Here is a 202,280-nt window from a genome sequence, read left to right as displayed (position 1 = left end):
AGGTAAATCTTGTGTGGACAGCCATACCTTCTGTCCAGGTGAGTAGGTAGGAGCAGGGGTTCTTCTGCAGTCAGCAGCTCTCTTGTAGCGGGCAGAGGAGCGGAGTAGCATCTGTCTGGCCCCCATCCAAATCTTCTGGCAGCAACGAATGAGGGCATGGGCCAAAGGAACATTAGACTCCACCTCCAATGCAGGGAACAGAGGGCGTTGATACCCATACATGCACTGAAATGGCGAGAGACCTGAGGACGAGCAAGGGAGAATATTGTGAGCATAATCTACCCAGATGAGGCGTTTGCTCCAGGTGGAGGGGTTCTCGGCCACCAGACAGCGTAGTCCAGTCTCCAGCTCCTGATTAAGACGTTCCGACTGACCATTATATTGCGGTTGGTAGCCGGAAGACAGACTAACAGTGGCTCTCAGCAAAAAGCAGAACTAGAATTTTGACACAAACTGTGGCCCCCGGTCCGACACTACATCCTTGGGAAATCCATGGAGACGAAAAATGCGAGATAACATAACCTCCACCGTTCCCTTGGCGGAGGACAATTTAGGTAGAGGAATAAAGTGAACCATTTTGGAAAATCTGTCTACCAGTTAGGACTGTGGTGTTACCTTCAGATTGGGGCAGTCCAATGACAAAATCCAGAGAAATGTCAGACCAGGGGCGCAGAGGAACTGGTAGATGACCAGAAGGAGCCTGTCTGGAGGGCTTACTGCAGGCACATACAACAGTGTAATGGGGAGGGCTATGGAGACGTGAGAAATATACTGAGAATTGACCAGAAAATTATTATTGATAAATAGAGCGGAATGACCGGAGAGTGAGAACACACTGTTGACAAGGAGGACAGAGAATAGAGCAGCTTAATTAAAATTTATTACAAAGATAATAATAAAAACAGGATTAAAAAAAATGCCCACAATAAAAATAATTATGCTAAAAGTCCATAAAAAAGTGGGCTAAAATTTTTTAAAAATGGCACCGTCCACTTAAAGTGCGAGGTGCGGCCTCCTCCTCCAGGGCAGTAGATCTCTCTCTGGTGACACGCACCGGGTCACCTTGAAATGCAAAGCATTTATGCCAGCACGGGGGTACGAGACTATCAAGGCCTTAGGCTTCAGTGGTGGAGTGTCGCTACAATACTTACACTCAAGGCAGAGTTTCCTCTGCCCCTGCGTGTCTTAGGCTTCACAACACTCCTTCACTCAGTCCCAATCCCTCCTGTCTGGCTCCCGTCCTCTGCAATCGGCAGTCAAACGTCGTAAACAACTTTTATCCGACAAGTGCTACTACTTTCCCAAAGGGTACTCACATGGAAGGCAGAGTCCTCCTCTGCCCCTGCGTGTATATCGCCTTGCAGCACTTGCGGTCTCAGCGTGCGTGGTCTCCAATGCGTGTGCCGTCCTGCACTTCTAAGCCTTGTAGTGGTGTTGCGTGGCTTTTCCTCTTCCTGCTCCTTCGGTTATTTTTCCATCTCTGCGTTTGTTGCTCCCGTCTCTTTTGTTTGCGTTCGTTCGCGCCAAACACAGGTGCACTGATTTCAAGGTCTCAGGGATTGGGGCAAGGTCATGTGATGAGTCAGCTGATAAAAGCATGTGAGCAAGTTCTTAGAATATAAATAAAGGTAAAGAAATGGCAGGAAATCCGAGCTGTATGTATGTACCCAGTGGATGATCTGAGAGCAGAGAGGTACTGGGACAAACAACGGGTAAGGGGGGCAACCAGATGGTGTCTGTATGCCAACAATAGCATCTTTTACTTTCTTCTCAACTGCCCAAGTAACAGCCCCCAAGAAGCAGGAAGTTGGAAGAATAGAGGTGGGTCTTAAGGACAGAATCAGAGTCAAACTGTCAAGAAACTGCATCAGGTTTAATGTTTTTTGAGCCAAGATGATCGGATAGAACAAAATTAAATCGAGTATAAAAGAGAGCCCATCTGGCTTGCCTGGAGTTGAGACGTTTGGCAGTCTTGATGTTTTCCAGGTTTTTGTGATCCGTCCAAACTAGAAACGGTTGCTCTGCCCCCTCCAGTCAGTGCCTCCACTCCTCCAGTGCCACCTTAACAGCCAAAAGTTCACGATTTCCCCTAGTTTCTTCCTGCTGCAGAGAGCTTCCTGGAGAGGAAGGCGCAAGGGTGGAGCTTGCCATCAGCAGGAGAGCGTTGAGAACAGGACAGCTCCAATGCCCACATCTGAAGCATCCACCTCTAACACAAACTGAAGCATAGGGTCAGAATGGGAGCAGAGGTAACACTTTTCTTAAGCTTGAAGAAAGCAGAGTCAGCTTGGGGATTCCACTGGAACTTGACATTAGGAGAGGTCAGTTTATGCAATGGCGCAGCTATCTGGCTGAAATTTCTTCTAAATCTCCTATAGAAGTAAGCAAAGCCTAGGAATCCCTGAGCTAACTTACGGCTGTTGGGTGTAGGCCAATTTGCAACTGCACTGACCTTACACGGGTCCATTTGAATGCCAGCAGGTGACACCACAAAACCTAGAAAAGACACGGTGGTGATGTAAAACTCTCTGCCTTCACGAAGAGATAGCTCTGAAGCAGCCGCTTCAGGACTTGTCGAACATGCTGAATGTGGGTGTTCTCATCAGGAGAGAAGATCAAAATATCATCCAGATACATATACACAAAGAAGTTCAACATATCACCAAGAACCTCATTCACTAGAGCCTGGAAAACAGCAGGAGCATTATTCAGTCCGAATTGGCATCACCAAATACTTATAGTGACCACTGGGAGTATTAAAAGCAGTCTTACCCTCGTCCCCCTCCCTTATACTCACCAAATGGTAAGCATTTCTCATGTCAAGTTTCGTAAAAATCTTGGCACCTTTTAACAGTTTTAAATGCTGAGGAAATGAGAAGAAGGAGGGTACTTGTTCTTAGGTTTGGTATTGGGGGTAAGTTTCTCAGATGGGTGCAGCTTCTTTAATCTAACCCACAAGCTGAGATTTTAACTGGGTTTAAATAAACTCCATTTAAGATAAATCTGGGAACAAAACAGAGTTTTCCCATCTTCTCTTTTTTTCACTCTAGATATTGAGCCACTAGCCATATTTATTCGAAAACTAACTAATATATCAGGAATAAAACTAGGAGATGTTGAACATCCGATTGCCCTGTATGCAGAAGATGTAATTTTGTTTTGCTCAAACCTGCAAACAAACTATACACGCATTACTTGGCTTGTTACAAATGTTTGGTACATTTTCAGAATACAAAATGAATTGTAATAAATCTGTAATAATGTTTTTGGCTGAAAATGAAAGGCGTCACCCTTCATTTTCAGTCCCATTTGTGGTACCAAAACAAGAATTGTATTACCAAAATGATTTACCTTCTATCAGTAGAATTATACAAGTAAATTATAACCCCTTATGGGGGCGCTGGTGGCGCAGTGTTTAGTGCGCGCATCCCCATGTATGGAGGCTATAGTCCTCAACGTGGGCTTGACTCCGGCCTGTGGCCTCTTTCCCGCATGTCACTACCCTCTCTCTCTCCCTGATTTCCGACTCTGTCACCCATCTAATAAAGGCATAAAAATAATCTAAAATTACAACCCCTTACTAAGGCATTTGTAGAGCATATAAAAAGGTGGAATAAGCTACCTATATCCTTGATTGGGCACATAAACATTTTAAAAATGACAATTTTGCCTAAATTTCTGTAACTCTTCCAAGCGATACCTCTTTCTCCACAACCTTCTTTTTTCTCGTGTTTTCTAAAAACCTTCTCCAATTTTATCTGCAACAACAAATGTCCAAGACTTAGGCTTTCCTTGTTATATTTGCCTTATGATAGAGGTGGATTGTAGTTTCAAATATTTTTTATTAGAAGCAAAGAACAAAACACGTGTGCAGGCCAGACAAGACTTATGCTTCATTTTTGTTTTACAGTGCTCCATAGAAGCCAACAGAAATAACTAAAAAACAAACAGTAAGTTAAATGAATGGATGAATGTAAGATCAAACAAACAAAGAAAAAAAAACCCATCTGTTATGTTTAGAATAATGTGGAACCAAATGCACAAGACAGAAACCGAAAATGAAACGAAGGAACAATTTATTGTAACACGGGTGATAATGAATACAAGTAATATAAGTGACTTTAAGGTGTAACATGAAATCTAAGTGACTCGAAATGTGTACAAGTATTTAAATGTGACAATCAACTATGTGTACAAGCAAACAATGTGACACTCAACTATGTGTACATGAAAATCTAAGTGACTCTAAATGTGCAACAACAAACTATGTGACACGAGGTGTACAAAGGCACGCGTGAAGAAGCCAGATGGGACGAACAAGACGACGAAGGACACGGGGGCAGGAACGCAGGACTGGGAACACTAAGAGGGAAGAGAACACGGAGGTTAATAAACACGACAGAGAATCACACAAGAATATCACTGGAGCACTGAAAACACTGGAGAACATGGAGAGCTACTGACCACAATGGAACAACAATAATCTGGCGCTGGCCTCCTGGCAGGAGCCAGCTTAAGTAACCCGGTGATTGGATGAGCCACACCTGTGGACACTGATTGAACAATTAGGGCAACACAGAGGGAGTGACAGACAGGGAAACAAAACACACACGTGGGGAAGAGATACAAATAACCCAAAACATGACACCATCAGCAAAAAAAAGAGAGGCAAAGTGAAATTAAGAATAAACAGCAAAATACACAAATAAATAAATAAACAATCCGTTGTACTTCAAAGTGATCTTGCTGCCTTAAAAACAAAATACCAACACAAAAATCAAAAACCCTCCCCACACCTCCCTTCCCTGACTGCTAAATTAAATATCCCCAAGATAGGAAAGTAGAGGTTGCCAGATTTGTTCAAAAGCATTCATATTGCCATTAATGGCATATCTTATTTTTTCAAGGTGCAGTGTATTTGTAATCTCTGTGAGCCACATTTTTAATACAGGAGTATCTTTACCCTTCCAAAGCTGCAGGATAAGTTTCTTTGCAATGACTAGTGCATACGATATAAAGCTTTTTTGAGCACATTGTAGGTCCTTTGTTTCTTTGGAAGTCCCAAAAATAATCACTGTTGGACTTGGGTCAATCCTAACTTTCAGAACATTCGACAGATAGGTAAAAATGTCACACCAAAAACCTTGAAGCTTTGGACAAAGTACAAAACTATGTAGCAAACTGCCACTTTGTACCATGCATTTTTCACAAAGGGGTGAGCAATCTGGATAGATTTTGTACACAAAGTCAAAGTGAGAGATGATGTGAAACCTGTGCAACAAAAGTTAAGGCGGTTACCTTTCTCAGTCAGAGATGCTGTTTCTGCAGAATTAAAGCACCTGCTGGATGCTGACATCATCGAGAGGATTGATGCATCTCCCTGAGTGTCCCCAATTGTGGTGACCCAACGCAAGAACTCAGCAAGAATACGGATGTGTACTGATCTCAGAGAGCCCAACAAAGCTGTAGTGACTGATTGTTACCCTATTCCACGCAATGAGGAGCTCTTTTCAGAGCTCAGAGGAGCATCTGTGTTCTCAACCATTGACCTTGCAAATGCTTACTATCAGGTTCCTCTGCATGAGGACAGTAGAGACCTGACTGATTTTATAACACATGAAGGGCTCTTCAGATATAAGCGAGTTTGTTTTGGGCTAGCATCAGCGCCGTCAGCATTTCAGAAAATGATGTCCATAGTGCTGAAAGATCTGCCTGGAGTTCAAGCATATCTTGATGACATCATTGTCTTCTCATCTTGCCGTGCTGATCATGAAACACGCCTGAAAGCTGTATTGTACAGACTACAGGAATCTGGACTGCGTCTGAATACTGAAAAATGCAAATTCTACCAAAATAAGCTAACTTATCTGGGGCATACCATAAGTAGGGATGGTCTGCTGCCGACTGATGACCACATTACAGCTATTCGTGATGCACCTGCACCCAGTGATACTGCATCTCTCAGGTCCTTCCTGGGCCTGACATCCTGGTACGCCAAGTTCATACAGAACTATGCAACTGTTGTGGAACCAATGAGAGATGTGTTGCGCACCGCTACATTTCAATGGACTGATAACGCCCAGCACAGCTTTCAGCAGGTCAAACAGGTAATTACTGAAAGTCCAGCGCTGGCCCTTTTTGATCCCTCACTACCCATCATCGTGTCCACAGACGCCTCAGACTATGGCATAGGCGGTGTCCTCACCCAGACCCAACTCCAAAAGGACAGTGGCTTTTGCTTCTCGCTCTCTGAGTACAGCTGAGAGGAAATGCTCAGTGGTAGAAAAAGAAGCGTTGGCCTGTGTCTGGGCTACAGAGCGTTGGAGGACTTACTTATGGGGGACAAAGTTCACTTTACAAACTGATCACCAGGCTTTAACCACACTACTGATGACAAAAGGCATGGGGAGAGCTGGCATGAGGATAGCACGGTGGTCTGCCCGACTGCTCTGCTTCAACTATGACATTGTTTACAGACCTGGTGCTCAGAATCATGCAGCAGACTGCCTTTCCCGCTTGCCGCTGCCAAACAACCAAGAGTGCTCTTCAGAAATGGAACCGGAGACTGTTGCTGCCATCTCCACCCTCCTGACTGCCATTCCTATATCTGACTTCAAAGAGGTCTGTTCCTCCTGCCCAGAACTACGTCAGCTGCGCAGCTACATGGCGAAAGGATGGCCTGCATCATCCAAAGGCCTGCCTATAGACATGTTGCCTTATTATCAGGTCAGAAACGAACTGTCTGTACATGACTCACTTGTTCTGAGAGGGGGTCACAGAATGGTGGTGCCAGTAAGTGTGCGTTCTCACATGGTACACCTGGCACATGAGAGCCACCAAGGCATTGTTCGTACTAAACAGAGACTGAGAGACTTGTATTGGTGGCCTAAGATGGATGCACTGGTCCTGTCTGTTATTGCAACATGTGTGTCATGTCAGCTGAATGATAAATCAACAAAGACAGCTGGTCCTTGGCAAAAGCTTGGACTGGACATTGTTGGCCCATTTGAGACTGGTCCTGCGGACTGCAAGTTTGCTATTACCATGGTGGACTACTATTCAAAGTGGCCAGAGGTGTGTTTTGCTCCACAGTGCACTGCGGCTACAGTGATTGCCTTCATGAGGTCAGTGTTTAGCCAAAAAGGAAACCCGATGTCGGTGGTGACTGATAATGGTCCACAGCTTACCTCCTCAGAACTGTCCTCTTTCATGAAAGAACGAGATATCCAACACATCAGGACCACAATCTCGATCACCCGGAAGGAAACGGGGCAGTAGAGAGAATGAACAGAGTGTTAAAAGAAACCATTCTTACTGCAGAGAGAGTGAAAGCTCCTTGGAAAACCCATGTCACCGAGTTTCTTCAAGTCTATAGAGCTACACCACATGCAACCACAGGAACATCACCTTTTGAGCTCATGTACGGAAGAAAGATGAGAACAAAGCTCACTATCCAGCCAACACTCACTGTTGTTCAGGATAAACCACTGAGAGACAGAGTTGCAAAGAAACAGTTACACATGAAAACATATACGGACATCAAGAGACATGCCAAGACTCCTAAACTGCACCCAGGGAGCCTTGTGCGTGTAAGAAACCCCCTGCACACCAAGAAAGGAAGGTCCAAGTTTAGCGAACCTCTTAAAGTGACAAAACAGAAGGGACATCACAGCTACACCTTGATTGACGGGAAGACTTGGGATGCATCACGCCTGTCGGTACTGCCGGAGACCTTTGTTCCTATAGCAGAAGAACCTGAGCCTTCAGAACCTGCTATGTGTGACAGCACACAGAATAGGAGCCAACGCAGTAGAAAACAGCCAGCTTGGATTAAAGACTATGTCACTTGAGCATACTGTATGTGAGGGACATAAGTGTTCATAAAACTAAAATAACTACTGCTAATTGTTATGTGAAGTTACATGCAGGTTATAATAACTACAGAAGATGTTGATATGTTCAGGTTATAACTACAGAGCTTACTAGTTTTGGTAAGAAAAAACATTTTGATAATACCCCACATTATTTTGAGGTAAGTGGAATGCTTTTAAGAAAGGGGGAAATGTTGTGTTCTAAAAGCTTATCCTTCTCAGGCCAGTAGGGGGCATAGTGGGACAGTTGCTGCTCTAGAGTAAATATTGTAGAGAGAGAAGAAAAAGAAGGAATGTGTTGAGAAGAATGTGCGCCGACATTAAAGAAAGTTACAACGAAATCCTCCGTCCCGTGATGCTTTAAGATTGCCTGACAAATACACAACACCCTGCATCGTGGGTTACTATAGAATCCCAGTCAATTGCAATCCCTTTAAACTTATATATGTATGCTGCGGAAAACATGAATAAAATAAACAAAAAATCCTTTCTCGATGAACACTGTAATGGTATGGTACAGTGCACTTGCTCATTTGGGGGAGGGTAAACAGCTATATCTCATTTTACACAACTTTTTGGTAAGAACGTTTTTACTGTATAACTTGTTTGTAAACAAGTGCAAAGAATCCTAAGAAAATATTCTTCGGGCTTGGAGAAGTGATTTACAGATTAATTTAACAGTTGAGGTAGTCAGCGGCATGCTTCTTAGTTGAAACTCAAACAGTTAATACACACTCCAAATTATTACAGTATAAATGGCTTACCAGACAGTATATTACTCTTGCTAAGCTGCATCACTTCAACCCAAGTACCCAAACATCCCTGACCCATGCATTAAGCCCTGTTTCCACATAGCGGTCAGGTATGGATCAGTACAGTTTGGTACGGTTTGGTTTGGTAAAGCCTGATCCCGTTTGTCCATGTTTGTTAAACTTTCACCCAGGTGTTTCAACAAACCACACCTGGGCGGGAGGCTTCCCAAACTCTGGTTAAGTTACGACAGGGACCCAGACGGTTTCGGACTACGTCATCGAGTTCCGTACATTGGCTGCAGAGAGCGACTGGAACCCAGCGGCGCTTTTCAACGCTTTTTTGGAGGGTCTTTGCAAGACCCTTAAGGACCAGCACGCTCCCCTAGATCTTCCCCCAGACCTAGATGGACTTATTGCCTTAGCCATTAAGATCCACAAAAGACTTTGTGAAAGAGATCGGGGAAGACAGAAGGAGTGTACATCTCCTTCCAACCAGAGGAGGGAGCCCAAGTTCGATTGTCCTTCGCCACAACGTTACCAGCCCGTTTCGGAGTCTCCAGCGCCACCTGGGTTGCTGGAGAAACCCATGCAGTTAGGTTGTACTCACCTGACACCGGAAGACACGTCATCATAGAATGAAGGATGGCCGCAGTAATCCGGATCTCGCTAAGGTTCCAAACTGAGCTTGAGCTGAGGCAGGATTTGAGCATTTTGACAACCAGATACACCACGTTCACCTGTCAATCAGGTCAGCTAAACGCTTTATTGTGAATAACTCTTATCCTTCATCCAATCAAAATGATGAGTCATCAAAACAGAGGCTGTTTAGAGGCTAAGTTACCCAGGGTGAGGTCCCTCCACTTCGCATGCTAGTTAAGAGCACTGGGTTTTTTTTTGTGTTTTTTTTTTAGTATTTTAATATCTCCATTTGTAAGTTTTATCTTCTCGACTATTTTAGAGTTTGTATTAAAATAAACAATCATTTTAATTCACTTCTATTAGTATTTGGTCCTTGCGTTTAATTAGTTTTCCCTCCCTACAGCTTCGGTTCACCCTACATTGCATTTTTTTCCCTTTTTGATTTACTATAATTTTTATTTTTTTTATTTTATTTTATTTTTTTTTACATTGTGGTAAAACGACTCTTCAGTTTTTTCGAACTTTTTCCTCTTTTTTAGCATATCTGTGTATTTCCTGGGGTGCAAGTCCCCAGGTGGTGTTGTCAGTTGTTTATTTTCCCAAAAATCCCAAATCCCCATGCCCGCTCTGCCACATTGGCATGCAGAAATGGTAAAGGTACAGCATGCAAGAACTGCATCAATGATGTAGAGCAAAGGTTACCATACATTTCAGCTTTGGACCCCAAAAATAACTGTGCTAGAGACCGGGGACCACAACTTATTGTCCTTATTGTAAAAATGTGTTTCTAGAAGCAAAACACAAGTAATCTGTGTATAAACCGTAGGACTGAGTGGACATTCAACATTTAAGAAACAGACACTCAGGTGATGTCTGTTGTGTTTTCATTTGCAGAGAACAAACACATTGTTTACAATAAGATGTCCTTTAATCTATCAATCTGAGAAAGTTACAGCAGGATAGCAGAGGAAAATCACACTGCAAAAAATTAAAATACATAAAAATATAGGTGTAGGAAAAACATGCATGAAAAACGATAATTGAAGAGCCGGTAAAATATGCATCAAAAAGGAACTTAATGTGTCTGTGTAAACGGTATGAACAATATCATGCACACAGTGCATATAAGGATGAAATGTTATTGCGCAAATTGTCCCATAAATGTTGCAAACCAATCAAATTTAAAAATACAAATAAGATCAGGTGACATCTTATAACATTTTTGCACAAGAAGTGGGAGTAAATTGTCCAGTTTGGTGTGTTTTATGATCTACTGGGAAGCAGGCTTGGTTAAACAGTCTGACTGCAGCAGGAAGGAAGGACCTGCGGTATCTCTCCTTCAGAGACCACGGGTGGCGAAGCCTGTCACTGAAGGAGCTGCCCAGTGCTGTTACAGTACCATGCAGGGGGTGGGAGATCTTCTCCATCAGGGATGATAGCTTCTTCATCATCCTCCTTTCTCCCACCACCTCAACAGGGCCCAGGAGGCAGCTCAGGACAGAGCTGGCCTTCTTCACCAGTCTGTTCCTGTCTGCCGCCATGGTGCTGCTGCTCCAGCAGACCACTCCGTAAAAGATAGCTGATGCCACCACTGAGTAAATAAAGTCTTCAGGAGTGCTCCCTGCACTCAAAAGGACCTGAGTCTCCTCAGCAGGTGAAGTCTGCTCTGGCCTTTCTTGTAGAGACCCTGTGTGTTATCAGTCAGGTCCAGCTTATTGTTCAGGTGAACACCCAGGTACTTATAAGAGTCCACTATCTCAATGTCCTTTCCCTGGATGTTCACCGGTGTGGGGGGAGTGGGTCTGTGTCTGCGAAAGTCCACCACCAGTTCTTTGGTTTTAACCACGTTGATCTGGATGCAGTTCTGCTGGCACCAGTCCGCAAAGTCCCTGTTGAGTTCTATATACTCCCCCTCGTCCCCATTGGGAATGAGGCCGAGAACTTCTGCAGGTGACAGTTGGTCATGTTGTTGTTTAACTTACTGTATGTGAATACTTCAATAAATTTTTTTTAACCATCAATTTCAGCATAATCACTTTGCCACTGTAGTTGTATTTAAAATGCAACTAATATGTGAATGTTATTTTCACCATAATGTATAAGATATGACATTTTAGATCATTCAACTTTTGTATTTGATGATGGAAAGCATCTCTTGACCCCCCTCTCAGAGTCTCACAAGCCCCCAGGGGGTCCCAGTCCCCACTTCAAGAACAGTAGATTGTGGAGAAGACTCAGACCTGGACCCCTAAGACATTTAACAATGTGGTGCAGTATAGTTTTTAACTATTTGAGATATTAAAATCAACATATAAAGCTAATGTAAATTTACATGTAAAAGTGGCTGTGGCCATTTTTACACAGAGTGGATTTTTTGCAAAACAAATGTTCGCAATGGATTCAGAATCCGAAATAACCCCTAGTTTGACCCCTCACAAGCTACGAAAAGCAAAGGTTAACATTTATAAATTTTCACCAATAGGCCTAAGTATACAGTACCAATAGGGTACCCCGACTTTGAGCCGCTCTCGCAGATTTTCCTATAGGAGTTGGATTTAAATGTTTTTAAATGTGTTATAAGAGACCATTATGAACACATTTGAAAAGAAATCTAGGTAAGGGATCTATTCCCAGACTTTTGCTACATTCCCTTACTAATAGCTAATAAACCAATATCTTTATTATTTATTTTTTTCATTTACAAAAAGTACGTCACATTCTGTTCTGATGTATGATTCTGATCCACACTTCATAATACCAGTAGGTGGCGGAAATTCATTGTCTACCAACCGCCATAAAACCTTAAGAATAGTAACTCCATTCCAGATGGCGGCAGTACTGCACCTTAAGCGTATGTCAACCGCTCAAAACTGAAAAACAGAGAGGAAGAGCCGCTACGCGTCTTGTGACGATGCTAACTAGCAATGTCGGAGTCTCCGGACGCACAAAGCCTATTCTCTGCTTCTTCCCAGCTCAACTTGATGGAGGTAGACACGGTAAGATGCTATGTATTTATTGTGATGTTGCTCTTAAAGGCGGAATAGTAAATTTACTCAATGTGCATTAAACAAATCAGATATTTTCCGGTATGAGGGTGTTGAAGAGAATGGTGATTGTGCGGCAGATGTGGTGTGGGCGTTGCTTTTGAAGGACCCTTGTTTACTATCTTTATAACTTTTAAATACTAAGAACACTGTTCGCGTCACCATTATGAAAACCAATAGTTCCCACAAAGACATTACCATGATTTGTTAAGACTTTACAGAGTCAAAAACTAAGTTGAAACCGATAAAAAAAAAGTAGGACTTAAATATAGGTGACTTTGCAGATGCCTGGTCAGAACAATCTAACGATGCAGGTGCAACCGTGTTTTGGATGAATGAACGACAAGTACTCTCTAGGAAAACCCTTTTAAGTATGTCAGCAACAACAGCCCCTGAATAAGTCAAACTCCACGCTGTCATTGGAAAACAAAACAAAACACAACAAGTTGTAAATGTAAAATGTGGACAAATTGGGGTTGTACGGCAAATTAGCCATGATTTATAGATTTACCTTACCAATTGAAGTCCAAAACAACATCATTGTGCCAAAACATGGAACAGTACACATTAGTCTCTTGGTAAACACGTTTTTATGAATAGGTCCAGAGAAGTTTAATGGTAAATGACTTAAGACTGTATGTCACACCTATCCATTTACAATGGTAGTGGTCACTATGTAGTAAGACCATCAGAAAAAACTAATTCATACACCGCTGACAAAGCAGCGGGAGCAAGCACTTCAGGGTTAAGTGTCTTGCCCAAGGACACACTGGACATGTTGCTGAAGCAGTTGGGGATCAACCTTCCGTTTGAAAGACGACTACTCTACCACTGAGCCGCAGCCAACCCTAGTTTAAGTTATTGTGATAGCTTGTAGCTTGTAGAGTTTATATTTTACACACTGACTTACCTGGTATAAAAGAAAAGATAACCAAAAAGGACATTACCAAATGGCAGACAGTCTGAATCTGGACCCAGGCTAATTTAGATATTCTGGTTAGCACTTCTATATGGTTTAGGCTTTTGGAAACTTTTGCACATTTATTTTACATTACCAGTGTCAGGGTAGACCTTTTAGTGTTTATGACTGATAATGTAACCTATAGGAAATAATACACTTTTCTATTGCTCAATACAAGCTTTTCTGGTCAATTTTGAGAAGCACTGAAAAAATGTATATTTATAAATAAAAGATCCACCTCTGATACCAGAATTGTTTATGACTCCAACTAAGGATATAAAACGATATTCAATATACTTTCTGGCCAGATAAGGGGACAACTAAGGGCAGGGATGGATCTAGAAGGGTATCATGGCCTTGGCACCCCAGCTGCCACCCCAAAATGTATGGCTGGTATAAAAAAATGTTGAGACTGAAACTAATTTGAATGCAGCACAGATGCACCTTTTGGCCTGCTCTGTTTCTTTCAGCATCTTTCTGTCGCCCCTCTCTTTAACCACGACAAAAGTTAACGCGGCAGGAAGGATGAAGTCTCAGACCATCACCATTCATGGTCTCTCCGAAAAATACTCAAATAAGTCTCTTTGACCCTGAATGAACACAAACGCCTCTTCAACGTGACTGTAGGTCCTGTTGTTAGCGCGCCTTTGTTGTTTTCATACAGCACGCTGCAAATGAGAAATAAAAGACAACCACCAAAGAAGATAAAGAAAGAGAGGACAGGTACTAGCAGCAGACTGTTCCAGGTAAAAACTGTGGACCCTGTGTGCGCATTAACTGTAGTGTGCAAGCTATTTAAAAATTGTTTAAATAGTAGACCTAATATCACAAAAAAATAACATAAAGCTATAATTCTCTTACTCCTCTACTGAGGTTCAAGACCCTCAAAAAGCACCACATTTCAAATCAATGAAAAGTGGATTGTGTGGTTTAGATGATGTAAACTATTTGTCATCAATTGTGAATATATGATCATAGAGGCTACACATTATTATTTTAAGTCACACCTAGCCTGTATGTTCACTAAAAAACAAGACGTATCAAAAGATTTCTTTTAACAGGCTGTTTGATTTTGAAAGCTTCACTTATCAAATTTAAATGATTTAAATGGCTTTGTGTGCATATTTTTGCATAAATTAAAACATTTCAAATAAATGTCAAATTTTGCCCAACTATCTGCCAGATGAAACCTGCTGGCGGGCCGGATTTGGTCCGTGGGCCTTAAGTTTGACACCTGTGCTTTACACTAGTTAAAGCCCTACAAAAACCATCGGGCCACAAGTTTTCATTCATATCTTGAGATATTGTGCATTCATCACCAAGTGTGATTTTTAGTTTGAATAAAGTTGATTGAGCTGCAAGACACACAGCGGTGGCTTCACACATTTTGCCTTCTCGTTACTCAGCACTTTTTCATCACCTGCAGTTGTGTAAATAATTAAAGTGTGGACATCCCTGAAATGATTAGGCCTATATAGCCTCATAATGTGTGTGTGTGTGTAATGATGAACGGTGGCTGTTTTGGTGCTGTAGGAGGACAACATGAATGCAGCAGCAACGTGGAATTATTCTCTGGTTTTTCTTGCTACACTCCTCCTGCAGCAAACTCATGATATGTGATTTCTAGCCATCACATCCTTCGCAAGTTCCTCCTTTTCTGGGTCAGAAACTTTATTTTCTTTGTTTAAACATTGTTTAAACTGGGTGTTGGGTGTTGTTAGTTCATAGGACTCCTGAGGCAGCTGATGGGTACCAGCAGGCCAGACCTAGCACCTCCTCCTTGCCGTGGCCAAGCAGGAAGATTTTTGGACGGCCTCGAGGAAATTCTGGCAATTTCCTGCCAGAGTACCCCAACAGTCTGTCGCCTCAGGAGGGGTAGACAGTGCTTCCCCCTTCTGAGTGGGAAGCTGTTTACCTGAACTGGGGATGTAATCGGGTGGTGAAAGGAATACTTCGAGTATCTCCTCAATCCCACCGTCATGTCTTCCACTGTGGAAGCAGAGGCCGAGCCCTTAGAGGTGAACTCGTCCATCACCCAAGCCGAAGTCACCGAGGCGGTTGGCAAGCTCCTCTGTGGCAAGGCACTGGGGGTGGATGACTTTCGCCCTGAGAATCTGAAGTCTCTGGATGTGCAGAGACAGTCATGGTTGTAACTAGAGCTGCAGCTATTGAATATTTTAGTAATCGAGTATTCTATTGAATATCCCGATCGATTACAGGCCAAACATACATACAGGCCAAACATGTTTTAATGGCTGAAATAACAAATATTGTTTGTGTGTACTAAACTAAAATCCATCAAAGAATAATAAATTATTATTCCACAAAATAAGTTCTCTCTTGATTTAGCTATGACAACATTAGACATTTAATATAATCAGCCTGTTAATTATTAGAAGTGTGCGTATCTCTGTCTGCTCCTGCAGCGCGTGCATTCAGCGCGCTCACAGACTGAAACTACAGATACCATAGACATATGTCTATGACAGAGACTGTGAGAGGACGTTGCTATCGTTATGTTAGCTACAAACACGGAGAGATTGAACGGAGAAAAGCCGACCGTTTGACCGGATCACGTGTTCCCGTTTCGGTCGTATGGATCATGGATCAACTGTGTGCCAACTAAAAGTTAAAAGGTGTGTGTGTGTGTGTGTGTGTGTGTGTGTGTGTGTGTGTGTGTGTGTGTGTGTGTGTGTGTGTGTGTGTGTGTGTGTGTGTGTGTGTGTGTGTGTGTGTGTGTGTGTGTGTGTGTGTGTGTGTGTGTGTGTGTGTGTGTGTGTGTGTGTGTGTGTGTGTGTGTGTGTGTGTGTGTGTGTGTGTGTGTGTGTGTGTGTGTGTGTGTGTGTGTGTGTGTGTGTGTGTGTGTGTGTGTGTGTGTGTGTGTGTGTGTGTGTGTGTGTGTGTGTGTGTGTGTGTGTGTGTGTGTGTGTGTGAGCTAAAGTGTCTGTGTCTGGACTCAGCATGCAGCAGAGAGGAGCAGGTAGCTGTAGCTACATTAAACATGTTTTATACTCATAGCATAGTTTTGATGACACAAAAAAAGAGAAAAAAAACCGAAATGAGGCCTCGAGGCAGTAAAAATTTCTCGATGAATTTCGAATCGAATTATTCGAGGAATTGTTTCAGCTCAAGTTGTAACATGGCGTAGAGGTCGGGAACAGTGCCTCTGGACTGGCAGACCGGGATGGTGGTCCCTCTTTTCAAGAAGGGGGATTGGAAAGTGTATTTCCCAGCCTCCCTGGGAAAGTCTATTCCAGGGTACTAGAGAGGAGGATCCAGCTGTTAATCGAACCTCGGATCCAAGAGGAACAATGCGGTTTATGTCCCGGCCACAGAACACTATACTAGAGCTGCAGCTATCGAATATTTTAGTAATCGAGTATTCTATCGAATATCCTGTCGATTAATCGAGTAATCGAATAAATCATACTTTTGCTTAATTAAGTTTTAACTCGTCTTGGGTCGTCCCTACAAACCTGCTTCTTTGCAGTTACCGTGGTAACGCCTGCTTGTTACAGCCAACCACCTCTGCTCTACAGCTGCTGACACTCACCATATTACTGACAGGGTCCCAAATAAACTTTTTGATTCACTGGTCAAGGCGGCAGGTAAATTAAAAATACAGGCCAAACATGTTTTAATGGCTGAAATAACAAATACTGTTTTGTGTAGCCTACACATCTGTTACAGTACATTTAATTGAGAAAGCATTATGTTCTGTTGAATCAATCACAGAATCAATCATTATGTCAGATAAGGAAATTGAGAAACTTTAAATATATATTTGCTAAATTATTATTCCACAAACAAGTTATCTCTTGATTTAGCTTTGAAGACATTAGATGTTTTAATATAATCAGCCTGTTCATTATTAAAAGTGTATCTCTGTCTGCTCCTGCAGCGCGTGCATTCAGCACGCTCACAGACTCCAGAGACCATAGACATACAGTATGTCTATGACAGAGACTGAGAGGACGTTGCTATCGTTATGTTAGCTGCAAACACGGAGAGAGTGAACGGAGAAAAGCCGACCGTTTGACCGGATCACGTGTTCCCGACAGGGTCGTATGGATCACGGATCAACTGTGTGCTGACTAAAAGTTAAAAGGGGCGCGCAGCGCTCGCGTGTGCGCGCGTGTGCGTGTTGAAGTGTCTGTGTGTCAGAGAGAGAGGAGCAGGTAGCTGCAGCTACATTAAACGTGTTTTATACTCGTACCAAAGTTTTGATGACGCAAAAAAAAAAAAAAAAAAAACTTAACGAAGCCTCGAGGCAGCGAAAATTCCTCGAATTTTTGTAATCGAATTATTCGAGTTATTCGAGGAATCGTTTCAGCTCTACACTATACCAGCTCTACACTCTCCATCGGGTGCTCATGGGTTCATGGCAGTTTGTCCAAACAGTCCACATGTGCTTTGCTGATCTAGAGATAAAGCGTTCGACCGTGTCCCTCATGTTGTCCTGTGGGGGGTCCTTTGAGAGTATGGAGTTCGGGGCCCTTTCTAAGGGCCGTCCGGTCCCTGTATGACTGGAGCAGGAGCCTGGTTCACATTGCCAGCAGTAAGTTGGAACTGTTACCGGTGCCCGTTGGCGTCTGGCAGTGCTGCCCTTTTGTCACAGGTTGTGTTCATAACTTTTATGGACATAATTTCTAGGTACAGCCAGGAGCCGAAGGGGGTCCGGTTTGGGGTCTCTGCTTTTGCGTATGATCATCGAACCTGGACCTCCAGCGCACATTGGGGGAATTCGCTACCGTGTGAGGCGTCTGGGATGAGGATCAGCACCTCTAAGTCTGAGGCCATGGTTCTTGACTGGAAATCGGTGGCTTGCCCTCTCCGGGTCAGTGGGGAGTCCTTGCCCCGGGTGGAGTCTAAGTATCTTGGGGTCTTGTTCATGAATGGAGGAAGGCTGGAGCTTGAGATAGATACACGGATTGTTGCAGCGTCCGCAGTCATGGGGTCTCCTCCACATTGAGACAGGGATTAAAGTTTTCCGTCTACATGATGGAATTCCGTCAAATTAAAATTATGAGACGGAACAAAAATTTGCGTAGACTGGTGTGATAGGCTGCCGAAATTCGCAAGCATTCCTTATGTGCGGCGTGTCGTAAACATTAGTGATGTGTTGGTCGCGAACGTAACGTCGGCTCTTTGAAGTGAACGACAGGAGCCGGCTCGTCATTGGGAGCCAGATGGGAGCCGATTAGTTTTTTGTCTTGTCTTTTTTTCTGTTAAAGCTGGATATCATTGGTGAAGATGTGCGGTTGCGTCTGTGTCCTCACTGATCAGGGGGAGGGGTTATACACACAGCAGACAAACAGGAGAGAGAGACAGAGGTCGACACGTCTGTTATGTCCTCCTCGTATTTTTCTTTAAGTTTCATTTCATTAAAACCGAAAGTAAACACGGTCGCGAGTCTCACGACGTGACTGCAGGTCTATTTTTTCGAACGGCATTTAAATGAATAGGAGCAACGATGTAACGTAGTTTTAAGAGGCAGCGTCAATCAAGTTATCATTTGTTGCAGCAAGAAAGGCAGGAGATAATCAGGCAAAGAGGAGAGGAGAACTTTTTATTTTGAACTTGATTTTTTTCGAAAGAGGATTTGGTGTAGTGTTCCTTAATTTTTAGACATTGTCACCATTTAGTGTCTATGTGTTTAGGTGTTTGGTGACCAAAACTGTAATAAGTTAAGAGAATGAGAAACAGTGAAAAAGCCTATAGATGCAACAGATAGACAATAGAGATGTAAATGTAGCCTGGGCTGAAAAATGAAAGGACATGAATCAGAATATTTGAACTTCATGTTCAAGGCTGAACAGCATTTTATAATACTATTTGGATATTTGGATGGATAAGTATTACTGCGACTAAACATGGCATTACAATTGTAATAGTCATGACTCAGTATACTGAGGCTTTTCATTTTAAAAATTTATCAGAGGATGAGACAGGAGGAGAGGAGAGAGAAAGAGCAGGAGAAGTAACCAGTGAGATGAATGTGGAGTCAGGTCCAGGAAGCCCATTATCAGCCCAGGACCCAGTTACGTCCAAAGACCAGAGTCTCTCTATATCACTGTCAATCACCATATCCTATACCAAACACTTCATATACAGTTAGAGATCACCTTAGTTGTTATTTATTGTGAGGCAGCAACACCACACACACAAATACTTCAGTTATAGTTTTATATATTTTATGATTGCAGCAACACACTCATACAACGACACACTAAACAGTTTTGCCTAAAAGAAATGTTTTTCGAATGTTGAGTTCGATATTTCAAAAATCCTGGCCAGGGCCGCTTGTTTATTTGGGTTTTTTCCTCTCTTTCTCTCTCTCTCTCTCTCTCTTCTTTTTCCACTTCAAGCTGCAACTCTGCATAATGTATAAATAAGTGTGTTTATATCATAAACATTTGATATAATGCATATTTCTACATTAGTAATTCATATTGTTCCTCGTTTTATATTATTGTAGGTAATAAATTAATTTAAGCATCAAAAAATCTGAAGGCCACTTGGCAGCTGAAAGAGCTCTTTTTGGTGAGCCGAGCCAAAAGAGCCGGTTCTCTAAAAAGAGCCGGAATTCCCATCACTACTCCAGAGCCCCTGGGCCTGCCACTGCCTCCACTTCCAATAGAAAGTCAAGCCAAAAGAAACGAGGGTCAGGTGTTGCCATGCTTGAGACATTTGGCTTTGTGGCTTAAAAGAAAAAGTAAACTGTCACTCTAGCCATGTTTGCAGTTGTTTACTTTTCAGACTATTTTTTGAGGTTCAAAGTCTTTTTTTTGTGAGGTTTTAATAAAATGTGGACAATTATTTCTTAAATAAGCTTTGTAAAACCCTTCTTGAAATTATTGAAACCTCGAAGGTTTGACCATATTCTTAAGGGCCGTTTTGAAACCAACGTAAATTAGTTGGAGAAAAGAATGGTGCTTGTTGACAGTGAATTGATCCGTTCTGTTCAACCTGATTTTTTTGTTTTGTTTCTGTCATTGATGCTGAAGTTTAGGCAATTGGTTCTGTGAGCTGAAAGATCTCTAATAATCCTGCTGATTTATCGCTGTGTGCAGGTGCCTAAGTGGCAGCCGTTTGAGCTGGGAGAGCACTTTGGATGTAGTGGGCTACTGTTGAAGCACTATATAATGCACACCATGTGGGTTGGGCATGCCAAATTTTTTTTCAGTCAATTTTTTATTTTTTTACTTTAATCCCTGCATTGAGAGGAGTCAGGTGAGGTGGCTTGGGCATCTGTTCTGGTTGGCCCATGGACGTCTACCTAGGGAGGTGTTCCGGGCATATACCTCCGGAAGGGGGACGCTGGATAAGCAGTGGAAGATGGATGGATGGATGTGTTTTCTGGTTCTTATGCACACTAAACTTCATTTTTAAGACATTGTTTGAACCACTTTCTACGCACATTTGATTAATGAGGTCTTGTAAGTTTTTCAGGAGTTAACTATGAGATTTCACTTTCTGCCTGACTGTTTTATTTCTTTTTTATAGATTGATGATAAGGAGTTCGATATTCCGCAAGTGGACACGCCTCCTACACTTGAAAGCATCCTCAATGAGGTAAACTACCTTTACTACAAGAAGAACTACATTGTACTAAGATGGATTATACGCAATTCCAGTAAGGGCCTAATTTAGATAATGATAATTAATAGAAAAAGTGTTCCCGGATGGTGTCACTGGATAAAGATTTCTCAAGATTACACCAGCAACAGATTTGAAATCAAGTTTGGGAGTAATGTACAAAATAATTGTGCATTAGCAGTAATTCCTTTGTGTTATGTTTCTGTAGGTTGTATTCCTATGGTCAGCTTTTTACTATGGTTTGTTTGATTTGTCTTCCTGTCTGTATGTAGCTAGAAGATGAGGAGGAGCCCTTTTTGTTGGAAGACACCAGTCTACTAAACACAGACAACATTGATGCATACTCCTGTGACACCTCCTCTCTCGCCAGCTCAGACAGTGGAGACCCAGCACACCTCAAAAGGCATGAGAACACACACACACACACACACACACACACACACACACACACACACACAATGCCCTTTTCAGTTATCGAACACTAACGGTATACAGTATATGCTCACTGGTTGATTAGATACTTGATAGACACATGACCTGCTTATAGTGCTTACATTGATAAAAAAAATTATGGTCTATCTGTTTATTGTATTTTTCCACAACAATCTGTACTCTGTATCCGATTAAGAGCCTTATCTCGGGTTTGCTCATATTCTGGATATGGCGTTTACATGCAAACGGAGAAACCTGATTTATTTAATCCCTGTAAACATGATCAATAGAGTAATCGTATCCAGGTTTGTGATTACTGCATTTTCTTTATAGGTGCTCATGTTTATTTTTTACACACACAAACCGCGGACATTTAGAAATCTCAGAAACATGAGAACACTGTGGCTCATATTGCATGCTTATTAAATGTGTGTGTGTCTGTGTCTGTCAATAGAAAGAGGAGGACACAGGATTTCAATGCTGCAGTCCATGGGTCTGTTGTTCGTCAAAGTCTGCTGAAGGGCATTTCCGCACAGATTGTCTCTGCTGCAGTAAGTCTGTAGCCCCATTTCCACAATGCGGTTCGGTATGGATCAGTACAGTTTGGTTCAGTATAGCCTGATCCCGTTTGCGATTCCAAGCCAACCATGACGTATTTGGTAGGTGGTGTGCCGATAGCCACGTCAGCTACATAATAACGCCACATAATAGCAGCTAATCTCTAACAGCTAACTTGCTCATAAATTCAACAAAGGAGAAAAAAGTAACACAAACAAAACCAACGATGGAAAGCAGAGAGCAATTCATCTACTTTGTCACTCGCATGTGGCTCTTTATTACAAAACACAGTCAAGCTTTGTTTCAGAGAAGGCTGTGTGCCGAGAGGAGAAATACAGATGAATAAACAATCAACTGTGTATTTAAACACAGTGGATTGTGTTTGCCACTGTCATGCAGGAAGTGATGAGTCTTTCAACCAATCAACGGACTGCAGTGTTTAGCTCCATATTTTAGGGTCAGATCTATATCCTTGGCACCTCAACAGAAGGGACCCAAAAGGTAGGACAGTACGGGTCGGTAATTCAAAAAATGTGTGCCGTACTGAGACGAACTGAACTGAACCGAACTGAACTGCTCGGTGGAAACGGAGCTTATCACACTCTTGCAAATTCTAACATAAACACTTAAAGCTCAACTGCAGTTGGAAGCAGTCACAGAAGAAATCTTAAGTTAATGTTGAGATGTTTATTATTTCTAAGGAATATTAATTTGAAGTCTCACATGTATTTACATATCCACATGTCTTTTTGTTGTGTGTATCGAGGCCATCGAGATGGCGCCAGTGTTTGTGCATGTGGTTTTCTCTGTTTTTGTGCGTTAACTTAGTTTTATGTCAAGATACACACGGTGCTCCTTCCAGAGAAGAGCTTATGAATCAGACTTATTTCATATGCGGAATCGTGGAATTACTGGATATTCTGGTCAAAGGTGCCCTCAACTTTGTTGGTGCTCTGAGACTTCGACGAAGAAGAGGACTGCTCTACCAGCCCTGAGTCTTAGCACACTTTCTCTCCAACGTGTACTCAGACTTTTATTCATCCTGTGTTCTGTCTTTCACGGAGATGTGGCTGTGTAGACTGATAACAGACTCTGCGCTTCAGCTGGCAGGGTTCCAACTCTTCAGAGCGGATCGAGACACACAACTTTCCTGGAGAAAAAAAAAGGGTGGCGGAATCTGTTTCTAAGTCAATAGTTTGCTTCATTTATTCTGGCCAGTGTTTACATTCCACCAGAAGTCAACGTGCAGAAGGCACAGCGTGCTCTTGCCAACCAGATACTGTGTGTGGAGCGGACAAAACTGGACTCCTTAGTTATTGTCCTTGGTGATTTTAACAAAGGTAATCTCAGTCAAGGGTTTCCTTAGTACAGATTGTTTATTAAATGTCTGACCAGAGAGGGAAATGTTTAGGATCACTGTTACACCACAGTCAGTGGCTGCAGTTACATGGACACAAATAATCGGAATAAAAGACTGATCCGAATAAAAACGCTGCATGTAAACATGTCAATCAGAAGAGACTGATCCGGTCATGCTCATTCCGAAAGAAATTTCATTCTGATTGGGTCAAACGGTCCTGACTGCGCATGTCTGTCCCAGTAAGAGATGTTTCCATCAGACCTTTTCATCAGAGCCTGCTTACGGTCTGTGATCAGAGCGCACAACTTCATAAATGATCACCGTGTCATTTAAAGATTAGTCTCCACTCTTGATCCATGAGGACTAGCCTACTCTCTTTCTCACCTGTCTCATTTGGATCATATTCGTGTTTTATGTATTAATGTATCGTATTAATGCCTTTCTTAGATACAATTTCATACAACCTTTCCCAGCGAGCTACAGTAACATCTCTGATATCAACAGATTCATTGTAAACTGTTCATTCATGTGATATCAACGTTGTCACGCTAGCATTAAACTGATTCTGCTATGTCTGCCTAAAAAAAAAAAAAAAATTACCGTCAGCTGAGACAAACGATAATGCAGTGTTAGAATAATAAAAGTGAACTCAGATTGGACAGGCCATCCTCACCAACAGTCCCAAGGAACCTAAGGGAGCTCAGGAGCTCCCAGAAAAAGGAGAGGTTAGAATATAAAGATAGTGACAAGCAGTAATAAGATATGAAAGCAGAGAGAGAGAGAGAGAGATGAGAGATCCTGGTGCCAGTTCCCCCGGTAGTCTAGGCCTATAGCAGCATAACTATGAGTTGGTCCTAAGCCAGCCCTAACTATAAGATTTATCAAAAAGAAAAGTTTCAAGTCCATTCTTAAAAGTACCAATGTGTCTGCTTCCCGGACCCCAACTGGTAGACGATTCCAAAGGAGTGGTGCCTGATAACTGAAGGCTCTACCTCCCATAGTACATATAGAGACTGTAGGCACCACGAGCAGGCCTGCATTCTGGGAGCGTAATGTTCTCGATGGGTAGTACGGTACAATGAACTCTTTAAGATAGGATGGTGCCTGACCGTTTAGAGCTTTGTAGGTGAGAAGAAGGATTTTAAATTCTATTCTAGATTTTATAGGGAGCCAGTGGAGAGAAGCCAATACAGGAGTAATGTGGTCCCTTTTCCTCGTTCTATTCAGAACACGAGCTGCAGCATTTTGGACTAGCTGAAGGGTCTTTAGAGATTTACTATAGCACCCTGACAAAAGAGAATTACAGTAATCCAATCTGGAGGTAACAAATGCATGAACTAGTTTTTCAGCATCATTTTGCGACAGGATCTGCCTGATCTTAGAGATATTACGAAGGTGAAAATAAGCTGTCTTTGAAATTTGTTTAATGTGTGAATCAAAGGACATATCCTGATCAAACAGAACTCCTAGGTTCCTAACAGTGTTACTAGAGGCTATGCTGATACTACTAAGGGCCGTTATATCATCAGAAAAAGTCTCTCTGAGGTTCTTAGGTCCAATCACTATAACTTCAGTCTTGTCTGAGTTGAGCAGCAAGAAGTTTCTGGTCATCCAGGTCCTGATGTCCTTAAGGCAGGCTTCTAGTTTACGTAGCTGGTTGGTGTCATCGGGCTTCATTGATATGTATAGCTGAGTATCGTCTGGATAGCAATGAAAGTTTATGGAGTGTTTTCTCATAATACTACCTAGAGGAAGCATATATAATGTAAAGAGAATCGGTCAAAGCACTGATCCTTGAGGCACTCCATGGCTAACTTTGGTGTACATAGAGGACTCATCATGAACATGCACAAACTGAGATCTGTCTGATAAATAGGATCTAAACCAACTTAAAGCAGTCCCTGTAACTCCAAGCAATCGTTCTAGTCTCTGTAACAGGATCTGATGGTCAATCGTGTCAAAAGCAGCACTAAGATCTAACAGGATGAGCATGGATAGAAGTCCCCTATCTGAGGCTAACAGAAGATCATTTGTTACTCAAACTAGTGCAGTCTCAGTGCTATGGTAAGCTCTAAATCCAGACTGGAACTCCTCCAACAGGCTGTTGTTGTAACGAAAATCACACAACTGATTAGCTACCATTTTCTCTAAAATCTCAGAGATAAAAGGAAGGTTAGATATAGGTCTATAGTTAGCTAGAGTTCCTGAATCAAGAGTAGGCTTTTTAAGGAGCGGTTTAATTACAGCTACTTTAAATGACTGGGGTCCATAACCTGCCACTAAAGATATATTGATCATATTTAGTATGGAGCTGCTAACTAGGGGAAAGACTTCCTTAAACAGCTTGGTAGGGATTGGATCTAAAAGACAGGTTGACGGTTTAGATGCAGAAATAATCGAATTTAGTTCTAACAGGTTAATTGGAGAAAAGCAGTTGAGGTTAGTATCAGAATTTGGAACCGTTTCTGCTGTATCCAAAATATAGGAGGAATCTTCACTAAGTAAAGGTAGTAGGTTGCTAATTTTGTCTCTAATGTTTAGAATTTTGTCATTAAAAAGGCTCATGTAATCATTACTGCTAAGGGCTAAAGGAATAGATGGCTCAAATGAACTATGACTCTCTGTCAGCCTGGCTACAGTGCTGAAGAGGTATCTAGGATTGTTTTTATTTTCTTCAATAAGATACGAGTAATAGGCAGTGCAGGCCTGCCGTAGAGCTTTCATATATCTATTATGACTATCTTGCCAAATTAAACGAGATTCTATCGTTTTGGTGGAGCGCCAATTTCTTTCAAATTTAAGTGACGTTAGTTTTAGAGTACGGGTTTCTAAATTGTACCTTGGAGCTAATCTCTGTCGTTTGATTGCCTTCTGTTTTAGGGGAGCGATTGAATCCAGAGTAACTCTAAGTGAATCCACCGCACTATCTACAAACTGATCTAGCTGAGAGGGACTAAAGTGATTATAGGAGTTTTCAACTAGGTTAGAGGATGGAACTGAAACAAAGGCAGCTGAAATAGCTTCCGTAAATTTAGCTACAGCATTATCATTTAAACTTCTAGAGAGCACTTTTTTATTAAGAGGAGTTAAGGTTGGTAAGAAGAAACCAAAAGTTACTCGGAAATGGTCTGATATCAGAGAATTTTCCAGAAAAACCGACAAATTATTAATTTCAATACCATAGGCTAAAACAAGATCCAGGGTGTGGTTAAATCGATGAGTAGGTTTGTTTACACCCTGGGTGAAGCCAATAGTCTAATAGTGACATGAAAGCCGTGCTAAGACTGTCATTTACAACATCCACATGGATATTGAAATCACCTACAACAATTATTCTATCACTGCTAAGAACTATGTTTGATAGAAATTCTGCAAATTCAGATAGAAATTCTGAATATGGGCCAGGAGGGCTGTAAACTATAACAATTAGAACTGGCTGAAAAGTTCTAGAGACTGGATGTGAAAGACTGAGTGCAAGACTTTCAAAAGAGGTATAATTCAGCTTTGGTCGAGGATTAATTTTAAGACCAGAATTAAAAATAGCTGCTACTCCACCACCTTGACCAGTGTCTCGAGCTATATGAGTATTCAAATGACTGGGAGGGGTGGATTCATTTAAACTAACATATTCATCCTGAGAAAGCCAGGTTTCAGTTAAACAAAGTAGGTCATTATGATTCTCTGATATTAGATCATTTACTATGAGAGATTTAGATGCTAGGGATCTAATGTTTAGTAGGCCGCATTTAATTGTTAGATTTGTTTGCAAAATCGTATTTGTAGTTTTGATTTTAATAACATTTTTATGATTTACGCCTTTTTTATTGAGGTTGGGATTGCTTATAACGACAGGTCTGGGGCGGAGAACAGACACAGTATCTATAGTATAAGTAGGGTTACAGCTATAAGAAGATCTAACTGAGTTACAGTTAGATTTACAGTCACAAGGACAGCTATAGTGGCAGGTAAACAGATCTAAAGGAAGCGCAGAGAAGTGTGTAAGACTGCAGCTCTGCCTCCTGGTCTGAACTCTGATGAGTTGTCAGGGTTTGGGACTAATAAACTCTGCTACGTTTCTAGATAATAGAGCTGCACCAACCAGAGTAGGATGGATGCCAACTCTAGCTAGCAGACCAGGCTTTCCCCAAAAGCACTGCCAGTTATCTATGAAGCCCACATCGTTTGCTGGACACCACCTTGATAGCCAGCGGTTGAATGAAGACATGCGGCTATGCATGTCATCACTGGTCAAATTAGGGAGAGGACCAGAGAAAACTACGGAGTCCGACATCGTCTTTGCAAAACTACACACCGACTCCACATTAACCTCAGTAATTTCCGACTGGCGAAGTCGGGAGTCATTTGTGCCGACATGAATTACAATTTTATCAAATCTACGTTTAGCCTTTGTCAGCAGCTTTAAGTGAGCCATGATGTCGCCCGCTCTGGCCCCGGGTATACACCTAACTATGCCCGTCGACTTCGCTAACTTCACGTTTCTGACTATGGAGTCTCCAATTATCAGAGTTTTTGTCTCAGTGGGTGCGTCGCTGAGTGGGGAAAATGTGTTTGAAACGTGAAGTGGTTGGTGGGGAGCCGTGAGCCTCGTTTTGTGACTATGCCTCCCTCGGACAGTAGCTTTAGCTCTATCGATCTTATCACGGCGTCCTCCATGCTGCACTGGTCACTCTGACCCAGTCTTGGTCTATCTGATTCCTTCATAAAGAAGAAATTAAAGCTCTGTAAACCTGCTGTGAAGATATTAAAGAAGTGGACCAGTGAAGCTGTGGAATAAGTAAAGGCGTGCTTAGACTGCACTGACTGGGATGTCTTCACGTCTGCCACAAACGGTCTGGATGAGTACACAGAGGCTGTGATGTCATACATTGGCTTCTGCCAGGAATTATGTTTAATTTATGTGTAACATCATGCACTACTGTGAGTTACAAGCTAAACCGCTAAACTTAGACGGTTAAGGCAGGAAAAGGATGTGGCTTTTAGGAGTGGGGACAGGGAGAGTTCTAAAAAGGCTAACTACACCTTCAGCAGGGTGGTGAGAGAAGCAAAGCATCTTTACTCTGAGAGATTGATGGATAATCCATATTGTGACCGACCATGGCCTTGAAATATTCTGATTCATTGCATGTCCTTTTACTTTTCAGCCTCGGCTACGTTTTACATCTCTATCTGTTTCATCTATAGGCGTGTTCACTATGTTTCTCATTCTCTTAGTTTATTACAATTCTCACCTTTCCTCCTCTTTGCCTGATAATCCTCTGCCTTTCTTGCTGCTACAAATGATAACTTGATTGAGGCAGCCTCTTAACATTATGCTACATCTTTGCTCCGATTCATTTAATTGCTGTTCTAAAAATAAAACTGCAATCATGTAGCGACTGTTTACTTTCGGTTTTAACGAAATAGCGAGGCGCGGAAAATGGTCGATATGCTGACATCTACTTTTTATAATGCTATGCGATCTACCCACACTGCCTCCGCGATCGACTAGTAGATCGTGATTGTCGTATAGGGCACCCCTGCTATACACTAACAGCTGCACTTCCAGTCTCCAGTCTGTCAAGCTCCTCAAGCTCGCAGACAACATCACCCTCATTGGACTCATCTCTGGTGGATGAGTCTACCTACAGGTGGGAGGCTGACCATTTAGTGACCTGGTGCAGTGACAACAATCTAGAGCTTAATGCTCTGAAGACGGTGGATATGGTTGTGGACTTCTAGAAAAACGTAGCCTCCCCCAGCTCCATCAGCGACTCCACAGCATCTACTGCAGAGTGTTCCACTTCTTGGGGACCACCATCGCCCAGGAGCTGAAGTGGGAGCTGAACATCATCTACCTCATCAAGAAAGAAGAGCAGGGCATGTACTTCCTGCGGCAGCTAAAGAAGTTGAACCTGCTAAAGACCATTATGGTGCACATCTACACAGCCATCATTGAATCCATCCTCTCCTCCTCCATCACAGTCTACGCTGCAGCCACAGCAAAGGACAAGTGTAGCGTGTCATTCCCTCTGTAGAGAGGTTATCGGCTGCAATCTACCATCTCTCCATGACCTGTACATCTCCAGGACCCTGAGGCGTGCAGCTAAGATTGGGGCCAACCCCTCTCACACTGCACATTGACTGTTTGAGAATCTCGCCTCTGGTAAGAGGCTGCAGTCAGAAAATGTTACAGTAATGTGTAGGCTGAAACTGTTTCTTTATGCGTTACATTAACGCTCACTAGACTTTACATTTATTTTCTCTCATGCACCCCTTGTACTTTTAGGGGTTTTTTTACATCAATTTTTTTTCTCTTTATATTTGACATTTTTTAAATTCTATTGTATGAATTAGTAATTGCTCCTCATATTTTATTTAAGTACTTGTTGTTTTAGCCTTGTTTTTTCTTTTGCACCAATACACCAAGACAAATTCATTGTTTATGTATATGTTCTGAGAAATAGAACTGATTATTTTTTTATTTTTTATTTTTTTATAATTCTTTATTTAGGATCATTGCATTTCCAACACACTGTCATTGCGGGTTACATTCTTTCACAGTCTGATCCATTATTCTTTTTCTTCTTTTTTTATTTTTATACATTGTATTACAACATTAATCAGAACAAAACATGGGGTGTTATATAAAATTACAAAAAAGGGGAGAAAACAAGAAGAAAAACCAAACCAAACAAAAAAAAAAAAAAGAGAAACACAGTTTAATCGGTTTCCCCCTCCTTCCCCTCCCCTTCAAACATGGGCCGGGCATCTCGGGGAAATATACATTTTCCATGTCTTCCAAATTTCCTCAAATTTACAGTCCTGGAGCCTCAAAGAGAAAGTAATTCTCTCCATTACATACATTTCATATATAATGTCATCCTTAATAGATGGGGTTTGGCTGGATTTCCCCCCTGCCTCATAGTATCTTTGTTTTAGAAAGAACATCTTCTTTTTAATGTCATTTTAATATATTTCATTTAGTTCATTCTTCCTGTCTATTTCTTTTTTTATTTCTTCATTTAATGTCCTAGGAACTGTATCCTATAATTTTCCCGCTAAGTACAGCTTTAGATGCGTCCCAAAGAATCAGAGGAGATACTTCCCCATTATCATTTTCCTCAAAATAATTTTGAAGATCTGTTTTTAGTTGCTCCCTTATCTGGCTTTGAATTCCAGTATTTTTTTTCTTTTCTTTTCTTTTCTTTTCTTTTCTTTTCTTCGCTTTTTGGGGCATGTTCTTTCCCCTGCTGTGTCCCCACTTGTTGTAGCACTTCTTCAAGAAAATTCGAGTTATATACGGACACTTTTAATTCCCTCTGTCGGGAGCCTGTTGCTCTATGCTGCCATTGTGTACTGCGCCAGACCGGAAGCCAGAACTGATTCTTATGTACTTTTAACTGACAGGCATGGTTTAGTACATGCATCTGCACTATAATCTCTGTCACCTGTTACTTCGACATGAGTTGCTACAAATAAGGGGTCATTCTCACATCACAGGCAGAATAATAAAGCAGTTTCTGGAAACTGGATGTGGACCAATGAAGATCAAGAATAAGTGGGACTTCTGATAGCAGCTTTGCCAACAACAATGGTGGAGGAGAAACTAATCTAAATCGTCTTTTTTAGGGTACAATATTCAGGACTAGAGCTGCTTCTAATGCTAGGGCAGGGTTAATTTACCTTCAGTGTTTTCATGGACACATTGCCTTGAATATAGTAAATTAGTAATAGCAGTAAAGTAAGCATTTCAAATTGGAGGTGGCAAAACATTAGAATCTGAGAAGAAGAGATAGAGAGAGGCCTTCGAACTGTTAACGTCATCATTCTCACTAACAATGACCTGAGAACAAAGAGAGAAAAGGTGTCCAAATATCCCAAGAAAGTAATAGATAATGCCTTCTCCACATTCCCCTCTGCGAAAATAGTTATCTCGACCCTGCTACACACATGGGACTTCAGCAACCTTGCAACAATGAGGACCAGTAAGAAGTGCTATAATAAACTAGGACAGTTGTTTTGCCAGTGCAAAAAGCACTGTTAATGAATAGAGGCCCTTAATTAGGTGTTGACACTTGACTATTGTTAAAGAACTAAAATGCACATGCCTACAGTAAATAGGGTTGTTTGTTCAAACCTAGTCTCAAATGTTTTTCCTTAGGTTAGAGACTCAACAATGCCTAAATACATCATTTAGGACTAGGTATTTGCAAAGACCTTACTCTTTGATATGTATCACAATAGTCAAGATACGGTAGGTTTTTTGTTCCTCCACTGAGAGGATGACAGCTTCATTTTCAAGCTGACTGACTGTTTTGTGAAATAACCCTCCAAATTTTGCACCTTTTCAATTATTTCAACAAACAGGTATGTGGTGGCGTCTTGGTATATGTCTTCTGTCAACATCTGTTAATATGTAAAGCAGGTCACACCTACCCATTCAAACCCATTGACAAACCATTAACAGATATATAGTGTATATTCACACAACGTATATTCACACACCACCTATGGACTGACGACGACTCTACCACTGAACCACAGCCAGCTATACCTATTATCTTCTCTATACTGTTACAGAAATGTGTATTGTACTACAAATCTTTATAACTGTAATTTTTGTACAATTGTGTAAAGATTTGAATTACACCGACTAAAAGTATTTGTATTTTTTCCCCAGGACAAGGTGGATGCTGGACTTCCCACTGCTATAGTGAGTATAACTTATTCAGAAAAGGTTCAACTTAGATAAAGAATAGTTTATATTTAAATTATTGAAAACAACCCATTTATTCTAAGTCTTCTGATAGTAGATTTTAAATGCACTTATGATGAGTTATAGCAATTTTTAAGTGGCTTCATACCAGAGAAATGGGCAATAAATAGAAATCACAGGTTCGGCTTTGGGAATCTTGCCTTTTGCACAGAGATCTTAGTGGTCGCGTGTATACATTCTATGCACCGTGCAGCAGTCACAGTATATAAACATCACTCCTCCAGTGGAAGTGTAAAAGGCCCTAACCCTTGGAGAAAGAACACAACATTTTCAAACACAGCAAATTCAAAAACACACAAGTCCAAAGGAAACTTTTATAAATATGATGCAATTTTTTTTTTTAAGTGCTGTAAATAACGCCAGAAATGCTTCAAAGCCAATAATCAAAAGAGATCTGCACATAGCTTTTAAGGAGTAGTTTGATGTATTTTAATAGAACAATTAACAAAAGAGATTAATGCCACAGAGAGTACAGATTTTACAGGACTTTAGAGGATGTCAGGACCAAAGAAACATTCCAACCCGAAGTCCAACATCTGTACTTAGGTGGTTAGCCTACTGAAGCTTTCCATCTGTAAAGCAGTTTTCCTGCCAAAATATGAGAATAAAGTTGATTTATGTTTAAGTTATAAATGTGTGACCAGAAACTCATGAAACACTCTGCTTTGGTTTGGTTATTGCTTTGATAATTAAGAAATTCAGTGTTTGGGCTCGTTCTGCTTCTTTATTCAGTCCGTCCAGGAAGTCACAATGTTGTGATCGCAACAATTCATGTAAATTCAAACAGACCCCGCAATTTCTGGGCGACCTTGCAATTTTGTCCAATCACCGCAACTTTCCTTCAAAAGAAAAGAGCGCACAACTTCATGCGCTAGTGTGCGAGAGACGTCACTGAGTGAGGCAGAGGAATATGCTTCACAAAGTAAATAGCTCTGTTCAGGTTAAAATATCACTCAATCTCATCAAAGTGTGTGTAAGAAAATAACTGACATGAAAAAAAATCACAACTATTTTGAAGTTCTTGCTTCCTGCTGCAATTTAATTGCAAAAAACAGCTAAGGACATTACAACATGCATTGCAATTTTTTTGAAAAGCTACCGCAAAATCAGACATTTTAATCCCCCCAAAAGTCAGTGAAATCCCGGAGGGACTTTTTATTGTCAGAAGTTAAAAAAGTCTGTTTACAGAAAGTCTGGAGGGGCTGATGTGAGAGTGCAGCAGTAAATTCGCGCTACGATACGTAACGTGATACATACAGCAGAGAATTTACCTCGAGCCAATAGGAGGGTGAGTGATGTTTATTCCCTGTGTTTACCGCACTGTGCCCAGAGTGTCTGCACGTGACCACTATGATCTCCATGCACATAATTAAACGGCTGCATATTATCTGGAGTTTATATTATTATATGGCTATTGCAATGAGTAAAGTCTTTTAACTGCTCTTTTGTAATATTCAGTAATGGGAATAACAGTGTTACTTTTTTCAATAATGAGTAATCTAATTTATTTTTTTTCCCATAATTATGGCGCCAGAGTTTTATGGCTGTATCTGACTAAAGATGACTTAGAATAAGTCACACAGTAGCTGTCATGTTCTCAGTGTTGCTCTCCGATGTGCAGAGGCAGACTTGACTGCGCGTCCCTTTTTATTTTCTTTCACAAATCCACTATTGCGAGTCCTGTTTGCAAACTGAGCACGCTTTATAATAACATAAAGCGTGCATGTGCTGTATTATGACATTATGTGCAAGAGGTAATTATGATTAGGCACAGTTAGTCCTGGTGCAATGTGACCACGGGCTTTGCCGGCCAACTGGGGAATGGCGCAGCAGGGGGCCAATTGTGTTTGAGTATGGCACGTTATGAATTGCCAGAGTGACCGCTCTAAATACACCCGCGTGACTTTTTTTCATTGTATAAGGACATTGTGTGTGATCTTTATGTTTTTTTTCTTGCTTTATCTAACCAGTTCTAAACTGTATGTTTTGTTTTGTTGTGTTGGTGTTTAGACGGTGTCAGGTGTAATTGCTGTTGGAACATCTCATGGCCTGGCTCTAGTCTTTGGTGAGTGAAAACTTTAGTATCCTCCTTCTTTGCAAATATTTGTTAGTGGAACTTGAGGCATATTAAACTTCTTGTTACACAAATCCAACTACTGAATACAGTTTTAATGACTGTGCAATCTGTTTTAAAATGTACTGCCCTTTTAATGGGAGTACTTTGAGCACATTTGAACCAAATGTTCATGATTTTAACACCATATGTTACTGTTGTTATCTCTGTTGAGAGGACAATTATTATTATGACATCTGTAAGAAAACAAATATTGAATAATACAGAAAAACACAGTTATAACACCCCTGAGGTTATAAAAACTGACAGAAAAACAAAATAAACAGGGCCCACCATCAGTGGAAGTTTCAAGCCAGTATGCCAAAGTGCCTCTTGGGCTCTGTAAAGAATTCCTTATGAATGTGTTTTCTTAGTCCAAATAAAGTCAGAGATAATCTTATTATGATGTCAAAGTGTTTGATTAAAGATTGTTATTTTTTTAAAACTGTATAAAAAGTTTTAAAAAAAAGTAGTATATGTTGCGTTCTCATAAAGGAGCAAACTTATGCTTAAATAGATTAGGGATAATTCTTGCTTTTGACTACCAGGTATGCTAAGCTGTCAGAAGTAATTAAAAGGTTGAATGTGCAACATTTTCCACATAAATATTGCAGAAATCGAGTGTGTCCTCTGAAAATAACTCTGTCATGACTGTCTACAATAAGTGTGGCACGCGAGTCCCACTGTCTTATTTTACTTACTTATTGTTATATTGCAAGGACCCAGCTTAATCCGGCATAGCATCATAACTTCCCTTTAACAAGCAGAAATCTTCAACAGACGGAACAGCCGTCTGCTTAAACAAAAAATCATAATCATATTCAGGTCACTTTTGCGTGCAGTATGAAGGCAGCCTTAAAGTCAGAATCTCATAACAAAAAAGTAACTTTGAATGTTGGGATTTCAAGAAGATATTAGTTTTCTGTGTTTTACGCATGGATTTACAGTGGATTCAAGGGGACATATTATGCCATTTCTTTCTATAATTAGTGTTTTTTTTAATTAGTCCAATGTACAGACGGAGAAAGAGCATTTCTCATATCAACACATTATAAAGTCTGTAATCCCATGATATGAATAAAACAGCTGTAACTTTTTACAGCAAACGCCATTGACCATGCTAAGTGACTGGTTTTATTCAGAACAAAAGCCTTGAACATGAATAACACAATCACCTGAATAAAACAGGTTTCTATGCATTAAAATAGTTTACGGTGTTAACACCGTCCATCCCCATGAATGAACCTACTCTGTATTTACATTAGCTTACAGTGCTAACACGGTACTAACTCTGCCATCTAAATAAAAAAAGCGTTTGCATTTAGCCCTGGAGCTAACGGTTGCTGTCAAAAAGAAACACAAAAGTATTTTAAAATACTTAAATTTCCTCCATCTGTTGATTTCGTAGGGATAGTTGGGACCAAGCTGTCCTTCAGGTGGAGTTTGGTGGCCAGTCCTGTTCTGTATGATGTTATGGAAACAGTCGTGCTGAAGTATTGCCTTGTCTAGTTGGCTCACTCTAACAAGTATTTTCCAGCTACGAAAGGGACATTGGGTGGTCTCACATTAGGCAATCCTTAGCAATCCCCACGTTTGACCCCCATTGTCCAGTTTGTTTTACTAGCCCGAGTGTGTAACCTAAACTGTGTTGTTCTCCATTGTTCTAACTGAGACCATGCTTCTTGTGAACAAAGGGGTGTTAAGACGCAATGATGAATACCATACCATACATTTATTTTTATAAATGTATGGTATATCTATTTTCATTTCAATCGTCCAAGATCAATCATACAAGCTACAAAGTCACAAAATATCAAATACTCATCAAACTGTTGGGAAAGCCAGAGTGTATAAATGAGATTTGAGGCGTGTCTTAAAGACCTGAAGGGTAGGAGCTTGTCTTATACTCAGGGGCAGATTGTTCCAGAGCCTAGGGGCTGCCACAGAAAAGGCCCGGCTGCCTCTGAGCTTCCGCCTGGTACAATTTACAAGAGATAACTGTGCTCAAGTGGAGCATTGTTAGTGCAGTAAAGTAGGCCTGTGTATTTTCCACAAGCTCACAATACCATACAAAGATCACGATACGACATGTAACAACATGTAACAATACAATATGTATCAATATCAGCTTTATTGGCCAGGTATGTCTAACACACAATGAATTTAACTTTTGTAGACTGCTCTCGCTGTACAATGTAAATATTAAATAATAAAAATTGGCTAAAAATATAAACAGGTAATTAAAGACTAATGTACAACACTAAGATTATAGTGCAGTGCTGAGTAGTGCATAATGATAATAAAGTAAACATGGGGTAGTTATCTTTTACAGTAGTTTTATTATAGAGTATGATCATTTAAATTAAATAATTTATGTACATTCCAGGGTTATTTCACAGCAGGCTTTTCCCGAAGTCCACTATGACGCAGCCTTTAGCGGGTTTATCTCCAAATGGTTCGGATTGCACCAGAGAGCCCGCTGTTCCACCTCCCATCTTTAGTCAGACTTGTCAGCGTCCTGGATGAGACTGATGGTGGTGGTGTCATCTGTGAACTTCAGGAGTTTCACAGAATGGTCCTGTGAGGTGCAGTCATTGGTGTAGAGGGAGAAGATCAGTGGGAAGAGAACACACCCCTGGGGCGCGCCAGTGCTGATTATTCAGGTGCTGGATGTGATGCTCCCCAGCCTCACCTGCTGCCTTCTGTCAGTCAGGAAGTTGATGATCCACTGATAGGTGGAGGCCAGCACTGTGAGCTGAGTGAGTTTGCGGTGAAGAATATCCGGGATGATGGTGTTAAACACAGAGCTGAAGTCCACAAACTGGATTTTAATGTAGGTCCCTGGGGAGTCGAGGAGATGCAGAATGTACTTCAATCCCATGTTGACTGCATCCTCCACTGAACCGTTTGTCCGATAAGCAAACTGCATATGGGGTCCAGCAGGGGGCCTGTGATGTCCTTCAGATAGCTCAACACCAGTCTCTCAAAGGACTTCATGACCACAGACGTCAGGGCGACGGGTCTATAATCATTGAGTCTTGTGATGGCGGGTTTCTCTGGGACTGGGATGATGATGGAGCTTTTGAGGCAAAAGGGCACTTCACACAGCTCCAGTGATGAGTTGAAGATCTGCAAGATGGGGTCCAGCTGCTCAACACAGACTCTGAGGCAGGATGTCTGGTCCTAGAGCCTTTCAGATCTTTAAGCCTCCTTTCCTCCAAGCTGTCCAGCATGGATCAGTACAGTTTGGTACGGTTTGGCTTGGTAAAGCCTGATCATGTTTGGGTTTCCACAGCTAACCATGCCCTATTTGGTAGGCGGCGTGGAAGCCGGATGCCGATAACCTTGTCACCTATGTAATAGCGTCACATGATAGCAGCTAATTGCTAACAGCTAACTCACTAATTAATTTAACAATGGAGAAAAATGCGACACAAACAAAATCAACAATGGAAGACATCCAGCTGTTTATCTCCTTGTGGCTCTTTATTACAAAACGCAATCCAGCTTTGTTTCTGTGAAGTCTGTGTGCCGCGAGGAGAAATACAGATGAATAATACGACTGGGTATTTTAAAGATGTTGTTGTGTTTGCCGCTGTCCAACAGGAAATGACAATTCTTTCAACCAATCAATGGATTGAAGTGTTTAGCTCCACCTTTAAGGGTCGGATTGATATGTCATCTTCTGAGCTTGTATTGAAGTTGAGTGGAATTTTATCATGAAAGCGCCATTTGATGCTGGCTCGGACTTCACATACTGACCGTGTGTAGCAAGCCTAGCTGTTTTTGCGAACTACTTGTCATATGTACATGGACATTGGTCCTGTTGCTGCTGTGTTTGATCTTGTTTTTGTGAATTTTGGATGACTCATGTACAACTCCAGACTGCTTTGTGTTTGTGAAAATATGGCATGTTTCCTTGATCTTTGCTTTCAGTTTTTCCCACAGAGTTTCTCGTCCATGCTTGTTTGTTTCTATATGGAACCCTTGCATCATATAGCTTTGCTTCATATGCCCCCTATTGGCTTTATTTGGAACTGCATCATGGGCAATGAGTCTTTCTAAACAGCCTTCTCAGCTTTGAGGCTATAAAATCTGCAATGATACATGTATTGACAAGAAGCTCATGACAATATATTCCCATATTGATTATTGAGCACAGGCCTACTACACTCCTTTACTGAACGGGGAGGGGGAGAATGCTTTGGCATAGTACACAGCAACTTGGCCTATTGTGTGTTAGCTGCCTTTCACTCAACATGATGAATGTTTCTTAATTACAGTTACAGTGAGTGATGAGGTCAGGTAGGTATGCCATAAAACATGCTCTGAACCTAGTTAAAGCAAACATTTAGTGTGGTTAACAAGAAGTAATTTTCAAACATTGTATATTTAGGGCATTTATTATTATCATATCATTATTGTAATTTTCAAAATTGCTAAATGAGTTAGTATCAACTTCCTACTGGAATGATGCTTAGATATAACTGGTTTGAACTGATTGGAAGTTGTTGCAGGCCTGACCAATGTCTCTTTTGTAATGCTGACATAATGATGCCTTTTCACAAAAACATATGAACATCCCTGTTAAATAGGTCACCAGTGCTCACAATTTTATTGATCAGGCTCTTACTTGCGTCACCAATCATATCCTGGAATAACTGGAAAATATGTATTTTGTCTTTTCAGTTTATTGAAACAATCTTTCCTAATCCCTTGAAGAAGTTCATTTTATTAGTCTCTGTTCTCTCCAGATAACAACCAGGCTCTTCGACTCTGTCTGGGTACTAAGTCAACTGGAGCAGAGTTTGGAGCTGTCTCTGCACTCAGCATCAACCATGATTGCTCAAGACTTCTTTGTGGATTTGCTAAAGGACAGGTTTGTACAAGGACACGTGCACACACACATAATTATAAATCAGAATCAGAATTGGGTTTTATTTGCCAAGTACATTTACACATACAAGGGATTTGTCTTGGTGCAAAAACGGTTAACAAAGGAAATTAGGCAAAAATAGCAAGAACTTAAATAATGAAATATGAAAATTATTACAATGTATAACATACAATTTAAAATTGTAAAAATATAAGAACAACAAAATGTGCAATGAAGGATCTGTGTAGTTGACAATGAAACATATCTATATATAAATCTGCATGTAAAGAAATATATTTAGAGTCCAGTGGGCGTTAATGTAACGCATAAAAACCGTTCCACCTTTCACATTACTGTGATTGTTTTCTGACTGTGGGGCTGATAAAAGTTTATTATGTAGTGGGAGAGGGGAGGGCAGGGACATTATTCATGAAGCTGACAGCAGAGGGGAAGAAACTGTTCTTGTGGCATGATTTTTTGGTCCTGATGAACTGCAGCCTCTTGCCAGAAGGGAGGGTCTCAAACAGTGCATGTGCAGTGGTCAGCCACAATCTTACCTGCACGCCTCAGGGACCTGGAGGTGTACTGGTCGTAGAGCTATCCATCTATCCATCCATCCAACCAACCAACCAACCAATAGCCACAGTGGGTAGATTGCTCAGTTCAACAACCCTGTGCAAACAGGGCCGACGGACCTACGAAAATGATTTATTTCCCTAAAATACGCTCCTTCTTGCAGAGCTCTATGTAGCTATAAGCTATATTTTCTGGTTGTTGTGCCTTTATTAGAAGGATAGGACAGTGGACAGAGCCGGAATCCAGGGAGAGAGAAAGTGGGGATTGACATGTGAGAAGGGAGCCATAGGCTGGAGTTGAACCTGGAGTTGTCATACATGGGCACGTGCGCACTAACCACTGCGTCACCAGCGACCCGAGTATATCTTAAAGTGCCATCTATACAGTGGGGAAAAAAAGCATTTAGTCAGCCAGCGATTGAGCAAGTTCTCCCACTTAAAATGATGACAGAGGTCTGTATTTTTCATCATAGGTACACTTCAACTGTGAGAGACAGAACGTGGGAAAAAAATCCAGGAATTGCACATTGTTGTATTTTTTTAAGAATGTATTTGTTAGTTATGGTGGAAAATAAGTATTTGGTCACCTACAAACAAGCAAGATCTCTGGGTCTCACAGACCTGTAACTTCTTCTTTAAGAAGCTCTTCTGTCCTCCAATCGGTACCTGTATTAATGGCACCTGTTTCAATTAGTTACCTGTATAAAAGAAACTTGTGCACAGCCTCAAACAGTCAGACTCCAAACCAAGACCAAAGAGCTGTTGAAGGGCATCAGAAACAAAATTGTAGACCTGCACCAGGCTGGGAAGAATGAATCTACAATTTGCAAGCAGTTTGGTGTGAAAAAAAATAACTGTGGGAGCAATTATTAGAAAATGGAAGACATATCAGACCACTGATAATCTCCGTCGATCTGGGGCTCCACACAAGATCTCATCCTGTGGGGTCAAAATGATGATGAGAACGGTGAGAAAAATTCCAGAACTACACGGGCAGACCTGGGGTGCATCCCAAGTGTCTTATTTGCACCGAGTGTCCTCCGAGTTGTCTCCTCCACTTGCGTCTTAGTCCCGCCCACCAGAGATGCACGGAGGAAACGAAGCCGAGGAGAGAGGACCGAGGAAATCAGCTTTAAGACACATGAGACGTCGTTTCCTCGACAGCGTCACATGACGCTACATCAGCTGATCACGTTCAGCTGTCAATCAGCCGAACAGCTGTTTATGTCCACACAAACACGCACTGTATTATTTCTAATCAAACACACACAGTTACAGTGTTTAGTGTCTTTACCTGATAAAAAAAACATCTGAAGAACAACCTGCAGTCTACTCATAACCAAAAGGACAGTTTCTACTGACTAAAAGATTTCATTTTGAATTGTCTATAATTATTTATTATTATTAAACAGTTTTGACTTTACCCAGCCTGTATTTAGACAACGAACTCTGTATTTTGTAAACGGATATTTATGTGTCAGGGTACTGAAAATGATTGATTAGAATCTAAATGATGAAACGTTCAGAAGATAAATAAGTGAGAATATAAAACGGACTCCTCTTCGTCAGACTCTTTTTAATCCCAGCTCATCACAGAGCGACTCTTTACAAACTCACTGATGTTCATATTCTGTTTATATGTCCGACGCTCCGTTTAGCGTCTTTTTAATGTCCGTCTTTTCTCCGGTATTAAACTCTGCTCATGTTGAGAAGTTTCACTGAAGTCTGATCCTGTGCAGCGTCCAATCAATGAGTGATATACGAGAAGGGGGCGTGTCTGTCAGTGAAAAGACTTCCGTGAAGTCGGCTCTCATGTCTCCTCGGTCATCGCTCCTCGGATCAGCCTCCTCTCTCCTTGATCCTCTCTCCTCCGTTCGCTATAAGAGCTTTGGGACGATCCTCAACATGGCGGCTTTGGAACTACTTCCGGTTCGGCCGAGGACCAAGGAGACTGCAAATAAGACACTTGGGATCCACCCCTGGTGAATGACCTGCAGAGAGCTGGGACCAAAGTCACAAAGGTTACCATCAGTAACACACTATGCCAACAGGGAATCAAATCCTGCATTGCCAGACATGTTTCCCTGCTTAAGCCATGTCAAGGCCCGTCGGAAGTTTGCCAGAGAGCATATGGATGATCCAGAAGAGGATTGGGGGAATGTCATGTGGTCAGATGAAACCAAGATAGAACTTTTTCGTACAAACTCAACTCATCGTGTTTGTAGGAAGAATGCTGAGTTGCAGCCCAAAAACACCATACCTACTGTGAAGCATGGGGGTGGGAACATCATGCTTTGGGGCTGTTTTTCTGCAAAGGGGACAGGACAGCTGAACCGTCTTAAGGACACAATGAATGGGGCCATGTATCATGACAATTTGAGCCAAAACCTATTTCCATCAGTCAGAGCATTAAAGGTGAAACGTGGCTGGGTCTTCCAGCATGACAATGATCCCAAACACACTGCCCGGGCAACAAAGGAGTGACTCTGTAAGAAGCATTTCAAAGTCCTGGAGTGGCCTAGCCAGTCTCCAGACCTCAACCCCATAATCTGTGGAGGGAGTTGAAAGTCTGTGTTGCCTGGCGACAGCCTCAAAACATCACTGCTCTAGAGAAGATCTACATGGAAGAATGGATCAAAATACCATCTACAGTGTGTGCAAACCTGGTGAAGACCTACAATAAACATTTTACCTCTGTCATTGCCAACAAAGGTTATATTACAAAGTACTGAGTTGAACTTTTGTTATTGACCAAATACTTATTTTCCACTATAATTTACAAATAAATTCTTAAAAATCCTACAATGTGATATCCTGGATTTTTTTTCCACATTCTGTCTCACAGTTGAAGTGTACCTATGAAAAATACAGACCTTTGTCATCATTTTTAGTGGGAGAACTTGCACAATCGCTGGCTGCCTAAATGCTTTTTTGCCCCACTGTACATTATATTTGAACCTTGGAACATAACCGCTTTCAAACAGTCCAAAAATAGCTGACTTCTGTGGCTTTGTCTTGACCAGTTAGGTGAATGCAACCCCTCTATTTGTCTTACCACATTTCCTGTCATGCGTATGCTTTCCTTTCAAATAAAGGCAAAACCTCCAAAAGTAATCTTTAATAAAAGGTATTTTTATAACAGTTACATCCTTTTCTCTCAGTCTAGTCTCCAGTCATTTCAGGATGTGAAAAATGTACAAGCTCTTTTTTTTTAATGATTAATATTGTACTTATAATTGTGTTTTCCTCTTGTTCTGTATAACCTGAACTACTTGGATAATGATTTTCTTCTGTCTGCTGGATTGGATTAGATTATGATGTGGGATCTAGCCAACGGGAAGTTATTAAGAACTATAAATGATGCCCACCCTCCAGGAACAGCAATACTACATGTGAAGGTAAACTCATATGTTACACAAAAAAATTAATGGTATCTTATTTATGGAGCCCTGTCATGTTGGGCATTGTTGGATTCTGCAACAGATATTACCAGTGCTTCCTCTTACTCAATCATTTCAAAAGAAACGGAGCTAAAAAAAAAAAAAAGATCCACTGAGTATGAGGCAAGAACAAATTTACTTTGGAGTGTTATGGAAAATTTTACTCCATGTGTACTATATGTGTTGTACGAAGGTATCATAGAATCTGTCATATAAAATGTATCTGAAATGTCTTAGAATACTACACGCACAGCATATTGGGTGTTTTGTGTCCCATCATTTCATTCCCTTTATTCTGTTTCTCACACTCTGTACATGTGGGAAGAGTCACCCAGACTCTTTCTCACTGGACTCCATCTCCTTCTCAGCCTTGGGAGATGGTAAATAGTCATGTAGTCTCTTTTCTCACATTAGGGGATTGTGCCCTGCCAGGTGGGCAGTGGCTCTATGTGGCATGATGGGGAAGTGCTCTGTGTAGTGTGATGGAAATGTATAAGTTTTCATGTTTGCCTTTTCTCTGGGCCTCTTTCTCTCCTCACCGTGTGAGAGAGGGGTCTTCGAACGCTTATCTTGCCTTCGAATAAATGTTCATTGAGACCAGATCGATGTTGGGTTTCTTTTTTGAATAGATCTTCTCACTTTTTATTTTCACTCTTTGATAATGGGAAAAATTCCACAACAGGAGTTACATGAAATGTATCATTGACCATTTTTTAATTTCATTTCTATCGTCTTGTGTCACAAGTTCACAGATGACCCAACTCTTGGAGTGTGCAATGACAGTGGAGGATCGGTTTTTGAGTTGGTTTTCAGGTAAATTACTCTTATTTACTTCAAATTAAAGGGATACTTCACCCATTTACATGAAGCTGTGCAAAAAGCATCATATTGCATCACATGAAGAAAACTTCCAGGCAAAGAAAAACATATTTTTCTCGTCTCAGGGCAAAATGAGGGTTGGATTCACGACCATTCAACACTGCTACCATGTTTCTAATGATACAAAGCTTCATGCAAATGGGTGAAGTATCCCTTTAACTTGCTCTGTTTTCAATGCCATGCGCCGGGTAAAAGGCACAAGGTAGGCCATACAAAGCTACTAAATAGGACCTTCATAGAAATGCAGCTTAGCTGATGCAATGCAGTATGTAATAAAGCAAGTCCTATGTACAAAGTGCTCAAAGGCAGGCAAGAAGGGACAATGGATGAACTGGGAAACTAGAAAAGAGGAAGTTCAGTTGGAGGGACGTGTGGAGTATGGAGGACAGCCTTGTTTTTTTTGTTTTATAGGGGCTGCTTACAATGTGCTGCCATCACCACAGAACCCAGTGATGACGGAGAAGAGTCTCGCTAAAAATTTAGGGCACTGTTGTGTAGATTGGACCAGAAGCTTTGGAGCATGCTCCGATAGATGAGGTCTGATCCCTTTGATGTTATAGAATTTAAGTCGACATGACCAGGCAATTGAGGAGACTTGAATCTTAAATGTTTGTTCGTCAACAATAATTAGCCAAAGTTCCAAGCAGACTTTGTGGGCATGACTTCGGTTGTACCAAGCTTGATAATGATCTATGGTTGCATAGATGGACTGGCTGGGATAAGAAGGAGCTCAGTCTTCAAGAGGTTGAGTTAACAGTAACCCACAAATTTAAAAAAAGCTTTGTGCTTAAATATATTAAACTATTACACAGCCTTTTATCACACATGTAAGCATTATTAAATGTCTTAACATTTCTGTCTGAACTTTTTCTTAATTAATTTAAAACAAACTTTGATTCTTTATCAAGAAGTTTAGCTGCCATGATAAAATCTAAAAATAGGGAGTGCTGTGCAATCATTTTTTATTCATTTTCTCTCTCCAATTCCTCTCTGTGCGTTTCCGTTAATAATACATTTGATATGTATTTTGTTTGTGTTTCCAGGAGGGTAATGGGAATTCGTTCCTGTGACTCACGATGTCTATTCAGTGGTTCTAAAGGGGAGGTCTGCTGTATTGAACCATTACGTGCTCCTCCAGACTTCAGGGACCATCCCATTACACATTACTCTCTGCTGGCAATGGCCTCTCTCACAAAGGTTCAAATAAGCACAGAGCTAGTGGGGTTCCCATCATCTGCTTTTCCAACAAACTCTAGTAAGGTGTATAATTGTGATGATTTTGGCTTCTGGTTGTCTTCCACCAGATATTGGTTATTGGACTAAAGCCTTCACTAAAAGTCTGGATGACCTTTCCGTACAGCAAGGTCAGTATATCTGTCTACTTGTTTACCTTTTTTTTGGCCCTGATTTTTGATACAAGGACAGGTTTAAGTGCCTGTGTTCATGAATGGCTTGTATTGCACTGGCAATAAGACCTCAAGTGGAGTGCTTCATTCTGGCACTTTCTGTTGCTGGGTTAAGAAAGCGGTCTTGCTGCACTTCCACTTCCCATGGTAATGACTGTTAAGTCTGTTATAAACTGCTTGGTGTTTTGTTCGTTCTCTTTTAAAGAATACTTAGTCCTTCATGAATTTGACGAACTTTATTTATATTCCATTACAGAGTTGTCACCATGTCGTTAGCCTACCACTTCTAGTTCTACTTTCTTCACTCTGTCGCGTAACTCTAATGATGACCCGCTAACACCACCTTGTGGTCAACTGTAATAACACTTGATCGTCACACTTGGTATATTTAATATTTACTTTAATTTAAAAAACTTATTACCAAGAAAACATGACTAGATGTCAGAAGGAACTAACAACTTTTTTTTACAAAAAAACAATCAACATTAGGAATGCATTGATCAGATTAGCCACCGATATAATGTAAGAAATTCTCTCTTGCTAGTCTGATCCATCCAGTGTTCCTCAGCTGGCCTGGCAGTTTGTTCCTACTCAGAAGACTGTCAACCCTGTACTGGCTTTTTGTAAAGGGGATACTGTCCACTTCCTCCTGGTATGTGTAAATCTGTTATACTCTCATGTAGCAAGCCAGCTCTTAAGCTGTTGTTTGATTGCTGAATAGAGGTTTTACCAAATACATGTTAGATACCTGAGAAATATGAAGTACCGTAATCTCTTTATTTGTATAGTGCCAATTCTTGCAAATGTTATCCCAAGACAATTTACATAAGCACCTTATTATATTATTTACACAGACTAGAGGTAATCCACCATAAGCACAGCTCTAATCAACATTTAGCAAAGTTAAAGTTATTCTGGTTTTTATTCTAATATTCCTGCATGCTTAACTGGTAACAGTTTATTGTGAGAAGGTTAGCTGTCTTTTGTGACTGGAAAGGATTCTTCTCACTTCTGTTTTTTTTTTTTTTTTTTTTTTAAACCTTAGGTAAAGAAAGAGGACACGGGTACTATCCACGTCATCAAACAAAGACAACTCCACCTCATTTGTGACATCATAAGCTTAAGTGTAAGTTCCTGACAGTGACAATGATTGAATTTTTTAATGCATACTTCATTTGTCTCTAACTTTGTTAAGAAAATAACCCAGAAAAAAAGCTCTTAGCTAAGTAAGTCTTAACTTTATTGACACACCTCACACACATCACAACTATTATGGAGGCCATAAATCTGCTGTTTATTCAGAAGCAGGATTAAGGTAAAAATCTTTTTACGCCTAAAAATGAAATGGCTTGTACTAATCCGAAATGGTTCTTTACAAGAGAAAATTATTAGGTGCAGCAGCAATCCTATACAACAAAGAAGAAATGACAATATTGTTAGAGTAGACATCCCCTTGTAGGTGATAACGGTAAAGTATGAAAGTATGAACTGTGTAAAGCCTGCTCCTTGGTCAAACAAAGTAAATTTCTCTAGTGATAGCAATACATCTCACCCTTGTGACAGTAACAAGTCTCAGCACTGAATCCAAAATGTACACCACATCTGGTGACATTCAGTATAATTGCCTATTTTACTTGACATCAGTAGCTCTTGATGTTATAAGCTTGTGGATTTGAAAATACATTTTCTTTGACGAGTACCAGGGAGGGATATAAAAAAGTTGTGATTAAAATCTTATATGGCCTATGTGTAAATTAAAAAAAAAAAATTTGTTTGATTTAGTGCATCATGCTTGACTTGTTATTATCCCGTTTTTGTGTTTCTACAGTGGATTAACAATCGCACTCTGGTCCTAGTAGACAGCCATGAAAAGCTGCAGGTTGTGGATCGGCCCAGTCAGGAAGTTTTGGAGACTTTGGATTTAGATCAGGTGCAATTGGTCTATAACAGCCGCCATTTCAAATCTCTGGCCACTGGAGGGAATGTGTCCCAGGCTCTGGTGAGGGATCAATTGATGGATGACATAATCTGAGTTCAAAATAAATATTTGGGTATAGATTAAGCCTAATAAATGTTCAAGAACAGTTAAGGCTTTAAAGCAATATTCACAATAATCTGGATTTGGTAGGTTAGAGGTAAATCATCAAATATAGTGCATCTCAAGAAACTTGACAATTAGAAATTTAAAATTGGATGGACCGACTGACGGATGTAATGAAGGACCAGAGACAGACAGACAGAGATTTACATCCTGAAATTCAATCAAATACCAGAACTGTAAATGCTTAGTGGAATGTAGCATACCTATAAAGTGCTTTTTTAAAGCCCTTGAAAAATTCAAATTTGAAGTTTCATTAAGCATTTACAAAAATCTGTGTGAAGCCTTGCGTTGCTCTCTGGGCTGGCCCAGCTTACTCTGCTCGGTTCCATTGCGTTCTCCTCTGTCGGATGGTCGTTCCGTATTATGACATATACATGCAACACTAACTCAGATTGTGTTAGATAGAAAACAGGGAAGCAATAAACAGTCTCTTGTTCAATCTTCCATGAAGCATCTCACAGTTTTCCTTCCTTGCACACCTGCCTGCCTCAGCTAATCAAGACGGTCGCCTCCCAGCCATTGGTTGTATGAAAAGCAGGATGGCCTGCCCCTCCTCTAGCTTGACAGCCAACAACCTATCATGGACAGTATTGCTGTAACAGCACACTACCTGTGCTCTGAGTCTTATATGAACAAGATACTAGTTATCACTCATTTTCTCAATTTTACCTATAAACCTACACAGTTTCTCCAAAAGCTTGTTTCTGGATCCACATAATTTCAAGCAGTTTGGTTGTATTGAAATATTTTATATCCTGGTAATTTCCTACTTTTCATACGTTTTGAATAATGGGGTGAAGGGCAGAAGAGGGAACCTTTCTCTCATTGAGCTTCATAATCCTTTCCCAAGTTCTAATTGTGTTCATTAAAATAAGTCTATTTTGGACCTCGGGTGGAAGCAAGGAAGATTCATTTGTGACTAGGCTAAGTAGAGATAGAGAAGGGCACGGCCAAGAATCAGGAATGACACTACAAAATGTCTTAGCAACTCAATTATTCATATGTGGCAAGCCCAGTTGTGGAACATAAAGTTTGGCATTGACAGACCACCACTCTCTTTCGGCAGCTGCAATGTTTTAAAATTAAGACTTTTTTCTATGCCAAATACATTTTGAGATAGATTTATCAATATGGAAAAACACAGATTTATTAATCCTCCTCAGCGTGAGCATTTGCATTAGGTATAATATTCTCAATTTCCTACCTTTTTAAATAACAGGTTAACATTTTAGGATTCTTAAAATGATTTAACATATTAGTATGTGAGGATTTGTTAGTTATTTTTTTCGCTAAGCTTCTATAAGGTTATATAAGTTTTAACTAAATTTGTATTGTGTCTTAACAGTCTGTTGTTTTTTTAAAGGCTTTAGTTGGAGAAAAGGCCTGTTACCAATCAGTCTCAAGCTATGCGGGGCAGATTGTCTATTTGGGCACCAAGGTACTTTGTTCCATGTGTTTATTAGTTAATTTATTGTCAGTGTGCACTACATCTTTAAGCTATCATTTCTGGTTTTGCAGCTAAAAAATGACATCAAAACCAGAAAAGACACCCGGTAAAGAATAGCATGAATAGCTTACTTTCATCTGTTACTGTCTTTTACTCAATATCATACCAGAGGGAGTGATGTTGTGGGGCTTACTTACGTTACTGTGGACTTCAAGTTAGTGGATAGAGTCAGGCAAAGAGAGTTGGGAATGGCGTGCAGAAAGGAGCCACAAGTCAGATTCGAACCCAGGCCACCCACTTGGAGGACTACACACACAAACCACTGCGCTATACATTATCCCGCTTATAATAGGGTTATTTATTTCTTCCACTTAAAAAGTGGCCTGTTAGAATGTACAGTTAAAGCTCACAATAAACTTAACATTTCCACTGATATTGAAGTAAAATGATAGAACAGATATGCATTAATCTACACAGCATCGAGAGTACTTTTTTTCTATATTAAAATGTTTGGGTTTTTTATCCATCAGTAATTCATTCTTGATGACACAAGCTGATATCCAGAAAAAAAACTGAAAACTTGAGTTGGATCATAATGTTTAACAATGTAATGTCCCTTTGTCCCCCAGTCTGCTCACATTATGGCCCTGAGGAACTGGAGAGAGGTATGTAGAATATTGTTTGCATTTGTCTTGTCATTTTTTACATGCTCTCCTGCAGTTTTCAGTGTGTAGAAGTGTTTTACTTTCAAATGATAGAAATACAATACGGTATAATCACTTTGATGCTGTCTATGCCTCTAAATCATGGTTTCAGACCACACTTCTGTTGCAGTGCAGCACCTATTTAAATAATGCATCTAAAAGTCAAAATCATGACCTGCATTTGTTTGCATTCAATTGATTTCCAAATCAAGAAAAGTAAGAATTGATTTACACTGTTAAAATTGACTTAAATATCTTAATTCTCACAATAAGAAATATGTATATATTTGACAGACCTAATGATGCATGTTTACTGTGCATTACTTTTCAGAATTTTTTTATGACTGGAGGATTTTAAAGAGTGAGAATATATTGTTAACCTCCATTGTTCTTTGAATGATTTTAGTTTTCACCATTGGACAAAGCACAAATTGCATTTTAATAATTCTAAATAATCTATTTTCCTTATGTGTCTGTTTTTTTCCAGCGCATAGACTGTCTGTTGAAGCAGGAGCATTTTGCTGAAGCTCTTTCCTTGGCCTGGTCCTTCCATGAGGGAACAGCTAAGGCTGTGGTTGGTGCGTATAATACATCTTACAACAACAACTAGCAAACAAAATGTTATGACGATAACTTCTGTTCCCTAAGGAGAGGAACAAGATACAACACATAACTATTATTCAATAGCAAACAAACAGCACACATACAGGACACAGGGAATGTAATCTCCTTCGCTCCTCAGAAGCAGGGAGAATGTCAAACGCTCAATAGCTCAAAAGGCAGATGGAGCCAAAAAAAATCCCCCCTGCCACGGTCCATGCACTTTCCTGCAATTGGCCGTGCAGTCGCCGAGATCCTCCGGGGTGACATAGTCAATGACATAGGCGGACTTGTACAGTAGCTGCGTGAAATACTGTATGCGTCAGTCTATAGTGCGCCTCGATCTCTCTCTCTCTCTCTCTCTCTCTCTGGCTTTTTCTGAGAAAAAATTCCACTGTAATCCTAAATGTTTATTTTGCCTCTGCATTTGGTCATGGAGTGTTTAATCTTTACTACAGAATTGTTTTAGCTACTCATTCTCTCTTCGTCCCAGCGCTCCTCCGTGTGCTGTGTGTTTTCTGCATTTCAGATCGCATGTGAATAGGTTTTATATATGTTCTTGGTTTGAGATCAATTTAGCAATTTTACTTGATATTAAAGTGTGATTATCACAGCATCCCAGTGTAGAAGGTCTTTAATTTTCCATTCTGAAGTCATCTTGTACCTACATTACCCTACTTATTCATAGTCTCCAGCAGAGGTGCAAATGGCAGTTGGATTGATGGGTGGAGACCCAGACCCACTGTCCGAGCTCACCGGGGTGGGGGTTGCATCAAACCTATTGAATAAGTTGAGGTAAGTTCAACTCAACAGCAAAAAATGGGTCTGCTTTAGCTTTGGACATAGGCTTGCGGCAACCAGTCATCTTCTTCATGCCATTCCACACCTCCTTTGAGTTGTTCTGACCCATCTTATAGCTGTTCTTGGCCTCCTTTAGCTTCTTCTTTAGAATCTTTTGGACAGCCCTGAGCTCCTCCCGATCTTTAGCCATGAAGTCCCTCTTCTTGCTGTTAAGAAGGCCTTTGACGTCTTTATTGATCCATGGTTTGTTATTGGAGAAGCAGCGAACCTTTTTAGTTGGGACTTTAGTGGATTTGTATCCTCACAAAACCGGATATAGTCTGTAATGCAATAAGTGAGTCCTTCAATGTCATCTGTGTCAAGTCCAAGTCTGCAAGTTGGAGTGGATCAAGCTGCCAAGTTCTTTTAGCTCTCGGAGATGGTAACATTATATTCATACACTGGAGCATAGTCAGTGATTACAATTGGATTATAGTCACAACTTTTGATGGTGCTCAGTTTAGATTCCTTCAGCAAAGATTGAGAAGAACGATCTAAAACTGAGTCCAACACAAGATTATAATCGACTGCATAATAGATGCAGGAAATGGAGTAAGCTTCAACATAGCTGGTAACAATGTGTATTGCGACTATGTGTTTTGAGTGTTGGTGTTCACAGAAGTGGGTGAGCATGCCACTCTTGGTCTTCTTGCTCGTGATCAGCATCATCACCATCAGAACCATGTATTAATTGTGGAACTGGTGCAGAAAATTTAAAGTGTCATTCACGATCAGCCATGTGGTTTGTATGTATGTTGAGTAAGTGGGATGGTCTCAGTGACAATCAAAGCTATCTGACATGGGTGGGGGGGTGCTGTTTCTGCAAGGCGGAGCTGATGCACCTCTCTGCGAGCGTCGGAGCACAGGGGATACAACAATACCTGCAGAAGGCCAGAAGGGCCACAACTGTAATGAGAGACACAAAAATAGACAAGATCAGAGCCATTTACCAAAACGAGAAGTCATCCAATCTTTCAAGGGATTGTCAACGCCTGAATGCTCTGCAAGCGTAGTTGACAGGGAAAGAAGGCTGTGAAGAGCCTTGATGACAGAACCATCAGGGGCTTTGTTGTTGGGGATGAATGTGCAACAGGAAGTTCCAAACATGCTGCAAACGCCCCCCTCTTTGGCCAACAGCATGTCGAACGCCATTCTATTCTGTAAAGTCATGAGAGAAGTGGCTGCCAGTTGCTCAGAAAGGCCAGCAACGGCATCACAGGTAAGATTAGTCAGTAGTTGCACATTATAATGAACATAATTAATTCTCTCAACATTTTTATTCGGTGTAATCCAAACAAAAAGAGATTCAAAGCCACTGGCAATTTGGTCAGCAAGTTTATACTTATAAGGCACTCCATGAGGGACCCCAATAGCATCAATATATGTGGGGCCCTTAGAGAGGTCAAAATAGTCGGTGAAGTCCGTGTAGATGCAAACTTCTGATCTCCTACGCCTGGAGGATTCGTGAGAGATAGAAACATTATAATGGTTCCCATCATGGTCACAGGCAGGATCAGGGTCTCCAGGGAACAAACACCAGTCCAATCGCTAGGAAGGGTTTGCCTAAGGGAATAAAGAGGACAATGCCAGAATAAATCTGCACAGGCTTCCAACAGTCCATTACATTTATTGTTAACATTAATCGTCTCTGAGCATAAATGAGATGCCTGAAAACATAGATAAAGTGTTGTATTCTCTCGGTTAGACAATGACACACGTGAAGGTTTGACAAACAAATGCAAAGAACACTTAACTCATTCACACATTTATTTAGAGTCTCTTAAGGAGTCTCTTAATTCTTGCTTCAAAAGTTCCAGACTTGTGTGAGTAAATCTTTGCCACCTTATAAGGTCCCTTTCACCTTAATTTTGCCCAGTCCAACCTTGTGGCTTTCTGCCACACCCAGCTTCATTCCTCCTCTTCTGTTGTTGGTTGGGATCTTTTGTCAGGATTGATATGGGAGACACTGTGTGCAATATTACTAAGCTGCTGTAAAAAGTAAAAACATCTACAACATGTTTTGTATGCTCTGGTTGTCCTATCTCTATTTTGTCAAGTTTTGAGCTATGATATATTAGGATGTTCCTGACTCCTCCCTCCCCCTTTTGAAATAGCACAGAATTTACAAAGCCGTGCTTTTCAGAAACATCCAAGTGAAAAGGTTTTGAGTAATCAGGGGAGTTGAGGGAGGATGCAGAGGCTAGAGCTTGCTTTGAGAAAGATAAACGCCTGTTCAGCGTCAGTTGTCCAGTCAAGAGTAGCCTGTAAGTTAGTCTACAGTCTCTGTGTAGTCAGCGATAAAAGAGGAACTGTAACCAGTCAGACCAAGAAAACACATCATATTACCAGCTGTTTGGTAAGCTGTTTGAGGTTTGGTATAATTCAAAATGGAAGCTTTAGACGATTCAGTCATGGACAGGCCAGTGTTTCCAACCTGACATCCTGACAGATAACAGAAGTGGCAACATTGCAATTTAGAACGAGATACCTTGTAGCCTTTTTGTGTAAGGAGGAATAGAATATCATGAGTGACCTTCAAACATGTAGCAGTTGAGGGGGCAGCTATCAGCAAATCATCCACATACTGGAGGAGAACCACACCATGTGAGAGCACGGGAGTGGATAAATGTTCCAAAAGGATAGCATTGAAAAATCCAGGGGATTGAATGAAACCTTGTGGGAGGCGAGTGGAAGTATACTGTTGGCCTTGAAGGGTAAAAGCAAACATTTGAGCAGTCTCAGGAGAGATTGGGACACAGTAAAGAAGCATTAGCTAAGTCACTGCATGTGAAACTAGTATGCTGTGGAGACACAGATGAGAGCATGGTGTAGGGATTGGGTGTTGAGTACGGGCAGGGGCGTACTACGCGATTAATTGGACGGAGGTCATGGACCATACGAGCTTCTTTTTTTTATCATCTTTTCGGCACTGGAAAGATAATGTTGTGATCCAGAAAATCTTTAGAACCAAGCGCACGACTCGGAGACAGTTTTACGTTTACAAATAACAATTTATTAGAAACGTGACTCGGTGTGAAATAACTGTGCAACACGATAATCAATGTGACTCTAGTGAACCCTAAAAACCCAAACACGCGTTACGAGGAGCCAGATCGGACACACGAGACGATACAGGGAAGACGGAGTCGCAGGAAGGACGGGAACGGTAACTACGGAGAGGGAGAAAACACGAGAGATTAACAAACACGAATAAACACAAGTATCCAGAATAACACGAAGAACGAGAGCTGACACTGAGGTACAAACCCATGGAGATGAAACAATAATCTGGCACCAGGAGCCAGCTTAAATAGCCAGATGATGATGAGTGGAAACAGCTGTGACCGCAGCTGAACCTAATGGAATGATTAGTGAGGGAAGGGAGACACGAGGGAACTGACAGACAGGGAAACAACAACAAAAACTGCATGTGGAAACCCCAAACATGACAGATAAGGTGTTCCACGGGCTGGAGGTGGGGACGACGACCTTGCTTACAAGTAAACCTTTAAGAGTGACAGAGATGTTATCTAATCTATGTGAGGAGAGTGGATATTGATATTGCTGTACATCTGATTTAAGAGGGATATCAAGGGGTTCCATATCAATCAGGCCTACATCAGTTGGGCCAGCAGACCATAAAGAGTTAGGGAGAGTAGATAAAACAGAAACAGAAACAGAGGAAGGGTGATCAGAGTAGGAGGAAAGAGGACAGTGACGTGACACATGTTCAAACAGAAGGCGGAGTGTGGAGGAGTGAGAAATTTTGTTAGAGGATAGAAAGGGGGAATAGAAAAGATCTGCATGTTGAGTTTGCTCCCAATTTGTAGCCTCGAGACAATGTTTCACCATGGGTCCCAACACCTGGGGGTTGTCTTGGTTAGGGACCATGAGGTTGACGTGGGGAGTGGAGGAAAAACCAAGCTTAAAAAACTTTAACAGTTCCTTTGGCAGCGTGACAGCAGCGACCACACTTTCTGGACCAACATAAATGTTTGCAGTAGAACAAAGGTTTGTGTTACTAGCTGTGTCCAAAAAGTCAAAGTCATATTGAGAGCCAGGGTGACAGGTGTAATTAAAGGTGATGTGGAGAATGTCTTTGGGTGGCTTGTAATCATGCAGGAAAACAATCCATGGCTGCCAGTGCAGAAAACAGTCTTCTAGTAAAGCACTTGATTCATCAATGTGGGGGAGCACCTGGCCCCAGTAAACAACAGCAGTGTCCTCAGTCTCAGCAACCACGAGCTGTAATCCATCTTGCACCACAACACACTATCTCTGTCCTTCATACACATTGTCACAGCTAACAACCTTTCCACAGGCCATCCGCACCAAACTGTGTCCCTGCGAGAGTAACACCTCCAGTCTGAGTTGTAGCAACAAGTCTTGTGCAAACAGAATTAAAGGACAATCAGGAGCTAACAGAAAAGAATGAGAAAAAGTCAGGTCGCGCCACACATGACTGTGGTGTTGAGAAATGAAGAGTTGTTGGTTTTCCCGAAAAACCCTGAACAGACATAGTAAAAGAGGAAGCAGGAAGAGGGGTATTTACAGAGGAGTACCTAGCACCTGTATCGATCATAAAAGGGAGATGTTGGTTGCCTACAGTAACATTTACGATAGGTTCCAGGTCTGCTGGGTTGTTGGTTCTTGGTTACAGGCACACCTAAAATGAGTCACTACCACTAGGGAAAGGGCCTGGTGGGGTTGTGGATGAGGTGGTGGGGGTTGTGAAGGAGGGGGAGTTTAAGAATCATGCTCATAGGGGTGAGCGTGGGGTTGGGACTATTGTAAATATGGGTACTGTACTCTCCAATGTCCCTGTTCCCCACAGTGGAAACTACCAGACCCATTCCTTCTGTACCTTTGATTACCAAACACTCTGCCACTGGGTGGACCACGCCCTCTACCTGTACCTCCACAACCGATTTGGAACCTACCTGAAGGTCCCCATTGTTGCTGTTGATAAACAGGGGCCTGTAAAGAAGTAGACACTACTGGAGGGGCGGATGTAGGTGCAGGTGTAGTGGGTGCTTGAATGTGTTTCTTAGCGGCGTTAAGTTTGTTCTGAGCGTCCTTGAGCTGTAATTTAAGAAGTTGGGTCTGTAAACCCATAGCCTCTTCTGTTTCTTTCTGCTGTAACAGTCTGTCTAGATTAACATGGTGTATGATGTGCGCTTTTCAGTCAATAAAAGTCTTCAAGGTTCAAGGTTCAAGGTTCTTTATTTGTCAATTCCAAAATATGTCAGACATACAGTGAAATCGAAATTACGTTTCCCCCCTCCCCACGGTGCAATGTAGATAAGAAAAAGGTAAATAAAATAAAACAAGCTAAAAAGAGGTAAAAAAGATGTAAAAAGATAAATAATATTTACAATAATAAACCTAAATGTGCAAAAGTATTAAGTTAAATAAAATGGAGTATAGAACCAGATTTATAAGAAAAGTGAACTTGTGCATGCGTGCAATGTGCAATAAGTGACCAGGGTTCTGTTTCAATGTTCAAACAGGAGGAGGTTCCAATGTTCAGTGTTCATGGGGGCAGAGGGGAGGGAGGGGAGGGAGGGAAGAGAGGGGAGAGAGGGGAGGGAAGAGAGGGGAGAGAGGGGAGGGAGGGGAGGGGAGGGAGGGAGGGAGGGAGGGGACGGACGGAAGAGAGTTCAGCTTCCTGACAGCTTGGTGGAAGAAGCTGTTTCTCAGTCTGGTAGAGCCGGCCCGCAGGCTGCGGTACCGTCTCCCCGATGGCAGGAGGCTGAAGAGGCTGTGTGAGGGGTGGGTGGGGTCACTCACAATGCGGGTTGCTTTGCGGGTGAGGCGGGTGCCGTAGAGGTCCAGAAGAGAGGGGAGCGGGACACCGATGATCCGTTCAGCCGCCTTCACTGTGCGCTGCAGGGTCTTGTGGTTGGCAGCAGTGCAGCTCCCCAGCCACACAGTGATGCAGCTGGTCAGGATTCTCTCGATGGTGCGTCTGTAGAAGGAGCACATGATGGGTCGGGATGCTCGTGCTCTCTTCAGCTTACGGAGGAAGTAGAGGCGCTGCTGGGACTTCTTGGCCAGTGATGTGGTGTTTGCTGTCCAGGAGAGATCCTCACTGATGTGGACCCCCAGGAACTTGGTGCTGCTCACTCTCTCCACAGGAGCACCGTCGATGGTCAGGGGGGGTTTGGGAGTGGGGGCCCTCCGGAAGTCGACAACAACCTCCTTGGTCTTGTCGATATTCAGGAAGAGGTTGTTGTCTTTGCACCACGTGGCCAGTTGGCCCACCTCCATCCTGTAGTGCGTCTCATCGTTGTTGGAGATGAGACCGACCACTGTTGTGTCGTCCGCAAACTTCACAATGTGGTTGCTGCTGAAGGATGGAGTGCAGTCGTGGGTCAGCAGCGTGAAGAGCAGGGGGCTGAGCACACAGCCTTGGGGGGCCCCGGTGCTCAGGATGGTGGTTTTTGATGCGTTGCCGCCAACCCGCACAGTCTGAGGCCTCTCGCTGAGGAAGTCCAGCAGCCAGTTGCACAGGGAAGTGCTGAGCCCCAGCTGGTCCAGTTTGCCGATCAGCTGCTGAGGGATGATGGTGTTGAATGCTGAACTGAAGTCTATCAACAGCATTCTGACGTATAAGTTTTTGGAGTCCAGGTGGGTGAGGGCTGGGTGAAGAGCAGAGCAGATTGCATCCTCGGTTGATCTGTTGCCCCGGTATGCAAACTGGTAGGGGTCCAGGGTGGAGGGAAGGGAGGATTTGATGTGGGCCATGACTAATCTTTCAAAGCACTTCATGATGATGGGGGTCAGTGCAACGGGTCTATAGTCATTGAGAGTGAATGGTGATGGCTTCTTTGGAATGGGTATGATGGTGGTCGTTTTGAAGCATGTTGGAACAACAGTCTGCCTCAGAGAAGTGTTGAAAATGTCTGTGAAGACATCTTTGAGCTCCTCTGCACAGTCCTTCAGCACACGGCTAGGGATGTTGTCTGGACCTGCAGCCTTGCGGGTGTTGATGTTGGAGAAGGTTCTCTTCACGCTGGCTGCAGTCAGGCACAGGGTCTGGTCGTGGGGAGGAGGGGTGGTCTTCTGTGCGGGCATGCTATTGTTTGCTTCAAACCTGGCAAAGAAGCTGTTTAGGTCGTTCAGCAGAGAGGTGTTGTTGTCACAGGTCTGTGGCTTGGGTTTGTAGTCCGTGATGGTCTGGATGCCACACCACAGGCTCTGCGCGTCTCTGCTGTCCTTGAAGTGTCTGGTTACTTTAAGTGAGTAGCTATGTTTAGCTTTCCTGATGCCACGGGACAGGTTGGCCCTCGCTGTTCTCAGGCCGACTGCATCTCCAGCTCTGAAGGCGATGTTCCTGGCCCTCAGTAGCCCGCGTACCTCTCCTGTCAGCCATGGCTTCTGGTTAGCCCGGGTGGTGATGGTTCTGGTGGTGGTGACATCATCAATGCATTTGCTGATGTAGGAGGTAACAGTGTCTGAGTACTCCTCAATGTCTGTGTGGTTGTTGTAGGTGGCTGCCTGCTTAAACATCTCCCAGTCTGTGGTTTCAAAGCAGTCCTGCAGTGCAGCAGAAGCCCCCTCTGGCCACACACATACCTGCTTCAGAACCGGTTTGGTGACTTTAACCCTGGGTCTGTAAGCTGGCATTAGCATTACACTGATGTGGTCAGAGTGGCCAATGTGGGGACGGGGTGACGCCTTGTAAGCACCTTTAACAGATGTGTAAATCATATCTAAGGTGTTACCTTCTCTTGTGGGGAAGTTCACGTGTTGGTGGAAATGGGGTAAAACCGTCTTAAGATTTGCGTGGTTAAAATCCCCTGCGATGATGAAAAATCCGTCTGGGTGGGCTGTCTGCTGCTCACTGATGGCGTTGTAAAGTTCCCAAAGTGCATCGACTCTATCCGCGTTGTTGTTAGTGGGAGGGATATAGCAGGCGAGCAGGGTCGCTGTAATCTCCCTCGGTTGATAGAAAGGACGGCACTTTATGATCATAAACTCCACCAGCGGTGAACAGTGCTTACATACGACAGCTACATCCCGACACCACGCATCTCTAATGTAGACACAGACTCCACCACCTTTCTTCTTTCCTCCTTTAATAAGGATTCTGTCCGAACGGTAGCATGTGAATTGTTCAAGCTGAACGGCGGAGTCCGGGATGCGTTCGTTCAGCCATGTCTCTGTGAATATGTACGCACAGCCGTCCCTAACGTCGCGGTGCACAGCTCTCATCAGCTCTATGTGGTCCATTTTATTGTCCAAAGATCTTACATTTGCCAGCTAAATAGTCGGAAGAGCAGTCCTGTAGGGCATTTTAGCGAGCCTCGCTTTTATACCTGCACGTTTACCTCTCTTTTGTTTTCGTTCGCATCGTTTGCGCTTACGTCTCCTCTCCAGGGGGTCAACTGGCTCGCGAAGTAATCCCAAAGTTTGAAGCTGTTGTTTTAGGGATTCCGGTAATAAATCCACAGAAATGTCATTACTGTTTGAGTCCAGTAGATGTCCGACTGAATTACAACCTCAGTTCAGTTTACAACACAGCCGAAAAGGAATATAAAAACGTGATCAAAACAGACATGTATGGTGCAGTGCTCTGTTTGCAAGGCCTAACTGGTAAGCTTCTACAGCAGTCCTGATGACCACTGCAGCCAGCTACTGGGGGTTGTAGCTTAGTCACACAAACAGTTTTGATACACATCCATTTTTTCACCACAGGCTTCCCCTTAGCATTGAAGTTGGTATTGTTAAAAACTTCTTAACACATAGAGACCTAATCTGCACTAATCAAAACCGCGGGTAACCCTTCGAACAGTTCTCACTGTTTTCACTGGTAGGACAACCCAGTCCTTTACTGGACCGGAACATCTAGTTGGTGCACCGTGTTTGTCTGAAGGGCGAATCCCCACAGCTCCACCGAGCCGTGGGTCCTACGCGACCACTCCTTCATTGAGGCCTTCTCAACCCAACTCCAGACAATGTCGGCGGTCACCAAGTCACTAAGGGTTTTTTAAGTCACCTTGTGTGTGTTGGTTTTCTTAGAGAAGGGAGAGAAGAGACTCAGGTTCAAATTGAATAAACCAGAAGGTTTAATGAAGCAAGGAAATGCAATATAGATACCGAGGGCGTTGTCTCAGCTGAGGATCTACCTCGCTGACATGCACGTCAGCTACCAAAACCAGAGAGTAGACCACAAATGTCGAAAGTCACAGGATTATATACAGTAGTTGCAGTAAGTTGCATCCTCTAAAATGCTTGTGTGCTGTCTCAGCAGAAGTTTTAGCAGAGGTGGGGTAGTGTTGTTTGTGTGTTAGTTTCAGAAAGTGTCCTTGAAGTGTTGCACCTTGAGAAGACAATAGAGAGTCTGTGCTGCAAGCTTAGAACAAAAAAGAAGAGGTACATTGGCCGAAGAAAATAGCTTCAACAGTACAGTAATTTGGTAAATGGTTATATAGTAGCGAGGCTCACGCCCTAAGCAAGCCCCACACTGAAGTTTGAAAAGATGCCAGGTCCAAAAAATATGCATTTTATTACCCATATTCCAGGAGTTGTGGCATGCTCACTAGTGCCCCCGTTGACTTCCACTTTTGACTGATATAACCTTGCATTATTGTCGTCCATTGCTAAGAAGATTCATTAGAGAATAACAAATATGCCTTGCTTTACAGCACTGGATCAAGGAAGTACCATTTTTCCATTAAAGGGTGCAATGTGTGCTTCACTATAGCTACAAAATAAAAGTATATGTTTTGTGTGTTTATCCTAGGCCTTTATGGAGATCCAGTAAAAAAGAAGGGCGTGGTAGCTGATAAGGTAAGAACAAATATCGTCTGTGTTAAATTAAAATTTGACAGTCTTAGACTTTCTTGAGCTAATTTTTAATGTATACCACTCTCTGTCTGTAGATGGTAGAGATCTTTTTCCAGTTTTCAGAGCATTCCTTAAAGAAATGTCCAGAACAAGGCAAGATCCAAGTAATGGAGCAGCATTTTCAAGTAAGAAAACAACAGATCTTTTCTCAAGAATATTTTTATTGAGTTTTTTACACATTTCCAGAGAGGGAGTACAGGTATACAGAGGTAGACATCGGGTGTGTGCAAACTGTAAATCAGCGGAAATATACAGGTACACTTTATCATTTGTACTGTACATATAGGTGCCAACGTACAGAGATAGTTCGCATCACACATCTACAGTTACTGATCACTTTCTGTACCCCCACACATCCTCAATCGGTAGAAACAAGGCGTAAACAATTTTGAAAAAGAGCAAAGAAAGACATAAAACAAAACAAACAACTCCCCCCCCCCCCCCAAAAAAAAAAAAAAAAAAAAAAAAAAGACAAACCGCACACTGTCTCTTGCCTGGAGCGAGTCGGAAAGTTAGAAAGTTACAGAGCTGGAAGCCGGGTTATTGGAAAGCTAAAAGATAAACAAGTCTGCTTTTATTGTAGGAAAACCGAGGTCTGGGACAATTAAGTTTACTGATGGTTCCTAAAGTATTCCAGAAAAGGCCCCCACAGCTTTTCAAGATTAATAGTTGAGTTGCAGACTGAATAGCGAATCTTTTCAAGCTTTAGACAGGCCATAAGGTCTCTAAGCCACTGGGCGTGGGTGGGCGGAGCAGCATCCCTCCACTTCAGTAAAATGGCCCGCCTGGCCAAAAGTGACGCAAATGAGATTGTGCGGCGCTTACTGGGAGTGAGATGGTTGTCGTCTCCTGTGGTGCCAAAAATAGCCAGCAGAGGATTAGGTTCCAAATTCAGATGAAGGACTGAAGACAATGTTCAGTATTGTCTCTCCAGTATTTTTCCAGACTGGGACACGACCAGAACATGTGGATAAGAGAAGCCTCAGCAGTCCTACACTTATCACAACAGGGATCAACATCTGGATAGAAGCAGGATAATTTAGCCTTTGATATGTGGGCCCTATGCACTACTTTGAACTGTAGCAGGCTATGACGAGCACAGAGGGAAGTTGAGTTGACCAGTTTAAAAATTGAACTCCAAGTGTCATCTGAAATAGACAGGTTTAGATCCTGTTTCCAGGAAGATTTGATTTTGTCAAGGGGGGCCTGTTTAATAGCTGCCAGTCTGTCATATATTATCGATATTAGCCCTTTTCGTGAGGGATGCAGGTTGAGGAGAGCATCAACAACGAGCGTGTCAGGTGTCTCAGGGAAGTTTGGTAATTGACTACGGAGGAAGTGACGAAGTTGCAGGTATCTAAATAAGTGAGTGCTCGGTTGGCTGAATTTCTTAGAGAGTTGCTCAAATGAAGCAAAACTGTTTTCTATGAAGAGGTCCTTAAAACGTTTAATGCCCCGTCTGTGCCACTCGTGAAATGCAGGATCAAGTAGAGAAGGTTGAAAAAGATGGTTGGACCAGACGGGGCTCGAGAGAGAGAAGTCATTAAAACCAAAGTATCTCCTGAACTGGACCCACACTCTTATGGAGTGCCAGACCACTGGGTTGTCCAGTGGTTTACTCGAAGAGAGAGGAAGAGAAGATCCGAGCAGAGCTAGGATGGAAATGTTTTTGCCCGATTTCAGCTCCGTAGCCACCCCCAGTGGACAACAAGTTTGGTAATGAAAGTAAGACCAGGCAGTAAGACAGCGTATATTCGCTTCCCATTAGTAAAAGCAAAAATTAGGCAGACCCAAGCCTCCGTCGTATTTTGATTTTTGGAGATGAACTTTACCTAGTCGAGGTCTCTTGCCCTTCCATATATATAGGATGTTATAAGTGAGTCCAATGAGTCAAAAAAGGATTTAGGGATAAACGTTGGTATGGATTGAAAGAAATAAAGGAACGTTGGGAGAATAGTCATTTTGGAAAACAACAGATCTTAAAGTCTCCAGTATGCCATAGAGGCACAAATGTGACAGAATACAACCACTTTACAATAATTGTAGGTAAATTGCCTACATTCCTGGCTGTCAATAGATGTTACAGCATTTTGGAGTCACGTATAATCTCTTTTTCTGAGAGTGGGATGAGTAGATAGACATCAATATCATGTCTTTGGTTAATATGTAGGTAGTCTGGTTTTTCCAGACTTATGTTGCAGACAATTTAGGCATCCATTAGCAAAAGAAAGCAATTTCTGACAAAATATGGGAAAACATTTTTTTTAAGACTGGGCTCCACTGAAATGCTGTCACTGAGTTCTATCAATGTATAAAATATATCACTGGATATAACATTTGTTATATTGCCTACCTTAGTTGTTGGATCTATTGTGTATAAAGTAGAAGCTATTTTAGTATGACCAGTTCAAAATGTGTAAATTAATGAGGAAGGATGTCCAAGGGTGGATAGAGTTGAAAAATTCCCAATGAGGCTATTAAGAGCTCTGCGGGCTGTAAGTGTTTTCTCATAATCAACATATTTAACAGAAACTGCTGTTCTGTGTATGTCATTGATGCAATACATTGCTAGAAAGCTAATATCGTTATGGTTTGACCATGTAACCATTTCAAGATACAACCATTCTACCACAATCAATAATAATAATAATAATAATGATAAATTCTATTTGTAAAGCAATTTACATTTATAAAATCTCAAAGTGCTACAGAGTTAAAAAGGATAAAAGGGTAGTTCATCGATGCATCTGTCAGACCAAGGACAAACAAACAAATCTTTCTCAGCAAGAGTCCCTACAATCCAAATCCACTAAAAGATTTAGTTCAAATTACCGCATTCATTCATATTTCTGTCAATATTCAACAGTATTGTCTGTGCTAATTCAAGCACTCTGATCTTTCAATTGGGACCTAGAATTTGATTATTCAGGACCTTCCATTTTCTGTTCTTAAACTACTAGCCAATGAGAGTCTGAGTAGAAACGGGACTTTCTTTCTTTCAGATATGTCAGTTCAAAAAAGGAATAACAACTGTCTTGTCTCTTTGGAGAGTCGGGCACAAGTGCGATCAACTGACTAGAGTTGACAAAGGTAATAGGACTTTAGCTTGTATAGCGCGTTTCTCGTCTTCTGACTACTCAAAGCCTTTTTACACCACATGTAATTGATTTTCCAGGTAGCCTTTGATTTTCCAGGAAGCCTTTAGTAAGATCTGGCAAGGGACAGCAGATGAAAATTAGCCTTTTGGCTAACTCTGGAAAATTTACATAATGTTTTTTTTAATATGCATTGTCCCTGTAAAATAAAAAAATTACAAATGTCAAACCTACCCATCTACACACTGATGGCAGTGTTTGCTATGTTAGGTGACCATCAGAAGTAACCAATCCCATTCATACAAATTCCTGACGCAGCAGGGGGAGAAAATTGGTGATAACTGTCTTGCCCAAGGACACATCAGACCTTCTGACGGTCGAACCCTCAACCTTCCAGTTGAAAGACAATGACTCTACCACAGCCGCCCACAAGGTTGATTTCACAAAGGTGAAATCAAGCAACAAAAATATAATTAATGGAAATCTTATTTAATGGAAGTTAAATGTTCTATCTTTTTTTTTTTTAAATTAACAACCACATTAATGAATAAAAACAATTTAACACTGATAATAAAAATATAATAATACGTTTTATTTGTAGTGCACTTTTCAGAGTGTTAATGTGTTAACATGTTAATGGGTGTGGGCTCTAAACTAAACTAAAAATGTGACAATTTCATTTAATGACTTTCACAACATTAATGGGGAAACAAAAGAGTTTAATGAATAATTAAGAACAGAGGATGAGACCCTTTTGCCTAATTTGTCTAATATACAGTGCCTTGCGAAAGTATTCGGCCCCCTTGAACTTTTCGACCTTTTGCCACATTTCAGGCATCAAACATAAAGATATAAAACTGTAATTGTTTGTGAAGAATCAACAACAAGTGGGACACAATCATGAAGTGGAACGAAATTTATTGGATATTTCAAACTGTATTAACAAATAAAGAACTGAAAATTGGGCGTGCAAAATTATTCAGCCCCTCTACTTTCAGTGCAGCAAACTCTCTCCAAAAGTTCAGTGAGGATCTCTGAATGATCCAATGTTTACCTAAATGACTATTGATGATAAATAGAATCCACCTGTGTGTAATCAAGTCTCCGTATAAATGCACCTGCTATGTGATAGTCTCAGAGGTCAGTTTAAAGCGCAGAGAGCATCATGAAGAACAAGGAACACACCAGGCAGGTCTGAGATACTGTTGTGGAGAAGTTTAAAGCCGGATTTGGATACAAAAAGATTTCCCAAGCTTTAAACATCCCAAGGAGCACTGTGCAAGCGATAATATTGAAATGGAAGGAGTATCACACCACTGCAAATCTACAAAGACCCGGCCCTCTAAACTTTCAGCTCATGCAAGGAGAAAACTGATCAGAGATGCTGCCAAGCGGCCCATGATCACTCTGGATGAACTGCAGAAATGTACAGCTGTGGTGGGAGACTCTGTCCACAGGACAACAATCAGTCATATACTGCACAACTCTGGCCTTTATGGAAGAGTGGCAAGAAGAAAGCCATTTCTTAAAGATATCCATAAAAAGTGTTGTTTAAAGTTTGCCACAAGCCACCTGGGACACACACCAAACATGTGGAAGAAGGTGCTCTGGTCAGACGAAACCAAAATTTAACTTTTTGGCAACAATGCAAAATGTTATGTTTGGCGTAAACGCAACGCAGCTCATCACCATGAACACACCATCCCCACTGTCAAACATGGTGGTGGCAGCATCATTGTTTGGGCCTGCTTTTCTTCATCAGGGTCAGGGAAGCTGGTTAAAATTGATAGGAAGATGGATGGAGCCAAATACAGGACCATTCTGGAAGAAAACCTGATGGAGTCTGCAAAAGACCTGAGAGTGGGACGGAGATTTGTCTTCCAACAAGACAATGATCCAAAACATAAAGCAAAATCTACATCTCTGGTTCACAAATAAACATATCCCTGTGTTAGAATGGCCAAGTCAAAGTCCAGACCTGAATCCTATCGAGAATCTGTGGAAACAACGGAAAACTGCTGTTCACAAACGCTGTCCATCCAACGTCACTGAGCTCGAGCTGTTTTGCAAGGAGGAATGGGCAAATATTCCAGTCTCTCAATGTGCAAAACTGATAGAGACATACCCCAAGCGACTTACAGCAGTAATCGCAGCAAAAGGTGGCGCTACAAAGTATTAACTTAAGGGGGCTGAATAATTTTGCACACCCAATTTTTCCGTTTTTTATTTGTTAAAAATGTTTGAAATATCCAATAAATTTCGTTTCACTTCATGATTGTGTCCCACTTGTTGTTGATTCTTCACAAAAAAATCCAGTTTTAAATCTTTATGTTTGAAGCCTGAAATGTGGCAAAAGGTCGAAAAGTTCAAGGGGGCCGAATACTTTCGCAAGGCACTGTATAGTCTATATCAGGGGTGTCCAAAGTGCGGCCCGGGGGCCATTTGTGGCCCTTGAGTGGATTTTTTGTGGCCCTTGACTTCAAATCGAAGAATCAGAAGATTTTGGCCCCAGGCCTCATCAGATGGCATATTTCGTTCTTTTTTTCTTTTTCATGTTAGCGAGGGAGACCTATAAAAGCCTGACTATTCTTTCCAAAAAATTAGAACACAGCAGTTTCCCACTGCAATTAGTTATAGTGCATTTACATTATTTTTTGAAGAGGTCAAAATACAAAAAGTTCCTTCCAATATAAAAAAAAAAAAAAAAAAAAAACCCTGTGGCCCGTGAGCGATTCTAATGCGACAATTTTGGCCTGCAAGAAAAAAAGTTTGGACACCACTGGTCTATATACTTTAACTGTGGAGAGTCATGATGTTTTTTTTTCTTCTTTTCTTTGCTGTTCCTTACTGATTGAAAATTACAAGTCACTATCTTGATCTTTGTCTCTTTATGGTTTTCTTAGGATGTAGTTCCAGTCCTGGTGGATTACTGCCTGCTTCTTAAAAGGGCGTAAGTACCCAACATTTAAGACACATAGGTGTAAATGCGTAACTACATAAGAAAGATCTTGATAGAAAAAAAATGTGTGTCTAGAAGTTTTTGAAACAAACTAGACATACAGTACATATGATCAGATGCAGATTTAAACCAACTTAAAGCAGTCCCTGTAATAGTATGTGGTGGTCAACTGTGACAAAAGCAGCACTAAGATCCTACAGGATGAGCACAGTAAAAGTAGATTATTTGTAACATTAACTAGTGCAGTCGAAGTGCTATGGGGGGCTGTTAATCCTAAAAGCTCATGAAATCATTACTGCTTAGGGAACACATGGCTCAATGGAGCTTTGACTCTATTAAACGGGCTACAGTGCTGAAAAGGTCTCTAGCATTGTTGTTTTTTTTCTTCGATTAGAGAGGAAGTAGTAGGCAGCTCAAGCATGATGCAGAGCCCTCATATTTTTATTAAGACTATCCTGCCAAAATAAAACACATTCTTCTCTATTGGTGGAGTGCCACATTCTTTCAAATTAATTGCAACAGCAACGTTGGTTTCAGAAAATAGGTGTCTAAGGGCGGTAAACTATAATATAAGTGGCTGAAAGGTTCTTTGAGACGTGTTGTGAAAACTAACAACAAGGCTTTCATAAGAAGTATAATTGCACTTTTGTCAAGGGTTCATTAGAAGACTAGAATTAAAAATAGCTGCCACTTTGGCCAGTGTCTCCAGGTAGAAGAGTAATTAAATGACCTGGATGGGTTAATTTATTTAAACTTACATAACTGATCTTGACACAGCCAGGTTTCTGATCAACAAAGTAAATCAATAAGATTATCTGACATCAGATCATTTATAACGGAGATTTAAATGTTAATGATCTCAAATTTAATAGTCCGTATTGAAGTGTTGAATTGTTGTTTGTTTTCATAGTTTTAATTTTAGGATTTTTTCAATGATTAATGCCTTTAATATTTATGATTGGATAACTTGTAAAAAAAGGTCTAGGCCAGGGGACAGACGCAGAACCTTTTGTATAATCAGAATTAGTTACAGCTGTTGTGGCTGGGAAACTGCTCTAAATGAAGCGCAGAGGGGCGTGTAAGACTGCAGCTCTACTGTACCTCCTGGTCGGAACTGTTGTTGTCACGGTTTGGAACTATTAGACTTATTACTTTTCTAGATTATAGAGCTGCATTATCAAAAGTGAGATGGATGCTGTCTCTTCCTAACAGATCAGGTTTTCTGGTCTTGTGTTCTTTGTTCCCGCCCACATTGTCCTCACCTGTGTCTGATTACCCTTGGTCTATTTAGGCCCCGTCCACACGTAGCCGGGTATCTCACAAAACAAAGATTTTTTCCACGTTTTGGCCTCTCATCCACACGAAAACACAGATTTACGGAATCAAAAACGAAGCTTTTAAAAACCTCTGACCAAAGTGACCAAAGAAGATTTGTGAACTCTTGCGTGTGGACGTCAATAACCAGGGTTTTGCGTTTCGAAACGTCACTGCCTGCGACAAAATATGTTCTTACGTCACATATGCGACCTATGTTTACATTCGCAAACAATATGGATGCCCTCACAACGGTTTTGTCGCTGTTTTTTGTCCAGGCGCTTTTTTCTTTTACGAGCCCAGATACTGCTCCATGTTCAAGAACATGGACAATGTTAAGGATGGTTATTTTATTATTTAAGTGACTTTGAGAGACGGAAGCTTACTGTGATTGGATAGGATTTGGGGAACTACTGCCACCTAAAGGTAAGGCATGCTTATGAACGTGCATAAAAATGCACTTCTGTGGTTACGTGTGGAGGAAGTTTTCTCTAAAAAAGGAGGTTGTGTGTTTGTTTCTAGACGGAGGGAGCAGGATATTCGTTTTTACAAAAACCCGGCTACGTGTGGACAAGGTCTTAAGCCCCGTTTCCACACAGCAATCCAGTACGGATCGGTACAGTTTGGTATGGTTTGGTTCGATTAAGCCCGATCCCGTTAGCGTTTCCACAGCCACCCGTGCCCTATTCGGTAGGCGGCGTGTAAGCCGGATGACGATAGCCGCTATGTAAATAGCGTCATATGATAGCAACCGCTAACAGCTAACTAAAAAATTCAACAAATGAGAAAAACGCTACACAAACAAAACCAACGCTGGATGACATCCAGCAGTTCATCTACTCTGTCACTGACATGTGACTCTTTATTACAAAACTCAATCAAGCTTTGTTTTAGAGGCTGTGTGCCACGAGGAGAAATACAGACGTAAACAATCAGCAGTGTAGTCAATGGTTCAAACACAGCAGAGTTTTGTTTGCCGACATAACATGGGAAGTGACGATTCTTTCAACCAATCAACGGACTGCAGTGTTTAGCTCCACCTTTTCGGGTCAGCTCAACGGTTTTGGCGCTAAATTTTGTCCAGGCGCTTTTTTCTTTTTACAAGCCCAGATACTGGCACCCTAACGGAAGGGTCCCAAAAAGTGGGACAGTACAGATCGGTTATTTGGGAATCTTTCCCGGGATTAGTCGATGGAAACGCCGCAAAATGCGCGCCGTACCGAGATGAACCGAGCCGGACCGCTCGGTGGAAACAGGGCTTTAGTCTCTGTCTTTGTTACCCTCTGTGTCATTTCATTGTAGTTTGTTGAGTGCCATGTGTTGTCAGTCTGTAGCCCGTTGTTTGTTTCCTCTGCTCCCTGGATTTACTTTGTTTTTCTCCTTGTAGATTTTGGACATTTTGGATTTATTTTAAATGAGTTTTGTTTGTTGCCTTCTGTTTAATTAAACCAACCTCTTTTTACCTGCATTTTGGTCCTTCCTCCCTGTTTTCTGCCCGCACCCGTGACAGAGTTGGCTTTTACCATTTTTATTGTCAAAGAAAATGATAAAAAATGATAAGTTTATGAAACCATATTCATCTACAGAGATCAAAGATGTTATCTATCGAGATAAACAATTTTTTTTTATGTCGTTGTATGTTTGTCTATGTGTACAGCGACCTGCTGTTTAACCAGCTGTATTCTCAGCTGGCGGAGAACATGGTTGCCAAGGGTGTCTTTCTGGAATCACTGGAGTCATACATTGTTGCGGACCGCCTTGGTCACCTCACCACTCCCATCATGCGGGACCTCCTAGCTCATTACCATAGCACTGGTAAAATGGAAAGCCTGGAGAGATGCATTGTTCACCTGGACATCACCAATCTTGATATTCAGCAGGTGTGTGTGTCTTTGGATTGTAAAGAGCCCTTAATTCAGCAGTTGCCTTCAATAAGCTAAAACTAGCCAGCCCTTACAACAAAACGGAATAATCAGAATCTTTATTTCCATTTGAATCATTGTCACTGAAGGTTGTGTATCTGTGTGTACATGTTCAGGTGGTTCAAGTATGTTGGGAGAACCAACTCCATGATGCAATGATCTACGTTTTCAACAGGGGAATGAATGACTTCATAACGCCTATGGAGGCAAGTCCTTTAGTTTCACTTTTAAAATGTTGAACTTAATGCAATTGTACGTGTTAGACCTGTGGGTGACGTCACTTAGGCTATGTTCAAAACCACAAACGTACATACTGCTGTTACATATTCAAACAGTATGCAAACCGCCTACTAACTCAACCGTTAGTGTGCTGTTGTCACCATACAAAACTATGGGTCATTTAGTGTGTTTTGGATCCGAGCTCCAATGGATAAGATAGCTGAAAGAAGCAAAATGTTCTCTTGATTCAAATAATTACTTTGTAGACGTGTATTTTTTCTTTGTTGATAAGACGACATTAGATGGCAGATGATAATTAATAAAATTACACTATCTGTTGCCTACTCTATGTTTGTGTTTTAGAAACTCTTTGCAGTGATTGGGCCACCACTTAAGTATGGGAGGAGCCTAACAGGTAAGGCTGAAAACCACACTCTCTGTACTCGGCGTTGATTACACCAACCATTTTTAGTATAACTGTTGTACATAGTGTAATAAAACATGAATATATTATTCAATGTTTCCCTTTTTGTATTTTTGGACAGATGAAGAAGTGGTGATGGGGAACAAACTTCTGGTGTACATAAGGCAAGTCCCAAAGATATATTGGTTTCTACATAAAGGCCATCAAGTCTTGCAGCTACCATACAATATATCCAACAGTTATAAAATACATATAATCTACCTGGTGTAGACCAAAGCAGACTTCTAAAGAATGTTGCAGTCCTTTGCATGGCCAGTGAATCTACAGTATAGTTTCTTGTACGTGGGGACTTTTTTTTTAAAATAAACACAAATAACTTTTTTTTAGTTGCCACCTTTATCAGAGCCAAGCTAAGTCGATGCAAGCTAGAAGTGTGACTTCTGAAATATAGATTTCATTAACTATATCCTCCCACTCCTCTATTGTGTGTGTGTAGTGGGGGGATGTAGCTAGTGTCTAGTTATCATTTTCTTACAGGCCATTATCAAAATGCCAAATAGAACATTGAAGTACCCAACAAAACAGTCAACTTTCCACCAAAAAATAACTACACAACTCAAATGGTATTGTCTCTGTAAATATGACTTTCAAAATATTGTGGGTTTCTGACCAGAAATTTCTAATTGTTGGACAATCCTAAAGTATGTGCCAATGGTTGGCATCCTGGCTCCCACATTGTTACCAACATTTTGGAACCGCTCCTGTGAAATAAGATTTTTGTTTTGGGGTTATAAAGAACCTGATCAGACACTTCTATCCAAATTCTCTCCATGTTTATGAGTTAGTACATTTCCACAGAGAGTCACAATAATTCTGCTATGCTTCATTTGAGATTGTGAAATTCCCTTCTTTTTCCCCTATTCTTTTTTTTTTTTTTTCTTTTTTTTTACATATGCTGTCGAATATGTTGTTTTTTTTTGTCATGAAGCCTTTCTCTAGTCTGCATATAGAACCTCTCTGTACGTCTGATTTTTAAGCTCCTATGAATTCCTTCAGTACAGGTTCATCCATGTCTGGTGGGGAATGTTTCAACACTTTGTAAAAATAATGCAGCAATTGTAAATATCTGTAGAAGTCCTGTTGTTTGAGGGCATATTTTGTCTTCAAAGTCTGAAAATCCATCGAGTGCCCCTTATCAGAAACTGGAAAGAGTGTGGTTATTCCTTTACTTGTCCAGTCTTTAAATCTGGAGTCCACTTGGTTAGGCTTAAACTCATGATCATAGGCACACCATCTTATAATACTCTTTTTTAATACCTCTTCAGGCTCTAAGTTGGAAATTAATCCTGAGGTTCTGTATATCATCTATAATTTTCCCTCAGTAATTATTAGCAAGAATTGACTGGATTGGACAGTTCTCATTAAATGAAAGTTCAATGTCTTTCCATCTGGATTTGTAGTCTTTTTTGCATAGATTCAACAATGGCCTTAATTGAGCTGAGTAAAAATAATCTTTCATATGTGTTACTGTCATACCTTACCTTTTGGGGAGTTGTAATGTTTAAACCTAACTCTAGGTTTTTTTTCTTGCCAAATATATCTGGAGATAATTCTGTTCCATTCAGAATTTTTTTTTTTTTAGAAATATCAAGAAGTAGAGTCTGAAAAAGAAATAAAAATCTTGGAAGGATAATCATTTTAACAGATTCAATCCTCTGTGTGAGACTCATAAACGGGTTACAGTTCCATCTTTGTATATGTGATCTTAATTTAGTCATAAGGGGGTTATAATTAATCTTCCCTCATGTGGGAATTTCTTTCGGTAGCAGTATACCTAAGTATTTCAGACTACTCTGATCGTACTTCAACCTGAATTGTCCCTGTAGCTGTTTTATTGGAGTAAAACTAAAGGTCATTATCTGGGTTTTTTGAACATTAAGTTTATATCCTGAAAATAGACTGAAGAAGTCTAAAAGCTTCATCATTTAAAAAAAAATGAGTTGGAAGGTTCAATTAAGTATACTAGTAAGTTGAAAATAAAAAAAATACTTAATTCTGGAATATGCAGAATTGGGGTAAGAATAATGGGTGTAATCTTGTCTTGTTGGATAGAAGTCCCTCCAAAGATCCATTACACCCAGTTCTGACATGTCATTTCTAAGTTTCTTTTGGAGAGAGGTTTGTGGGCAATCTTTTGAAGAATCCAGTCTGGTCATAGACATTTATAAGCATTTTTTTGACACCTTCTATATTTCCAGAAATAAGTAGATATCTCCCTTTCTTGCCCAGTAACTTAAAGGAGTTTCTTTGAGACAATAAAATTGCTACTCCTCTCCTCCGCCTGATTTATATGATCAATCATCAATCAATCAATCTTTATTTGAATAGCGTCAATTCATAACAGATGTTATCTCGAGACACTTTACAACAAGCAGGTAAAGGACCTTACTTATGGCTATATTACAAGAGCCCAGCTTAATCCGTCATAGTGTGGCAAGAAAAAACTTCCCTTTAACAGCCAGAAATCTTCAGCAGACCCGGGCTGATGACGGAACAGCCATCTGCTAAACTGCGCTGGGCTTGAAAATGGGATGGGGAAGATGGGATAAGATGCAGAAAGAAGGGTAGGATAGGAGGGGGGGGGTGTTTGGGCAGGCCATCCTCATCAACAGAACCGAAGAACCTAAGAGAGCTTAGCAGCTCCCAGAAAAAGGAGAGGTTAGTAACTTCAATATAAAGATAGTGACAAGCAGTAATAAGATATGAAAGCAGAGAGAGAGAGAAAGAGAGAAGAGATCCTGGTGCCAGTTCCCCCGGTAGTCTAGGCCTATAGTAGCATAACTATGAGCTGGTCTATACCTAAGCCAGCCCTAACTATAAGATTTATCAAAAAGAAAAGTTTCAAGTCCATTCTTAAAAGTACCAATGTGTCTGCTTCCCGGACCCCAACTGGTCGACGATTCCAAAGGAGTGGTGCCTGATAACTGAAGGCTATAGGCACCACGAGCAGGCCTGCATTCTGGGAGCGTAATGTTCTCGGTTTGGTAGTACGGTACAATGAACTCTTTAAGATAGGATGGTGCTTGACCGTTTAGAGCTTTGTAGGTGAGAAGAAGGATTTTAAATTCTATTCTAGATTTTATAGGGAGCCAGTGGAGAGAAGCCAATACAGGAGTAATGTGGTCCCTTTTCCTAGTTCTATTCAGAACACGAGCTGCAGCATTTTGGACTAGCTGAAGGGTCTTTAGAGATTTACTATAGCACCCTGACAAAAGAGAATTACAGTAATCCAATCTGGAGGTAACAAATGCATGAACTAGTTTTTCAGCATCATTTTGCGACAGGATCTGCCTGATCTTAGAGATATTACGAAGGTGAAAATAAGCTGTCATTGAAATTTGTTTAATGTGTGAATCAAAGGACATATCCTGATCAAACAGAACTCCTAAGTTCCTAACAGTGTTACTAGAGGCTATGCTGATACTACTAAGGGCCGTTATAGCATCAGAAAAAGTCTCTCTGAGGTTCTTAGGTCCAATCACTATAACTTCAGTCTTGTCTGAGTTAAGCAGCAAGAAGTTTCTGGTCATCCAGGTCCTGATGTCCTTAAGGCAGGCTTCTAGTTTACATAGCTGGTTGGTGTCATCGGGCTTCATTGATATGTATAGCTGAGTATCGTCTGGATAGCAATGAAAGTTTATGGAGTGTTTTCTCATAATACAACCTAGAGGAAGCATATATAATGTAAAGAGAATCGGTCCAAGCACTGATCCTTGAGGCACTCCATGGCTAACTTTGGTGTACATAGAGGACTCATCATGAACATGCACAAACTGAGATCTGTCTGATAAATAGGATGTAAACCAACTTAGAGCAGTCGCTGTAACTCCAAGCAATCGTTCTAGTCTCTGTAACAGGATCTGATGGTCAATCGTGTCAAAAGCAGCACTAAGATCTAACAGGATGAGCATGGATAGAAGTCCCCTATCTGAGGCTAACAGAAGATCATTTGTTACTCAAACTAGTGCAGTCTCAGTGCTATGGTAAGCTCTAAATCCAGACTGAAACTCCTCAAACAAGCTGTTGTCGTGGAGAAAGTCACTCAGCTGATTAGCTACCATTTTCTCTAAGACCTTGGAGATAAAAGGAAGGTTAGATATAGCTCTATAGTTAGCTAGAGTTCCTGAATCAAGAGTAGGCTTTTTAAGGAGGGGTTTAATTACAGCTACTTCAAATGACTGGGGTACATAACCAGTCACTAAAGATAAATTGATCATATCTAGTATGGAGCTGCTAATTAAGGGAAACATTTCCTTAAACAGCTTGGTTGGGATTGGATCTAAAAGACAGGTTGACGGTTTAGTTCTGAAAGATTAATTGGAAAGAAACAGTCAAGGCTCGTATCAGAATTTTGAATTGTTTTTGCTGTGTCCAAAATATAGGAGGAATCTGTACTGAGTAAGGGTAGTAGGTTGCTAATTTTGTCTCTAATGTTTAGAATTTTATCATTAAAAAAGTTCATGAAATCATTACTGCTAAGGGCTAAAGGAATCGATGGTTCAATGGAGCTATGACTCTCTCTCTGTCAGCCTGGCTACAGTGCTGAAGAGGTATCTAGGATTGTTTTTATTTTCTTCAATAAGACACGAGTAATAGGCAGTGCGGGCCTGTCGTAGAGCTTTCATCTATTATGACTATCTTGCCAAATTAAACGTGATTTTTTCATTTTGGTGGAGCGCCACATTCTTTCAAATTTAAAAGACGTTAGTTTTAGAGTACGGGTTTCTGAGTTGTACCTTGGAGCTAATCTCTGTCGTTTGATTGCCTTCTGTTTTAGGGGGGAGATTGAATCCATAGTAACTCTTAAGTGAATCCACCGCACTATCTACAAACTGATCAAGCTGAGAGGGACTAAAGTGATTATAAGAGTTTTTAACTGGGTTCGGGCATGGTACAGAATCAAAAGCAGCTGAAATAGCTTGAAAAAAACACTTCAGAAAAACCCATCCTTTTTAGTTTTTCACGTTCATAGGAATTCAATTGCGTCTCTTGTAAGACTACAATTTGTGCATCTTTATTCGTTTTATTTCTAATTTTACTCCTTTTAGTGGGTTCAGAACTCGATTTACGTTAAAAGAAACAATTTCAAACTTATGGTTTTCAGCCATTGTCTCTTATGGGTGTTACACCTGTTAGAATGCTCCCTAAACAGAAAGTACACTGCTCAAAAAAATAAAGGGAACACTTAAACAACAGAATATAATTCCAAGTCAATCACACTTCTGTGAAATCAAACTGTCCACTTAGGAAGCAACACTGATTGACAATCAATTTCACATGCTGTTGTGCAAATGGAATAGACAACAGGGGGAAGTTATAGGCAATTAGCAGGACACCTCAAGTAAAGGAGTGGTTCTGCAGGTGGTGACCCCAGACCACTTCTCATTTCCAGTGCTTTCTGGCTGATGTTTTGGTCACTTTTAAATTCTAGCGGTGCTTTCACTCTTGTGGTAGCATGAAACGGAGTCTACAACCGACACAAGTGGCTCAGGTAGTGCAACACATCAATGAGAGCTGTAGCAGGCAGGTTTGCTCCGTCTGTCAGCGTAGTGTCCAAAGCATGGAGGCTACCAGGAGACAGGCAGTACATCAGGAGACGTGGAGGAGGGCAACAACCCAGCAGCAGGGAGGAACAGCACTGCCAGAGCCTTGCAAAAGGACCTCCAGCAGGCCACAAATTTGTCTGCTCAAATGGTCAGAAACAGACTCCATGAGGGTGGTATTAGGGTCCGACATCCACAGGTGGGGGTTGTGCTTACAGTCCAACATCATGCAAGACGTTTGGCATTTGCCAGACAACACCAAGATTGGCAAATTTGCCACTGGTGCCCTTGCTCTTCACAGATAAAAGCAGGTTCACACTGAGCACATGTGACAGAGTCTGGAGACGCTGTGGAGAACGTTCTGCTGCCTGCAACCTGCCTGCAACCTCCAGAATGACCAGTTTGGTGGTGGGTCAGTAATGGTGTGGGGTGGCATTTCTATGGGGGGCCACACAGCCCTCGATGTGCTCGCTAGAGATAGCCTGACTGGCATTAGGTACCCAGATGAGATCCTTAGACCCCTTGTGAGACCATTTGCTGGTACGGTTGACCCTGGGTTCCTCCTGTGCTAGACAATGCTAGACCTCATGGGGCTGGAGTCTGTCAGCAGTTCCTATAAAATTAAGGCATTGATGCTATCGACAGGCCCGCCCGTTCCCCGGACCTAAATCCAATTGAGCACATCTGGGACATCATGTCTCGCTACATCCACCAACGCCACAAGGCACCACAGACTGTCCAGGAGTTGGCAGATGCTATAGTTCAGGTCTTGGAGGAGATCCCTCTGGAGACCATCCGCCACCTCATCAGAAGCATGCCCAGGCGTTGTAGGGAGGTCATACAGGCATGTGGAGGCCACACACACTACTTGTTTTAAGGACATTACATCAAAGTTGGATCTGCCTGTAGTGTGTTTTTCCACTTTAATTTTGGGTGTTACACCTGGGTTCGCGTCCGGCCCGTGGCAACTGTACTGCATGTCTTTCCCCACTCTCTTTCACACTTTCTAATTTATCCACTGTCCTACAATAAAGGCTAAAAGGCCAAAAATAAAGCTTAAAAAAAAAAAGAATACTTCACTCGTTCAGCTCTAGGATGTGTTATTTTAGTGTTCCCTTCATTTATTTTTTGAGCAGTGTAGTAAACAAAAACAAAAAAACACATCCCTGTAATTTGCCTGAATTGCTGCAGTTTCTCTTTGTATGGCAGCTGGGAGGCCACCCTGACCATGATCGATAGTGTCCGTCAGGGTCGGGATTCTGCCACGTCGGCCCTCTGACACCTGCCCTGTAGACAGGAGTTGTATCTCCTGTTAGTCCGGACTGACTGCAGCTGGTATGATGTTGACAGGAAATCCATGCAAAGCCATGTCGACTGTTGCTTCGGTTGCACTTTGATATAAACAAGTGCTATTACTGTAGAAAACTCTTAGTTTGGCTGGAAAGGGAGTCTGAAATTTCACCTTTTTCTCTTTTAACAATCTCTTTGCTTCAGCATGTTCCATGCATTGTTTAAGTATTGTACATGGGTAATACTGGTCTACGTACAAGCAGGTACTGCTGTGAAATATCTCACATCTTTTTATATATATATATCTTAATATCTTTTTTGCCATACTCTACTGATCACTTCCTCCTTTACACCCTGTAACTCGCTAACTTAGCACAATCGATTGGGGCTTTGCCTGTGGGTTATTGGATTTCAGCGCTAACGCCCTATGTGCTCTTTCAATCTTTAATTCTGTATCTTGTGGAAAATCAAGGGGATCCTTCAGGAGGTTTTTCAGGAAGCTAGATGTGTCATTACCCTCTGCTGATTTGGGTATTCCGTAGATTCAAATGTTTTCTCTGCGAGCCCATCCCTCTTGTCCAGCAGCTTAGCTTCTATGTTAGCCTGCCGCTGTGTTAGCCGTTTTATCATCATGGCTGCAGCCTGCAATGCTCACTCTGCCTTTTCAATCTGCTCATCTGCTGCTTCCAGTCGATTGTTAGTTTTACAGTTTACAGTTCTTGTTTTATCTCTGTGAGCTGTTGTTTGTTGTCCTGCCTAAAGTCTTTGAGTTTGTTTAAAATGCTTCGTAGGCTAGTGTCTCCTGTTTGGTCATCCTCACGAGAATCATTAGTGGGAGAGCTACTTCGACAAGCGTTACTCTGTGTTCAATCATTAATTTTTTCAGTCAAAGATGTGGTTTTCCTACTTCTTGCAACCCATGTTAGTTTAGAACATCATGTTCTAAAAGCACTTATATTTTATTTTGTTCTAAAAGCACTTATTATTACTTGAACTATTTTCAGGGTTATTTCGTCAACTTGTTGGGGGGCACAAAAATGAAGCCACCACTTTGAACATGAACTGGAAGAAATGCCTTTGCCAAAAGCCTTTTCAAAGCCTTTTCAACATGAATCTGTGTGTGTGTGTGTGTGTGTGTGTGTGTGTGTGTGTGTGTGTGTGTGTGTGTGTGTGTGTGTGTGTGTGTGTGTGTGTGTGTGTGTGTGTGTGTGTGTGTGTGTGTGTGTGTGTGTGTGTGTGTGTGTGTGTGTGTGTGTGTGTGTGTGTGTGTGTGTGTGTGTGTGTGTGTGTGTGTAGCTGCTGTCTTGCAGGAAGGGCATATCCGCTAGGAGACATCCCTGAAGACCTTGTAGTTCAAGTCAAGAACCAGGTACGTGGGTACTGGATATGTATTCATTTAAAACTGAGGATGTATATTCTTGCATATCTGCTTTCCCGCACTTTACTTCCTGCCAGAGGTTGCATCTTTAAAAAACATTTGAGTAATGTATTTGTTCTATTTTTTGCTAAGAAAAAATATAGACTTTGGATGTGTGGTCATGATCATAGCTGAACAAGGTAATGAAGTTGCAGTTTTTTGTTTTGAAAAATATGGTAAATTGATTTCAGTTTGAATAGGGCTACTCGAACTACACAAAGTGCTTTATTCATGGCAGGTCACACTTAACCATTCACACCACATTCATACACTGATGTCAGAGGCTGCTATGTCCATCATTAACTTAACTGATTCATAAACATTCAAATGCCACTGGTGCAGACTTTTTTCGCTGAGCTATCACCGAGCCACAGAAGCCCCAGCAGTTAGTGGCTACTAGAGAAAGCGAGTATAAGTTTATCTTACTGTTTAATTGTTGTTTTTTTCAGGTGTTTGAATTCCTTATCCGACTCCACTCAGCCGACTCGTCAGAGGAGGAAGAAGTTTTCCCATTTATTCGTTCACTCGTCCACTTTGATACCCGAGAATTCTTTAATGTCCTTGCCATGGTGAGATTTCTTGAAATAATTTCAAATGATTATATTTATGTTTATGTATTATTTTGAATCACTTCTTTTTAACACAACTTTAAAGTAACCTACTTGCTATTTATTTGCAATTGGATGTGCAGTAGCTGGATTTGGGATAAATAAAGTAGCTACCTATTTATCTCTCTGTCTCCATATTCATCTAGTTCGCTATCCAAGGGTTGAATTTCCCTCGGGATCAATAAAGTATCTATCTATCTATCCATCTATCCATCTATCATCCATCCATCCATCCATCCATCCATCCCTCTATCTATCCCTCTATACATCTCTTTATTTCTTTATAGTGTTTATAAAGAATAATTCATACTTGTTCTTTTGGCCTCAATCTCGAAATATTACTTAAATGTCATTTAGACAATAAGACAATGTTCAATTCAGAAAACACATGCAAAGGTTGAAATTCTTGGTGGCTGTCAGCCTGGTGCTGTTTCTGAATATTTAAATCATTATGTTTTAACTGATTTGTCAGACTACAATCTACTATGTGACAAGCCATAGTTTTCATACAATGAGCGCTGCATGATAAGGGACTAGCAATGTGACCTAAGTAACAGTATGTACAATGCAATATAGCGATGAATAAAACAATCTAGTCAGGAAGTATTAGCCGGGAAATATTTTAGTGACAATCATGCCCACAATGATATTTAAATTATAGCAATATGCAGTAGAGTGATTATTTAATGATAAGGGATAGGGATTGTCTTCAATAAGATATGATGCAATGCAACGACAGTGTAAATATTTGGTCTAATTCTAATTTAAAAATTGGTTCTTACTTTATTCTAGACATTTGAAGACTTCAAAAATGACAAGCAGGCCCTAGAATACCAGCAGAGGATCGTGGACATCTTGCTTCAGGTAAATCCGTCCGTAGGTTACTTTGGTTTTTTTTGTTTTTTCACATAGCTGAATATAGAATAGACAGCATGGAGCATAACGAGGAGCGTAAAGTGGTTGTCAAAAAATCTTGCGGAATTGTCGCCAGCAGTGGTAGATAGTATTGTCTTTTTCTCAACATACTTTAACGTCTCATCACATCAGACGAGCAACTGTTACAAGAGAGAATAAACTAAAAAGAGTCAAATGGCCATCTCATGTATCAGTATATATACTGTATATATTTCATTAAATTTATATCTTTCAAGTTAAACAATACACAGATACTGCACTGCTTAGGCATGACTCATGCGTGCCGTACCATACCAAGATGAACTGAACTGAACAGCGAGGTGGAAACAGGGCTTTATATGTATACTATTATCCAGCTTGGCCAGGTGTCCAGTGTGAAAGAGGTTTTTAACTCAATGGAAATGTTCCTTGTTAAATAAAGGCTGAATGAAAATATTTGTTTTCATTTTTCTGCATATGCTTCTTTCTAATTATTATTAATTATATTTTATATTATTATATAGGTGATGGTGGACAACTCAGACTTTACTCCTTCCCAGGTCGGAGGGCTCTTCACTTTTTTGGCTCGCCAGTTAGCCAAGCCGGATAACACACTATTTGTGAACAGGAAACTCTTTGATCAGGTAACCTCTCTTACTGGTGGGACACTTAAAGGGATATTTCACCCATTTACATGAAGCTGTGTATCATTAGAAACATGGTAGTAGTGTTGAGTGGTCGTGAATCCCACACTCATTTTGCCCTGAGATGAGAAAAATGTGTTTTTCTTTGCTTGAAAGTTTTCTTCATGTGATGCAAAAAGCATCATATTGCATCACATGAAGAAAACTTCCAGGCAAAGAAAAACATATTTTTCTCGTCTCAGGGCAAAATGAGGGCTGGACTCACAACCATTCAACACTGCTACCACGTTTCTAATGATACACAGCTTCATGCAAATGGGTGAAGTATCCCTTTAATATGTTGTCTGTATTACGGTAGTTTGTGGGTTAGATTTGCCCTGTTATAATACCCAAGAATGATGAGAAGGGAGTCTGTATGTTTTTCTCCAAGCATGTTATCTGGTCAACCCGGTCCAGAGGTAGGATATAAACGCCGACCAAAAAAAAAACTAGACAAACTCTTGACTTTATTGAAAACTAAGCTACACAACTGCTTCAACACTGTGACTGTACACCAAAACCTCATTTATAAAGAAGCATATTCCGCATCCCCTCGTCCTCCCAGAAAGCTCCTTTACGATGCTCACTTTGACGAGCTGAAATTCCAGTATCTGAAGTGAGCTATCCGGGATGTGTTCACTGAGCCAGGTTTCAGTGAAACACAGGACTGTGGATCTGCAAAAGTCTGTGTTTCTAGTATTTAGAAGCAGCTGTTAGTCCATCTTGTTGGCCAGAGAGCAGACCTTTGTAGATAAATGGACGGGGGCACAATACATAATTCCTGCTACCTTAGATTTTATTTCAAATACAAAAAAACAAAGATGTGTGCATTCTATCCATAAACATGGAAAATAAACCTAAAGGGCTGCAGACTCATGGTTCCAGGCCAGACAAAGTCCGCACATAGTTCAAGAATGGGTTCCAGGTTTTATATTATATTATATTTATATATTATATATATATTATCTATAAGCAGATCCATTGAGGATGTATCTTATTTTTCCCAGCTTAATATTGTGCATCATATCTTTGATCGATGGAGCTCGAATCCTTTCATATGAATAGCATTAAACGTTTTGCTAATAGAGGAAAAAGCAATGACCTTCTGAAATTAAGGAGGAAAATTGAAACACACCAAAGATACCCACAGTAGAAGAGGGCACAACCATGCAGCCATAAGACTTGGAGAGTGTGTCAAAAAATAAAGATCAGAACTGTGTAAGTTTTGAGCAGCACCAAAACATGTGGTAAACGGTCCCCGAAGCCTGTGTACACCTGTCACGTATTGGGCTCAGGTTAGGAAACATTCTTGCAAGTCTTGCCTTAGAGAGATGTAGCTGATGCTGTGCACATATGGAGGATGAATTGAACCCCTGCGTGTGTCAAGTTCCACATTTCACCCAACAGAGGGACCCCAAAATCTGTTTCCCACTGCTCCCTAATATGGGATATCCGGTGAATATACTCATCCATGATGTGTGTATGGATCATTGAAATCCTACCCTTATTTAGTGTATTAACCTTCAACAGAGAATCCAAGCAAGATAAAGGGGGAATAGATGGAAAGTTCACATTTTTCTTCCTTACAAAATCTCTGATTTGTAGGTAGCGGAAAAAGTTATCAGTTGTTCAAAGCTAGCAAAAGTGTTTCCGATATATTGGTCTTCAATACTATGTATACCCTTGTCATACCAAATTTGGAAGCCTTTATCAAGTAAAGATGGTTGGAACAGATAATTGTTCACAATAGGCGAGTGAATCAATATGTTTTGAAGTCCAAGACATTTTCTACTCTCTTATAATGTGTAATGATTGAGTTACAATAACATTTCCATCTCTGATATTTACTAGTGAAGGCAAAGCTGCACATAGCAGATCAGGGAGAGAGTGGAGCTTACTGGTATTAATTTCAATCAGGAACCAAGCAGGGCTCTTGCCATTCCAATCCTTTAACCACAGGGAAATAGTATTAAAATTTGCAGCCCAATAATATGAGCGTAGATTTGGTAACAAGAGCCTACCCATTTTTTTTTGTCTTTCCATAAATTCTTTTCTTAGGCGGGCTGGTTTACCGTGCCAAATAAAGGAGGAGATCATCCGGTTATAGTCCTTAAAAAATGATTGTGGTATAAAGATAGGTACGGCTTGAAACTAATTTAGGAAATTAGGCACAATGTTCATCCTAACAGTTTGTTCTCCCAATAAGAGACAAGAGCAAAATTGACCATTGTTTAATGTTGCTTTTGCACTGTTCTAAAAGAGAAAATTTACATTTGAATAAACTGTAATAAGATTTGGTTACCTTCAACCCCAGATACGTAAAATATTCACTTGTAAGTTTAATTGGCAGATTAGGATAGTCTTCAGCTTTCATATTAATAGGGAAGTACTCACTTTTATTTAAATTAAGCTTGTATCCTGATATACTCCCACATTCTCTTAATAGTTTAAGCACTATGAGTACAGTTGAGATAGGATTAGTGACGTATAATATCAAATCATCTGCATAAAGTGAGACAGTATGCGTGATGCCACCGCGTGCGATACCTTGTATATTTTTATTGCACTGAAGGGCAAGGGTTCTATCGCCAGGACAAAGAGTAACGGCCCACTAAAGAAAGGGAAATAATCAGAAGAGACAGAGTTACTAAAAACGGAAGCAGTCGGGTCAGTGTAAATAAGCTTGATATATTTCATAAAATTAGGACCAAATCCAAACCTAATAAGTGCGTAGAAAAGATATTCCCACTCTACCCTATCAAACGCCTTTTCAGCGTCAAGCAAAATTACTGCTTCCATTGATAAAGTGTGGGATTATGTATAGATTATATTAAATAATCGTCTCAAGTTAAAATAGGACTGTCTGCCTTAAAAGTTTATCTTTAAATTTCTTATAAAATTCTATCGGAAACCTATCCGGACCTGGGGCTTTTGTGCTCTGAAGGGACATTATTGCAGCGACTATTTCCTACACTATTTCTTTTCCAGCCCCTATTGAAAGCCAGTGTCTATAGTGGGAATATTTAAACTTTAAAAAAAAAGGATGAAGCTGACAATCATCTGGAGTAACATCGGAAGAGTGTAGTTTAGAGTAACATAATTTAAACTGATCATTAATTGCTTGGTTATCCTCTGTTAGGGTGCCATCAAACGAGCTTGAATTTCCTTCGGGATCAATAAAGTATCTATCTATCTATCTATCTATCTATCTATCTAATCTGAGAAATAATATAAAACGCTGCTTCTTGGCGAAGTTGACACACAAACACACACACACTGGTGCATGCAGCCACCACGCACGGTGGGGCGCGCCCCTTTTCACTTTTAGCTTATTGATGGGTTGAATAATATAAATGTCCCTAAAGCTGAATCTAACAGACTGGATAATATTAACGCAGCATATCACAGCCGTGGTTCTGATCTAACAGACAACACTGAGACTCTGTGCAGGCTGAAAGATAGACAATTTAATGGTCAGTTTGGAGCCATTATATACAACACAACAGATGTCATAAATTCCTTCCCACTTTAGATATTTCTATACATGGTATGGAGAATCACATTACCTTTACTCTTTAAATGTCAAACCTCTATTTGAGGAACACTTCATCATTCTACTGTCAACTGAGGCCATACATTATACTTTTGTGATACCTCATATAACGTGTTTCTCTTCAAATATGGTCATAGCTTCTCAGAATAGATCGTAGTCTGCTAACAGCAAAGTCATCTCTACAAGATGTAACCAAACTGAACGTATTCACAGAAATTCGTACCATCACTTATCAGCACACAATTGATCAGTGAAGCCGTATAAAACGGTCAAATGGTCGGTTCAACTTTTCTGCGTTCACTCTCACTGTGTCTGCAGCTAGCATAACTATAGCAACATCATGGCACAGCCACTGTAGTTCCAGTCTGTAAACATCTCCAATCAGACTATGAAATAGCGCTGCGTTAGACCCTTCCGGTCTGGCGCAGTACACAATGGCAGCATAGAGCAATAGGCTCCCGACAGTGGGAATTAAAAGTGTCCGTATATAACTCAAATTTTATTGAAGAAGTGCTACAACAAGTGGGGACACAGCAGGGGAAAGAACATGCCCCAAAAAGTGAAGAAAAGACTAACACAAAGAAATGAATACGACGAGGAAGAGGAAGGCAAGCTGTCACAAGCTAGCAGTGTTAGCAACATGGAGGACGTCCCACAGGATGACACGGCAGATGAGCCGAGCCAGGAAGCTAGCCTGGGCTTAATCCTGACAGAACTCCGGGAACTTAGACGGGAATTCGGCCAACAACTTAACGGCATAAGAGAGGACATTAAGAAAATCGACAAAAGAATGGAGGAAGCAGAGGAACGAATTGACACAGCCGAGACCCGCATCCAATCCTCAGAGAAGGTTTTAGCGGAGCTAGTGAAACTTCAGATGCAAACAGAGGCTAAGTTGATGGACCTAGAAGGACGTTCGCGACGTGACAATGTGAGGATTCACGGGGTTAAAGAAGGAGCTGAAGAAAGTGCAACGTCGGTGACAACTTTTTTGGAGGGTTTGTTAATGAAGGGTCTGGAGCTCCCATCATCTACAGTGTTAAATATTGAGAGGGCGCACAGGGCGCTTGCCACTAAGCCGCCGGCCGGAGAACCGCCGAGATCACTTGTGGTCAAGTTCTCTAGCTATAAGATGAAAGAGGATGTCATTAAACGAGCATGGCAGAAGAAAGGTTTTGATTTTCAGGGGTCGAGGATCCACCTGGACCACGACTACGCACCGGAGCTGCTGAGGAAAAGAAGAGCGTACACAGAAGCTAAAGCTGTACTCCTCCTCCTGTAGTCAGGGCTCCAAAAGAGGGGTGGCAACGTTAATTGCTAGTAAACTAAACTTCGAGTGTTTATATGAAAAGAGGGACATAGATGGGAGATTTGTACTGGTCCGGGGAAACCTGCAAGGTGTTTTGGTCACCTTTTTGAATATTTACGCCCCTCCAGGATCTGAATGGAAATTCTATAAGCACATTTTTGACCTATTGATCCCAGAGGCACAGGGCACCTTTATTTGTGGAGGAGACTTTAATGTTAGACTACATCCAACCTTAGATACATTGAAACCATATCACTCAAAAGAAAAGAAAACAGCTAGAAATATAAAATTAATGATGGGGGAGCTCGGACTTTTAGACATATGGAGAGATCTGAATCCAATAAAGAGGGACTATACTTTTTTTTCCCACCCTCACTTGGTATACTCCAGAATTGACTATTTTTTTATGTTTCAAAGGGATTTAGAAAGGGTGATGAATTGTAGCATAGGGAACATGGATTTGTCAGATCACGCACCAATTTTGATGGAGTTAAGATTAGGCTTTGAAAAGAAAAATACAATTTGGAGGCTAAATACTGGAATTCTAAGCCAGATGAGGGAGCAACTAAAAACAGATCTTCAAAATTATTTTGAGGAAAATGATAATGGGGAAGTATCCCCTCTGATTCTTTGGGACGCATCCAAAGCTGTACTTAGAGGGAAAATTATAGGATACAGTTCCAATCTAAAAAAACAGAGGAAAGAAAAATTGGAAAGTTTACAAACGGATTTAAAGAAATTAGAGAACATGCATAAAGAGACATTAAATGAAAAAATAGAAAAATAAATAGACAGGAAGAAGAATGAACTAAATGAAATATATTAAAATGACATTAAAAAGAAGATGATTTTTGACCTGATAAAATTACCCAAAGTGAGGGATGAACAAAATAAACTTCTTAAAAGTGAAATTACAGATGAAGAAATTAAAAGGGCAATATTGCATTTAAAACCCAATAAAGCACCAGGGCCAGACGGTTTCCCATCAGAGTGGTACAAGGAAATGAAAGACCATCTGATCCCTATGATGAAGGCCACATACAACCACGTGATAAAAACAGGCATAACTCCCCCCTCGTGGAAAGAGGCAGTGATCTCTCTGATACCAAAAGAGGGTAAAGATAAATTTGAGTGTGGAAACTATCGACCGATAAGTGTACTGAACCAAGATTATAAGATCTTTACCCATATTTTGGCAAAAGGAATTGAAAATATCCTTCCCGAGATAATAAGTCTAGATCAGACAGGTTTCATTCAACAAAGGCAGACACAGGATAATATTTGCCGAACACTGCATGTGATTGATCATATAGTTGAAAATAAAATTCAGGCAGTATTATTGAGTCTCGATGCAGAAAAGGCGTTCGATCGAGTTAGTTGGGAGTTTCTTTATAGAGTACTACAGAAATTTGGTTTTCATCAGACTGTTATTAAAACTATTCAAGCATTATATAACAATCCAAGGGCAAGGATAAAAATTAACGGGTCCATATCAAACTCATTTGACCTGGAAAGAGGGACTAGACAGGGCTGCCCAATTAGTCCACTACTCTTTGCAATGTTTATTGAAGCTTTGAGACAGGGGATCGTACAGGATAATAAGATTGTAGGTATAAAAATGTCCAACCAGGAACATAAAATCTCATTATTTGCGGATGACGTTTTAATTTATTTGTCAAACCCAGAGAGCTCAATTTTGAAATTGTTGTCCTTTTTGGATGTTTTTGGCTCTGTCTCAGGCTACAGTTTAAATATCAAAAAGACTCAAGTGCTAAGTTTTCAATACAAGCCAAGCCAGACCATAAAATCTAATATCGAACTAAAGTGGGACCAAGACCACATAAGATACCTGGGGGTTAACATACCAAAAGACCTTACAAACCTATATGCTTTAAACTTTATTCAATTAAGTCAAAAATTAAAGGAGGACATAACAAGATGGAATTTGATACCAATACTAAGCTTTGAGTCGAGAATTGAGTCAGTAAAGATGAATATTTTGCCGAGAATCTTGTATTTGTTTCAAACTCTCCCAATTGAAATAACTGACAAACAATTTAATGAATGGGATAAATTAACATCACGATACATTTGACATGGAAGAAAACCTAGGATAAAATTTCAAATTCTTCAGCTGACAAAGGAGAGGGGTGGACTTGCACTCTGTCTTAAGGACTATTATAAAGCCGCCCAGCTAAGGATCATCTATTGTTGGTGCAACTCTGACTACCAAGCCAGATGGAAAGAAATTGAAGAGAATGTGTCCGGAGCGGTTCCTATTCAGGCGAGGTTAGGAGATAAAAGACTAATTAAAAACTTAGTCGAATTAGGTAATAATTGGATCAACGTACCTCTGAAGATTTGGTTAAATGTTATAACTAAAAATAATTTAATGGAAGAGATAAAAATTCTTAAGTGGTGCTCTCATGATATAGACTTCACCCCAAACAAGTTGGACGTAAGTTATAAGGGATGGGCACATCGGGGTCTCTCATCATATTGTACTTTCTTTGACCGGGGCAAAATGAATGATTTTCAGACACTTAAAAGATTACATGGTTTAAAAAATACTGATTTTTGCAGATTTTTGCAGATACGTCATCACATAAACAGTTCCATGATAAAAAATGGAGCTGCTTTTGAAAATGACCTACTGAAAATCTTTATTAGTGCATATAAGGACGACTCAGGGCTTAAAGTAATATCAAGACTTTACAAGGGGCTCCAGGGTATCAAAACAGTAGACAGCACATACATCAAACAAAAATGGGAAAAGGAGAGTAATAAGTGCATCCCAGGGGTATGTATGGGTAAGTATGGACTAAATATTGTGAAGCTCAATGGAGAATCTCAAGCTCACTTCTCTGGAGGACATTTGGCTGGAAGACTCTTTGTAGATATTTTATTACCCCTGCTCAATCATCTCATTGTGTCAGATACACATGTCTAATAATGAGTAGGCTGATTATATGAAGAGTCTAATGTTGCCAAAGCTAAATCAAGAGACAACTTGTTTTGTGGAATAATAATTTGGATTTTAGTTTTAAGTCTGTAATGTTGTCATGAAGTGTCATGATGTACATTACGAACTATCCATGAGAAAAGTAAACTCCCAGCACCAGTCATTTAACAATTTTCCTGCACTGTCTTCCCAGGTTCTGGACTTCCTTTGTTGCCCAGATGATGACACCAGACACACTGAGAGGCAGCAGGTTGGTCTACTGTATGCTGTTAAAACCGCAGCATGTGATTTGTACAATGATTATATCATATTATGTCACTGTTCTTCTAGGTTTTGCTGGAGTTGCTCCAGGTTGGGGGTGTCATCCAGTATAATGAGGAAAGACTATTGACTTTAGCAGAGAAGGCGAAATTGTGAGTAGCTTGCAATGAACAATTGTATCAAGGATGTATTGCATTGCTTAAATATCAACCTAACATTCTTCAGTTCAATATTTTTTCACCTTTTAGGGTTGTAAATAAAAAAAGGCATAAAATGCACATACTTGTCCTGTTGATCACTCAAGTTGTTGGGGGCATTTCTCTAACAGAAGTCAGTTGGATTTTTTTTGATAATTTAGTTTTGAAGCACCAGGTTTTACCTTTGTTCTGGGATTTATATAGAATTTAGAAAGAAACTTTGTGAACCAAAATTGCATTGGGTTTGTGATTGTCCATTCCAGCCAGATCATTTAAAACATTTTTAAAAGCAAAACTGGAAAACAAACTCTGGAAGTATTTGTCAGCCCTGATCAGGAGTGAAGAAAAAATGACCCACATAGTATGTGGCAACTTTAGATTGACCCACCCCTTAATCATTCAGGACAACACATGATCAACATTACAGATGATTTAAATGTAGTTTTCACTGGATTATACAGTGATATATGATTTATGTAGAAAATATAAGATAAGATAACCTGTATTGCTTGATGTATATTTCCAACCTTCAATTAACCTATCATTGTAAAATCAATGCTGCATTTGTACTGATAATAATACAGTTCCTAATTAAAACCTCCCTACTAGAGCTGCAGCTATCGAATATTTTAGTAATCGAGTATTCTATCGAATATCCCGTCGATTAATCGAGTAATCTAATAAATCATACTTTTGCTTAATTAAGGTTTAACTCGTCTTGGGTCGTCCCTACAAACCTGATTCTTTGCAGTTACCATGGAAACGCCTGCTTGTTACAGCCAACCACCTCTGCTCTACAGCTGCTGATTGATGCTCACCATATTACTGACAGGGTCCCAAATTCACTTTCTGATTCACTGGTCAAGGCGGCAGGTAGATGAAAAATACAGGCCAAACACGTTTTAATGGCTGAAATAGCAAATAGTGTTTTGTGTAGCCTACACATCTGTTACAGTACATTTAATTGAGAAAGCATTATGTTCTGTTGAATCAATCACAGAATCAATCATTATGTCAGATAAGGAAATTGAGAAACTTTAAATATATATTTGCTAAATTATTATTCCACAAATAAGTTCTGTCTTGATTTAGCTTTGAAGACATTAGACATTTCATATTATCAGCCTGTATATTGTTAGAAGTGTATCTCTGTCTGCTCCTGCAGCGCGTGCATTCAGCGCGCTCACAGACTACAGAGACCATAGGCGTGTCTATGACAGAGACTGTGAGAGGACGTTGCTATCGTTATGTTAGCTGCAAACACGGAGAGAGTGAACGGAGAAAAGCCGACCGTTTGACCGGATCACGTGTTCCCGACAGGGTCGTATGGATCACGGATCAACTGTGTGCTGACTAAAAGTTAAAAGGGGCACGCCGCGCTCGTGTGTGCGTGTGTGTGTGTGTGTGCGTGTTAGCGCTGAAGTGTCTGTGTAAGAGAGAGGAGCAGGTAGCTGCAGCTACATTAAACGTGTTTTATACTCGTACCAAAGTTTTGATGACGCAAAAAAAACTTAACGAAGCCTCGAGGCAGCGAAAATTCCTCGATGAATTTTTGTAATCGAATTATTCGAGTTATTCGAGGAATCGTTTCAGCTCTACTCCCTACCATAACTTTATCTGCCGTTTAGTTGGTCTAAGGTAAATGTGATGTAAATAACAGCATAGTGTTTATCTACTGTTATTGCCTCACATTATGAGTTGATGGTAAGATAGAGCAGGTGCAGACTACAATATAATGTAAAGATAATATAGAATTAAATAAGTTAGTATTGCAAAAATCAGATAAAAGTAAACAGGAAATAGAACACGTGTTAAACAGAAGACTACATAACAATGAGATACTTGATATAAAACACATCATTTTAGTCTCTGATGAGGCTGCTAGATTTAGAAGTTTTGAGATGAAATCTCCAGACACTGTTTAAGCATCTGGCTGGAGCATGCTTTATGCACTGTTAGTGACTGAGATATAGTTATTATTTGATCAAGTTGTACTGGTTAGTCGTTGCCTGCTAGAGTTAAAATAAATATCATTTCACCAGGACTTCCTGTGGAGAGGGGAATGGAGTAGACGCATATGTTGCACTCTCCTGCACTGGCCTGATAAAATATAACTTTTCATGACACAAATTTTATCAGAAGCTTCAGTAACAGTTATTAATATCCTGCACATGCTTCATGGCCTCCGCAAAAAGGCTGGCTAAAGAATAAGACACCAAAAGACGATTCGTCCGCCGCCACTAACCGGATTAGCATGCCTGCCCTGACTAGCTTGTTTGGAAGAACAGCAAAGTTGGAAGAACCCCACCTTTGGTTACCAGAAGGTAACCAAAGAATAACACTCGCACAATTAGAAAAAATACAATAAAGTTGCTAAGAAGAGATGAGGCAAAGACACAGATTTTAGAATTGTAACTTCAAGTGATGACTTCCAGATTACATTTTGTAAATGGATCAAAAGTTAGCATTCAATATTGTCTGTGTTGCTTTAACTTACCAATGCATTTTTTCAGCAAAGGCCCCTGATCTATTTGACAGTCTTAGCTGAAGTGTCCAGTGTTGTTTTCCATTTATTTCAAATATCTTAGATTTTTAGTTCTTAGTTCAGTTGTCTTTGAGATACTCAATCAAAATACATGATCAGATTTACCTTCAAATGTGACTTTTCTTTTGTTATATTGTAATTCTGTCATTTTGTGTCCCTGTCTTGCCCTTCAGCTATCAAGTCTGTGAATTTCTGTATGAGAAGAACAGTTTGTATGACAGAATTGTTGACTGCTATCTGAGAGACCCCCTCAGAAAGGTAACGTACATTTACATTTTTTTTAACTAAACATGTTGATGTGGTGTTGTGTATGAAATGATCAATTAAACAGTTTTAGGATCAAAATGAAATGGGTATATATAAACAAAGAAAACAATTACTCATAAAAATCTCAGTCCACCTGGCATCTTTTAGTCTCTGCATTTAGTCAGCCTCTATTCAATCAACCAATCATTACAGTTAAGTAAAGCACCAATTGAAGCAGGTGAAATACTTTTTTTGTCGTTATATAATGTTTTAATAGGCAGGTAAAAGACCTTACTACAAAGACCAAATGCAAATCCACCATTAACACAGCATGCTACAATGTCAAGAAAAAAAATCCTTTTAAGATGCAGAAATCTTGTGGCAGAAATCTTGTGATGAAGGACCCGAAGCACACCGTGCATGTCGGGGTGTGTTGTGAGACCAAGCAGCAGGCCTTAAAGTGTGCCGAAATGCGAAATAGCGTGCAGAGCTATAACACGTGCAGCGTCTAGAACACACTGTCACTGAGTTTACAATGATCGGATGTACGCCCTTAGACTGCCTGTAATGTTTTGACTGTGGTTGTAAGAGGGTTTTATGTAGGTCCAAACATGATTAATGCGCATAAAAACGTCATGCCTGAAGGACAAAAAAACATTTAAGGGGAGGCCTTTTTTAAATTTTCAAGGGGGCACCAATGAGCCATTTAGCCACGCCCACTTATCATACCCACATGACAAGTTTTACTTTACTACTGGGATCATTTGTGTGACGTTTGGTGGGACTACAACGATATTAAGCCCCTTAAAAAAACAACTTCCGGTTTGTTCTGTATGGGGAAATTGTTTGACGTAAACGTTTGAGCTTAAAACGGTAATATGGCCACAGTTTTAGGATGGTCCACACCCCTTTTGAGGGGGATACGATGAACTTTGTAGCTTTAGCTAGGGCTAATCCTGTTGTCAACAGATGGCATTGTGATTAATACAGACACATTTAGTATAGATGTGTTCAGGGCAGACCCTGTATCGTGCATAACACATTTTGTGATTTTTGAATTCTGCATGGCAGACATACAAGCATTTTATTGTTTAAAAATTGTCACAAAAAAAACATGCAAGTTTGACTGCAAAGCCATGGCCGCGCCCTTTAACGAAATAAAGCACAATGTTGGGTATTTAATTGAATTAGACTATTTCCTAGAACAGGGTTTCTTAACCATGGGCCGCGGCCCCAAAACATGCGCGAGGGGATAATATGTTTGCATCTGTGGGCCGTAAGGGCCGTGATCGTTGGCCTGCAGTATACTCTCCGACCACCAGAGGCAGTATCATCAGTTAGAAGTAGTGGAACTTTACAACACAACACGCAGCAGTATAACCACTTCCTCCACAACATCCTGTTTAGCGACTAGTTCTCCCAAGTCTTACCTAAATGCTGCATATGGTCGCCCTGTGCTTGGGTAAAGGTTGAACTATTTGCCGCAAGTATTCGTTGCTCTTTCGGCGGCGACATACACAATGTCTCATATCAAGGTTCTGTTTTAAAAGACGATACAACGATAATATTGGGTTACTTATCTAACAAACATGCACTAAAACATGGTTTTATATGAGCAAAATTAATTAAATGATCTTAACTTGTGCAAGGTTTTATGCATAATTAGCCCATGTATAGGTTGATATATTGATTAAAAAACAAAAATGAAGAACAGTGTTCATTATTACAACATAGTGACACAAATAGCTATTAAATAAAAATGGCCGCAAAAGTTAAATCAGAACCATTCACTCGATTGGGCCCCAGACTACCTTGCCCTGAAAATGTTGGGCCCCAAGGTCAAAAAGGTTAAGAAACCCTGTCCTAGAAGACATTAAGTGTATTAACATAAGTCTAATCAGTTCCTCGTTGATAGGGCACCACCTGGCTTTCCAGGAATAACTATATTAATTATGAATAATTAATTAGTTATTAATTAAATCAATCTCATATCATAAGTGTGAATTCTAGAGCAGTTTCTTATCAAGAGAGACACGGAACACAGTACTGAATTTATGTTAAGTTTAATAAATGATAAAAATGAAATAAAACAAAACAAACATAAAACAAAATAAAAATTAAAACCGCAAGCGGTGATGAAGGGACCGAAGCACCCCACGCATGTCGGCGCGTGTCGCGACCGCGAGAGTGCGACCGCGGGAGTGCAGCCGCGACACGTGGCCAAGCAGCAGGCCTTACAGTCATCGAAGGTTAAAAAATTGGAGTGTGCCAAGACATCAAAGTTTGATGGTACGCCGTGGCCACGCCCTTTGACGAAATAACATGCGGAGCACAACGAGAGATCTTCAACATGTCCAGAACACACTGACACTGAGTTCACGATGATCGGATAAATGCTGTTGTAGGAGTTCGTTCAAATAGCTAACCTGTGAAAAAGGAATTTCAGCCATTTTTCTTGCATTAAAAAAAATATGGCGGACTTCCTGTTTGGTTATGACCATGGGTGTAAGAGGCTTTTATGTATCTCCTGACATGCCCAATGAGCATAAAAAATTTTATGCACGTAGGCCAAAAAAACCTCTATAGGGAGGCCTTTTTGAAAATGTCAAGGGGGCGCCACTGAGTCATTTAGCCACGCCCACTTTTTATGTCAACATGTCTAGTTTTATTTTTACACTGGGATCATGTGTGTGATGTTTGATGAATGTATGACTATATTAAGGCCCGTTACAAACTACTTCCTGTTTGTGACGAACAACGCGTCCCTATGACCACGCCCTTTGAGGAAATAAAGTGCAGAGCACAACGAGAGATCTACAACACACGATGATCGGATAAACGCTTTTGGAGGAGTTCGTTCAAATAGCTAACCTGTGAAACGTGAATTTGAACCATTCAAAAAAAAATATGGCGGACTTCTTGTTTGGTTATGACCATGGGTGTAAGAGGATTTTATGTAGCTCCTGACATGCCCAATGAGCATAAAAAATTTCATACATGTAGGACAAAGAAACCCCTATGGGGAGGCCATTTTTAAAATTTCATGGGGGCGCCACTGAGTCATTTAGCCACGCCCACATATTATAACAACATGACAAGTTAAATTTTTCTACTGGGATCATGTGTGTAATGTTTGATGACTCTACGCCTATATTAAACATTGTAACAAACTACTTCCTGTTTGTGACGAACATCAAGTCCGTATGACCACGCCCTTTGACGAAATAACGTGCAGAGTACAACGAGAGATCTTCAACATGTCTAGAACACAGACCTTGACGTTGTGTCAATCGGATATAGGCTTTTGTAGGAGTTCGTTCAAATAGGTAACCTGTGAAACGCGAATTTTCGCCATTAAAAAAAAATATGGCGGACTGCCGGTTTAGTTTTGACTATGTGTGCAAGAGGATTTATTGTAGTTCCTGACATTATTAACATACAAAAAAATTGTCATGCATGTCAGACAAGAAAACCTCTATGGGGAGGTCTTTCAGAAAGGTAAAATAGGGGTGAGCCGATACATCAATGTTTGATGGTACGCCATGGCCACGCCCTTAAACGAAATAACGTGCGGAGCACAACGAGAGATCTTCAACATGTCTAGAATACACTGACACTGAATTTACGATGATCGGATAAACGCTGTTGTAGGAGTTTGTTCAAATAGCTAACCTGTGAAACGTGAATTTTGGCCATTTTTGTTGCATTCAAAAAAATATGGCGGACTTCCTGTTGGGTTTTGACCATGGGTGTAAGAGGATTTTATGTAGCTCCTGACATGCCCAATGAGCATAAAAAAAATTGTGTATGTAGGACAAAAAAACCTAAATGGGGAGGCCTTTTTGAAAATTTCAAGGGGGCGCCACTGAGTAATTTAGCCACGCCCACTTATTGTAGGTCCTGACATTATGAATGTACAAAAAAATTGTCATGCATGTAAAAGAAAAAAACCTCTATTGGGAGGCCTTTCAGAAAGGTAAAATAGGGGTGCGCCGAGACATCAATGTTTGATGGTACGCCATGGCCACGCCCTTAAACGAAATAACGTGCGGAGCACAACGAGAGATCTTCAACATGTCTAGAATACACTGACACTGAGTTTAAGATGATCGGATAAACGCTGTTGTAGGAGTTCGTTCAAATAGCTAACCTGTGAAACGTGAATTTCGGCCATTTTTGTTGCATTCAAAAAAATATGGCGGACTTCCTGTTTGGTTATGACTATAGGTGTAAGAGGATTTTATGTAGGTCCTGACATGCCCAATGAGCATAAAAAAATTTGTGTATGTAGGACAAAAAAACCTCAATGGGGAGGCCTTTTTGAAAATTTCAAGGGGGCGCCACTGAGTAAATTAGCCACGCCCACTTTTTATGCCAACATGTCTAGTTTTATTTTTCCACTGGGATCATGTGTATGATGTTTGATGAATGTATGACTATATTGAGGCTCGTAACAAACTACTTCCTGTTTGTGACGAACAACGCGTCCGTATGACCACGCCCTTTGAGGAAATAACGTGCAGAGCACGAGAGATATTCAACATGTCAAGAACACACTGACATTCTCATTGTGTCAATCGGATAATTGCTTTTGGAGGAGTTCGTTCAAATAGCTAACCTGTGAAACGCGAGTTTTCGCCATTGAAAAAACATATCAAATCAAATCAAATCAAACTTTATTTATAAAGCGCTTTTCATACTTTTAAAAGTAGCACAAAGTGCTTTACATGTTAACATCACATTAAAATCACATTAAAATCATTCCCACCCTCCCCCCATCCCCCACGCATACAGACAGTATCACACTCACAGTCATACTCACAGTCACCCCACGCTCCAACACACACGCGCAGACCTAAACACATACACACACATGCACACACACCAGTATCAATGATATGGGCAGAAGGCTGAGTACGGATGAACCAGGTAAGTAAACGCCAAAGAGGAGCCGTCTGCATCGAGAGCGGCAGATCGGCCGCGGCCATCAGGGGCACCATCACAGGGTGCCCCGGGGAGGCGGGGCCGGGACCCCTGACCTCCACCCAGACACCGCAGGACGGCGCCCAGGCAGCCATATATGGCGCACTTCCTGTTTGGTTTTGACTATGGGCGTAAGAGGATTTTATGTGAGATCTTGCATGCTTAATGTGCATAAAAATTGTCGTGCACGTACGATGAAAAAACCTCAATGGGGAGGCCCTTTTGAAAATTTGAAGGGGGCGCCACTGAGTCATTTTGCGAATTTTTATCACGAAATGGCGAAAATATCAAATTTTTCGCCAGACCCGATGACATTGGAGATTTTGATGAGTTTTCATTCACGTTCAAGCCCTCAAAAGTGGCTCCAAAGAGGCGGAACAAAAAAAAAAATAATAATCATTAGGGTTACAATAGGGTCCTTCGCACTGGTCAGTGCTTCGGTCCCTAATTAAAACCGCAAGCGGTGATGAAGGGACCGAAGCACCCCGCGCATGTCGGCGGGTGTTGCGACCGCGAGAGTGCGACCGCGGGAGTGCAGCCGCGACACGTGGCCAAGCAGCAGGCCTCACAGTCATCGAAGGTTAAAAAATTGGAGTGTGCCGAGACATCAAAGTTTGATGGTACGCCGTGGCCACGCCCTTTGACAAAATAACGTGCAGAGCACAACGAGAGATCTTCAATATGTCGAGAACACACTGACATTCTCATTGTGTCAATGGGATAAACACTTTTGTAGGAGTTCGTTCAAATAGCTAACCTGTAAACCGCGAATTTCAGCCATTCATAAAAAATATGGCGGACTTCCTGTTGGGTTTTGACCATGGGTGTAAGAGGATTTTATGTAGCTCCTGACATGCCCAATGAGCATAAAACAATTTGTGTATGTAGGACAAAAAAACCTAAATGGGGAGGCCTTTTTGAAAATTTCAAGGGGGCGCCACTGAGTAATTTAGCCACGCCCACTTTTTTTGCCAGCATGTCTAGTTTTATTTTCCCACTGGGATCATTTGTGTGATGTTTGATGAATGTGTGACTATATTAAGGCTCGTAACAAACTACTTCCTGTTTGTGACGAACAACGCGTCCGTATGACCACGCCCTTTGAGGAAATAATGTGCAGAGCACAACGAGAGATCTTCAACATGTCAAGATCACACTGACATTCTCATTGTGTCAATCGGGTAATTGCTTTTGGAGGAGTTCGTTCAAATAGCTAACCTGTGAAACGCGAATTTTCACAATTGAAAAAAAATATGGCGGACTTCCTGTTTGGCTTTGACTATGGGCGTAAGAGGATTTTATGTAGGTCCTGACATTATGAACGTACAAAAAAATTGTCATGCATGTAAAAGAAAAAAACCTCTATGGGGAGGCCTTTCAGAAAGGTAAAATATGGGTGTGCCGAGACATCAATGTTTGATGGTACGCCATGGCCACGCCCTTAAACGAAATAACGTGCGGAGCACAACGAGAGATCTTCAACATGTCTAGAATGCACTGAAACTAAGCTTGCGATGATCGGATAAACGCTGTTGGAGGAGTTCGTTCAAATAGCTAACCTGTGAAAAAGGAATTTCGGCCATTTTTGTTGCAATCAAAAAAATATGGCGGACTTCCTGTTTGGTTATGACTATAGGTGTAAGAGGATTTTATGTAGGTCCTGACATGCCCAATGAGCATAAAAAAATTCGTGTATGTAGGACAAAAAAACCTCAATGGGGAGGCCTTTTTGAAAATTTCAAGGGGGCGCCACTGAGTAAATTAGCCACGCCCACTTTTTATGCCAACATGTCTAGTTTTATTTTTCCACTGGGATCATGTGTATGATGTTTGATGAATGTATTACTATATTGAGGCTCGTAACAAACTATTTCCTGTTTGTGACGAACAACGCGTCCGTATGACCACGCCCTTTGAGGAAATAACGTGCAGAGCACGAGAGATATTCAACATGTCAAGAACACACTGACATTCTCATTGTGTCAATCAGATAATTGCTTTTGGAGGAGTTCGTTCAAATAGCTAACCTGTGAAACGCGAGTTTTCGCCATTGAAAAAACATATCAAATCAAATCAAATCAAACTTTATTTATAAAGCGCTTTTCATACTTTTAAAAGTAGCACAAAGTGCTTTACATGTTAACATCACATTAAAATCACATTAAAATCATTCCCACCCTCCCCCCATCCCCCACGCATACAGACAGTATCACACTCACAGTCATACTCACAGTCACCCCACGCTCCAACACACACGCGCAGACCTAAACACATACACACACATGCACACACACCAGTATCAATGATATGGGCAGAAGGCTGAGTACGGATGAACCAGGTAAGTAAACGCCAAAGAGGAGCCGTCTGCATCGAGAGCGGCAGATCGGCCGCGGCCATCAGGGGCACCATCACAGGGTGCCCCGGGGAGGCGGGGCCGGGACCCCTGACCTCCACCCAGACACCGCAGGACGGCGCCCAGGCAGCCATATATGGCGCACTTCCTGTTTGGTTTTGACTATGGGCGTAAGAGGATTTTATGTGAGATCTTGCATGCTTAATGTGCATAAAAATTGTCGTGCACGTACGATGAAAAAACCTCAATGGGGAGGCCCTTTTGAAAATTTGAAGGGGGCGCCACTGAGTCATTTTGCGAATTTTTATCACGAAATGGCGAAAATATCAAATTTTTCGCCAGACCCGATGACATTGGAGATTTTGATGAGTTTTCATTCACGTTCAAGCCCTCAAAAGTGGCTCCAAAGAGGCGGAACAAAAAAAAAAAAAATAATCATTAGGGTTACAATAGGGTCCTTCGCACTGGTCAGTGCTTCGGTCCCTAATTAAAACCGCAAGCGGTGATGAAGGGACCGAAGCACCCCGCGCATGTCGGCGGGTGTTGCGACCGCGAGAGTGCGACCGCGGGAGTGCAGCCGCGACACGTGGCCAAGCAGCAGGCCTCACAGTCATCGAAGGTTAAAAAATTGGAGTGTGCCGAGACATCAAAGTTTGATGGTACTCCATCGGCACGCCCTTTAAAGGAAATAACGTGCGGAGCACAACGAGAGATCTTCAACATGTCTAGAATACACTGACACTGAGTTTATGATGATCGGATAAACGCTGTTGGAGGAGTTTGTTCAAATAGCTAACCTGTGAAAAAGGAATTTCGGCCATTTTTGTTGCAGTCAAAAAAATATGGCGGACTTCCTGTTTGGTTATGACGATGGGTGTGAGAGGATTTTATGTAGCTCCTAACATGCCCAATGAGCATAAAAAAATTCATGCACCATAAAAAACCTCTATGGGGAGGCCTTTTTGAAAATTTCAAGGTGGCACCACTGAGTCATTTAGCCACGACCACTTATTATACCCACATGAGTAGTTTAATTTTTCTACAGGAATCATGTGTGTGACGTTTGGTGACTCTACGCCTATATCAAGGCCCATAACAAACTACTTCCTTTTTGTGACTAACAACGCGCCCGTATGACCACGCCCTTTGAGGAAATAACGTGCAGACCACAACGAGAGATCTTCAACATGTCTAGAACACACTAAGATTGAGTTTGCAATGATCGGATAAACACTTTTGGAGGAGTTCGTTCAAATAGCTAACCTGTAAACCGCGAATTTCAGCCATTCAAAAAAAATATGGTGGACTTCCTGTTGGGTTTTGACCATGGGTGTAAGAGGATTTTATGTAGCTCCTGACATGCCCAATGAGCATAAAAAATCTCATGCATGTAGGACAAAGAAACCTCAATGGGGAGGCCATTTTTAAGATTTCAAGGGGGCGCCACTGAGTCATTTAGCCACGCCCACTTTTTATGCCAACATGTCTAGTTTTATTTTTGCACTGGGATCATGTGTGTGATGTTTGATGAATGTATGACTATTGTAAGGCCCGTTACAAACTACTTCCTGTTTGTGACGAACAACGCGTCCGTATGACCACGCCCTTTGAGAAAATAACGTGCAGAGCACAACGAGAGATCTTCAACATGTCGAGAACACACTGACATTCTCATTGTGTCAATCGGATAATTGCTTTTGGAGGAGTTCGTTCAAATAGCTAACCTGTGAAACGCGAATTTTCGCCATTGAAAAAAAATATGGCGGACTTCCTGTTTGGTTTTGACTATGGATGTAAGAGGATTTTATGTGAGATCTTGCATGCTTAATGTGCCTAAAAATTTTCGTGCACGTACGATGAAAAAACCTCAATGGGGAGGCCCTTTTGAAAATTTGAAGGGGGCGCCACTGAGTCATTTTGCGAATTTTTGTTACAAAATGACAAGAATATCAAATTTTTCGCCAGACCCGATGACGTTGGAGATTTTGATGAGTTTTCATTCACGTTCAAGCCGTCAAAAGTGGCTCCAAACTGGCGGAAGGAAAAAAAAAAAATAATAATAATCATAAGGAAAACAATAGGGTCCTTCGCACTGGTCAGTGCTTCGGTCCCTAATAATCATTAGGGTTACAATAGGGTCCTTCGCACTGGTCAGTGCTTCGGTCCCTAATAATCATTAGGGTTACAATAGGGTCCTTCGCACTGGTCAGTGCTTCGGTCCCTAAAAATAATAATAATCATTTGGGTTACAATAGGGTCCTTCGCACTGGTCAGTGCTTCGGTCCCTAAAAATAATAATAATCATTTGGGTTTCAATAGGGTCCTTCGCACTGGTCAGTGCTTCGGTCCCTAATAATATATTGTTACAGCAGAGAAATGCAATACTGATGTATTGTGAGCATGGAATGTTATACCTCGAACACTATATATATTACTTGACTCGTATGGTGAAGTTATATGTTTAGTAACGAGATACAACGCAATATTATTTTAGACGGCAAACGAATAAAGAATAAACTGGATTAAAGAATCTGGGATTTAATTTAAACTCGGATTACTTAAGCAGACACGACCAATATTATTTCTCTCAACACCAGCTCAGAGCAAATCTTACTTTTGAAGACTTACCCAACCTCCTTCAGGGATCTTGCACAGGTACTCTTGTTCTCTTTGCTGGATCAATAAACCATTGTCAGCAAGTCCATCAACCACCGTAGTAAGCCAGATAGAAGGTCGAGTCTGAAGCTTGGAAGTGAGAATTCTGATAATGACTGCAAGATTGGGCTCGTGTCATGAGAGCGTTCCGAGTAAATCAAAACCAGAATTTTTCTGAAAGTCTTTGAAAGTTCAATTTTCTTCTTAGATTAGTCTCATGGCCATCTCGATTGTAATCCAGATCTGGAAATTGTAGTTCAAATACTTGGTGAGCCAAAGAAAAGTTTGAAAGGCCTTGCTTGTATAAGAAAAGATTAAAATCGAAAGATGTGCTCGTAAAAAGTTGCAATTGAAATGAATTCAGTAGGAATCGCTCCTACGGTAAAAATTAAAGAAAACCTTGCCTTGCAGGAAAAGTAAAAAATTAGACGAAGACGAGACTAGTCCGTCTTCAAGAAAAATTGCAGCAGGGGATCTAACTGCTGGGCCTGGCTAGACTCGATGGAACAGAGTCAGCCCCTTTAAGAGCTAAAAAGCGCAACAAGCCAGCAAGCAAGCCAAAAAGCCAAAAACACAGCATGGTATCACTTCTGTTAAGGGTTCTTAATCAGGTTAGGAAAAGGGGGAGTTTCAGGCCCTCCTCCTCCTAAGGCGTTCTCTTAAGTTAACTGAGTTTAGATTATTCACTAAGTTTAAGAATAAACACTAAAGATATATAAATCACCATACATTCATTTTGGTATTAATTGTTTTCAGATTCACATCGATGTAGGTTACATCATATATTTTAGGTTAATATATCAGGTTTAAAGGAGTCGTTACCATAGGTCGATACATTTCATCCTGAATTTTGGAAAAATAATATTTATATAAGTAAACCTTTAACAAAGCAGATTAATCACATGTGAAGACTTAGTGTCTTTAAATAACGTCTTCTGTAACTAAGTAACACAACCTATAATTATGAGAGTACAACTACATCATTACACAGCTTACACATCCCACGATGGTTTTTGTCCACTTGATGGCAATGTTGTTCCACGTCCAATTCCTATTAAAATTGACTTACGCGTATTTTCTTTATCGGATTTCCATCTGGAAAGAATCATGTTTAACATAGCCATTGCCTTCAAGGTGACATTTTCAAATATCTATATGAAAAGATGCATCTGTGTTTCTTTATTGGAGATTTCAACATTGTGTTTCTCAAAGTCCTGGACAGGTGATAGGTTCTTCTTAATTACTCCCAGATGGCAATTTTGACCTGGTGTCAGGGAGGTCCTGACATCTGTTTTTCCACTTAAAAGGTAGAGCTAATGTTTTTCAACGTTAACTGGATGATCTTGTTAATCATGGTATTCCTGAGGATGCAGAATATCACAACAACAATATTCTTGCCACGCTATTATGGATTAAGCTGGGCTCTTGTAATATAGCCATAAGTAAGGTCCTTTACCTGCTTTTTGTAAACATAACAATGAGCATGGTCTTGTTACCTGCTCTTTTGTTAATGTTAACAGACAAAAAGTAAGGTCCTTTACCTGCTCTTGTAAAGTGTCTCGAGATAACGCCTGTTATGAATTGACGCTATACAAATAAAGATTGATTGATTGATTGAACAACAACATAGTATGTTTAACATTTCTAGAACAAAGTAACACTTAGTTTGAGTCAAACGCATGAACGCTTTCAGACAAGTTCCTTCAAACAGGTATCCTGTAAACTGCGTTTCTTTTACTTTCAAAAGATCCTAGTGGACTTCCTGTGGACATTACAGCCAAGCGACCAATGACCTTTTTTTGTAGGTCTTGGCATGATTAACGTAAAAAAATGTCATTTGTGTAGTCAAAAAAGCAATTGCTTGCCCTCAAAGGGCAAAGAGCCATTTTGTAAACTTTTTTATGAAAATTCAACTATTGAATTTTTCACCAGACCCTTGAAAATTTTATTTACGTACAGGCACTCAAAAATGGTGGTGAGGTTAGAATAAAAACACTCTTTCGGGAAACAATAGGCTCCTCTAGCGTGGCCTTGGTGTACTGTTGATAGTACATATTTTCATGGATTCATTAATCTTGATAAATTTGGGGATATATCTTTTAATTGTGTCGACCATGTGAGAGTAATTCTTTTAGGTTTGTGAAGTTGTAATACACATGTTTAAGAGATCTCATTACAGTAGCAGCAGAGCTATATTTGGTTTGGAGCCAAGTGTCTGTTGTTGTCTGAGAGATTTTGCTTAACATAGAATTCATGCCTTATACAGAGTCAAGTATTTGTGGGCTGTCTTTCTTTTGGAATATAAGGAACACTTTGACGAAGAATACTTTGGCCAGTGACTGTGGAGTCCTGGTTTAGCAGCATGTCAACTATTGATTCTGATTAGCATGCCAGTAACTGCAAGGTTCTGGTCATCAAGCATGTCTGAGTAATTGTCTGTGATGTATATTATGTAGTTAGTTATTTGACCATGGCTAATTAAATCTAAGATGATCCACAAGTCTGTTTGACAATGTTTTCCTCATTCATTCAACACAGATATAGAAACCCCCACCTTACAACTGTCAAACTTTTACTTCTACACAAAACAAACTAAGGCCTGCTGCTTGGCCACGTCACACTCTTGTAGTCCCACGATCACAACACACCCCGACATGCACAGGGTGCTTAAGGCCTCAATTAGTTCTAGTCTTCTAATTAACTCTTAACCAAAGCTAAATTTTTCTTTTGAAAGCCTTGTTCTTATTTTCTACTGGATTGGATTTCCCCCCTGAAACAGAACGTTTTAAAACAGGAGCGAGGAGCTCCATGGTACAACTCAGAACTTGTATTCTGAGACAAATCATATAGCCCTCAACTGTAATGATTTCATAAGTATTCATAATACACCTTTAAACATGACAGATGAAGTAAGTAACCTCTTGCAAATTCCTCCGACAACTCTGATAGTTACAAATTATTTAGATTTAGCCTCGGTTTATTTGTCAGGGACAATACATTTAGACATAAATCCAATTAATGTGCAACCAATGCAATATAAACAGAACTTTTAGCCTTGGCTAATTTGCAGTCCTTGTCCCTTGTTAGGTTTTTTTTAGGAAATAACACACACAATACAATAGTGTAAAACAGAATTAAAAACTACAGACAGAAAGATTGCAGCAGACATAAGATAAGCAGCAGCATAGATGCATAAAAACATACAGTAAAGCGCAGACATTCAGATTGATGATAATGACTAAAAGTAAGAATTAACATCAATAGCTGCAGTAATTAAGGAAATGAAAACATAGGTAAAATATATACAAATCAGACATCACATCCTGTTACAGAGACTAGAATAATCACTTGACCATGGCGTGCCACAAGGTTCAGTATTTGGACCAATTCTCTTTCTCTAAGTAGTATTATGAATACATTTTAATTGCTATGCAGATGATATTTATCAACTCAGCCTAGTGACACCAATCAGTTATGTAAACTAGAAGCAATCCTGAAGGACATTACAACCTGAGTGACCAGAAATGTTTTGCTGCTTAACTCAGACAAGACTAAAGTTATTGTGCTTGACCCTAAACCATTATTTAGTAATATACTGTATAACTGTCTTTAATGGTTTAATCTAGCACCACTGTTAAGACTTTGAGTTCTATTTGATCAAGTCCTTTAACTCTCAAATAAATTTCACCTTCCATCAAACAGGAACAAAGGGGAAAAACGGAATTTCCTCTCAGGGATTGATGAACTATGTCTTCATCTTTTTTTACTTCTTCTAACCATCATCAGATGCTGATGGTTCTTTTCTTTTTTTATGTGTGATTATTTTATTTTTTCCGTGAACAGTGTAACATTGTGGTCAGCACAACAATAATAATAATACAAACACAAAAACTTTGTTATTGAAAAAAAATAGTACAATTAACAAAAAGAAAAAAATAATAATTGACATGCCCCATGAATTATTCAAATTTACCAACAAAATCAATAATCTATGCTTTACTTCAGAATCTACCCCTAATGCCACTTTATTTCAAGTAATCCCCTCACTTTGCCTCGTATTTCTCAGTCCTGTCCTTAATATTGTAAAGTATATGTTCATATGATGATGCCTTTGCCAGTACTGTGAACCAGTCCTGAAACAAGGGCTCACCTGGGTTCCTCATGTTTCTCCTTAGAAAATGTTTTCCAACCATTATGCTTGTTTGAATGAAGTCCTTCGTTCCACATTTAGATGTCTGCTGTGGATCACTGAGGACATAGAGCCTTGGGCAAAAGTCAAAGTTCATCCGAGTAATGTCTTTTATGTACCTTCAGCCAGTTGCTGAGTCATGGGACATTCCCAGAGTAGGTGAAGAAAGTGATGAGGTGAAGTCCTTTTCCCAATAACTTTGACTAATAGATGTCATCCAAGTAAGTCCAAGGTCATTTGATCTTCAACCCACCACACTGACAGCAAAAGTCAGAGAACAGATTGTTCTCATAATTGGGAAGTTTGATATATATATATATATATATATATATATATATATATATATATATATATATATATATATATATATATATAAATAATATGTGACCTTAAAAATGTCGATATGCATGGGTCAGAGACCCTTTCAGGTGGGCACATTCTGTGGTCAATTTTGGATGTATAGATAAGCACTGTTTTGGGGGAATTGGGATACATCCAAGGGCAAGTTTTTTGTATAGGTTTTATATGTCCTGTTGATAGCTGTAATGTTATTGGTGGTTTTGTGCACCTCAGGAGGAGATCTTCAGCTACATCCATAATCTGTTGTCCATGCCTGGCTACAGTCTTGAGGAAAAACAAACTGTAATGGACAAAGTATTACAACACATAAAGGTCAGTACACACACAGAATGGGATATACAAACAGTTTTCCTTTCATTTCTAGACTAGTCAAAGACGAAGCATGGTAAGAAAAGTCCTTCTAATATAAAAGAAATAACAATATAACTGATAAAGGCAGAGGTGAATTGAAATTTTAAGTGAAAACATATTTCAGCTATTTGATTCATTTCAAGTCCAATTGATTAAAAAAAAACCTGATTGCATTTATGAATTAAGTTGTCAAAATGCATAGACTTTGTTATATGCATTTGGTCAATTAAGCTGTGAAAATGCATGAGAATTTATAGAACAGGCTGTGAAAAAGCATGTGATTTCATAAATTAAGCTGAGGAAATTAAAGTGAATTATAAATTTCGCTTGCAGAATTCACAAGAATTGATCAATCAAGCCGTGAATATGCATTCATCAAATTGAATTTGACCTCAAACAAATCAAATCTCAGTAATTTATCACTTCTATTTTAACTTGCATACAGTTTAAATACCGCTGCTTTTTCATTTTATTTTCCACCCACCATAAACAAAGGCATTCTCTTACTTATACTGTATATGAAAAATTGTATCAGCCAATTCCTCCATGTATTTCAGGAGCTGATAACCCTTGATTCAAGCAGCTCTGCCGACCTAGTGTTGTTTCACTTCCCTGAAGAGGTGCAGCAAATTATCTCTAAGCTTCAGGTAAGGTCAAAATATCAAGAATCAGACTATGTTTTGTAACTGAAAATCTCCCTATATGTATACCAATTTATTGTAAAAAAAAATATGAGGGAATGAGAAAAGGAAAGATTTTAGGGCAAAATTTATATTTTTATCTTCTATCCATGTATTAGCTATCCATAGTCTGCAGGGGGTTTTTTTTGTTTTTTTTTAAACAACATTTTTTCATCCTGAATTAACTAAAATGTTACAAGTCCCACCCTTTTTTCTCCTGATTAGTTTGAAAAAAAAAACAAAAAAAAACACTTGGGACCGAATAAAAGGGATAAATGCTCAGTGAGGAAACACTTCCAGCCTATTAAGCCCTTCTGCCCTACAGATCATTCACATAATCTACCACATGGCCTTTATAGGCCACCACAACCCATATTTATATATATATATATTGCTGCAGCATATAAAATATACAGTATGCTATGGCCGGATATACTTTTAGCATCAAGGGAGAGCAACCCCGATCAAATAGGTTTAAAAAAAAAAAACCCATCAAAGATCAAAAAGACAGAGCATTGTACTGGTAGTCTTGACAGGCTCTATGCAGGTGCTTATCAGTGGGTTGGCGCCGTCAGTAAGACAGCGCCAACCTAACCTGAACCTAAGGCTGAAGTCAACATGGGTCAGGATGCCAAACCTGATTCCCTGCCCTTACTAGTGTCCCCCTCCCGTCCCGCGGTCTCATGAGATAAGACTTAAAAGAACAATGCGGAGGTGGTGGACGAAGTAGCAGAGTCCGCTATAGCAGGGTTTCTTAACCTTTTTGACCTTGGGGCCCAACATTTTCAGGGCAAGGTAGTCTGGGGCCCAATCGAGTGAATGGTTCTGATTTAACTTTTGCGGTCATTTTTATTTAATAGCTATTTGTGTCACTATGTTGTAATAATGAATACTGTTCTTCATTTGTACGTTTTTTAATCAATATATCAACCTATACATGGGCTAATTATGCATAAAACCTTGCACAAGTTAACAAGATCATTTAATTAATTTTGCTCATATAAAACCATGTTTTAGTGCATGTTTGTCAAATAAGTAACCCAATATAAACTTAGCAATAAAAGCAATAAAATTAGGTGCTCAATGAAGTTAGGTAGATTTGGTGATATTAAAACGAGCATTCTGTTTTGTGTAGCGCTGCCCCCGTTGCTGTCATTATTTTTTCGTTTTAAGAACCTCTCCATGACGTTTCCATTCAGATTCAGGCCCCGTTTACACGGAGACGGTGTGACAGTAAGACGAAACATTTGGACATGCGCAGTAGTCGAGAACAAACAACAATTGCGGCAGCTATGTGCTTCAGCAGCTATTCGCGTTGTATCGTCTTTTAAAACAGAATCTTGATATGATACATCATGTATGTCGCCGCCCAAAGAGCATTGAATACTTGCGGCATTTAGGTAAGACTTGGGAGAACTAGCCGCTAAAGAGGATGTTGTGGAGGAAGTGGGTATACTGCTGAGTGTCGCGTTGTAAAGTTCCACTGCCCACTACTGGCCAAGCGTGAGAACTACATTGTTTTCACTCAGGCAAGACCTGCCGTGTAGACGGTCTGTACTTCGAATCCGGAGTGCGGTCATTTCGATGCGTTTCTGTCACAGCGTCTCCGTGTAAACGGGGCCTCAGGGTCGTCACCTAGCAGAGTTGAGACTTCTCCATGGACGTTAAGCTAAATATTCTTCTCCTCGTTATGTTGGCCTACTTCTAACTGATGATACTGCCTCTGGTGGTCGGAGAGTGTATTGCAGGCCAACGATCACGGCCCTTACGGCCCACAGATGCAAACATATTATCCCCTCGCGGCCCTGCAGGTGGCGCTCGCGGCCCTTCGAAGGGCTAAGAAGGGTTAAGAAACCCTGCGCTATAGGATGCTACAGTGACAGTGTTTGCCTTTATTTCAATGCTACTTGTAGTCCAACGGCAACAACGTCAACAAAAGAGCAGAGAACATCATACTGGTGCATAGAAAACTAAGCCTATGGAGCCTTTTGACTTTGTGCACAGTGAACATAGTGGTTGCACAAACACATTCAGGCCATCCTCGTGTGGGGGGGGGGGGGGGGTTGTTTGGGCAGGCCATCCTCACCAACAGTCCCAACGAACCTAAGGGAGCTCAGGAGCTCCCAGAAAAAGGAGAGATTAGAATATAAAGATAGTGACAAGCAGTAATAAGATATGAAAGCTGGGAGAGAAAGGGGTATATTGAGATAACATTAAACTAATCAGAAATACACTATATACATTGTTAATGTGGTAAATGACTATTCTGGCTGCAAATGTCTGGTTTTTAATGAAATATCTACATAGATGTATAGAGGCCCATTTCCAGCAACCATCACTCTGGTGATCTAATGGTGCATTGTGTTTGCTAATTGCGTTAGAAGGCTAATGGATTATTAGAAAACCCATGTGCAATTATGTTAGCACAGCTGAAAACAGTATAGCTGGTTAGAGAAGCTATAAAACTGACCTTCCTTTGAGCTAGTAAAAAGTGAACTTTCATGTGAAACTCGACAGTCTATTCTTGTTCTTAGAAATGAAGGCTATTCCATGCAAGAAATTGCCGAGAAACTGAAAATGTTGCACAAAGGTGTGTACTACAACCTTCAGAGAACAGCACAAACAGGCTCTAACCAGAGTAGAAAGAGAAGGGGGAGGCCCAACTGCACCACTGAGCAAGAAGACAAGTACATAAGAGTCTCTAGTTTGAGAAATAGACACCTCACAGGTCCTCAATTGGCAGCTTCATTATTGTACCCGCAAAACGCCAGTGTCAATGTTTACAGTGAAAAGGCGACTCCGGGATGCTGACCTTCAGGGCAGAATGGCAAAGAAAAAGCCATATCTGAGACTGGCCAATGAAAGGAAATGATTAATATGGGCAAAAGCCCACAGACATTGGATAGAGGAAGATCTGAAAAAAGTGTTGTGGACAGACGAATCTAAGTTTGAGGTGTTTGGATCACACAGAAGAACACTGAGACGCAGAACAACTGAAAAGATGCTGGAAGAGCACCTGACGCCATCTGTTAAGCATGGTGGAGGTAATGTGATGGTCTAGGGTTGCTTTGGTGCTGGTAAAGTGGGAGATTTGTACAACGTAAAAGGGATTTTCAATAAGGAAGGCTATCACTCTATTTTACAACGCCATGCCATACCCAGTGGACAGAGCTTGATTGGAGCCAATTTCATCCTACAACAGGACAATGACCCAAAGCACACCTTCAAATTATGTAAGAACTATTTAGGGAAGAAGCAGGCAGCTAATATTCTATCTATTATGGAGTGGCCAGCGCAGTCACCAGATCTCAACCCTATTGAGCTGTTGTGGGAGCTGCTTGACCGTAAATTACACAAGAAGTACCCAACAAGCTATTCCAACTTGTGGGAGGGGCTTCTGGAAGCATGGGGTGAAATTTCTCCAGATTATCTCAGCAGATTAACAGTCGGAATGCCAAAGGTCGGCAATGCTGTAATTGCTGCAAATGGAGCATTCTTCAACGAAAGCAAAGTTTGAGGGAGAAAATTATTATTTGAAATAATAATCATTATTTCTAACATTGTCAATCTGTTGACTATATTTTCTATTCATTTTGAAACTCATTTGATAAAAAAAAGTGTGACTTTTCATGGAAAACACAAAATTGTCTTGGTGACCCCAGACTTTTGAACGGTAGTTCAAAAGTTTCTCTCCTGTGCTTCCCAACTTGAAAAGGGACTGATCCTCCACCCAAAGGACTGGACTCCACTCAAACGTTTTCCTTTCAATTCCTTTATTTTGAAGTTCAGTTCAGTTCATGAGTTTTAGCCTTTGGCTACTTCACTTTAAGTTTAGAATGGTTTCCGTTTAGGTTAACCGTTTAGGTTAGGTTTAGGTTAACCGTTTAGGTGAAAAACCTTGGAAACAAAAGAAAATACAAGATGTTAACATGACATCAAAATCAACATAATTTAAACATTTTAACTGAGACACATGCAGGAATAATTTTAATATTTTTAAGCATTTTAATGATCTACTCTTTAAACATACTTCTCTGTATATTAAACATATTTTAATCCTGAATTTTAACAAATGTTTTGCATTTTAAACTCATTTTAATAATCTGTTTTTTAACAAATGAATATTCTACTTCTGTTTTAATCACACGTGCAAAGTAAACAAACCGCCTCATTAACGTCACCCGTGGCAACAATATCAAATCATTAATCAACTAATTAATCAATCAAGTCCGTCTTTTTTACTGCGTGCTACAGCAAAAGTTTATAAACAGTGTTTATACACTGCAATGCAACAATAATGATAGACAAATAATTTAAGTCATCTTGCATTTACATTACATATAGACCTTAGCCGATGGAGCACAAAAGAGAGGGGGAAAAGAAATGGCTCTGAGCTATTTTTATATATTTTTTTATGCTCCCATTAGGTCTTAAGCAACGAAGCAATGAATGTGTGCGGAAGCTGTAGTAATTAAGTGCCAAAATCATCACATTCTACTTATGTTGGCTGTTTGAAGCACGGCTTAGTTTTAACCTTGCATTGTTTCAAAAGCTGAACATAACCTTCTTGTGACAGCAGAGTACTTTGATAATGCTCTTTCCTACACCAGGATAAGGCTATCTACTAATAAAAACAATATTTTCTAACCAGGTGATACACTGGTTACCTACAGTGTATCACCTGGAAGAAAGGAAGTACAACAGTGGTTAAGTCAGGAAACAAACATTTTCTACAATAGCCCATCCACTCTATGGGCCAGTTAATCTTTCTCACTTATCATTATTGTCACTTAAGCAAGTAAGTAAAAAAAAGTAATCTTCCCTTCTTACTATGTCTTTAGGATGACCATATACTTATGAAGTTCCTCAGTCATCTCCTGAAACCAAGGTACTATGTGTGTGATCTCAAATATTACTCTCTTAATTGTCTCCTGTGCATTTAGTTCATTCCTCACCTGCTTCCTGTTAAATCTATTTCTTTTTTCTCACTTTTGTCTGCTCTGTTATTTAGGGAAGGTCCTCATTCAGGCACGATCCTGCCAATGGAACATGAGCTTCATGAGCTTCTACTGGAATTGTTGTGCCGCCTTTCCCCTGACCAGATCTTGAAATTCCTTCAGACTTCCCAGCACTACAGACTGGAGGAAGCCTTACAAGTACTTTCTACTATACTTACATTTTGTGCATTATAGGTCTCCCAGAGTAGCATCGAGATGTTAATTCCCATTCAGAGTGGTTTCGTTAACCCCTTGAGCAGTAACTTTCAATGAATGGTCCAGTGAAATGAACAATACAGATAGTTGAAATAATATGATTTGTATCACTTATTTTTTAGGATTGACTTTACTGAGCTGAAGAAATTACTCTTAAATTAAGGTTGTGAGCACCGTCTGTTAAAATAGGGAGAGAACCTCCATGATACCCCGCTACCCTCGTTGTCACCTTTTGCTGTTATAGTATTGTTTAAGAGCCCCCTGGTTGCAAAATATACAGTACTTACCGTACTTTTAAGTACTTTGTTAACCATGGAAAAGAATATCCAAAAGATAAATAAAGCAAACAGGATCTGCTGGTCTATCACGTAAAAGGGAATCTTATGGGGTACTGTGCAAACTAGGGTGTAACCATACACTTAAATTTCGTTTGGTATGGTTTTTCATAGTCATTAGATCTTTGAGTGGCTTCCATCTGGTATTATCATCTACTGAGTTTTGTTTCGAGTCAACATATCTCCATTCACTGGATGAGCTGAGTTTGAGTATCTCCATGATTCAGTTAGCTACAAATGGCTTGTACCTGCAAGACTCCGACTTTAGCCATGTCAGTACCACAGTGGAATCGCTATTTGGTATAGGCTGATCCCATTGCTTGTGATTCATCCAGAGCTTCTGCAGCAGGACTTTGCCCTGGTGGTGAAAGGTATGATGTATCCTAGGGGGTCATATTGGGAAGTGAGCACTCTATACATTTCCCAAGGTATCAGGTACACAGTGCCAGCTTATACTCAGTGTGCCCTCTACAGGATTTGTCGGACTTTGATTCAGCAAAAGCTCAACACTGTCTGATCTGGCAGTTGGTGGTAGATGATCAACGACAGATGGAAAGTTGCTTTTCAATCCTCCAGTAGACAACAGGTTCTTTGTCTTGAGGAGAAGTTATTTTGCTTCACTGGGATAGGGAAGGGATTTTAGGCAGTTTTCTACATAGAATGATTCAAGCACGGTTTCAACTACAACTACTTCATTCCCTTTACTGTCTTTGGCACCCAATGTGGAGCATTTAAAAGTGCTGGCTGATGCAGAAAATACTGGTTATGAGGCGGTGGTACAAGCTGCTGTGGTAAATGTTAAAACTGGTATGGAGCTGCAGTACCTCGATGGTAAGCGTATGGCTGGGAACTGATTGATGATGACACTTGAGGTGGGGGCATAGAAGCAGGTTGAGTGGCATGGGGTGGTAATATTGGCCCCTGTGTTAGTGGTAAATGACTGTGAGGGCCATAGACTGATAGGATCAACATCCTGTTCAATGTGAAGGCCATAGTGCAGATGAGGCTGGTGGCATTTGAATAGAAGTTGGTATCTAAAGGGTTAAAGGTGGCTGGTTCGCAGGCATTCTGGAAGGATGAACAGTTGGTGGCTGGGCAGGTCTTGTGAAGATGAAGGGTATGCTGAGTTTGATGCCGTACAAGTTGATGATGCTGAAGGGGGTTGAATTGATGGCTCCTGGAGGGGAAGTTCATAATTCACATACGAAACTGAAGCCAGTCTATTATGCTCACAGGGTACAGTTGAAGGCCTAGGTATATAGAGGAGAAAAGGGTTTGAGCAGATTGTTCAGTGATGCCCACTGACTGCTTATCTCATCCTGGTTTTCATGTCATCTCCCTCTCCCTCAATGTACAAACAGCTCTCCTCCTTTCCATTACTTTTATTCCTAGGGCTTTGAGTGTGTTCCACACAGACTAGACCCATGCAGCCATAAATATTTGCTGGATAAAGTTGTGATGTTTGGTGGCTTTTCCTTTGTAAGCATCCTCCCAGCCATATTCCCTTGTACCGTTAGTTCAATCAGGATGCTCTTCTTCCCCTCCTTGTACCATAGGACCACAACTCTGTTTAAAATATGCTGCAAGTCTATTTTCGATGGAGTAAGCTGCAGGTACACGTCAAGCTGGACAGAATATGACAACCTGAACAGGAAGTCAGACAAGGAAAAGATCAATTCATTTTGGTCAATTTCAAAAACAAAGTCTAAATGGTGTTGTATGATTCAGGCTGGGTTCACATTGCAAGATTTTTTAATTTTTGCTCATGCCACTGTATGCAAACTCCTAAAGACCCATAAGTCTTATATATACCCCAAATGTCCAATTTGCCTGCATAAATAAACATGTGTATAGCTTGGTACAATTACTGGCTAATGTACTGTATATATTGGAATACACCCAACAGGGGTTGAATTTTTTTATAACTCACCTGTTTTGATTTGATAAAGGATACCAGATTATTTGTAATTAGGGGCATGAACCATTTGACAGCAAACAGCCATATCATAGCAGTTTGTCATGAGGTATAAGGCCCATTTCACATCCAGCTCTTTGCTTGTTGAAAGGTTGACCAAAACTTTAATAGTCAGCATTTCAAAATTGGCAATTGCCATACATAGGCTGCCAAACCACTCTTCAGAAAGCAATGGGTGACATCACATTCAATTCTTATAGGGAGCTGGCAAGAGTAACTCTGGATTAAGTCTAAATAAACATTTTGACTTTTTAACTGGCATATTAATGATGAACCAAGCACTTCTAAATTGAGTCGTCTGGACTGAAATCATGTTAATCACTGTCGGTCCTTTCTCGTTTTTTCCCCTAGATAACAGAAAAGTACCACCACCACGAGGTTTCAGCATATCTGCTGGAGAAGAAGGGAGATTTTCAAGGATCGTTTTCTGTCTTGTTGGGGGTAACGTAATACCATTAAAATGTAAAGATTGGTCAAAGGCTTTAAGGATCTAAAGCAGAAGTGACACACGCACTGTTTAACACAAATAAACACAAATATACTAAATTTTGTCTTTGCTTTTAAATCTGTTAAAGTGTGTATGTGCTAATGACAGACATTTCATAATCTCTTCAAAGATATTGAAAGAAAAACTGAGTCTACTCGCAACTGAGATTGAAAGAGGAGTCAATGGAGAAGATAAAAATCCAAATGAAGAGAAGGAAGGCAATAAATCCACGCTGACAACAGTAAAAGATTCTCTTGACAACATCATAGACTTGTGTCATCATAGCTCTGAGAACCTTTACCAGCAACAAAGAGAGGTATTGTCACTGCACATATTTGTGGGATAAAGGGTTTGGTTATTGATTGTTGATCTTTGATGTTGATGTTGTTGATTGTTGTATTTATTTATTTATTTTTTGGTTGTTAATTTGATAGTTTTGAATAAACATACATACATTTGCATGTGATTTGTATAGAAACGTTAAGCAAACATAATTACATTTTCTACACAGACATGGATATACCTTTGATAGCTCATCCTAGTATAGAAAATGAATAATAAATCTAGCAGTGTTTTTTTTCCATATTTTTCTTTGTTTGTCACCATCTGCTTCTGGTTTAGGTCCAGTGCTGAAAAACACAAACATCTTTCTAAATTAGTATTTTTTCCTTTCTTCCTTTGTGACTTAAAGATGTCTCCTAAATTACTTATCGTGTTTGTTATTCACTCCATATTTTACATTTCTTTCATGGCTTTTTTACTTTCAATTATTTGTGATGGAGTTGGTTCAGCCAATTATTATTATCCGTTTGTTTGCTATTATTCTTAAGATCCTACACAGGTATTTTTCTGAAGTGAGGGAAAGTACATAATTGATTATTAATTGCTTTTTTGTTACAGGTCCTGTGGTTTCCACTTCTGGAGACAATGATGTTTTCTCAAAAAGAAGTGAAGGGACTTGGTTCTATACACACATTTGAGGGTAATGTATTCACACAAACAACTTTTTTGTATTAGTGTACATACGATCAAGGAGGTCCAAAACTTTTACGGTATGGCTAGTCTTGTTTTCCGATGACTGATAGTGTCTCAACGTTTTCTATTCATTCCCTACGGACAACGTGAAAGGCAGTGGCGCTATGCATTAAGGGATCGTTGCAGCAAGTTTCGAGTGGAGGTCCAACGCACTCGTCTGAGAAGAATACACTGGAGCTCTATTCTATGCAAATGAGTCTAGGGACTGTCCAGACTAGCCGTGCATTTATACCCAATGAGGCACATTCATTTTTCATTGTTATTTACAACTAGGCTATCAAGAGCGGGTGGGGAGGTCCAGTAAAAAGCATAACACCCCCACTATTCAGTGGATATATACGCCCATTAAGCATGATCCCTAGCGTCCTCACCTTTATGCTTTAGTCTTGAACGTAGTCTTGAAAGTTTAGTCTTGAATGTAAGTCTTGCAACTTTTTTTATTTTTGAAAACTCATACAGTTCGCCTTTAGTATTGACAGGTTTATTCTGCTGTCTGAATGCTAAGACTTGTTTTTTTTCTGTGGCTTCATTTCAGTTTAATGAGGTTTGATTTTTTTTCTTGCAATGAAATGCAATTCAAGCAGTTATTAAAGACTAGAAGATGTTCATATACTGTATATGATATGGGTGTTCCGATTCATTAAGAACTACCTGTGATAAAAGGGACATCCTGTGGTATATTAAACATGCTTTGAAGGAACAACTAATCAAAGAAGTAAAATAATAATATAAAGAAAAATACAAATCTTTATTATTAATCTTTCACATTGAATTACTAGTTTCAGCTTAATGCTTCTTAAATATTGCTGGTCAATCAAGATGTGAAGAAAACTATAGTGACTATGCAATCGTGATTTATAAGTCAATATGTTTCTCTGTTTAATGTTTTATCCCCACCTTGAATTCTTTGACCAGGCTTTTTTGAGAATCAATAGAAAATTATATACAGTACATTTTTTATTGTGTTTCAGTGCTGAGGGAGCTGACGATGAAGGTTCTGAACTGCATGAGCAGCTTTATTTCTCTTCCGGCCATCATCCAACGTATTCTCCAAGTGAGTATTTATGATATGTTGTGGCCTTTCTTAAGCGTCCTCAGAGAAATGGGTGTGCCCTACCCATCTAATAAATATTTATTTAAAAATTAGAAAATATGTCCTTGCCTCTAAATATTTGTGTATTACAAACACATCAAGTTATTATAAATATTCCTGGTTCTTTATGGAGTGGGAATTAGCTGCATGCAGTCTATGAAAGGTTTCCATTTATGGACAAATGTAGCAGTGTTACCTTTTAGAGAGAATATTATCTTTTCTCATTAGACAAAATACATAACGTCTCTAAGCCAGCAGGCAATCAAGGGGGCCTTTGCAGGTCTCCATAGATATAAAATACACCGTCTCGCTGACAGGGATGTAAAGGCCAATATACTTGACTGTAAAAGATTAATATGAGAAGAATTGACACAAAGTCACAATATAGTTAGACAATACTATGCAGTACTTGGAATTGTATTAGTCCCAGCCTACCACAAGGTGTACTTGAACGTATATTGTTGATGGCCTCGTCCCATAACTAATTACAACCCCAGCTCCTGCTCCCAAGAGCTGCAAGATCTAGTAGCTGAGTGACCATCAAATGTCATTAGTTGCAAGTATATTTTAGATATTATAGATTTCTGACTGGCTTTCAAAGATAGAAGAATATCCCATGGTTGCTTAACAGGAATGGATGGATAGCAGGAGAATACGGTAGAGGTACAGTGTCTGATTTGGAAATAAAGAAATAGGTGAGACGCTGGCAAATTAAAATCTGATGACTGGTCCGAATAACTTGAAAAAACACCATCTTTGCAGAGATCCCTGAAGTGTTTAATGCCCTGACTCTGCCAGATCTTAAAAATGTTATTAATAAGTGATGGCTGAAACAAATGATTTTTAACCACAGGAGTCAGAGTGGATGGTGACACAAATTTAAAATGCTGCCTAAATTGAAACCAGATCCTAAAGCCTAGTTTTTACTTCTGAGTCAAATCGACGCCGTAGCTACGTGGTCGAAGTGGGCCCCTATGCTGACCCTACGCAGTGGCCCTAAACGCACCTCCAAAGAATCCTGACAATGCGTGAACCGCAAGGACTGTGATTGGTCCGCTCAGAACATTATTTCCGGCAGTTGCTTTTCCGGTCACAACAGAAATATTAAAACGCTGTATACAGTGAAGAAAATCGGCCCGTTGACATTTGAAAGTAGCGAAAATGCATTTCTTCATCCAGGTTCCTCGAGTGTGTTAAATTCACCTGTTTTTAGCCTCGATTGGTTTAGTTGTCAGACAGACCACCTACGCAAACGTCTCCGTCGTCGCCACTTCCCTCGAGCAGCTTGGTGTTGAATTTGAGAGCAACGCTTTTCCTTGACACCGTCAGGTCTACGCCGCCGACGCAACGCAGAAGTATAAACTAGGTTTAAGGGTGGACAGCACCACTGGATTAGTGGTAAAATTGGATGGATTATGTGGCGGGGGGAGAAAATGAATGCCAATAGAGAAGATGAGGATAGTGAATGCGTCTCCAACCTACACCACAGCAATTCTGGAGAATTAAGCCACCAAATCAATTGAATGAATGTATTTACCATGATTTGAAAATAGCATCAACTTGTTGTAGAGCAGGGGTGCTCAATACGTCGATCGCGATCTACCAGTCGGCAGTGTGGGTAGATCGCAAAGCATTATAAAGTAGACGTCAGCCTATCGTCCGTCCTCACTATGAAAAAAAAAAAACGGCTCAGCCCTCCGCGCCTCCGTATTTTCATCTTAAGTTTCGTTTCATTAAAACCGAAAGTAAAGACGGTTGCGATGTGACTGTATTTGCTGAATGAATATTAAAATATGTAACGTAGTGTTAAAAGGCTGCATCAATCAATATCATTTGTTGCAGCAAGAAAGGCAGAGGATCATCAGGCAAAGAGGAGGAAAAGTGAGAACTGTAATACGCTAAGAGAATGAGAAACATAGTGAAGGAGCCGACAGATGAAACAAAAAATAGATATGTAAATGTAGCCGAGGCTGGAAAACTAAAGGATATGCAATGAATCGGAATATTTCAAGGCCATGTTGATCAGTTGTTAATCATGTTGTTCAGTGACAGTATGAATTATTATTGAGTAATTATGACTCAGTAGTATACTTGGACTTTTAATTTTAAAAAATTCAACAGAGGATGAGACAGGAGAGAGACATGAAGACCAGGACCCAGTTACATACAAAGGCCAGACTCATTCTCTCTCTCTCTCTCTCTCTCTCTCTCTCTCCCCCCACACAACCTATACCAAACACTTAATATACAGATATAGAGCTAAATTCTAAATAAATATATGTTTTGCACGTTTATATTAGGTAGATCATTTTGACTTGGTCATTTTATAAGTAGCTCCCATGCCGAAAAAGTGTGAGCACCCCTGTTGTAGAGTATTCCGAGATATAGACTATCCTTAAGCTATGGCCTTGTTTTATGCAGGCCAGGTTTTTTTTCCCCTTGACCGGGTGACAAGCTAACAACAACCTCAACCGGGGGCGTCGCCAGGTCATTTTTACCGAGCCCCGAATGTTTTGAGGATAGCCCCGAAAATATTTTTTTACAAAAGTCTTGGTTACATAACAGTCAGTCAAAGTTGGAAAAGTTCTCTGTTAGGTCTGTGTCCGCATGCGTGCGTGCGCGTGTGTCTGATTGTCAGTGCTGAGTGATTAACGTTACGTCAGCGTATCAGACGGCGACTCAAATTTCAGCGGGAGATGGTAATATTTACAAGCTTTAGAGATGGCAGACAGGGGACAAGCAAAACAGTTATCTTTTAGGATTTTTCCAAAAGAGACGAAACAGTAAGCAAAAGCTGTGAGCCTGTGTGGTAACGTCTCAGAGCTGATTAAACCTCCCTGTTGAATTATATTAAGAATCATATTCGACTGTCAGTCTTTATGAGGATTTGAATGGAGGTGCATTTAAGCTAGAGGTCGTCTGATCCAACTGCAATCTTCCTTTGTCTTTTAGCAGAACTTTTCACCTAAATCAGATATTCATAATATAAGCTGAAACTCACTAATCTTACCATAAAGTGTGTAGGCACTGTGAAGTTGTTCCTCCTAAAAATAGGCAGATGCTCTACTACAAGTGTAATAATCCATCTGAATTTTAGACTGGTTTTTAAGAAAAATTTATTTGAAAAACAGGATAAACTACTGGGTAGCCGAAAGATCATTGAAAACGCCTCGTATCAAGAAGATATTACATCTTTTATATAAGATTAACTTTACAACCTGTAATAAGTTCTACTTTAAGCCTTCACGATTCAGTTTTCATTACATTTATAAATGCATGTTTTATGCTATTTCAGATATTAAGGCTTTAATCTTAGTCTTGTTTTACAGATTGACAAGTCAGTAAATATAATTTCTGCATCTTGCTGAAATATACAAATAACACAAAAGGGAATCTTTGTTTATCTGAAAGATTAAAAAAAAAAAGTCTAGCATTTTCTACTTTTTGAAAATAACACATCACTGCCCCCATTTCAGTTAAATACAGTATTTGTTACTATTAAAGGCAACATTGTGCTCAAAACATAGGACAGGCGGGATGTTATATATGACAGGATGAACACAAGATACAACAACACAGGAGAGAAGCTGGGGCCTGAACTATAGTGAGTTTAACATATTCAGGGTCTCTTTGGGTGATCTGACTTCACGAACCCTCACATTAGAGATCGTGCTTCAACTTAAATGCTCTGGCACTTTTCCAGGATGAAAGATATCAGTAAACAATAATCATTAACTTAACAGACCATAGTTTAATGCTAAATCATGCAGGACTCATGAAGTGTCCTCCCCTCTCTCGATCAGCTCCTGGAGCGCCATGATCTAAAGATCTGATTGGTCAGTGGGTGGAGATTTTTACAGGTTGATCTCTTATCTCAATTATAACCTGGTCCCGAGCAGGTTATAATTGATTAAAAACCCAGAGTTAACCCTGAAGTGAACTCGCTGACTTCAAATCCTGCTTCGTTGTCCAAGCCCAAGAACAGAGAAGAACAACACAAGATACTTAGATTGCAAATAAGGAGCCAGTGTTTATTAAAAAAAAAAGATCAAATAGAGCATAGTTTTTGTTTTGTTTTTTTATTCGGGGGACATTTATCCATGTCTGGGCTAAGCCCCCAATTTCCTCAAACTCTAGAAACGCCCCTGACCTCAACCAGGAAACTTTCATGAACTTTTGTTTTACTTTTATGGATTAAAGACTCTGGCCTTTATGAACTGAGGAACATTTACTTTGAACTCAAGAACTTTGATGATGAACTGAAGACCTTTAATGCTGGCAATGATGAAGATTTATTTTTTATTTTTATTTATCTTCCAATACAAACATATTTTTGGTAAATCAAGTCCAACTCTGCTGAGTTTTATTAAATATAATCATCAGTTTAAATATTTCTCTCTCTCCTTCAATTTGGAATTTTTTTTATTTCTGTTGCCCATTATTAAATGTTGGTTTTACGTTTATGCTAAAGACACTTTAAAGGTGAATGTGTGCTAGTCATGATAAAATATGACTTAAATCTTTATGTAATTTTATGTTTTGACTTAAACTAATGTCAAAATAGCAGAAATTTTAGCATTATTAGTCATTAACTATGATTTGATTGTTTAACATATTAGTAAAATAACAAGCTCAAGTGAAATTAACTATTGATTAACTGTTCATTTGTTATGGTTATTATAAAGAGATTTTTCAAAAAAGTTATGTTCATGCATAATGATAAACTGCTTGGTTGCTCATTTTATGCATTCCAAATAGTTTTACCAAAAAATTTGTATGCTGTGCTTCCTCCATGAGATGAATGTGACAATTTGCTTTTGACATTACATGTGAAGCTTTTTTTTTTCATCTTTTAGGACCCTGTATATGGGACGGGAAAACTAGCTGAAATCCAAGGCCTCATACTGAGTATGCTCAGCACTTTTAACTACGAACAGGTAAACAGAAAAAATGTGTGTGTGCATGCATCTGTTCTCCTCTTCCAAAGCTCTCACCTTCCCTTCTCCTTGAATGGTCATACAATTTGCTTTCGGATTAAGGTCTTCATACATACTGGCATTTCTTAGATGTAGTTTCTTAGTTTAACAAACTCTTTTTTTTTTATCAAATGCACACAATACAGTATTTTTCCATCAGGGATGCCCAACTGGCAGCATTGCATATTTCATCCACTTAAATGACCTTTAACAGGGCCCATGAGTTGGGTGTCCCTCAAGTGGAATTAGCAGCAAACCCCTGAGAAGCTGCACACCCAGACTCATTATGCAACATTATTGCCTATATCCAGTGACACAGACACCAGTGAGACATGGCCCTCCCTCCCAAGACACGAAAAGCTGACTGCTGCCTCTTTATTTTATTATTTTCTTTCTTTATTCATCTTCTGTTTAATTTCACCAGTGTATAATTGACTAGAAACAACCTGATTTATTTCACAATGCTTGTTACAAACTTTTGAGAATGGAGCTTATATTGTTTATGATCACATGGACCTTGTTGGCTTTGGTTAAGTTTTTGTTTGATCCCTGCGAGAGCATATGGGCCAGATTCAGTATTCTCTAAGATTTTTACTGAATCGAAGGTTTTTAGCCACTGTAACACATAATTATGCTTTATGCTATATAGCAGCGGATAACTTTGATAATCGTGATGATTTTTAAAAAAGGACAACAAATGAAAAGTGCAGAAGAAATCAGATGTAACAATACATCAAAATAACAATACATTTATAAAACTAATATTAAAAAGACACATTTATAAATGGAGTTAGAGGCAATATTACAGATGTGTGATAGGAGGGAGTTCCAGAGGCTGGGTGGACAGGGTGGTGCAGTGAGTTGAATAGAAGAAATAGACCTGAGAGTGGTTGTGGTTGTGGATGTGACAGCGGCTTTTTGCAATCTCCCGGATAGGAAGAAGAGGAGTCCTGATGATTTTTTCCGCCACTTCACCACTTTCTGTAGAGACGTCCAGTCTGAGTTAAACCTTAATTAAGCAAAAGTATGATTTATTCGATTAATCGATCGGGATATTCGATAGAATACTCGATTACTAAAATATTCGATAGCTGCAGCTCGAGAGGAGACTTTTTAGGCACTAGAATGATTGTAGCAGTCTTAAAACATGATGGTACCACAGCCTAGGTCAGTGAGGTGTTGAAGATGTCTGTGAGAACGCACAACACATCCCTTAAGCAACTTGCACCTTGAATGTCATCAGGTCCCACTGCTTTTCGGGGGTTCACTCTCCTCAGGGTTCTCCAGACATCCGTCGTGTCCAGGTTGAGTGGCTGCTCATCAGGGCGAGGGGGGGGGGGGGGGGGGGGGGGTAGCAGCTTTATAGTCTCTAATGACATGTATGCCCTACCACACTGGCTGTTTTAAGTGCCACCATGTTGCCAGATTCAAAAGTGTTGTTCCGAGCTTTCAGCATTGCACGTGCCTGGTTTCTTATTGGCCCGTATGGAGATGTTCTTGATCACACTAACATCCTCCATGCACTTCTGAATGTAAGCGGAAACAGACTCTGCATACTCTTCCACACGTGTGATGAAGGATTTTTAGATTTCTCCTCAGCTTTGAATACAATCCAACCCCACATTATAGCAAATAAACTGCTGTCAGCTTTTAACCTTGATGCTGGGGTGGTGAAATGGGTCTTGGACCTGAAGTTTGCGGAAGACACTGTTTTAATCAGTCTACTCCAGGACGGAGAGGTCAATCTGGGGCCTTCTATGGATATAAGTTGTTACCATAACTCTGCAAATTGTCTCATCCAAAGTGTTGAACGGTTGAATCGGTTACGAGGCTATTTGTTTTGTTTCCAATTTGCATTCTTTGCATTGGGCAATGAATACCGTAAATTTCGGACTATAAGCCGCTACTTTTTGTCGCGGTTTTTAACACTGCGGCTTTTAAAACGATGCGGCTTATTTATGGATTTTTCTTGCGGGACAATGAGTTTGTGCCGCAAAAACATTTGACTTCGTCACATCGGATCTTAATATCAGTCATTTTGCGCTTTATGCACGCACCCTCATCATGGAAAACACACGGAGAAATACATATGATGCAGCTTTCAAGTTAAAGGCGATCGAACTGGCTGTCAAAGAAGGAAATAAAGCTGCTGCACGTAAAGTTTACACTGACAGTGACAACGAAAAAGAGACTGAGGAAGTGAGTAATGAAGTCATTCTGAGGCAGTGAATGGATGGACTTTTTCCTGTGAAATATATTACGGTAATCTTTTTCACCAGCCGCGTTACAGACACCGTTTGATAAAGGATTTACAGTAGGCTTCATATTTGCGGATGTTACCAGTAGTACGTATTTCATTAAAAGTTAAAAAAATGTCTTTGTGTCACGTCTTTCTGTGTAAATAGCTCTTGTTATAACGTGGACACCTGCGGCTTATAATCAAGTGCGGCTTATATATATGTACAAATAAATTTTTTTACCTATTTTTAGCCGGTGCGGCTTATATCCAGGTGCGCTCAATAGTCCGGAATTTACGGTACTTGTCTTGTCACAGTGTGTCCGAGACAGTCATGAAAAATCAAAATGAATTATCAGAATACTGACAATGGCTACAAATGAGAGGGAATTTAATGTCCAAAGAACAATGTTGAACATTTATGGTCAATATTGGTGAAACTCTCTTGGCACACGAGCCTAAGGGAGTGTTAGGTAGAAAGGGATCACCCAATTGCATTATTTTTTATTCAAATTTTATGACATTACAAAATTGTAGTGCACAATTAATCAAATAATTACACTAAGAAGAAAAGCTTTGAAATCCACATTATTACTTTTTTTTTTTTTAAAAAAGAAGTTATTTTCATAATGACATTTCAATTCATATGCCCTTTAATCTTATTATTATGACTCTTTTTATTAAAATTATTCAAATCTTATGAATTACACGTTTTTATTTCATAATCATGATTCACTATCTCACAGCCTAATTCTGATGATTTTTTTTTTTTTTCCCAATTAATTAACGATGCCTTGTCTCTTTCCTTACCTCAAATCTTTCATCAGGTAAATGCAGTACATGGGTCTTTGCAGACCAGGTTCCCCATTTTGGGTTTTGGGCCCGGCTGCTGTCCGTCCTCTTGCGCGCTGTCTCCGCCCTCTTGACTTTATAAATGAACCGAGCTCGTGAGCTGCTGAATGGACGCAACATTTTCACCTCAGTCCTGCTTTGTTTTTTTTGTCTAGCAAGGCATGTGTGAAGTGCCGTGCCACTGACAAGTAGGGTCCTTCAATGGGCCAAATTTGAAATGCGTATTTCTTACAGTGTATGTAAAATTTGCATTGAAATTCAAGCGTGCTATAATTAATCTTGCGTTATTTTTATAACATGTTCATTTGTGGTGTAATTAATTAACGCATTAAAGTGAGGGCTGTAATATCAATCAATTGTTAATTGACACTGTACATGCATACAGATTTGCCTTAACTATTTTTTTTTCCTTTTTAGACTCTACTTGAAACAACCACCAGTCTGTTGAACCAGGACCTTCACTGGTCTCTAGCTCACCTGCATGCTGCAGTCACAAAGGGACTTCACCCACGACAGGACTACTGTTACATCTGCTTCCAGCAGTACAAAAGGAGGCAGGACTCAGTTGAGGAGATAATTGTGTTTAGGTATTATAAACTGGTATATACATAGGGCAGTAAGTTGACTAGCACAATAGAGGTATAGGCTTGAGTCTACTTAATTAGGTTCACACTTAGATCATTTCATTTTTCATCAGCATGTTCACCTTTTCAGTACGAAGGGTGGTGCCCACAGTGACTTTTGATGTAAATTTACCATGGATTTGAGTGTTTTATCACTCACAGTGGCATCTATAGAATTTGTTCCATCTATAGCCACACACTTATCCCTCACATACATTAAAAACTGTTCTCTTTCACACTCCCTTCTTTTGGTATGGCCACCTTTGTTGTCCACTGTAAATCTGGTTTAAAAAGGCTTGCCAGGAGCATAACCTTTCTATTGACAGCTGATAGCAGCAACCCTAGCATCAGCGCCAAGTCAACAGCCACAGTCTGCTATAGAATTAAAGCAGACTTTAAAATAGTCTAGTGGACTTCAGAATGTAATACAAATATTGGAAGTAAGGTAAAATGTTTGGTGAGCAGGTTGGTAGGGGAATGGAACGACTAAGTAAGACTGTGACCCTGAGGGCAAAACTTCTTGCTACATTGCTCATTAGTTTTGCCCAGTGTGTTTTAAAACTGCTTTTTAAAACACACTGAACAAATACATCCTTGACTAACCTGTCTAAAGGCAAAATGTGTATGTTTTAGACTTCAATTTATTCTTGTTATAATTTTAAAACACACTACATACAAGCGTTAAAGTACTTTTGTGTGCATCTTTTCAGCTGTGGTCACCTGTACCACTTTCACTGCCTGCAGCAAAAGGATTGTGAAGGTGTGGTCTTGGCTTCAGAGCTGCAACAGAGTTGGAGCTGCTACAAATGTTCCTCCAGCCAAGGAGGAAGGGGTGGGCCTTACATTGAATCAAAAAGACTTCCCAGTACATCCCTGGCACAGGTGAATGGGTTTTATGCTTCGATTCACAATACGATTCTTTCACGATTTATTTTACAAAATTAGAAACACCTATGCTCCTCTTCATCTTTGGCTCTTACACTTGTTTGGGGGGCTACAAACCTGCTTGTTTGTATGGTTTAGTCTTTGCAGTTGACATGATAACGTCTGCTCATTAAAATCAAACACCTCTGGTCTACAGCTGCTGACTCTGACCACATTACTGACGGGGTCCCAAATTAACTTTTTAAGCGGCCAAGGTGGCGGATAGATAAAAAAAAAAATTCACCGTTCAAGCATGTTTTATACCAGCCAAACTGACAAATTGTGTTTATTTGTCACAAACACATATGTTACAGTACATTTAATAGAGAAGGCATTATGTTCTGTTGAATCAATCACAGATTTAAGTCACAGATTCAATAATTTTATCGGATCAGGAAATTGAGAAATTTAAAAAAACCTATTTGGTGGCCTTTATTTTTGAAATAGGTAGTTCCCAGGTCCCCCTGTGCTCCCCTCTGAACGCCCCCTGCATATTCCAGACTAAAAACTAAAATCCATCAGAGAATAATACATTTCACAAAACAAGTTCTCTCTTGATTTATCTTTGACAATATTATACACTTATAATCCTTAATATAGCCTGCTCATTATTAGACGTGTGTGTATCTCTGACTGCTCCTGCTGCGCGTGCTTTGAGTGCGCACTACCTGCAGTGTTTATAACGCAGCGCGGTTTCACAGAGTCTGAGTGGAGACGTTCACTGACCACAGCGACTTTGAGAGGACGTTGCTATCATTATGTTGGCTGCAGACATGGTGAGAGTGAACAGAGAAAAGCCGACTGTTTTACCGGATCATGTTTTCCCGACTTGGTCGGGAAAACATGATCAGTTGGGACAGTTGATATGTGTCACGGATCAACTGTGTGCTGATGCACTAAAAGTGCATTAGTGCTGAAGTGTCTGTTGGTGTGTCAGATTCTCAGGATGCATGACAACTTTGAATCGATTAATTTTTTTTTTCCCCATGGGGCAATTCATGCACCAAGCAGTCGTAACCCGCATACACCCTGACGGTGTAGGACCCTTTCGATCCAAACTCTCCGTAATGTAAACCAGTAGAACATGCAAAAGCCTGACTGAAATACTACAGCCTCCACAAGGTTTGCACCTGATATTATTCACGCAAATATTCTTTGTAAATCACCTGAAAACCTGCAATCTTTTGGAGTGAACACGCAATTTAGTACTCTTTAATTAGGATCTTAGTAAGTCAGGCCCTAACTGTAATGTACAGCAGCTGATATTTATTTACAAACATTTTACACATCAACAGACATTAAACCTCACACTGAAAGTGATGATTGGATGTGGAGACAAATGCACAAGTTGGAGTTATTTGGGAATCTTTCCCAGGATTAGTGTATGGAAACACAAAATGCGCGCCGTACCTAGACGAACTGATCCAAACAGCTCGGTGGAAACGTGGCTTTAGAGCAGATGATCCGTTGAAGTTGTTGTTTCTTTCCCTTAGATTGCATATTTGGACATCATAAGCGACAGCAATGGCATGTGAAAACTCCTGTGGCAAAGAGTAAAGTCATAGTCCTGCAGCCAGCAGCAATGACACAATCCTTTGCAGTAACATGTTCAGGATTATACCATTTACCATTTGGACGTGGAGTATTTAATCTTTACTACGGAATTGTTTTTTCTCATTGCTCCTCTTGCTCCCTTCGTTCCAGCGCTCCTCTTTTTATGTATGTTCTTGGTTTGAGATCAATTTAACAATAATTATACATACCCAACTGTTCAATAAAGAGTCGCAAAGCTCTGCATAGCAGCGGTAAATTTACCTAATATTAAAGTGTTATTTTCACAGTATTCCCAGTATAGAAGGTTGTTGATTTTTCATTCGTAAGGCATCTTGTATTAATGTATGCGAAGAGGGGGGCTATCTCTACGCCTGGGAAGTGCCTGGAAACCAACTGAAAGCTGACTGGCTAGTCCTGAAGGGGAAAATCCTGGTGGCTGGAACTGTAGTTGAAAGCGCTGAGAAGGAGGAGAAAATCCTGCTCTTGTATAGATTGTACATACTTGTGAGGCTCTTGGCTGCCCAAAGGCGGAAGACAGGGTCTGAAAGAGAGGGGGGGAACATGTGGTTGTTCAGGATTGGTGTGTGGGTTGAAGCCCTGTGGAGACCATAATGTTTACGGAATTGGATCCAAATGTTGATAGTGTCGGAAACAAGAAGGTTTCCAGAGATATTAGATGCCCTAACAGGGAGCTGTGAGAAAATGACAGAGGAAAGAGAGCTTTTTGAAAAGGACATCTCAATGTGTACCCAGGCAGGACAGCCAGTAGGAGTCCTACAGTTGAACCAAAAAGGAGCTTCGCAATGTTACAGCCCAGTAATATTGGCGAAAATTTGGGAGGGCAAGGCCACCTTCCGATCTTGGTGACTGGAGAATTGACCTCTTGAAGTGAGCAGGTTTGCCATTCCAAAGAAGGGTGTTCAAGAGTTGATCCAATTTGACAAAAAAAATATAAACATCGGGATGTGTTCAAAAAGATACAACTAAAATTAGGTTAAATTATGATTTTGATCAGGTTAGTACGGCCACTGATAGGGGGCGGAACCTTACTTTTTTCCAGCAGCGGTAGAAAATGTTTACTAAATAAAGATATATAAAGGAGTCTATGACAAATATCATCAAGTATATGAATCCTTCAGAAGCTACCTTAATGGGAAATGCTGAACGAGGAACAGTTTTTGCCATTTGATTGATAAAAAATCAACTCAGTTTTTTGCAAATTTAATTTGTAACCAGATAACTGTCCGAGATCTGCTCAGAACAGTGTGTTCTGCTCACTTATGAAGTCCCTAAATTTACTGTCAGCTAAGTAAAAAGAAAAATAACATACGACATAACAAAATCCCAAAATTGACCAGACCTGGAAATGAGCCTTATTACAAGCCGTTCCTGAGCGCTGTGGCTCAAAACTACCTAACCTCATCTAGGGTTTCCCCTCCCTTCAGCAATAATGAGTGACCCCAATCCAGATGAATAGTACACATAGACAAAAAAGAGGGTCATAACTAACCCGAATGAACTACATGACAAGAGGAACAAATATAAACATCCAATCAAAGATCTTAGGCATGAACAGAGCTGAACAATAACAGCCCCAAAGTTATGTGCTTATAGCATAGGAAAACAGGGTAGCAGAAACTAGGAAGCAGTCATACTTCGTATGCGGAAATACGTATACAAAGTAGGGTGCACACAAAGACCTGAAGTGTGTGAGAAAAATAAATAAAATAACAATAAGCAGGGAACATGTTAAGGTACACCATACCAGCTTCAGAAAAATGGAAGTCCAGTGACCAAGCCAGGAGTCCATGTAAAGCAATAATAATAAATTTTAAAAAAACGAATCAAAGTCAGGGTGTTGAATAATGGCAAAAGTGAGTCTGTTGTCTTGGTCTGGAGTGAAAAGTCAAAAGAGGCGTAAGAAACGGACAAAAGTGATCTTCCATCTAGTATGCTAGGTTATAAAAGATAGCATGTTGACATTGCCTGGGAGCTAGTTAGGTCTAGCCAGCATTGGGCTGAAAGGTGGCCCATGGATAATAAACAAAGAAGGCACAGAGGAAATAAGATCCAAAAGATATCAAGAAGAAGTGGCACTAAGAGAAGATATAAAATGTTCGACTTCCGCAACTGCGAATAATCTCTTTTTACCCACGTCCTTAGTTGTAAGTAAGTAAAGTTTTATTTATAAAGCAGTTTTTAAAACGGCATGTTACAAAGTGCTTAACATAACAAGGAGATAGAAAGAAACAAGAATAGAAAAACAGTTTCAACATGTAGATACAAGCTTTCACAGTAACAGACTTTCATAGTAAGACAAAAGCATCTGTACACATGCACGCCCACACACATACACACCGAGCACTGTCCTGATTTCAGCAAAAGGCCTTTTTATAAAGGGTGAGTTTTTAGGAGTCGCTTGAAGCTGTCTATGGAGTCAGGTGATCTGATGGACTGGGGGAGACTATTCCAGAGGATTGGGGCCAGAAAAGCAAACGCATGATCGCCTTTTGTGGATAAATTGGAGCGGGGGATGGATAGAAGGTTGAGGTTTGATGAACGGAGTGGTCGTGAGGTTGAGTAGGGAGCTAGCAGGTCGGCAATGTAACTAGGGGCAAGGTTGTGCAGTGCTTTGAAAGTAATTAGAAGTATTTTGAAGTGGGTGCGGGATTTTACTGGTAGCCAATGAAGGGAAGCGAGTACTGGTGTGATGTGGGACCGACGACTGGTTCGTGTTAGTAATCTGGCGGCAGAGTTCTGGACTAGTTGGAGGCGATTAAGGGAGGACTGACTGATGCAGGTGAAAAGTGAGTTGCAGTAATCTAGACGGGAGAAGATGAAGGTGTGAATGAGGAGCCCGAGGTCAGAGGGGGAGAGGATGTGTCTGATTTTGGCAATATTTCTAAGTTGTAAAAAACAGGACTGGACAAGCTTTGTGACATGTTGACTGAAGGAAAGATGCTGGTCGAAGATGATTCCAAGGTTTTTGAAGGAGGGAGTGATAGTGGAGTGGAGGGGGCCGATAAACTGGTGAACTGAAGTGGACAAGGTGTCTGGTCCGATTAAGAGAGTTTCTGTTTTGCTTGGGTTTAAGTGAAGGAAGTTGTGGTACATCCAGTCTTTTATAGCAGCTAAACAGTCATGGAGGGGGGTTAGTTGTTCAAGGTTATTGAGATTTGCGGAGAAGTAGATTTGGATGTTGCATAAAAGTGATAAGATATGTTATGGAGTTGGCTGAGCAGGTGACCAAGGGGAAGCATGTACAGGGAAAAGAGGATACGGCCGAGTACTGAAGGGAGGATACATGATTGTTTATGCGGATATTAAAGTGTCTGTTTGATAAGTATGATTGAAACCAGCTTAGCGCTGTACCTGTGATACTGACCCAGTTTTGTAGTCTGTCTAGGAGGATGGAATGATCAATGGTGTCAAAGGCTGCTGTAGGTCTAATAAAACGAGAATGGAATGTTTACCTTTGTCTGCTTGCATCAGGATGTCGTTGGTTATTTTCAGAAGTGCGGACTCAGTGCTATGTTTGTGACGGAAACCGGATTGAAATTTGTCAAATATTGTATTATCTTCAACTAAGTTAAGAAGTTGATCTGTGCCAATTTTTTCTAGGATTTTGGAAATTAATGGCAATTTGGAGATTGGTCTGTAATTTTCTGGTTTGTCTGGATCTAAGGAGGGTTTTTTGAGAAGTGGTTGGACACTGGCAACTTTGAAATGATCAGGGACAGAGCCAGAAGTGAGAGAGTGGTTGATAATGGAGAGTATACTCGGGCCCAGGACTGGGAATATGGATTTCAGGAATTTAGGTGGGACTGTATCATGAGGGCTGTTCGAAACTCGCATGTGGGCTACTGTAGTGGAAAGGCTCTGTAGGGACACTGGAGTTAGTTCTGACATTAGGTTGGGGTGGTTTAGTGGAGAGGAGGGTAAGTCAGCCAGGGAGAAGTTTGATCTCAACCTATTGATCTTGTCAGTGAAAAATTGTAGAAAGTGTTCACAGTCGCTGGGGGATGAGATGTGGATGACGGGGGGAGTGGGATTAACTAGTTGATTAATAGTACTGAACAGGAACCTCAGGTTGTGTTTATTTTTACTTAACAGGTCAGAGAAATAGTTGGTTTGTGAAGTTTTGATCGTCTGAGTCAGCTTAAGTAGTAATTCCTTCATGTGTAGGTAGTGGACTTGAAGTTTAGATTTTTTCCAACTCAGTACTGCCCTCCTATATTCTTTTCTTTGCTGTCTGATGTCATCATTGATCCAGGGTGTTTTGTTGATTGCAGGTGTAGTTCTTGAAGTGTAGGGGCAGCGATGTTAAGGGCAGAGGTACATGCATTATTGAACCATGAGACATGTGCATTGATGTTTGTAAATGGTTCGAGAAGGTTATAGTGGACTGGCTGTTAAAGATACGAGAATTTATTGAGCATTTCTGGGCTGCTGTGGCTGTTGTTAGGGGTGAGTCAAAAGTGATACATTTATGGTCTGAGATAAAATCAAATGTATTTAGTGAGCTCTGTGATAAGTTTAAGGTAAAAACTTAATCAAGAGTGTGTCCGCGGTTATGGGTAGGGCCAGAGACGTGTTGTACAAGGTTAAAGGATTTTGAGATGTTTAGAAATTCGGTGGCAAATGAGTTAGGGTTATCAATATGGATATTGAAATCACCAACTATCAAAGCTTTATCGAATTTTAAAACAATACAGGACAGCAATTCAGAAAATTCTTTAAGAGTGTTTAGGTGAGGAGGTCTATATGTACAGCAGATGGGATTGTCAACATGATTTTAAAAGAGAGAATCTCAAAGGTAATGTAAGAAACTCAGTTTAGAGGAATGCAGCTGAAGGTGTTTTTAAAGACGGCTGAAATACCCCCACCACAACCGGTCAGCCTGGGTGCGCTAAGGAAACTATAATAAGGAGGACATAGCTCCACTAGTGGGGCGCATTCCCCTGGCTTAAGCCAGCTCTCTGTGAGAAGTAGAAAATCAAGTTTATGGGAGGTAATTAGATCATTTAGGATGAAAGATGTATTGGATAGTCTGAGCATTTAACAAACCGAAAACAGTTGAGGTGCAGGGCTTGGCTGTGGTAAAATTGCTGCAGGGGATTTTTATGTGTCTGTGTCTTTGACCTAACATAAGAGTCTGTAGAGTGCTGAGGGGGCTAGGTTAAATACCGGGATGAGCTCCTGGTAGCAATGCTATAAGGTGGGGGAGGCTCAGGAGGGGGCAGTATGAAATTGAAAAGTGCAGGTTTAGGTTTAGTTTAGTTTGTTTACACTGCCTGGAGCTGGAGAGCAGAGCACAGGTGTGGGCTGCAGGTTATGGGGGAGAAGAAGTCACTGAGGGGGCTGATGATTGGCAGGCAGACATCAATGTGGGAGCGTCTGAACGGCATGTTGGATATTGCCCGTTAGAATTCAGCTTGTTTGGGTGGACGCCATCGATGCTGTAAAATGATGAGCGGTTCAGAAGAGGTTAAAATTGTATATAAAACCCAAGTTATGAGATCTGCTAGCAGAGAGAAGCCAGCTGTTCAGAGAGAGGATCCTACTGAAAAGTCCGCAGACGCGGTTGTAAGGAGGGATTGGTCCACTGATGAAAGCCGCTTTGCCACAGGTGCGCAGATACTGGGACAGTTTGGTGAACTCTGATTTGGTTACTTCCGATTGTCGACGGGCTGCATCCACGTATCCAACATGGACGATAATTCTTCGGACTGATGAAGGAAGGTTTGGAGGATTTCAGGGAGTTTGGCAAGGATGACTGACGCGGTTGCAGCAGGGAAACATCTTGTAGTAGCATTAAAAAAGCGGATGTTTCTAGTGATCGATTCTCCAATTATTAGACTGTTCGGGGGGAAGAGCGGGTGAGGAGAAGCCGGAGGCAACTTCCTGAGGTCGGCTGATGAATTTGATGGTTTTGAGGGTGATTTCAGCAGAGTTTGTGGAGCGCTGGTGGGCGGAGACGGACGAGCTGCAGGAGCAGGCTGAGGAGTTTGTGGAGCGCTAGTGGGCGGAGACGGACGAGCTGCAGGAGCAGGCCGAGGGGTCTGGCTCGGTGACCTGTGGAGGGGCAGTTGCTGCCTGATCAGAGGAACAGACGCCGGGCACCGGGAGGGAGGCTGTCGCAGCTGTGGCAACGTCACCAACGGGGCTGGTGGAGGATTTGACCTCCGGTTGAGTTGACCGGATAATGACTAGATGTTCGGCTTCGCGGATCTGGTGGAGCGTGGATATACGTTGCTCTAGCTCAGCGATTTTTTTTTTTCTGCAAGGAAGTAGCAGCTGACGCAGCGAGGCGGAGAGGTGAGTGGAGCCATGGTAGAGCAGAGTAGCGAGACGGGCCCGGTGCGGAGATCAAATGAAGGGCCGTGTAGTGACGGTAGATGGGTCCCAATAGGTTCTGTGGTGCTCAGGATGAGACGTAGCCAGCTAGTAGCGTCTGGCTCGTGGCAGTTCGAAGAAGGGAACTTGCGTTCGTTGAACACGATGGTCACAAGTCTTGGCACAGACAAAGGGCCAGATTTATAAAGGTCGTAAAACCATAAGTGTGCCGGTAGAAATTGGCCAAAAATGCTTAATGGAGGCAGATTTTGGGAGCCGGTTGGGGGCCGGTCGAACCAAGGTTACAGGACCAGTCACTACTTCATCAGGTGTCCGCATTTGGGGGTTGTGATGGTTAACCTAGCGGGGAACAGCAGGGCCGGCTTGAAGCCGAGATTGTACTGCTCCTCGAGCACCCCTCTGTACTTGTTTCATTGTTCCACCACCTCAGGAGCGTAGTCTTCATAGATGGCAATCTGAGATCCCCGGTATTGCAGCTTTCCTCTCTTGGTTCTGTCCTCTCTTATGATCTTTTCCTTCTGCTGGTAGCGGTGTAGCCTACTTATTACAGCCCGCGTCTGTCCCCCGGTTTGGGCCTAGCAGCCAGCGCTTTGTGTGCCCGGTCCAGCTCCGGTGGTGACAGCAGGGTGTCGAACCAGCAGATCTGAAAAAAAAGCTCAGCATGGTTATCGACTAGAGTAGAGCAGGTTACCTCTAATGCAAGCAGGCATTTGTCCTGGAGGTTGGCATTTGTCTCCAAATGGGCAATGTTTTGGGTGTGTTCCATTACCACAGCTTGTATCTGGTCAAACTTTGCTTCGAGGGTCGTGAATGTTGCTTTGAACTCAGCGAGGATAGCCACGCTATGCTCGTTGAGGATGCTAGCTATCACAACCATGCTAATAGGGCTGCTATCAATAGCTACAAAGGCATCTTTTCTACCCAGTATGTTTGAACAGGGCAATCTTTCAGTCAAATGTGATAATTACTTAGATGTTAACACAGTTTTCAACATAGCAACTTAAATATTCATTTACATTTGGCAGTACGTTACAAGATTCTTTTAAATTTGAGACCCCACTAATTACTGTCATACTGTCCTTTTTCAATAACGTTATGCTATACAAACTGTGTTTGGACATAGGCAGGTATTTTGCCTGTGTTCAGTTGAGCAATTATTTCCAATTATTTCCTCTTCATCTTCTGATGACACCAAAGCAGCTGTAGCCATCAATGGAGTCTGAAATGGGATATGCTCAACAATGCTAAAACCATAACTATTAACATGTGAACAAGGCGGGTTTACATTGAACAGCTTATTGAACAGCTTACTTATAGAACTTATGTAAGTGTGTAACGTCACATTCTAACTTTTCTGCTTTACTGATAAGGATATTCACTGTGTGATCAGAAAGTGGAGTTGTAGCTTTGCTGACACATTAGAAAAATGTGATATTATTCTGGAGCAAATGAAAGGCAGATTTACTTTGATAACAGCCAACTAATACAACTTCTATGTGCTGCTTTACTGCAGACGACTATCATTGTGTTTGATCAGAAATATAGTCTTACCTTGGGTGTCCTCTGCTGCCGGTATCCACCTGCAGCCAATGTAAACATTGCATCGCGTCCAAATGTCTAATCGGCAAGTGGTGAAAACTCACTTCTTGTCCTTGTTCGGATTAAACAGCCCAGTACAAAACAAAGAAAGTACGTTCAGAAGTCTTACTGGATCTGCAAACAAATAAGCTTATAGCTTGTAGCCTCGAAGGTTCACTCTGGTGGGTGTTGTCAACCTGGTGGGAATGGCATGCATTCTCGGAGTTGTATTTGATACCAATCAGTTTAAAATAGATTTTCTGCTTTTTCTCGGTCAAGAAGGCACCAAATAAAAAAAATATTTCACATTTCTACAACATATATGACCCAATTTCACTACAGATTCATGTTTCTAACATTCCCTTAAATATTAGTAACAATAACAACATTATTGAATCTGGAAATTAATGAATTCAAGTAACTAATTTGTCAACAAATAGTGTTATTAGTTACTTCGGGACTTAATCCAAACACTGAACCTAACACAGCCTTCTCATTCTCTTTCTCAGACTTGTGTTACATCACTGCATCACGATGCAGGATCAGAGGCTCACGGTAAAAAGGTAGGTTTTTTTCACATCCCAGAAAGTATATTTTTATCAAATTTTGTTTTCATTTAGGCCTTTACTCTAAAACCTTTACGCTAGTTAATGTTCAATTGCAAACGTATCTACTTAAAGAAAGTGAAAATGTTAAAAATGTAGTTTATCAATTGACTGTTGCTCCAACAGTTCCTGTACAAGTCATTTGGAAATAGCATTCAGAATGTAATGATGCCAACATTTCTCTAAATGAATTTTAATACTTTAAAAACAAGAAGTTTTATAGCATACATCCAATGGTGGGGCCCACTTCTGCCCACCTGTTGAGGTACACAAATAATGAGAACAGAACCAGTTTAATTTTTTTTGTTTTACATTGTTTTTGCTTTGTTTTTGCTGTGGCCCAGGTGTTTGTTGATGCAACGTTGAGCCTTCAACAGGAACAGTCCTGGGATCAATTGCGGAGCTTATATAGAGGACCATCAAGGGTATGCAATATTTTGTTGGTTTTCTTTCCCGATAACTATGAAATAAATAAGTTTAAGGGGTTTGCTGCCTGTGACCCAAATAAACTGCAATGTGTGTGTGTGTGTGTGTGTGTGTAAGTGAGAAAAAGAACGACAAATAGTAAATTTAGAACAATTGAACAAGGTGTGTGTATGCGTGCCTGTGTGTATCTGGTGCAGGGCCGCCCCTAAGCAGGATTTTATTTTGGGCCCCCCTTCCAATAACGTAATAATAATAATGAATTACAATTACTCACGAATCAAATGAACAGCCTCTATCAACAGTGGAACAAGAACTTTAGATAGATAGATAGATAGATAGATAGATAGATAGATAGATAGATAGATAGATAGATAGATAGATAGATAGATACTTTATTGATCCCGAGGGAAATTCAAGATTATTTTAAATACTAGCCTCACAAAATTAAATTGCAATCAATGCAAATATGATTACAACTAATAATGTTCATTATGATTTAATTTGATGATATTTCTATATTTAAATATTGTATATCCTTATTTCACATGTTGTACGTAGGTTCTACATTTCCACACTACTGTTTACTGCTGCAACACATAAAAATTCTCCATCGTGGGTCAAATAAAGGATTATCTTATTTTATCTAATCTTGTATGACTGTTATGAATTAAATTCACCAAAAGATGACGACATTTTACCGCCATAAAAATTGCTGTATACTTCTATTAAAAACATAGATTGATACGCTATAAACCTGAGCCAACATATGACCACCAACTGTTCAGTTAAAAACTCCTTTTTTTCAATAACGCTTGAAAATGTAATCTCCAGTCCACATCTAGACACAACTATCATCTCTTCTGTCTCATGCTTAGCACGAGCAGACATGCAAGCAGTTTATGCCACAATGTTTTTTCTTTTTTATTTCAACAACATACCCACTTTCAAGTGAAGCACGAGCCTCTTCTTGTTTGGACTTTTTCTTTCTTTTGCTAGCTCCCGAATCGTATTGACGTTTGGAAGCCATCTCTCTCTACTCTCTACCTGCAAGAAACTGCCTGCCGGCCCATCTGACCGCTGATTGGTCAGATGGTGATGCTTCGCGCTTTCAATCATTGCGTCTCTTTTTTTTTTCTCCCGCCTCGGGCTGACTTGGTGGCGGTGCTCTACGCGCGCCTCTCGGCAAAATGCACACGCATCCTTTGCGCATTTGCAGAGAATGATGATACTTTATTGATCCCAAGGGAAATTCAATTCACTTGAATCTCTGTCATAGACGTACGTTGCTATCGTTATGTTAGCTGCAAACACGGAGAGAGTGAACGGCGGAAAGCCGACCGTTTGACCGGATCACGTGTTCCCGACTCGGTCGTATGGATCACGGATCAACTGTGTGCTTACTAAAAGTTAAAAGGGGCGCGCCGCGCTCGTGTGTGGGTGTTAGCGCTAAAGTGTCTGTGTGTCAGAGAGAGGAGCAGGTAGCTGCAGCTACATTAAACGTGTTTTATACACATAGCAAAGTTTTGATGACGCAAAAAAAAAAAAACTTAACGAAGCCTCGAGGCAGCGAAAATTCCTCGATGAATTTTTGTAATCGAATTATTCGAGGAATCGTCTCAGCTCTATTTGGGTTACATTCACAAAAGAGCCTAAGAACCTTTAGTTTGTGTATTCGTGTATCTGTGTCTACATTGTATAATTTTTTCTTGTTCTTTTTCTCTTGTTCTTTTCCCCCAGTTATCCATCCTTTCAGAACTCTCCTACTGCCATAGCAATGAGAAGACAGGGCTCATTATCCCAGGCCAACCAGGAGCTGAAAATTTCCAACTTAAACTATCTCCTCCGCCTCTGTTGGAAGAGTAGCAACTGGCTTGTCAAGAATCAGTTTCACCTCATCAGACGACTGATACTGCATTTTTCAGTTATTTAACTGTACAAATGCTTAATGTTTAACAAAAACAGCATTGAATAAGAAGTTGTTGTTGTTGTTGAGCCTCAATTTAATTTTACATATTCCATTACTTATATTTTTACGCTTTTAGCCTAATCATGTAACATTGGGAAATATTAGCCGTTATCAACCTTTGGTGACTGAAGATGATCTTTTGTTTTGTTTTTTGGAGCAAACCATGCATTTGCAGAACAAAAGAGGAGAATTTGTGTTAATCCTTAAGGGGCTCAGGATTCAAAACAATGCCGTTCCCAGCCATGGAACACTGGACCAGCTCTACACTCTCCATCGGGTTATGGGAGTTCACCCATAACTCATGGGAGTTCACCCAACCAGTCGAACCAGTCCAGATCTGAAGAAGGCGTTCGACCGTGTCCCCTGTGGCATCCTGTGGGGGGTGCTCTGAGAGTATGGGGTATGGGGCCCTTTGCTAAGGAGCATCCTCCATAGGGTGTGTGGGCGCACCCTTAGAGGGGTAAGGGGCTTGGCCATCAGGAATGACCTCTGAGTAGAGCCACTACTCCTCCACAATCGAGAGGAGTCACTTTGGGGCATCTGTTCCAGAGCATCTGTTCCAGGGGCATCTTATAAAAGTTGCACTCGCGCTTATAACGCTCTCTTGCACCTCTCTCCCTTGTAAACTTCTTTGTAAATCTCCACATAACCTTTCTACTTTGTAAGCTTACATTTATTTCTGCTTCTTTGTTTAATTGGACTTCAAGTTTTTCGTTGTTCAACTAACGTGGAAGAAAGCCCCTGCAGACTGTTGTCCCGTTAAGTCTCATGCTCGCGGAATATAAATTCATTCGTTTCTCGTTACCATTTTTGGGCATTTTTGAAACCTTAATTTTGAAGTATTGACTCATCATTAAGAAACGATTAAGAAACAAACATTTTTTTTAAGTGTTTGATTCAGTGGCCAATTCAGTTTGAGTGATTCTAAATGAACTTTTAAAATATTAAATATCAATTGGCGCAGGTCTTGAAAGCGAATATCTCAAAACTAAGTGCTTCAGTATTCAAACTTGACCATATTTACTGGTGTATGCTAGTATACTTATAAACGATCCTATTGCGCCACCATCTGGTCAGTCATCAAGAGTTTTGCATTCATGGTTCATAACTTGTTTACCATTAGCCTGAGGAAAGGACTATTGCTAATTGTTTGCTGTGCTGCAAGCTGTATTCAATTTGGAAGTTTAATACTTTATGTGCTACATTTTTAAAATAAAAGTCTTTAAGCCCAAGGTCCTAAAAAAGCTTTCCAGTGTTTTGTCATTGCCACATTTTGTGGTATTGTCTGATGGTGGCACCCATCTCTATAGCTCTATAACTTAGGTAATCCGAAGGTAGCAGGTTCGAATCCTGAAAGGAATGTGTTATTAAGCTGCAAATGAAAATATCGGTTACTTGTTGTACAATACTCATAAATCGTACCACTGTCTGCTGCAGCTCTCACTCATATTTCTTTAGAGATTTTCTAGTCTCCTGTGGACTCACCACCCACAGAGGAAGCCGTAGTTGTAGGTAGGTGCAATGTGGATTGGGCGGCAGTCGACGGCAGGGGCCTCGGCGACCCGATCCTCGGATGCAGCTTCTGGCGTTTGGGACGTGGAACGTCACCTCACTGGGGGGAAGGAGCCTGAGCTTCTGCAGGAGGTTGAGAGGTACCGTCTAGATATAGTCGGACTCACCTCCAAGCACTGCTTGGACTCTCTACTTCTGGTGTGGGCTTGCTCAAAGCTCAGCCGCCAGGTGTTGGAGTTCACTCGAGGGGGTCATTTCCCTACGCCTTCGGGTGGGGGACAGGTCTTTCACGGTCGTCTCGGCCTACGGCCTGAACGGCAGTGCGGAGTACCCGGCCTTCTCTGAGTCCCTGGGAGGGGCGCTGGACAGTGCTCCGACTGGGGACTCCATTGTTCTACTGGGGGACTTAAATGCTCACGTGGGCAACGACAGTGAGATCTGGAGTGGGGTGATTGGGATGAACGGCCTCCCTGATCTGAACCAGAGTGGTGTTCTGTTATTGGACTTCTGTGCTAGTCACAGTTTGTCCATAACAAAAACCATGTTCGAGCACAGGGATGTCCATAAGTGCACGTGGCACCAGGACTCCCTAGGCCGGAGGTCGATGATAGACTTTGTGGTCGTGTCATCTGACCTCCGGCCATGTGTCTCGGACACTCGGGTGAAGAGAGGGGCTGAGCTGTCAACTGATCACCACCTGGTGGTGAGTTGGATGTGCTGGCAGGGGAGGAAGCCGGTCAGACTTGGCAGGCCCAAACATGTCGTGAGGGTGCTGCTGGGAACGTCTGGCTGAACCCTCTGTTAGCGAGGTCTTCAACTCCCACCTCCAGACAAGCTTTTCACAGGGAGGCTGGGGACATTGAGTCCGAGTGGACCATGTTCTCCACCTCCATTGTCAAAGCAGCTGCTCTGAGCTGTGGTCGCAGGGTCTCTGGTGCCTGTCGTGGCGGCAATCCCGGAACCCGGTGGTGGACACCGGAAGTAAGGGAGGCCATCAAGCTGAAGAAGGAGTCCTGTCGGGCGTTGCTAGCGCATAGGACTCCTGAGGCAGCTGACGGGTACCGGTAGGCCAGGCGTTCCGCAGCCCGGGCGGTCGTGGAGGCAAAAACTCGTGCCTGGGAGGAGTTTGGGAAGGCCATGGAGGAGGACTTTCGGTCGGCCTCGAGGAAATTCTGGCAAACCGTCCGTCGCCTCAGGAGGGAGAAGCAGTGCTTTACCAACACTGTTACAGTGGAGGTGGGGAGCTGCTGACCTCGACTGGGGATGTAGTCGGATGGTGGAAGGAATACTTCGAGGATCTCCTCAATCCCACCGTCACGTCTTCCACTGAGAAAGCTGAGTTCTCAGAGGTAGACTCGTCCATCACCCAAGCCGAAGTCACCGAGGTAGTTGGCAAGCTCCTTGGTGGCAAGACTCCGGGGGTGGATGAGATTCGCCCTGAGTATCTTAAGTCTCTGGATGTGCAGGGGCTGTCATGGTTGACATGTCTCTGTAACATCGCGTGGAGGTCAGGGACAGTGCCTCTGGACCGGGGGGGTGGTCCCTCTTTTCAAGAAGGGGGACCGGAGGGTGTGTTCCAACTACCGGGGAATCACACTCTTCAGCCTCCCTGGGAAAGTCTATTCCAGGGTACTGGAGAGGAGGATCCGGCTGTTAGTCGAACCTCGGATTCAAGAGGAACAATGCGGTTTTCGTCCTGGCCGTGGAACACTGGACCAGCTCTAACTCTCCAGCGGGTGCTCAAGGGTTCATGGGAGTTTTCCCAACCAGTCCACATGTTTTGCTTTGTGGATCTGGAGAAGGCATTCGACCGTGTCCCTTGCGGCGCCCTGTGGGAGGTGCTCCGTGAGTATGGGGCCCTTTGCTAAGGGCGGTCCGGTCCTTGTACGACCGGAGCAGGAGTATGGTTCGCATTGCCGGCAGTAAGTCGGACCTGTTCCCGGTTGTTGGAATCCGGCAGGGCTGCCCTTTGTCACCGGTTCTGTTCATTACTTTTATGGACAGAATTTCTAAGCCGGAGGAGGGGGTCCGGTTCGGGGACCACAGGATCTTGTCTCTGCTTTTTGCAGATGATGTGGTCTTGTTGGCTCCATCGGGCCCGGACCTTCAGCGCGCACTGGGGCAGTTCAAAAGAAATCAAAAAATTAAGTGATAAAGGTGAAGAGTCAACCTGAGAGACGGAGTACAGACGATCAACGGATCTGGAGGGAAGAAGAAAAATGAAGCAAAGGGTGGGATGTATGCAGAAAACATGACCAGTACAATGAGTCATGTCACACTCATTTACAATAGTTGTTCACATTTTAATCAGTTATTCTGTTTTTTTTGTTTTTTTTAAATGTGGTGCGAGTGTGAGGTGGCTGGGATGAGGATCAGCACCTCTCAATCTGAGGCCATGGTTCTCGACCGGAAAAAGGTGGCTTGCCCTCTTCAGGTCGGTGGGAAGTCCTTGCCCCAGGTGGAGGAGTTTAAGTATCTCGGGGTCTTGTTCACGAGTGGGGGGAAGATGGAGCGTGAGATCGACAGACGGATCGGTGCGGCGTCTGCAGTTACAAGGTCGCTGTATCGATCCGTCGTGGTGAAGAAGGAGCTAAGCCGAAAGGCAAAGCTCTCGATTTACCGGTCGATCTTCGTTCTTACCCTCACCTATGGGCATGAGCTTTGGGTCATTACTGAAAGAACGAGATCTCGGATACAAGCAGCCGAAATGGGCCTTCCTCCGTAGGGTGGCTGGGCGCACCCTTAGAGATAGGGTGAGGAGCTCGGTCACCAGGAAGGAGCTCGGAGTAGAGCCGTTACTCCTTCACATCAAGAGGAGTCAGTTGAGGTGGTTTGGGCATCTGGTCCGGATGCCCCCTGGACGCCTCCCTAGGGAGGTGTTCCGGGCATGTCCTTCTGGGAGAAAGGGATTTTTTAGAAATGCATCAACCCTGCAGGCTTGTTTGTCGTGCAGAGTGTTACCAAGATTTAAATTCTCAAGAGAATCGGCGCAACCGTTTTACTATTATAAGCATTTAAAGGTTGGCGATTTGGCCTTTGACCTCTGACAGCTCACAGGCTCCTGTTTGGCCCCTGGAGCAGTGGGAGACCTGAAATTCGAACCGGCTGACCTCCAAATATCGTGTTGTGGTGTAACCTAGTCGATCGGTCAAACACACATGGGTTGGGATCAGGTAAGGGTTGGTTCTGGCGGGAAAACACCTTATTGACTCTCATTTGAATTTGGTGATGGCTACAAGCACAGCAATTCTGTTGATTGATGTTGGCTATATGGGCAACTACTAATTTTAAATGTGGAGCTTTGCGTGGTTCCAGTCCAAAATGGCGGCAAAAAAGTCACATTTTCCAAATTCAAATGGTGACCTTTGCTCTTTTGAAATCAGGAGGCCCCTGAATTAGCTGAGAGCCTGATTTTTGGACTGTGCAATCTCCCTGAATTATCAATTCATAGAGTGGTGGAAGCGAGTCGATAGCTCCGCCCACAAACAAGTTAGCTAACGGGGGAAGGAGGCGGGCTCAGCTTGGGATATGTTGTTCCCTGATGAAATCAGAGTCCCTCCTGAAGATTTCACTTGATTTGGACTGATTTGGACGGATTGGCAGGGCCGTAAAGTTGAAAAAAATCTAAATTTTGGCGCCTCCGTGTGGCCAGACGAAAAGAGCGAGGGGTGTGAAAACACCACAGGACAACATAAAAATTTGGGCCCTCTAGGTGGTCCTGAAAAAAAGTTGCTCTGTTTGGATTCAGAATAAATCAGGGTCTTGGACATGATGGCGCTAACGCCATCTGTGATTCTCAATTTGATTCAAGGGTCAAAAATCAAGGAAAAGAGCTACAGTTACAGAATTCACGTCATCTGGCCCTCACTGGGGTCATGCTCTGAAAATGTCAGACCTCTGGGTGTTAAGGAGCCTGAGCACGGGGCTGTTGAAAGTTGAAACGAGTCTGGAGCCGTAAATTGGGTTCCGTAGCGGCTTGGGACTTGAAATTTCAGCTGGGAAACAAATAGCTTTAAAAGTACTTCAACACTCGAGTGCTTAACATTTAAAGCAGGTTAGTGTTAAAGACAGCATGCACATAAAGACAGTAGAGTGGTATGATACAGACACGACTGAGAAGGCAATTATATTTTATTCAATCACATGAAATGTAACACAAGTCTTGTAACTTTAACAAATACAGATTGTGCTTAAAAACATAGTGTGGTATTTTAAGCTACTTTCTTTCACTTGATTGTTCAGTTAGATGGAGGTAGTATTTAAGGTTTTTGTGGGTTATACAGGTTTGAAAGAGGCAAATGAATGCACAGTATTTTAAAGTTATAGTAGATCAATCTAAATATAACAAAAAGCAAATGTGGCTTATCAGAAAAACCTAGGTATTAAACAGCCTCTCTTTTCTTTTAGTGTGTGACTGACGTCCTGACGTACTACGGTGAGCGTATTGCATCACTTCCTGTTGTGTCTCGCTGCTACCTTACCGATCGATAGAGCTAAAGCTAAATTGTTTATCCTGTGTATTTTCATACATTTGTCTCTAAATCACTGCACACTTTGACTAATCGAAATAATCACCAAGCACCCTTGCGAGCTATCTATAGATCTTTTGATTGCGTTAAACTACGTGCTCTCAGGCTAATTTAGCAGTTAGCTTCTCATACGATGGCTTCTCTCCCTCTCCTGCTCTCTCTTGTTCTGTGTGTCAGATATTTAGTTACGCCTCGTCCTCCTTTAGTGATAAAGGTATCTGTATTAAATGTAGTTTATTTATAGCTTTGGAGGCGAGGGTGTCTGAGTTAGAGAGCAGGCTCCACGCTTTTGAGTCAGAGTCACAGTCATCTTACGCAGCAGTAGTTAGCCAGCCTTCTGTAGCCGGTGCGGTCCGACATAGTGTTAAATCTCCCCCGGTAGCTTCCGAGCAGCCGGGAGGCAGTGGCTGGGTTACAGTCCGAGGGAGGCATAGTCAGAAAACGAGGCTCACGGCTCCCCACCAACCACTTCACGTTTCAAACTCATTTTCCCCACTCAGCGACGCACCCGCTGAGACAAAAACTCTGATAATTGGAGACTCCATAGTCAGAAACGTGAAGTTAGCGAAGTCAGCGGGCATAGTTAGGTGTATACCCGGGGCCAGAGCGGGCGACATCATGGCTCACTTAAAGCTGCTGACAAAGGCTAAACGTAGATTTGATAAAATTGTAATTCATAAATGGCACAAATGACTCCCGACTTCGCCAGTCGGAAATTACTAAAGTTAATGTGGAGTCGGTGTGTAGTTTTGCTAAAACGATGTCGGACTCCATAGTTTTCTCTGGTCCTCTCTCTAATTTGACCAGTGATGACATGTATAGCCGCATGTCTTCATTCAACCGCTGGCTATCGAGGTGGTGTCCTGCAAACGATGTGGGCTTCATAGATAACTGGCAGGCCTTTTGGGGAAAGCCTGGTCTGCTAGCTAGAGATGGCATCCATCCTCTCTATCCAGCAGCTCTATTATCTAGAAACGTAGCAGAGTTTATTAGTCCCAAACCCTGACAACTCTACAGAGTTCAGACTAGGATGCAGAGCTGCAGTCTTACACACATCTCTGCGCTTCCTTTAGATCTGTTTACCTGCCACTATAGCTGTCCTTGTGACTTATAGCTGTAACCCCACTTATACTATAGATACTGTGTCTGTTCTCCGCCCCAGACCTGTCATAGGCAATTCCAACCTCAATAAAAGAGGCGTAAATCATAAAAATGTAATCAAAATCAAAACTACAAATACGATTTGGCAAAAAAATCTAACAATTAAATGCGGTCTACTAAACATTAGATCCCTAGCATCTAAATCTCTCCTAGTAAATGATCTAATATCAGAGAATCATATTGATCTACTTTGCTTAACTGAAACCTGGCTTTCTCAGGATGAATATGTTAGTTTAAATGAATCCACCCCTCCCAGTCATTTGAATGCTCATATAGCTCGAGACACTGGTCAAGGTGGTGGAGTAGCAGCTATTTTTAATTCTAAAATAATTCATCCTCGGCCAAAGCTGAATTATACCTCTTTTGAAAGTCTTGCACTCAATCTTTCACATCCAGTCTTTAGAACTTTTCAGCCAATTCTAATTGTTATAATTTACCGCCCTCCTGGCCCATATTCAGAATTTCTATCTGAATTTGCAGAATTTCTATCACACATACTTCTTAGCAGTGATAGAATAATTGTTGTAGGTGATATCAATATCCATGTGGATGTTGTTAATGACAGTCTTAGCCCAGCTTTCATGTCACTATTGGACTCTATTGGCTTCACCCAGGGTGTAAACAAACCTACTCATCGATTTAACCACACCCTGGATCTTGTTTTAGCCTATGGTATTGAAATTAATAGTTTGTCGGTTTTTCTGGAAAATTCTCTGATATCAGACCATTTCCTAGTAACTTTTGATTTCTTTTTACCAACCTTAACTCCTCTTAATAAAAAAGTGCTCTCTAGAATTTTAAATGATAATGTTGTAGCTAAATTTACGGAAGCTATTTCAGCTGCCTTTGTTTCAGTTCCATCCTCTAACCTAGTTGAAAACTCCTATAATCACTTTAGTCCCTCTCAGCTAGATCAGTTTGTAGATAGTGCGGTGGATTCACTCAGAGTTACTCTGGATTCAATCGCTCCCCTAAAACAGAAGGCAATCAAACGACAGAGATTAGCTCCATGGTACAATTTAGAAACCCGTACTCTAAAACTAACGTCACGTAAATGTGAAAGAATTTGGCGCTCCACCAAAACGATAGAATCTCGTTTAATTTGGCAAGATAGTCATAATAGATATATGAAAGCTCTACGGCAGGCCCGCACTGCCTATTACTCGTCTCTTATTGAAGAAAATAAAGACAATCCTAGATACCTCTTCAGCACTGTAGCCAGGCTGACAGAGAGTCATAGTTCATTTGAGCCATCTATTCCTTTAGCCCTTAGCAGTCATGATTTCATCAGCTTTTTTAATGATAAAATTCTAAACAATAGAGACAAAATTATTAACTTACTACCTTTACTTAGTGCAGATTCCTCCTATATTTTCGATTCGGCAGAAACGGTTCCAAATTCTGATACTAACCTCGACTGTTTTTTTCCAATTAACCTCGCAGAACTAAATTCGATTATTTCTGCGTCTAAACCGTCAACCTGTCTTTTAGATTCAATCCCAACCAAGTTGTTTAAGGAAGTCTTTCTCCTAGTTAGCAGCTCCATACTAGATATGATCAATATATCTTTAGCGGCAGGTTATGTACCCCAGTCATTTAAAGTAGCTGTAATTAAACCGCTCCTTAAAAAGCCTACTCTTGATTCAGGAACTCTAGCTAACTATAGACCTATATCTAACCTTCCTTTTATCTCCAAGATCTTAGAGAACGTGGTAGCTAATCAGTTGTGTGATTTTCTCCACAACAACAGCTTGTTTGAGGAGTTCCAGTCGGGATTTAGAGCTTACCATAGCACTGAGACTGCACTTGTTAGAGTACGTTTACAGTTTTGTCACATAAATTATTAATAATAATGAGCATTTTGGCTGGCGTGTTAGCTGCTAAGAGCTCACTAGTTTTTATATTAGCTAGAAATAACGATTAGCATTGTGGCTAGCGCGTTAGCTGATAAGACCTCACTCGTTTCTATAGTAGCTAGAAAGTCAACATGTGTTAGTGTAACCAGGTCTTTACAAAACTGTAGAAAATAAACTCAAGGTCTGGGATCATCACAATTAACTAATGATGTCCTGGTTCGAGGATAAAGACTAAATATTAACAGAGAATATCTAATCAGTCTTAGGCCGTAGAAAAGAGTGACTTCACACAGAGAATGATACACAGACACAAATAGAATTCTTTGTTTTAACAGATTATTATTTGAATTTTTCCAAAGCATACAAACACTTTCAATTTCCCCCTTTAAAAGAAAAGAAATAAAATCTGGCCAGAATAAATGTTTTGCTGCAGCTTTAACCCCTTAGTTCAGTTTAGTTGTCACTCCTAGAAATGGTCCTTGGAGTCACAAACGACAGAACGATCTTACTGATGTAGAAGGCATGAAATCCAAGTCCTGCTGGAGAATTGAGAATCCCAGTCGGTAGTCCACACAGCTACAGCCACGGTCACTCCTGGCGGTAGTAATTGGCTCCAGAGCAGACGAACACAGCCTCTCCTTCACACCGAGACACCTCGCACGCAGTCCGGGCTATTACAACAGATAAATGTTTCAGACACAAAACGCTGAAAAATCCCCAGGTCTGGATCCCGTTTTCCTTAACTAACAGAGAGCTAACTTGACGTCTAACTCCTTCTGCAGTCAGCATGGAAGAGCACGTAAACAGCGCGCTCACGCGTAGCCGCCATTTTAGTTACAACAGACTGGACTCAACCCACTACACCTTTACTAAAGTACCGCTTAGATACGGCGAAATCATTAAACATTGTTCACATAACCTTTTAAACATTAACAATTTATATGCAACAGCAGTTAACATATTACATGTGCTGAAATACCCACACTATTTCTTAGACAGTCAGTGCGGCTAATACGAGCATCCATTACGGCTATACCGTAACATTCTCATTTTAAAACAAAATAAAATGACAGAAGCACAATGTATATGAGCTTACCTATTACAACAGATAAATGTTTCAGACACAAAACGCTGAAAAATCCCCAGGTCTGGATCCCGTTTTCCTTAACTAACAGAGAGCTAACTTGACGTCTAACTCCTTCTGCAGTCAGCATGGAAGAGAACGTAAACAGCGCGCTCACGCTGCCACCTAGAGGACGTTACCACCAAGCGTTTGTCAACTGCTGCAAAGTGTCGAAAATAATGCTTCAACTGCATAATAAAAATAAATAAATGACTCAGCCTGACCATTAGTGTCTGATTTCGCATTGAAACAGGAACTCATATTATTTTGTCACATATCAAATATTAGTTTTATCTGCTTATGTACTTGTCTGTAAATATACCGGTACACCAATATATTTATTACTCAGCAGATTACACTAATTTATTCAAATGACCCCCTTTTAACCTACACAAAAATATATATTTATGCATCTATTTTTAGGTGGGTTACATCCTCCCCCTACTAAACCCTGACGTCCTCGTCAGATATTCACATAGTTGCATTTATCAACTTCAGCAGCATGGCAGTCTGAGTTTGCATCATGTTTAGAATGCTTAATACATCCAGCTTTGGATCATTATCCACAGTCTGCTGGTTACACCTTGCTTTCCACCCTGTGTAATCCTGAAGTCTCACTGGCGGACGTCGCTCACGACTGGGCCTTTGGGACAAAGATGGTGGTTCTGCAGCGTCTTGTGTTGGAGAATTTCCTTCAACATCCTCACAGTTTTGATCAATAGAGGTAGGTGTGTTCTCAAAAGTCTCATCAGTACCAGCAGCTGTGCATGTGACACCCACACCTGTCTCCTCATCTCTAGACAGTATATTTTTGACTTGGAAACTGCTTTCCTCTCCTTCACTCAAAAGATCAGGATCCGCTCCATCAGTTCTCACCATACTTTCCTGGGTGTCATTTCCTGGCATTTGGAACGCTGGAGCCTCCGGATTGAGTGGCATGTCCAGGAAATCATCTCCTTCATCACTTGTTTGCTCATTTCTCAGTCTGGACCGTGTTCTGGGCTTTTCCCTTTTTGTGGGTACTTCCTCCTCAACATCATGCTTGACTGGCAAAAACCCACAAGGGAGCAACAGGTCCCTGTGCAACACACGTTCTCTTCCATCACCATCCTCTGGCTGGACAACATACACTGGAATGTCAGTGTTAGGCTGCTTTACGACCACATACACTGTAGACTCCCATCGATCTGCTATCTTATGTTTCTTCCTGATGTTAACATTACGTACCAGCACTCTGTCACCCACATCAACTGTAGCAGCTGTAACCTTGCTATCCCACCTTGTCTTATTGAGCAGTTGCCGCTTTTCAGCAGACTCAGTGGCTAACTTGTAGGCATATTTCAGTCTTTTCTTTAGATCACTTACATACTGAGAATGGGTCTTTGCATCATGGCCTGCTGGACTGATCCCAAAGCAGAGATCTATGTGGAGACGTGGCTGGCGGCCAAACATCAGGAAGAATGGTGACATCCCAGTAGCATCATTGCGGGTGCAATTGTAGGCATGCACTAAAGGACGCACATACTTCCTCCAGTGTTCCTTTTTCTTCTCCTCCAGTGTGCCTAAGAGAGTTCGATTAAATCTCTCCACTGGGTTTCCTCGTGGATGATACGGCGTGGTTCTGGACTTCACTCCAGCCAGCTTACACAACTCAATAACAAGCTCTGACTCAAAATTTGCACCTTGGTCGCTGTGGACTCTCTTTGGAAAACCAAAGTTGCATATTAAGTTCTCCCACAAGATTGTTGCCACTGTTTTAGCTGTCTGGTCTTTTGTTGGGAATGCCATTGCATATTTAGTAAAATGATCTGTTATTACTAAAATGTTTCTGATATCTCCCGAATCTGGCTCTAAGGACAGATAGTCAATGCAGATCAACTCTAATGGAGAATATACCTTGATATTTACCATTTTTGCTGCTTTCTGAGCCCTTGCTTTTCTTTTCAAGCATCGTTCACAGGTCTTACATTTCTGTTCAACAGCTGCCGCCATTTTCGGCCAGTAGAATCGGGCACGAGCAAGTTCCAGTGTTCTTTCATATCCCATATGTCCTGTTTCATCATGAACTCCCTCCAGAGCCCTTTCTCTGTGACTTTCAGGAATCACCAGCTGATGAGAACACTGCCCAACTTGGTTGTATACTTGGCGATACAGTACTTTGTCAATAAAAGTCAATCTGGGTTTCTCTCTCCAGAGGAGACGTACCTCACGACTCTCACAGCGTTTTTCTGATCCGGATAATGTTGTACCAGACTCCATCAGATCTATGACACGTTTAATAGTGGCATCATCTCTTTGAAATCTTTGCCAGTCATCTGTAGTAATACCTGGTAGAGTAGAACTCCCAGGCCATGGCTCAGGATCCTCCAGCACATCAGGAACAGCATTCTCATCGCAGAGGAGAGTTTCGACCAATGCAATTTGCTCCTCCTCGGCCGCAGTGCCATCTGTAGACTGAGTAGCTGCGCTGACAATATGATGCTTCAAGCACACCACATTTCTAGCATCCTGGCTCAGTGTTTTGAAATCATCCGGTGAATGTACTGCTCTGTCCATCAGACCACTCACCCTCCTTTTTAGGTCCTCGTCCTCCTCATTATCCCAAGTGTCCTCATGTGGGATTCTTGACAGACCATCAGCGTCAATGTTTGTCTTCCCAGTCCTGTACTTTATGTCAAAATTATACAAGGACAGGGCAGCAAGCCATCTATGTCCAGCTGCATCCAGCCTGGCTGTGGACAAGACGTATGTCAAAGGGTTATTGTCGGTTAGCACCTGGAATGAGACACCATACAGATAGTCATGAAACTTCTCGCATATTGCCCATTTAAGGGCCAGAAACTCTAATTTGTGAACAGGATAGTTCTTCTCACTGCGAGAGAGCCCACGGCTGGCATATGCAATGACACGTGTTTTACCATTCTGTATCTGATACAGTGCTGCACTTAAACCATTAAAACTAGCGTCTGTGTGTAGGATGTATGGGAGTTTCCAGTCAGCATAACCTAGGACAGGGGCGCTAGTCAGGTTCTGCACTACTGCATCAAAAGCTGTTTGACATGTCTGACTCCATTTGTCAACTAAATACTGTGTCTTTGAAGTGTATGTGTGTTTTCTTTTAGTTGAAAAATTCCCTTGTAACAGCTCATTAAGGGGCTTCACAATTTTTGAATATCCCTCCACAAATCTGCGATAATACCCCGCAAATCCCAAGAATGACCTGAGCTCTCTCACTGTTTTTGGGACAGGCCACTGACAAACTGCTGCTATCTTGTCAGGGTCGGGCTGTATTCCATCAGCTGAAATCACATGGCCAAGATATTTTACTGATGTTTGAAAGAACTTGCATTTGGATGGGGACAATTTCAATCCAAATTGTGAGACTCTGGCCAATACTTTCATTACTCTTTCTTCATGTTGTTCAAGAGTATCTGAAAAGATGATTAAGTCATCCAGAAATGCAATGACTTCCTCCAGATTGATGCCTGCCATCACCTTCTCCATAGTCCTTTGGAATGTGGCAGGGGAGTTAGTCAGCCCTTGTGGTAGTCTGCGGAACTGCCAGTTTCCAAAAGGGGTTGTGAATGCCGTTTTAGGACGGTCCTCCTTTCTCACGTCCAGCTGGTAAAAGCCACTCTTTAGATCCAAGACTGTGAACCACTTTGATCCTGAAAGCAGAGCAAATGTCTCCTCTATCCTCGGCAGGGGATAGGCATCCTTTTTGGTGAGATTGTTGAGCTTACGATAGTCAACTACCATCCTCAAGTCACCGTTGCGCTTTCTCACTAAGACCACCGGTGATGCATATGGGGAACTAGATTCCTCTATGATACCAGCCGCTAGGAGGTCTTTCAAATGTTGTCTCAGGTCTTCAAAATCTGCCGGTGAAACACGGCGAGTGCGCTCTTTGAATGGGGTATGATCCATTAGCTCAATAGCATGATCAACACCTTCCATGTGTCCTATGTCCAAGTCATGCTTAGCAAAAGCACTTGCAACTTCTCCGTTAATTCTGTTTGTAATGTGCTCCTTAAGCTGCTCAGGGACAGGAGAATCTTCAAAATTTAAGTCAACAGGCTTTTCAACACGGTTCTCATTCTGGTTGACAGTGAACATCTGAGCTTTGTTGGAGGCTTGATTCACATTGACTTTGATGGGTTTCACCCAGTCTACCAAAGAACATTCAGCAATAACTCTTTGTGGCGAGACTTCCGCCTACGTCATGGCCTGAACAGACGCTTAGTCCCTCAGCTCCACCAGACCCACTGCTAAAATAGCCTATAAAATATTCGAAGCCGACAAATTGTAAGGTAAAGTCTCCATAGAGATGAGTTTAAGTCAGAAAGTGATGAAGAAAGACGCAAAAAGAGGAAAACAAGACGACATGGCCGTGCGCTCGAAGCAGCTAACTCTAGCCGAGGCTACGCCAGGCACCCCCATTGGTGATGCTAGCGGTGAAGCGGAGATGCTAACAGAGTTGAGAAAACTTCGACAAGAGAACGGTGAATGTTTTAGGGACACGAAACTGTCCCTCAACAGATTGGAGTCTTCCATGGGTGAGTTAAAGCAGCAAATGGACGGAATGGATAAAAGACTGATTGAAACAGAGAGTAGAATCAGCGCTACGGAAGACAGAAGCATCCGACAGGAACGGGCTATGGGCTATCTGCTAAGAAGAGATGCGGCCTTGACAGCTAAATGTGATGACATGGAAAACAGACTCCGACGCAACAATATTAGACTTTACGGGATACCAGAAGGCGCAGAAAATTCGGACATGATGACATTCGTGACAGACTTTTTGTACGCATCACTAGAGCTACAGGAGGAAGTGAATATTAAGTTGGAGAGAGCACACAGAGCCCCTGCTCCGAAACCGAAGGATCCCAAAGTCCCTCCGAGATCTATAATAATACGGTTTCTGGACTACAATGTGAAACAAACAGTTCTGCAACAGGCCTGGAAAAAACGTGACATCCAATACGAAGGACAGAGGGTTTATTTTGATCAAGATTATTCGCCTGACTTACAGAGAAAAAGAAAAAAAGTACGAGAGGTGATTAAGAAGCTGAAAGAAAAAAACATTAAAGCTCAATCACCATACCCTGCCCAGATCAAACTCTTCCTCGACACTGGCACAAGAGTATTCCCCACACTGATGGAGGCACAACAAACACTGAAAGAATTAGGAATAGATGCAGAAATCGAGGATCGGGATGTGTTGGAGAGGGAACTGATACAAGACAGGTGGACAACCCAGGAAGCTCGGAAGAGAAACCAGCAGCTGAAACCTGCAGAGATCAGAGCCATCATCCAGGGAGACTATACAACAACATGAACAATACGTGAGTAAAAGGAAAGAGAAAAACTGAACAATTATACAAGCTGAGACATTTGAAGAGACAATAATTTGTCGGACAGACAAAATAATATGTACAAGTTGATTTTGGCTAAGGCTTTATTATACATGATCCAACTTAAATTTAAGGTCTGGGGGAGGGGAGAGGGGTGAATATATGCACTGCATATTCTTGAGAGAGGGAAATGCAGACTGGGCGACGGAATCATGGTCCTGGAGTAACCTGGTGGACCGTCGCACATGCACTTTGTGCACTCTATCCGGAGGGCCACGGCTCTCTGCCCACTGAAGATCGGGGGTGGGATGCCACCAAGTTTGATATCAGAAGAGAAAAGTTGTTCTCTAATGTACTCTGGGGGCATCCTACTGAGGTTTTGGAAGTTCATTGTTGTTCAAAGTTATGGTTGTGTAAGTTCAAGTATTACTTGTGTGTTAATGTTTACAGTCTTTCGGCAAACATATCTACGAGGATGAAGATTATCTGGAAAGCAGATCCCACATGGCAAAAACGTCAAAATGGTTTAAGCAGAGGAATAAACTCGAGGTTAATTTCTTTTAAAATTTCCAGTTAATGGATACGTTAAATTTTATTAGTTATAACATTAACGGAATTAATCACCCCATAAAGAGGAAGAAAATCTTGAACCAGCTAAAAAAATTAAGATGCTCCTTAGCACTACTACAGGAAACCCACTTAAATGATAAGGAACATAAGAAACTCAGAAGAGAATGGGTGGGCCAAGTTTTTAGTGCTTCGTGTGAAGGGGGGAAAAAAAGAGGGGTTGCGATCTTATGCCATAGCTCAGTAAGTCTGGTCCCAGAGAAGGTATTTGAAGACAAAAAGGGCCGACATGTCATGGTTGTAGGTACAATTGGGGGCATAAAGCTAACAATTTTAAACCTATATGCTCCAAATGAAGAAGATCCATCTTTTTTCAAAGAAATTTCAGCGCTCTTAGCGGGTAATGCGGAGGGGGTGGTAGTGATGGGAGGGGACTTTAATTGTGTGATTAATCCAAAAGTAGATAAATGTCCACCTGACCAGGGTCCTAAAGGCAAAAATCTAAAACACTGTGTAATATGGTAAAGGAGCTAGGACTGGTGGACATATGGCAACTAAAACATCCTAGGGAGAGAGATTTTACCTTTTTTTCAAAGGTACATGGGAGTTATTCTAGAATTGATCTCTTTTGTGTGCCTAAACAAGATGCCTATAAAGTTACAGACTGCCACATCGAACCTATAACTATTTCAGATCATGCTCCAGTGGTAATGACAATAAAACTAGAAACAGAAAAAACATTTAAATTCTGGAGACTGAACGTATCACTCTTGAACGATCCCAATGTGATTCAGTATATAAAAAAAGAATTGTTAGATTATATGGAACACAATGACAATGGTGAGGTCTCTGAATCGACTTTATGGGAAACAGCAAAAGTAGTGCTTAGAGGGAAAATAATATCTATATCATCGAAACTAAAAAAGGAACGAGACAAAGAACAAATAAGATTAGAAAACCGTATACAGGAATTAGAACAAGAACATAAAAGAACAAACGATGAAAACTCATTGAAATCTCTCTATCAATGCAGGAAAAATTTAAATGAGCTATTGACACACAAAGCGGAAGGTGCTCTTAGATTCACCAACCAAAAGTATTACGAATCTGGAAACAGGGCCAGCAGGCTCCTGGCTTCTCAATTACGCAAAGCACAAGCAAATCGGACAATATCAAAAATAACGAATCCCTCATCAAAGAAGATGGTCAGTCACCCTAAAGAAATAGCAGAAGCCTTCTCAGCTTATTATAAAACACTTTATGAATCAGTTGAAGCAACTGACAAAATTGACCACATTAAATCCTTATTAGCAAAGTTAAATTTAAATAAAATATCGGAAAGTGAGTCAAAAGCAATGAGAGACCCAATCACACAAGAAGAAATCAGGGAAGTGATAAAAAACATGAAAAACAACAAGTCACCCGGGGTAGATGGGCTCCCAGCGGAGTTTTTCAAACATTTTAAAGAAGAAATCACCCCCCTCCTACAGAGAGTATTCAATTATGCACTAAAGGAGCCAGATCCGCCAAAGACATGGTCCGAAGCAATAATTTCAGTGATCCCCAAGGAAGGTAAGGACCCAACAAAGTGTGCCTCATACAGACCGATAAGCCTTCTCTGTAGTGATGTCAAAATTCTAAGCACAATAATGGCCAAAAGAATCCAAAGGAATATTAACAAGTTGATCAAAATAGACCAAACGGGGTTTATACCAGGACGACAGGGGATAAACAACATAAGGAGAACTTTAAATATAATTTCAGCAGCGAGACAATATGATGTGACATCCATGCTTCTCAGCTTAGACGCTGAGAAAGCATTTGATAGGGTAGACTGGCTGTTCTTAGAACACACACTTGACAAAATGGGTTTTCATTTAGATTTTATTAATTGGATAAAAGTGTTGTATTCTGGACCTACATCAAGAGTGAGAGTAAATGGGCACACTTCAGGGGGCTTTGATCTAAAAAGGGGAACTAGGCAAGGATGCCCCCTCTCACCACTGTTATTCGCAATTAGTATAGAGCCGCTAGCTGAACTGATAAGAGAAGACCCCAAAATACGTGGAATATCACATGGCGGAGAAACATATAAAATATCATTATATGCAGATGATGTCATTTTGTATATCAATGACCCCCTGTCATCTATTCCACCTCTATTGGACACAATACAAGAATTTGGAAAAGTATCTGGCTATAAGATAAATGAAAGCAAATCGGAAGCTATGATGCTAGTAGGCAATTGGCCATCTGAATTAAATAGAGAGGCTCCTTTTAAATGGGCAACACAAGGGTTCAGATACCTGGGCATAACGATTACTCCAGATACTTTTGAATTATATAGGGCAAACTATGGCAGATTAATTCCACAAATAAGATCAGACCTGGCAAGGTGGGAGATTCTCCCATTGTCACTTTTTGGTAGAGTCGAATGCATCAGGATGAATGTACTTCCTCGACTGATGTATCTCTTCCAGGCCCTACCTATATGGATTCCAGCCACTAATTTTAAGATGTTAGACAAGATGCTTTCGGCCTTTATCTGGCAAGGTAAAAGACCCAGGATTCGGCACAAGCTATTAGCCTATCCAAAAAACCAAGGAGGCCTTAACTTGCCAAATTTAAAATTATATTATTGGGCGGCACAACTCCGTGGCATGGTTGAATGGGTAATTCAAGACGAGGAAACAAACTGGCTCAATTTGGAAAAGCAGTCAAGCCCACTTGTACCCCTGGAGACAATACCATTTTTAGAACAGAAGAAATGGAAGAAATTGAAGATTAAAAATGAATGGATCAATTGTACTCAAAAGGTTTGCTCGCTTGTTAGGAAGAAGACAGGTGCACCTTTAACAACTTCACGAGCAATCAAGATCACAAAAGATGTCGATTTTTTGCCCAACAGGTTGGATACAGGATTCAGGAGATGGGCAGAAAAGGGATTAATAAACATAAACCAACTGTTTGATGGAGGAACTCTAAAATCATTCACACAATTACAAAACAAATACGGCCTAAACTCCAAAGATTTTTATAAATACCTACAACTAAGGAGTTATTTAATGACACATAAAGAATGGGAGGCCCTGAAACGACCACCAACATTAATAGAGGATTTTTTGATTAGGAATATGACAGAAAAAAATACAAGAAAAACTGTCTCCAAACTATATAAATACTTACAAGCATACTGGTCTGGAGACTCTCTCCACATTAAGGAAAGGTGGGAACTGGAATTGAATATTATTATCAAAGATGAGGAGTGGTGGGAGGTGTGTGAATCAGGACACAAAATAACCAATAGCCCATTGTGGAAGGAATTTAATTGGAAATGGAAAATGAGATACTTTAAAACACCTTCTGTTGTCTCAAGATATGACGAAAAAAAGACGAATTTATGTTGGAGGAACTGTGGCCAAATTGGAGACCACACACATATATATTGGGACTGTCCAAAGTTGCAAACATTTTGGTTGGGAATTCAGGCAGAGATAAAATCAATTCTGGATGTTGACTTACCATTGGAGCCACTACACTATATAATTGGGTTTATTCCTGAAGAACTAATGGACAAAAAACAGGCTCGTATACTACATATCCTGCTACTAGTGGCAAGGAAAATGATAACTGTTTCCTGGCTCAACCCACTACCTCCCACCCCCCTTCAATGGAGAGAAAGGTTAAAGAAAGTGTACTTAATGGAAAAAATAACAGCAAAACTACACTTAAAGTTGGAATTGTTTATGAATTTGTGGACCCCTGTCATTGCCTGCCTCAAATTGACGTGACTGCTTGGGAGAATTGTCTGTTTGAATTATACATAATGGAATGTTGTGATGTATAAGGACTGCTTGCCCTGTCATATTTTGCAACCCCTTTTTGCACCTTGTAACAGGTGACTGTGACAGTAACCCTCCTTGGACCAAATGGAGGATTTCCTCTTTTTGTGGGTGTAGATGATGCCATGATTAGGATTTTATTTAATTTGCCGAACTGTATGTTTCATGTTTTTAAATGTTTTCCTTTTTATTTTTATATTATAATGTTGACGCTTTGCCTTGAACATTTATACTTGTTGTTTATATAAGCTGTTTACAAAAGCTGTATATAAATATGAATATAAAATAAAAAGTGGTGGTTCAAAAAAAAATAACTCTTTGTGGCTGCAGAGTTATCGGATGGTCTGACATATTGCGGATGAGCACCTTGACCTTTGCAGACGACTTAGGCTGAACCTGTATAAGGTCACTGCAGACCACCAGACCCCCTGGGAGAGAATGCATTTGGGGTTCTTCTATTAAGCCAGTGACTTCACTTCCTGAGAAGTTAGCATGATATCTACCTGTCACTTCGCACATGTCACCTTTGGGGATTGTCACTGCTTTTCTCCCAATAAGGCGTACAGGCATGGGTTTTACATCTCTTGTGTCTGTTTTTGCCTTTACTTCACAAGCCACATATGCAGAGATAAAGTTAGAATGGATGGGCAGTTTACCTAGGTACTTATCTCCACCCACCCTCTTACAATCTCCCACTAGCTGTCTGAGGACATTAGTACCCACTAGGAGCGGTGTTTTGGCACTGTAGTTCTGATCAGGACAGACTAAGGCTAAGGTTGTGATAGTTGCATCTGTGCCACATTCTTCTTTGAGGAACTTTACATCAACTGCGATGCATCCCAGGTAAGGGACCAGTTGCCCTGCTGCACCTTCAACTTTCAGTAAGTCACTAATCAAATACAGGCTGCGATGAGAGAGATGCTGCTGATAAAATGACTGAGATATGCATGTTACTTGTGACCCTGTATCTATTAGGCATCTACACTGAACATTATCAAGCCATGCTGTAGCTTCACAGGGCTCTCCCACTAAACCTGAAGGTATATCTGGCTCATTTGCAACCTGAGTACTTGCCTGGGCTGTCACTTTGGTTTGTCTTGTTTGAATGGAACTTTTATCATGCTCAGCTGCTGTTCGTTCCACAACAGCAGCTACTTCCTGTTTAAAGGCTCAGTTGAAGTGTTGCTGTTTAGCTGTGCTGGATATCTCTGCTGGTGTCTTTGCAGAAGTTTTTGTTGCACCAACTCAGCATTAGGAGGATTGTTACAGTTGGCTAAGTAATGTGCATCTTCCCCACACCTGTAACAGAAACCCCTCAGCTTTCCATCTTTTGCAAATGTCTTAAGTTTTGGATCAGTGTGACCCGGCACATGCTTTTCCTTTGATTTACTATTAGTTGCAGGTTGAGGTTTTCCTTGCATCCTTTCCTTAGCAGGAGGACTTTGCTTCATCCTGGCCTGAACCAGTTCCTCTTCCAGCTGTTTAACTCTCTCAGCCAAGTTTTCATTTTGATCAGTGACTCTGTCTGATGGGTCAACACTATGCTGGATGTGACTGTTAGCTTTGACTGGTGCGGTGCCCAAACATCGTCTTTTTCTGTTCTCTTTCAGTTTTCTCTCATGTTCATAAGATCTTACTTTAAACAACAGGTCTGAATAACCTATGATCTCCATTGAAGGGTCAGACAGGATCTCCTTCAGACGAAGCTGGGATATCAGAACTTCATCCCAACAACCCCGGAGAAACTGCTTCAACAGCTGAGTGTCAGAGTGTCTACCTGCCATGCCTTTCTTCTCAATAACATCCTGCATGAGGGCATGGAGACGGCGCAAGTAGTCAGAAGATATTTCATTACTCTGCTGATGTGTTTCTATGAACTGGATGTATAGCTCTTCTCCCCCAGTTACATTCCCATAAGCTTTCTCTAACTCATGCAGATAGAGTTTGGGTGGAGCATTGTCACCTGCACTGAGAGCGACATTCAAAGCAGGAGGGAGCAGGCTGTTAAGAATTTGTCCCCGCTTTTGGCTATCAGTCAGAGATGTGTCTCTCATAAGTTGCTTAGAATAGAGTCTCCATGTGCTGAAATCAACTTCTCCACTCTTGGGATGTTTGCCAGAGAAGGTCCGGATTTCATATTTGGAAGGCAGATATTCTGTATGTTTCATATCATACTTAACAACATGTTCCACAATTACTTTCTGTGTCTCACTGGGGATAGTGAAGGTTAACTGTGACTTAGCTGCACCTTCGTCCTCAGAGGCTGGTAACTTGGCCACATTGCTCTTTGTGCGAGTTGTATCCATGTGAATTGTGCTAGGAGCTTCTGCACCCAGGGAGAGACGGCACTTGAGGTTTTGGTTGAGGCATGCGAAGATAAGGTGTGGAGGTCGACTGTTTTGGCCTTACTGATGGGGTCTGAATTTCTTTCAGTGCACTGTTTGAGAGGTGCTGCACGACCAGCTGGTTAATTTCATCAATTTCCAAACTATTTGCTTTAGCCACGCTCTGTATTTGGTCAGCCAATTCAGCTACGACATTATCTGAGGACTTTTGGGCTTTTGGCTTCTTAGTAGGCCTATAGACATCATCTATTTGAACAACCTGCCAATATCCATTCCCCTCTGCATTTAAATGCTCATCATTTAGCAGTAATGGGGTGAGTTCTTCCTCAAATTCACATAACATGCCCCCAGTTAACGCATCTCCTACCCATGCTATTTGGGATACTTTATCTTCCTGTGCAAAAGCTTTACGCACTTCATTAAGGGTCACTGAGCTTCCAATATTTCTCAATATCACAGACCGCTCGGGATCAAAACCAAACTCCTCACAAATTTCCATGACTGTCTTAGATTTTAGCAACTTCGTGTAACAAAAAAAAAAAATAGTTTAGCAGAATGTAATGCAAGACAATTTTCTTATGTATCACAGCTTACAAAACCTCTTCTCTTGTGAAGTCAAACCATCTACAGCCCCACGTTGGGCGCCAATTATTTTCACAGGATGTAACCAGGTCTTTACAAAACTGTAGAAAATAAACTCAAGGTCTGGGATCATCACAATTAACTAATGATGTCCTGGTTCGAGGATAAAGACTAAATATTAACAGAGAATATCTAATCAGTCTTAGGCCGTAGAAAAGAGTGACTTCACACAGAGAATGATACACAGACACAAATAGAATTCTTTGTTTTAACAGATTATTATTTGAATTTTTCCAAAGCATACAAACACTTTCAATTTCCCCCTTTAAAAGAAAAGAAATAAAATCTGGCCAGAATAAATGTTTTGCTGCAGCTTTAACCCCTTAGTTCAGTTTAGTTGTCACTCCTAGAAATGGTCCTTGGAGTCACAAACGACAGAACGATCTTACTGATGTAGAAGGCATGAAATCCAAGTCCTGCTGGAGAATTGAGAATCCCAGTCGGTAGTCCACACAGCCACAGCCACGGTCACTCCTGGCGGTAGTAATCGGCTCCAGAGCAGACGAACACAGCCTCTCCTTCACACCGAGACACCTCGCACGCAGTCCGGGCTATTACAACAGATAAATGTTTCAGACACAAAACGCTGAAAAATCCCCAGGTCTGGATCCCGTTTTCCTTAACTAACAGAGAGCTAACTTGACGTCTAACTCCTGCTGCAGTCAGCATGGAAGAGAACGTAAACAGCGCGCTCACGCTGCCACCTAGAGGACGTTACCACCAAGCGTTTGTCAACTGCTGCAAAGTGTTGAAAATAATGCTTCAACTGCATAATAAAAATAAATAAATGACTCAGCCTGACCATTAGTGTCTGATTTTGCATTGAAACAGGAACTCATATTATTTTGTCACATATCAAATATTAGTTTTATCTGCTTATGTACTTGTCTGTAAATAATATTACTCAGCAGATTACACTAATTTATTCAAATGAGCCCCTTTTAACCTACACAAAAATATATATTTATGCATCTATTTTTAGGTGGGTTACATATGTAGGACAAAAAAACCTAAAAGGGCAGGCCTTTTTGAAAATTTCAAGAGGGCGCCACTGAGTCAGTAGCCACGCCCACTTTTTATGCCCACATGTCTAGCTTTATTTTTCCACTGGGATCATTTGTGTGATGTTTGATGAATGTATGACTATATTAAGGCCCGTAAAAAACTACTTCATGTTTGTGACAAACAACGCGTCCATATGACCACGCCCTTTGAGGAAATAACGTGCAGAGCACAACGAGAGATCTTCAACATGTCGAGAACACACTGACATTCTCATTGTGTCAATCGGAGAATTGCTTTTGGAGGAGTTCATTCAAATAGCTAACCTTTGAAACGCAAATTTTCTATGGCGGACTTCCTGTTTGGTTTTGACTATGGGTGTAAGAGGATTTTATGTGAGATCTCGCATTGCCTAATGTGCCTAAAAATTTTCATGCACGTACGATGAAAAAACCTCAATGGGGAGGCGCTTTTGAAAATTTGAAGGGGGCGCCACTGAGTCATTTTGCGAATTTTTTTTTACGAAATGACGAGAATATCAAATTTTTCACCAGACCCGATGACATTGGAGATTTTGGTGAGTTTTCATTCACGTTCAAGCCGTCAAAAATGGCTCCGAAGTGGTGGAAGGAAAAAAAATTAAAACCGCAAGCGGTGATGAAGGGACCGAAGCACCCCACGCATGTCGGCGAATGTCGCGACCGCGAGAGTGCGACCGCAGGAGTGCAGCCGCGACACGTGGCCAAGCAGCAGGCCTTACAGTCATTGAAGGTTAAAAAATTGGAGTATGCAGAGACATCAAAGTTTGATGGTACGCCGTGGCCACGCCCTTTGACGAAATAACGTGCGGAGCACAACGAGAGATCTTCAACATGTCCAGAACACACTGACACTGAGTTCACGATGATCGGATAAACGCTGTTGGAGGAGTTCGTTCAAATATCTGACCTGTGAAAAAGGAATTTCAGCCATTTTTCTTGCATTAAAAAAAATATGGCGGACTTCCTGTTTGGTTATGACCATGGGTTTAAGAGGCTTTTATGTAGCTCCTGACATGCCCAATGAGCATAAAAAAATTCAAGCACGTAGGCCAAAAAAACCTCTATAGGGAGGCGTTTTTGAAAATTTCAAGGGGGCGCCACTGAGTCATTTAGCCACGCCCACTTTTTATGCCAACATGTCTAGTTTAATTTTTCCACTGGGATCATGTGTGTGATGTTTGATGAATGTATGACTATATTAAGGCCCGTTACAAACTACTTCCTGTTTGTGACGAACAACGCGTCAGTATAACCACGCCCTTTGAGGAAATAAAGTGCAGAGCACAACGAGAGATCTACAACATGTCTAGAACACACTAAGATTGAGTATACGATGATCGGATAAACGCTTTTGGAGGAGTTCGTTCAAATAGCTAAACTGTGAAACGTGAATTTGAACCATTCAAAAAAAAATATGGCGGACTTCTTGTTTGGTTATGACCATGGGTGTAAGAGGATTTTATGTAGCTCCTGGCATGCCAAATGAGCATAAAAAACTTCATACATGTAGGACAAAGAAACCCCTATGGGGAGGCCATTTTTAAAATTTCATGGGGGCGCCACTGAGTCATTTAGCCACGCCCACATATTATAACAACATGACAAGTTAAATATTTCTACTGGGATCATGTGTGTTATGTTTGATAACTCTACGCCTATATTAAACACTGTAACAAACTACTTCCTGTTTGTGACGAACATCAAGTCCATAACGTGAATTTCGGCCATTTTTGTTCCATTCAAAAAAATATGGCGGACTTCCTGTTTGGTTTTGACTATGGGCGTAAGAGGATTTTATGTGAGATCTCGCATGCTTAATGTGTATAAAAATTTTCATGCACGTAAGACGAAAAAACGTCAATTGGGAGGCCCTTTTGAAAATTTGAAGGGGGCGCCACTGAGTCATCTTGCGAAAAAAATTTACGAAATGATGAGAATATCAAATTTTTCGCCAGACCCAATGACGTTGGAGATTTTGATGAGTTTTCATTCACGTTCAAGCTGTCAAAAGTGGCTCCGAAGTGGCGGAAGGAAAAAAATAAATAAATAAATTAAAACCGCAAGCGGTGATGAAGGGACCGAAGCACCCCACGCATGTCGGCGCGTGTCGTGACCGCGAGAGTGCGACCGCGGGAGTGCAGCCGCGACACGTGGCCAAGCAGCAGGCCTTACAGTCATCGAAGGTTAAAAAATTAGAGTGTGCCGAGACATCAAAGTTTGATGGTACGCCGTGGCCACGCCCTTTGACGAAATAACGTGCGGAGCACAACGAGAGATCTTCAACATGTCCAGAACACACTGACACTGAGTTCACGATGATCGGATAAACGCTGTTGTAGGAGTTCGTTCAAATAGCTAACCTGTGAAAAAGGAATTTCAGCCATTTTTCTTGCATTAAAAAAAATATGGCGGACTTCCTGTTTGGTTATGACCATGGGTGTAAGAGGCTTTTATGTATCTCCTGACATGCCCAATGAGCATAAAAATTTTCATGCACGTAGGCCAAAAAAACCTCTATAGGGAGGCCTTTTTGAAAATGTCAAGGGGGCGCCACTGAGTCATTCAGCCACGCCCACTTTTTATGTCAACATGTGTAGTTTTATTTTTCCACTGGGATCATGTGTGTGATGTTTGATGAATGTATGACTATATTAAGGACTGTGACAAACTACTTCCTGTTTGTGACGAACAACGCGTCCGTATGACCACGCCCTTTGAGGAAATAAAGTGCAGAGCACAACGAGAGATCTACAACATGTCTAGAACACACTAAGATTGAGTTTACGATGATCGGATAAACGCTTTTGGAGGAGTTCGTTCAAATAGCTAACCTGTGAAACGTGAATTTGAACCATTCAAAAAAAAATATGGCGGATTTCTTGTTTGGTTATGACCATGGGTGTAAGAGGATTTTATGTAGTTCCTGACATGCCCAATGAGCATAAAAAATTTCATACATGTAGGACAAAGAAACCCTTAAGGGGAGGCCATTTTTAAAATTTCATGGGGGCGCCACTGAGTCATTTAGCCACGCCCACATATTATAACAACATGACAAGTTAAATTTTTCTACTGGGATCATGTGTGTTATGTTTGATGACTCTACGCCTATATTAAACACTGTAACAAACTACTTCCTGTTTGTGACGAACATCAAGTCCGTATGACCACGCCCTTTGACGAAATAACGTGCGGAGCACAACGAGAGATCTTCAACATGTCTAGAACACACTAATATTGAGTTTGCGATGATCGGATAAACGCTTTTGGAGGAGTTCGTTCAGATAGCTAACCTGTAAACCGCGAATTTCAGCCATTCAAAAAAAATATGGCGGACTTCCCGTTGGGTTTTGACCATGGGTGTAAGAGGATTTTATGTAGCACCTGACATGCCCAATGAGCATAAAAAAATCCCATGCATGTAGGACAAAGAAACCTCTATGGGGAGGCCATTTTTAAGATTTCATGGGGGCGCCACTGAGTCATTTAGCCACGCCCCCTTATTATAAAAACATGACAAGTTTAATTTTTCTGCTGGGATCATGCGTGTTATGTTTGATGACTCTACGCCTATATTAAGACCCATAACAAACTACTTCCTGTTTGTGACAAACAAAGCGTCTGTATGACCACGCCCTTTGAGGAAATAACGTGCGGAGCACAACGAGAGATCTTCAACATGTCAAGATCACACAGACACTGACTTTTTGTCAATCGGATAAACGCTTTTATAGGAGTTCGTTCAAATAGCTAACCTGTGAAACGCGAATTTGAAGGACTCAAGAAAAATATGGCGGACTTCCTGTTTGGTTTTGACTCTGGGTGCAAGAGGATTTTTTGTAGGTCCTGACAATATGAATGTACAAAAAAATTGTCATGCATGTAAAAGAAAAAAACCTCTATGGGGAGGCCTTTCAGAAAGGTAAAATAGGGGTGAGTCGAGACATCAATGTTTGATGGTACGGCATGGCCACGCCCTTAAACGAAATAACGTGCGGAGCACAACGAGAGATCTTCAACATGTCTGGAATACACTGACACTGAGTTTACGATGATCGGATAAACGCTGTTGTAGGAGTTCGTTCAAATTGCTAACCTGTGAAACGTGAATTTCGGCCATTTTTGTTGCATTCAAAAAAATATGGCGGACTTCCCGTTTGGTTATGACTAGATAGATAGATAGATAGATAGATAGATAGATAGATACTTTATTGATCCCGAGGGAAATTCAAGGCATCCAGTAGCAGTATACAGACAGGCAGGACACAAGACATTAGTTACAATACACACCCGCTGTCCCCCCTCCCCTCTGTATACAATAATCCCCCAAACAAGATTTAGCAGCCCCTATGTGACTAAGAGTAAACATAATTATATGTTAAACCTGTGCAGTTAGCATTAGCAATTAGACTTAAAACTTATATAGCATAATGTACCTAACCTGTGAGGAGAGAAAAACATGTGTTGGTTAAAAGAGACCTGTAAACAGTTAAAGAGCCTTAGAAACAAAGTGCTGGCCTTCTAGAAACTAGTTACATGTGCATGTACAGGGTGTTTGAGCTTATGCCAGAGGTGTGAGTACAGTCGTTAAACAGTCAATGCAGGAATGTAAATTGGCTCACCAACTTAAAGGAGCAGTGATTAGCATTAAGTGTCCTAGACAATAAGCTGAAACCAGGAGTGATTTGGGTTATTATCATTAAGTACCCAACTATTGAGGAGCAGATTAGCATTAAGTGTTGAAGACAATAGAGTGAAACTTGACCTAATTAGGGTGATCATGTCAACCATTACAGATGTAGCTAAACACAACAGTAGGATGAAACCAGACATGATTAGGGTGATTGTCTTTAAAGTGACCAGTGCTCAGTAAGGTGACTATCAATATGCATTAAAGTGTCCAACTGGAGGCTGACTCTGAGGTCAGCAGTGCAGATGAGGAATGAGAAAAAAGTGAAAAAAAAAAAAAGAGTTCAGGGTTCACCGTGTGCTTCTTCCCTGCCGTGACAGTGAGGTGTTGTACAATCTGATGGCCAGGGGGACAAAAGAGTTCTTGAGCCTGTCCGTGGAGCACGGCTGTGACAGCAGTCTGTCGCTGAACATGCTCCTCTGCCTGGTGAAGTTGCTGTGCAGAGGGTGGTGTGTGTTGTCCATGATGGAGAGCATTTTGTCCAGAGACCTCCTCTCTACCACTGTCACCAGTGAGTCCAGCTCTGTGCCCACCACAGAGCCGGCCCTCCTCACCAGTCTGTCCAGGCGTGCTGCGTCCCTCTTCTTGCAGCTTCCTCCCCAGCACACCACGGCGTAGAAGAGGACACTGGACACCACAGACTGGTAGAACATCTGCAGCAGCTTTTTGCAGATGTTGAAGGACCCCAGCCTTCTCAGGAAGTACAGACGACTCTGTCCCTTCCTGCAGGTAGTGTCCATGTTAGGCGACCAGTCCAGCTTGTCATCCAGCTGCAGCCCCAGGTACCCGTAGGTCCTGACCACCTCCACGTCGACCCCGCCGATGGAAACAGGTTCTAGATGTGGTTTGTTCCTTCGGAAGTCCACCACCATCTCCTTGGTCTTGGAGGTGTTTAGCTGCAGATGGTTGGCACTGCACCACGTCACAAAGTCCTCGATCAGGCTCCTGTACTCCTCCTCCTGTCCATCCCTGACACAAGCAACTATCGCAGTGTCGTCCGAGTATTTCTGCATGTGGCAGAGCTCAGAGTTATACTGGAAGTCAGAGGTGTACAGGGTGAACAGGACAGGGGAGAGCACGGTCCCCTGTGGTGCTCCAGTGCTGCTGACCACAGTCTCAGATGTGCAGTCCTTCAGTCTGACTTACTATGGTCTCTCTGTGAGGTAGTCCATGATCCACCTCACCAGGTGCGAGTCCACCCTCATCTCGGTCAGCTTGTCTCTCAGTAGGAGGGGATGGATGGTGTCGAAAGCGCTTGAGAAATCAAAGAACATGATTCTCATCACGCTGCTCCCTTTGTCCAGATGAGAGTAAGCCCTGTGTAGAAGATAGAGGATGGCATCGTCCACGCCCACCTTTGCCTGGTATGCAAACTGCAGGGGATCCTGTGCGTGTTGTACCTGGGGTCTGAGGTGTTGGAGCAGCAGCCGTTCGAAGGTCTTGATAACGTGGGATGTCAGAGCGATTGGTCTGAAGTCGCCTGGCTCACTGGGGTTTTTCTTCTTGGGGACAGGGGTGAGGCACGAGGTCTTCCAGAGCACAGGAACCTTCCCGAGCCGCAGGCTCATGTTGAAGATATGCTGAAGTGGCTCCCCCAGCTCAGCAGAGCAGGCCTTTAGCATCCTGGGACACACCTTGTCTGGGCCTGCTGCCTTCCTGGGGCGGAGTCTCTTCAGCTCCTTGCTCACCTGGTCTCTGGTGATGGTGGGGGGGAGGGGGGATGGATTGTCACTGGAGGTTGTATCTGTTCTGGTGGAGGTGTTGGGGGGAGTGAGAGGGGGGAGGGGGTGTGTAGAGGGGTGCTGGGGGGACAGGCACTGGCTGCAGCGACGGGGCTGTCGAACCTGTTAAAAAACAAGTTGAGCTGGTTTGCTCTCTCAGGGTCCCCGTCTTCTGCGTTGTTGTTTTTCTTTTTGCAGCCTGTGATGGTCTTCATGCCCTCCCAGACCTCCCTCATGTTGTTCTGCTGCAGCTTCTGTTCTACTTTCCTTCTGTACTCCTCCTTTGCCTCTCGGAGTCTGACCTTGAGTTCCCCCTGCACACGCTTCAGCTCTGCCTGGTCTCCCTCCTTGAATGCCCTTTTCTTCCTGTTAAGGATCTCCTTGACATCGCTGGTGATCCAGGGCTTGTTATTCGGGAAGCAGCGCACAGTTTTAGTGGGAACCACAACGTCCATACAGAAGTTCATGTAGTCAGTTGTGCAGTGTGTGACCCCCTCAATGTCATCACCATGGGTCTCTTGTAGGGCACTCCAGTCAGTGGTCTCTAAACAGTCTCTGAGCGCCTCCTCTGCCTCAGGAGACCACTTTCTGAAGGTGCGAGTAGTTATCGGTTGTCTCTGGATCATAGTTTTGTACTGTGGCTTTAGTAGGACCAGGTTGTGGTCGGACTTACCCAGAGGTGGTAGGGGGGTGGCAGTGTAGGCGTCCTTCACGTTTGCATACAGGAGGTCTATTGTCCTGTTCTTCCTGGTGGGACAGCTTACAAACTGGTGAAAGTCCGGTAGTGTGGAGTTCAATGTAACATGGTTAAAGTCCCCTGAGATGGCGATGAAAGCATCCGGGTGCAGCGTTTGTAATCTTGAGGTGGTCGCGTGGATGACGTCACACGCAGTTTCGGCTTGTGCCCGGGGTGGAATGTAAACACAGACCACGATCACGTGAGAAAATTCCCTCTGCATGTAGTAAGGACGGAGACCCACCGCCAGCAGCTCGATGTCTTTGCTGCACGTTGCCTCCTTCACAGTAACATGTCCATGGTGGCACCATCTGTTGTTAATAAACAGCGCGAGTCCTCCTCCTTTCCGTTTACCGCTACGTTTCATGTCTCTGTCCGCTCTCACTGTAGTAAAGCCCGGTAGATCCACGTTAGCGTCCGGGGTGTTTTGAGTCAGCCAGGTTTCTGTGAGGCACATTAAACTGCACTCTCTAAATGTCCGGTTGTTCCTCACAAGAGCAGCCAGCTCGTCTGTCTTGTTGGTTAGACAGTTTACGTTCCCCATAACTATCACCGGAACCGAGGGCTTGTACCTCCATCGCTTAGCCGCGAGCTTAGCCCTTACCAGAGCCCTGGCTCTACAGCCTCTATACCGCCGCTTCAGCTCCTCTGGTATCGGGTGAACGATGCCGGCTTGTCCCGCTGACCGGAGCGAGAGCAGCGTTTCTCTTGAATAAGAAAGTTTTCCGCTGCTATTTCCACGAAGGCACGAAAAAGTATCCATAGGATACATAAAGTTATACACTGAAGGTGTACTATAAAAACGATATAGTTTTATTTTATACAAACGAATAACATATCAGACGAGTACGACAGGGACGGAGCTACTGAATGTGCGGCCACTCACGTCGGCACACAGGTGATCAATTACTATAGGTGTAAGAGGATTTTATGTAGGTCCTGACATGCCCAATGAGCATAAAAAAATTTGTGTATGTAGGACAAAAAAACCTCAATGGGGAGGCTTTTTTGAAAATTTCAAGGGGGCGCACATTTGGTGAACGGCGCACCCGGTACCTTCAGCCCTCAGGAGACATTTAATCCTTCGACGTTGATGCCAGACACCCACCTCATGAGGTAAAGTTGGCTAATTAGCTAATTATCTAAACGGAATTCAAACTCGCAGTGGACTCAAACAAACTGTAAGAGATGCATCATGAATGATAACCTTAGTTCATTACTTTTGTTTAATCTTCAACAACCGATAGTAGAAGTTGTTGCTAAAAGTAAATGTTCATTGCAGGGCTCGAGACTAACGGCATCCCGTCGTCCCGGGGACGATAAAAAACGTGTTTGGGATGAACTGAAATCTCCCCCGGGACACCGTCGGGACGGGCAATTGTCAAAACCTCTGCTAAGTAAATGAGATACTACACCACCAGCTGACTACAAGTCAGCGCATCTCCTTGCGCTACAATATGTATATTTTGGTTACTGTGCGCGAGACCCAATGTAAACTAAAGTTTTCCCGCCGCTTGCCGGTCCATATATCCCCTCATTAAAAAACGGCTTGCTGACAGGACCACCACAAGTATGTTACGTTGGTTAAAGGTTACGCCAATCGAGGGCACTTCCGCTGCTGCATCATTGTCTAATGTTACAAACCCCGACTCTGAGGTAAGGACACATTTCTTTTGTTTTTTTAATAGTCATTCGAGTAGAGTATGATAGAGTATGAAACTGATCATAACAAAAAGAGAGAGTTTATACAGAATTTAGATTTTCAAGAGATTGAAGGAGAGGTATTTGTTTTGTCTTATTTGCTCAGTTGCACAGGCCTCTGTATGATCGGGTCGATCATACAGAGGTCCTGTGGTTTAGCCGCAGAGCAGCGCTATGACGCGTCCTCAAATTACTCTGTCCACGGAGCTCGCACAGATTCATGGCGCATAAAAAGTCAGTGACAGGGTTAGATTATCATTGTAAGGACACGTAGAAGAACAGACTACAAGGCTCATAATGAAAACCGCTTTACTGAGTTGAGATCTATTAGTAAAAGAACGTGATGCAGCAGCGCTGAAGGAAAAGTTCACATCTGTTCGTTTGGGCACATTTGATCATGTTATAATGCCTTAAGATGATATTTTTTGAATCAAGAAACTCAATGTGTTTATGACAACATGTGAGCAGGTTTTATCTGTGACAAACCTTAACGCAAACTGTGCAAACTGTGTTCTCTCTCTTTCTCTCTCTCTCTCGCTCTCTCTCTACCTCCGTGCATATCAATTATCAAATCTACCTGTATCCATATTATATCAGAAAATGTAAGGGTCTATGTTAGAACAAAATGTGTATAAGTTATCATGAAGTGTCATTGTGCAAGGCCGTTGTAAACAAAGTGTCCCTCAGTGCTTTTCCACTCAGATTGTTGCAAGAATGCTGAAGATGCCCAACGACACGGCATCAGCTTCTTCTCATATTTGTTCTTATAACAAACATCATGTGCAGATATGAGTGATCGCGCCTGCTTTTCCCCCTCCCTTATTGCTAACTCTTATCTTATGTAAATTAGGGCGTTCTTCTTCAATAAAAAGAAAGGACGGGCAGCGGAACAGCAGAGTAGTTTGGAGATTGTGAACTCTTGCCGTCTCCAGCTGCTCTCCCTGCAAGTATTTTAACCTGAATTCTGATGTCTGTCTGTTTGTTCTCAGAATCTATTTTACAGATGCAGCGCAAACTAGACTAACTTAAGAGAAAGCTGTGGAGTGTCAGTTTTGGACCTGACATTTTTGGGGGCTCGTCCGGGATGCCAAGACACCTGAAGGGTTCCGGAGGACGGACTGACCTGACTAAAAAGCCCGTGGCCACGGCAGACTAGACCTTTTGAAAGGAGTCACTCAGTTTTCTTCCTTCGGGACCCCGAGGTTGACGGCATCCCAGAGTTCAGACAACAGACATCCAACAGGTAATATGGTCTAAATTACAGGAGAAATAATTTAGAAACATAAAATGAAAGTGTGATTGTGGATCATTTCTCTGAAAATGCTGCCTGGGAGGACCATAGTTTAGTTAGAGTGTAAAACTAAACTAAAAGAGGAAGTGAAACTTAAAGTGTGCGGAAATTCTAGACCCTGCGTAACACTAAAATAGAATTCTGTCTGTGTGACTGAATAAAGGTCTGGCATGTATTAAGAGAATGATCAAGTGAATGTGAGAAACGAATGGAAGAATAAGGCGTCCACGAGGACCAATTCTTCATACCAAATCATTGAGCGAAATACAGTGACTAGTGTTTGGATGCAATATTAATATAATATATGCAATATGCAAGATTTTTCCACCTCCGCTGAGGTTGAAGTGAGAAATACCGACACTCGATTATCACTGTGCCAATGAAGAGTGAAAAGTAGTGCATAGGATACCCTAGGTGTCACGCACTATTCCAAAACACACAACTAAAAAGGGTTGCCAAAGATATACAGAATTATATGGAAAATCTATGATTTTAATTGTATTAAAATATAAAGACGGAGTAAGATATTGTGAAATCCTACCGGAAACAATTAGAAGTGTGTTCGTCCCAATACCCGTGGAGGCATTAGGAGAGTTTCAGGTTCGACTAGAAGTAGGTGAGAAAGGGAAAAAAAGAAAACGGAAGGAAGTGATAGATATGACAAACAAGCCAAAGACGAGAGCTGACTGAAGTATTTTAACCTGAATTCTGATGTCTGTCTGTTTGTTCTCAGAATCTATTTTACAGATGCAGCGCAAACTAGACTAGACTAAACTAACTTAAGAGAAAGCTGCGGAGTGTCAGTTTTGGACCTGACAGTCTATTACAAAATAAAACTTAAAGCAGTTAAAATGGATTATTTTAAAATGAATCCTCATCTTTTAGTGTGAATTTGTATTTTCTACGGGGTTTATATATGTGAATAATAAAGATTGTTGTAAAATCTTTCCACGTATGCAGCGTTTTGACCAAATGTGTATTTTCCACTTCTCCTCAGAAACAAAGCAGCTCTGGCTATGAAGCCAAACGAAAAAGAACATTTCTCCCTGACTGGAAAAAGAGCTATTCATTTATATGTTTCATATGATGAAACTGCACAACTAATGTACTGCAAAACATGCAGGAGCTGTCCAGCTCAGGCCATGGGGAACAGCCTGTTCCACGGGGTGACAGGAGAGAAGGTCAGAATCAGGAGCATCAAAGAGCATGCAGCCACAACTTTACACAAGTCAGCTGAAGATTGTCATGATTTGGGTTTTGTTCTGCATTTAATCCTGTTTTAGTTTTCATTATTTCCCTTGTGTTCTGTGTATCTATGTTCCTAGTGTGTTTTCCTGTATTCTTGTGTTCTTCTATGTTGCCTGTTAGTTTATTTCCTGTCTTGTGTTTTAAGTCTAGTCTTTAGTGTTTCCTGTTTTATTTTGTATATCTGGTTTTGGTGGTGTCGGTGTCAAGTTGTACTTTGTACTTGTCTTCAGTGTTCTGGTCTTGTGTCCTTTTGTTCCTTGTGTTTCCCGCCTTCCTGATTACCCTGATGTTCCTCACCTGTCTCGTTAGTCTTACCTGCGTCTGATTACCCCTTGTCTATTTAGTGTCTGTGTTTGCCTCAGTTTCTTGTCGGTTCATTGTATTGTCCTTGTCGGTGTCTTGGCTTATGTTGGTTCTGGTTTTGGTCTGTGGTTCTTGTCCCTGCTCCCTGTGTTTTTTCCTCGTGGATTTTTGGATTTTTGTTATTTAAGTAAGTCTTGGTTTTTGCCTTTTTGTTAAAATAAATTAAGTGTATTCTGCACTTGGGTCCTCCTCCCTGTATTCTGCCTGCTACTCGTGACAAAGATGCCCTAAAAGTTAGACTAAACCCAGAAAGAGGAGCACTAGTGTCAGCTTTAGACAGAATGGATGTAATAAAAGCAATAAAAGAAAAGATGATAAAACTCTTCAACATTGCCTACTTTGTTGCCAAAGAAGAAGCCGCCTTCACCATGTTTCCGAAGCTGGTGAATCTGCATCAAACAAACGGTCTAGATCTCGGCTCAACTTATAGCAATGACCAGGCATGCCGCATGTTTATCGAAGCCATTGGTTTTGTGCTTCATTGAGGACTTCAAGAAAAGTTGCGATCAGCCAAGTTCTTTTCAATCATGTCTGACTCTTCAGTTGACTGATCTGTGAAAGACCAGGAACTAATCTATTGCACCTACCTCGAGAATGGCAAACCAGTGAACAAGCTCATCCAGTTAACTGCCCTGGACCACGCTCATAGCCAGGGCATTTTGGATGCCATTCTGCCAGGGCTGTTGAAGGTTGGGGTGGGAGAGGAGGACCTGAAAAAACGTCTGGTTGGCTTTGGGTGTGATGGTGCTGCTGTTATGCTGGGTGTCAATAACGGAGTGACTGTCAGACTCCAGCGTTTGTGCCCGTCCCTCGTCCCAATTTGGTGTGTAGCTCATCGCCTAGAGCTAGCTGCTCTAGACTGTGTTAAAGAAATTCCTCAGCTGAAAGAAATAAGACAAATGCTATACATGCCATCCACAAACACTATACCTGCTCTGCAAAGGCCTCACGGGAGCTTCAGGAGATTGCCAAGGCGATGGAGATATCGATTGTGAGGCCAGGCAACATTGAAGGTTCTCGCTGGCTACCACATATGTCCCATGCATTGGAGGCCTTGATGAGGAACTACAGGCCCATTTTCGTACACTTTGAGAACCATGCAAGTGACCCTAATGACAGGGAAGCAAGTGCAGCCATGAAGGGGGGGGCAAAGCTTGTGCAGCAGTCCCTGAAGCAGTTCAGTATGCTGCTATTCATCCACCTCATGCTTGATGTCTTGCATGAGCTAAAACACCTCAGCCTGTTGTTCCAGCAAGAAGGCCTCACCTTGCAGATGGTCACAGATGGACTGCAGACAACATCTCTGGCTCTTGTGGCCATGCAGGTGAATTTTGTGTTTTTATGTTTTAGTTTGGCATTAACTGCTGTTATGGAAAATTTTACTCCATTTGTACTACGAAGGTCTCATAGAATCTGTCATATAAAATGTATCTGAAATGACTTAGAACACTACTTGCACAGCATATTGGGTGTTATGTTTCCCATCATTTTGTTCCCTTTATTCTGTTTCTCACACTCTGTACATGTGGGAAGAGTCACCCAGGCTCTTTCTCACTGGACTCCATCTCCTTCTCGGCCTTGGGAGATGGTAAATAGTCATGTAGTCTCTTTTCTCACACTAGGGGATAGATTGTGCCCTGCCAGGTGGGCAGTGGCTCTATGTGGCGTGATGGGGGAGTGATCTGTGTAATGTGATGGAAATGTATAACTGTTCATGTTTGCCTTTTCTCAGGGCCTCTTTCTCTCCTCACCGTGTGAGAGAGGGGTCTTCAAACGCTTATCTTACCTTCGAATAAATGTTCACTGAGACAAGAGATTTTCTTGGGTTCTTTTTTGAATAGATCTTCTCACTCTTTATTTTCACTCTTTGGTAATGGAAAAAATTCCACAACACTGCTTAATGTCTTATTTGCCATTGACACACACATGCACATGTTGTAATTGCCCAATTTCATTAAATATCATCACAGCTCAACATAATTGAAGTTGTGTGTTTTTTAGTGAGATTACAGTTACTATTAGTAACAAGTTCTATACAATTCTTCTTTTTTAACTGCAGACTAACCCAGGTCCAAGGCTATACAAGTTCATGGAGGAGGTTGGAGCTGGAAGTACCTGGCAGGGTGTCCAGATTTGCAGAAGCAACACTGCATATGACACCTTCAACACCCTCAAGCTTAGCCTCACCAACAACTTCTGTGAGTTTGTGTCAGAGAGGTTCAAGAGTCTGGAGACTGGTGTTTTGAAGGCAACCTCCACCCTCTTTGACCTGTCCAACTGGCCAGAAAACACCACTGATCTGGCAACATTTGGCACTGCTGAACTGAATGTTTTTATGGAACATTTCCATCCACTACTTGTGGCATGTGAGGACTTTGAGTCAATGGAGGCAGCTAGGCGAGAGTGGCTTGACCTCAAGATTCTTGTTGCCCGTTTTTACAGGCACCTCAATTCCCAGGTGCTGTGGCAGCGTCTGATACAGGGTGCCATAGGAAAGGAAGGCCAGTTCCAGCACATGCAGGTGGTGGCAGAGATAGGTCTTGTCCTCCCCATGAGCTCTTCTTGCTGTGAGCGTGGCTTTTCTAGCATGAAGAGGATCAAGTCAGACTGGACGTCCTGCCTGTCAAATGAGATGCTCAACAGCCTATTGCAAATCTCTGTTCACGGTCCTCCTGCACAACACTATGACTCAGTGAAAGCTGTCACCAAGTGGTGGAGTAGTGGCTTCAGGGCACGAAGACCTACGTACAAAGACTGAGGGCATTTTGTGAAGTTCTGGGGCACACATTGTTCTGTTTTTAAATAACTGTAACAGTTATAGTTGTTTCAAATTACTGAAATTATATGTTCGATAAGCTGAAGTGTGTGTTCATATTGTTACTAACTTTGCCCCTGTATCTCTCTGATACTTTCTGTGTCCTCAGTTTTATATAAAACATTTATTTATATTTATTTATATATTTATATTTACATTTTTTATATATATATATATATATATATATATATATATAATGTTATTTTTATCTCCTTAACATTCTAATGTTGTTTTTATTGTGCTACTAACAATTACAGAAGATAAGCAAAATGTTGTTTTTGGGACGGTTCAAATTCACTTCGGGACGGTTCAAATTGTTTTTCGGGACGGTTCTGGGACGGTGGTGAGAAAAGTTAGTCTGGACCCCTGGTTCATAGTAATTCAAACCTGAGTTAAAGGGACGATTCCCCAAACAAACAACATTTGACATCTTCAACTGCAGAGACAGTCAAAGTTGTTGTTTTTTTTTGGGGGGGGGGGGGGGGGGGGGGGTTTGCACAAGAGATTATTTCTGGAATTTAGATGATCTTTTCCTATTTAAAACACACAGATGATACTAGTTATTCAGTACAGGTAGAGTGCAGTTGTATAATGATTTTTTGGCAGTATTTAATTTCAAAGGGATACTTCACCCATGAAGCTGTGTATCATTAGAAACATGGTATTAGTGTCGAATGGTTAATTTTGCCCTGAGACGAGAACAATTTTTTTCTTTGCCTGGAAGTTTTCTTCATGTGATGCAATATGACGCTTTTTGCAGACTTCGTACTGAGGCTGAGGCCGCTCAGTTTATTTTATCTGGAGGTGACAAGCCGTGTTTAAAGGTCCAGTGGATCAATGACTATAAAGGTATGTTAGGTATCATTCCCGATGTTTTACTTTGTGAACGTTACTAGACATCATGACAACATAATCGCTCAACACAACAAATTGCTGATGAAATTTGGGTGTTCAGAAATGTCTTTACAACATTATGGTTTTAGTGGAGAAAAGTTAGATATGTTTCCTTATTTAATTTTAGCATTGATGCCTCCCATGAAGATGATTCACTGGGCTGGCTGGTAAATGATGGCCACAAGTCCCCACACTGCAAAATGAAAAAGTTGACAGTCCAGGGTAAACCTCATCTTTGCTTGTTTGCTATTGAAGAAATCCAAGCAGAGAGTGAATTATGTTTCACTGAAAAAAGTATGATCATTTGTTCATTAGTCAGGAGTTATGGTACAGAATATGTCTGACACTGTATTGTTTTGTTGCAGACACCAAGTGTTCAGATCCTGACTCAACCTTCTGCAGACCAAGAAGTGAGTGAGAGGTCCACTTCATCCTTCCAAGAGGTAATTACACATTCATTTATTCTATTTAGAATTAAGTATAGGTCTCAGTACATAACTAAAATGCCCTTTCACTGTGTTTAAACAATCAGTTTGTGTGAAATGTTCACATTATCAATGTTAGCATTACTTGTTTGTGAATAGCGTCGCAAAAAGAAATTGGCTGCACCATTTGTTAGCTCTAACTTCCCTTTAAAGCACCAAACTGATTTTTATTTCACTAAATTCTTTATTTTTAGTCTCTTTTGCTCATGTTTTTGTTCATTGAACATCTGCTGATCAGTTTACATGATTGGATTTCAGGGGAAGTAGATCCCAAAATGGCAACACTGAACCAAGAATTGGTGAAATATAAAATGCACCAAAATACATGTTTGAAGTCAAATACATGTGATGCCTGTGTCTCCTCAGGCATGGCAGTATGTGAATGTGCATAATATGTATTCTATTTCATCCTTTTAGATTCCCTGCCAAGCACAGCACTTCAGGTGGGTACATACCAAGCATCCTCAAAGTGCTCCAATGGAAAGCAAGCTTAGTGTTTTGTATTCACATTAACTACAATCTTTTCTATCCTATCTTGCATTCTTTTTCATTAGCATAGCCATTGTTCCATTGATCCTTTTTTTTTTGTTTCTTATTATGACAGCTGGGAAGGTGAGAAGCAAGTGGACAGGTGACGAAGTGAAGGCTGTTGAGCAGCACATGTTGCATTTCATAACAAGTTGCAAAGTATCAGGTAAAAGGGACTGTGACTCCTGTCTCCAAGCAGAGCCAGTAGCTGTAGCAGACAGAGACTGGGTGTTCAATTTTGTTAAATTTTTGTTGTTGAAAAAAACAACAAACAAAATTTGTTGTTGTTCAATTTTCATTCAATGTTTTTTGTAAAAGATTATGCTAAGTTTCTCAGTCCTGCCAAATGTTCAGATTAATGATCATTAATTTTTCAACCCCCCCACTCTCCTGGTTTCATTCACAGTACCTGCCATAATTTCTTTAAGAATGTGAAGTTTAAGAAGAAGGTTCATACTCTCGCTCTCGGTTTTAACAAGCAGTAGAGAAAGTACTTAAAGAGATTATTTTCCGGGTTTTCAGCATTGCGTTGTTCTTACCCATACATTGTTGAATATGGTTTTTGAAATATTACATGATTCACTTGAATGGTAGCTATGTAAATTCTGGTTGAACTGGTTCAGTTCAAACAAGCATTGTCTATTGCATTGCCTTATGCCGTGGAGGGAAGGAGGCAAGATTTGTATTTTCTGTGGTCTGTTCTGTTTAAATTTACAGCAATTAAAAAAGTAAGAATGGTAGAAAGTTGTCCAGGTTTGTATTCACGTTAACATGTACTTCAAAATTCATAAATGCAATACAGTAAGACTTAAAGACCACATTTAGCTCTAGCCAAAATCTCAACAGATGGGGATGTTCCTGGAAGCATGGGGAAGACACTCTTTAATTCTCCAGCCTCTAGGGCCTGGGAAAAGGCAGGCTCCCATTTTTCACATCTTTGACACATGTACTGAGAAGTCCTGAAAGTGTGTGTGTGTGTGTGTGTGTGTGTGTGTGTGTTAATTCCAATCCAGCTGGAGGACACCGCCACCCAACGCTCCGCCAGGCGACGGCTCTGTCATCGAGGACTGCATAGACTTGAAGAGGAGTGAGTGGAACGACGGACGCCAAAGGAGACATGACGCCCGTACCGCACCTAGCCTCCCTTGGACTTACCTGCTCTGACTGTGGTGGACAGCTCACTATTCCTCACCGATGTCACAAGTGAGGAAACTTCAATTCCCAAAGATGACATTGCACAAAGGGGGTTGAGCTTTGGATTAAATAGCATATTGCTGGTTAAATCTTTCTTTTTTTGTAAATTAACACTTCACCTTGTCTGATAAGGGCTGTAGAATAAGCACATTAATTTTCTGTATGTTCCTCACCAGTAAAGGTCTCTAATTTAGAGAATAAAGTAGCTGTTTTTAGTGTAGCTCTATTTAGGACAGCGTGCGTGGATTACGTTCAGTGGACGTGCGCTGTGAACTTGCATCACAATTATTCTACAGTATAGACTTTATTTTTCACAACAGCTTGACCACTGGGCTGCATCAGGAATAAAAAAAATAGACATCAGTGCTGCATTTGCACAGGCTTTGCTCTCCCTCGCTCTCTCTCACACGCACAGATAATGATTCATGGGGGACTCACTCGTGTCATGTCACAGCTGAACTAACGCCAGGCGAAGGCTCTGTCATCGAGGACATATATCGAAGTCTTGATATAAAGTTTTAGTGAAGAGAATGTGAATGCCTCAGGTTTGAATGTGTAAGTTTGGGAAGTTTTCACAGCTCAACTGTGTGTGTGTGTGTGTGTGTGTGTGTGTGAGTGTGTGTGTTAAATCCAACCCAGCTGGAGGACACCGCCACCCAACGCTCCGCCAGGCGAAGGCTCTGTCATCAAGGACTGCATAGACTTGAAGAGGAGTGAGTGGAACGACGGACGCCAAAGGAGACATGATGCCCGTACCGCACCTAGCCTCCCTTGGACTTACCTGCTCTGACTGTGGTGGACAGCTCACTATTCCTCACCAATGTCACAAGTGAGGAAACTTCAATTCCCAGAGACGACATTGCACAAAGGGGGTTGAGCTTTGGATTAAATAGCATATTGCTGGTTAAATCATTTTTTTTGTAAATTAACACTTCACCTTGTCCGATAAGGGGTGTAGAATAAGCACATTCATTTTCTGTATGTTCCTCACCACTAAAGAGCTCTAATTTAGAGAATAAAGTAGGTGTTTTTAGTGTAGCTGTGTTTTGGACGGCGTGCGTGGATTACGTTCAGTGGACGTGCACTGTGAACTTGCATCAGGAGCATACTACAGTTTAGACTTTATTTTTCACAACAACTTGACCACTGGGCTGCATCAGGAATAAAAAAAAATAGACATCAGTGCTGCATTTGCACAGGCTTTGCTCTCCCTCGCTCTCTCTCACACGCACAGATAATGATTCATGGGGGACTCCCTCGTGTCATGTCACAGCTGAACTAACGCCAGGCGAAGGCTCTGTCATCGAGGACATATATCGAAGTCTTGATATAAAATTTTAGTGAAGAGAATGTGAATGCCTCAGGTTTGAATGTGTAAGTTTGGGAAGTTTTAACAGCTCAACTGTGTGTGTGTGTGCGTGTGTGTGTGAGTGTGTGTGTGTGTTAAATCCAACCCAGCTGGAGGACACTGCCACCCAACGCTCCGCCAGGCGAAGGCTCTGTCATCAAGGACTGCATAGCCTTGAAGAGGAGTGAGTGGAACGACGGACGCCAAAGGAGACATGACGCCCGTACCGCACCTAGCCTCCCTTGGACTTACCTGCTCTGACTGTGGTGGACAGCTCACTATTCCTCACCAATGTCACAAGTGAGGAAACTTCAATTCCCAGAGACGACATTGCACAAAGGGGGTTGAGCTTCGGATTAAATAGCATATTGCTGGTTAAATCTTTCTTTTTTTGTAAATTAACACTTCACCTTGTCTGATAAGGGCTGTAGAATAAGCACATTAATTTTCTGTATGTTCCTCACCAGTAAAGGTCTCTAATTTAGAGAATAAAGTAGCTGTTTTTAGTGTAGCTCTATTTAGGACAGCGTGCGTGGATTACGTTCAGTGGACGTGCGCTGTGAACTTGCATCACAATTATTCTACAGTATAGACTTTATTTTTCACAACAACTTGACCACTGGGCTGCATCAGGAATAAAAAAAAATAGACATCAGTGCTGCATTTGCACAGGCTTTGCTCTCCCTCGCTCTCTCTCACACGCACAGATAATGATTCATGGGGGACTCCATCGTGTCATGTCACAGCTGAACGAACGCCAGGCGAAGGCTCTGTCATCGAGGACATATATCGAAGTCTTGATATAAAATTTTAGTGAAGACAATGTGAATGCCTCAGGTTTGAATGTGTAAGTTTGGGAAGTTTTCACAGCTCAACTGTGTGTGTGTGTGTGCGTGTGCGTGTGCATGTGTGTTAAATCCAACCCAGCTGGAGGACACCGCCACCCAACGCTCCGCCAGGCGAAGGCTCTGTCATCAAGGACTGCATAGACTTGAAGAGGAGTGAGTGGAACGACGGACGCCAAAGGAGACATGACGCCCGTACCGCACCTAGCCTCCCTTGGACTTACCTGCGCTGACTGTGGTGGACAGCTCACTATTCTTCACCAATGTCACAAGTGAGGAAACTTCAATTCCCAGAGACGAGCTTCAGATTAAATAGCCTATTACAGGTAAAATCTTTTTCTTTTTGTAAATTAACACTTCACCTTGTCCGATAAGGGGTGTAGAATAAGCACATTCATTTTATGTATGTTCCTCACCACTAAAGGGCTCTAATTTAGAGAATAAAGTAGCTGTTTTTAGTGTAGCTGTGTTTAGGACAGCGTGCGTGGATTACGTTCAGTGGACGTGCACTGTGAACTTGCATCAGGAGCATACTACACTTTAGACTTTATTTTTCACAACAACTTGACCACTGGGCTGCATCAGGAATATTGAGGTTTTTTCATCGTACGTGCACGACAATTTTTATGCACATTAAGCATGCGAGATCTCACAAGAAATCCTCTTACGCCCATAGTCAAAACCAAACAGGAAGTCCGCCATATTTTTTTTCAATGGCGAAAATTCGCGTTTCACAGGTTAGCTATTTGAACGAACTCCTCCAAAAGCAATTATCCGATTGACACAATGAGAATGTCAGTGTGTTCTCGACATGTTGAAGATCTCTCGTTGTGCTCTGCACGTTATTTCCTCAAAGGGCGTGGTCATACGGACGCGTTGTTCGTCACAAACAGGAAGTAGTTTGTTATGGGCCTTAATATAGTCATACACTCACCAAACATCAGACACATGCTCCCAGTGGAAAAGTAAAGCTAGACATGCTGGCATAAAAAGTGGGCGTGGCTAAATGACTCAGTGGCGCCCCCTTGAAAATTTCTAAAAGGCCTCCGCATTTAGGTTTTTCTGTCCTACATACACAAATTTTTTTATGGTCATTGGGCATGTCAGGAGCTACATAAAATCCTCTTACACCTATCGTCATAACCAAACAGGAAGTCCGCCATAATTTTTTGAATGCAACAAAAATGGCCGAAATTCACGTTTCACAGGTTAGCTATTTGAACGAACTCCTACAACAGCATTTATCCGATCATCGTGAACTCAGTGTCAGTGTATTCTAGACATGTTGAAGATCTGTCGTTGTGCTCTGCACGTTATTTCGTTTAAGGGCGTGGCGATGGCGTACCATCAAACATTGATGTCTTGGCACACCCATATATTACCTTTCTGAAAGGCCTCCCCATAGAGGTTTTTTTCTTTTACATGCATGACAATTTTTTGGTACGTTCATAATGTCAGGACCTACAAAAAATCCTCTTACACCCATAGTCAATACTAAACAGGAAGTCCGCCATATTTTTTTTTAATGGCGAAAATTCGCGTTTCACAGGTTAGCTATTTGAACGAACTCCTCCAAAAGCGTTTATCCCATTGACACAATGAGAATGTCAGTGTGTTCTCGACATGTTGAAGATCTCTCGTTGTGCTCTGCACGTTATTTCCTCAAAGGGCGTGGTCATACGGACGCGTTGTTCGTCACAAACAGGAAGTAGTTTGTTACGGGCCTTAATATAGTCATACATGCACCAAACATCATACACATGATCCCAGTCGAAAAATAAAACTACACATGTTGGTATAAAAAGTGGGCGTGGCTACATGACTCAGTGGCGCCCCCTTGAAATTTTCAAAAAGGCCTCCCCATTGAGGTTTTATGGTCCTACGTACACAAATTTTTTTATGCTCATTGGGCATGTGAAGACCTACATAAAATCCTCTTACACCTATAGTCATAACCAAACAGGAAGTCCGCCATATTTTTTTGAATGCAACAAAAATGGCTGAAATTCACGTTTCACAGGTTAGTTATTTGAACGAACTCCTACAACAGCGTTTATCCGATCATCGTAAACTCAGTGTCAGTGTATTCTAGACATGTTGAAGATCTGTCGTTGTGCTCCGCACGTTATTTTGTTTGAGGGCGTGGCCATGGCGTACCATCAAACATTGATGTATCGGCGCACCCCTATTTTTCCTTTCTGAAAGGCCTCCCCATAGAGGTTTTTTTCTCTGACATGCATGACAATTTTTTTGTATGTTAATAGTGTCAGGAACTACAATAAATCCTCCTGTACACATAGTCAAAACTAAACAGGAAGTCCGCAATATTTTTTTTAATGGTGAAAATTCGCGTTTTAAAGGTTAGCTATTTGAACGAACTCCCATAAAAGCATTTATCCGATTGATAAAAAGTCAGTGTCTGTGTGATCTTGACATGTTGAAGATCTCTCGTTGTGCTCTGCACGTTATTTCGTTAAAGGGCGTGGTCGTACGTACGCGTTGTTCGTCACAAACAGGAAGTAGTCTGATATAATACTTAATATAGTCATACATTCATCAAAGATCACACGCATGATCCCAGCAGAAAAATTAAAGTTGTCATGTTGTTTTAATAAGTGGGCGTGGCTAAATGACTCAGTGGCGCCCCCATGAAATCTTAAAAATGGCCTCCCCATAGAGGTTTCTTTGTCCTACATGCATGAGATTTTTTATGCTCATTGGGCATGTCAGGAGCTACATAAAAAACTCTTACACCCATGGTCAAAACCCAACAGGAAGTCCGCCATATTTTTTTTGAATGGCTGAAATTCGCGGTTTACAGGTTAGCTATCTGAACGAACTCCTCCAAAAGCGTTTATCCGATCATCGCAAACTCAATCTTAGTGTGTTCTAAACATGTTGAAGATCTCTCGTTGTGCTCCGCACGTTATTTCGTCATGGGGCGTGGCCACGGCGTACCATCAAAGTTTGATGTCTCGGCGCACTACAATTTTTTAACCTTCGATGACTGTAAGGCCTGCTGCTTGGCCTCGTGTCGCGGCTGCACTCCCGCGGTCACACTCTCGTAGTCGCGACACGCGCCGACATGCGCGGGGTGCTTCGGTCCCTTCATCACCGCTTGCGGTTTTAATTAGGGACCGAAGCACTGACCAGTGCGAAGGACCCTATTGTAATCCTTACGATTATTTATTTATTTATTTTTCTTTCTTCCGCCTCTTTGGAGCCATTTTTGACGGCTTGAACGTGAATGAAAACTCATCAAAATCTCCAACGTCATCGGGTCTGGTGAAAAATTTGATATTTTCGTCATTTCGTAAAAAAAAACCGCAAAATGACTCAGTGGCGCCCCCTTCAAATTTTCAAAAGGGCCTCCCCATTGACGTTTTTTCATCGTACGTGCACGAAAATTTTTAGGCACATTCAGCATGTGAGATCTCACATAAAATCCTCTTACACCCATAGTCATAACCAAACAGGAAGTCCGCCATATTTTTTTTAATGCAAGAAAAATGGCTGAAATTCCTTTTTCACAGATTAGCTATTTGAACGAACTCCTCCAAAAGAGTTTATCTGATCATCGCAAACTCAGTGTCAGTGTATTCTAGACATGTTGAAGGTCTCTCGTTGTGCTCCGCACGTTTTTTCGTCAAAGGGCGTGGCCACGGCGTACCATCAAACTTTGATGTCTCGGCGCACTCCAATTTTTTCACCTTCGATGACTGTAAGGACTGCTTCTTGGCCTCGTGTCGTGGCTGCACTCCCGCGGTCGCACTCTCGCGGTCGCGACACGCGCCGACATGCGCGAGGTGCTTCGGTCCCTTCATCACCGCTTGCGGTTTAAATTTATTTATTTATTTTTCTTTCTTCCGCCTCTTTGGAGCCATTTTTGACGGCTTGAACGTGAATGAAAACTCATCAAAATCTCCAACGTCATCGGATCTGGTGAAAAATTTGATATTTTCGTCATTTCGTAAAAAAAATTCGCAAGATTACTCAGTGGCGCCCCTTTCAAATTTTCAAAAGGGCCTCCCCATTGACGTTTTTTCATCGTACGTGCATGAAAATTTTTAGGCACATTCAGCATGTGAGATCTCACATAAAATCCTCTTACACCCATAGTCAAAACCAAACAGGAAGTCCGCCATATTTTTTTTTAATGGCGAAAATTTGCGTTTCACAGGTTAGCTATTTGAACGAACTCCTCCAAAAGCAATTATCTGATTGACACAATGACAATGTCAGTGTGTTCTCGACATGTTGAAGATCTCTCGTTGTGCTCTGCACGTTATTTCCTCAAAGGGCGTGGTCATACGGACGCGTTGTTCGTCACAAACAGGAAGTAGTTTGTAACGGGCCTTAATATAGTCATACATTCATCAAACATCACACACATGATCCCAGTGGAAAAATAAAACTAGACATCCTGGCATAAAAAGTGGGCGTGGCTAAATGACTCTGGTGCGCCCCCTTGAAATTTTCAAAAAGGCCTCCCCATTGAGGTTTTTTTGTCCTACATACACAATTTTTTTTATGCTCATTGGGCATGTCAGGAGCTACATAAAATCCTCTTACACCCATAGTCATAACCAAACAGGAAGTCCGCCATATTTTTTTGAATGCAAGAAAAATGGCTGAAATTCCTTTTTCACAGGTTAGCTATTTGAACGAACTCCTCCAAAAGCGTTTATCCAATTATCGTAAACTCAGTGTCAGTGTATTCTAGACATGTTGAAGATCTCTCGTTGTGCTCCGCACATTATTTCGTTTAAGGGCGTGGCCATGGCGTACCATCAAACATTGATGTCTCGGCGCACCCCTATTTTTCCTTTCTGAAAGGCCTCCCCATAGAGGTTTTTTTCTTTTACATGCATGACATTTTTTTTCTACATTCATAATGTCAGGACCTACAAAAAATCATCTTACACCCATAGTCAATACTAAACAGGAAGTCAGCCATATTATTTTTTAATGCCGAAAAATTCGCGTTTCACAGGTTACCTATTTGAACTAACTCCTATAAAAGCGTTTATCTGATTGACAAAAAGTCAGTGTTTGTGTGATCTTGACATGTTGAAGATCTCTCGTTGTGCTCCGCACGTTATTTCGTCAAAGGGCGTGGTCATACGGACTTGATGTTCGTCACAAACAGGAAGTAGTTTGTTACAGTGTTTAAAATAGGCGTAGATTCATCAAACATAACACACATGATCCCAGCAGAAAAATTTAACTTGTCATGTTGTTATAATATGTGGGCGTGGCTAAATGACTCAGTGGCGCCCCCATGAAATTTTAAAAATGGCCTCCCCTTAGAGGTTTCTTTGTCCTACATGCATGAGATTTTTTATGCTCATTGGGCATGTCAGGAGCAACATGAAATCCTCTTACACCCATGGTCAAAACCCAACAGGAAGTCCGCCATATTTTATTTGAATGGCTGAAATTCGCGGTTCACAGGTTAGCTATCTGAACGAACTCCTCCAAAAGCGTTTATCCGATCATCGCAAACTCAATCTTAGTGTGTTCTAGACATGTTGAAGATCTCTCGTTGTGCTCCGAACGTTATTTCATTAAAGGGCGTGGCCATGGCGTACCATCACACTGTGATGTCTCGGCGCATCCCATCTTCTTAACCATTGATGACTGTAAAGCCTGCTGCTTGGCCTCGTGTCGTGGCTTCATGCCCGCGGTCGCACTCTCGCGGTCGCGACACACGCCGACATGCATGGGGTGCTTCGGTCCCTTCATCACCGCTTGCGGTTTTAATTAGGGACCGAAGCACTGACCAGTGCGAAGGACCCTATTGTTTTTCAAATGATTATTATTAGGGACCGAAGCACTGACCAGTGCGAAGGACCCTATTGTTTTTCAAATGATTATTTTTTATTTTTTTTTTCTCCGGTCCGTCTCTTTGGAGCCACTTTTGACGGCTTGAACGTAAATGAAAACTCATCAAAATCTCCAATGTCATCGGATCTGGCGAAAAATTTGATATTCTTGTCATTTTGTAAAAGAAATTCGCAAAATGACTCAGTGGCGCCCCCTTCAAATTTTCAAAAGGGCCTCCCCATTGAGGTTTTTTCATCGTACGTGCACGACAATTTTTATGCACATTAAGCATGCGAGATCTCACATAAAATCCTCTTACACCCATAGTCAAAACCAAACAGGAAGTCTGCCATATTTTTTTTCAAGGGCAAAAAGTCACGTTTTACAGGTTAGCTATTTGAACAAACTCCTCCAAAAGCAATTATCCGATTGACACAATGAGAATGTCAGTGTAATCTCGACATGTTGAAGATCTCTCGTTGTGCTCCGCACGTTATTTCCTCAAAGGGCGTGGTCATACGGATGCGTTGTTCGTCACAAACAGGAAGTAGTTTGTTACGGGCCTTAATATAGTCATACATTCATCAAACATCACACACATGATCCCAGTGGGAAACTAAAACTACATAACTTGTTATAAAAAGTGGGCGTGGCTAAATGACTCAGTGGCGCCCCCTTGAAATTTTCAAGAGGCCTCCCAATTGAGGTTTTTTTGTCCTACATGCATGAATTATTTAATGCTCATTAAGCATGTCAGGAGCTACATAAAATCCTCTTACACCCATTGTCATAACCAATCAGGAAGTCCGCCATATTTTTTTGAATGCAACAAAAATGGCCGAATTTCACGTTTCACAGGTTAGCTATTTGAACGAACTCCTACAACAGCGTGTATCCGATCATCGTAAACTCAGTGTCAGTGTATTCTAGACATGTAGAAGATCTCTCCTTGTGCTCCGCACGTTATTTCGTTTAAGGGCGTGGCCATGGCGTACCATCAAACATTGATGTCTCGGCTCACCCCTATTTTACCTTTCTGAAAGACCTCCCCATAGAGGTTTTCTTCTCTGACATGCATGACAATTTTTTTGGATGTTAATAATGTCAGGAACTACAATAAATCCTCTTGCACACATAGTCAAAACTAAACCGGAAGTCCGCCATATTTTTTTTTTAATGGTGAAAATTCGCGTTTCACAGGTTACCTATTTGAACGAACTCCTACAAAAGCGTTTATCCGATTGACACAACGTCAAGGTCTGTGTGTTCTAGACATGTTGAAGATCTCTCGTTGTGCTCTGCACGTTACTTTCTCAAAGGGCGTGGCCATACGGACGTGATGTTCATCACAAACAGGAAGTAGTTTGTTATGGGCCTTAATATAGGTGTAGAGTCACCAAACATCAGACACATGATCCCTGTAGAACAATTAAACTTGTCATGTTGTTATGATAAGTGGGCGTGGCTAAATGACTCAGTGGCGCCCCCATGAAATCTTAAAAATGGCCTCCCTATAGAGGTTTCTTGGTCCTACATGCATGGGATTTCTTAAGCTCATTGGGCATGTCGGAAGCTACATAAAATCCTCTTACACCCATGGTCAAAACCCAACAGGAAGTCCGCCATATTTTTTTTGAATGGCTGAAATTCGCGGTTTACAGGTTAGCTATCTGAACGAACTCCTCCAAAAGCGTTTATCCCATTGACACAATGAGAATGTCAGTGTGTTCTCGACATATTGAAGATCTCTCGTTGTGCTCTGCACGTTATTTTGTCAAGGGGCGTGGCCACGGCGTACCATCAAACTTTGATGTCTCGGCGCACTCCAATTTTTTAACCTTCGATGACTGTGAGGCCTGCTGCTTGGCCACGTGTCGCGGCTGCACTCCCGCGGTCGCACTCTCGCGGTCGCGACACGCGCCGACATGCGCGGGGTGCTTCGGTCCCTTCATCACCGCTTGCGGTTTTAATTTTTTTTTGTTCCGCCTCTTTGGAGCCATTTTTGACGGCTTGAACGTGAATGAAAACTCATCAAAATCTCCAATGTCATCGGGTCTGGTGAAAAATGTTATATTCTTGTCATTTCGTAAAAAAAATTCGCAAAAGTACTCAGTAGCGCCCCCTTCAAATTTTCAAAAGGTCCTCCCCATTGAGGGTTTTTCATCGTACGTGCACGACAATTTTTATGCACATTAGGCATACGAGATCTCACATAAAATCCTCTTACGCCCATAGTCAAAACCAAACAGGAAGTCCGCCATATTTTTTTTCAATGGCGAAAATTCGCGTTTTACAGGTTAGCTATTTGAACGAAGTAATCCAAAAGCAATTATCCGATTGACACAATGAGAATGTCAGTGTGTTCTCGACATGTTGAAGATCTCTCGTTGTGCTCTGCACGTTATTTCCTCAAAGGGCGTGGCCATACGGACGCGTTGTTCGTCACAAAGAGGAAGTAGTTTGTTATGGGCCTTAATATAGTCATACACTCACCAACCATCAGACACATGATCCCAGTGGAAAAATAAAAGTACACAAGTTGGTATAAAAAGTGGGCGTGACTACATGCCTCAGTGGCACCACCTTGAAATTTTCAAAAAGGCCTCCCTATTGAGGTTTTTTTGTCCTACATACACAATTTTTTTTATGCTCATTGGGCATGTCAGGACCTACATAAAATCCTCTTACACCTATAGTCATAAGCAAACAGGAAGTCCGCCATATTTTTTTGAATGCAACAAAAATGGCCGAAATTCACGTTTCACAGGTTAGCTATTTGAACGAACTCCTACAACAGCGTTTATCCGATCATTGTAAACTCAGTGTCAGTGTATTCTAGACATGTTGAAGATCTCTCGTTGTGCTCCGCACGTTATTTCGTTTAAGGGCGTGGCCATGGCGTACCATCAAACATTGATGTCTTGGCGCACCCCTATTTTACCTTTCTGAAAGGCCTCCCCATAGAGGTTTTTTTCTTTGACATGCATGACAATTTTTTTGTACATTCATAATGTCAGGACCTACAATAAAACCTCTTACACCCATAGTCAAAACTAAAAAGGAAATCCGCCATATTTTTTTTTAATGGCGAAAATTCTCGTTTTAAAGGTTACCTATTTGAACGAACTCCTATAAAAGCGTTTATCTGATTGACAAAAAGTCAGTGTTTGTGTGATCTTGACATGTTGAAGATCTCTCGTTGTGCTCCGCACGTTATTTCGTCAAAGGGCGTGGTCATACGGACTTGATGTTCGTCACAAACAGGAAGTAGTTTGTTTCAGTGTTTAATATAGGCGTAGAGTCATCAAACATAATTCACATGATCCCAGTAGAAAAATTTAACTTGTCATGTTGTTATAATATGTGGGCGTGGCTAAATGACTCAGTGGCGCCCCCATGAAATTTTAAAAATGGCCTCCCCATAGGGGTTTCTTTGTCCTACATGTATGAAATTTTTAATGCTGATTGGGCATGTCAGGAGCTACATAAAATCCTCTTACACCCATGGTCATAACCAAACAAGAAGTCCGCCATATTTTTTTTTGAATGGTTCAAATTCACGTTTCACAGGTTAGCTATTTGAACGAACTCCTCCAAAAGTGTTTATCCGATGGACGCAAATTAAGTATCTGCTTGTTCTTGACATGTTGAAGATCTCTCGTTGTGCTCTGCACGTTATTTCCTCAAAAGGCGTGGTCATACGGACGCGTTGTTCGTCACAAACAGGAAGTAGTTTGTTCCGGGCCTTAATATAGTCATACATTCATCAAACACCACACACATGATCCCAGTGGAAAAATAAAGCTAGACATGTTGGCATAAAAAGTGGGCGTGGCTAAATGACTCAGTGGCGCCACCTTGAAATATTCAAAAAGGCCTCCCCATAGAGGTTTTTTTGTCCTACGTGCATGAATTTTTTTACGCTCCTTAAGCATGTCAGGAGCTACATAAAATCCTCTCACACCCATCGTCATAACCAAACAGGAAGTCCGCCATATTTTTTTGAATGCAACAAAAATGGCCGAAATTCCTTTTTCACAGGTTAGCTATTTGAACGAACTCCTCCAACAGCGTTTATCCGATCATCGCAAGCTCAGTTTCAGTGCATTCTAGACATGTTGAAGATCTCTCGTTGTGCTCCGCACGTTATTTCGTTTAAGGGCGTGGCCATGGCGTACCATCAAACATTGATGTCTCGGCACACCCATATTTTACCTTTCTGAAAGACCTCCCCATAGAGGTTTTTTTCTTTTACATGCATGACAATTTTTTTGTACATTCATAATGTCAGGACCTACATAAAATCCTCTTACGCCCATAATCAAAGCCAAACAGGAAGTCCGCCATATTTTTTTTCAATTGCGAAAATTCGCATTTCACAGGTTAGCTATTTGAACGAACTCCTCCAAAAGCAATTACCCGATTGACACAATGAGAATGTCAGTGTGATCTTGACATGTTGAAGATCTCTCGTTGTGCTCTGCACATTATTTCCTCAAAGGGCGTGGTCATACGGACGCGTTGTTCGTCACAAACAGGAAGTAGTTTGTTACGAGCCTTAATATTGTCACACATTCATCAAACATCACACAAATGATCCCAGTGGGAAAATAAAACTAGACATGTTGGCACAAAAAGTGGGCGTGGGTAAATGACTCAGTGGCGCCCCCTTGAAATTTTCAAAAAGGCCTCCCTATAGAGGTTTTTTTGGCCTACGTGCATGAAATTGTTTATGCTCATTGGGCATGTCAGGAGATACATAAAAGCCTCTTACACCCATGGTCAAAACCCAACAGGAAGTCCACTAAATTTTTTTTGAATGGCTGAAATTCGCGGTTTACAGGTTAGCTATCTGAACGAACTCCTCCAAAAGCGTTTATCCGATCATTGCAAACTCAATCTTAGTGTGTTCTACACATGTTGAAGATCTCTCGTTGTGCTCTGCACGTTATTTCCTCAAAGGGCGTGGCCACGGCGTAGCATCAAACTTTGATGTCTCGGCGCACTCCAATTGTTTAACCTTCGATGACTGTAAGGCCTGTTGCTTGGCCTCGTGTCGCGGCTGCACTCCCGCGGTCGCACTCTCGCGGTCGCGACACGCGCCGACATGCGCGGGGTGCTTCGGTCCCTTCATCACCGCTTGCGGTTTTAAATTTATTTATTTTTTTGTTCCGCCTATTTGGAGCCATTTTTGACGGCTTGAACGTGAATGAAAACTCATCAAAATCTCCAATGTCATCGGGTCTGGCGAAAAATTTGATATTCTCGTCATTTCGTAAAGAAAATTCGCAAAATGACTCAATGGCGCCCCCTTCAAATTTTCAAAAGGGCCTCCGCATTGAGGTTTTTCATCGTACGTGCACAAAATTTTTTAGGTACATTCAGCATGCGAGACCTCACATAAAATCCTCTTACACCCATAGTCAAAACCAAACAGGAAGTCCGCCATATTTTTTTTCAATGGCGAAAATTCGCGTTTCACAGGTTAGCTATTTGAACCAACTCCTCCAAAAGCAATTATCCGATTGACACAATGAGAATGTCAGTGTGTTCTCGACATGTTGAAGATCTCTCGTTGTACTCTGCACGTTATTTCCTCAAAGGGCGTGGTCATACGGACGTGTTGTTCGTCACAAACAGGAAGTAGTTTGTTATGGGCCTTAATATAGTCATACATTCATCAAACATCACACACATGATCCCAGTGGAAAAGTAAAGCTAGATATGCTGGCATAAAAAGTGGGCATGGCTAAATGACTCAGTGGCGCCCCCTTGAAAATTTCAAAAAGGCCTCCTCATTTAGGTTTTTTTGTCCTACATACACAAATTTTTTAATGGTCATTGGGCATGTCAGGAGCTACATAAAATCCTCTTACACCTATCGTCATAACCAAACAGGAAGTCCGCCATATTTTTATGAATGCAAGAAAAATGGCCGAAATTCACGTTTCACAGGTTAGCTATTTGAACGAACTCCTCCAACAGCGTTTATCCGATCATCGTAAACTCAGTGTCAGTGTATTCTAGACATGTTGAAGATCTCTCGTTGTGCTCCGCACGTTATTTCATTCAAGGGCGTGGCCATGGCGTACCATCAAACATTGATGTCTCAGCTCACCCCTATTTTTCCATTCTGAAAGGCCTCCCCATAGAGGTTTTTTTCTCTGACATGCATGACAATTTTTTTGTATGTTAATAGTGTCAGGAACTACAATAAATCCTCTTGCACACATAGTCAAAACTAAACAGGAAGTCCGCCATATTTTTTTTTAATGGCGAAAATTCTCATTTTGAAGGTTACATATTTGAACGAACTCCTATAAAAGCATTTATCCGATTGACAAAAAGTCAGTGTGTGTGTGATCTTGACATGTTGAAGATCTCTCGTTGTGCTCTGCACAATATTTCGTTAAAGGGCGTGGTCGTACGTAAGCGTTGTTCCTCATAAAAAGGAAGTAGTTTGTTATAGTACTTAATATAGACGTAGAGTCATCAAACATAACACACATGATCCCAGCAGAAAAAATAAACTTGTCATGCTGTTTCAATAAGTGGGCGTGGCTACATGACTCAGTGGCGCCCCCATGAATTCTTAAAAATGGCCTCCCCATAAAGCTTTCTTTGTCCTACATACATGAAATGTTTTATGCTCATTGGGCATGTCAGGAGCTACATAAAATCCTCTTACACCAATGGTCAAAACCGAACAGGAAGTCCGCCATATTTTTTTTGAATGGCTGAAATTCACGTTTCACAGGTTAGCTATCTGAACGAACTCCTCCAAAAGCGTTTATCCGATCATCACGAACACAATCTTAGTGTGTTCTCGACATATTGAAGATCTCTTGTTGTGCTCCGCACGTTATTTCGTCAAAGGGCGTGGCCACGGCGTACCATCAAACTTTGATGTCTTGGCGCACTCCAATTTTTGAACCTTCGATGACTGTAAGGCCTGCTGCTTGGCCACTTGTCGCGGCTGCACTCCCGCCCTCGCACTCTCGCGGTCGCGACACGCGCCGACATGCGCGGGGTGCTTCGGTCCCTTCATCACCGCTTGCGGTTTTAATTTTTCTTTTCTTTTTCTTCCGTCTCTTTGGAGCCATTTTTGACGGCTTGAACGTGAATGAAAACTCATCAAAATCTCCAATGTCATCGGGTCTGGCGAAAAATTTGATATTTTCGCCATTTCATAAAAATAAATCGCAAAATGACTCAGTGGCGCCCCCTTCAAATTTTCAAAAGGGCCTCCCCATTGAGGTTTTTTCATCGTACGTGCACGACAATTTTTATGCACATTAAGCATGCAAGATCTCACATAAAATCCTCTTACACCCATAGTCAAAACCAAACAGGAAGTCCGCCATATTTTTTTTCAATGGCGAAAATTCGCGTTTCACAGGTTAGCTATTTGAACGAACTCCTCCAAAAGCAATTATCCGATTGACACAATGAGAATGTCAGTGTGTTCTCGACATGTTGAAGATCTCCCGTTGTGCTCTGCACGTTATTTCCTCAAAGGGCGTGGTCATACGGACGCGTTGTTCGTCACAAACAGGAAGTAGTTTGTTACGGGCCTCAATATAGTCATACATTCATCAAACATCATACACATGATCACAGTGGAAAAATAAAACTAGACATGTCGGCATAAAAAGTGGGCGTGGCTAATTTACTCAGTGGCGCCCCCTTGAACTTTTCAAAAAGGCCTCCCCATTGAGGTTTTTTTGTCCTATATACACAAATCTTTTTTATGCTCGTTGGGCATGTCAGGACCTACATAAAATCCTCCTACACCTATAGTCATAACCAAACAGGAAGTCTGCCATATTTTTTTGAATGCAACAAAAATGGCCGAAATTCACATTTCACAGGTTAGCTATTTGAACGAACTCCTACAACAGCGTTTGTCCGATCATCGTAAACTCAGTGTCAGTGTGTTCTAGACATGTTGAAGATCTCTCGTTGTGCTCAGCACGTTATTTCGTTTAAGGGCGTGGCCATGGCGTACCATCAAACATTGATTTCTTGGCGCATCCCTATTTTACCTTTCTGAAAGGCCTCCCCATAGAGGTTTTTTTCTTTGACATGTATGACAATTTTTTTGTACATTCATAATGTCAGGACCTACAATAAATCCTCTTACACCCATAGTCAAAACTAAAAAGGAAATCCGCCATATTTTTTTTTAATGGCGAAAATTCTCGTTTTAAAGGTTACTTATTTGAACGAACTCCTATAAAAGCGTTTATGTGATTGACAAAAAGTCAGTGTTTGTGTGATCTTGACATGTTGAAGATCTCTCGTTGTGCTCCGCACGTTATTTCGTCAAAGGGCGTGGTCATACGGACTTGATGTTCGCCACAAACAGGAAGTAGTTTGTAACGGGCCTTAATATAGTCATACATTCATCAAACATCACACACATGGTCCCAGTGGAAAAATAAAACTAGACATGTTGGCATAAAAAGTGGGCGTGGCTAAATGACTGAGTGGCGCCCCCTTGAAATTTTTAAAATGGCCTCCCCATTGAGGTTTTTTTGTCCTACATACACACATTTTTTTATGCTCATTGGGCATGTCAGGAGCTACATAAAATCCTCTTACACCCATAGACATAACCAAACAGGAAGTCCGCCATATTTTTTTGAATGCAACAAAAATGGCCGAAATTCGCGTTTCACAGGTTACCTATTTGAACGAACTCTTACAACAGCGTTTATCCGATCATCGTAAACTCAGTGTCAGTGTATTCTAGACATGTTGAAGATCTCTCGTTGTGCTCCGAACGTTATTTCGTTTAAGGGCGTGGCCGCGGCGTACCATCAAACTTTGATGTCTCTGCTCACTCCAATATTTTAACCTTCGATGATTGTAAGGCCTACTGCTTGGCCACTTGTCGCGGCTGCACTCCCGCGGTCACACTCTCGTGGTCGCGACACGCGCCGACATGCGCGGGGTGCTTCGGTCCCTTCATCACCGCTTGCGGTTTTAATTTTTCTTCTTTTTTTTTTTTGTTCCGCCTCTTTGGAGCCATTTTTGATGGCTTGAACGTGAATGAAAACTCATCAAAATCTCCAACGTCATCGGGTCTGGTGAAAAATTTGATATTCTTGTCATTTCGTAAAAAGATTTCGCAAGATGACTCAGTGGCGCCCCCTTAAAATTTTCAAAAGGGCCTCCCCATTGAGGTTTTTTCATCGTACGTGCATGAAAATTTTTAGGCACATTAGGCATGCGAGATCTCACATAAAATCCTCTTACACCCATAGTCAAAACCAAACAGGAAGTCCGCCATATTTTTTTTCAATGGCGAAAATTCGCGTTTCACAGGTTAGCTATTTGAACGAACTCCTCCAAAAGCGTTTATCCCATTGATACAATGAGATTGTCAGTGTGTTCTCGACATGTTGAAGATCTCTCGTTGTGCTCTGCACGTTATTTCCTCAAAGGGCGTGGTCATACGGACGCGTTGTTCGTCACAAACAGGAAGTAGTTTGTTACGAGCCTTAATATAGTCATACATTCATCAAACATCATACACAAGATCCCAGTGGAAAAATGAAACTAGACATGTTGGCATAAAAAGTGGGCGTGGCTAATTTACTCAGTGGCGCCCCCTTGAAATTTTCAAAAAGGCCTCCCCATTGAGGTTTTTTTGTCCTACATACACGAATTTTTTTATGCTCATAGGGCATGTCAGGACCTACATAAAATCCTCTTACACCTATAGTCATAACCAAACCGGAAGTCCGCCATATTTTTTTGATTGCAACAAAAATGGCCGAAATTCCTTTTTCACAGGTTAGCTTTTTGAACGAACTCCTCCAACAGCGTTTATCCGATCATCGTAAACTCAGTGTCAGTGTATTCGAGTCATGTTGAAGATCTCTCGTTGTGCTCCGCACGTTATTTCGTTTAAGGGCGTGGCCATGGCATACCATCAAACATTGATGTCTCGGCACACCCATATTTTTCCTTTCTGAAAGGCCTCCCCATAGAGGTTTATTTCTTTTACATGCATGACAATTTTTTTGTACATTCATAATGTCAGGACCTACATAAAATCCTCTTACGCCCATAGTGAAAACCAAACAGGAAGTCCGCCATATTGTTTTTCAATGGCGAAAATTCGCGTTTCACGGGTTAGCTATTTGAACAAACTCCTACAAAAGCGTTTATCCGATTGACACAACGTCAAGGTCAGTGTGTTCTAGACATGTTGAAGATCTCTCGTTGTGCTCTGCATGTTATTTCCTCAAAGGTCGTGGTCATACGGACGCGTTGTTCGTCACAAACAGGAAGTAGTTTGTTATGGGTCTTAATATAGGTGTAGAGTCACCAAACATCAGACACATGATCCCTGTAGAAAAATTAAACTTATCATGTTGTTATGATAAGTGGGCGTGGCTAAATGACTCAGTGGCGCCCCCATGAAATCTTAAAAATGGCCTCCCCGTAGAGGTTTCTTTGTCCTACATGCATGGGATTTTTTATGCTCGTTGGGCATGTCAGAAGCTACATAAAATCCTCGTACACCTATGGTCAAAACCCAACAGGAAGTCCGACATCTTTTTTTTGAATGGCTGAAATTCGCAGTTTACAGGTTAGCTATCTGAACGAACTCCTCCAAAAGCGTTTATCCGATCATCGCAAACTCAATCTTAGTGTGTTCTAGACATGTTGAAGATCTCTCGTTGTGCTCTGCATGTTATTTCCTCAAAGGTCGTGGTCATACGGACGCGTTGTTCTTCACAAACAGGAAGTAGTTTGTTATGGGTCTTAATATAGTCATACATTCATCAAACATCACACACATGATCCCAGTAGAAAAATGAAACTTGTCATGTTGTTATAATAAGTGGGCGTGGCTAAATGACTCAGTGGCGCCACCTTGAAATTTTCAAAAAGGCCTCCCCATAGAGGTTTTTTGTCCTACGTGCATGAATTTTTTTATGCTCCTTAAGCATGTCAGGAGCTACATAAAATCCTCTCACACCCATCGTCATAACCAAACCGGAAGTCCGCTATATTTTGTTGAATGCAACAAAAATGGCCGAAACTCCTCTTTCACAGGTTAGCTATTTGAACGAACTCCTCCAACAGCGTTTATCTGATCATCGTAAACTCAGTTTCAGTGTATTCTAGACATGTTGAAGATCTCTCGTTGTGCTCTGCACGTTATTTCGTTTAAGGGCGTGGCGATGGCGTACCATCAAACATTGATGTCTCGGCACACCCATATATTACCTTTCTGAAAGGCCTCCCCATAGAGGTTTTTTTCTTTTACATGCATGACAATTTCTTGGTACGTTCATAATGTCAGGACCTACAAAAAATCCTCTTACACCCATTGTCAATACTAAACAGGAAGTCCGCCATATTTTTTTTTAATGGCGAAAATTCGCATTTCACAGGTTAGCTATTTGAACGAACATCTCCAAAAGCAATTATCCGATTGACACAATGAGAATGTCAGTGTGATCTTGACATGTTGAAGATCTCTCGTTGTGCTCTGCACGTTATTTCCTCAAAGGGCGTGGTCATACGGACGCGTTGTTCGTCACAAACAGGAAGTAGTTTGTTATGGGTCTTAATATAGGTGTAGAGTCACCAAACATCAGACACATGATCCCTGTAGAAAAATTAAACTTGTCATGTTGTTATAATAAGTGGGCGTGGCTAAATGACTCAGTGGCGCCCCCATGAAATTTTACAATTGGCCTCCCATAGGGGTTTCCTTGTCCTACATGCATGAGATTTTTAATGCTCATTGGTCATGTCAGGAGCTACATAAAATCCTTTTACATCCATGATCAAAACCCAACAGGAAGTCCGCCATATTTTTTTTTAATGGCTGAAATTCGCGGTTCATAGGTTAGCCATCTGAACGAACTCCTCCAAAAGCGTTTATCCGATCATCGCAACCTCAATCTCAGTGTGTTCTAGACATGTTGAAGATCTCTCGTTGTGCTACGCACGTTATTTCGTCAAAGAGCGTGGCCACGGCGTAACATCAAACTTTGATGTCTCGGCACACTCCAAGTTTTTAACCTTCGATGACTGTAAGGCCTGCTGCTTGGCCACGTGTCGCGGCTGCACTCCCGTGGTCACACTCTCGCGGTCGCGACACGCACCGACCTGCGCGGGGTGCGTCGGTCCTTTCATCACCGCTTGCGGTTTTAATTTTCTGTATGCTCCTCACCAGCAAAGGGCTCTGATTTAGAGAATAAAGAAGCTGTTTTTAGTGTAGCTGTAATCACCATCATTATCATCATCATCATCAATATCATCATGATCATCATCATCACCACAATCAATATCATCATCATCATCATCATCACCATCATCATCATCATCACCAGTATCATTATCACCATCATCACCAGTATCATCATCATCATCATCATCATCATCATCATAATCACCATCATCATCATCATAATAATCACCATCATCATCAATATCATCATCATCCTCATCATCATCATC

General features: G+C 41.3%; 1 protein-coding gene and 2 long non-coding RNA genes across 3 annotated transcripts; 1 reads left to right on the top strand and 2 right to left on the bottom strand.

Annotated features, from left to right (window-relative positions):
• Window positions 1–3,822: 3,822 nt before the first annotated feature.
• On the bottom strand, window positions 3,823–5,208 carry LOC306835576. The gene is made up of 2 exons (XR_013780667.1): window positions 4,642–5,208; window positions 3,823–4,007 (listed from the first exon to the last, which is right to left on the bottom strand). It is a non-coding gene; the product is annotated as an uncharacterized lncRNA (long non-coding RNA).
• LOC306836286 lies at window positions 4,055–4,592 on the bottom strand. Its single transcript, XR_013780755.1, has 2 exons — window positions 4,465–4,592; window positions 4,055–4,362 (listed from the first exon to the last, which is right to left on the bottom strand). It is a non-coding gene; the product is annotated as an uncharacterized lncRNA (long non-coding RNA).
• Window positions 5,209–12,076: 6,868 nt separating the features above from the next.
• vps8 (VPS8 subunit of CORVET complex) lies at window positions 12,077–141,376 on the top strand. The gene is made up of 45 exons (XM_079362628.1): window positions 12,077–12,258; window positions 20,774–20,842; window positions 21,139–21,269; window positions 21,753–21,849; window positions 31,897–31,929; window positions 34,003–34,057; window positions 38,860–38,984; window positions 42,868–42,954; window positions 43,742–43,809; window positions 44,919–45,072; window positions 45,180–45,239; window positions 45,826–45,933; window positions 46,327–46,407; window positions 47,110–47,280; window positions 48,746–48,820; window positions 49,459–49,494; window positions 50,021–50,111; window positions 60,722–60,768; window positions 60,861–60,950; window positions 66,824–66,870; window positions 69,851–70,073; window positions 70,232–70,321; window positions 70,698–70,749; window positions 70,880–70,922; window positions 78,948–79,020; window positions 79,518–79,637; window positions 80,469–80,540; window positions 81,095–81,214; window positions 89,271–89,327; window positions 89,408–89,490; window positions 92,254–92,338; window positions 107,080–107,178; window positions 107,775–107,864; window positions 112,739–112,785; window positions 112,909–113,053; window positions 115,772–115,861; window positions 116,038–116,223; window positions 116,808–116,889; window positions 117,914–117,996; window positions 122,892–122,972; window positions 126,517–126,686; window positions 127,433–127,604; window positions 137,645–137,698; window positions 138,085–138,165; window positions 139,904–141,376. Exons 1-45 carry the CDS (start codon window positions 12,187–12,189, stop codon window positions 140,027–140,029), a joined length of 4,221 nt encoding a protein of 1,406 aa, XP_079218754.1. The 5' UTR covers window positions 12,077–12,186; the 3' UTR covers window positions 140,030–141,376.
• Window positions 141,377–202,280: the final 60,904 nt, after the last annotated feature.

This window comes from Symphodus melops (genome assembly GCF_947650265.1).
Source record: "Symphodus melops genome assembly, chromosome: 15".
In the NCBI taxonomy this organism is placed as follows: Eukaryota; Metazoa; Chordata; class Actinopteri; order Labriformes; family Labridae; genus Symphodus; species Symphodus melops.
Note: the sequence above shows the minus strand (reverse complement) of the source record. Positions and strands in the feature narration are given on the sequence as shown.

Bases quoted from the DNA above. Each gene is read 5' to 3' on its own strand.
- vps8 (XM_079362628.1), top strand. From the start codon at position 12,187: ATGTCGGAGTCTCCGGACGCACAAAGCCTATTCTCTGCTTCTTCCCAG. The intron at 43,810-44,918 runs GTAAATTACTCT...TTGTGTTTCCAG, and splicing joins GTTTTTGAGTTGGTTTTCAG to GAGGGTAATGGGAATTCGTT. The intron at 45,934-46,326 runs GTATGTGTAAAT...TTTAAACCTTAG, and splicing joins ATACTGTCCACTTCCTCCTG to GTAAAGAAAGAGGACACGGG.